Source organism: Tursiops truncatus, chromosome 2 (genome assembly GCF_011762595.2).
Source record: "Tursiops truncatus isolate mTurTru1 chromosome 2, mTurTru1.mat.Y, whole genome shotgun sequence".
NCBI classification, from domain to species: domain Eukaryota; kingdom Metazoa; phylum Chordata; class Mammalia; order Artiodactyla; family Delphinidae; genus Tursiops; species Tursiops truncatus.
In genome coordinates this window covers 167,246,736-167,535,093 of record NC_047035.1, presented here as the reverse complement: position 1 = coordinate 167,535,093, position 288,358 = coordinate 167,246,736, and the positions used below count along the sequence as shown (strand labels likewise).

Genomic DNA, 288,358 nt, shown 5'->3' with positions numbered 1-288,358 from the left:
AAAAAATTTTCCTTTTTATTTTTTAACTAAAAGTATGGTTTTCTTCTGAACTATTCTTTTCCATTTATGCTCTATGATGTTTTTAAATCCCAAAAGTTGTTTTTTTATTTTGTTGTTTGATTGCTTTAATTATTTTTTTGTCTGTTGTTTCTCTTTGAAATGAATTAGGCCTGGTGATTGCCAATAAACTGCATGGGTACATTCTCCTTGGCTGGGCTCCAATTACTATCTACCTGATTGCTATTTTAATCCTCATTTCAGACCTGAAACTAAAGGGTTGAATGATTATCACAGCTCCTAGCCAAATTCTTAGTGTTTGTCATTGATTTTATGCAGTTCTGAAGGATAGATGAAAATACATATGTTCCTGCTTAGTTATGTGAATGTATGTGGGAGAATTTAGTTATAAATGATTTGAAGCACACTGTAACTTGTACATTCTTAAAAAGCAGAGCAAGAAAAAAGTACAGCCCATAAAAATAGAGCTACCATATGATCCAGGGATCCTACCCCTGGACACATATCTGGAGAAAATTATAATTTTGAAAAGATACATACATCCCAAAGTTCATAGCAGCACTATTTACAATAGCCAAGACATGGAAGCAACCTAAATGTCCATCGAAAGATGAATGGATAAAGAAGATGTGGTGTATACATATATATACACACACACAATGGAATATTACTGAGGCATAAAAATGAATGAAATAATGCCATTTGCAGCAACATGGATGGACCTAGAGATTATCATACTAAGTGAAGGAAGTCAAAGACAAATATCATATGATATTGCTTATATGTGGAATCTAAAAAAAATGATATAAATGAACTTATATACAAAACAGAAATAGACCCACAGACATAGAAAACAAACTTATGGTTACCAAAGGGGAAAGGGGGGAGGGATAAATTAGGAGTTTGGGAATAACATATACACACTACTATGTATAATACAGATAACCAACAAGGTCCTACTGTATAGCACATGGAACTATACTTAATATTTTGTAATAACCTATAAGGGAAAAGAATCTGAAAAAGAATATATATACACATACATATACATATATATAAAACTGAATCACTTTGCTGTACACCTGAAACTAACACAACATTGTAAATCAACTATACTTCAATAAAAAAATGTTTTTCAAAAAAGAAAAAGTACAGCCCATGCCCAAACAGCACAGGTACCTCCTGTTATTTACCTTTTCCTTACAATCCTAGTGTTCAAATGCAGGACTACTTCTATCCCTGATGGCTTTGCATCGGTGGGATGTGGTTTTAACATAAATGGAGAAAATCGTATACTAATGGACTATTAAGAAATGTGGGGCAGGAAATAAATAGCCTTGGGTGGGTAGAGACATAGGAAGCACTTTCTATACATGGTTAGTGAAGGCCCACATCCCTGAGGAGATGTGTAGCCTGTCAGGGTGTACAAGACCCCTTCGCCCTTCTCTAACCAGCCCCAGTATTTTGTCATTGGCTCTATCTCCACCTTGCAATGAGAAATCCTCATAGTTTCTGACAGAACAATGACCCAGTGCCCTAGTTTATATACGGTTGTAATCTGCCTTTCTTTACATATTGTCATGAGTATTTTCATTGGAAACTTTGGGAAGTGGTAGTCAGGGGCCACTAACAGCTCATCATCTTAATTAATAAATTAGCTTCTTTGTAAGTAGTCTTTAAGAAAAACCCCTTGTATTATTGAACAAAATTTATTTAACAAAAGGACAGGTGTGCATGATATGATGATTTGAAAGCAATCACATTGTTAAAACAGTTGTAGTTTTGTAATTAAAATCTAGAACTCACACTCTAAATGGTTCAAAACCAAGATATATTCAGGAACCTTTTGTGCCGGGGAGGACTGTCACCACCACCACTATCAACATCATCACGGACTTTCTCATTGATGCACATTTTATCACAACAGTTGTAAACATGTTATATTTACATGCTATTTAATTATCTCAAAATGATATCAGGTGGGTGCTATTATTATCCCTTCTTGACAGATGCAGCAAATGAGTTAAAGAGTAACAAAGTAAATTGATAAGCGTCATACAAGTGGATAGATCCAGCAGGTGACCTGTGCTCTAAGCTAGCATGACCGAGCAGGGACTTAGAAATGGTTATTAAGGGATGAATATTACTAAGTAAGACATTCTCAAACCAGGGAGGGCAGGTTGAAACGCTTATTCGGGGAGTTTTCTAAAAAACGTTTGTGCTGGGCTACCAAGCCTGCTCTACTATGAGAATATTGCAGAGTCTGGTCATAGGGTAGGTGTGGGGATTTTTTTTTTAATGCTCCCAGGTGATTCTTCTTAACCCTTATTCTTTCCTAGTTAAAGCCATAGTCCTTTAAGAAAAGGACTTAACTGACCACTGGAGCAGTGCTTCTCATATTTAAACGAGCATCAACTCAGTGAATCAACTGAAAATTTTGATACAATGCAAAATCTAATTCATAAATTTGGGATGGGGCCAGAGACTCTGCATTCCTAAAAATTTCTAAGCAATATCGCTGCTGCCCGTCCAACGACCACTCTGAGTAGCAAGGATCTAGATTGCTTGAAACTTGGCTGCTAATCTGGACCAATTACTATTGTATCATCAATGTAATGGACCAGAATAACATTATGTGAGATATTAAGGTGATCATGTTCAACACTATACTCAGTTGCGTTATCTAGTTATTCTTATTCTTATCTAGTTGTTATCTTATTCTTATCTAGTTGTTCTTATATTATTTTAATAGGTACACTTTTTATCTGAACCTTTAAAAGAATCTTGTTACATTCCTTTTTCTCACTTAAAATTTTAACTGAACTTTGTTTTGCATGATGATTTGATTTGAGTTCTATTTTTTTGTGTATCTTAGTAGAGAGTGGTCTCAAAGGGTTGAATCTAAATGATGACTGGTATTGCATTCACTTATATGATGGAATTATTTCTTTAATTTGGGGACTAAAATTTTATTTATGTGAAATATAGATAATTTGGAAATGGCATGGTTTGAACTGCTATTAACTCCTTAAAAGCATGTATATTAATATTTATTGTCTGCATTACCTGGAAATTCAAACTGCATGGAAATAATTAGTCTATAGGTTTGAAGAACAACCTTAACTATCAATAGACTTTCAAATATGCAAAAAGATCCTGTGCAGAATATTGGTAAGCGACATTTCCATTGCTATCAATGACATCTATCAACATTTCCGTTTCTATCAACCTTTATAATGTAAAGGTTGATTTTGCAAAGAATCAACTGATTAAAAAATTGGGACCGTTTGCATTTCTTTCAAGTTTCTGAAGAGTTGGTGATTCCCGGTGTCCTGGAAGCACTGCCACATCACGCAGGGCTCTGCACTAGAAACAACGTGGCCCTGACCACTCTTCATGTTTGGATTTTGATTTTCCTCCAATGGCCCTCCTCCGTTGTTGCCCATATTTTTAAAACTGGCTCCTTAGACTTCCAGTCAGTTCTAGGAAATCCATGATATTCATCCCATAAATTAAGTTTCTGTTTAGAACAACTAGATTCTCTTTCTGTTTGCCAATCAGGCATCTTAGAACGGCTTCAGCTGGGTCATTTGGGCTTGTTTCTTGTAACCAAAGAACTTTCACTTTGGCAGCCCTTTGGACTTCTGTCAAATAAAAACACCACAATGAACGGAAAGCCAGACACTCCTCTCACATTTTTTCCAAATTTCCAAAAGATTATAGAGCAGTAGTTCTTTAACTTTTGTGGGGGGCGGGGCTCATAAAAATTATCTAAGGTTACTATAGACCCGCTTTCCAAAAACATTTACATCCAAACATAAACACAAAATTTTATGTACAATTTTAGGTAGTTTACAAAACTCCTGAGACAGAGCAATGGATTCGTGTGAAATGTTATAAAATGCTTTAAAGAAAAATTTAAAGAAATAGAGAATTATTTGTTTAGGATTTATCTTGTATTTCCCAGACTCTTGTCCAAGAACTGATAATGTATACAGACTCCTTCTTGTCTGTCACAAATAGCTGCTTCTGATATTGGTTTGCACTTACAGCTAAGGTCTTTCATACTGGCTTCTGAGTTTGTACTCCCTGCTCACAATTATAATTCCAGTTCTTTAAATTAGAACTTCTAATTTAGAGTTAGGTACATGACCAACAACTCATTAGATATTCCGTTTTTCTTCATTTCAAGGAATTCTGGATTTATGAAGTAAATTTACTCACCATGGAATTTACATAATATGGGATTCTAGCGGCAGAATGATCAGGAATCAGGTAGCGTGTGCCTGAGTGTAGGCAGGAGGATTAACAAATGGTATCCCCAAAACATCATATCTGATTCCATGATAAACCTCTGTCTAATGTGCAAGTTGACAGGCAATCACTCAATGTTAAAGGTTTAACTTTTTCTTTACACGCTGAATCTTACTCACTTTTTCTCATTTACTCAAATATTTTTCAGAAAGGGAAACTAATCCTCACAAAAGAAGCAAAGCTAATTGAAAAACACTCTCAGTTTTTAAAGTAACTCATCACAATGCTTCTTCATTGGCAGGTGTTTCTAAGAAACTGAGAGCAATTCTTACACAATATCTTGCTCAGTTTAAATCGAATGCTTATTGGAGGCCATTGGTTTACAGAATACCCTAACCAGTTTCACCGCAAGGCCCCCTTCCTCCTTCAAGGCTCTCCAGGACAGATTAACTGTGCCTGTTATGTGCCTCATCAACCCTCAATAATCTCTGCCCCTCAGCTTGGTTTAGTGCCACAGATGCATTTAGCCATAAAAACAGGGGCAAAGGAGCAAGGAGGAGAGGGCACAAAGGTAAAATGGAGGTGGACACACGAAGGAGGAAAGAAATGCAGAGAGACAAAAGGAATGAAGACATGTAAGAAACAGACAACGCCATTTTTCACACTTCTTACTCACGCTCCTCTTTTCCACTTGGCAAGGTCTGTTAATTAAATCGTGGTATATGCGCTGTAATAAGGCAGTTTGTGACAGACGTGAGAGGGAGCAGATGGCCCCCGCCCAACATAACATGGCAGGCAGGCTTCTGACACTGGATGTCAGGCCGTTATGAGCTCGGCTGACTTTCACTTGCTGTTTTTCTACCTTCTTTATTCTTCCCTTAACTGTTGAGCAAGTCCTGTGTTCTTAGCACTGGTGGTATGGTAATTAGAAAGCAGATATAAAACCCTGACCTTGTGGAACATGTTTCTGGTGATGAAGAAGTATTACCAACAAAGTTAAAATACAAACTCTGTCAGATGGTGAAAACTTTATGTAGAAAAAATATATAGCAGGAGGAGACTTCCCTGGTGGTCCAGTGGCTAAGGCTCCGCGCTCCCGATGCAGGGGGCCTGGGTTCCATCCCTGGTCAGGGAACTAGATCCCACGTGCCACAACTAAGAGCCCGGATATGCCGCAACTAAAGTTCCCGCATGCCGCAACCAAGATCCCACATGCTGCAACTAAGATCTGGTGCAGCCAAATCAATCAATCAATCAGTCAATCGATATTAAAAAAAATATAGCAGGGGAAGGAAGATTGAAAGTTTGGGGAGAGAAAGATTGCTACCTTATATGGAATAAACAGACTATGCCTCATCAATAAAGTAATATTTAAGCTTAGATCTAAGGGAGGTGGTGGAATAAGCCATCTGGACATCTAGGAACAGAACTATAAGCAGAGAGGCAGTGAGTGCAAAGGCCCTGAGGTAGAACCATATGAGTTGTTTTTGCAGAAAACTGGAGCCAGTATGTTTGAACAGCATGGGCTGGGGGAGAGTATTAGTGGATAAGCTAAGATGATCAGCAGGACTGGTTGCCACAAAACCCAATGCTTTAAGCCAATTTATATTTAGCCTCTAAGATGTGCTGCTTATCAGATGAAATTTGTTAGTATTTAAAGAGGAGAATAGTGAGGAGATTGCAAATAATGCAAATTAATGCAAATATACCAAACCACACAGATCGACTAAATTGCACTAAGTGAAACAAGAGTTCAGATGGCTCCTAGGTTCAGCTTTGTTGTTCATTAACTGTATAATTATTGACTAAATCCCTGATGTCTAAACCACACTTCTTGACAGGCTTGAGCTCTTGGTTCTGGGATTTTGGGTTGGGGCTGAGTTCAGGTTTACACAAAGCTGGAAAGAAAGCTTCTGAGAATGAGATCCTAAAAGGTCAATAAACAGCATCCCAGGGACAAAAAGAGCTAAACCAGGTAGTGGTGACAACGGAATTATCAATATGATAATGAAGGTTCAAATGTGAAATATCAGGACAGATTTTTGGTTAATGCAGACCAGAGTTACAAGGCTGAAGATTGGTTGAAGGTAGGACACAAAAGCAGAGATGGATTGCCTGTGTTTTCTCAGCCATTGAAGCAAAGCAGCAAGAGATTTCACACATTTCCTGAGATCTTAACAACGTGTTGGGAGGAGCTGTAAAGGAAACTAAGCCATTTTGGAGAACAATTTCACTGTACTTCAGTTCCTTAAATATGAATTAAAATAGAGTCCCTTCCAGATACAAATTTACCAAACTATACTAAATTCTTGGAGTAAATTAATAGATTTACAGTCTTAGAAATGAACCACTGCCCAGAGGAAATCATTTATTCCTTAGAAGAGTCACCATAATCACATACACAGATTAAAAACCAATTTGTGTGTGTGTATCAAGTGCTGTCTAGAATGAAGTCAGTTTAACAACAATATTTAAATACCAATTCTTGGAAATAGAAGAAAAAATAAAATAGTCCACTAATCTGGAGTTTGCAGTTTAAATGGTATATTATACTTTTTAAGAGAAAGAAATGGGCAAATGGTTTTATAGTCTAAAACCTTTATGTTTGTATCTTTAAACATATAAGATGTAGGACTCATAAAAGAGGTACACAGTGTATATGTGCAGTTTAAAGAATGGAATAAAATGTCACTGGGAATGTGCCAACCACCTTATGGCGATGATTTGAGAAAGCGTTTGGAGTCCCCGTGGGCTCCTTTCAGACTGTACCCCTACATGCCTCATCTCCACTAATGGTGAGAACCATACAGCATTTAGTCTGAACAAGAGAGAACAAACATGTAGAGCAATTCAAACTGAACTACCCATATATAATCTGAAACAGGTACAATTATTACCCCATTTTTAGATGAGGAAACTGAGGCACAGAGATGTAGGGCAACTGACCAAGGTCACACAGTGACTTAGTGGCAGATCTGGAACCAGAGCAGTTTAATTCCTGAGTCTGTGCTTGAAACCACTATATTTTCCTGTCTCTGTAATCATTCACCATTAATGCTACTTTCTCTTCTTCGCAGAAGTGTATCCCCAAACAAAATAATGATTAATTTGGCCTATTTTTAATATTATGCAAATGGAAACATGCTGGATGATTTTCTTTACTTGCGTTTATCGCTCAGTCATTGGTTTCCTCAGATGCATCAGAGCGGTTCCTTAAAACTCTAGTCCTTTCATCTTTACCACTAGATGTTATTCCATTGTGTGAATAGTCCACGTGTTCTTCGTTCATTCTATTGTTGATGTGCGTCTGGCCTGCTTACACACAGATTCTAATATAGGCAATGCTGATGTGCACACTCGTGCACTTGTGCGCACGTCTTGAACACGCATTGTTTTTCCTGGTTATTCTAGAACTGAAAGTTTAATTCTGGGGTACCTATCTTCACCTTTTCTAGATAATGCCAGATTGTCTTCCACAATGCTATGCCAATTCACACAGCCTTTGTCCGTGCGTGAGAGATGTCATTGCTCCGAACACTCATCAAAACTTTCTGTCAGCCTAATACATGTGAGTTTGTTTCTCTTTGTGGTTTCATTTTCCTGTCCTTGATTATAAATTGACTTGAGGAAATTTTCATATCTTTATTAGCCATTTCTTTGTCCTCTGCTATGAAATGACTATGTTTTCATTGGGTTTATATTTTTTTAATAGATTCAAAGAAATTCTTTGATTTCTTTGATCCAAGTACTAAACTGTAATTGGTTACATGTATCGTAATTATGTTCTTGTAGTTTGTTCTAATTTTAGTGTAACTGAATACTTTCACATTTACCTTACTTTTACATGTACTCTTCTGGCTCTTATTTAAGAAATCTTTTCTTTCCTCAGGAAAATAAATATATTCTATTTTCTTCTAAAAGATTTAATCTCTTAATATAGCTCACATTGAAGTCCTGGATCTACAGGGAATTACTTTCGTTTGTATGATGTAAGAAAGGAAACCAATTTTTTTCTATGAATAAGCAAATTCTTATATGATTTGTTAACTAATTCTACCCTTTGCACTGATCTTCAATGCCAGTTTATTTTTAACGTAATCAGTAAACAGATATAGAAAAATTACGGCATAAAAGAGAAGGGCCACGCTGTACAACTAGAGAAAATACCCTAAAATGATTCTAGAATGGGAGTTTATGGGAGCAGAGTTTTTGTCTTTTTCCTTTGAACTGCTGTGATAACAGAAAATTTTGAAAACCTATTGTAGCAAGCCATGATCTCACAGCTTTGACGCACAGGCTCAGCGTCCATGGCTCACGGGCCCAGGCGCTCTGCAGCATGTGGGATCTTCCCGGACCAGGGCACGAACCCATGTCCCCTGCATCGGCAGGCGGACTCTCAACCACTGCGCCACCAGGGAAGCTCGATCTCACAGTTTTAAATGTTATTTCTAAACCATGCCATATCTCTACAATTATTAATCTACCCATTTTATAATTGATTAAACTGAGTGTTAGAAGAAAATTTCTAAAAGAAATTAAAAAAAGATTCAAATTAAAAGCTCAGTGAAATTTGAGAATATTTTTTATGTAACTTGAGAAATTCTTCTCCAACATAAGAAAGTTATAAAAGAGAACTTAAGAAGCATGAAGGTTAGAACCAGGAGGTTCACAATACTTTCATTAGGGATTCCAGAAGGAACAAACCACATAGACGGAGAAAAGAAAATAGTGAATGACATGATAGAACAGATTTGTTTGAACTGAGAGTAGATATGAGTCTCTAGGTTAGGAGAATTAACTAAATGCTAGTTAATCCTAATTATCCTAATCTGAAAACATAACATGATAAAACCACAGTAACTGTGGGAGACAAGTGAACTCAGAATTAGAACATGTAAAAGAGACAAAAATACAAATGTATTTGTTGTAAGGAGAAACCTAAGAAGGCCCCCAAGGTTTCCGCCCCTCAGTGTATATATTCCCTCCCCTTGAGTGTGATGGGACCTGTGATTATGATGGATTAGCTGCCCTCAACTTGGTTACTTGGCTGTGTAAAGTTGGCCCTGGCCTAGCCCACAGCAGCGACAATCCTGCTGGTTTGAAAAAGTGAATCACCAGGAGTCCTACAGCCATGAGCACTGGATCCTGTCAACAGCTAGTGAGCCTAAGGAGAGCCCAAAGCCTCATACAAGGTTGCAGCCTCAGCCAACACCTTGATTTTTAGCTGAGACTTGATTTTCACCTTGATTTTCAGCCCAGATTCCTGACCAAGGACACTGTGAGATAATACATTTATGTTGATTTAAACCACTAAATTTGTGGTAATTCGTAATGGACCAGTGAAAAACTAACACAGATTTTGGTACCTGGAAATGAAGTGCTGCTGTAACAAAACCTAAAATGTGGCAGTAGCTTTAGAATAGGGTGGAAGAATTTTGACGCATGTGACAGAGAAAGCATAGATTGCCTTGAACAGATTGTTAGTAGAAAGTTGGACTTATGGACACTTTGGTGAGGGTTCAGAAGGAGGTGAGGAATATGTTATCAAAAACTAGAGGAATGAAGGATCCTTGTTATGCTCTTTAGTGGCAGAAAACATAATGAAATTGTCTTCTGCAGTTATGTGGAAAGAAGCAACTTGTTAAGTAGCTAAGGAGATTCCAAACAATTTTGTTGACAGCACTGTCTGATTTCTTTTTGCTGTATATGGTAAACTGAAAGGTGAGAGATAAATTTAGGGGGAAAATGTTAAACAAAGAGGAACCAGGACTTTCTGAAAGACCTTTCATATAACAAAAGACACTAAAAGTTAGAAATGGCAGCCAAAGTTATGGCATAGAGAAGAGACTGATGTGTGATGATCCAACCTTTTGCTAAAACCTCCGACAGGTCAAAACGTCAAAGTATTTAGTCACACAATCACACAAAGGGCCCTTTCAAGAGATTAAAATTGTTCTTCACAGAACCTCTCCATCAGACCAGAGTGTTTAATCTTCTGGAAGATTTAGTGTGTTGTTGCTCAATCATCTCAGCAGGCCACCAAGATAGACAATAGATTATCTTGAAAAAAATCTTTGGGCCTTGTTTTTGTTCAGTGATGTGAACTCCTGTGAAATACATGGAAGACCCACAAGGTTTCTGAGAAAACTGTTCCAGCAGAAACATGTCTGTTTGGACTAAATTGAATAGAGACAGCACAAAATGAAAAGAAGCTGTTAGATTCCCCCAAATTCTACTGGCATGAAGCGGGTGGATAAAACTACTCAGCCGCAAACACTGGTTGCCAACCATAAACAAGGAGGGACATCTCAGAGTGCAGAACCACAAAGTGAGAGAGTGGAATCTGAGTTAACTGAATACGAAGAGTTATTTTTAAATTAAAACTTACAAATTGATACCTGAACTCAAATACCAATGAGCAAAAGGCTACTACATATTTAATGCCAAAGTATAACAGGTCATATGCTAAACTATAATAGGTATTTTATGCATTATTCCTAACACCTACTATAATTCTGCAAAAAATAAGTATCATTACAGATATGAAATGAGAGGTTTAAAGAGGTTAAGTATCTTGTCTGAGGTTTCAAATAACTTATATGATTACATAACTAAAAAGAATCTCAGAATTATTTAATCCAACGTTTCCCAAAATGTGTTCCTTGTATATTAATATTTAGAAAATTATTCCTTAGTTAAATAAGGTGTTGAAAACTAGATTAAACAAATTAAACAGATATTTTTAAACTTCAGTGTGGAGTAAAAGGAATTAAGGCAGCTGGCCCATGATCTATTTCTCTCCCATTACTGTTAGAGTGGGAGACTCATTCTTTCATGTTAACCTGGCTGAAACCCAACCTCCTGGTAAATAGACTCGTAGTCTTTGCCAGGAGTAGAGTCCTTACCTGTGAAATGCTTTTAGGAAGTCTGTGGTTCAGAATTGCTTGTAGAAAACAAGCTTAGAATCTATGGGTTTAAAAAGCGTGCCCTCCAGAAATGTCATATAAAATATAAAACTATCTGGTATCCAAGATGGAGTCATTTTACTATCTACATCCTCTAAGTTTGTGAGGTAATAATATGTGTATCTGATTCTAAAAGCTCATCAATATTATGAGTCAGAGAGCATGCATGTGATGTGGGAAGGAAACACATGGGGCATCACTCTCTATGCCTCAGCCTTCTTCCTGTTTCACTTGTGCCATTTGACCACTTTTAAGCAATTATTTGTAAAGCTCAGGAAAGATCTCTGATTTGTGTGTCTGAAGTAACAATCTCATCCTCTGTGTTAACTCACACGATTTCTCAGAATCTTTAGAATGCTGCTATATATTACAAATAAATTTCCAAGGGAAGAAAAGAGCATTGTCTTTCCCAAAGTTACATTGCTGTGCAATGTTTTATCCACGTGCATTTTCTAGAAAACATTTGGTATATCACCAACATAGGCCTAATGTTACACTTCTACAAATGGGTGCTGCAGAATCCACAGGCTTTAGTCTGTTCTTAAGTGTTGTATTCACATTAATTTGTTGCTGAATAATATTTACTCTGTTATGTAGAAAAAGGATTATATTTTATATAATGTGCAAAACAGAGTAGAACATGCAACTGTTCTATTTTAAAAAATTCTTCATAAAAGGCTAACCGCTAGACTATGAAATTAAATCTAAATCACCATCTTCTCAGCTATAAAAAAGAATGAAATGATGCCATTTACAGCAACATGGATGCAACTAGAGATTATCATACTAAGTGAAGTAAGTCAGAAAGAGAAAGACAAATACCAAATGATATCACTTATATGTGGAATCTGAAGTACGACACAAATGAACCTATCTATGAAACAGAAACAGACTCACAGACATAGAGAACAGACTGGTGGTTGCCAAGGGGGAGAGGGTTGGGGGAGGGATGGAGTGGGAGGTTGGGGTCAGCAGATGTAAGCTATTATATAGAGAATGGATAAACAACAAGGTCCTACTGTATTCAATATCCTATGACTAACCATAGTGGAAAAGAATATATAAAAAAGAATGTATATATATGTATAACTGAATTATTTTGTTGTACAGCAGAAATTAATACCACATTGTAAATCAACTATACTTCGATTAAAATAAAAGAAAATTAAAAAAAAAACCAAATCACCATCTATTGCACTGGCAGATATCTGCCAAGCTTCATCTATGAGTAATGAATGAGCCCTTTTGCAGGTTGGTCTTAAAAATTTATACCTGGTAAATTCATAGGAAACTCCACGCTTCTCCAATAGGTAATGCATGTATGTATGTATGCGTATAATACATATGCTACAGCATGCTGTATAGGGCCTCACAAATGGCCCATGAGTATCTGATAGGCCGTGTGCATTTTATCTGTTTACTATATATGCATATATATTATATATACATACATAAATAAAATTAATTTATTGAAATTTCTATTAATTTAAAATTGCATTTATTTTCTGTTATCAAAATTTAGCAGCTTAAAACAACACAAATTTATTATCTCACAGTTTTCCTTGGTCGGGAATCTGAGCACAGGTTAGCAAGGTCCTTGCTTCAGGGTTGCACCCAGCTGAAACCAAAGTCTCGGCCGGGGCTGCAATCTTGTCTAAAGCTTAGGGTTACCTTCCAAGGTGATTTCACTAAGTTAGTGGAGGCTTCTGATGAAATATCCTCCAAAGGAACGGATTGAGAGGAAACCACACTAAGATCTTAAAATCCTTAGAGTCGGGCTTCCCTGGTGGCACAGTGGTTGAGAGTCCGCCTGCCAATGCAGGGGACAGGGGTTCGTGCCCCGGTCCGGGAGGATCCCACATGCCGTGGAGCGGCTGGGCCCGTGAGCCATGGCCGCTGAGCCTGCGCGTCCAGAGCCTGTGCTCTGTAACGGGAGAGGCCCGCGTACCGCAAAAAAAAAAAAAAATCCTTAGAGTCAAGGCCAGATTCATTCTTAAAGGGGATATTTAAAGGGTGGAAGGAGGCTCTTTCAAAAGACGCTGTGGGACAAATACCAAACATTGCATGCTTTGTTGTTGCCAATTATACCAGAAACACCATTTGCTGTATCAGCACCTTAATAAGGCACAGACAAGAACCTCTCCTGGTCTTGGTCCTAGAAATCTCATAATTAGGACGTCCTAGACAGGATTGGTTTATGCCTCCTGAACCATGTCTGTCCATTTAGCACTAATCTTGATGCTTTATCATTTAAAAGAAAATAACATTTAACTGTTGCATTATAATCATCTGTGATGGACTTGGCTACTGTCCACTTTTCACTTCCAACTTCTGCCATAGCTTGTCTCACAGTATGCAAGAAGCGTATGTAGTTAAACCTGAAGGGAGGGACTTCCCTGGCGGTCCAGTGGTTGAGACTTTGCCTTCCGATGCAGGGGGTGCAGGTTCAGTCCCTGGTCTGGGAGCTAGGATCCCACAGGCCTCGCGGCCATAAAACAGAAGCAATATTGTAACAAATTCAATAAAGACTAAAAAAAAAAAAAAAAAAAAAAAAATCTGAAGGGGGCCAACGGTAGCCTGTGTCTCTTTTCCAAATCTGATCTAACTGCTCAGTTTAACGGACAGCAAGCTGGTTGTCAACAGCTGTAAGCAGGTTGTGAGCTGACATAAAAGTCTGGGGTGGAGGAATCCTCCCATTCTTTGCTGCTGTCCCTGGTGCCTGCCCCATGTCAGCTCACCTCAGCCACTTGTGCATGGTCCTTTCTTTCTAAGGGGCCTGGGAGACACACAAGATCAGGTAGAAAAGTCAGAGGGAAACTTGGGAAACTAAAAGTGTAAGAAAAAATAACAAAGGCTAAGAAGATCTTGCTGTAGTGGCTTTGTGTGGACTAAATCTATAACTATTTTATTGTTTGTAACTTGTTCTCTTTCTGCAATAACCACTTCCAGTGGAAATTATCTGAAAAAATACATTTTAATTAAAAAAATCAAGTCAGAACTGGCTTTTCATTTCTCAAGAAAGCAGATGATAAGTATGTAAAATACCATACTAAGAAAATATATATTTTTCAGAAAAATGCTAGTGACATGGATACTAATAAATGGATAAAATACAAATATATATATAATTATTCTGTTTTCTATTTTTAATATTCAAAGCAAGTAACGGCTGTAAAATTTTTTGCTTTAATAAATATGTATAGCTCACTTTTAGAAATAATTTTACTTCTGAAAATAGGTTCTGAATAGTCAATATAGCAATGTATCAATGCCAATTGGTATTCATTAAATATTTCATAAAATATACAATTTAATTTAATCACTCTCAAATAACCAGCAGTGGACAGTAAATTAGATATTACCCTTCTCATAATTTGTTTTTTTGCTTTATATCTTTATATCTTTTTTGCTTATATCTTTATATCTTCCCCCATTTAATTATTTAATCGATGTTAAATAATTATTAATTATTTAATATTTTTTAATAGGTGCCTTTTTATGTCTGAAAGCTACCATTTATTAAAAGGTCAGGTTCTAAGAACAATTCTACCACTAAAGACTTGTATTATTTGTAGTTTAACAAAATCAGCTTTTGGAACCTCACTTTTTTCACCAATAAAAATATTAGTTTACACTTAAAAGTTTTTAATTACTTTTAATTCTAAGCAGGTAACCTACATTCACTAATTATTTCCTACTTTCTCGGTATGATTCTTTTTCATTGCTATAACAGAGTCTCCAGTATCCTTGTTTTCTGCAACTACTCGTTTTAAATTATGATTCAAATTTGCATTTTGATTCTCTCTATAAAGCTGCCATTGTCGAGGTGAGGGGTGGGTTTGGAGTGATGGTGGTGCATAGACAGGAAAGAAGTTTGAAAACTGCTTATGCCAGCGGAAAATTTCCTTCTTTGCCTCGAGCTTGAGGTTGTCTGAGGCATTATTTCCAAGTCTAGCACTAGTTTCCTGTCAGAGTCATTTAGAGCTCATAGCCATGTTTCTTTGAGAATTGTGATTCAAAATTTTTTTTACCTTAAGTTTCTTATGCATGTTAAAACCCAGATTCTAAGTATGTATAATGTAGTAGTGGCTAGTGTTGAAGAGCTCGGATGTGTTCCTTAAAAGATACTGAGGTTTCCATGTAGAAGCAATACCCAAATTATGACTATTCAAATTATAAATGCATCCGTTGTGTGATTGAGAGGCAGGTCTTTTTAGACTTACCAACTCCACTCTCTGGGAAAAATCCCCACAATATCTGAGATGCAAATGACCTAGAATGATGCCATACATGACTAGTTTTCCACAATTTCTCTTCCCAGCCCACCCCTCCACCCTTATCTCCCAGGGCTTTCCCACAGGAAGCATGACCTGGCGGGTCTGTTGTTGGTCCAGGCATCGTCTTTGGCAACTCCCTCTGCAAGTGCTTCCATGTAAGTGGTACCTGAACCTGATTTTGAAATCCACCACCCTGGAGATCAGAGTTGGGTTAAATACTGTCCATCTCTGTGGACACTGTTCTAAGGTTGATATTGGGAATTAGTACGATACAAAATATTCTTCATTTGAAAAAATTTAAAAACCTTTTCTTTTTAAAATAGCTAATTAAAACACAAAGGTTTATAGTGTAGCCTGTTCCTAAGCTAGTGATTGCCTGTAATATTCCCCTTCTGTTCCTCACTGGAGACTCATTTGTTAGCCATATTTTAGTTATTTTTAAAAGGGTGTATTTCTGCTGATTGGGTCGCTGACCCTTCAGCGAGTCATCAGAGGATGCTGGAGTAATCATTCACTGATGACCATTTCCCTTTAAGATAGTTCTGCCTTCGGGGCTGAGCAAGAATGCATAAATTAAAAGGTACAGAGCGAGCTTCCCTGGTGGCGCAGTGGTTGAGAGTCCGCCTGCCAATGCAGGGGACACAGGTTCGTGCCCCGGTCCGGGAAGATCCCACATGCCGCGGAGCGGCTAGGCCCGTGAGCCATGGCCGCTGAGCCTGCGCGTCCGGAGTCTGTGCTCCGCAACGGGAGAGACCACAACAGTGAGAGGCCCGCGTACCGCAAAAAAAAAAAAAAAAACAAAAACGGTACAGAGCAATAAAGTGAAAGGGGCAGGAGAGTAGGAGGAATATTGTTTTCTTTTTTTGTTTTATTCTGCTTGTTGATTCACTTTGTCTTAGACTGTGATGTTTAGGTATATAGCTACCAAGAAGGGCAATACAAAAAAAGAAAACAAGTATATTAACAAAGTGATACATAACTGGGTTTGTTCTGACCTTGTAGTACAGGAAGAGGAAGTAGATGCTGAAGATTTGTGTTCCAGTTGAGTATAAAATTTATTAGCACTGTGATATGGATAAAAGGATCATTTTCATGGGCCTAAGTGTTCTCCTCTGTCTTCAATGCTCTATTTGTTTACAAAAAATTTGAAATAAAATAGTGAAGTCTGAGGTAAAAGAACACAGTGTATTTATTTTTTTAAAGTGAAATGAACGCCTGGTAGCAGTTAGCGTCAGAGGGAGAAAATGAGGTCCATTCCCAACAAGGAGGTTTTGCCCTTGTATAACCAGAAGATTTTACCAGTCTGAGGATTTCAACACATTCAATTACAGCTAATGTAACTTGGGAACTCACTCTGTCCTTCTTAAACAAATGCCACATTTTACCACTTTGGCCTCCATGAATAGAAACTCATTTTCTGTGTTTATGGCTTTTTATATATTGTTAGTATTTTGTTCCTCTATTTCTGAGAAGTTAAAAATGACTACTGGCTCAGGAAATAGCCAAGGCTTTACTGTGCTCCTCCAGCCCTCTTCAGGTAGGTGAGGCGAGATTAGGATGGTAAGAGGCTTAGGAGGGTGGAGTGGAAACCATCGAATTTTCCTAGTGCTGTTTCAAGTTTATTTGCCAAAAGCTCATAGGAAAAAAGTTTCCTTTCTATGTCCCTTTGTAAATATGCTTAGTCTTCTTTGCTTTACTAATGCCCTGGCTGAGCTAAAATACCACAATAAACAAGGAACACATGTAAGGGCTCCATAAACTCCAGACAGTAACAACCACTGCGGCAGAGGTCGAAGAATGTGAACGGCAAAGCAGGCCAGGGCTGACTCTGCACAGGCCCCAGTGTGAGATGTGTGGTTTGTGGGCCCAGGTTTGTCTCTAATGTCCCGCTGAATATTGGGGTGTGTTGTGGCCGTATTTTTTTCTTTAGGGAACAACACCTAAGCTGCCACATTGCTGTGATGTTTTTTTTTTTTTTTAATTTTTATTTTAGGCTGCGTTGGGTCTTCATTGCTGTGCATGGGTTTTCTCTAGCTGTGGCGAGCGGGGCCTACTCTTTGTTGCAGTGTGCAGGCTTCTCATTTTGGTGGCTTCTCTTGTTGTGGAGCACGGGCTCTAGGCACGCGGGCTTCAGTAGTTGTAGCATGCGGGCTCAGTAGTTGTGGCTCGCGGGCTCTAGAGCGCAGGCTCAGTAGTTGTGGTGCACGGGCTTAGTTGCTCCACGGCATGTGGGATCTTCCCGGACCAGGGCTCAAACCCGTGTCCCCTGCAATGTCAGGTGGTTTCTTAACCCCTGCGCCACCAGGGATGTCCCTGCCGTGATGTATTTTTGAAAGAATTTGAAGATATAACCAGGAGAGTGATTGAAATGTTGTAGCTTAGAATTGAACAGCACAGGAGGTGACCAGAAAGGGAACTGATATACGGGGAGAAGTTTTAAAGGCCCAGAAGAAAGGCCAAGAATGCCCACGGAAAAGGGTCAGGTCATCATGAGAGCGCAAAGTGTTGATATTTTGTCAGGAAATGGAGTGTTCACTTCTACTATTTCTGAGGTGGATCTGTTCCAGTGTAGACGAAGTTCAGGGCGTGGTAAGGCAGCAGATGAGCAAAGGGACATGGAGGTGGGAGGCTTTGGTGATGAAGAGGTTCAGAACCTGGGAAATAGAAGGCTGGATGGAGATCCTGAAGTCAGTCAGAGGATGGAGATGATGGACATGGAGATGACGTGGACCATGACTCCAAGGGCTCCTCAGGGACTGGGGAGGAGGGACCAGAAGATCAGGTAAGAGAGATGCAGACATGACCCCACGCTGCATCTCTCCCTGCATCCATGCCACTGGTGACTGTAGCCCTTCCCACCTTCCCAGGCAGAAGAGAAATCTCTTCCCTTCCCCGTGAATTTGTGTCGGCCTCGTAACTTGCATCAGTGGATGTATGGAGTGTGGTGCAGTTGATGGTGTGGAGCCAAGGCCTCAAAACCCTTGACTGCTTCTTCCACTTGTTTCTCCTGGTTCTTCCCAGCTCCCCCCGCCAGCCCCGGCTAGTCTGCTGCACTAGTCCACATGGAGCAGAAATACCCTGTGCCATCTGAGGTCGGCCTGGTCTAGTCATCCCTCAGGCACCCTCGCAGCAGGAGATGAGTGCAGCTGAGACCAGAAGAAAACCCCACGTCAGCACAGTCCAAATCGCTGCCCTGCAGACATATGAGTTGTGTAAATGAGTTTTGCTTTAAGCCACTAAGTTTTAGGTCAGTTGTTACGCAGAGAAAGCTAACGTGTAAAAATGACTGTGACAAGGAGAAACAGAAAACAGCAGAGCTGAATGGCATGAGCCTCAAAGAAGTCTTTTCAATAGAGATTACGACAGTCGGTTTAAAAGGTTTGGAGACGCACTGTGCGATATTTGATGGCATTTTCCCCACCCCTTATGTGGGACACTAGTGGGAGTGTTATGAGAATAACACACTAATGTGTTACACAGATTCTGGGAACTCCAAATACACGTTCAGTCACACAATCACTCATTAAAGTTTAAAACCAGTTCTCGTATTTTATATATGATTAGAGTGAGATTTATGAGAAAGGAAATAATTTACATTTAGTGACACCCAGCCCTTCATCTGAACTGGCCTCTGTGTCAGATCCCCTCCAATTAATTGTTCTTCTGATGCTGGCCACTCATAATGTGCCCCCCTCTTCTATTAGTACTAACCTCATTAACATTAGAAATCATGTCTTATCCTTCATTACCTCTCATAGTACCTAGTTCAGTGATGTACATATATAAGCATACTCAGTAAAATATTCATGCTTTACCTCTAAAATAAGCATGTAAGTAGTATTCACCTTAGAAGTAGGTTACAAATTAGAAAGTAGTGAAAATATTAGAAACAAACAAGATATTTGCAGTAAAAATCTTAAAACAACTATCCTATTATCCTGGTTGGTAGAAATGTTTTAGCATCAATGATGAAAGACAGGACATTGAGGACCTAGAAATTATTTCTACTTGATATATTTCATTCTCTAGAGTCCGTCATTCTCTATACAAGTTCCGTATTAGGCCACTATATGGTACCTGAACTTTTCTCAGACTATCTGATTATTAATGCAATTGTTTAAAATTAGCATAATTATGACCATTTTTCCTTTCAAAAAATTTTTTTCTATAACCTGTCTCTTCAACCTTGGCTTAATTTATCTTGGTTCGGGGATCCTGGGTTTATGCTGATTGACCAGTTTGTTCTGTAGAGCAGATCCAGTGTGTAACCTGAGAGTGAACCTGAGTCCTAATTATCCGTTTTTGTAAAAAGTTAATGCATACTCTCTTGTATGCAATGCACATCTGGACTTCGCTGTGTGTTTTTCCAGGTACTGTATTAACTGAAGTCCATCTCTGCAATCTGTATCAGCAGGAACGAAAACACCCAGGCCGGCCTTGGGTAAGTAAGTAGTGTTTGCGCACTAATGAGGGCTTTTCCACCCAGACCTGCTTTCCTGAATGCCTTCTTCCTGCGATGGTCTTAGAGCACATCCCTGTTGTAAATTCATGACAAAGTCTGGTCTTCGATTTTAGGAGAGTAGCTTCTTAGGAAAGTAAAGTATGGTTCCCCTCTGCCAGTGGAATAAATAGGAGACAGGACAGAGAAAAACAATGTGACAAGGGGCTAATCTGCAAGATGTCAGGATCTTGTGTTTTGACTCTTGGAAGAAAATTAGCAGTCGTCTGGACTGAATATGTTCTGCATGCAAATGCAGCAAGGTTCTCCCTTTTATTTGTTTGGAGAATTTCAAGAAATGCCAGTCTTCACTGACATGAATTCATAAGACTTGGCAGTGCATGCCCTACTGTTCCTGCCAAAGAAGATTGTTTTTTCCCACTTTCCATTTTGGCCGCTGTTGTGTTGGATGGAGTGCGCCTCCCAGGAGCCGGGAGGGAGCTACAACCTGGAGGCTTTGTCTGAGCACTCAGAGCCCTTGGCCTTGGTCTGGCAGAGCCCTGCCTTCCTTCTGGGAGAGATTCAGCTAATGGAGAGCAGGAGATGAAAGGGAGAGAGCCGATCAAGGGGAAGACATTTGAGGGCTCTACTTAGCAACAACTTTGGGGGAAAATGAATAACCAAAATGCTCCAGGGTACACTGAGCATTAAAACTGGGTAGTTTGTCCGCAAAAAAATGGCACAATTTACATGGACAGCTCTTCTGGGTTTTCACCTGTCCAAGCATTTTACACTTCCCTTCCACCAATATTTTTGTCTCAGATCCTTAGAACTCTATTGAACAGACTGTCATTTATTCTCATACAATTAATTTATTCATTAATGACCAACTCAGAATCTAGGCCTTAGTGTTTATGAGTTGATTAATCAGATGCAGATATCTGTAAGCGAAAGGTTTTAAATAACATTTTCCAAGGCAACAGCTTCTGAAGTTGAGCACAAGCGTTTCACCTTGGGATGTGCCACAAAGGGAGCCCAGAAAGCTATAGCCATTTCACCACTTCTGCTCACGAGACGTGGTGCTTCTCACTCGGCCAGGCTTCTGCATTTTTTTTCTTGTTTTTTAAACGGAAGTATAGTTGATTTGCAATGTTGTATTAGTTTCAGGTGTACAGCACAGTGAATATATATTCTTTTCCCTTATAGGTTATTACAAAATATTGAGTATGGTTCCCTGTGCTATACAGTAGGACCTTGTTTATCTGTTTTATATATAGTAGTGTGTACATGTGAATCCCATTCTGCTAATTTATCCCTCCCTCTCCTTCCCTTTTGGTAACCATAAGTTTGTTTTCTATGTCTGTGGGTCTATTTCTGTTTCGTAAATAAGTTCATTTGTATTTTTTTCAGATTCCACATATAAGTGATATCATATGATATTTGTCTTTCTCTATCTGACTTACTTAACCTAGTGTAATAATTGTTAGGTCTGTCCATGTTGCTGCAAATGGCATTATTTCATTCTTTTTTATGGCTGAGTAATATTCCATTATATATTATCCATTTAGGTTTCTTCCATGTCTTGGCTATTGTAAATAGTGCTGCTATGAACTTTGGGGTATATATTTTTAAATTATAGTTTTCTCTGGATATATGCCCAGGAGTGGGATTGCATGATCATATGGTAACTCTGTTTTTAGTTTTTAAAGCAAGGCTTCTACTAACAGATGTTGATTGAGGAGCAAACTCATGTAAGTTGTAGGATCATATGAACCCTGATTTTAAAACTTCTTCAATGCTTGTTCAAATGTCAGATTTATAGATTCAGTTGTTATTATATTTGAAAAGTTTCAGAGATTATTTAAATCTTCCTCTTCATTTCTTAAATTTATGTTTATTATTTATTTATCATGACCAAAAAATGCATAACTAAAATTCCCCTTCCCAGCAATTTCCAAGTGTGCAGTACAAAACCTCCAGTTACACACACACACCAGGTCGCAGACCCTAGAGTTGCCCCCGCCCTTCATGACTGGAACTTGACAGGAAGGAACAACTCCTCACCGTCTCCTTCACCAGCTCCACTCCTCATTTTTCCAGAAAAGGATACCTAGGCTTATATGGGTTGGATCGCAAACTCAGGTTCCTGTATAGCCAATACGGACAGAGCTATTATTCAAATCAAAGCTTCTTGGCTCATCTAAAGTCACTATGGCGCCCTTACAATAGGTCAGTAAAAGAACAGAAACGGGTTTCTCTCCGTTCTGACAAGAATGTAAGTTTTTGAAGGAGTTGGGTGAGTATATTGTGTGTGTGTGTGTGTGTGTGTGTGTTTTGTGTGTGGAGGGAAATGTCAGTTTGATATATCTGAATATAATCATGTGGAGTCAAGTGGAAAAGGAAAGTGAGAAAAAGGAAGGCAGGACGCAAGGCAGTGTGGTTAGTACACACCAGAGCTGTAGGAAATGTAGGGTTTTTTTTTTCTCTTTCAAAGCACTGTGGCATCTTCACGGTGAAAAACATGATGAAAATTCAGGATCTCCTGATTGATAAATACTTATTGTATTTCCACTCAAGCAATGATGGAGTAGGGACTCACAAAGAAAAATATTCCCACCACCAAAGATCTAAGAATTCTGACTAAAATACCAAAAAGATAACTTTAAATATATGGCTGAGCACTTCAAAATGTTAGGAAAACATACAAGTCTCAAAACAAAGAGGGGGCTGCATATCAGTATGCTAATGAGGTACTGAAACCACTTCTGCTGTGAGAATTTTTCCTGTTACCAGGTGCTGCACACTTCACTGACCACACAGGGAACAAGAGACAAACACTTGGTCCACATAATGGGTAGGGGGGGAGCGGGGGGGTTTGTAACTGAGACTCTCATAGTATTGGAAGGCTCAGCAAACTAAACGCTCAATGGAAGGGCAAGGTAGAAAAATATTTTCTAAGCAAAGGAAGATTGGTTGATCTTCACCTTGATTCTGGTGTAAAACAAAAAACATTCTAGATATCTGCTCTGAAAATTCACAGTGACAGTTTTACTCTCACAAAGGTCTGAGATTCCAACCATTACCACCTATGTGCTCTGGTAAACCTCCAGCCTAGAAATATATTTAATGTAGGCCAGGTGCAAGGTAGGAACACAGGGAAATTATCTCCGTAGGTATCATTACCCCACCCAGACACTTCAAGATTCCACTTATCAAAGTCACACAAAAATAAGCTCCTGATTAAAAATTACAAGACACATGAAAGAAAGATACCACTAAGGAGAGACAGCCAAAAGACAAACAGAACCCCTCAAGGCTGCAGATGCTGCAATTAGTGAATAGAGGTATAAAATAGCTATATAGGATATGTTTAAAGAAATAAAGCAAGGATGTGGAAGCCCATACATGTATATGAGAAAAATAAAAAATGACCAGGTAAATTAGAAAAGAAGAAGATAGATGTTCTGGGAATGTGAGAACATAATTTAAATTAAATTTCAATAGCTAGATTGCAGACCAAAATTAGATTCTGCTGAAGAGAAAATTCATGGATTGAAGAATTTAGATGAAGATATTAAGAAAGAAGCATGTGCATACAGACAGTACAACAGGGAAGAATGGTCAAAGTTCTTGACAAACAGACTGTAAGTGTCTAACAGGATTCTGACTAGAGTTCTAGGAGAGAAGAAAGAATGTGGGGAGAGGAGTAGAATTTAAGGAGTAAAAAAGATGGAGAATTTTCCAGTAGCTTCAGAATTGGGAAATAAAACTTATAATCAATACAAAAAAAATGTCAGAAGAGATAAAAGAAAAATCAGAAAAACAAAACCAATAGAAATTAAAATAAAAAAGAAATAAATGTGAACTAAGCTTGCTAGTTAAAATTTTTTAAAAATTGGGTGGGTTAATAACAAAAATGAGTTATGTTTTTTATAAAAGACACAACTAAAATAAGAAGTATATTGTGATTGAAAGAAAATGACAGGTAATTACACAAAAATAATAGGCAAATATCACATACACGGAAGCTAAATAGATATTTTAATATTAGACAAAATAGGCTTTGAAGCAAAAACATTATTAGATATAAGTATGTCCAACACACATGATAAATTACACTAGGAAGATAACTTAAAATCTGTATGAACCTAATATAATTTCTTAAATTATACAAGGCAAACATTAGGGAACTAAAAACAATAAGGAAAAATTCAGCATCTTAAAGTGAGTTTGTAATACATCTTTAAGTTTGGTATATCTAATTGGTAATTCAAGCAAACCGCAAATGAGAAAGTTACAGAATACTTGAATGAATGAATATGTAAATAATAATAATCCTGTAATAATCCTGTTTAGAATATCATACTTGGGACTTCTCTTGTGGTCCAGTGGCTAAGACTCTGCGCACATGCCGTAACTAAAGATCCCACATGCTGCAACTAAAAACATCTCTCATGCCACAGTGAAGATCCTGCATGTGGCAACAAAGATCCAGCATGCTGCAACTAAGACCCAGTGTAGCCAAATGAATAAATAAATCAATATTTGAAAAAAAGAATATCATACTTGTTACATGATGATAGATACTCTTTTCATGCTTCATTTTTTTTATATTATTTTTTTTTGGCCACTCCCCACAGCATTCAGGATTTTAGTTCCCCAGCCAGGGATCCAACCTCTGCCCCCTGAAGTGGAAGCACAGAGTCCTAACCTCTGGACCGCCAGGGAATTCCCCATGCTTCTTTTTTTTGTGCAGTACACAGGCCTCTCACTGTTGTGGCCTCTCCCGTTGCGGAACACAGGCTCCGGACGCGCAGGCTCAGTGGCCATGGCTCACGGGCCCAGCCACTCTGCGGCACGTGGGATCTTCCCAGACCGGGGCACGAACCCGTGTCCCCTGCATCGGCAGGCGGACTCTCAACCACTGCGCCACCAGGGAAGCCCCCCATGCTTCATTTTTAAAATCAGTCTTGTGCTAGGTTATGAGTCTTAAAAACTCATTAACATACATAATTAATTTAGAAATCCATAATAAAGAGATAACTTTTAAAAACCTCATATGTCTGAAAATTTAAAAACATTTTAAACAAACTCATAATAAAGTAAATTACTATGGCAACTAAATGAAGTAATTAATATGTTAAAGCTTACAGTATTAGAAAGAAGCTTTCAGACAAAATCTTATCAGAAAGAAGAGGAAAGGTAGAAAATTAATGAGCTAGGAAACAAAAAATTAGAAAAATTACAACAAATATAGCACAAAGACACAGAAGACAAATTTAAAAATAAATAGATGTTAAGGAAATAGAGTACAAAACTTCAAAAGAAGCTAAATTTATTCTTTAAAAAGACTAATAAAATTGATAGAAATCTAGTAAGATCAAAATAAAACTGGAGAGTAGGCAATATAAATAACATTAGGAGATAAAAAAGAGGGACCTAACTGTAGATACAACAGATTAAAAACAAGAAACCATGTACAAACTTTATGGTAATAAATTTTAAAACTTAGAAGAAAATAAATGTCTCAGGTAAAATATAAATTACCAAAACTGACTCAATATGAAATAAATTAAAATGTCCCATAATACAGAAATTGAATTAATTGTTAAATAGTTTTTCCCCAGGAAAGAGCAAGCTTAACTGATTTTATGTGTTCATCAAATATGTGAGAAATGCATTGTTAAATCTTAGCCAAACCTTAAAATAGAGAAGAAAAAATAAAAGAGGAATCATAACTCCACTCATTTTATGAGGTTTGCACAACCACAAAACCCAAACCAGAGTTAATATGGGAAATAGCAATTAAATGCCAATCCTTTTATGAAAATAGCTTTAAAAACCTTAAATATTACTTTAATATTCTTCAGCAAGTTACAGAAGAATATTAGCAACTCATTCACTTATATAAAGTTCAAAACTGTGCAAAATTGAACTGTTTTAAAATATATGTATGGGCTTCCCTGGTGGCGCAGTGGTTGGGAGTCCGCCTGCTGATGCAAGGGACGCGGGTTCGTGCCCTGGTCCGGAAGGATCCCACATGCCGCGGAGCGGCTGGTCCCGTGAGCCGTGGCCGCTGGGCCTGCGCGTCCGGAGCCTGTGCTCCGCAGCGGGAGAGGCCACAACAGTGAGAGGCCCGCGTACCGCAAAAAAAAAAAAAAAAAAAAAAAAGTATATTTAGGGTGGTAAAATTATTTCTTTAAAAAGCAAGAAAATAGGCACAAAACTTGGGATAATGGTAATCTCAGGGGAGGGGGGTCACACAATTCAACATATTCTAATTCTCAAACCAGGTGGTAGATATGGGGTTGCTTGTGTTATTATTGGACTGAATGTATATAAACCCTTTTGCAATATATATTGTTTTCTTTATATATGAGTTATGTTATGTAAACCAAAAACTAGAACTCACAATAGTAGACAAAGCAGGTGGATTTGCTATGTTTACTGGTGATAAGTCTAAAAAATTGACACCAGCATCTCTGAACATTGTGTGATTAAAATAAGCTGATACCTGAATCTCCTTTGTGGACTGAAAGCATAATAATAATAAAATTGAATGAGCATCTACATTGTCTTATGGTGAGAACAGCGACCCTGAGATTCTCACTTTATCTGCTGTGAAAATGCAACATTAACAGATGATCAGGGAGAATGATAAAAATGAATATTCTTTAGAGGGTTTTACTTAAGAGATGAAGGAAAATGTTTAGTATAAGCCCATCATCCAGGTTCAAGTGTAGACCTTGGAGACCCAGATATTCTTCAAAATAAAACACTAATTTTGTCGTAGAGTTTGAGATTTGGTAGCAGTGCTGCCAAGAAGGAAAATGTGTATGTGTGCAGGGGGTCGGGGCTGAGAGAGAAGCTCATTGATATTCCTGCCAAACTTCCAATCTGTTAAAAAAATAAACCTGTACTACAGCAAAAACATTACCATATGTCATCTTAAACTAGAAATTATTCGCAACACTCCAGCATTTCTTATAATTGCATTTACTACTTACATTAATTAACTTATTATAAGTTTAAATAGATTTCATCTGGAATAGCTTTTATTTGGCATCTTTCATAAAACTGTATTTATGCTGAATATTATTCCTTCTTACTTAATGATGCTGCTCCTCATTTTTACCAACACAAGTAACTTCTTGAGATAAGCAAATATGCGGAAGGAAATTTCTCATTATCACCACATCTAATAGCTTTTGTGAACAGGGGAGTCAGGAATGATGAACTGTTTCGACAAAATGAATCATTTTGTTTAAATCATTTAGTCATAAGGTCCATGTATAACATATGCCTTCAGGAAGCTTTACTCACAATATTTTTGCTCTGTTGCCTGACTCCTGTAATTCACCATGACTTAACCCTTCTGTTTCAGGTCCTTCCTGACTCAGCCTTGCGGATGAACTAGTTAACTATTTGCATACTAATGCAGGTTCCAGAACACTGAGAAGTACTGGCTAGTTAAGAACTTTTCTCTATTGAGGGTGAGGACATCGCTTGGCTCTGCCCGTCTTCTTTCTTGTCTGTAGGGAAATAATGTATGCAAACGAGAACAATGACAGTCCATAATTGCTCTCTCCAGACATGGGCAAATTTAGCTATGGTTACGATATAGAGAATTCCTGCATAATTAAATTTTTTCCCCTAACAGAATAAAAATTGTCTCATTATCACTTCATATAAACCAATGGAAATATGCTTTCCTTCTGAAATTTTATAGGAAACCAATCTCCAGCCAAAATATAAAAGAGCAAAGTTACTTCACTTGCAACCTCAAGTTCTATCATTATAAAGAAGAATCATAGCTTTTTACTCTGTTGCTGTACATATGTACCAAATACTGAATAACATTTCCTTACAATAGTGCACCAGCTAGAATATTGGCCAGCACATCACAGCGAAATTTGAGGACATGAACAGTGGATTCAGAGAACTAGGGTTTCAAATCCATCTCCAACTCTTATTAAATGTATGGTATTCAGCAAGTGGCTTTACCTGAGACTCAGTTTCCTCATCTAGAAAATGGGATTAATCTACCTGTACTACAGAAATATGGTCTGTGTTAAATATGCTGTTATATATATAGTACATATTGCTTAACCTGTAAAAAGGGCTCAATCCAAGATAAATTATATGTGGACTTCTGCTTTTGGTGTTGATGGTCTAAAGCCCTAACAAAACCCCTTCCCTAAAGAAAACAACCATAAAATGCAGACATAATAAAAAAAAAATCTGAAGACAGTGAAGAATGATCAGAACTAGATAGACTCTGATGGAAGGGAGGAAGAGATGGGATTAAATAAGCTCCCAGCTGTGGCTTTTCGCCTGGAGCTAAGTGCACTTGAGTGGTAAGACACAATGGGAAATATGCATTCTTCTGAACGCATCAGAAGAAGCCTCAGAAAAAAATATAGCCTGGGAAACCATGATGGCTTAAGAGAGTGAGGAAATAATGGAAGAAAAAGATCTGTAGAAAGAATCCCATAATTTGGTCTACCCATATTTATGGTTGTCTCCTGAGTCACATATTTGCAGAAAAGACTAAAGTATTTCAACCAAACATAAAAGATTTGAATTGACACTAGAGCTGCTGCCCAAGAAATAGAGTTTGCTATTCAAATCCTGCAAAGTTAATTGTCTGTTGAAACAAAAACTAAAACATTTATCAAAAAACCCCAAAACAGGGGCTTCCCTGGTGGCGCAGGGGGTAAGACTCCGTGCTCCTGATACAGGGGGCCCAGGTTCCATCCCTGGTCAGGGAACTAGATCCCACATGCAAGCCGCAACTAAGAGTTCGCATGCCGCAACGAAGGAGCTGGCGAGCCACAACTAAGGAGCCCGCCTTCTGCAACTAAGACCCAGCACAACCAAATAAATAAATAAATATTAAAAAAAAACAAAAAAAAACCACCCCAAAACAAACAATTTAGGTTCTCTACAATTAAACATTAATAGTGTGTAGGACGCAATTAAAAATTACTTGGGGGAATTCCCTGGTGGTCCAGTGGTTAGGACTCGGTGCTTTCACTGCCATGGGCCTGGGTTCAATGCATGGTCAGGGAAATAAGATCCCACAAGCCATGTGGCGTGGCAAAAAAAAAAAAAAGGAAAGATAGAAAGAAAGAAAGAAAATTACTGACATGCAAAGAACCAAGAAAATAGAACATATTTTCAAGAGAAAAGAAAATCCACCTATTCCAACACTGCAGTGAGTAAGAAACTGGAATTAGCAGAAAAGCACTTAAAATAAGCCATTTTAACTACCCTAAATGAAGTAAGGTAACATATGCTTGAAGCGTATAAAAAGGTACAATACCCGAGCAGAGAAACAGAAACAATAAAAAAGAACAAAACAGAAATACTACAACTGAAAAGAAACAATATCTGAACTAAAAAATTCACTGGATGCAATTATAATCAGCAATCAGAGATTCAGAGGAAGGAGTAAGTGAACCTGAATACTGATCAGTAGATGTGAAGAACAGAAGAAAAGGTGACTGAAAAAATATGAACAGAGCCTCAGGAACTTTTTAGATAATACTACACAGCTCAATATACATGTAGTTAGAATTTCAGAAGCAGCACAGAGAGAAAATGGAACAGAAAATATTTAAAGGAACAATGTCTACTATTTACCCCAAATTTGATGAAAGACAAAAATTTATAGATATAAGAGTCTCAATGAAGACCAAGCAGAATAAACACAAAGAAATCCAGGTTGAGACACGTTGTTGTCACATTGCTGAAAGTCAAAATAAACAGAATATCTCAAAAACAGAAAGAGAAAAGGGAAATTTTATATACAGGAGAACAATGCTCTCACTAACAGCTACCTTCTTGTTAAAAATCAGTGAGAACAGATAAAAGTGGAACAATACTTTAAAATAAAAACTGAAAATTTAAGAGTCTACATACATTGAAAATATCCTTCAACAGAAAAAATCACAAGTAGACAATTTTAGATAAAAAAAACCTAAGAGAATTCATTGCCAACAGTTCTTCACTATAAGAAATCATTACTCAAATTGAAGGTAAATCACACCAGATAGAATCTTGGATCATCAGAAGAGAAGGAAGAACATTAGAAATGGTAAATATCTGGTTAAGTAGAAAACAATCAGTACATTTTAATTTTTTGTCCCTCCTAGCACTTTCGTAGAAGAGCTTAAAACAAACACAACAACATGGCCTTGTGAGGTTTATATAGTATATCGGTGTAATACATAAAGTAATTATAACATAAGGGATGGGGGGGTACAGATTTGAATATTGGGGCAAGCTTTCTATATTTTTAATGACTTGGTACAATATTTACTGTAAGTGGAGTGTGAAAACTTATAGATGTATATTATGATCCAACCACATTTTTAAAGATTGAAAAGCAGGGCTTCCCTGGTGGCGCAGTGGTTGGGAGTCCGCCTGCTGATGCAGGGGACGCGGGTTCGTGCCCCGGTCTGGGAAGATCCCACATGCCGCGGAGCGGCTGGGCCCGTGAGCCATGGCCGCTGAGCCTGTGCGTCCGGAGCCTGTGCTCTGCAACGGGAGAGGCCACAACAGTGAGATGCCCGCTTACCGCAAAATTAAAAAAAAAAAAAAAAAAAAAAAAAAGATTGAAAAGCAGTATAGCTGAAAATCAACAGTAAATTTAAATTAAATTCTAAAAGCTATTTAAATATTCCTTAAAACACATGATGGGGGGAAATAAAAATAGAAGAGACATAGAAGAAACAGATATTGAAATTATACACCTAAACCTAATGGTATGAATGACTACATTAAATGTTAATGGACTAAATTTTTCAATAAAATACCACAAATTTTAAAAGTATTTAAGTAAAACAAGACCCAAGTATATGTTGTCCATAAGACAGCAAACTTTAAATTACAAGACACAAATAGTTGACTGTAAATGCATGGGAAATATTTACCATGCCAATAGTAAGCTTATGTGTGTAGGAGTAGCTATATAGAAATCAGAAAAAAAATTACATTTTTAATATGAAAAGTATTAATAGAGATAAAACATTTCCTAATAAAAAGTGGTTAATTAAACAAGAAGACATAACAATCATTAAGTATCTATGCAATCATTAAAAGAGTTGCAAAATACAAATAGCAAAAATTGACAGAATTGAACACAGAAATAGAAAATTCCACAATCATAGATGGAGAGTGTGTTAGTTTCTTAGGGCTTCTAGAACAAATCACCACAAATTTTGTAGCTTAAAACAACCTAAATTTATTTTGTTACAGTTCTGGAGTTTAGACATCTGAAGTCATGGTTTCAGCTGAACCATGATTTCTCTGCAGGCTCTAGGGGAGAAATATTCACTTGCCTTTCCTGGCTTCTGGTGGTCCCTGGCATTCCTTGGCTTGTGGAAGCATAATTCCAGTCTTTGCCTCCATCTTCACATGGCCTCTGCCAGCTGTGTATGTGTTCTCCTTTTCTGTCTCTTACAAAGACGTCTATCATTGGTTTTAGGTCCCATTCTAATCTAGGATAATCTTATCTCAAAAGCCTTACCTTAATTATATCTACAAAGACCTTTATTTCAAATAAAGTTACATTCTAAGGTTCTGAGTTAACATCTCTTTTGGGGGCCACTATTCAATGCACTAAAGAGAATAAACCCCTCCTCTCAGAAATTTGTGGTCAAATTAGGGGAAAAAATAAGAAAGATATAGAGGATCTGAACCATCTAATCAACAACACTGACAATTTATGTTTATAAAACATGATACCTGCACAATATAAAACATGATACATGCAGATTACACATACCTTTTAAGGGCACATAAAATATTTATCAGACTAGATCATATGCAGGGTCATAAAAACTCCATTGATTTAAAAAGATTGAGGGACTTCCCTGGTGTCATTGGTTAAGACTCCACACTTCCACTGCAGGGGCCATGGGTTTGATCCCTGGTTGGGGAACTAAGATCCCACATGATGTGAGGCGCGGCCAAAAAATTTAAAAAATAAATAAATAAAATAAATAAAAAGATTGAAATCATTCAGGTATAACCTCTAACCAAAATGCAATTGCATTAAAAATTTACCAAAATAAGATAATGAGGAAACCCCAAATATTTGAAAATTCAACAACACACTTATAAATATTCCATGGGTCAAAGTAAAAAATCAAAAAGGAAGTTAGAGAATATTTTGAATTGAATGGAATTACAGCAAAAATTTTAGGACACAGTCAAAACAGTGCTTGGGGTAAAACCTATTATTTAAATGCAGTGCATATATTAGAAAAAATAATGATTTCAAGTCAATGATCTGGATTGATTTTATAAAATTAGACTAAAATAACAATTAAACCCAATTAAGTAGATAGAAGGAAATAATACATATAATATTTTATAATAGTAAAAATCAATGAAATTTAAAAAAGGAAAAAACAAAAGAGAAAAATCAGTGAAACCAAAGCTGGTCCTTTGAGAGAATCAATAAAATTGATAAGCTTCTAGCTTAACTGGTTAAGTAAAAAATAGAGAAGGCACATATTGTCAAGATCAGAAATGACATAGGAAACATCACTATAGATCCTGCAGATATACAAAAATGTGAAAATATTATTAAAAAAACTCTTGCCAATAATTTTGACTGCCTACATTAAATGGACAATTACTTGAAAAAGACTTTATAATAAAACTGACTCAAGAAGAAACAAAAAAATGAACTTGAATAGTCTTCTAGTGATTTAAAACATTTAATTTATAATCAAAAAGAAGACATACAGATGGCCAAAAGACACATGAAAAGATGCTCAACATCACTAATTATTAGAGAAATGCAAATCAAAACTACAGTGAGGTACCACTTCACACCAGTCAGAATGGCCATCATCAAAAAGTCTACAAATAATAAATGCTGGAAAGGGTGTGGAGAAAAAGAAATCCTCCTACACTGTTGGTGGGAATGAAAATTGGTGCAGTCATTATGGAAAACAGTATGGAGGGTCCTTAAAAAACTAAAATTAAAGTTACCATATGATCGAGCAATTCCACTCGTGGGCATATATTCAGAGAAAACCATAATTCGAAAAGATACATGCACACCTATGTTCACAGCAGCACTATTTACAATATCCAAGACATGGAAGCAACCTAAATGTCCATCGACAGATGAATGGATAAAGAAAATGTGGTATATTTATACAATGGAATATTACTCAGCCATAAAAAAAGAATGAAATAATGTCATTTGCAGCAACATGGTTGGATCTAGAGATTATCATATTAAGTGAAGTAAGCCAGACAGAAAAAGACAAATATCATATATCATTATATGTGGAATCTAAAAAAAAAAGATACAAATGAAGTTATATACAAAACAGAAATAGACCCACAGATATACGAAACAAACTTATGGGGACTTCCCTGGTGGTCCAGTGGTTAAGACTCCTTGTTTCCACTGCAGGGGCATGGGTTCAATCCCTGGTAGGGGAACTAAGATCCCGAGTGCCACCCTGTGTGGCCAAAAACAAAAAAGCAACTTATGGTTACCAAAGGGGAAAGGGTGGGGAGATAAATTAGGAGTTTGGGACATAACATATACACACTAGTATATATAAAATAGATAACCAACAAAGACCTACTGAATAGCATAGGGAACTATACTCAATATTTTTTAATACCTATAAGGGAAAAGAATCTGAAAAAAAAGATATATATCTATGTATAACTGAATAACTTTGATGTACACCTGAAACTAACACAACATTGTAAATCAACTATACTCCAATTAAAAAAAATAACTTTTCAATAAAAAATTGTTGAAGTCCAGAAATATTATAGGAATAAATACTATCATTCTTACACAAACTATTCAAAAAGAGAGAATAAGGGAATATGTCAGCTTACTTTATGAGGCTAATATTACCCAATCAAATCTTTCTTTTTAAATAATGAGAGCATTTAATTCTTTTCTTAAAAATTTATTTATTTTGGTTGCGCTGGGGTCTTAGTTGCGGCAGGCAGTCTCCTTAGTTGTGGCTCACAGGCTCCTTAGTTGCAGCTTGCCGGCTCCTTAGTTGCGGCATGCATGTAGGATCTAGTAGTTCTGGCTCTTGGGCTCTAGAGCGCAGACTCAGTAGTTGTGGCACACGGGCTTAGTTGCTCCGCGGCATTTGGGACCTTCCCGGACCAGGGATCAAACCCTTGTCCCCTGCATTGGAAGGCGGATTCCTAACCACTGCATCACCAGGGAGGTCCCACACAATCAAATCTTAACAGGATTTTGGAAGAAATTGACAAGATAATGTTAAAACTTACATGGAAAAAAAATGTGTATATATATATATATATATATATAAATAAAACAGCCAAAGCAGTTTTGAAATAGAAGGACATGATTGGAGGATTTATCTTATACGATTTCAAAACTTACTATAAAGCTTCAGTAATCAAGACAGTAAGAATAGACATAACGATAGGCATATAGATCAATAGAATAGTGTAAACAGTATAGACAATCCAGAAATAGACTCACCATTAAGTGAACAATTGATTTTTTAGAAAGTGCCAAGGTAATTCAATTTGGAAAAGATATATTTTTCAAGAAATGTTGCTAGAATTATTGTATATCTGTGTGGATAAAATGAACATTGACTCTTAACTCACACTATGCACAAAAAAATAAATCAAAATTGTTGGTTGACCTAAATGTAAGAGTCCAAGTTATTACATTTCTAGTGGAATATATAGCATAAAATCTATGTGGCATTGGTTAGCAAAAGAGTTCTTATAACGGACCTAACAAAAAGGAAATCAATGAAATGATAAGTTTATTAAAATAAAAATTTTGTTTCTATGAGACACATTTACAAAAATGAAAAATTAAGATATTAACTGGCAAAAATATTTGCAAAACACATACTGACAAAGAATTTATCACTCTTCTCATGAAGGGAGGCAGGAGCAACTGACAGGAATACGTGTCCTGCTGTGAGGAACTCTCCAGAGAAGGAAGACTGACCACAGGGATCTTAGGAGTGTCCTCTGGGAGGTGGAACAAGATGGTGACACAGGGCAATGGAGACTGCAGAGAGCCAAACACAATCAGAACTCTCAGCTGGGGCAGGAGCCACCTTCCTTCCTTGAGATGAGACGCCCTGAATCCCACCAGTGTGGGAGAATTGTTATATTAAAGTGTGGGTGTATTAGTAACAGTCTGGGTTAGTAGAGCTTTCAGAGTCTCCTGGACTCATCCTTTCCTAGGACCCTTTGGTTGCTTCTTTCAAGAGTGATTCTGCTGATGAGAAAAACACAAGGGGCAAGACTGGCTGCATAGTATGTGCACCCAATGCAAAATGGAAATGCTCTGCCTTTTGTTCAAAAATTATTAAGAATTTCAAGATGGCGACCCGCCCCCCGGTCCCCCGGCCCCCCGCATTGAACTGCATGTGAGTTCCTCCTAGGATTGAGTCCATGTGACTGTACAGGTCACGTGCTGCAACGCCAGTCCTGACTTGCAAATAGGCTCCCAGTCAGAAGCAAGAGGAAGATCGGAATTCTATGCTGGAATGTTTCTCAAATGTGAGTGCTTAGCAGAATCTTCTGGGGAGCGCTGAATTAATGAGGTTCCTAGGTGCCCAAACTGAAGGTCGTGAGGAGGTTCAGGAACACTTTTTTAATTTGCCAGGTGATTCTGCTGGGCAGACAGGTTAGGCAATCAGAGCTATATAGGTCTCATAATTTTTTTTTTTTTTTTTTTTTTTTTTTTTGCGTTACGCGGGCCTCTCTCTGTTGCGGCCTCTCCCGTTGCGGAGCACAGGCTCCGGACGCGCAGGCTCCGGACGCGCAGGCTCAGCGGCCACGGCTCACGGGCCCAGCCGCTCCGTGGCATGTGGGATCTTCCCAGACCGGGGCACGAACCCGTGTCCCCTGCATCGGCAGGCAGACTCTCAACCACTGCGCCACCAGGGAAGCCCCCTAGGTCTCATAATTTATATGAGATTTGAAGAGGTTTGAATACTCATCTCATGTTGTTCAAATTGAAAGATCTTTACAATCGTATGTGATGATTATCTCTTTAATACTAAGCATAGGTTATTACAATGAGTATATTGGATCATTATGCAAGTGTTGGAATAAGCTAGGGATGCTAAATATCATTTCAAATTCTGCACTTTACTTTTCAGTCCATTCTTACTATCCAATTGACTCCTACTGAAACACCCTTTTCCTTTTCCTTAATCTTCACTTCCTTCTGCTACTTGGACCTTGAAAAAAATCTAGTTTTAAAATATTTGCATGATAGTAGCCCTTAACGCTGTTTAAAACTCTTAGATGATCCACTAGGTCCATAAAAATATTAGTGAAAAATGTAAATCCTATCCAAATGCCTGCAATCCCAAATACTGGTATGTAAAATAATACTTAGGTCTATGCCTGGTAACTGATTCACTTCAAACTACCAAGATCATCAGAAAATATTACCTAAAATTTAGTTTTAGGTTAAGTATATTTTAATTCTTTTTTTAATGCCTTGTGAGCAATATAATTCTTCATTTTCATTGGACTGGACTAGCAGTAATTCTCAGTGTCAGAGGGTCCTGGGCACAGTCAATTAGGCAGACATAGACTGACATCTTAGAACTTGGCCTTGAGATGGAAAATGATACAATGTGAGATACACAGAGTAGTCAAGGAGTCTTTGGGACTATTGATTAAGCTGCTCACAGAACACACTGGACTCTAACCCAGCCCAATCTGTAGAGATCAGCTCTGTATTCTTCCTGACATTTTCTTATTTCCTTCATTTGGAAGCAGAGGACAGACAAGAGTAAAAAGGATATTTCTCCAGTGCTTGCTTTCCAACAGAAAATGCAGTTTAAATATATTTCTTCATGCACCAACTCTGTTTTGTTAAGGTATGTTTCAATTCCCCTCAGGGCTACTTGGTTTATTTTCCTCGAAAAGAATGAAGGGAGGAAGGCGTTGTATAGCAAGCAGGGGCCTCGCAATCCTTCTTTCTCTAGCGCAAGGGCCAAGTGTGCTTCCTGCCATCTGCCTCCTTCCATCTCCTGGTGCTTGTTAGGAACCTGGCAGCCCTGGGCAGAGGCAGAAACCTAGCAGGCCTTGTTGTTGATTTGTAAAAGCAGCCTGATTTGTTAGCTTTGCCAAGCAAGTCCCCTGGGGTAACGGCGGAAAGACTACTGAAACTCTTAGTTGAGGAAAGTACAGGGGCGAGAGCTTAAACTGAGAAGGCTACTAAAACAGTGGGACCTCCAAAACCAACCGGGTCCCCAGCCTCGAATCTTGATTCATTGTTGCCACCACCACACACATTCAGGGGTGAATACTGATCAGAGTCTGCAGTCTGGATCAGGGCTTCTTGCTTCCCTGTCTCCAAACCTCGACTTAGAAACAATGGGTGTGAATCCTCCACTTACTCCTTTTGCTCAGAAAACCCCGGATTCCTATTTGCAGTGTCTACTAAGATGCACGTTCTTAGAACCTTTCAAGTGGCAGAAGAGCTCGTTCTTTCCCTTCAACCTGGCCCACGGCTGCTGGTCTTTACCAGTTGGGAATTTGTGTCATCTGCCTCTCACTTCCCTCCCGGGAGTCTCAGGTCCTCTACATAGAGGAGCTAATACTGTTCCACTGACATCTTAAAATTGAGAAAGGAAAGGAAAGGATACGTCTCACCAAAACGTTCCTGAGAGAAACAGAGGAAAAGACATTTACTTCAAACTACAAATAGTGTCATAGTAGCAGCAATGATATTAACCATCTAAGCACATAACTATCTGAGATTCTAAGATTTGGATTTGTTGGTCGAGAACTTGTCCAGAATATTGAAGTAGAATTTGTTGAAGTGGTTTAACAGCAGCCTCACTGTCTATAGAACAAGGATCATAATTATATCCCCAGATTTTATTTTTATACCCAAACATTTGGAAAAGCACTGCCTTCCTGAAGTTCCCCAGATGAGACATTGACATTACTGTACAGCTCTCAAACCCCAAATGTCTCAGTAATGGTCTCTGTTCCAGACCAGTTGCCCTGAGTTTCTCATCTTTCGGGTGCTGAAAACCTGTCTGGCAGCAAGACCAGCAGCCTCGACATTTTCAGCTTGCGTGTCCAGGGAAGGCCCGTGACTTCCAGACTTCCTGCTGGTTAGACAGTGCCCGCCCCCCCACCCCCGCCGAGACACTCAATTGCCATGTGCTCTGGATCCACTTCTCTCCAGGTTCCCTGAGTTCTCAATCATTTTAGCTCAAAGACTTCCAGGATGAAACCCATCATTCCTCGCATCTTTCCGCTCCTCAGTCATTGCCAGAAAAACAAGACTCTCAGATGAATTGTCATCATGTAGATTCATGTTCCCAATTCCTTGTGTAAATCATGTGTTCTATCCAAACTCCCAGACCTTCCTCCCCAAATCTTCCACTTAGTTCTCTTGGTCTGTTAAAAGCAAATTCTCTTCCTCTAAGCATTCACTTCTGTTTATTATTCCAATGGAAACTTAGTTGTCCCCTGAGGCCACTCCTTCCCTTCAAGTCCTAGAAAATAAAAGCTTTTTCTTCTTTTCTTCCCTCATGCTTCAAGATGTGCTTGTGGAGTTGATAGGATCTCTGCTTCTATTTGTTGCTTCCAGATCTTCTGGCCTTTCAGAAACAGAAGCTCCTTTGAAGTGTGCGGTGCCAGTCTTCATCATTTCCTCTCCTCGTCAGTGTGTTCTACCATCTCTCAGCCCCTGTCTTCCCCTTTCCGGAAGCTTGGTGATCTCAGACATCCAGATATATGACTCATCTAAAACTCTGGCCCCTCAGGTCCTTAAACTCCGTATCCTTAGTGAACTTTTTCTCCAGCTCATCTCTCATGATGCCAAGGATCTCACAAGGATCCAGATCTGGTCATGACCAATGACTGCACTGCTTCTGAAACCTTGATTTCAAATGTGAAGACAGTCTTGGACTCTCACCTTTTATTTCAAAGCATTTATTGTACTATAACCATTCCAGCATTTTCTCTGAGACTTTAAATTTGTAGATTCTTTTCACTACCCATTATCACCTGTTCTTTCCTCACTCTCACATTTAAGAAAGTCTTCTTAGACCTCGTGTCTAGCTCCTGCAATCTCCCGATTTACAGCCCCAAATTTTGCAAACAACTAGCAAGACAGGAACACAACCCCATCCATTAGCAGAGAGGCTGCCTAAAATCACAATAAGTCTACAGACACCCCAAAACACACCACCAGACGTGGGCCTGCCCACCAGAAAGACAAGATCCAGCCTCATCCACCAGAACACAGGCACTAGTACCCTCCACCAGGAAGCCTACACAACCCACTGAACCAACCTTAGCCACTGGGGACAGACACAAAAAACAACAGGAACTACGAACCTTCAGCCTGCAAAAAAGGAGACCCCAAACACAGTAAGATAAGCAAAATGAAAAGACAGAAAAACACACAGCAGATGAAGGAGCAAGATAAAAACCCACCACACCTAACAAATGAAGAGGAAATAGGCAGTCTACCTGAAAAAGAATTCAGAATAATGATAGTAAGGTTGATCCGAAATCTTGGAGATAGAATGGACAATAGAATGGACAAAATGCAAGAATCAGTTAACAAGGACCTAGAAGAACTAAAGATGAAACAAGCAACGATGAACAACACAATAAATGAAATTAAAAGTACTCTAGATGGGATCAATAGCAGAATAACTGAGGCAGAAGAACGGATAAGTGACCTGCAAGATAAAATAGTGGAAATAACTACTGCAGAGCAGAATAAAGAAAAAAGAATGAAAAGAACTGAGGACAGTCTCAGAGGCCTCTGGGACAACATTAAACGCACCAACATTCGAATTATAGGGGTTCCAGAAGAAGAAGAGAAAAAGAAAGGGACTGAGAAAATATTTGAAGAGATTATAGTTGAAAACTTCCCTAATATGGGAAAGGAAATAGTTAATCAAGTCCAGGAAGCACAGAGAGTCCCATACAGGATAAATCCAAGGAGAAATACGCCAAGACACATATTAATCAAACTGTCAAAAATTAAATACAAAGAAAACATATTAAAAGCAGGAAGGGAAAAACAACAAATAACACACAAGGGAATCCCCATAAGGTTAACAGCTGATCTTTCAGCAGAAACTCTGCAAGCCAGAAGGGAGTGGCAGGACATATTGAAAGTGTTGAAGGAGAAAAACCTGCAACCAAGATTACTCTACCCAGCAAGGATCTCATTCAGATTTGATGGAGAAATTAAAACCTTTACAGACAAGCAAAAGCTGAGAGAGTTCAGCACCACCAAACCAGCTCTACAACAACTGCTAAAGGAACTTCTCTAGGCAAGAAACACAAAAGAAGGAAAAGACCTACAATAACGAACCCAAAACAATTAAGAAAATGGGAATAGGAACACACATATCGATAATTACCTTAAATGTAAATGGACTAAATGCTCCCACCAAAAGACACAGATTGGCTGAATGGATACAAAAACAAGACCCATATATTTGCTGTCTACAAGAGACCCACTTCAGACCTAGAGACACATACAGACTGAAAGTAAGGGGATGGAAAAAGGTATTTCATGCAAATGGAAACCAAAAGAAAGCTGGAGTAGCAATTCTTATATCAGACAAAATAGACTTTAAAACAAAGACTATTGCAAGAGACAAAGAAGGACACTACATAATGATCAAGGGATCGATCCAAGAGGAAGACATAACAATTGTAAATATTTATGCACCCAACATAGGTACACCTCAATACATAAGGCAAATACTGACAACCATAAAAGGGGAAATTGACAGTAACACATTCATAGTAGGGGACTTTAACACCCCACTTTCACCAATGGACAGATCATCCAAAATGAAAATAAATAAGGAAACACAAGCTTTAAATGATACATTAAACGAGATGGAGTTAATTGATATTTATAGGACATTCCATCCAAAAACAACAGAATACACATTTTTCTCAAGTGCTCATGGAACATTCTCCAGGATAGATCATATCTTGGGTCACAAATCAAGCCTTTGTAAATTTAAGAAAATTGAAATTGTATCAAGTATCTTTTCCGACCACAACGCTATGAGACTCAATATCAATTACAGGAGAAGATCTGTAAAAAATACAAACACATGGAGGCTAAACAATACACTACTTAATAACGAAGTGATCACTGAAGAAGTCAAAGAGGAAATCAAAAAATACCTAGAAACAAATGACAATGGAGACACGACGACTCAAAATCTATGGGATGCAGCAAAAGCAGTTCTAAGAGGGAAGTTTATAGCAATACAATCTTACCTTAAGAAACAGGAAACATCTCGAATAAACAACCTAACCTTGCACCTAAAGCAATTAGAGAAAGAAGAACAAAAAAACCCCAAAGTTAGCAGGAGGAAAGAAATCATAAAAATCAGATCAGAAATAAATGAAAAAGAAATGAAGGAAACGATAGCAAAGATCAATAAAACTAAAAGCTGGTTCTTTGAAAGGATAAACAAAATTGATAAACCATTAGCCAGACTCATCAAGAAAAAAAGGGAGAGGACTCAAATCAATAGAATTAGAAATGAAAAAGGAGAAGTAACAACTGACACTGCAGAAATACAAAAGATCATGAGAGATTACTACAAGCAACTCTATGCCAATAAAATGGACAACCTGGAAGAAATGGACAAATTCTTAGAAAGGCACAACCTGCCAAAACTGAATCAGGAAGAAATAGAAAATATGAACAGACCAATCACAAGCACTGAAATTGAAACTGTGATTAAAAATCTTCCAACAAGCAAAAGCCCAGGACCAGATGGCTTCACAGGCGAATTCTATCAAACATTTAGAGAAGAGCTATCACCTATCCTTCTCAGACTCTTCCAAAATATAGCAGAGGGAGGAACACTCCCCAACTCATTCTACGAGGCCACCATCACCCTGATACCAAAACCAGACAAGGATGTCACAAAGAAAGAAAACTACAGGCCAATATCACTGATGAACATAGATGCAAATATCCTCAACAAAATACTAGCAAACAGAATCCAACAGCACATTAAAAGGATCATACACCATGATCAAGTGGGGTTTATTCCAGGAATGCAAGGATTCTTCAATATACACAAATCAATCAACGTGATACACCATATTAACAAATTGAAGGAGAAAAACCATATGATCATCTCAATAGATGCAGAGAAAGCTTTTGACAAAATTCAACACCCATTTATGATAAAAACCCTGCAGAAAGTAGGCATAGAGGGAACTTTCCTCAACATAATAAAGGCCATATATGACAAACCCACACCCAACATCGTCCTCAATGGTGAAAAACTGAAAGCATTTCCACTAAGATCAGGAACAAGACAAGGTTCCCCACTCTCACCACTCTTATTCAACATAGTTTTGGAAGTTTTAGCCACAGCAGAGAAGAAAAGGAAATAAAAGGAATCCAAATCGGAAAAGAAGAAGTAAAGCTGTCACTGTTTGCAGATGACATGATACTATACATAGAGAATCCTAAAGATGCTACCAGAAAACTACTAGAGCTAATCAATGAATTTGGTAAAGTAGCAGGATACAAAATTAATGCACAGAAATCTCTGGCATTCCTATACACTAAGGATGAAATATCTGAAAGTGAAATCAAGAAAACACTCCCATTTACCATTGCAACAAAAAGAATAAAATACCTAGGAATAAACCTACCTAAGGAGACAAAAGACCTGTATGCAGAAAATGAAAAAAAAAAAAAAAAAAAAAAAAAAAAAAAAAGAATTGTGTGAAGTTTCTGTTTTCACCTAACCACCTTCTAATCACTACAGTTGGGCCTTTGTCCTCACAATTCTACTCAAACAAACTTTAACAAAATCATTAATATTTGACAAAGCCAATGGTCTATTCTTTGTCCTCATCTCAGTTGCTTTTGGTAGTATTAATTATAGACATTCCTTGGAAAGTGCCACTTTGATCTGCTGGAGTCCCAGACACCATACCCTCCTCGTTTTCTTTATAATTTATTGGTTGCTCCTCTCAACTCATATGCTGGAAAATTGTCCTCTACTATTATATACTGGCTTGCCCAGAATCCTGTCCTTACCATTCTTTTATATGTTATACTTCTTTCTAAGTAATCTAAGACTCTGCAATGTGAAGTGTAGCCTGGGCTTCTCTCATGCATCTCAAATTCATTTGTACACTTGCTTACTTGAAATTCTTTTTTGATGTCACAGAATCAACATAGTCCAAACAAAACTACTGATTTTCTATTAAAATTTCTTTTATTTCCAAACTCCCCATCTCAATAAACAATACTATTATTCATTCAGTATTTAAGTCCAAAAGCTAGAAATCATTCCTGATTTCTCTCTTTCCTCTACACTTATATTTAATCCTTTTATTATTGGGTTGGCCAAAAAGTACCTTCGGTTTTTAAGTAAAAATAAAAGACACATCTTTCATTTTCACCAAGAACTTTATTGAACAATGTATTCACCCTTTTGTTCCACTACCTTCTGCCATTTTTCAGGCAACTTCATAATTCCATCTTCCCAAAACTTTTTATCTTTTCGAGCAAAGAACTGTGCCAGGTGCCTTTTATAGTCTTCCAGGGAATTGAAATTTTTTCCATTAAGAGAATTTTGTAAAGACCTAAATAAATGGAAATCCAAAGGTGCAATGTCCGGTGAATACAGCGGTAAATCAGAACTTCCCAGCTAAGCTGTAAGAGTTTTTGCCTGGTCATCAAACATGCGGTCTTGCGTTATCCTGATGGAAGATTACGTGTTTTCTATTGACTAATTCTGGATGCTTCTCGTCGAGTGCTGCTTTCAGTTGGTCTAATTGGGAGCAGTACTTGTTGGAATTAATTGTTTGGTTTTCCAGAAGGAGCTCATAAGAGAGGACTCCCTTCCAATCCCACTGTATACACAATTTCACCTTCTTTGGATAAAGACCGGCCTTTGGTGTGGCTGGTGGTGGTTCATTTCACCTGCCCCACGATCTCTTCCGTTCCACATTATTATACAGTATCTACTTTTCATTGCCTGTCACAATTTGTTTTAAAAATTGAATGTTTTCAAAAAATAAATATAATAAAAATGGAACGTTTTCATTACATTTAAGTGGAGCATCACATGTGGAAATACGGTCAAGAAGGTTTTTTTCGCTTAACTTATGAGGAACACAAACATCAAAGCGATGAACATAACTAAGCTGGTGCAAGTGATTTTCCACGCTTGATTTGGATATGTTGAGTATGCCGGCTACCTCCCGCATGGTATAACGTTGATTTTTCTCAGTTAATGTCTCGATTTGATCGCTATCAACTTCAACTGGTCTACCTGACCGTGGTGCATCGTTCAGAGAGAAATCTCCAGCATGAAACTTCGCAAACCACTTTTGACACGTTCGATCAGTCACAGCACCTTCTCCATACACTGCACAAATCTTTTTTTTTTGCGTTTCAGTTGCGTTTTTACCTTTCTTGAAATAATAAAGCATAATATACCGAAAATGTTGCTTTCTTTCTTCCACCTTCAATATTAAAATGGCTACATAAAAATTCACCAATTTTGATACGTCTTTTTTTAAATGCACACTGATATGACGGCTGTTACATACAATCTAACAAAATTGTTTCCAATGAAGTTAAAGACAACTAAGTACTACTAGAGCCATCTTATGGAAAAAAACGAACAAACCTTTTGGCCAACCCAATATATCCTACTGGTTCTACTTTCAAAACATACGATAGGGCCTCCCGGGTGGCGCAGTGGTTGAGAGTCCGCCTGCCGATGCAGGGGACGCGGGTTCGTGCCCCGGTCCGGGAAGATCCCACGTGCCGCGGAGTGGCTGGGCCCGTGAGCCATGGCCGCTGAGCCTGCGCGTCCGGAGCCTGTGCTCCGCAACGGGAGAGGCCACAGCAGTGAGAGGCCCGCGTACCGCAAAAAAAAAAAAAAAAAAAAAACATACGATAAAATATGACCACTTCACCGTCCCTACTATTACAACTTCAGATCAAGCCACCGTCATCTCTAAGCCACAGCCTCTTAACCAGCCTCCTTGCCTTTGTTCACCTCCCCCTTCACCTGTAAAGTCATCCTCCACCCTACAGACTTCCCTTCCAGTCACTCCACATTCAATACCCTGTAACAGTTTTCCACAGAATGCAGGAAAATATTTAATTTGTACCATGGTACTAACCCCATCTCCTTCCATTTTTCCCAGAATTTATTGTTTTAGCAACAATTACCTTAAAAGCTGCCTCTTGAACATGTCAGTGCCATTCCCACTCTAGGGCCTCTGATGCTCACCTTTCCTTGTATAATTATTCTCTTAATGATCTTCATGTGGTTTCCTCCTTGCTCATAATTCCAGTCTCTATTCAAATGTTAAATTTTCAAAAGCAGGGCTTCCCTGGTGGTGCTGTGGTTGAGAGTCCGCCTGCCGATGCAGGGGACATGGGTTCGTGCCCCGGTCCGGGAGGATCCCACATGCCGCGGAGCGGCTGGGCCCGTGAGCCATGGCCGCTGAGCCCGTGCGTCCGGAGCCTGTGCTCCACAACTGGAGAGGCCACAACAGTGAGAGGCCCGCGTACCGCAAAAAAAAAAAAAAAAAAAAAATTTTTTTTCAAAAGTCTTCCCTGATCATTCCAGCTAAAAGGAGACATCTGCCTCCTGGTAATTCTGCATCCCAATACTGTTATCTTATTCACAGCCCTTATCATTACTTCCAATAATATTTGTTATTATTTGTGCGTTTATTAGTTGTCTACTGGCCCTTCTTACTATGATGTAGCCCCATAAGACTCTTTCCTGTTACTGCTTTTTTTCAGGAAGTGCAAATTATGCCTTCAGAAACTAATAACGGTAACAACAACAATAATTAAAATTTATATAGTGTTTATATGTGCTAGGCACTGTTTTAAGTGCTTCTCATATATTAAATCATTTAATTTTCACAACTGTATGACATATCTACGATTTTTTTTATAGATAAGAAAAATGCACAGACCACACAACCAGGAAGTTAGTAGAGGTAAGATTCAAACCCAGGTAGTCTGGCCTCAGAGTCCAAACTCTTAGCCACTACACTGTGTTCTTCTGATTTATTGGCTGTCTGACTACCTCACTCTTGAAGTAAGGTCTTGAAATTCATACCTGTCCATATTTAATCTGACCAATGTTCCAAACTGGCCAGAACACCTCAGTGATACAGTCATTGAACTCTGTAAAAGCAGTTCAATATTGTTGTAGATCAGTGTTCCTCAAAGTTCGGTCTTAAGAAAATTTTACACTTTTAAAAAAATTTTGGGGGGCCTCAAAGAGCTTTTGTCTATATGGGTTATATCCCTTAATAGTTACCATTTTAGAAATTAAAGCTGAAGATTTAAAAAAAACCTATATATTAATTAATTTTGAAATAATGATACCATTACATGTCACTATAAATAATATTGTAATGAAAATTAACTATACTGATAAAAGAAATATAGAGTGCGAAGAAAAGCACTATTTTACATTTTTGTAACTTGCTTTTATGTCTTCTTCCATAGAAGACAGCTGGATTCCCAAATCTGTGTGTGCATTCAATCTGTTGTGATATTACACATCATGTAGTCTCAAGAAAACTTCACTGTACACTTGGGGGAGAATAAGAGGGAAAAAAGGAAATGACTTCTTAGTGTTAATACAAGCAGTGTTTTGACAGGTAAGATCACATTTTGAGAACTACTTTCCTGAACTGAATTTACACATCGACCTTCTGTTCCCTAATCCCCCAGGTTGTTCTCACTAAGGTAAATAACTAATTTGAATACTTTAACCTACATTTATGTTGACCACATTAATTTTCATTATTTTTTCCAGCTCAATCGTTCCTGCTTGCTAATGTCATTTTAAAATGGCTGTTAGATGCTATTAAATTAAATGCTCTTATAAGGTATAAGCTTAATAAATGAAGTTGCCATAAAAATTAAATAATCAATCAACTGGAATTCAGTCATTCATCCATTCAACAAATGCTAACAAAGTTATTATCGGGTGCCTGGCTCTGTTTTAGGTCTTGGGCTTCATAAGTGAACAGATGCAGACAAAAGCCTGTGCCCTTGTGGGACACACATGCTAAGTAAGGGAGACAGACTGTAAAGAAGAGAAGATACGTAAGTGGCTCTGTTTGTTCATTTCTGTTTCCTCAGACCTTAATCACAAAGATGAGATCACCAGGCAACATTTAAACTAACTCCTGATTTCTGCTCTATTGAATGTACACAATGCCTTGCCTAACCTGTTGATTCCTTCCCTGGATTAGAAGGAATAAGAATAAAGAATTAAGTGGTTAAAGAATGGCTGCCCCTCTACCCCCAGCCTCCCCTTAACAAATTTGCAGGTGGACCACGCGGGCAAGAGAGCATCCAAAGGAAGATCAGGGGAAGTCAGCAGTCTGCACACAACGGAAAAATGACGAAGAATCTGAGCTTCTGCCTTAATGATTAACTGAGATTGTTTTCCCTTTAAAAATTGTCACGGCTGAGCAGAATCTTCGGAGTTGGTGTCCAGACATGAGTCCAACTTCTCCCCAGATTGCTGGCTTTTCTGAATAAAGCACTTTCCTTGCTACTGACACTTGCCCCGTGATTATTGGCTTTTGGGTGGTGAGCAGCTGAACCTGAGTTCAGTATCAGATATGGTATGTTCAAAAGTGGTAAAAAGAAAAAGACAGATGGGAGCCTAGTAAGGGAGATGTGGTGTGCATGGGAAGGTGAAATTTAAACCTGGGTGGTGAGAGTTAGTCTTATAGAGAAGGTGACAATGAGCAAAGGCTTGAAGAAGATGTAGCATTACCTGTGCAGATAAGTGGGGGAAGAAAGTTCTGTGAAGAGGGAGCATCCAGGCAGAGGCCCCCAGCAGCCCATGTACCTGGTGTCTGGGGAACAGCAGGAGGAGTGGCCCAGCACAGGGGAAAGTATTCTATGTGAAACCAGAGATGCCAGGCACCAGTCCTGTACGTCTTGCATGATGTTAGCTTTTATTCAGAGCAAAATGGCAAGTCAGTTCTAGTTTGGATTATGAATGTGTGCTGCATGAACCTGCACAAAAAGCATAATTATATGTCTTAATGTCTTGGATATAAAATTAAGAAATTGTACCAGAAAATTTCCAAGATTCTGACAGACTATAATTCTATGATACTAAGACATTTTAAATGTAAATAAAGAAATACAAAACAACTAATAGAAGCTAAAATTATTAGTCACAAAACTGAAATTTCCATGAAGATATAATTCAATGAGGATGTATTTTACAATGTGCAAATCGGAGAGACAAAATCAGCAATAGATAGCACAGGGATTCAAACAGTTAAAAAGAAAAATAAAGTCTAGTCTCTAATGAAGTAAACAGAAAGCAAATTGAGATGAAATTCAGAATGTTACTGATGAGACTATTAAGATCTATATATTATTTATTCATTCTTACCACAGGTAGAATATATCAATATCATATCATAAAATATTATAGTGTCTTAAAAGAAACTAAGTGTCCAGTTCTGTGTATAAGGAGCTTAGAAAGTCACCACTCCACCCTAATAAGTAAAAAGCTAAACAGACTGGAAAATTAACTCTTCCTGAATCCCCAGGGCAAACAGCTGCTCCCAAGATTGGAGAGAGGGACAGGCAAATACAGGGAGTCTCAGCTCACCAGAGCAGATTCCAGTGCTGGGGTAGGAAATCAGCACTGTAATTTACAAACTGCTGGAGGCTCAGTGCCGACAAGTCGGAGAGTTAAAAGGCATCAGGGGTACCCAGTCATAGTCAATACTGTGAGATTTACCTCCAGGAATATAACCAGATTCCCATAGTAAATATAGGAGAAAAATCCCCCAAGCATTCCTGCTGGGGGAGAGGGAAAGAGCCACTTTGAAATATGCCTGGATATTCTGTTCTTCTTAACAAGGGTTGCCCGCAGGGAAAACTAGTTAACCAGAGCCTAACCTGCTGGGGTTTTATCACAGTCTAACTAACCAGGGAAGGGAAACACCCAACTCCAGCCCACTCTAGCCATCCTGTCCTACCTAAGGGGGGAGAAAAAAACTGAGAAACTCTTGTGAAGTTCATGGTCTGGAGACACAGGCTCACTAAAAGACTGAGACCTAACACAGGACCATAGAGTGTCTCCTATCCCCCCACACCTCACCTCCACGTTACTACGGCCTATTTATAGCAGTTCCTTTTTGCCCAGTACATCATGTCCGAGTCTTAAGAAAAAAATTGTAAAACATACCGAAAGGCAAGTAACACAATTTGAAGACACAGAGAAAGCATCAGAACCAGATGTGGCAGGGATGTTAGAATTATTAGACTGGGAATTTAAAACAACTCTGATAAATATGCTAAGGACTCTAGTGGGTAGACAACACACAAAGAACAGGTGGGTAATGTAAGCAGAGAGACAGAAGTTCTAAGAAACAACCAAAAAGAAATGCTAATGATCAAAAACATTAAAACAGAAATAAAGAATGCCTTTGATGGGCTTACTAGTAAACTGGACATGGCTGAGGAAAGAATATCAGAGCTAGGAGATCTATCCATAGAATCCTTGAAAGCTGAAAAGCAAAGAGACAAACAAAACAGAAGGGAATATCCTAGGACTGTGAGAAAACTGCAGAAGGAGTTAACACATAAGTAATGTGAATACACAGGAGAAGATGTTACCAAACACAGGTTCGGATGCTCAATGCTCAAAAGCCAATAATTGAGGGGTAAGTGTTGGTAGAAATGAAAGGTGCTTTATTCAGAAAAGCCAGCAATCTGGGGAGAAGTTGGACTCATGTCTGGACACCAACTCCAAAGATTCTGCTCAGCCGTGACAATTTTTAAAGGGAAAAAGGAGAAACAATCTCAGTTAATCATTAAGGTAGGAGGTCAGATTCTTCATCATTTTTCCATTGTGTGCAGACTGCTGACTTCTCCTGATCTTCCTTTGGACGCTCTCTTGCCTGCATGGTCTGCCTGCAAATTTGCTAAGGGGAAGCTGGGGTAGAGAGTCAGTTATTCTTTAACTACTGGATTTCATTCATACTCCTTTTAATCCAGGAAAGGAGTCGACAGGTTAGGAAAGGCATTGTGTACATTCAGTAGAGCACAAGTCAGGAGTTAGGTTAAATGTTACCTAGTGATCTCATTTTTATAATTAAGGTTTACGGGGAACAGACATAGACAAACAGGAAAGGGGCAAAGGAGCTGCTTACAAGTCCCCACTTGTCAGACATCATTCCATTTTTATGGGATTAGGGGCTAGGTCCATCTTCTGTAACTTCTTTGTGCTGACATAGGGCACCATATTTTCTGAGTGGAAGATGTTGACATGGGTCTCCAGCATCTCTTTGCTGACAATTTTAGTTTCCTGCTTACATATATGGGCAGAGCAAGCTGTTCTAACGCCCACAAAGATATAATTATGTGCAATACTGTTAATCTCATTATTTCATCAGACACTGATTCTGTGACTCTAAGGTCCTAATCATTAACTACTTGAGCCTACGCTTTTGAGACTCTGGGAGGCCTGGGAGACTTCAGCTTTCTACAAACAAGAGGCAGGGGACATAGAGGGTCCTTTGTATTTAGGGAGGGCCCTGCAGGGTTCTGCTTGGTTCCAAAGAAGGGGAGAAAGGAATAGAAGAGATTTTTGAAACAATAATGACTGAGAATTTCCCCAAATTAATGTTAGTCATCAAATCACAGATCTAGGAAGCTCAGAGAACATTAAGCAGGATAAATGCCAAAAAACTCCTAAACAAACCCAAAACAAACCCAAAACTACACCTAGGCATGTCATATTCAAACTGTAGAAAATCAAAGATGAAAGAAGCCAGAGGAAAAAACTCTTTACCTGTAGAGGAACTAAGGTAAGAATTACATCCAACTTCTCCTCAGAAAGCATGCAAGTAAGAAGAGACTGGAGTGAAATATTTAAAGTGTTGAGAGAAAAACCCCGCCACCCTAGAATTTGTACCCTATGAAATTATCCTTTCAAAGTTAAAGAGAAATAAAGATTTTATCAGGCAAACAAAAATTGAGGAAATTTGCTGCCAGTAGATGTGCCTTGCAAGAAATGTTAAAAGAAGTTTTTTTTTAGAGAGAAAGAAAATAATATAGGTCAGAAACTTGGATCTGCATAAAGGAAGGAAGAACATTGAAGAAGAATTAGTGATGGTAAAATAAAAACTCATTTTTCTTATTCTTCATCGATCTAACAGGTAAAAGGTTGTTCAAAATAATTAGAGCAACAATGTATTTGGTTGTGTATGCTTATATAAATATCACATATATGTTTATATACAAGTGAAATGAATGATGGCAGTACTATAAGGGACAGGGGGAGAAATAGGGAGGAAGTAGAACTATTTTGTTATAAGGTACTCACACTGCTGGTAAAGTGGTATAGTGTTATTGTAAGTGGGCTTAGATTAGTAGTAAATGTATATTGTGAGCTCTATGGCAACCAGTAAAGCAAGTAAACAAAAGAAGTATTAAAGAAACTAAGATCTGAGGAATACTGGAGATTTTTTTTAAAAATGTATTTAAATGCATGTGCTCCTATGAAGCCTTAACTGGCCTCCAAAATAACGAATTGTTGGCAAACTGTCAGCTTTCCATCAGGGAATTCAAACGAGTCTCTTGAGTCCGAGACAAGGATCTATAAATTGGAGAAACTGTCAGTGGAATTACAGCTCATGATCAACACAGCAGCACACTCTGGCTTTTTGACACCTTAGCCTAAGACCTCAGGTCGAGTAAAGCTATATTATCACATTAGCTTCAGAAGAGGCTTGGAGAACTACTCTTTGAAAGAAGCAACTTAACACCAGTCACTTTTCTGTTGGACTTTTCTGGTTATCACTTAGGGCTTAAGGGATAAAGGATACTATTTAGTGTCCTTTCCTCACCCAGGGTGCAAGAATCAGTGCTACTTCAAAGGAAAGGGAAAGGGAAGGTTAGCCCAAGGTCCATGAACAGATATGCAGTGAGGGAGTGATGCTCCAGGGCCCAGATACTCAATCCAGAGTCCAGGAAGGGATGGCTTACAGCTCACTCAGCGCTGGCATCAAGGCAAAATGCACTGGGCTGTCATCCAAGTTCCCAGCACCAGCTCCCGGGCTCTCCTGTCTTCTACTAGCAAGCTTCTGTCTTCATATGCTTCATGAAGTTTCATTTGACTGGAGGATTTTAGCCCAGATCAGTGCTCCTATTTGAGGCAAACACCCTTTCTACCTGGTTAAATCTCCTGATAGAGTCTCATTGACTTCACATCACGAATAGCTAAGATGAGTTTAATTCAATGTATTTTTATACTGAGTGTCTCTTATGTGCCATGTCACTCATGGCGTTACAGGAGATTCTGAAAATAATAAAGAAGTCAGACAGGAGCTCATTTCTAGAGCTGTGCTGTCCAATGCAGTAGCCACTACCCACATGTGGCTATTGATACTTGAAATATGGTTGGTCCAAACTGAGACATGCTATAATTATAAAAGGCACACTGGGTTTTATCAAATTAGTATGAAAAAAGATTATAAAATATCAATATAAAATAATTTTATATTGATTATATTCTGAAATGATAAGATCTTGGATACGATAAAAACATTATTAAAATTAATATCGCCAACCATGGGGAGTCAGGTATTCGAATTATGATCCATGGTCTTTCAAATAACTTTATTAATATATTTGAAAAATCAGATAACAAGAAAGAAAATTTCAGCTGAGGAATTGAAACTGTAAAAAAAATCAAATGGAAATTCTAGAATAAAAAAATGTGATAACTGAAATTAAGAATGCTGAAGTATGTATTCATTCAGCTCCTCGATAAATACCCAAAGAAAAGCCCACATACATGCTCCAGGAGAAATGCAGAAGAATGATTCTAGCAGCACTATTCAAAATGGTCTAAAATGGATAAATAAATTGTGGTCTATTCACACAATGGCATAAGTATACAACACTGAAAATCAACAGCAGGATAGATGGATGTCACAAACACAGTGTTTTGTGAAAGAATGTATATATGAAAGAATATGTACTATATGATTCCGTTTATATGAAGTTCAAAAATAGGTAAAAATAATCTGTGGTGTTAGAAGTTAGGACAGAGTTACCTCTTAGGAGAAGAGAGAGGGTCATGATTAGGAGGGGACATAAGCGAGGCTTCCAAGATGTTCTATTTGTTGATTTGGGTGGTAGTTACATAAATGGATTCACTTAGTGGTGATTCCTCAAGCTGCACACCTAAGACTGTAAATGTTTCTATATGTATATAAAAAGTTTATAACATAACACATAATACAATATAATAAACTTCAATAAAATGTTCATTGAAGTAAAGCAAAAAAAAAATCTCCATTTCTTTTTACCTTTTAAATATGGCTACTAAAAAATTTAAGTGACAAATGTGACTCACATTATATTTCCATTGGATAGCACTGCTCTAAAGAAGAAAAGATTATCATAAAGCATTAAGTAGGATCACAAACTAGATTATGCAAAATGCTATAACTGAGATTTTTTTTAAATATAATGGAAGACATTAGTAAGAAGTCCAAGAAAGCATCATGGAAAAGACAGGATTTGCTCTGTGCTCTAAACTATGGGTAAATCTGAACTATAAATACTCTATACTCTTTGAAGACTTAAATAATTTGTTTCAATTAATCTTCCTTTCATACCGTAGCCTCTGTCCTGCACCAAAACTTCTTCCCTCCCATCCCTTATGATTTGGGAAGTTATATTGCTGATGAGACACAGTGCCATTATTTCAAGGGATCACGTGCCTTATGGTTGTGTTTTTTATCTTTTCAACAATATTGTCACTAAAGCCAATGTGGATACTGTTTCATCATCAGTTGGGACTTCATTACATAACTGAGTTATCCTGGACCCTCAGTATCAATGGAATGTAAGCATTCTTTTACTAAACTAAACAGAAACTCCTGAAGTTAAGAACCTAAAAACAGCGTTTCTCTTGCTGTTTATAATTGTGAAATTTGCACTTCCTTCCTTAGTAAAGACCACTGGGTTCTAAAATTAGCCATAATCTGCAACTGAGACCACTCACAACTAAGTCCCACTCTCCTGCATCAACTTTACTCTAGCAATTCTCGCCAATTCACCATCTGGGTCAGGTCATATTAGCATGAACACTGGAATCCATAATTGCTAGATCTCATTTTCATTTTCTAAAGCATATATTTTGTAAACAAGTTGCAGAAAATCACTACCTTGTAACTGTGAAGGAACTACAGAAAGCCAAGACCCATCTTTCTTTTATACTCCCCTCTGCTCCCTGCACTTCTGAAGCCAATTGAAGCCAGTCCCTAGCAGATTTGGTCTCATGAATGTCATATATAAAGTTACCCACAAATTGATGATACCCAAAACAATATCTAATCCTGGAAGGACAGGAAGGTCCTACCCTAATACAAGTACACTGACGCAGCAGCCTTCCTCAAGATGTGCTTCCTCACCCAGGACTATCACAAGATAGTCCACTTCTGCGTACAGGGCTTCTGCCAGTATGAACCTCCTGTTTAATCTCTAGATGGAGGTAGTAATCCATAGCCCCTTTTTATTTGATCTCATTAAGGAACTTCAGGTAATGTATAGTTAGCCTCTCATCATATCATCCACACCAAAAGAGAGAATATATTCACATTGATCTCCTGTTTTCTGCTTGTTTCTTCTCACTCTAGTTGCAAACTGCATCTGCTTCTTCCTTTGCTCTCTAATTTCTGGTTGACCAACATCACTAGCTCTGCTTCATGTAGACTTATCTCCACCTCCACCCTCCACCCCACCTGCTTTACCCCAGGATCTCAGAGCTCATCCCCACCATTATTGACCCCAGAGAGGCTGGGCTGTCTGTGACTCTCAAGATAAGTCAGCAGCCTGGAATGCAGCAATCTCCAAGTAGGTGGATGCATTATTTATGGCTATAAGATATTAATCAAGTAACAAAACACAGCAAGTCTCCCTAGTGCCAATGCCGTGGAGAAGACGGTTCTGGGAATGGGATCAGACTGTGTAGCGGTTTAGAAGCAGGTGGCAGAATAGAAAAGAGAGAAGGAGGCAATGATTTCTGACAGCTTTACTTTGTGTCAGATGCTGCCCATGCGAAAGTCTCCCTTTCATACATTTGGAAATGAAGTCTCAGAAAGATTAAATATGTGTCACACAGCAAGTAAGTGGGAATAGGCTTCAAACACTGGTTCTTCTAACTCCTCCACATGCCCTTTTCTTTCGCTTTATCACCTGTTTGTACACTGAAGCACATATTTGTATATTTTTGGAAAAACGTGTTCAGAATAAGTTTAGGGATAAATACAAAAGCAATGATAAAGAAAGAACCTAGGCCTCCCCTTGGACTTTGCATCCTCAGGCCTCGAGCTGAGATCAGGAGGTGATTTTCCTCGTTTCACAATAGACTTGGAATGGTAATGACATCATGGACGTCTTCCATCCCTATGCTCTGGTTTGAATTTGCTTCCATTTGAGGCCAATATTAGGTCAAATTTCCAATCTTCAGACTTTCCATTTTTAGCAATAAAGACCAAGTTTTACAGTATCTGTTTTGTTCAAGCTCTTCACTGAGATGATCCAATACCTAGTACCTCTGGACAACTAGAATTGCTTAATCCCAATGATTAAATAAAACAAAAATATCTCATATTTTTAGGCACAGCCTATTAATTTATTAGTTTGGGCTCCTTAAAGTTGTTCAAACAATTTATTTGGCCTTAGCACACATCTAAGTTGGAGAACAAGTAAAATCATCTCCAGGCTGAAAGTCCAAAAATATGAAGCTGGTGGGTTTGGGGCTATTTTCCAAAGCAACACAGTAGTGTGGACACTATTCTATTAGTAGTGTGGATAAATGTAACTAATAATAAGTTTTAAGTCTGTGTGACCTCCATGCAAACTACATTTTGGCAACCAAACAACTTCTAAAGTCATCCAGTTGTAATAGTGTGATGCAAGCTGTGCACGTACATTTCCGTTAGATGATTTCTAATGTTTCATGAGAATTCTTGCTTATTAATGAGGTTTGGAGTAGAAGGGAAGCTGAATTATAGAAATAGAAGCACAAGCATACAAAATTCAGAGAAATGCCTCCACTGTTTCTTTCTAATTTTAGTTTAATTTTCTTATTTCACAGATAAGAAAATTAAAGCCTACATTATCTAACATTCCATAAATACCCAGAGCTCAGAGAAAATAGTGAGTCTCTCTCTCTTTTTTTTTAAATAATACTTAGCTCATATTGTCATAGAGTAAGCATTTAGGAAATGTTCCTCAGAGTGAGTTGAATTCATGATGAAATCCATGTCATTGAATTTTCTTATAAACACCTAGGCAAATTCACACAGTGAATATTCCCTTTTCATAATCAGTCCTTCAATTATATTAACATTGATTTCTCACCATTATAATTCTATTAAAAACTCTTGTAAATGAAGATTTTAACAGTAAAAAATAAAATATTATATAACACAGTATTTAACTTCAGGAAAATTATTGTGCAGAACACTGAATAAAAAAAAAAAAAAGCAAGCAGTTACTACCCTCTCAGTCCAAGATGTAATATCATGAGATAGCCTTTAAATTACATTGTTATAAAAGTGTTGCTTTACAGATTCCGTAGGAATTAATAATGGTCCTGAAAATAAACTAGATGGTTTCTTTTCCTTGGCCTCCATTGTACGTCTTAAATGGCATTTCTGTACTCACAGTCATCTTTTTTAAGTGAATAAACTTGTCTAACATCCAGGAATTACTCTGGGGAAAGATACTCTATCCATGAGGTTGAATTTCTTTTTTCCCCAGAAGAAGGTAAATTGGATTATCCAAACCACTGTTATTCCCATTGCAGCCTTGCCTTTTTTCTTCGGTGTGCTCTTTGTGTCTGCACTGTTCTAATGAGCTCCACTATGGAGGATGACCCCGGACGCTGTCAAGACAATGCTTCCTTGAGAAGTCAAACAAACTGGCAGAAACGCCTAACGAAAAAATGATGAACTCAGATACCATCACACGCAAAGAATCTGAGGGAAATCATTTCAGTTCTATATATGGTTCAGGACAAGCAATTAAAGAAGACGTAAGTATATTCATACAAATACTAGCCACTTGCATTTTCACATAGTCCAGGAGTTGTCTTGGGCTAGTAAAACTGAGCTTATCTTCTGCATGGAGACATCTACCTTCTTAAAATCCATTCTGAACACAAGCTTGGGCACTACTGGGTTGCAATTTACTCCTCAAGAGTAGACACTTTCTAAGCTTATTAAAACATACAGAGCTCAGCACAGTGTCTTTGCACTTATTTCCTATTGAGTTGAAATTTGTAAGTATATTTTAAAGGCAAATATATTTTTTGCTATTTCACAGAATGACCTATTTCTAAGAATATTAAATATGTGCTTTCATAGAGGTAGTTTACTGTTAAACCTTACCTCAGTTTCATCATCCATAAAATGGGAAAATAGTAAAACCTTACTTGCAAGATTGGGAGGGTTAAATGGGGTAATACCCTTAACAGTGCCTGCCTGGTAAAATGTGAGCCCTGGAATGAATTTTAGTTGTTATTCTTGTTCCTCCTTTTTTGCCTTTTATTGCTATTACTGATTACTAAAGTCTTAAGAAAGTCCATTGTACTTACCATTGTTCCACATTCGAATGTTATAAAACAGCTTGAAAATACACAGACAAAACACTCCCATACATACATTTATGTGTATTCAATCGATTGATTAGTAACTGGTGAATCATTTCACCAGTAACTGGTGAAAGCATTTCCTAGAATGCTTCTTCTGGGCCAAGTTTACCAGAACTCACGTAGGAAAGACCCCACGAGTAGCACAGGTGGGAGTACAGCCATTCAACAGCTGCAACGGGGCAGCCGTAGCACAACTGCTGCGTCTCCGGTGCCTCCTCACTCAGAACCGTGCCAGGGCTGCTAAAAACACTGGGCTCCTGAAGAAAATGGAAACTCGCAAAGCCTGTTCCTCTGAAAAAGACTCGGACACTCACGCAATATCCTCTCACTCTCCTTCTCTCTCTTATGCGCGCACGCGCACACACACACACATTCGCCCACACAAAATCTCATTTGCCTGCCTTCAGAGAGATAAAAGCGAGAACTGAGGCACATCTGCAGACAAGGAGGACTAAGTGTACTTCACCTTTTCTTCCCAGTCCTTTCTCTTCTATCATCTTTTCCACCCACCTTGCTCATTGTTTTATCTTTGGAAGATAATAATCTTAATAATTCTGATTAAAAATAGTTTTTAGCGTGTTAAGTGTTCATCTTGGTGTGTTGCCCTCTTTACAGGAAAAGGGATGCAGGGTAGAGTAGGACCTGCTGATAGCAACATTTAAACCAAAAGTGAAGGACAGGTTCTTCGATTTGGGTAAATACGTTGGGGCAAGAGGAGTGTTTAGAAGATCCTTTATTTCAAACACTGTGTAAAACTGTCTGCTTCTCTTACATGTGTGAATGCCTTGAAACCCATTGAAAAGACTCTGAGGCCAGCCCAGATGCCTAAGGTATGCTACTAGGCATGTCTGGAGGATGCAAAACACTTCTGGCCCTGATATGATGAAATATTAATCCAGGGACTTTGATTCTGGCTAGACATCTAATAAGAAGTGAGAGTGTGCACTGCTTACCCAGGTATCCATGGCAGGTACATTTAACCCCCTTTATCCTGAGGAGTTTACTCTTGCCAATTACAGCTTCATGACACTGCACTTGAGCTTGGGGATCTGAGGTAGTAAGGCAGAAATGCAAGTCCATGCTCCATACCAGGACGTTTCTAATCTCAATATAGGCAATATTATTGCTCTTGATCTGTGAAACTTCCTTTGTTTTTTCTCTCACTGGGAACCTGACAAACAACTACTACCATTTACCCTTTGACAATCTTCCACCACCTCAGTAAGGTATGTGGTACGTCTATAGTGCTTTCCGAGGATCATGAATTTTGTTTTCAGTTACTCTTTGTTTCCCCTATGCAGTTCAACAATCAGGTACTTGCCAAAAGAAAACCTAGATAACTGACCCATCTACATAAAAGTGCTAGAAGACAGCCAATCCAAAGAAATTACATACATATGGAACTGTCTTTTTGGAGGGTTACTTTTAAAAATTTAACTACTTTTTCATTGAAGTATAGTTAATTTACAATGCTATGTTAGTTTAAGGTGTACAGCAAAGTGATTCAGTTATACATGTACATATATATCTATTCTTTTTCAGATTCTTTTCCATTATAGGTTATTACAAGATATTGAATATAGTTCCCTGTGCTATATAATAGGTCCTTGATGTTTATCTATTTCATATATAGTAGTGTGTACGTGATAATCCCAAACTCCGACTTTATCTCCCCCACCCCCCACTATCCCCTTTGGTAACCATAAGTTTGTCTTCTATGTCTGTGGATCTATTTCTATTTTGTAAGTATGTTCATTTGTATCAGTTTTTTAGATTCCACATATAAGTGGATATGATATTTGTCTTTCTCTGTCTGATTTATTTCACTTAGTATGATAATCTCTAAGTCCATCCATGTTGCTGCAAATGGCATTATTTCATTCTTTTTATGGTTGAGTAATATTCCACTGTACATATGTACCACATCTTCTTTATCCATTCATCTGTCAATGGACATTTAGGTTGCTTCCATGACTTGGCTATTGTAAATAGTGTTGCTATGAACACTGGGTACATGTATCTTTTCAAATTACTGTTTTCTTGGATATATGCCCAGGAGTGGGATTGCAGGATCATATGGTAACTCTATTTTTATTTTTTTAAAGAATCTCCATAGTGGCTGCACCAATTTACATTCCCACCAACAGCGTAAGAGGGTTCCTTTTTCTCAACATTCTCTCCAGTATTTATTTTTTGTAGAGTTTTAAATGATGGCCATTCTGTGAGGTGATATACCTCATTGTAGTTTTGATTTGTGTTTCTCTAATAATTAGTGATACTGAACATCTTTTCATGTGCTTGTTGGCCATGTGTATGTCTTCTTTGGAGAAATGTCTATTTAGGTCTTCTGCCCATTTTTGGACTTTTTTTTATATTAAGCTGTATGAGCTGTTTGTATATTTTGGAAATTAATCCCATGTCGGTAGCATTTTTTGCAAACATTTTCTCCCATTCTATTTCTCCCATTCGCCCATTGTTTACGGTTTCTTTTGCTGTGCAAAAGCTTTTAAGTCCCATTTGTTTATTTTTGTTTTTACTTCCATTACTCTAGGAGATGAATCAAAAAAAATATTGTTGTGATTTATGGGCTCAACATTTTAAATGTTCTATGAGGTGCATGAATCTGTGTTCCCATTTCTCTCTCCAGGTTTGGGAAGTTTTGAGCGATTTTTGTTTTAGATATACTTTCTTTCCCTTTTTCTTTCTCTTTTCCTTCTGGGATTCCCATAGTGTTTATATTTCTCAACCCCCCCCCCCCAACTTTTTTTTTGGTGGAGTCCCATAAGTCCTGTAAGCTTTCTTCATACTTTTTCATTCATTTTTCTTTTTGCTCTTCTGACTGGATATTTTCAACTTATCTACCTTAAGTTCACTGGTTCTTTATTCTTTATTCTATTTAGTCAAGTCTGTTATTGAATATCTCTGTTGAATTCTTTAGTACTATTATTGTATTCTTCATCTTTAGGATTTCCAGTTGGGCTCTTTGGACATTTCTTTTTTTAATCTCAGCTCTTTAAATCGATTATTTCATTGTATTCTTTTTTCCCCCCATCATTTTTATATTTTCTTTTTTGTTCTTCTTTAAACTTCTTGGTCTGGAGTGTCATCAGAAAAATGTCAAAAGAGGGATTTTCTACTGTCTTCCCCCCCCAAAGAAGCCAATATTGACAATCACCCTTGAATGAGAGTGACATTTTGGAAGTCCAGGATTTTTGTGACAATATTCCAGCACAGAGTTGGAGCAAAAAAACCCCAGAGACTGGATACATTGAAGAGGGTAAGAGGAATAGTTTCAAATTACCTGTGTGAACCATCCTTCAAGGCAGCACAGCTCAGTGCCAAGGACTTCTTGGCATGAAATTGCTCCCACAGGGGAAAATTAGGTTGTGTGAGTGAATGCCTGTCTCCCTCATCCATGTTGGATGCTGACAATGAACTACAATTCTTTCTCAATTCATTTAGAGTACTGAGTTGTATTGTAACACTGGAGGGTACAGAGGGGCTGAGAAGTCTGCAGTCAGGGCTCTTAAAGAACATGATAAATATGAAGAGTCTTTTCATGAACCCCATAAGAAAGTTCTCCTATGAGGCCCCAGAATACCTTGTCTGTGGATATCCTCAACTCGCCCAGGAGCACCATTAGCACTCCACACAGATCCCCACACCTTGGCCAGCTCCCTGTACGGGGCCCAAGGGAGGCAAGTGCAAGTGGTTGCAGGTGGCTAGTAAGCACGTGCAAAACACAAACCAAAGTCTGAGGGACTGGGAGAAAGCACACAAACGAGCATTAATCACTGCCTCAGAGAAAGCAAGTGGGAGGTTGTCTGCACCTGGGCTGGATTTTCGGGATTGAGAGAAGGCATTCAAAATTAATAATTCTCCCCCAACAGGGAACAAGAAATGTGGAACAAGTGCACCATAGTAAAGGTCTGAGAAAGCTTCAGAATTCCTTGCAGGACTGATAGAATGTATTTCTCTCACCAAAGCTGTCAGTAATGACTGGAGTAGGTGGCTCCTTCTTCAAATGTGAAGACAGCTATATAAGCCTTTAAGGAACATGACACCACCCAAGGAACATAAAAATTTTCCAGTAACCAACCCCAAAGAAGTCAAGATCTGTGATAAATAATTCCAAAGAGTTGAATTAAGGAAACTCAGTGAACTACAGGAAACAAAGAAAGATAACTAAATAAAATCAGGAGAAAAATACACAAATAAAATGAGAGTTTAATAGAGTGATGGAAATCACGAAAAAGAATCAAACAAAAACTCTGAGGCTAGAGAATATAATAAATGAAATAAAAATTGCAATAAAGTGCATCAACATCAGACTTGATCAAGCAGAAAAAAGAAAATGTTAAGTCAAAGGGAGGTCATTTGAAATTATCCAGTCGGGGAAAACAAAGAAAAATGAATGAAAAGAGTGAAAAAAAAAACCACATTAATTATAGGATCACTTAAGGAAATAATCTATGTGTTATCTACTGAATCCAGAAAAAGGAAAGAGAGAAAATGGGGCAGAGAGCTTATTTAAAGAAATAATGGCTGAGATTTCTGTGCATTAATTTTGTATCCTGCAACCCTACCAAATTCATTGATTAGTTCTAGTAGTTTTCTGTTGGCATCTTTAGGATTTTCTATGTATAGTATCATGTCATTTGTAAACAGTGACAGTTTTACTTCTTTTCCAATTTGTATTATTTCTTTTTCTTCTCTGATTGCAATGGCTAGGACTTCCAAAACTATGTTGAATAAGAGTGGAAAGATTGGACATCCTTGTCTTGTTCCTGATCTTAGAGGAAATGCTTTCAGTTTTCCACCATTGAGCACAATGTTTGCTGTGGGTTCGTCATATATGGCCTTTATTATGTTGAGGTAGGTTCCCTCTATGCCCATTTTCTGGAGAGTTTTTATCATAAATCGGTGTTGAATTTTGTCAAAAGCTTTTTCTGCATCTACTGAGGTGATCATATGGTTTTTATTCCTTAATTTGTTGATATGGTGTATCACATTGACTGATTTGAATAAGATCCTTGCTGGGTAGAGTAATCTTGGTTGTAGTTTTTTCTCTTTCATCACTTTAGGTATATCCTGCCACTACCTTCTGGACTGCAGACTTTCTGCTGAAAAATCAGCTGATAACCTTATGGGGATTCCTTTGTATGTTATTTTTTGTTTTTCCCTTGCTCCTTTTAATATCTTTTTCTTTGAATTTAATTTGTTAGTTTGATTAATATGTATCATGATGTGTTTCTCCTAGGGTTTATACTGTATGGGACTCTCTGTGCTTCCTGGACTTGGGTGACTATTTCCTTTCCCATGTTAGGGAAGTTTTCCACTATAATCTCTTCAAAATTTTCTCAGACCCTTTCTTTTTCTCTTCTTCTTCTGGGACCCCTATAATTTGAATGTTGGTGTGTTTAGTGTTGTCTCTGAGATTGCCTTCAATTCTTTTCATTCTTCTTTATTTATTCTGCTCCTCAGCAGATAGTTCCACCATTTTGTCTTCCAGCTCACTTATTTGTTCTTCTGCCTCAGTTATTCTGTTATTGATTCCTTCTAGTGTATTTTTCATTTCAGTTCTTGTGTTGTCCATATCTGTTTGTTTTTTAGTTCTTCTGGATTTTTGTTAAACATTTCTTGTATTTTCTCAATCTGTGATGTGGCACTTATATACAATGGAATATTACTCAGCCATAAAAAGAAACAAAACTGAGTTATTTTTAGTGAGGTGGATGGACCTAGAGTCTGTCATACAGAGTGAAGTAAGTCAGAAAGAGAAAAACAAATACCGTATGCTAACACATATATATGGAATCCAAAAAAAAAATGGTACTGATGAAGCTAGTGGCAGGGCAGGAATAAAGACATAGACATAGAGAATGAACTTGAGGATGCAGGGGGCAGAGGGGGAAGCTGGAACGAAGTGAGAGTAGCATCAACGTATATACACTACTGAATGTAAAATAGCTAGTGGGAAGCAGTAGCATATCACAGGGAGATCAGCTCGGTGCTTTGCGATGACCTAGAGATGTGGGATAGGGAGGGTGGGAGGGAAGCTCAAGAGGGAGAGGATATGGGTATATATGTATGCATATGGCTCATTCACTTTGTTGTGCAACAGAAACTAACGCAGTATTGTGAAGCAATTATACTCCAATAAAGATCTATTTTAAAAAAAAAGAAATGGCTGATTTGGAAAGATTTAAACATCCAAATTCATGAAGCTTATATGTCATATGCTATATGGGGACATATGACAATATGTCCCCAATATGACTCATTACAAAATGAATATCTCCCAGATATAAAGCTATAAGCAGATTCCTTAGCAGAAACTTTGTAGGCCAAGAGAAATTTGGATGTTATATTCAAAATGCTGAAAGAAAAAACTGCAAACCAAATACTTTACCCAGCAAAGTTGTCCAAAAGATAAAAGACTTTCCCAGACAAAGAAAATGTGAGAAAATTTATCACCACTAGAACTGACTTACAAGAACCACTGGAAGAAATTCCTCAAGAATAAATGAACAGATGCTAATTAGTAACATGAAAACATTCAAAAATATACAACACACTGGTAAAAGTAAGTATATAAGCAAATTTATAATACTATTTTACTGTAATATGGTGGTGTATTAATCACCTAACTCTAAAACAATGCAAATATGTATGTACCCAACAACAGGTCACCTAAATATACTAAGCAAATACTAACAGCTCTAAAGAAAGTATTAGACAATAATTCAATCATAGAAGTGGATTTTAAGACCCACATTCAACAGTGGATAGATCATCCAGACAAAAACAAAATCAATACGGAAATCTTTTGACTTGAGTTATACTTTAGATCAAAGGGACCTAAAGACATATACAGAACATTCTAAACCACAGCTGCAAAATAGAAGTCTTTTACAAGGCTACATGGAATATTTTCCAGGAATAGATCATATATTATGTCAAAGAATACGTCTTAACAAAATTAAGAGTTGTAGTCCAACTAAGTATTTTTTCTAACCATAATGGTATAAAACCTGAACTTAATAACAAGAGGAAAACTTGAAAATTCATGAATACAGGGAAGTTAAACAATATACTCCTGAACAACCAATGGTCAAAGATTAAATTTTAAAAATTTGAAATAAAAATGAATACATAACATACCAAAAATTATGGGATCAGCAAATGCAGTTCTAAGAGGAAAGTTTACAGTAATAGACACACACAGAAGAAAAAAGAAAGATTGCAAATAAATAACCTAACTTTGTGTCTCAAGGAAGTAGAAAAAGAAGAGCAACCAAGCCCAAAATTAGCGGAAGGATGAAAATAACAAAGATCATAGCAGAAATAAAATAAAGATCAGAAAAACAATAGAAAAGATCAACAAAAATAAGAGCTGTTGTTTATATAAAGAAAAACAAAATTGACAAACCTTTAGCTAGACTAATAAAAAAAAGAGAGAACACTCAAAATTTAAACATCAGAAATGAAAGAGAAAACATTGCAACTAATACAAATGCAAAGAATTACATGAGACTACTATGAACAACTATATACCAAAAAATTGGATAATCAAAAAAAAAAAAGATAATTTCCGAAAGACATACAACCCACAAACGCTTAACATGAATAAATGGAAAATATGAAGAAACAAATAATCGTAAGGTGTTTGTAGCAGTAATTAAAATCTCCTAACAAAGAAAACCAGAACCTGAAGGCTTCACTGTTGAATTATATCACACATTTAAAGACTTAATATCAATTCTTCTCAAACTCTTCTTAAAAACTGAAGAGGAAGATCACTTCCAAATTCATTTTATGAGGCTGGCATTATCCTCATTCAAAGCCAGATAAAGGCACTATAAGAAGAAAAAAATTGCAGTTCAAAATCTCTAATGTATTGTACTTAGATGGAAATATCCTCACAAGATATTGTTGAGCCGTATTCAACACCACATTAAAAAGAGCCTACACCGTGATCATGGATTTATCACTCAGATGAAGTATATTTCAATATATGCAAATCAATCAAGGTGATACACCACGTTAACAAAATGGAAGATAAAACTCATATGATCACCTCAGTTCATGCAGAGAAATCATTTGACAAAATTCAACATCCTTTCATGATAATAGCTCTCAACAACCTAGGTATAGAGGAAATGTACCTCAATATAATAAAGGGCATATATGACAAGTCCATAGCTAACATCATAATCAATGGCAAAAAACTTAAAGATTCTCCTCTAAGATCAGGAAAAAGATAATGATGCCCACTCTTGCTACTTCTATTCAACATGGTGGTAGAATTCCTAGCCAGAGCAATTAGATAAGAAAAATAAATAAAATATATTCAAGTTGGTAAGAAACAAGTAAAACTGTCTGTGTGCAGATGACATAATCTTACATATAAAAAAGCCTGAAGTCTCCACCCCCACAAAAAACTGTTATAATCAATAAATAAATTGATAGTGTTGCAGGATATAAAATCAATATGAAAAATTGGTTGTGTTTCTAAACACTAACAATGAACTAATAGAGAAATCAAGAAAATAATCTCATTTTCAGTACCACTAAAAACAATAAGATATTTAGGAATAAGTTCAACCCAGGAGGACCTTTACACTAAAACCTATAAGACATTGATGAAAGAAATTGAGGCTAACACAAATAAATGGAAAGATACCTATGTTCATGGACTGGAAGAATTAATATTGTTAAAATGTGTATACTACCCAAAGCCATCTATAGATTCAGTGAAATATCTATCAAAATTTCAGTGGCATTTTTCACAGTAAAAAAATTTGTATAGAACCACAAAAGACCCTGAATAGACAAAGCAATCTTGAGGAAAAGGAAAATGTTGGAGAGGCATCACACTCCCTAAAACTTATAAACGTCAACACCAAAAATCAAAACAAAAACAAAACTCCCAAACCAAACCAACCCACTCCCAAACAAACACACAAAAAAACTGATTAAAAAAGGGCAAAGAACCTAAATAAAAAATTTTCCAAAGAAGACATAGAAATAGCCATCGGGTGCATGAATATGTGCTCAACATCACTAGTCATCAGGGAAATGTAAGTCAAAACCACAATGAGCTATCACCTCACACCCCTTAGGATAGCTTTATTATCAAAACGACAAGAGATAACAAGTTGTTGGTGAGGATGTGAACCCTTACTCACTATTGGTGGGAATGCAAAATGATACAGCTCCTATGGAAAACAGAATGCAGGTTCTAAAACAAAACAAAACAAAACAAAAAAACCCAGAAAACAAAAAAAACAGCTTATCTACTGTATTATCCAGCAATCATGCTTCTGGGTTATATCTGAAGGAAATGATACCAGTATCTCAAAGAGATACCTGTATGCCCATGTGCAATACAATATTATTCACAATAGTCCAGATATGGAAACAACCTATGGGTCCACTGACAGATGAATAGATAAAGAAGATGTGAGATATACATATATAATTTAGCTACAAGAAGGAAGAATACACAGTCATTTGGATAAAATTAGAGGTACATATGATGAACTTAGAGGACACTATGCTAAGCTAAATAAGTCAGTCAGACAAAGACAAATATTCTATGATCTCATATGTGGAATCTAACTTTAAAAATATTTCACACTGGAACAGAGAGTAAAATGGCAGTTACCAGGAACTGACACCTAAAGGAGATTGGAAGATGCTGGTTAAAGGGTACAAGGCTTCAGTTATAAGATGAATAAGCTTTGGAGAGCTAATATACCTCATGATGACTATAATTAATAAAATTTTGTTGTGTACCTAAAATTTGCTAATAGAGTAGATCTTAAGTCTTCTCACCCCTCACACACAAAGGTATCGATGAGAGATGTGGATGTGTTAATCTTTTATGGGAATCATTGTGCAAAGTATATACATATATCAAATCATCTCAAGTACGCTTTAAAAATATACAATTTTATTTGTCAGCTATACCTCAATACAGCCGAAAAAAATCTGCTTGGTCTGTTTTATATTTCTTTTTATCACCCCTTTGTTATTTTTTCAGAAAAAATATTTTTAGGAAACATATATTTCATACATAACTATCTTAAATTCTACCTGATCATCTCATTATCAGAAGTCATGAGCAGAGTGACTAAGTTTGTTGTTTTATTCTCTGTTGACTCTCATCTATAATGTCTTGTTTCCTATGTGTTCTATACTTCTGCTTATACATATGATTATGATTATGACAATATATTAGTAGTAGTACTTACTGTAGTATTAGACTGGTAGCATAGACAATCATACTGGAGTAGAAGTGGTGCTCATAGTCATTTGTTTCAGTCATATTAGTGGTAATATTAATGGTAGTTGCTCTTAGATCAGAGAAAGCCTGGTTCCTGTTACTCCTCTTTGTACAGAGGGCATTTTTTTTCTTACTCAGGCTTCACTGAGAATATAGCTATTTCAGGAATCCCAGATCTTCTTTTGTGGTTTCAGCCAGTTTGGCTCTTAAGATTTGCCCTAATTGTGACTGCCCCCCAGATATTTAAATATATTCTTAGTGTAGTTTGTTTACCACCTAAGCATTTGGTAGCAGTGCATTTTGGTTTGGGTGTCTACCATATTGTCAAGTTTTTAATAAAGTCTAACATCTTTTATAAGGGAGAAGAATATTAGACTAAAAACATTACACGTATATATGTGATGAAATCATAATGATACTATTACCAATGAAGAAGAGCTGGAAAACTTTTAAGATCCACATAAAAAGAATATGCTGATTTTTTTATGTTATATAAATCACAAGTAAAGACCTATAAGACATGAAAAACAACAAACTGCTAGTGTGTTGGGAATGAGTACCTGTGACTCAGGATACAATTTTTAGGAATAAGATAATACAGTAATAGAAATGTACTGTATTTCAAATAATGAAGATATAACTGAAGATGATGGGCTAGGTAAAACTGTTTAATAGTGATAACTGTCTTTAAGTCAATGAGAAAAGAGATGTTAAAAATGCATGTGAGACATTGGAGAACATTTGTTTTGTGAAATATGAGTGGACAGAGGACTATTTTCAATTATTTTATATAATATGCAATGTGAATATTTACATGTAACTAAATTAAATAAATTTTGTAATTGAATAGTTGACTTTTATCTACATGCTTCATCATTTATATTTCCGAGTAGACAAAACTCTCTTTTGTTATATATTTGAAGACACATGTGACAACTTTGTATTAAATTATTTTAGTTAATATGAGTGAAAATGTAATATTCCAAATTAATGTATTTGTGTAATATGTGATTTTAAATATTCATGTGTAAATTAATTAATTAATAGATTGATTATAAGTACACTTTTTTCAATAACTTTTAAAATTTAGATTTTCAGGTTGGTCAAGACACTCCTTCATCTTTTCATTGGTGTCTCCTTATGTCTGTGTATGTATAATATTTATTTTAAAGTAATTTTCAGATTACTCAATTAATTGCATGTAATGAGAAAAGATTCTTCTCTTTGCTGATTTTCTTTAGTGTTAGCATCTATCGTGGCACTTTACAATTTTAGTTAAAGGGCTTTTGTGTGGAAGTCCTCACAATCTCTCTGAATTCACCTTTCCTGATAAGGATATTAGTTACTCCACCCGGCCACTTAGAGCTCAGAACCGGGCCAGGACAGGACCTTGGGGTTTCTGTCCAGCAGATACTTAGGGAAAGTCACAATACAATTATTGAGCGTGGAAGGTGAATGCCCAAGTCTTGGGTGCTGATCTCATTTCTTTCTCTCACAGCTTTATAAACCCTACAGTGCAGAGGAGAAATCACATACATTTTTCTATTTGTTTCAAGGTCTGGAAAGGTTGACTGAAACTCCTTTTTTTTTTTTTTGCGGTACGCGGGCCTGTCACCATTGTGGCCTCTCCCACTGCGGAGCACAGGCTACGGACGTGCAGGCCCAGCCGCTCCGCGGCATGTGGGATCCTCCCAGACCAGGGCATGAACCCACGTCCCCTGCATCGGCAGGCGGACGCCCAGCCACTGCGCCACCAGGAAAGCCCTGAAACTCCTTATCTTATGTAGTAGATTTTTCTTAGTTCTCCACCACAAACAGGGTACTTTTGGCCTTATTAGCCCATTTAAGAGTCAATTTTTTTATTGAGGTGTAATTGACATACCACATTATATTAGTTTCATGTGTACAACATAATAATTTGATATTTGTATATATTGTGAAATGATCACCACAGTAAGTCTAATTAATATCCGTCGGCTCACATAGTTACAGAATTTTTTTCTTGTGATGAAAACTTTTAAGATCTATTCTTGCAGCTTCCCTGGTGGCACAGTGGTTAAGAATCTGCCTGCCAATGAAGGGGATGTGGGTTCAAACCCTGGTCTGGGAAGATCCCACATGCCATGGAGCAACTAAGCCCGTGTGCCACAGCTACTGAGCCTGCACTCTAGAATCTGCAAGCCACATCTACTGAGCCTGTGTGCCACAACTACTGAAGCCCACATGCCTAGAGCCCGTGCTCTGCAACAAGAGAAGCCACTGCAATGAGAAGCCTGCACACCGCAAGGAAGAGTAGCCCCCGCTCGCCCCAAGTAGAGAAAACCTGCACGCAGCAATGAGGACCCAACACAGCCCAAAATAAATAAATAAATAAAAATCTATTCTTTTAGCAACTTTCAAATATGCAGTACAGTATTATTAACTACAGTCACCATGCTGTACATTATGTCCTCATGACATTTACTTTATAACTGGAAGTTTGTACCTTTTGACTCCATCTGTTTCACCCACTTCCAACCCCCTGCCTCTGGTGCCAACTAATCTGTTCTCTGTATCTATGACCTTGTTTTTTTATTTGTTGTTTTTCTTTTTAGATTCTACACATAATTGAGATTATAATGATATTTGTCTTATTTTACTTAGCATAACGCCCTCAAGATCCATCCATGTTGTTGCAAATGACAACATAGATTTCATCCTTTTTATGGCCAAATAATATTCCATTGTGTATATATATATGTGTGTGTGTATACATACATACATATATATATATATATATATATACAGCACATTTTCTTTATCCATTCATCTAGTGATGAACACTTAGATTGTTTCCATATCTTGGCTATTGTAAATAATGCTGTAATGAACATGGGGATGCATATGTCTTTGCAAGGAGCCTAGTTTTTAACATTCTCTACTTGTTTTTAATTAGCTGATAGTTAATGCCCCCTTCTCTCTGTGTAACACTTGATCCAAGGTGATATTAATCTTATCTTTACTTGTTCTATGTCATTTACTTTAAAAATATTCTGTGTATCAATCTGATGTGTTTGGAGCATAGAGAAGAATTTAAAAAATGAATTTTCACTCTCTCTTGACCTGTTGACTTTTCTCTTTTAACAGAAAAGGGAACTTAAAAATATATCACAATATTTTGTATGAAATTTTCTACTTAACTGAAAATTTTCTCTTAAAACCTTTCAGAAAACTTTGTTACTTTGTTTGCAACATTTGATAATGATGAAGATTTCTCCTTCATACTAAACACAAAACATAAAATTTATACATATTTATCATCTGGATATGAACTACTTTCTGTCTTATCTTACCCTGTGGAGAAGAGAGAAAAAAAATGCTTATGGTGAAATAATCCATTGCATAAAAACGTCTTGGGATTATATTTTGTAAGCAGTTCAATTCAACAGAAATTTAATGAATATGTCTCATGTACAAGGCATGATACCAGCTTCAGATTACAAACATGAGAGATCAAAAAAGGTGAGAAAGTGACACTTTTACTATTACCCACTTTGAAAATAGTGGTCTGATGTACTCCCAGACCAATTATAAAGGAAAAATTGTCTATTTAGCACGTATAATTGGCTGTAAGAGAAATGATCCAGGTTTTGGTGTCAGGCAAAATATTTTATTCTAATTATTCGACAGAGGCCCTTTAGAGTTATGGGAATCATAATCACCTCAAGGAGATGTTAAAGTATGAATTTGTTCCAACTAATTGCTGTTGCAAGTTGACATTTCATTGTTAGTATATAGAAATTCAACAGATTTCTGTATATTAATTTTGTGTCCTGCAATTTTACCAAATTCATTGAGTTCTAGTAGATTTTTCTGTGGCATCTATAGGATTTTCTTAATATCATGTCAACTGCAAACAGTAACAGTTTTATTTATTTCCAATTTCTTTTCACATTTAAACTAGATTGAATTTTTTTTTTTAACTGAAGTATAGTTGATTTACAATATATTAGTTTCAGGTATACAGCATAGTAATTCAATATTTTTATAGATCATACTCCATTTAAAGTTATTATAAAATATTGTCTATATTCTGTGTGCTGTACAATATATTTTTGTGGCTTATTCATTTTATACATAGTAGTTTATACCTATTGCTCTCCTACTCCTATCTTGCCCCCCCTTTGCCTCTTCTCACTGGTAACCACTAGTTTGTTCTCTATATCTGTGAGTCTTTTTCTGTTTTGTTATATTCATTCATTTGTTTTATTGTTTATGTTCCATATATAAGTGATAACATACAGTATTTGTCTTCCTCTGTCTTCCTCTGATTTATTTTGCCAAGCATAATACCATCCAGGTCCATCCATGTTGGTGCAAATGGCAAAATTTCACTTTTTTATGGCTGACTAATATTCCATATATATATACCACTTCTTCTATATCCATTCACCTGTTTACTGACACTTTAGCTGCTTTCATATCTTGGCTATTGTAAATAATGCTGCTATGAATACTGGGGTGCATGTATCTTTTTGAATTTTTTTTCAGATATATGTGTGTGTGTGTATACACACACACACACAAACATTTTTTTAAAAGAAGACATACATATGGTCAACAGGCACATGAAAGATGCTCAACATCACGAATCATCAGGGAAATGCAAATCAAAACCATAATGAGAGGGCTTCCCTGGTGGCATAGTGGTTGAGAGTCCGCCTGCCAATGCAGGGGACACGGGTGTGTGCCCCGGTCCAGGAAGATCCCACATGCCGCAGAGTGGCTGGGCCCGTGAGCCATCGCCACTGAGCCTGCGTGTCCGGAGCCTGTGCTCCGCAACGGGAGAGGCCACAGCAGTGAGAGGCCCGCGTACCGCAAAAAAAAAAAAAAAACCACAATGAGATACCACTTCACATATGTCAGAATGGCTATTAACAAAAAGACAACAAATAATAAGTGTTGGCGAAGATATGAAGAAAAAGGAGCCCTTGGGCACTGTTGGTGGGAATGTAAACTGGTATAGCTACTATGGAAAACAATACGGAAGTTCCTCAAAAAATTCAAAATAGAACTACCATATGATACAGAAATTCCACTCCTGGGTATTTATCTGAAGAAAATTAAAATCCTAATTAGAAAAGATATATACACTCCCATGTTCATTGCATCATTATTTACAATAGTCAAGATACGGAATGGATAAATAAAATGTGATATATATATGACATAATATGACATAAAAACGAATAAAATCTTGTCATTTATGACATCATGGATTGACCTAGAGTGTATTATTGTAAGTGAAATAAGTCAGACAGAGAAAGACAAATACTATATGATTTCACTTACATGTGGAATCTAGAAAAACAAAACAAATGAACAAAACATAACAGAAGAGAAACAGTTACAGACTCTCTGTATCTATGACAGTAATGGTTGACAGAGGGGAGGGAGTTGGAGATGAGGGAGATTAAGAGGTATAAACTTCCAGCTGCAAAATAAATGTTACAAGTATGAAATGTACAGTGTGAAGAATATAGTCAATAATTATGTAGTATCTTTGTATGGTAACAGATGGTAAGTAGACTTATCATGGTGATCATTTTGAATTGTATAGAAATATCAAATGTAACAGAAACTAACAGTGTTGTAGGTCAATTATATTTCAGAAACAAACCAACAAACTCATAGGAAAAAAGATCAAATTTGTGGTTACCAGAGACAGGAGCTGGGGGAGGGGGAATTGGTTGAAGGCAGTCAAAAAGTACGAACTTCCAGTTATAAGATAAATAGGTACTAGGCATGTAATGTACAACATGGTAAACATAATTAACACTGCTATATGTTATATATGAAATTTGTTAAGAGAGTAAATCCTGAGTTCTCATCACAAGGAAAAACAACTTCTTAAACTTCTTTAGTTTTGTATCTATATGAGATGATGGATGTTCACTAAACTTATTGTGGTATTGAAAAAAAATTAAAAATAAATAAGTAAATTTCTGACATGGCTGAATACATAAAATAGGCATTTAGGGGAACATTAACAAAAAATATAATTTTTTGAAAATCTAAAACAGTGTGAAATTATGTAGGTTAAATGTTAACCTCTTTGGTTATTGCTGTTGCCATGGGTGTTGGTCTTTTTTTTTTTTTGATATAGTTTAAAGCATGAACAAACTATTTATCTTTCCATTAGAATTTAATGTTAAAATTTTTACCCCTTGGAAAATAAACTTCACACCTGTGTGTAGCTAGCTTATTTGCTACTCAGATAAAATAATCTACTTATTTTTTTGTCTCCTTTTCTTGTTCATTTTTTGTACTTTTTGGTGCCAGTTAGTATTTCTAGCTCACGATGTGAACAAAAAATAAGATTTTAGATTTACAGTGTCTTGTGACTTTTTGACAGCTTTTGTGAGGTATTTGAACCTTTGGACAAAACTGAGATTTGGGATATTTAGTGAATGTAATTGATTCATGTAGTCTTCGCCTCCAGGTCATTTGGATTTGTACAAAGCTGCTTATAAATGCAGAATATCTGCTTGCCATTCTCAAAGGAGTATGGCCCTAATTAAACTGCAACATAGTGTTATTATTCATTTTGAACGAATTTTCCCTATGTGTTGAATTTTTCTTTAGTAATTTTGCAGTACTAAAAATCAAGAGAAAAGAAGAGAAATCTAATCTCTTATTACATTGAATTTCATCTGACAAAGAAGAAATGACGGTACTCCAAACAGAAAAGCAGCCATCTGTTGGAAAGAAATACGAGAAGCTGAATTGTCAAATTCTCTATTTTAAGCTTTCTTCAGCAAAATTGGTCATCAATCATGTTTTAAAATAGAATGTGGGCACAGGAAACATTCGGGGGAAAAATATTTTTCCACAGTATTGTTTTCTGTTTTATGCGTGGCACGGTGCCTTACAGGGGTTATGTTCATTCTAACCACAAAATTCAGCATTCTCAAAGTAGACTACTCTACTTTAAGTGATCGTATATTGGATATCAGATAGCAAGTTGCCAAGGACTATGTTCAATATCTGGATAGATGAAGAGGATAATGTTTCCTTTGTGAAAAGTGAATTCTATTTATTAGTTCATGCACTCATTCATCTACTTATTCAGTCTGAATGCAACAAATATTTTTAGCTTTTATTCTGTGCCAGGCTTTTTGTTAGGTATTGAGCATTTAAAAATGAATAAAATACTATACTTTCCTCAAAGAGATCAAATATTCCATTCCCAGTTACACTCCATCCAACAGGCTATGCCGAATGTCAAGTGAAAAAGTTACCACAGTTCCAATTATCCATAAAGAACAACTCATTGTTATTCCCACCACTTGTCTAGCTTAATCAGCCCTCAAGTCTTAAAGCTGTCAGGCAATATTAATTTCAGTGATATCTAAAAGGAGCACAGACCTAAAAATCCTGCTGGAATATAAAGAACCCCTCTGTTTTCCTAGTCCGCTATTGGAAAATGCTTTGTTATTGTTGGAAAATGAATTAACTTCATAGAAAACAAATGTCTATTGCCATCATGGAGCCATACTATACTTTCCATTAATCCCCACTTTGGGCCATTAATAAAATTAAGAGAAAAAGGATAGAGGTGAATTGAAGAGAGCTAGGTTTTCATTTTCTGGTCACTAAAAAAAAATGCTGTGTTTTTATGAGAGACTTTATAACTCATAAGGCTCGTTTGAAAGTATGACTTAGGTTGCAACCATGGCAGCCGATGCCAAGGTTTTATGTCGGGCGTGTAAAGGATCATGAATTTTGTAGTACTGTAGATTTTTATTTTCAGGCTATAATGCATAATTTTTCAACATTTAACTGCATTTATTTTAAAGTGTTTAGGTTCCCAGAAGAAATGCCTTATCACTACAAAGCGTAATCTACCTCCATTTTTTTCTTTTTGTTATTTTTCTTAAAATGTTTTTTGTTGGATTAAAATGATTAAATGGCCTATTTAGTTGTAGTTGCACTACAAAATTGTATAAAATATTCTTTTTTAAGAAGTTATATTTTTCCTTGTGGGAATGATGTCAATTTCTAATTGTTGCCTACAGAGAAAAGAGTAATGATACTTAAAAACTTCTGCTCCTAGACTGGTAAACAGCTTTGACCAAATGTGTAAATCTAACCCTTAGAATTAAATGAATAAAAAAAAATTAAATGAAGGATTATGGGACGCTGATGAACAAACAGTAACAGAGTAAGAGTAATGACAGAAACACCTGTAAATAACATCTACAAAAAAGCCAGGTGACAAGAATTTCTCCTGAACCTAAAAATACAAACTACCAACAGCTACGACACCATTCAGTATCATCATCTATGAGGTAAAAGCAGAATAAAGGAATCGGTGCCTCAAATGGCCCTGACAGTAGAACAATAAAATTGCCAGTAGGTACTTAATGGAAAGTACAACAGGTCAATCTGAAAACACAGACAAATGTGGAAGAAGGGGCTTCAACAGCATACAAATTTCAAGTTAGTGTGAGGGGACAGTGAAGGATATCTGATGATGCTGGAGAGTATGGATTTTAGAAAGTGTCAAACTCAATCTTTTTTCCCAGAGGGTAGAAACTGCTGGGAGTTGAACGCAGATTGAGTTGGGGAGGAATAATGGTTACTCTTCATTGCTGATGGAGGAGAGTAGATTGTATCCCACTTGCTTCACCTCTACACTTAGCACATGCTTCTAATATTATACTGTATTCCTATCACACTGAATTCCATACCCTTCTCTTTTACGCATATTTCTCTCAAACTAAAGCACCAAGACCCTCAGGATAGGGACCATATTTTATGATATTTCCAGTATAATATCAGTGTGTTCCACTTTCTAAGATATTACATGTAAAGTTTGAAATCACAAAAAATAACATTGAAATTGGACAAATCTGAATAATTTTTATATTGTTGCCTACTTATACTTTTCAGCCTGCTTGAAATATTTTTGAACATGTTGTAAAAGAACTGTGAATAAAACCATATTAAAGTGATAATGTAACACAATTATTATTGGTTAGCATTACAACTTCATGGATCTTCCCCACCCTCCCTGTGATATATATCCAACCCTGTGAAACACCATAATTTAACAATTGAGGTCTATATATCACTATGCTGAAGAAGATTCTTGACTTAAAAGAAAAACCACACACACAAAATTATAGCATCCTTTTATATAGTTTTTAAAGAGGAAGCGTTTCTAATAACATAATAATAATAGCAATTATTACTTCTAACATCACTTAGATTACTACCACTTATATACTTACCTCTGATTCATACATATGAGTATTTTGATCAATCAATCTCCTATTTTATAGGAGATTGAACATATTGGGCGCTTTGAGTTAATTACTATAAGAAGTGTGTATGCCTGAGTGTGTTTGTGTGGCCATAATATTGAATATTGTTCACACATGGATACCATCACCTCCTATAATCAACTCTTGCATTAAATGTATATAAAGCTGAAAATGACAAACTTACTTTAAGCCTGGCCTCCTGTACAACCTCTACATTATTTGTTCTTTTGAACTTAGGCAGAAGCCCCTGTATAAATGTGAACATTATTTGAACACCATGAAACCTTAAGTTCTTGTTGGTCATTAGCATATTAACTTGAATTCGCTATCTAATTAGCATAGTATAGGAAAGCATGAAATATGTCTGTAGGCCATGCATTTATTTGAGCAACTTAAGCCACAGACTCAAGCTCATGGGTTTGGAAGGTGTTCATTCTAAGAGTTGGGGAGTAAGGCTTCTCTGTTCAATACACCTGCATTAGGTTGGCACCTCAAGGCCCCAGGAGCCAACTCAACACAGCAGATTGCTGTTTGGAACACCTAGAGACGTTTGCGAGAACATTTCAGTGTGGGGCTTCTCTAGGCTTCTCTGTTCCCCTGTTTAAGTCCAAAAGAGAGGTGGTTCTATAGCCAAGAGAAAGGAAAGGACTTTCATAGGGGGAAGACAAGCACCGCATCTTTACCATCTCCTTACAGCCACGTCCAGTGGGATGGCGCACTCTGCAACTGTTTGGTGAGTGTGGTAATGGATGCCACCACCTACCTTCAGTCACTGCTCTGCAACTTCAACTTCAATAAGTAATTTCCAATGCTTTCCTTCAAATTCATCTTCTATAACAGGAGGAATTATCTTGAGGGTCTTTTTGTCTTTTTTTCCAAAAATGAAGAGGACACTTTACATACTTACTATACAAAGATGAGAAATAAAAGATAAGAAAACAGACTTTGAGTTGTAATATATTAAATAATCTCAGCTATTTACATGCTAGAGGCTACAAAACAGTGCCCGTTATCTAATACACATAATTTTATTCCATAAAAGGAATAAATCTAAGCTGAAGGAATATAGTGTTTTCCCTATTAAATATAATGCAATGATTTCCATTTTTAAGAGGAAAAATAAATGTGACCTATAAATATTTCATATTTTTACATAAGTTCCCCTCCTTTAAAGATGATTCCTAGTGGGACTGTGGGAAGCAAATGGGCTTTGGGGTTAGCGTGGCCTGAATTCCGATTGGCTGTGCCCCCTAGTGTACTATGTGAGTTCATCAGGAAGCTCCCCAATATCTGGATTCCTGAAAGTATGTGAAATTGCGTAGCACAGGGCAGGTTTCAAGACTTCTGTCTTTCTTTTTCTTGGTATTTAGCAGAACAAGTGATACTGGGTAACAGAAAGAGGGAAGACTCTAGAGGAGACCGTGAGGACAGGCACTGCTTAGGAAGAAAACTATAAGCAGGAAGGGGCTCAGGGCAGCTGCTCTTGGCTCCATGGGCTACAAAGAGGCTACAGAGAGGAAAAGAAAAGTCTTAACGATATATGCAAAATAAGTGTCTTTCTGTCTCTCCAGGGATGTGTGAGTAGACAGACAGATTGCCATCAATTTTGAGGGTTACTCGGGATGATCTGAGTAATATAGATTCTATGGAATGAGAAAAATCCCCTTTGTAGGGTGTACAAACTGTGTGTGTTTAAGAGCTGGCCCACCAGAGCAACAGCGAAGAGTCTTCTTAGAGGCTCTAGGACTTGGTGTGAGGTAGGGCTGTCTGCTCTCTGCTCTCTGCAGACAGGGGGTATCTGCTCTAAGGGGGTCCCAGCAGGGTTCATCTATTTAAGGACACTGGTATTTCCCACAGCCACTTTGTTGGTCAGAAGCTGGGTGGAATAGTGGTGAAGAGGACAGGATCTAGGGACAGCATGCTGAGGGGTGACCCCGACGTTGCCTCTTACTAGCTTAGCCATGTTATTTAGGTCTTCTGCTCAATTTCCTCATCTTTAAGATTGGCACTAATAACAATTCTTATCTCATAGGGACATTTGGAGGGAGTTCAATGCGACATCAGTGTATAAGTCACCTAAATTTGGTTATCCTTCTGCCATATGTGATCTGAGTCCTATAGCAATTAACACAGCAGAACTATATTTGCATAAGTAGCTTTATACTCTCTGCTTGTATGCTGAGCAGAGCTGATTCATTTCACACATAATTTGCAACTTGTTACAGAGCTTTTTCAATACTAATATCCAAACATGTTAGACAAAGAAAAGAGGATGGACACTTGTTTGTTTGATTTCCACTGATTCTGTAGTACTGTATTTTCAACTTCTTAGTGACATTGGCTGTATTAAAGGTCTGTGCCACACACCCTGCAGTGAATGAGAAACCGTTTTTACAGTTGCCATTACAACGAAACCCCTAATTGCCTTAAGAATAATTTTATTGTTCTTGCAATATAAAATTATACTGATAGATCATTTTAAAGTAACACATTTTTCTTAAAGAGATGAGATAAGGAAATAAAGTGGTAATAATGTGTTTAATTTATAAGTAAACTCTAGGAATACAACTTATTTCATTTTGTTACTATCACAGAGAGTAAAAATTTGTCATGTTTTTAACAGAGTATTAACAAATCCCATTATTAACACATCCCATTTATCTCTTGTTTATTCATTTGTCATGTAGATGAAATTCCTTGTCTTTTCCATGTTGGAGACTAAGTTGTGATGATCAAATAGAACAATATAAACAAACAATTAGAAGATTAATTTGCTACAAGCCTCCCCAAGATGTCAGACACGTATTATCTAGTCATGTATATTCAAGGCCTGGTTATCAATAAAATATAGGCAGAAGTTACGAAAATGGTAAGAAATAAGATATATTACTGTGTAATTTTAAGCCCAATTTTTTCTTCTTACTCTCTCACACATCATTCAATTCATTAAAGATTCATTGCTCGTTATATGAGAAGAAATAGAATATTTTAGATATAAAATGAATAAAGCAAATTCTCTACCCACAAGGAATTTGCAGCAGAAAAAGAATAACACTGTCATGTGATGCAATCCAATGAGTACCATGTAATGCAGTGACAATGCTATAAAGGATCTGAAACAGTGCTGTGGAGAACAGACGAAGAGCTCCTAACCACTGAGCCTGACTGCTGGAGACAAACAGAAAAGGTCCAGAGAGAAGAACCATCACTACTGACCCTGGAGGATTAAGCTGGGTGCATCCTGTGGTAAAAAGGAGGGCATTCCACAGAGACCATGCATAAAGGCAAAGAAGTAGAACTGTTTTAGGAGACAAACAGGATTGGAGTTGAAAGGAACACAGAATGTATGACAAGGATTAGTGAGAGAAAAGTTTGGAATAAAAAATTGGGGCCATACGGTTAAAAACTTTACATATCATGTAAGAAACTTGGACATGATCCTGGAAGCTTTAGGGAGCTACTGGATAATTTAAAAGGGAGTGTAGTGGTCAGAATTTTATTTAAAAAACAAAATCAAAGCAAATAATAAAACTGAGGGCACTCGGGATATAGCAGAATGTAGACACAAATGGATCAAGCATAAAAGTTGGAAACACGTTTGACCAAATTGCTGAATTGAGCCATGCTAAACAAACAGTCCATACATTTGCATGTATTAAAGAGAGCCTAATGTTCCTGAATTACTATTGTTCACTTAAGCTAGAATCACTACTGTTTTACGCACTCAAGAACAGGTACAAAGACAAAACAGACACATTGAAAGTTATCAGTTTTGTACAAGTAGATTCTTTTACTCTTCAGTCTCCTGTAGACTTCTTAAGATGATAAGAGCACTGTCAATACATGATATATAACATAATATAATATAAATTCTTAAATCCATATAGAGTGTAAGGAAAATTATACATTTATATATATATATAAATATATATTCTTTACTTACAGCTAACTTGCAAAATCATTTTGTAAGAGCTAATTCATGTTCAGAAATATTTCTCAAAGTTTTATAGTTTTTTTTTTTTTTCTTTTGCGGTACGCAGGCCTCTCACCGTTGTGGCCTCTCCCGCCGCGGAGCACAGGCTCCGGACGCACAGGCCCAGCGGCCATGGCTCACGGGCCCAGTCACTCCGCGGCATGTGGGATCTTCCCGGACCGGGGCACGAACCCGTGTCCCCTGCATCGGCAGGCAGACTCTCAACCACTGCGCCACCAGGGAAGCCCCCTATAGTTATTTTTAAAATTAAATGTACCTTGATACACCTACCTGCAAAAAAAAAAAAAATTAAAAATATAAAGCAATTTTTGAAAGAGTAAAAAAAAAAAAGCATATTTTACTCTGGGAAGATTTGAAGTTAATTCAAAGTCTTAAATCCATGAAGTTTAAGTTACTTCAAACTGGCCTCACGTGTCTTTGAACCCTTACTCATTGCAATCCAGGAAAATTGCTTTAGAACTAGACTAAAAGTAAAATTGTTTGGGACAGTTTATTCTTTCTTTTATGCAGTAAAATCATAACGTCTAGAATACTATGTGCTTCCAATGTTCAAATTATGTTTCTCAACCTTAGTATTAAAATTTATTAAAAAGTAAAGGTTAATGTAATGGTTTTGAAAGGCAGAATATAGGTAAAATGGAAATATAAGATAATTTAATGGAGAAACAAAAAGCTTTTAAATAAGACACACATCTCATTGCATTGAGAAAGCAAAAAGTATTAAGAATTTGGCACAAAACAGTTTATAAAATCATACGAGCAAGTATTTTGTACATTTCTAAGATTTTCCATTGAGTTATTTAGCAAATTAGTTTGATTTTTCAAAAGAAGCATGAATTTTATTTGTTTTTATTTTTTGTTTTTTTGCGGTACGCGGGCCTCTCACTGTTGTGGCCTCTCCCGTTGTGGAGCACAGGCTCTGGACGCGCAGGCTCAGCGGCCATGGCTCACGGGCCCAGCCGCTCCGTGGCATGTGGGATCTTCCCGGACCGGGGCACGAACCTGTGTCCCCTGCATCGGCAGGCGGACTCTCAACCACTGTGCCACCAGGGAAGCCCCATGAATTTTAAATTTTATATGTAGACATAGCAAGACCTACAAACTATTTTGACTTTCAAACCACCAGCTGTGTAATTGTGTTGTCAAGTAAACAGTTTTGACTCCCTTCAAATTATTCAACTTTCTAACACCATTTTATTCATACCTACACTCATTCAAAAGCTATGTATGAAGCATTTATTATCTGCCAGTTATTGCATGACTCACCAGATACATTGCTGAGCAGGACCAGTTTGCCCTCACAGATTTTCAGTTGTGTATGAGGGGAACCTGGCATTTAAAATGCGGGAAACAGGGCTTCCCTGGTGGCGCGGTGGTTAAGAATCCATCTGCCAATGCAGGGGACATGGGTTCGAACCCTGGTCTGGGAAGATTCTGCACGCCGTGGAGCAGCTAAGCCCGAGTGCCACAACTACTGAAGCCCTTGCACCTAGATCCCGCATGCCACAACTACTGAGCCCGCGTGCCACAACTACTAAGCCTGCACTCTAGAGCCCACAAGCCACAACTACTGAAGCCCTTGAGCCTAGAGCCTGTACTCTGCAACAAGAGAAGCCACCACAGTGAGAAGCCCATGCACCGCAACGAAGACCCAACGCAGCCAAAAATAAATAAGTAAAAACAAATTAAAAATAAAATAAAATAAAATGCAGGAAACAGCTGAAGATGGCGGAAGATTCAGCTTCCACAAAAGCTTGAGCCTCATTATATGCTTATTGTATTATAATACATTAGTATCTAAATGACATGCCCAAAGCCGCCATGACAGCTCCTGGAAATCCCCTCCCCTTCCCCACTTGTTAGCCTATGAATTGTACCCTGGGGACTCTCGCCTTCCAAGATGGCCCACACTCTGTCTATGGAGTGCGTATCTCCCTGAATAAATCTGCTTTCACTCTAAACAAATAAATAAAATAAAATAAAATGGAGAAAACAGTATGGCATGGATGAGTATGTTTGTTAGGGACCTCTTGATCGAGACCACCTGCCCTGGTCAGGCACGCTGGCATGAGTCATCTCACAACAGGAGGTCCCAATAAGGAACACAGCACTGACAAGCTGCCACCAAAACCAACTGGAGAAATTCAGGAGGGGCCAACCTCCCAGAAACCCTCACACTGGAAACCAACTTAACTGAGAGATATGTGTGCCAGAAAGGGCCCTGAGTTGGACCAAATATGGGCACGAGCAAGATGATTGGCCAGAGACAACCCAGAAACTAACCCCATCACCATAAAACCTGAGACTGAGAGCCACAAGGCAGAGCAGTCCTCCTGGGTTCCCCTACCCTGCTGTTCTCCCCTAGAGCACCCCTTTTCAATAAAGTCTTTTGCCTTACATCAGTACGTGTCTCTCCTCGGACAATTCATTTCCAAGTGTTAGACAAGAGCCCACTCCCGCTCCCCCTAGCCCCATAACACCTCGTGACACACATACTTACAGAATGGAGAGAAGTTGGATGTGATTAAGTACTACAGCTTGTGAATGAGACCAGTAGGATGTGAAACTGAAAAGGTAAAGTTAGAGTCATTCATTCATATTAATGGAGTGGCTCTCATGTCCCAGGCACTGTGCTAAGATTATAGTGTAAATCCATTAGGTTATTTTATTGGTCCATGAGGGATCTGTTGGTAACTTGGACTAGAATGGTGGTGGTGGATAGAGGTGTGGAAAGAAGAAGAGGAAACAAAATTTTGACCATGGTCTAGAATAAGAAATATTCTTTTCCATTTCAACCCAGTGTATGCATGCACGTGTAAGTCTATAATGAAAATACATATTTGTGACTTAAAATTGACCCTGAACTCTTTCAGCTTTAGTTTGCTATATTCCTTTTCATTAAAAGAAAAAAAAATGATGGTCCTGACCCTTTTAACTTATATCAAAACTTGGGACCTGCAGCTTGCGAATCCCTGGATAGATAATTAAATCCTTAATTTACTGGTTAAGGGAGTAGGGGGTGATGAGGGAAAAGTATCAAGCCTTGCTCCGGAGCATTTTGCTTCTCAAAACAGGATAGCAAGTAGCAACTTATATTAAATAGACTAGGCTTTGGAACGAGTTTCTGATTTAGGTTGTGGACAAGTTTATTTTGAGGATCTTTTGCAACATTCAAGGACATGTGTCAAGTGGGCAGTTTGATCATAGGGTCCAGCGCCCAGTGCAATGGCCTAGTGTGTAGATGCTGATTTCTGAGTCAACTGTATGTACATGGTCATTGTTCTGTAGATGTGGATACAATCACCTAGGAAGAGATCAGGGACCAGAGGAGAAGGCTGACCCCTAAGCTTTGAGGAGCTGCCGACCTTTAAATGGTTGCTTGCAACTGAATCAACCCAAGGGAGACAGTGAGGGAGCACCTAAGGAGACAGGGAAACACCAGGCAGAAGTTGTGTCAACAAAAGCAGCAGAAGAAAGTGCTTTAGGAAGGAAAAGTGTCATTGGTGACATTTCAGTACAATAATAAAAGTGGAAGGCAGATTGCCTTGTGCTAAGCAGTGAGTGTACGGTAAGAAAAAGGAGAAAGCACAAACAGGTCTCTTGAGAAATCTGGTGTGAGTGGAAAGGGCAATGAGGTCGGAGGCAGTTGGGTACAGACCCTACAGGGCCTCGTTAGTTTTGCTAAGAAAATTGGAATTTGCCCCATTATCATTGGGAGTTAACACATTTTTTGCACAGGAGTATGACACAATGGTTTTCATGAAATAGATAAATAACTGATAAGAATGTGAGGTAGATGGGCCATGTTTGGAAACACACTGGCAGTGGGAAAGCTATTTAAAAGTTGACTGCCACAATCCAGGTTAGAGAGGGCAGCAATTGAGTATCATTTAAACAAGATATATTATAACTGTAAACTGAAAGTCTGTTTTGTCATACTTTGTCCTCTCATCCTTATATCCAATCAGTTTATTCATTTCCATTAATATATGTTACTAAATTTAAAATAATCCCTATAGAAAAGACTTTCTCCCCCAAGGGCTTTTAAAATGAAGTGTAATGTTCTCAGTAAAATAATCGTGGAAAGAAGTAGAGCAGTTTTAAAAAGAACTAGTGGGAAACAAAAATAATTAACTTTCAAAATTCAAGGCAGGAAAACAACTGACATGTTCTCAATCTACTCAGGATTTAGGTTCAGTTCCCGTTAATAAGTCATTTACCAAAGGAACAAAATTATAATACATTTCAGTACATTAAAAAATAAATCTTATCTACTCTAAATAAGGACAATAAAATGCTTTCTTTTAATTGACACAGAAAGCAAGTAGCTCTTAGAATACCCTATGTTTTTCTCATTTTTAATAAATAGTGGAGCAACTAAAAATCATAGTCTAGATAAAACCACGCTTTCCTGTTCGATGAAAGTGTTAAAAGTTTGAAATGAGTAACCATAATAAGTAATTTTTAAAAATCCACTCCAAGTATCTGTTTTCTGTTTTTTTCCCTTTAGCTTTCCCCTAGACAATTTCCCATAACACGAGGACATGTCAAAAACACTTTTGAAAATTGACAGTGTTTTAGAATTAATGAACTACATTCCAGAAATATAAATTTGACTTAGCTAAAGGGCATAAAAATAAAATTTTCAAGACAAGCCCAAATGATCAGGAATGTAGTTAACAAATAAAGCAGAGAATAAATGGACAAGTTATGATTTAAAATATGAAGGTTATTGTATTTTTAATAATTTTACCTTCTTAATATATTGATATGATGGCATTTGAGTTCCACTGCAGTAGTGGACATCGATTTTTACTGATACTCCTTAGAATGGAAGAAGGAAAGGTAAATAGTATTATATTATTCAAGAGACAAAAATGCTTTAAGAATAGGGAAGGTGTGATGGAAAGAAAATAGATTTTGTGGCTTTCTTGTGTGTGTGCTTAATAAGATGATCAAAATATTGAAATCAATTTTGATTAAAAAAATCTACTACCTCCCTCAGGAGTCATTAAAGATGAAAAAAATCAACCGTATGGAAGCTGATGTTAGAATAGTTGGGAGAGTTCTCCTGTTGATTGACAGCTGTGAAGTCAGCAAGAGAAAAAAATTAAGTGGCTGAACAAATTTGTATTGTTAATATGGCTAAATGTTCAATTTCATATATTTGTTTGAATACTCTAAACACTTTTGATGGTAAGTGTTGGGAGCGTGGAAGGTGGAGAATAAAAGCAGTGGACTTGGTCATGTTGAAATTAAACATTTTAATCATATCCATAAACACTTCTTATTTTTGTTACACTTTTTAAAAATTAATTTATGCTGTGTAGTATAAAAGTAACCACCTCGCCCAGACTCTTAATTACAGAACAGATTCTTATAGGAAATGCAATTATTTTGAAATATTTCTGTTATCAGTATTTTGTGATTATCCTCAAGTTATAAAAATATCACTATTTATTGATGTTCATACATTCCTGTCCCAATAGATAAGAATTTTGTTTATTCAAATACCTCAATAATTCCTCCTTCTACTTCTGTATTTTGTTATATTACTGATTTTAGTTCCTTTAATGGATATCTTTGTAACTACATGGATAACTATGGATAATTTTGTACATTTAAAATTCATCAACACTCCATGGTGTCTTTTGAGATGCTGCTTTTTAAGATGAGAACATTAATTTTCTGAATGTAACCTCTCCTCCACTCAAGTTCTACTTCCAAATTCTGTCACATCCTATTTCTGTTCTATAACAAAAATCAAGTCCTTCATCCTGATTCTAAAAGTTGACAGCCAACAAAATGTTTACATGATGATGATCAGGTGAATATTTTTTACCAAGGATGAAGCAGTGTGCTATTGTTACCCTTCCTTCTCTTCAGTTCTGCTGTTATAAGCCTTATGCCACACACAAAAACTGGTATTTCTAATATCAAAGAAAATTATTTCCCTGTCATTCTTGCCTATCAATTGTTTATATTAAGTCGCATTCTATTTTGTTTCATACTTAGATCATGTTTTTCTTGGACATGTTTTTGTTTTTCCTGGAATTTGAGATTGCCTTCTATTTTTTCTTATTGAGAGATAAAATCAATACCACATTTATTTCTAACTTCTTCCAAGTTCCTACAAATATTAATCTTCTTTTGTACTATACTCTTCTCTTACATTGAAAACATTCTTCTTAGAAGCAACTGGCTTCTAGATCAAATTTGGAAAGATTAATTGTAGGTCTCCAGCATGGCTAAGAATTTTTTAAGTGGACTCTTAAGCAAGACCAGCATTTCCTGTATGCAACATCTTTTTCCTTCTTGTTTCCCAGCCTTGTTTTGCTAGTGTACAACTTCAAAACCTTCCTCATGGAGGATGCTTGTAAGATAAAACTTACAAATCTTAAAAAAAAAAATTTATTCATACTCATGCTTGATGCATGTTTTGGCTAAAAATATAATTTCAATTTCTTAAATATATCCCTCCCTCCATACTTTAAAAAATTCTGTTCTCTATCTTCTAGGATATATTGATTTTGCGAAAAAATTAGATGCAAGACTGATCTTGTTTCTTTTAAAAGATGTTTTTTCTCTGTGAAACTTTCTAGCATCTTGTTTTGATATACTCAGTACTTTAATAATTGATAATAGTTCTAGGTGTACGTCTTTCACAAATTCTTACTAAATGGCACTTAAAGTGTCCTTTAAATATGAAAACATAGAGTAATCTGTTTTATTTAAGATTGGGGGAAATTCTTCCAGTATTTCTTTGGTAATTTTTTAATTGGTTTTTTTCCCCTACTTTTTTTTCTTGAAAACTAGCTAGTCAGATATTAAATTTTCTGGATTAACACTTTATGCCCTTTAGCTTAAGCTCTTGGAGAGGTCCTCATTTTATCTTCCCAGTGTTCTACTGATTTTTTTGTTGTTGTTCTATTGATTTTAATTTAATTAATCTTCCTTAAAACAAATCCTGACTCTTTTTTCTTATAGTTTTTTGGGTTGTTTCTTACTGTTGACTTTTCTTCCTTCACATATTACTTACTGAAACTTTTCTGAGTAGAGGTGGGTTTTCTTGATTTTTTAAAATGTCCATTTCCATGAATATTTGCTTCTTTTGAGGTTAATTTTATCTAGGTCTTTATTTTCATGCTGGAGGCTTGCTTCAAATATCTAGTCATCTTTAATTGTTGTTTCATGTTTTATACTGAGAGATGAGGATGACAGAGAGGAAGCCTGAAGATGTTAAAAAAAACTTGCTTTAGTATGAGTGAGAGAGATGCTGGCCTTACCCTTGAGGTTCTCAAAGATGCCAGAATTATTGGTGCTTTATTCTAGAATGACAATATCCATCTAAGGTGTCTTAGTTTCCAAAACTGTTTGACAGTTTTTATAGAGAACAACTCTCCAATGTGCTGCCTGGAGGTAAACTCCTGGTCTGCACAAGTTGGGAAGAGGCAGGAATCGATAGGGAATCTATGATTTCCTCTATATTTTAAAGGAATTAATTTATCCTTTAATATTTCACCGTGTTTTCACTCCCACCCTCTGTTGTTCTCTGCATGTCTCATTAAACATGTTTCCTTGCCTATGTAGTCCCCACTTCTTGCATTATAGATTTCATATTTTATTTCGGTTTAATCATTTCCATCCTTTTATCTACTTTCCATCTTCACCATGAATCCCTTCTTTTTCTTATTATGGATTTATGACTTTTAATTCATTTACTGTGTCCTTTTAATGGTGTCTCAGAAGAGGTGAGAAAAATGTATATGTCGAGTCAGAGACCTTGAGCGAGAAGACCTCATCTCTGTAGGGACAATTTTTAAAAACATGATTTTGAGCTTATAATGTCTCTGTACTTTTGATTATACCGATAGCTTAAATTCACCTGTGAGCACAAATGCAATTTGTTCTCAAAAGACTCTATTCACTCAACTGCTTCTCATTGACTTGTACTTTTATTTTGCCTGCTTCAACTTTAGCTTTGAAGAACTTTGGAGAAGAGAAAGGCATTCCACACCAGGTGATGCTGGGAAAGGTGATATTCTCAGTTAATTCCTAAGGACATAATCTAGTCCCCCTATGGCCTCGGAGGTAAGTCTTTTCCCAGCTGCAGAGTTCTCTGGAGCTCCAAAGTGAAGCATGTTCCAGAAGCACTGTGTTTCCAGACAGCAGCAGTTATGCGCAGAGGTGATGGTCTAGGATAGGAATCCTAATTGCTTGTGGCAGCAGGACTGACAGTGGAGGAGACTTTATCAGTGGTGTTTTCACTGTGTTCACATAAGCCTACCTCAGTGGCTGTCAGCCCTGGAAGACATCACGCTTTTAGGCTGGCCCTTATCTAACTTTAATCATCCACCCCAGAAGGGGATGAGTGGAGGTTTTGTAGAAAGAGATAGTCAGATTGCCTTCCTCTCCCTGGCTGCTTCTTAAAGTAACATATGTTAAACACATTTATTAAGGTTGTAAATAAGTAAGCAAGTGCAAACACAGGCCTTCGCCCCCATCCTTCCCCCTCCACCCCTTTCTCATGAAGGGAGAGCTGCAGGCACAGAAGTGTGTGGCTGGATGGAGGCCCAGAAATCTGGAAAGTGTATTATGTGGGATCCCCGCGGAGAAGCACTTGGCTGCTGGCAGCCCTGGCTCTGGTTTCCACACACCATCAATCTGGTGCCTGGCGGTCACTGCTCCCTCCTCACCTCACCTCATGCAGAGAGCAGACAGCTCAACTATTTGTCTCATGCTGCAGCAGCCAAGCCATTTGAGGAAGGGAAGAAGAGGGAAAGGAAGAATGATGGGGGTGGGGAAAAATAACAACCTTCCAACAGGCCACCATTCCTTTCAACTGTCAGCTGGTTCCTGAACAGCTTCAACTCGGACCTTCGGATGTAGACGGTGGGAGGAGGAGAGGAAAGCAGAGGTGACTCACAGTGCAAGGGCCAGTATCTCGACCAACCTTCGGGGTCAGTTCACAGTGGACATAAATGAAACTTCAGGTGTTCTCGGGAAGGAGGGTGGATTTGGGAAACAGTGCTTGAGGCTACTTTGCAAGAATAGGAGAACAGGAGCTAAGTCTGTCACTAAACCTCTGGAGTTCTGATTTATTCCCTTTGTACAGAACAGGAAACTGAGTCAGGCAGAGGTCGGTTCAGCCATGAAACTCCCACACATATTACCAGGACCGGTAACATATACGTGAGGCATCCTGTTATTCGAATAACAGGTATGTGTTTTCTTAGACTTCTGAAACTGCCTTGACAGTCTGAAAAAAATAAGGAAAATGGTATTTTCCTTATTTTTGGTAGAAGGAGAATTGGTAGAATGGTAGAAGGAGAATTTTGGTAGAAGGAGAATTTGGTAGAATGGTAGAAGGAGAATTTTCTCGGGCCTTATGATGTCTATTATCTGAAATGTTCTTACTGCTGGTTTTTCTAGAAGAGTACTATGTATGCTTGTACCTTTTTGACTACTGCTCCAGCAGTGGCGGGAAGAAAGCCAGATGATGATTTAGGGTCTTGAGGACATCTAAACTCTCGCTCCCGCTAGCTTCAACTTCGACCTTAACCTCAGTCCTAATATTTTCTTGCAATAGGAAGGGACCCAGGCTTGCTTGATCAGTTTTTCCATGTCTGGTCTAAGGTCTGAGACCTGGATTCTACTTGACTAGTGAGTAATTTGTGAGCCATAATGAACGCAAATTATAACAGTAAGAAAATTTGCAATAGATGCCAGAGACTTGTAACAACCAAGGATAAACATTCCTATATTCGCTAATTTCCTTTACTCAGACTGGAAGGTTGTGTGAGAAAATAAAATGTTTTTCAGTGATTTAAAGGAAGCACAAAAGCATAGATTTATCCCTGAAAAAAACTGTCTCATGTAAATGTATGCTCAATATTTTTTTCTTTTTTTCCCCACTAAAACTCTTGGGTTTGTGCTTTCTGGCCACAGCCTAAGAGTGTTTGTTCTCAGTCATGACACCACTCAAGTTTTCTCACTCTTCTGTGAATGCAAACCCTGCCTTCTACTTTGGAGCCTCTCATTTTTATATTGACAGACTTGGGTGAAATTTTAATGTCAGCAGAAAACAGCTTTATTCAGCCAATGGTTATTTAGAATCTCATGAGATTAGGAGAATTGCAGTACCTGACTTAAACATATAAACGCTTCACTCCCTGGGCTCAGTGTCTTTGGTTTCCAAGAATATTACAGAAGGTTTATTATACGTTCAAGCTTGGCGATGCTTTATGCACAGGAGCTTTCAAACTGGCAGTGGATCTGGAGGTAATGAAACTGCAAGAACAACACATAGCAGGAAATGGTTCACTGGTTTTGAGGCTTCACTTATTCCAAAGAAAAGAGCAATGTTACTGTAACGAAGGTTAGCAGTATTTGTGCTAGAGCAATTGCAAAAATCTTATCTTCAACATGTGCATAAAATGAGAATGAAAATTCGTTTAACTTTTAAAGGGAAAAAAGTCATTTAACCACTGAGCCTGGTGTATTTCTTTCATAAAGGTATTTTAATACAATATATTTTTGTGCTTTATACGAAAACAATCACAGTCTAAATGCTCTGCCTTAATCAACTAAAGACAGCAAAACATTATTTCATTCTTTATTATCAAAGGATCAAGGAGATTAGCAGTTCAAAAACGATGAAGATACTGATGTTTATTTATTCCCAACAAAATTAGTATAGCTGTTTCCTAAACCCTAGTTTGCCACCTCCTTTCCCCTAACTTTTCAAAATCTGAGCCTCTGTTAATATTTTGCCTCATAACATTCATTTTCTTTATTCTTTCCTAGTTCAAGGAAGAGTATTTTTGAAGCCTAATTCAAAAGGATTGCACCCCCCTCATCACACCTGTTGGACTTTAAACAAATCACACCCAGAGAATGAGTAGAAATAATCTTTTTTGTCGTTAGGAGAAGGGGGGTAGAGATGGATGCAAACTGAAATAAAAAATAAATCCTAGCTCTATAATCTACAATCTCATTGGCATGATTCCAATGCCAAGATCCCTTTCTATAAAGTCTGCTCTTGGGAATATGTGATTATTATAAAGGTCCATGCCAAAACATTTTATTACAGATAATTGTCTATATTCTGATTCCAATCAATGAGCTCCTTGAGGCCAAACGTCATATTCCCTCTAGACTGTCTCCTTTGTTTCTAAGTGACTAACACCTAGGTCAGAGGCTGTGGCATTTTCACTACTCAGTGACTACTAACTGGTGTTTTTCTGACTGAGAACACTTGTGAGTTTCTTATTTACTTCTGCCACCCAGAACAAGAGTAGTCAGCCAATAAACACTTACTGATTTTATTTATATATTGGTGCTCTTGCAGATTACTGTTAAATTGGCAATACTAGAGTTAACTTCAAAGAGTACATTCTAGGTTTGGTTCAGACAAACATGGAAAAGTTCAGTTCTTGATGTGGAACCTGCTGACTTGATGAAGTTTTCCTAAGAAAAATACTTGAATAGGTTCCCCCACTAAACTTTTCTTCATTACTGTTTATTGAAATTTCTACCTCTAATCAGTTCCATTTCAGAGAATAAAAGGAAAACTTCTATTCCTATTCAAGAAGTTCACGGCAAATGGTTAGATTGATTTAAGAAGGTTAATGATTAGAAGTAATTGGGGAAGATTTTCGTTTATCCCTAAATGAAGCACCTTGGTCTTCTAAGAGTGGACCCTAGAATTAATCATTCTTTTCATTATTAGGTTAAATGGTTCATTTTATTTGACTGGATTTTCCAAGCACAGTTTTGTCTTCTGGCTAATTGTTGAGCTCAGCGCAGGGAAGGTAAATAACACCAAGCTTGCTCCATATGCAGGTGTTACTTTGGTCTATAGAAATACCTGGTTTAACTTGGCATGACTGGTTCTTTTATTTGGAAGATCTAGTAAAGAAAGCTGCACTGTTTCCTCAGTTGTGTTTGATTGCTTTCATTAAAAATAAAATAATCACCCTGATACCAAAACCAGAAAAAGATATCACAAAAAAAGAAAATTATAGACCAATATCACTGATAAAACATAGATGCAAAAATCCTGAAAAAAATACTAGCAAACAGAACCCAACAGCACATTAAAAGGATCATACACCACGATCAAGTGGGATTTATCCCAGGGATGCAAGGATTCTTCAATATATGCAAATCAATGTGATACACCATTTTAACAAATTAAGGAATAAAAACCATATGATGTGATCATCTCAGTAGATGCAGAAAATGCTTTTGACAAAATTCAACACCCATTTATGATAAAAACTCTCCAGAAAATGGGCATAGAGGGAACTTACCTCAACATAATAAAGGCCATATATGAGAAACCCACAGCAAGCATCATATTCAATGGTGAAAAACTGAAAGCATTTCCACTAAGATCAGGAACAAGACAAGGATGTCCACTCTCGCCACTCTTATTCAACATAGTTTTGGCAGTCTTAGCCAGAGAAATCAGAGAAGAAAAAGAAATAAAAGGAATCCAAATTGGAAAAGAAGAAGTAAACCTGTCATTGTTTGCCAAAGACATGACACTATACATAGAAAATCCTAAAGATGTCACCAGAAAACTACTAGAACTAATCAATGAATTTGGTTAAGGTTGCAGGATACAAAATTAATGCACAGAAATCTCTGGCATTCCTATACACCAACAATGAAAAATCAGAAAGAGAAATTAAGGAAACCCTCCCATTTACCACTGCAACAAAAAGAATAAAATATCTAGGAATAAAACCTGCCTAAGGAGGTGAAAGACTTGTACTCAGAAAACTATAAAACACTGATGAAAGAAACCAAAGATGACATAAACAGATGGAGAAATAGACCATGTTCTTGGATTGGAAGAATCAATATTGTGAAAATGACTATACTACCCAAAACAATCTACAGATTCAATGCAATCCCTATCAAACTACCAATGGCACTCTTCACAGAATTAGAACAAAAGATGTTACAATTCGTATGGAAACACAGAAGTCCCCGAATAGACAAAGCAATCTTGAGAAAGAAAAACGGAGTTGGAGGACTCAGGCTCCCTGACTTCAAACTATACCACAAAGCTATAGTAATCAAGACAGTATGGTACTGGCACAAAAACAGATATACAGATGAATGGAACAGGATAGAAAGCCCAGAGATAAACCCACGCACATATGGGCACCTAATTTACTAAAAAGGAGGCAAGAATATACAATGCAGAAAAGACAGCCTCTTCAATAAGTGGTGCTGGGAAAACTGGACAGCTAAATGTAAAAGAATGAAATTAGAAGACTACCTAACACCATACACAAAAATAAACTCCAAATTGATTAAAAACATAAATGTAAGACCAGACACTATACAACTCTCAGAGGAAAACATAGGAAAAACACTCTTTGACATAAACCACAGCAAGATCTTTTTTTAAAAATAAATAAATTTATTTCTTTATTGGCTGCATTGGGTCTTCATTGCTGCAAGCGGGCTTTCTCTAGTTGCAGCGAGTGGGGGCTACTCTTCGTAGCACGAGCTTCTCATTGTGGTGGCTTCTCTTGTTGCAGAGCATGGGCTCTAGGCACACGGGCTTCAGTAGTTGTGGCACGTGGGCTCTAGAGCGCAGGCTCAGTAGTTGTGCGCATGGGCTTACTTGCTCCACGGCACGTGGGATCTTCCCGGACTAGGGCTTAAACCTGTGTCCCCTGCATTGGCAGGCGGATTCTTAACCACTGCACCACAAGGGAAGTTCCAGCAAGATCTTTTTTGACCCACCTCCTACAGTAACAGAAATAAAAACAAAAATAAACAAATGGGACTTAATTAAACTTAGAAGCTTTTGCACAGCAAAGGAAACCATAAACAAGACAAAAAGACAACCCTCAGAATGGGAGAAAATATTTGCAAAAGAAACAACAGACAAAGGATTAATCTCCAAAATATAAACACCTCATGAAGCTCAAACAAACAATCCAGTTAAAAAATGGGCAGAAGACCTAAATATAGACATTTCACCAAGGAAGACATACAGATGGCCAAGAGGAACATGAAAAGATGCTCAACATCATTAATTATTAGAGAAATGCAAACCAAAACTATAATGAGGTATCACCTCACACCAGTCAGAATGGCCATTATCAAAAAATCTAGAAACAATAAATGTTAGAAAGGGTGTGGTGAAAAGGGAGCCCTCCTGCACTGTTGGTGGGAATGTAAATTGATACAACCACTAAGGAAAACAGTATAAAGTTTCCTTAAAAAGCTAAAAATAGAACCCAGCAATCCCACACCTGGGCAAATACCCTGAGAAAACCATAATTCAAAAAGAGACATGGTATGGTACTGGCACAAAAACATAAATATAGATCAATGGAACAGGATAGAAAGTCCAGAGGTAAACCCATGCACCTATGGTCACCTTATTTTTGATAAAGGAGGCAAGAATACACAATGGGGAAAAGACAGCCTCTTCAATAAGTGGTGCTGGGAAAACTGGACAGCTACATGTAAAAGAATGAAATTAGAACACTCCCTAATACCATACACAAAAATAAACTCAAAATGGATAAAAGACCTAGATGTAAGGCCAGACACTATAAAACTCTTTGAGGAAAACATAGGCAGAACACTCTATGACATAAATCACAGCAAGATCCTTTTTGACCCACTTCCTAGCGAAATGGAAATAAAAACAAAAATAAACAAATGGGGCCTAATGAAACTTAAAAGCTTTTGCACAGCAAAGGAAACCATAAACAAGACCAAAAGACAACCCTCAGAATGGGAGAAAATATTTGCAAATGAAGCAACCGACAAAGGATTAATCTCCAAAATTTACAAGCAGCTCATGCAGCTCAATATCAAATAAACAAACAACCCAATCCAAAAATGGGCAGAAGACCTAAATAGACATTTCTCCAAAGAAGATATACAGATTGCCAACAAACACATGAAAGAATGCTCAACATCATTAATCATGAGAGAAATGCAAATCAAAACTACAATGAGATATCATCTCACAACAGTCAGAATGGCCATCATCAAAAAATCTACAAACAATAAATGCTGGAGAGGGTGTGGAGAAAAGGGAACCCTTCTGCACTGTTGGTGGGAATGTAAATTGATACAGCCACTATGGCGAGGAGGTTCCCTGAGAAACTAAAAATAGAACTACCATATGACCCAGCAATCCCCATACTGGGCATACACCCTGAGAAAAGCATATGACCCAGCAATCCCAATACTGGGCATATTCCCTGAGAATACCATAATTCAAAAAGAGTCATGTACCACAATGCTCAATGCAGCTCTATTTACAATAGCCAGGACATGGAAGTAACCTAAGTGTCCATCAACACATGAATGGATAAAGAAGATGTGGCACATATATACAATGGAATATTACTCAGCCATAAAAAGAAACGAAATTGAGTTATCTGTAGTGAGGTGGATGGACCTAGACTCTGTCATACAGAGTGAAGTAAGTCAGAAAGAGAAAAACAAATACCGTCTGCTAACACATATATGTAGAATCTAAAAAAAAATGATCATGAAGAACCTAGGGGCAGGACGGGAATAATGACACAGACCTACTAGAGAATGGACTTGAGGACACGGGGAGAGGGAAGGCGATGCTGGGACGAAGTGAGAGACTGGCATGGGCATATATACACTACCAAATGTAAAATAGATAGCTAGTGGGAAGCAGCCGCATAGCACAGGGAGATCAGCTCGGTGCTTTGTGACCACCTAGAGGGGTGGGATAGAGAGGGTGGGAGGGAGGGAGACGCAAGAGGGAAGAGATATGGGAACATATGTATACGTATAACTGATTCACTTTGTTATAAAGCAGAAACTAGCACACCATTGTAAAGCAATTATACCCCAATAAAGATGTTAAAAAAATTTTTTTTGAGAGACTAAAAACAAACAAACAAACAAGAGAAGTTACTGATGATGGCACTACCAGAGCCTGGGGACATGGGAGCCTCCAAATCCACGCAGTTTCCTCTAGCTTGCTTCTTGCCAGGCCCCCATTCCCTCAGATTCAAGGCCTGGATTTTAGGCATGTGACCCTGGGCAAGTCAGATTCAGGCTGGCCATTCCTGGAGGAAGCTCCCAGATCCTGAAGACACTAGGGGTCTGCCTCAACAGGGCTCGGGGCAGGGAAAGCCTCCCAACCCATCCATGCATCTTGAGCCAGCCAGCTGCTCTGCCCTCATCCGTTTAAACCAGGGCCTGAATACTAGGCCAGCAAGCCCCAGAGAGGCTGGAAGCTGACCTAGACGTGTGTTTTCTGAAAGGCAGGAGACTCCAAGAGACCCTTGGGTGTAAGGGAAGCCTGTTTCCTCAACCCACTCACATCCCTTAAGCTAACTGCAAGTTCTTCCCCGAACGCATCACGCTCTAGGGTCTCCGTGTCTGGTCTAGTAATGGTCAATCCATGCTCATAGTGACCCTCTTTATCTAGAAGGTATCCTCTGCCCTCAATCTCTGCTGCTGCCACAAACAAAACCCCAAACCTCTATGTTTTGATTTGTTTATGGATAGAAAAATTAACATCCTCACTAAGTTAGATACCCATGTGGGTGAACTAAAAAACATCCCTAAGAAACTTACCAGCATGACTGATGGACTCCCAATGGCAGGTGCAGCAGGGCTGAAGAGGTCAAACCCAAACCTGGGTATGCAAACACTGTGATTATGTGAGCGTTTGGCTTCAGGGTATAAATCCTATTTATATCCTGCTTTTTTTCCAACTAAAATAGTGTGTGTGTGTGTGTGTGTGTGTGTGTGTGTGTGTGTGTGTGTCTGTGTTTTCTCATTATATCTTCTGACTGGTCATTGCTAGTCTGAAGGAATGCTACTGATTTTTTTTAAAGAAACTATTAAGAATGATGCTAGTCATTGATTTAAAATTGATATAATATTTATCAGGTTAAAGAAATATCTTTTTATTTCTTAGTGTACCCAAATATATAAAATCTAGAATGGGTGAAGCATCTTATTGAATTTCTTCTGTTTTTTTCTTAGTGATCCAGTAGAGTTCCAGATTTTAACTTCTTACATTGGAGGAATGTATATACTTGGTTATAGTAAATTCTGTTTTCATTAAGCTGTTATACATTTATTAAGCTGTTATATAGAAATGAAACTTTTTTTTCTGGGATACCTAGGGACAGAGTTCTGTGGAATACCAATTGGGGACAAATTGGTCTATGGGTTTCTTTTCTTGTTCTAACTTTGCCAGGTTTACTACCAAAGCTATGTTAACTTTATAGAATCTAGACATGAATAAAACTTTGTCAATATTTTGGTTTAACTATAAAATATTAAAATATTTTTCATGATTATAAAACTACCACATGTTCATTACAGAACATTGGGAAAATACCAAAAATCAGAGAACAAAAATATCTGTCACCTATATGTATTCCCCAAATTAGAGATAATTGTGGTTAACATTCTAATCAATTTTAATTTATCTATATCTATATAGGTATCTACCTTAGATTTATGTATGTTCAGATATTTATAAAACTGAAATTATTGTGTGTATTGTGTACAGTTCTATGTTGCATTCTTTTCGCAGTGATTTATATTTTGGACACTTTACCATGTCATTAAATATTCTTTAAACATAAAACAAAAAAGAGAGAGACATGTACCACAATGTTCATTGCAGCACTATTTACAATAGCCAGGACATGGAACCAACCTAAATGTCTATCGACAGATGAATGGATAAAGAAGATGTGGCACATATATACAATGGAGTATAACTCAGCCATAAAAAGAAACGAAATTGAGTTATTTGTAGTGAGGTGGATGGACCTAGAGTCTCTCATACAGAGTGAAGTAAGTCAGAAAGAGAAAAACAAATACTGTATGCTAACACATATATATGGAATCTTAAAATAAAAAATGGTGCTGATGAACCTAGTTGCAGGGCAGGAGTAAAGACGCAGACATAGAGAATGGACTTGAGGATATGGGGTGGGAGGAGGAAGCTGGGGCAAAGTGAGAGTAGCATTGACAGATATACACTACAGAATGTAAAATAGATAGCTAGTGGGAAGCAGCCACATAGCACAGGAGATCAAGTCGATGCTCTGCAATGGCCCAGATGGGTGGGATAAGGAGGGAGGGAGGGAGGCTCAAGAGGGAGGGGATATGGGGACATATGTATGCATATGGCTGATTCACTTTGTTGTACGACAGAAACTAACAGTACTGTTAAGCAATTATACTCCATTAAAGATCTATTAAAAAAATATTCAGCTGTTGAGCACTTGAACTTCACACTGAACATTTAGGGTAGTGATTCTAAGTGACATAGAGAGGGAGTCTTGTGATGTACTACAAGAATTTAAATTGCCTTTACTGACTTGTTTTGATGCCTTTGGAACACGGAATTTCAGTGGTGAAATTTGTACCTAATATGGTGACATTTTTACCTAATATGTTGATATTTGTACTAAATTTGTGTCTTGAGAGTGTGAAAGTAAGGACAAAAGGATTCTCATGGAAGGGGCTGTAATCGTACAGCATATCCAAATTCACCATTTGGCCAAGGAATCATTCTTAGAGTTGTATATGTATACCTGTATACTTGTAAAAGTCAGGCTAAGCAGTCATATGGGGATATTTAGCACCTTTTCAAACTTAATGAGTGAATGCAATAAGGAAACTATGCAGCAACTTTAAGGGAACACAGTTTATATCAAGTTTACATCCAAGCCTTCCATAACTAGACCTTGTGATCCGCAGGTGGTTAGACTCCAGATCCTTTAGAACTCCCCTTGGAAGATGAGATTTAACATTTTAGCCTTAGACTAGCCTCAATTTCCAAAAAGCTCAACTTCTGGAAGGTAAAATCAGAAATAAATATGTATGGTTGACTCATTCATTCTCCCACTCACTTGTTCATTTATTCGTTGTATAGAGATGAATAATATACTATTTTTCTTCAAGGTGATTAAATTCTAGTGAGGGGGCAAAATAATAGAAATATAACAATATGGAAGGATAATAAAATGACAAATAAAATGAAAAAACATAAGATGTTACTTAACGTGTTCTATGTTATCAAGGAGGCTTTTTTTTGATGGTCGCAATATTTGAGATCATTTTTGAAGAATGTGTGGAAAATTTCCAGGCTTTCATGTCTACAAGAACAGTTTTGACAGACAGAGAAGTATTTGGTGTACATTAATTGTCAAGATGATACATTCTAAGAAATACAAATAGCTTGATTTGCATGGAATGCACAATGTTTCGTTGCCTTTGAATATGACTCTAAAGATATGTCTGGAAAAGTAAACATAAGTCAGATGATGAAGGCTATATAGTCATATATGCCAAAATAAAGGGCAATATTTTGTCCTCCTTCTTAAGAAGGAGATTTAATTAAAAAGACTTAAGCTGCAGAAAGGGTATTGAATAGGTGAAGTACATGGGACTTTTTACGGGGTAAAACTATTCTGCATGATACTGTAATTGTGGGTATGTGACAGTATGCATTTGTCAAAACTCACTGACACAGATAGTGAACTTTAATGCACACAAATTAAAAAAAATATTTAGGAGTTCAATGGATCTTAGGAGGGACTGCAGAATGTAACAAAACAATCTAACAAAGCAATCTAACTGTACTACAAATGTATGAAACAACCTCACTGAAAAGAGTAGGGAAAAGTTACTGACAGAGTTATTTAACTTTGGAAATGAGTGAGTCTCAAAAATCAAGGTAAAAGGAGCTACACAGAAGCACTGCACTGTAGTTGATAATGTTGATAAAGCGAGTAGGAGGTTACAGATACACAAAGGGAGAAGGCTAGAATGATCCATAGGTAATAGATTAGGATTGGAGATATCAGAAGGAACTCGTGTTCAGTTTAATTTGGACGCAGATGGTTACATACAGAAACATATATATATTTATGTGTATATATACGACTTGGTATATATACATTTTTTTCTCTTCTCTACCAGTGGAGAAGGTTATAACACTTTAGTAGGAATGAGCACGCCTAGCACCCAGATCTTGGTGTCTAATACCATTCTCCAGAAGAACCAAGATTTCTTGGAGAAATGGATGATTCCAGGAGTGAGGCAGAAAATATATAAGGTGAGCCTGGAGCATTATGTAGTGCCAGAAAATAAGTAGTGTTAAAAAAAATAAGCAAAGACACTGATGGACATATAATAAAGGGACACAGGAAACAAATGAAAGTTTCTATTGGCCAAGATAGCTTAGAATTGACAATCAAGTGTCAAAATAAATGAATAAATAATTGAAAAATGATAACAGTATATACTGTGTGCTTTTATTTTTTTTACAGTTCCTCTACATATCAATTAGAAGATATATACCTTTTGGCATATGAATTACCGTATTTGGTCTAAGTACTGGGGACTCTCCAAACACAATGATAGTAGTTGGGATAAAAAATCTAGAGGAAGACAGGAGAGATAGGAAATGATGAACTTTGGGCTAATCAAATGAAATAATGTGTAGACAGAAGCACAAATTTTCCACTAAGAGATTACCATTGTCACCCAGTAGATTATCCTGAAATAACCAAACATATACTATATAATAAGAAAGATGTTCTTTCTTTTTTAAAAAAAATTCTTTCTTTCTTTATTTATTTTTGTCTGCATTGGGTCTTTGTTGCTGTGCATGGGCTTTCTCTAGTTGTGGTAAGCGGGGGCTATTTTTCGCTGCAGTGCGCAGGTTTCTCATTGCAGCGGCTTCTCTTGTTGCAGAGCACGGGCTCTAGGTGCGCGGGTTTCAGTAGCTGTGGCTCGCAGGCTCTAGAGCACAGGCTCAGTAGTTGTGGCACACGGGCTTAGTTGTTCAGCAGCATGTGGGATCTTCCCGGACCAGGGATCAAATCCATATCCCCTGTATTGGCAGGCAGATTCTTAATCACTGTGCCACCAGGGAAGTCTGAAAGATGTTATTTCTTAAACCAATTTTGGTGGAGAAAGCATAACTTGGAGGATTTATCTTGCTGAGGCTCTCAGGTTTTATTTTTCACTTAATCATTTTTAAGCATTTTTAGAGAATATTTGAAAGTTAGGAATCGACATTCTCTTCACTGTTACGGTGTTTTGTGAATTAGGGCTTTACTGCTGTTTATTGTAACTGTTATAACCATAGAATCCTTTATCTCATGTTCTATATCTTTCCACTCCTGTTATTTGTGTTCTCTTTCACTTTTCAGTCTATCCCAATGCAGCATCATTAGAGCATCTGGAACTATTGACTATCCTATGAGTTTGGGTTCTGAAACTAGAGCAGTCATCTATGAATCTTTGTTCAACCTCATACTAACCACGTAACCTTGGGAACGTTACTTAAACTCCATAGCCTCAGTTGCTTTGTCTGTAAAATGGACAGAATTACAGTGCCTACTACATGAAACTGTTTTAGCATTAAACAAGATGATGCACATAAAGTATTTCTTAACAGATATAAAGTAAGTGCTTAACAGATACTGGCTGTCAGTCTTAAACATCCTCAGCAATGGTCTTTGCTGGCCCATCTCCTCCTTTGTCTTCACTTCGCCTCTGCCCCATAAATAGCTCCTCTTCATTCTTAGGTTTCACTACTCATCATTTTACACATTCTTACTAGAAAAGTCTTTGCAGTCAACTTGCCTGCTGACTACTTACAAGTGTCTTATTGCAACCCTGGTATGGTTCTTCAGTATGAAGCCTTGTTTATTCAATTTTCACAGCATGTTTATTGGTTTTTCAAAGATAGAAACTATATCTTCATTTCTGCACTTCCCTGCAAAGCACTTCATGCCAAACTGGCTATTCAGAAGTGCTAAACTGATATTTATTGAATGAATAGGCCCATCAAACTCATTCCTTCCCTATTGTTTTCTCTCTAGCTTTTGTCTTTACTTTGGTTTATTGTTCTGGGTAAATTCTTAGGGGCAGACAGCTATTTCTGACTTAGTATTTTGTTTCCTACACAGTTCAGAACCAGCCCAGGGTCCTTGATTGAAATGTAAGGATCTCAATAGAAGGATAATCTTAAGAAATATAAAGTGTTAATCAACTGAATAGGAAGGAAATGTGCAAGTAAAAAAAATGGGAAAAAAAAGAAAAATAAATCAGAAGAAATAACTGATCCACCTTCTCCACCTGAATCTACAAATGATTAACATTACAATTCTTTCTCTTTATTTTAAAATGTTCACACAGAAAAATAGTAAGATGGTAAATCAACTTACTGACATATTGAGTCCCTGGCCAGAAAATTCATCCATCCATGGAGAATTTAGTAAGAATGAAACAGAATGATACCTCATACCTGAAAATTAAACCTTTCTTGCCCCTCATTTATTTCTGAATTCCTGCTTCAGCAGTTTTGGACTCCTAAGGCCAACATCCTACTGCACGTGTTTTCAGGTATTCCTGATACATCACCTGAGGGACATTGTGTCCTGACATCCTTGGCATTATCGTCTAAGGCAAAGAAATGAAAGTTAGGACTTCTTGCCAATAAGCTCGAAAATAAACTGAAAACGACGGCTTGGTCTTGGGTTTTAGGTTTTGGTGCCAAGTTTCAGAATCCAAACCAGTTTTGTAGCCAATTTCTAAACCTCTGAAAATTGGGGTCAATGGAAGGGCAAGAAACCAAAATGCTAATTCAGTTTCGGTCCACAGGGTCAAAGCTACACAGATAGATTAAAGGTAAAAACCCTCATCTGTATATTATTTTCCTACAGGAAAAATTAGTTTAATAATTAGTCATACAAAGTATGTCTCACTAACAATTTGATCTACTTAACAATGTAAGTTGTTTGAACTGACAAAACAATTTGATCTATTTAATCAAGTACTCCTTAAATCTTTAAAAATAATCTTCAAGAACAAAGCAGCCAGGACTTCCCTGGTGATACAGTGGTTAAGAATCTGCCTGCCAATGCAGGGGACACGGGTTCGAGCCCTGGTCCGGGAAGATCCCACATGCCACTGAGCAACTAAGCCCGTGTGCCACAACTACTGAGCCTGCGTTCTGGAGCCTGTGAGCCACAACTAGTGAGCCCACGTGCCACAACTACTAAAGCTTGTGCGACTACAGCCCATGCTCTGCAACAACAGGAGCCACTGCAATGAGAAGCCCGCGCACCGCAACGAAGAGTAGCCCCCACTCGCCGCAACTAGAGAAAGCCCACGCGCAGCAAAGACCCAACACAGCCATAAATAAACAAATAAATAAATAATTTAAAAAAGGAACAAAGCAGCCTTCTTTAGGAAGATACAAATATGCAATTTTTCTTTTAGTTGTAATTAAAAAAAAATTAAGTGTTATTATAAATAACGTTAAGCATATAGAAAAATTTAAACAATTTTACAGTGAACAATCAATATCTACTCCTTAGATTATACCAATAGCATTAAAATATATTTGCTTTATCATGACATTTTATATCCATCAATCAACCCATCTTTTTAATGCTTTTTTTTTTTTTTTTTTTTTTTTTTGGGGTACGCGGGCCTCTCACTGTTGTGGCCTCTTCCGTTGCGGAGCACAGGCTCCGGACACACAGGCTCAGCGGCCATGGCTCATGGGCCCAGCCGCTCCGCGGCATGTGGGATCTTCCCGGACCAGGGCACGAACCCGTGTCCCCTGCATCAGCAGGCGGACTCTCAACCACTGCGCCACCAGGGAAGCCCTTTAATGCATTTTTGATTCAAATAATTTATAGACATTATTACAAATTCCCCTAAATACCTTAACATACATATCATTAATAAGAATTCCATAATTATTTGTAGTTTATTTTTTTCTTCTGAGGTAAAACTTATATACAATTGTGGAGAAAGACTGTTTCCTGCCATTTCAGTAAACAAAGGGTGTCGTGGCCACCAAGCCATCGGCCACTGCAGCTGCACCCTCACCCTCTGCCCCCCAGCGGGTGTGCCCTCAGGAGAATTCAGGACAGAGGAAAACATGATACTGGCCCTATAGTTAGTTAAGGTACATAGCAAAGGAATAATTTCAATGAGCCCAGACTCTTGCATCTTCCCATGTATAGAAAAGCACTAAAAATTTAATCTGAGATATCTGTTTTTTGTGATTAGCAGTAATCTTTTACCAAGATGTAAATTCAACTACATGTATTTCCATAGCCAAAAAAATAATGTATATACTGGCTCTTCCCTCCACCTCTTTGAAATAGTTCCTCAGAGCTATCTGAGAGGCTTCCATGCCAGGCTATAGTCCTCAGTAATGCCCCAAATAAAACATAATTCTCAACTTTTAGGTTGTGCATTTTTTTTCAGTGGACACAATAAAAAATCTTAAATGTACCCTTGATGAGTTTTGACAAATGCATACACCTGAACACAAACCCCTATCATAACATGGGGTATTACTATTACTCCAGATAATTCTGTTATGTCTTGCCATTTTTAATTAATAGAATTTAAAATGAATGTTCCATATTGATGGATCAGAATTTCTGCCCCTACTAACTTATGGAACTTTGTAAAAAAAAAATTCAGAAATTATTTTCCTAGGGACTTCACTGGTGGCGCAGTGGTTAAGAATCTGCCTGCCAATGCAGGGGACGCGGGTTCGAGCCTTGGTCCGGGAAGATCCCACATGCCGCGGAGCAACTAAGCCCGTGCCCCACAACTACTGAGCCTGTGCACCACACCTACTGAAGCCCAAGCGCCTAGAGCCCATGCTTTGCCACAAGAGAAGCCACCATAATGAGAAGCCCGTGCACTGCAATGAAGAGTAGCCCCCGCTCACAGCAAGTAGAGAAAGCCTACACGCAGCAACGAAGACCCAATGCACCCTAAATAAATAAATAAATTTATTTTAAAAAAAAGAAAAGGCATTATTTTCCTAATCAGTAAATAACAGTAGCTGTGCTTGAGGAAGACAATATTGACAGGAAAGTGCAATTCACTCTCCTTGCTGCAAACAGAGAAAATGTAATTGAAAACAGTGGACAGTATCCTCTTTCCTGAAGGAAAATGCTTTATACCTGATAATCATCAAAGATGTGTATATATATATATATATATGTATATATATGGTACATATATACAATGGAATATTTCTCAGCCATAGAAAAGAATAAAATAATGCCATTTGCAGCAACATTGAAGGACCTAGAGATTATCATTCTAAGTGATGTAAGTCACACAGAGAGAGACAAATATCATACGATATCACTTATATGTGGAATCTAAAAAAATGATACAAATGAACTTATTTACAGAACAGAAACAGACTCACAGACATAGAAGACAAACTTATGGTTACCAAAGGGGAAAGGTGAGGGGGACGGATAAATTAGGAGTTTGGGATTAACATATACTCACTACTACAGTAAGTCCCCTACATACAAACGAGTTCCATTCTGAGAGCGCGTTTGTAAGTCCAATTTGTTCGTAAGTCCAACAAAGTTAGCCTAGATACCCAACTAACACAATCAGCTATATAGTACTGTACTGTAATAGGTTTATAACACTTTTCACACAAATAATACATAAAAAACAAACACAAAAAACAAAACATTTTTAATCTTACAGTACAGTACCTTGAAAAGTACAGTAGTACAGTACAACAGCTGGCATACAGGGGCTGGTAGCAGTACCAGTTTCATCACTGCTGCTTTTACACTTGCTTCCAGATAGCCTGGGCTTAAAATAAAGATACTGTACTGCTCTATTCTATACAGTATTGTACAGTAAGATACACAAAAGCACAACCACTTGTAGAGGATGCACGCATGTGACAATGTACGTCAGACACGTGAACTAACTTATATGACTGGACATGCAAACGCACGTTCGCATATTTGAAAGTTCACAACTTGAAGGTTTGTATGTAGGGAACTTACTGCATATATAAAATAGATAACCAACAAGGATCTACTATACAGCACAGGGAATTCTACTCAATATTCTGTAATAACCTATATGGGAAAATAATCTGAAAAAGAATGGCTATATGTATATGCATAACTGAATCACTTTGCTGTACACCTGCAACTAACACAACATTGTAAATCAACTATACTCCAATATAAAATAAAAGTGAAATTTTTAAAAAAGAAGACAAAATATTGGCGATTCACTTAAAAAGTATTTTGTTTTGACCTTTGCTGATGAATTCAAAATTGAAAATATTACATTTCCTGAATTGTCAAAAAAAATTTTATGGATAATTCTCTGTAAACAGCCAGTCAATGTTTTTGTTTTATTTTGTTTGTTTATTTATTTATTTTTGGCCATGTTGGGTCTTTGTTGCTGCATGCACGCTTTCTCTAGTTGCAGCGAGCGGGGGCTACTCTTCGTTGCGGTGCGCGAGCTTCTCATTGTGGTGGCTTCTCTTGTTGAGGAGCATGGGCTCTATGTGCATGGGCTTCAGTAGCTGTGGCGCACAGGCTCAGTAGCTGTGGCTCACAGGCTCTAGAGCACAGGCTCAGTAGTTGTGGTACATGGGCTTGGTTGCTCCACAGCATGTGGGATCTTCCCGGACCAGGGCTCGAACCCATGTCCCCTGCATTGGCAGGTGGATACTTAATCACTGCACCTCCAGGGAAGTCCTCAATGTTTTTATACTAGTAAAATTATTGAAATAATATTAATCCATACACATACGTCAAAATAATTAGCCTTCATTAGATTTAGTTCAAATGCCAAAAATGTTACTGTGAAGATAAAGCCAAACACTTTTTACTAAAACCTCAAGTTTTAAATCAATTGGAAAGTAAAGTGCCTTGTTACTATATGGGCATTAATTCATACAAATTTTACTCAGTTTATTCAGACTTATGAATGGATAATTAAGGTTCTCAGACTTGGGGACTAGCCATTTAGGCATAAATTCTAGATTTCTTGAAGCTTATCTATTAATTAATGAAGACAGCATACCAATACTCAAATTTGGAAGTTTGTTATTGAGGTATCCTTTAAGAAACTAGGTGGGGTTTTCCTATGTCTAAAGAATGAGTTGAAGAGCAAGATTTTAAAGTTATCTATATTTACACATATTTAGAAATGTCTACAGATATCTATTTCTCCCCAAATCTCTGAATCACTAGACCACAAATATTAAATCCCTGCTCTTGCAATTGCAGCAAATGTGTATCTAAATGCTATAAATCTCTTCAATTATCCTTGAATTTACTATCTTTTTAAAATTATTATGACTTGCACTGTAGGAAGAAACCAAAAACACATATATCTTGGTATTATTTTCCCTGGCAGTAGGAGATGCCCCACAATAAAAGAAAGCCATACATAGAGAGGAGTCTCGAGAGAAAAAGGAAATTTTCCCCCCTAAAAATGTTCTATAGCGACTTCCCTGGTGGTGCAGTGGTTAAGAATCTGCCTGCCAATGCAGGGGACACTGGTTCGAGCCCTGGTCTGGGAATATCCCCCATACCGCCAAGCAACTAAGCCCGCGAGCCATAACTACTGAGCCCATTTGGCACAACTATTGAAGCGCACATGCCTAGAGCCCATGCTCCGCAACAAGGGAAGCCACCACAATGAGAAGCCTGTGCACTGCAACAAAGAGTAGCCCCTGCTCACCACAACTAGAGAAAAGCCGGCATGCAGCAACGAAGACCCAACGCAGCCAAAAATAAATAAATAAATTTATTTTAAAAATGTTCTATAACTTAGACTCTCTTTATTAACCAGTACTTGGGAGTAGATTTTTTTGAAAAAAAATCAAAATATTGAAATTAAAGATTGAATAATTAATACGCTGACGTTATTCAAATGCACTTTTGTGAATAAACAGAAATTGCAAATATTCACTTAGTTCATCTCTTCCTCTGTAGTACACAGAGTTTCTTTAGGGCAAGCCTAAGTCCAGGGTTATCTTTTCTCAGATTTCAAGCTATTGATAATGTCTTCACTGAAAATTATAGGTCACCAAAATCAGCAATGAAAAGTTCCAGGGATGGTGAAACTGAACCTTGTCAATATATTCCATTTCACATTGGTTTTCAAAACTATGAAAGTTCTTTTTAGAGAACATACCAATTTTAAGAATAAATTCCAAGAATTAAGTAGCTAAAATAAAAAGCTCCGTATTGCTCTCTTGTATGCAAGTAACATTTACTAAATTCTTCTCCATCATTTTCTATATTTGCCTCCCGGCCACATCCTCCTCAGCCTATTCCTTCTCCAAACACAAAGGGAAAAAGAGGCTGGATAGAAGTATCAGAACTGAATTATAGTATTTAAGAGCTGTTCAATAACTTTTAGTGTTCAATATACATATTTTCACAATTTCTGGATCCACAGAGATAAGTTATTTTAAAATGTATCCTCTTGAATGTGAAGTTCAATGTAGATTTGGGATGTAGATTTCATCTACCTCTTTATCTAACATTTATGAACTTTAACTTAGCAGACATTGACTCAATCACTATGCCCTGTAAATAAATACAAGCTGCTTCTTCTTTTTTTTTGGTCTACATCAGGTCTTTGTTGTGGCACGCGGGATGTTTTGTTGTGGCGTGTGGGCTCTTTGCTGAGGCGCACGGGCTTCTCTCTAGTTGTGGCGCGTGCGTTTTCTCTCTCTAGTTGTAGTATGTGGGCTTCTCTCTGGTTGTGGTGTGTGGGTTTTCTCTCTCTAGTTGTGGTGCGCGGGCTGCAGAGTGTGTGGGCTCTGTAGTTGTGGCACGTGGACTTAGTTGCCCCGCGGCATGTGGGATCTTAGTTCCCCGACCAACGATTGAACCCACGTTACCTTCATTGGAAGGTGGATTCTTTACCATTGGACCACCAGGGAAGTCGCTGCATGCTTCTCTTTCAAGTACTATGTTCAAATTTATAGACTACTTAGCTATTTAGTGTAATTTTACTATTTTAAAGCAACTCATTTCAGAATACCTCTATCCACTTGCCCACATTCATATCAGATAATTTTGCCAACAAATGTCTCTATCAAGCACAAGGGCAGAAATTAATCATTGAAATCAAGCTCAAGTGGCATGCTGGCCAAAAAGGTATCTCATTATATGTGTATAGAATATGGGACCAAAGGAATGTTCAGTATTATGCTGCAATCATTGTTCTTTTCTATCTCTAAGAATAAGACTAGATAGCTGAACAGTCTCCTATACGGCAACTCAAAATTTGGATGCTTCCATCCACTCTGTGCATCTCAGTGTTTCCCTGTACCATTCTAACCAGGAAAAACTAGGTAATTTCACAGATTATCTATAAGATTTCCCAAGTATAGTGTACTTCAATGCATTTTCAATAACTGTGCTTTTAATTACTGTATTATATAAACAGAACACCTGAGGAAGTGCCCTAGTATCAGCCAAGTCCTTTAGAGAAAGTGGAAATCATTCTAAGTATTTCAACTGAGATAATTTAATTCAGGGAGCTGCTTACATAGGCATTTTTATTCAATCACAGAACTACCCACAAAGATTGAACATGACCTCAGAATCCTTGGATACGTAGTACTCAGGGCAGCTACCACCAGTTAATTAGAGCTGGCACTGGATAAGCAGAATTTAAATTTCACACATATCTTTCTCATTTGTAAAACTTATTTTTTTCTTGTACTTCGCTAAAAGGTGTTGCCCCGTAAGTACTACTTACTGATCACAGAATAAACCCAACCCCTTTCTTTATTAAAGGTATGAAAACTTTCTAAAAAGTCTATCATACCTAATACATTTGCATTGTTCTAAATAAAACAGCTCTGTTTCTTCGCTCTCACTGGAAAAAAATGATTGTGCAAGCCTGATTTGGTATATATATGCTAGCTTTGCTATTTGTTTCAACAGTTCATCATGGTGTTTGGAGACCTACTTCCATATACTCCTTTTAAGAACTCAGTCAATATAAAGACATTTGATTTGGTGTTGTCATTTTTCCTTAAACGCTAAGCATGAAAATCTTCATATTTCTGTAAGGGAAAGAAATAAGAAAAGAAGGAAAGAGGAAGAAAATAGGGGAAGAAAGAAAGAAAAGAGGAAGGTAGGAAGAAAGGAAGGAAGAAAAGGAAAGAAAGGAAGGAAGGAAGAAAGAAAGAAGGGAGGAGAGAGGGAGGGAGGGAGGGAGAAAACAACAGAATAAAAAGTGCTTCAAAGTCTCTTCTTTGGAAGAAGTTGTCTGTAATTAATAAAAATATAAATAAATAAGGATCAAAACATTATTCATTCAGTTAATACTTATTGAACACCTCTGAATGGAGAACCTTCATTCCAAATGATAGAGACGTACGGCTAACAACAAAAAAGCTCTCACTGGGAGCTTCCATTCTTGTTAGGGGAGCCACATAAAAAATATAAACACAAATAAAAACTAGCAGCGACCAATAAGTGCCAAGGAGAGAGTCATAATGGAACGAAGTGATATATAGAGTCTAGGGGGAAGCACTAGGTTGGAGAGTCAGAGAATGTCCTTTGTGAGGATATGGCATCACTAGTCACAATTAGTCTTGAAAAATAAGAGCCAGAAGTACAGAAATGAGGGAGGAACGTTTCAGGCACAGCAGAGTTTGTGCAAAGGCCTGTGGCCAGCAGAGACTGGCTCAGGCTGGGAGTGACCAATGGGGGACAGCACCGAAGACCCAGTAAGAATTCCAACTGATATAAATGTGATGGTAACATCTTAAGGTGAGAGGTGTAATATGACTTGGGTTTTAAACATCTCTCTCTGGATATTTTATGGCGAAAGAGTGGTGTAATTTACCCTATTATTAGATCTATAGAAAAATATTCTGATCTTCTCCACAAATGCTAAAATGGAATTTGATGCATATTTTAAACATTTCTCAATTCATTTTTCTGGCATCTCATTATATTGCCAGAGGGTCAAGGACAAGGACTTCTATCTTACAGAGGTGTCTCCAACACTTCCCACAGTGCCTAAAATGTAATATATGCCCATCAATATTTGTTGAATAAGTGAAAAAAATTTCATATGCACAATCCCCGATGCTGCATATATCTTTCTTCAAAAACATGTGTAAGTCAAATTTCTTCCCCAAATCCAATCTCAAATGCATCTTTGCCAGTGATTTCCCGGCTTCTCTTGGTTGGAACAATTGATTTATATTAGTGGACTTGGAATAAAATACATTGTTGTGAATTTTTCTGAAGAGTATTTAATTGAGAAGAAAGTTCTTTCAGTAATTATTTAAGCTGTGAGTTTTATTTTAAGTGCTTTTAGATCTCTGAAGTTTCCAGATCCAAGTATGGATAAACTATGCTATGTGTGTTGGGGGCCAGGGGGAGGAATGGGAAGGTTCTTTATATATTTATAAATATAAATATATTTATATAATGTATAAATATACAATATATAAATATATATTTATATAAGTATAAATTCTTTATATATTTATATACATCTCAGATGTATATGGATCATAATGTCTTACCACTGGCTTTATTCTTTTTCGAGTATAAAATAGTTCTTACAAAATGTTACATATTCCAGTCTAACTGCATACACCCTCTTTGCTGTCAGCCTGCTTGAACATGTCCACATTCTCCTCTAAGGTGAATTTAGGGAGATAAGGTGACTGAACTTACAAAGTCTGCCATTCGTCTCCTATGTCAGGCTGTGCTCTTCTGGGGAGAGCTTGTGGGGTAGTTCTGTTCTCTTTTACTCCACACGATGTCACTCTGTCCCTGTCAAGGACACAAGTATCTCCTGTTCCGTTTCTGAACTTCTTCCACTGGATTTTATGGAGGAGAAGCATTATGTTTATTTTGAATCACAATAATGGGAAAAATACCAACTTTCACCGTTCAATAGTATGGTAAAATTTCCTAATTGCCTCTCATTTCTTTCAAATTTCAAAACAGACAGAATTGAAACATAAGTAGGAAGTATATTATTTTGCTTCCCCTGGCTACTTCACCAAATTAATAGACTTAAAAAGTAATATTCCCTGGCTATTGTAAATAGAGCTGCAATGAACATTGTGGTACACGTCTCTTTTTGAATTATGGTTTTCTCAGGGTATATGCCCAGTAGTGGGATTGCTGGGTCATATGGTAGTTCTATTTTTAGTTTTTTAAGGAACCTCCATACTGTTCTCCATAGTGGCTGCACCAATTTACATTCCCACCGACAGTGCAAGAGGGTTCCCTTTTCTCTACACCCTCTCCAGCATTTATTGTTTGTAGATTTTTTGATGATGGCCATTCTGACTGGTGTGAGATGATACCTCATTGTAGTTTTGATTTGCATTTCTCTAATGATTAGTGATGTTGAGCATCCTTTCATGTGTTTGTTGGCAATCTGTATATATTCTTTGGAGAAATGTCTATTTAGGTCTTCTGCCCATCTTTGGATTGGGTTATTTGTTTTTTTGATATTGAGCTGCATGAGCTGCTTGTATGTTTTGGAGATTAATCCTTTGTCAGTTGCTTCATTTACGAATATTTTCTCCAAATGTAAAATAGATAGCTAGTGGGAAGCAGCTGCATAGCACAGGGAGATCAGCCCGGTGCTTTGTGAGCACATAGAGGGATGGGATAGGGAGGGTGGGAGGGAGACACAAGAGGGAGGAGATATGGGGTTATATGTATACATAGAGATGATTCACTTTGTTATAAAGCAGAAACTAACACAGCATTGTAAAGCAATTATACTCCAATAAAGATGTTAAAAAAAAAGTAATATTCCCCAAATCCATTTGCAACAACTTCATTACAGACATTCAGATATTTCATCTAATCTTTTCTTAGTGCATTTATTTAAATATGGCTTTATATTTAAATTTTTAGAATTTAACATATAGTTATATTTTAAAATATGCATATGTATTTTTATATAAAAACATATTACGGAATGATTTAGGAATTTGTTGAAAAATGCAAAAATAATTGCAAGACATAGTCTAATTGAATTAATGTTTTAAAAATAAGTAGGAGTTAGGGACAGAAGTGTGTTGTGTAGTAGAGCTTGCTGGAAGAATCTTTTGATAATGTTCCCCCTAGCTTTTTTTTTTTTAATTAATTAATTAATTAATTTTTGGCTGTGTTGGGTCTTTGTTTCTGTGCGAGGGCTTTCTCTAGTTGCGGCAAGTGGGGGCCACTCTTCATCGCAGTGCGCGGGCCTCTCACCGTCGCTGCCTCTCTTGTTGCAGAGCACAAGCTCCAGGTGTGCAGGCTCAGTAGTTGTGGTGCACGGGCCTAGTTGCTCTGCGGCATGTGGGATCTTCCCAGACCAGGGCTCGAACCCGTGTCACCTGCATTGGCACGCAGACTCTCAACCACTGCGCCACCAGGGAAGCCCCCCACTAGCTTTGTAGCTATAGAGGCACAAATCCCCTGATAAACTTTGACCATCACAGAGAGAAAATAATAAGCTATATGTTTGTCATTGCGATTGTAGTCACAGTGTACAACTATTCACAGCATCATAGAGCAGAGTGGCATTATATCATTTGGACGGACTCTGGAGCCAAATGGTCTCAAATTTCAATTCCATCTTTGCACACTTGTCATCTCACCTCTTGGTACCTCAATTTCTTCATCTGTACTATCGGGATAATAATGGTACCTATTTTTAAGTCATTGCCAGTATTAGGTACTGGCATTAGGTGAATATATTATACATATAAATATATTATACGTATAAAATATCTTGATGAGTAGAGACAAGCCAGAATCTAAGAAGAAAAATTTTATTGTGGAGATATATACACTTGTGCATGGTTTCAAAAAGCCAACCCCGCGAGTCAGCTAATGCTTGTCTAGATTTGATTAAGGATTTTAGAATAATAAGAAGAGGAGATTCAGAAGCAACAAAATATTTATCTTCAGATATTGTCTGGTCAACAGGCGAAAAGGGATTGGACTTGGTCTTGACAATGTGATTGGAAACTACAGGAGATAGCACAAAACAGTAGAATCTTGAGAACTACTGAGTTACCATTACTGGGGGTGTTCAGGTCTGAAAAATGCAACCACTTGGTGATAATGTTGAAGGAGACATTCAAATAGTATGCTTCTTGAAGTTATTTCAGTTTTTTTAAGTGTAGGATTCTATGCCTCAAAAGGAAGTACAGTGGAGCAGAAGAGATTGGCTCAGAGAGAGGAGTAGAATGGAAAGGTATTAAAATATACAAAGTCCAACCTCTGAATATTTTACAAACAACTATACACACCTCCTGATTACCTGGTAGAAAAACCCTTAACTTTTTATCTATATGTTAATATTTTTTCTCTCCAAAAGTTTGTAAGCAACTCAAAAACAGTTGTAAAGTCATTCCTTTCTACCATGGCAACAAGTCAAGTGATAACAACATGATAGAAATTAAATATATAATTGTTGAGTATAATTTATGAAATCAGATTAAGGTTCAGTTCCCAGTAGCACAATGCCACTCCAGAAGGTGATAGGCAAAAGCACTGGAAATCCCAGATGTGATAAAATTAGGAGTAGCACTTATAATCTCTTTTATGTGACTGTTTGAATTATGCAAGTGATTTATGAAAACATTTATAACTATTATAAATATTATGCTATATCATCTTCCAATTATTTTACTAGTATGCCTGTTTATTTGTATATACGTGTTTAAGAGTTTTTCTTGCATATAAATTAGGTACCACTATGGGTAATTTGCTGCATCTTTATCTTTTTATCACTCGTTTATTCAGTCATTTATTAGATAAACATTTAACGAGGGCTCTTTAGGTCTCATGCTGATTGTGAGGCACAATGGTGACTAGGATATAATCGAGTAAATAGGAAACTCTAGGACAGCAGGACCAGTGAGCTGATAATATGGACTGCACAGAGACCTGTGGCAGCACGTAGAAATCTTGCCTTTGGTGATTAGAAAAATCTTCTTGGAGGAGGTCATGACTAAGTTGATATTACAAATGGAGGAGTTGTGGAAGATAAAACAGGGAGGGGTAAAGACATTACAATGCCAAAGAAAAAAAATATGTGAGAAAAAAATGAATAAAAAAGGGGACATGACATGTTAAAGAGCTATGAAAAATGTGCAGAGCCAATGACAAGTGAGAAGCGGGTAGACCATGAAGTGCTTTCAGCTCCCTGCTGAGGGCTACTCTGAGGGGTATGTAAGGTCACTGAGGGCTTTTGGCAGGTAGGTGACACCATCAAAAGTTTTGCATTTTACAAAGATCAATTTGGCTGTAGCTTGGAGAATGGATTGGGGCCTGGCAAAACGGAAATTATGGATACATTTAGGAAGTGGATGTAGCTCTCAGTCAAAGATAATGTTGGTACCTAAACTAAGGTCTGAGAATAAGTGGAGAGACCTGTGGCAAGCTGGGAGACTAGGAGATCAGGGAGAAGAAGGGACGTGTGGTGCTCAGGGATCACGTGGGGAACAGTTGAGATGGTGCAGCTGCTCCGTGGGATGTAGCAGACCCAGCCTCCCCTATCCTAATTCACCAGACAGCCAATGTCATCATAATGTCCACTGCCACTGGTGCTGGTACCTGGGCTAGTCAGAATCCAGGCTAAGAATGTCTTTGGATCACGTTTTCTCCTTATATTTTATAAAGAAAGAAAAAAAAGGAAGGGGAAGGAAAGGGGGGAGAGACCGAGAGGAGGGGAAGAAGTGAAAAAGAAAAAAGAAAAGATAAAGAATAGAGAATATTAATACCAAGAAGACAATGAAATGTTTTCCTTCATACAAGCCTGGTTTTTAATCTTGGCTCGGCCATTTGAAGATATGCAAATTTTGACAAGTTGCTTAATGTCTCCATACTCAGTTATCATTTGTAAATGTAATTTCCTAGGGATTTTACTAATCAGTGTGATAATATATGTAAGGTACTTAAGAGTCCCCGAAACATGAGTAAGTTCTTTAGAAATATATTTGTCTTCCTCTCTCTTAACAGTGTATTGATTGTCTATTATCCAGACACAGCCAGGCATTAAATTATGTATAGTAATTAAGAATGCAGGCCAAGATGCAGAATAGTGTGTGTGTGTGTGTGTGTGTGTGTGTGTGTGTGTGTGTGTGAGGGTGTGCTTGAAAACATCAGAGAGTTACCAAGTTAGTGAACACCTGTGGACTGTGGGGACGAGATTCTGGAGTTCAGTTCAGAGATGTGAGCCCTACATTGTGTTGCTTTTCTTCCTGAGATATTGAATATTTTTTATTTTTGATGAGGCTGCTGAAATACTCAGAAGCTGGCAGTGCTTTCAAAAATCATATGGAGCTATGAAGACAAAAATTGGTGTTCACAGCTCAAGAAGAAGAAGGGAACATTTTAACACCCCAGGCTATCAGCTGGGACCCCTCAAAGGACTATATGCAACTAAATGAGGTGAATCAGAAATAGATCAGCTCTTACAAATTTGGAAGCCCTGCTGTGGATCAGTGCTCATTAACCTTAAGTTAATCTGTCCCTAACCATAACTGCTCACCAGAAGTGACAGTGAATCCTCTCTGGAAGAAAACAGCATTATTCAGATCTGCGTATTATAATGTTTTCATTGACAATGTCTAGAGTTCAATAAAATTACCAATCTTGTCAGGACACAACTTCATACAATTTAAAACCAAGAGAAGAAATAGATAATAAAAACAAACCTAAAACAGACCAACAGGAAATTCAGACGTTAGAATTTATTGCACACAGACTTGAAAATAACTATAATTAATATGTTTAGGAAATTAAATGGGGACTTCTCTGGTGGCGCAGTGGCTGAGAATCTGCCTGCCAGTGCAGGGGACATGGGTTCGATCCCTGCTCTGTGAAGATCCCACATGCCGCGAAGCAACTAAGCCAGTGTGCCACAACTACTGAGCCTGCACTCTAGAGCCCACGAGCCACAACTACTGAGCCCACATGCCTAGAGCCTGCGCTCCGCAACAAGAGAAGCCACAGCAATAAGAAGTCCTCATACCGCAATGAAGAGTAGCGCCCGCTCTACACAACTAGAGAAAGCCCGCACACAGCAACAAACACCCAACACAGCCAAAAATAAATAAAATAAAATAAATTTATTTTAAAAAAAATTAAATGCCAAGGTAGGAGGTATAGAAAACTAGAAAGTATAAAAAGAATCTCATGGACACTTTGGCGCTTTCAAATGCAATAACTGAGCTTAAAAACCCAGCATATGAATTTAACAGGAGATTGCACACAGCTGAAGAGGTAGGTAAACTCAAAGATCAGAAGAAATGTGTGGGCTGAGATTCAGAAAGCCTAAAAGGTAGAAAAATTTGGAAATAATGTAGAGATAAATGAGACAGTGAAAATATTTAGCGTATGTGTTTGTGGATCTAAAGAAAGAGAATGGGACAGAAAAAGTATTCGAAAAGTAATGGCAGAAAATTTTGCAAAATAAATTAAAAACAAGAATCCATAAGTTCAAGAAAGACTTCACAACCAAAACAGAATAAATACAAAGAAAATTATACCCAGACACATCATAGAAATGGTTAGATTAATTAATTTCTAAAAAGGCCTTAGAAGAGTTCCTGGAAAAAGAAACAGCCAACTATCGTAGTTATTATTATTATTTGTATATTGGCATTGTGGCTTATAATCAAGTTTCTCTTATGTAAGTTAACTGGATTACCTGGTGAGCTAGTTTAGGAAAAGTGTGTGACAATGTATCATTCTTCTAAGATACTGACATTGAATAATAGCCCCTTACAGTTATGTGTTGTTATGTGTTGCTCCAAGTTGTCCATGTGTGTTAAGGTATATCATATGTTTTTAAAGTTCTTTAAAGCAAATTGATTGAATACTTCTCAACAACAATAAAAGTGAGAAGATAATGGAATGGTAAAACTGAAAGTGCTTACCACCAACAGAACAATACAAAACTTCTAAGTGATGTATTTCAGGAAGAAAGAGAAAGAAAGAAAAGGAACGGAAAGAAAGAAAAAAAAGGAAGGAAGGAAGGAGGAAAGAAAGGTAGAAAAGAATGAAGGAAGGAAGGAAGGGAAGGAAGGAAGGAAAGAAGGAAAGAAATGAGAAAGAGGCAGATTTAAGGAAGAATAGAGAGTAAAGCAAATGGTAATGATCAGTAAACCTAAGTAAATACATTCACACAAAATAAGATTATAATGTATAAATTGTTACATTTTTTAAAAGATAAGATATAAAAACAAGCAAAGCAGAATCAAGAAATAACAAAAAAGAAAGAAGCAAAAACAAAATTAAAAAAATAAATAAAGCTAAGAAAAGCGAGACATATACAAAGCTCAAAGTAAGTAAAGATAAATCTATCAGTAGTCACCATAATTGTTAATGACAAAATTTGCCAGTTACAACACATAAATTATCAGATTTGCTTTTAAAAAATTCAGCAACATGCTATTTATAAAAGATATATCTAAAACATAACAAAGAAATGATGAATATTAAATGATGAAAAAAGACACACAAACAAATACAAATCAAAGAAAACTTGGGAAAATACCTTAATTTAGTGAAAAACAAATATTAAGACAAAGTAATCATAGGAGTAAATAGGAGGCAAACATTTGGGTTAAAAGCTCAGAACATCTGAGATACTCTGCCTGATTTCAAATCCTGCAGTAGCATTCATGAGCTTTGTGACTTTAAATAAGTTAAAGTTTGTAAATCCTTTTTTACTTATCTGAAAAATATGGTTAGTCATTCCATCCGTGTCAAGGGGTTGTCATGAAGATTAACTGAGTTCATGTATGCAAGTCGCTTAGAACCTTGCCTAGGCAAGGGCAAACCCATGTATGTGCTTCTTAAAAGGAATAAGACCATTAATAAAGTGAACTGATAACGTAAAAAGTTCACTTTTGATGACTTTTAAAATTTGGTCTTCATCAGTAATTAGAGCAAAATAGAAACTCCAACAGATTTTTGTTTCATTCTGTTTTATTTATCTCCTAAAAATGGCAGAATGGCTGAATAGCTAAGAACAACAAATTCCACAGAAAATGAAAACCTAGATAACTAAGAGTTGACTAGTAGAATATTGGTAAATGAGAAAAATATTCAAAATTAATATTGGACCAGTCATTTTAGAGACTCTTTATTTTATATTGAGATATTCAAAACCATCTGCCAGAAAGAGGGCAGATTTGGAGTTTGCGGTCTTCATCCCATGTCTTTGTTGAAAGTATATTCGAGTAACTGGATGTCCAGATAAGAGAAAAATCAAGAGTTCTTGCTATCCTAATTGCTTTAGAATAGACACATGGCTACTGAGACCAACGGTAATTGATATCTTCCTCTAAAACAGAATACGAATACCAGCACTTCGCTGGTAGAAAGAATTTGAGGAACATGGACGGTCCCTGCTAAAAGAGCCATTTGTTGCCTGAATGAAGGGAAATAATTAAATACTGTCTTTAAAGATGACAAGTTAAGTTCAGACATCTGCTGTTTGGTCAGCGTTTGCTGGAGCTTTTGAGATGGTCCAAGGGACCCATATTTCCCTGTTATAGGGAGTTAATATGCCCAGAATGACAGTGCCGTGTGATTCATTCCTGTTTTTCCTCCATCTTTTCTAAAGATGAAGACTTTCAGCTGTTCTTTATTAGTCTCAAAATACGGTTTAAATATGCCAGGAGGTCCATTTCTGCGAATAGTGACATTGTAAAATTAAAGACACATATCTGTGTCCCAAAGTAACACAAGACACTGTATCTTCATTCTCAGTGTCACTTTTGTGTGGCTCAACAGGGTTAATAAAAACATTGAAATCACTCGCGAATTACCAGCACTTGTGGAAGCTTCTGAGTTTAGTGACTGTTCTCTTTATTTGGACCAAGTGTGAGAAACAGGTCACGGACACCCATTCCAAACAAATACATGACAAACACCATGTGTTTTTGTTTTTAAGGAACTTACTGGACTGAGTGGAAGTTTGTTCATTTTTATGGTGAGAGCGTTTTCAGGCCCTCTGGGAAATGAAACTAAGGAAATCTCATGTAACACACAGTGGTTTTAGCACCAATGCTGTTAATACCCTGCAAGCCAGGGACATCCCCACCCTCGGGTAATGTCATCTTTTGAGATGTGGGTAAAACTGTGACCATCTCCTCAGAAGAAATGCACTTAGACAAATATTCACTCAGTGTGGCTCACTGTTCAAGAGTTTCCTCAGTCTCTCTATCCACCTGTGGGTCTCTAGGACACTGGTATCCTCTGTAGAAGAACTTGATGACTTGTTCTATTGGGAGAAAATGAACCTCTGCAAATAGGAGTGGGACATGTGACGACCTGCCACTGGTCATTCCTGGTGCTTCCTTATTGTTTTCTTCCTCCTTTTGTGAAAAATGATGTCATTATTTATTTATTTTTAAATTTGAAACCCAGTCCAGGAAATTTTTCTTTCCTCAAGAGAAAGAGCCCTGAGAGATACTACTAAGGTGTATAGATAGACAGGGTATATAGCTAGATAAGCACCACTGAGTCACTAGCCTGTCTTCTCCCTCTCGTTGTGGACAGTGTGCTTTCCTCAGGCATTGTAACACTATCTTTGTAGTTAACTGTCTTTTACCTGTGCATCAACAGCTGTAAATACTTAACAGCTGAATACTTAACATAGGCTTTTTTTTCTATATGGAATATTACAAAAAAGTAGGATTGTTTGAACTTCATGGATTTAAAAAATAATAGTGCAATGACTCTACCCCAAGATGTACAATAGCATGCAGGGGTGGGCTTGACAGTGATTAAACACAGGTTTTTCCCACTTCTCTCAGCAGTTAAAATCCCCAAGGTATGTTTGAATCCCATAGGAATGCAGGCTTGAAAACAGAAAGCAAAGCTGAGGGCGTGGTGGGAGCGCGAGGGGAGGCTGGTCTGTCTGCCACACTCTACAATGGGGGCCCCCTTGGCCCCTGCCCAGAGCTGGATGCTTTTGAGTCTCAGCCTTGAAATGATAGTATCAGCCTCCTAGACACTAAAAGCCACTCTTCACTAAAAGTATCCATTTCTATCCCTCTTTACAAGAAACATCAAGATTCCATCGAGCAGATCAAAACCTTCAGAAATAATAGGAGTCCTGGCTCCCCACCTGAATCTCTGCATCAAACACAACTTTTTCACAAGGTAACATCTGATCCCAGCTCATCTGCGTGAGGGAAATGACCTTTTGTCTGGCGCATTTCAACAACTATAGGTTGTCAACCCTAAGGGTCCCAAACACTAGAGAAAAAAGTAGAAGAAACTAGTAAAGAAGGAAGAATTTTAAGACTTTTGTCAAACGTCTGAAATACTATGATCCTGGTGTCATTTAAATTTCTGAAAAGATTTAGGGCAATTTCATACTTAAGCCCTAGGACTAATCTACTCAGAAACCGACGTCATTACAAGTCTCATTTCTTTACAGATTATCTGATAGCAGACAAATCAGAGCTGAATAAAAGTGTATTCTTCTGAAACTACTGTAGAGTCAAAAATTCTCTGAAGACCAATGTGGTACCTCTCAAATAACTCACTTGGATTAAACGTGAATTATGTCATCATCACAGTGGTGCAGATAAGTTTATGGATGGGCTCATATTTCAAGCAGAACTATGTTGTAAGGGAGACGAAGAATTACTAGCAAATTCATTTGGATTCATTTTCCTGGATCGGGAAATAAATAAATAAGTATGGTCTCTTAGAAAGTTACATGTGACAGATGAAATACAAATGTGCTTAGAGACGGATTTATGACACTGAATATGGAACACTGAGGTTCGTATCTGACTAGTGTACCTCTAACCAAATTGTTCATGACACTGTAACACATAAAGCTCACCAATGGAATAAAAAGTCCTACCTTCAATTTTTTTTTAATTAGAAATATCAATTTACATATGCTGTATCTAAAATGAATTATCCTGAGTTTTGTGAGGCATTTATCTGAAGACTTACATGAACATGAGAGACAATTCTTTCATGATTCTTTCATTCAAATAACATGAAATAGTTCGCAGGGACACCATTCCACCTTTTCTTGGTCTGTGTTGTTTTTTAAATGACTGTGGCCTACTTTACTGACATTTAAACACAGAAATCACATGCAACTCTAGACTGAATAAAGATAATTCCTTGTATTTTGTTACAAGAACTTTTGAATTCACTGCTTTCCCTCCCCTGAACCTTAAAGGATGTTAAAAATAGAGGAAAATATAACCTTACAAAAACTAGTAGCTCCTAAATGTCAGTAGAAAGTCTGATGTGATAATTTCCTAGTAAATGAAATTACTTCGTACTGTATCAAATGTGTTTCCAAATGGAAAGCCAAAACCTACATAAACTCTGTATTGCCAGGGAATTTTCTGCCGTGGTTCTCATTGTTGACACAGCGTCTAAACGAAGGCCTCAGATGCAGAGGGAAAGTGCATCTTTACATCCAGCCTTCTTGGCAACAGAAGAAAGTGCTATATTGTTCTTCACACAAACCATCCCCATTAGCGCTCAAGATGTTCTTTTCCTTCTAATCCTCATTTGTCCCCCTTAGCCATTTGTTTAGAATTAAATTAACTGCAATTTGGAAAATGTGGATGAAAGGTAGTGCATTGAGTAGATATCACATGTTTCCTGAATGGTGCCTGTTCGGCCTCTTTCACGGCCATTCATTGTGCTTGAAAGGGTGTAGTGTGTGAATTGTTGGACTGTCACTCCGCAGAGAAGTCTGGCAGCCAGTATTACCATGGAAACAGCAGGAAAAAGACAATTAACAAAATGGCTTTGATTGTTTTTCCTATTTCTTCTTCTACTCTTTAGATTTAGAGAGGATATTCCCCCTTTAAAACACACACACACACACACACTCACTCAGATGTACACACAGATACACATGCACACATAATAAAAAAAAGCAGTATTTGAAAATCTACTTAGACTTCATTTCCTCCATTGAGGGTATCTGTGAATTTTTTTTAAAATCACATTTCTAATATAAAATATTTATAAATGATTCTTTCAACTTATTTCTCCCTCCCCCCTTCAGTTTTTGTTCTTTTCAGACACGGAAAGAATTCTCTGGAAATTCTCTGGAAATAGGTAAACGACTGTTAATGAGCAGAGCCTGTGATTTTAACCCTGGCACATTCATTGGACTTTTAATTAGTCCCTCTTACCGTCACTCCTGTGACAGAAACACAATGTAGGCCCAAGAGCTTAAACCAAAAGGAGGCTCTCTTTAGATTTGTCAACCTTAGTTTAGGTTAGCACATCAGGAAAAGAGCGTTATGTATTATGGCCATTAAGGCTAGAATTTGTGACTGAAGGGTTAACAGGGCATGAAGAGTAAATGTTTGATGTCACCATTAATACTAAAAAAGCATTGCAATCTAAACTTTGTCAGACTTTGATTTCCTTTAACAAAGGCTATTTATAAATAAAGGAAATGATTGTACATTGTAAGCATCATAATTAAAGTAAAATATGAGTGGGAGACCTACTGAGCCCATGTGTCAAATATTCCATTGAAATGAAACACTGTGCTTTGCAGATAAGCACTCTAAGTGCAAAGAGATACTTCGGAATGCCAGAATGCAGATTTCTTTTGCATACTGTATTTAAAATCTGTTCTCTTTCCTAAGCCTTATGGAAAAATATAACTCTTGTGAGAGGCCTAAATCCAGCAGTGACCTTGAGCTTGCTCTGACTTCGGTATAGATTTAAAAAGTTTTCTACCAGAATGAAATGGAGTACCTACTATTTTACAGAACATTTATTGGCATCCCTAAAATTCTAGGCAAGCCTCCAAAAATCATTCTCAAAATTTCCCAAACCAAGAAAGGCTTAACCAGTGCTGAATTATGTGTTCTTTTACTTTTCTCCAATATTCCATGCTTCCTCTAGTTGACAATATTCACTTCTAATTATAAAAAGGATGATTTAAACACAAAATTCCAGGAAGGAGTTTCAGGCAAGGATGAAATCTGTTTTTTCCAAATTTTAGAATCTGGCTGAATTGTTAAAAAGCCCATTAATTTTTGCTAAAACCTTTAGGTTATACTTTAACATGGCTGAACAGAAAATTGTCTTTATGAAGTAATTCTAAAACAGATCCTTAGAAAATGGGAAGGTGTTCTAGACTTGGACATTCCCATAATTTTTGAGGATAGTCATTTACGCTGTGCAAATCAACAACAAAACTAAACTACGTATTGGCATATTAGCAAGTATTTGAGAAAAACAGTCAAGTGAAATTTTGAAAAATGTGTATGGTTTTGAATTGAAGTCAAGCAAAACTTGACATTTTTAACAACAGGAAACCACAGACAAAGTAGCGACTTTCAAATTCCCTAATCCTATGCAGTTCTGCTGTTAGCCACATTTAACTTACTGTAAACTGTATCACTGAGATGGACACAAATCCCTATGGAAGTATCTATGAGGCATATAAGATTATTTTTAATTCACAGTGTAGGATTTTAGAGTAAAGAAGTTGAAAACCTAATGTTCTAAAATGAAAAAATGAAACAGCTCACTTAGCCATTATTATGACATGTATTTCATTAACAAAATCTCATATAGCATCAATTGTGTGCCAGGTAGTATGGGATGACAAATTTGGGTAAAGGTCAATAAATAAGTTTGGGGTTCATGAAATTCACTGAGATATCAGCTTCATCAACGTATTTATAACAGTCCCAAAGAATGTACAATTAATGAGAACAGGGACTTCATTCTGCTCACTGCTCTACCCCCAATGCCTAGACCAGTGCCTGACGTGGACTACGTAGTTCAAGACACATTTGTTTAGTTAATTAATCTCCTTTTGTCACTTTGACAAATCAAGGAGTCCTGACCCATTTATCTGTCCACGCATCCTTTAATATGTATACTTTCTTATTTTTGATTTTCTTCTTCAATAAGTTTCATATAAGGCTTATAGATAGTGAGTTTATACATCTCTAGAACAAATCTAACATATGTTCAAATTTTTGCCCATTTCCCTATGTTTTCTGTAATCTTTTACATTCTTTATAGCCAATATGTTATAATAGTAAGTTATAACTAGCATAACCACTTATTTACAGAAAATATAACTAAAATTAAATATGTTAATGTCATTTCCTCTTATGTTTTCCTTTTTTCCATTTTAAAAGTAATCTTACATTTTCACCATATCATACTATATGGCATCAAATAAAAAGAAAAAGGAAATGAAGAAAAGATGAGAAGGAAGTAGAGGAACAGGCGGAGAGTGAAGGAAAGAATTTTATTAACTCAATAAAGAGCAAGAAAGAGTAATTAAATATATCTTTCTATACTTTGCACCATAACTGAACAATGTTCTCCCTGATTATATGATAATTATCTTATAAATCAGTCCCTAAGTACATAGCTAAGTGATTTTACCTGTTTCCCTGAAATGATGAGTAACTAAGCAATAAGTACTTTCAAACTCTGTATAAGCAAATGACATGGTTACAAAAAAAATAGAGAGGAACTGAGAATATTGAGATATCACAGAAATAAAAGGACTCAATGAATTTTTAATTTTCCAAAAATAAATGTAAAGGATTTAAGAACTTGTATATCAAAGGGGCCAACAAAGCTAGTAAGCCATAGATATCCTGATCTGACTTTGAAAAAGAGGTGTGTGTCCTAGCCCATCACCTGAGAATGTTGCAGCCAGGAGATTCTTGAACGTGGTCAACATGTTTTTCTGCTGATGCACCAGAAATTGATACTGGATTCTTACATTATCAATTTACAGTTTTTCCTCATATATATTGTTTCTTCCACTATATGTGTGGAAGAAACACACATACACACACACACACACACACACACACACACACACACAGAGTTTATTTTGACTATCTGGAAAAATACTGAGAAAACTTGAAAATAAAGTCATTCATAAGATCATCCCACATAGACAATCACTGTGAACAATTTGCTGTTTATCTTTTCATTAATTTTCTGTGATTACCTACCTGAAGTTTAGATAATCACAGAAAAGAAAATTGAACCTACATTCTGAACCCGTGTTTTCCACCAGCCATAGGAGATGGAAGGAGCTGTAGTCATGTCAGCAGCAGCGCTCATACCACCCATTCTGTGGGGAAGCTCTTCGATCACATGCTGCATTTTAGATTTAGGTGGCAGTTTACTGTGTTTTACACGAGTTTACTAGTGAAACAACAGCTACCTTTTACACACATGATTAAAAACAAATATTTTCTTTTTTGCTAAAAACCCAGAGAATTGCTGAGTTTTCTAAGTTCCTGAAATGATACATCAGTTATCTCACCATTCCCCAGTTCTACTTCCTTCTGTATGTTTGTGCACTGTTTTTTTTTTTTATTCAGATGCTTTAGATGAAAATAGAATCACCATTAAAAGTCTATCTGGTTTATAGAAAATGCCTGTTACTTTACCTAGAGGTGAACCATTCAAGATTCCCCTTCCATTTTCTTCAATCTTTTCCTATGCCTGCATTCACTCCTTTGAACTGTTTGCCTTGCATTACTCATTAAGGTAACTGCAGTTTTTACAAAATGCATTTATTTTTTCTTAGGCTGAACCCTTGGTCCTAATACTCTCATGTTCAAACATCTTGCTTCTTGTTTATCTTAACATCTCAGTGTTTAATTTCATTAAGAGTTTAGAGAAATTCTTGTTAGTTTCATCACAGACCCCCTCTGTCAGTAAGCTGTGTAATTCACAATGTGAATCTTTATGTTGTAAAGAAAAAGGAAAGAAAAATGTTTAAACATGCTTTTCAGAATCTTGATAAAACAGATTTTGTTTCTACCAGTAACAATATCCCAAGATGGTGAAAAGAGTTCCAAAGAAAGTCAGAGGATATAACAAATGTTTACACGAGCAGAAATTACTCCTTTAAAATAGTGTCCTAGAATTAAAAATTCCCAATTGTCTCAAGTATTTTTAGTACAAGAAGTACTGTAGATGCCCTCCCACACATTACATATTTCAATGGGTAGAGCTTTATATGTTTATAAAACATATAAAACCCACGTTAGCATGGTGTTATGTGCATAGTTATTAAGATTATTCTCACTTAGCACATTAACAATCAATTTTGCAACCATGCATTTGGCACATATTAGAGTACAATCTAATACTCCTTTCATATGTTAGGAATACAACTGGAATCAGTATTTTGTATTGCATTGTTTGCCTTTTTTGAGTACATTTGCCAACTTCACAGGGAATAACAGAGTCTTCTACTCATGAAATATGGGGTGCTGAATTTGTCTCACTCAACCCTATGCCTTTAGCTCCCAGGCTATCTCCATGCCCTGTTGCCAGTATGAGGAAACAACTTACTCTCTGTACTCTCAATTTTTGTAGTCAACGCTTTCTATTGTTTGCCTCAACTGATTGCACATCTGTTTTCTAACCTGTTCTTCTCTTCCTGGACTCTGGTCTTCTTTTCTCATCTCAGCTCAGTGGAAAGGCTCTGCTGGTCCAGCACGTTCTCAGGTCAGAGTGGGTCCTACTCTCGGCCATTCTCCACTCCTCACGAGGACCTCTTCAGCCACAAGACAGTACCTGATTTAGTGACTGATACATCTCTAGCTTACCCCTCTCTTCAGCACAATTCCATTTCAAAACTTAATTATTTTTCCCTGACACTGTACCATGGTTAAGTTTATTTTGGGCTATCCCTACAAGCTTGAATTTCAGGAGGCTAGTATTGGAATTTTATCCCTTCCCACAAAAAAAGTGTCCTATTATAATTTGGAGGAGCAGGGAGTATCTTTTGTGATTCCATGGAGGCTACCACTTCCAGAAAACTCTGGAATGCAGAAATAGAGTTAGGCTGAAGGAGGAGTAGTTGTATCAACTTATTTTAGGAGGTTTTTCAATCTGATCATCAGAGTGATTTTCTAAAAAAAAAAATCAAAGCTTTTAACATCAATCCTCTACTGAAACCTAACAGTGGTTTCCTAAGGCCAATAGGATAAAATCCAAACTCCTTCTCACGTACACAAGACCAAACATGATTTAACTCCTAACTAATTCTGCTTTATGTTGGTTTACTGCACAAGAAAATTAAAAAAAAGAGAAAACCTCAAAGAATTTATCATTTAGTTGCATATAATTAAATTGATGATTTTTCTTTTCTCAAAAATGTCTCTCATGTATTGGCTGAGAATCATCTTGCTGCCTAGGGTCTGCACTGTGTTTATCACATTTGTGTGGTGAACACAGGTCACGAGCAGTACAGGGAAATGTAAAGGTACGGGGGCTTTTAGGCATCTGAGTATTTTCTCAACTCCCAATTCTCAAATAAGATTGGCGTTTGGTGAAAAATAAGTGTGAGAACACATCACAGATCAAACAACTGCAGAAGTGCTTTTTCTCCAGACAACGAGCACACTCTGGGAGGCAACAGTGCTTGATGCACACATTCCAAGAAGGTGTCCCTTCTGGCTCAGGTACCTATCAGCGCATCCCACTTCATGCACCGTGGACTCCCACAGGTGGGGCCTCTTGTCATCTCTCCAAAGGGCTTGGGAGTCTCCCTCTTCAAATATCTTAAGAATAAGACATTATCTTTTCAGTAACTGATGTACACAGACCGTTCTTGCTTGAAATCCCACACAAGCCTTCCCCTGGCTGGAACCAACATGCCCCCCAGCTGCACAAGGTCAAGATCAGTCTGAAAGAAAAGGCCATGTGCTCCCCCTGCCCCCAGTCACCTCACTCTGGGTCATTTCAGCAGCCAAGGCTACACAAACAACCCTGCAATCTCAAGTTATAATTTTCCCTGATCTCTAAACTCTTCAGACAGTTTAGATAAAGCCATATATATTATAGGAAGATTCTTAAAGAAAGTGAACAATAGGAATATTTTTTAAAATAATTAACTTTTGTAAGGCAGCGCAATGTGACAGAAAGAATGATAGCTTCAAATCAGAGAGACGTGCTCCCAAAGCTGGGAATATTGGCTGTGTGATTTTGGGCAGATTACCATTTTTTTCAGTATGTTGGTTTCTCATGTGCAATTCTGAAGTGGGGTTAGTTATCTTCAAAGTTTGTCATAAAGCAGGCAACACGAATGGTGCTGTACGTGGACCATGAACGTCCTTAATAAATTGAGATTGTCATTATTATTATAAATTAAGTGCTTTAAATTTAGTTTTGTTCTCATCTTTGTCAAGAATTCAATGCATACTTCAGGTAAAGATCTAGACAGTCTTTGCTCAACTTGTGTGAGGTCATTGAAGTTTCCTATTTCCTCTAGATTTCATTGGTGGAAGTTGTCATCTCTATGTCAATGTTCCAAGAAGGCTGCTTGAGAAAGTGATATTTTAATAGTTACTTCAATAAAAGAAGAAACAGTACTTAATGAAATCATAGGATGTGCCATCTGATAGAGATTTACCGAAATTTGAGAGAAATTCAAAACTGGAATTTGTAAGATTATATACATATTTAAGAGAATTTTAAATACAAAAAAGCTATTGCTTTGCATTTTATATCTTTATGTAGAGAAAAAATGGGTTTTAATATAAACAAATTAATATTCTAAATTTAGGCAATTATAAGGGCTGGCATTTTGATGAGATATTAGATTTGGGTATGTAAATGCAATGTGTGTGTGTGTGTGTGTGTGTGTGTGTGTGTGTGTGCGTGTGTATAATTCTGACAACTCCTTCTTACTTAAAATTTTAAAAATCTGTATACATTAAAGTTCACTCTTTGTGCTATAAAGTTCTTTGGCTTTTGACAAATGCATAGTATCATGTTTCAAATTTACAGTATCATACAGAATAGTTTCACTAACCCAAATAATTCCTAGACTTTACCTATTAAAACTCCGCACTGAACCCCTGACAGTAGTTTAAACATACTTCATTTTATGGATGTACCATAGTTTATCTCTTCATCTATTGTAAAATATCCTGGTTGCTTCCTGTTTTGGCAATTATGAATAAAGCTGTTAAACAGAGTCACATGCAGGTTTTAGTGTGAACATAATTTTCAAATACAATTGCTATATTGTATGGTAAGGCTCCAGTTTTGTAAAAAATTGCCAATTTGTCTTCTAAAGTGGCAGTATCATTTTACAAACGGTGAGAGAAAAAAACCCTTGCTTTGCTCTTGATCTTTGGGGGAAAGTATGCAGTTTCTCACTATTAAGTATGATGTTAGTGCTAGTATTCTTTTAGATGTTCTTTATCAAGTCGAGGAAATTTTCCTCTTTCTAGTTCGCTGAGTTTAAAAATGATGAATAAATTTTGTCAAAAGCTTTTTCTGCATCAGTTGATATAATCACATGATTTTTTCTTCCTTAGCCTGTTGATTTGGTGGATTTCACAGATTCATTTTCTAATGTTGAACAAGCCCTACCTACCTGGAATAAATCCCACTTGGCTGTGATACACTTTCTTTTTTATACATTGTTGGATTGAATTTGCTACTATTTTGTGAGGGATTGTTAAATCCATCCCTCATGAGAAATCCTGATCTGTAGTTTTAATTTTTTGTAATGTCTCTACTGAGTTTTGGTATCAGAATAATGCTTACCTCATAAAATGAGTTAGGAAGTATTCCCTCTGTTTCTATGTTCTTGAAAAGAATGTGCAAAATTGGTATAATTTTTTTTCTTTAAATATTTGACAAGATTTACCTGGACTTGGAACTTTCTTTCTGGAAGGTTATTAATTATTGTATTGAATAAATATTAATTATTCCTTTTGTAGGTATAAGATTATTCAGATTACTTATTTTTTCCTGTGTGAGTGGAAAAGTTTGTTTCTTTCAAGGAATGGGTCCTTTTTATCTAGGTTATCAAATTTGTGGGCATAGAATTTTTCACAATGTTCCTTTATTATCCATTTTTTCCTCCTTAAACCTGTTTTTCTTTTTATTTTAAAAATTCTATACAATTTTTAAGGGTTACTTTCCATTTACAGTTACTACAAAATATTGGCTGTATTCCCCATATTATACAACACACCCTTGGGCCCAGCTTACACCCAGTAGTTTGTACCTCCCACCTCCCACTCTTTAGTGCCCCTCCCCTGCCTCCCCACTGGTAACCACTAGTTTGTTCTCTATATTTGTGAGTCTGCTTCTTTTTTGTTCACCGGTTTGTTGTATTTTTTAGATTCTACATATAAGTGATATAATACATCATCTGTCTTTCTCTGTCTGACTTATTTCACTTAGCATAATGCCCTTCAAATCCAAGTCTTTTTCATGTCCACAGAATCAGTGGTCATGACCCTTCTTTCATTTAAAATATTGGCAATCTGTGTCCTCTTTTTTGCCCTTGGCTTGACTAGATGTGTTTCATTTTAATTGATCTTTTCAAAGAACTAGCTTTAGGTTTGATTGATTTTATTGTTTTCCTATTCCCAAACCCACTGGTATTTCCTTACTTTTTTATTATATCTTTATTCTGCTGCTTACTTTTTATTTTCTCTTTTTTTTTCTAATATCAAGGTAGAAATTAGGTTATTCATTTTATATATTATTCCTTTTCTAATATACACATTTAATGCTATAAATTTCCCTCTAAGTACGGATTTTTCCATATCCCACAAAGTTTGGTAAGTTTTAATTTCATTTTCACTTAGTTCACAATATTTTTATTGACTCTTAAGACTTCTCCTTAGTCTAATGTGTTACTTGGAAGTGTTGTTTAATCTTCAAATATTTGAAGATTTTCTCTCTTCTTATTTTTTTAAAAAATTTTTAATTAATTTTTTTTTTGCGGTACACGGGCCTCTCACTGTTGTGGCCTCTCCCGTTGCGGAGCACAGGTTCTGGACGCACAGGCTCAGCGGCCATGGCTCACGGGCCCAGCCGCTCCACGGCATGTGGGATCTTCCCAGACCGGGGCACAAACCCGTGTCCCCTGCATCGGCAGGTGGACTCTCACCACTGCGCCACCAGGGATGCCCTCTTTATTCTTTTGAAGTAAATGAAAAGAGGATATCTGTTCTGTTTTTTTTTTTTTTTTTTTTTTGGGTACGCGGGCCTCTCACTGTTGTGGCCTCTCCCGTTGCGGAGCACAGGCTCAGTGGCCATGGCTCATGGGCCCAGCCGCTCCGCGGCATGTGGGATCTTCCCGGACCGGGGCATGAACTTGTGTCCCCTGCAGCGGCAGGCGGACTCTCAACCACTGCGCCAACAGGGAAGCCCTCTTCCTGTTATTTATTTCCAATTTATTTTGTTCTGAGAGTATGCTTTGTTTTATTTTTATTCTTTTATATTTTTTAAGGTGTTTATGGCCCACAATTTGGTGTATCTTGGTTCACGTTCCATACAAGGTAGAGAAGAATGTGTATTCTGCTGTTATTGATGGATTATTCTGTAAATATCAATTTAATTTACAGTGCTGTTCAGGTCAGCTGTGTCCTTATTGATTTTCTGACTTGACCTATCATTTACTTATAAGGGCATGTTCAAGTCTCAAACTATAATATTTGTCTATTTCTCCTAGCAGTTCTATCAGTTTTTGCTTCATATTTTGATGCTCGGTTGTTAGTTGCATACACACATAGTTTTGTTATTTCTTCCTGGAAAATTGACCCCCTTATTATTATGTAACGTCACTCTCTGTTTACTCTTTTGTCTGAAATCAATACAGCTACTTGAGCTTCCTTTCAATTTGTATTAGCATATTTACTTTTTCCCTTTTTTTTTAACTTTTAACCTATAAGTGTCTTTATACCTAAAGTGGTTTTCTTGTAGACAATATATAATTCAGTATTGTTTCTTTATCTATGCTGACAGTACTTGTCTTTTAATTGGTATATTTAGATCATGTACTTCCAATACAATATTAAATAAGAGTTTTAATAGGGGACATGCTTGCCTTGTTTCTGATCTTAGCAGGAGAGCATCTAGTTTTTTTCCTCCCCCCTCCAGGATCTTAGTTCCCTAGCCAGGGATTGAACCTGTGCCCCCGGCAGTGGAAGCATGGAGTCCTAACCACTGGACCACCAAGGAATTCCCGGAAGTATCTAGTTTCTTCCCATTAGGTGTTATTTTACTGGTGGGTTTTCTGTAGATATTCTTTACCGAATTAAGAAAGTTCCCCTTTATTCCTTGCATGAATGGGAGTTACATTTTATCAGACACTTTTACTGCTCCTCTTGATATGATCATGTGATTTTATTTTCAGTTTTTAAAGGAACCTCCATACTGTTCTCCACAGTGGCTGTATCAATGTACATTCCCACTAACACTGCAAGAGGTTTCCCTTTTCACCACACCCTCTCCAGCATTTACTGATAGTAGATTTTTTGATCATAGCCATTCTGACTGGTGTGAGATGACACCTCATTGTAGTTTTGATTTGCATTTCTCTAATAATTAGCAATTTTGAGCAACTTTCCATGTGCCTCTTGGCCATCTGTATGTCTTCTTTGGAGAAATATCTATTTAGGTCTTCTGCCCATTTTTTGATTGGGTTGTTTGTTTTTCTGATATTGAGCCGCATGAGCTGTTTGTAAATTTTGGAGATTAATCCCTGTCAGTCACTTCGATTGCAAATATTTTCCCCCATTCTGTGGGCTGTTTTTTCGTTTTGTCTATAGTTTCCATTGCTATGTAAAATCTTTTGAGTTTAATTAGGTCCCATTTATTTTTGTTTTTATTTTCGTTACTCTAGGAGACAGCTCAAAAAAGATCTTGCTGCGACTTACATCAAAGAGTGTTTTGCCTATGTTTTCCTCTAAAAGTTTCACAGTATCCAGTCTTACATTTAGGTCTTTAATACATTTTGAGTTCATTTTTGTGTGTGGTGTGAAAGAATGTTCCAACTTCATTTTTTAACATGAAGCTGTCCAGTTTTCCAAGCACCATATGCTGAAGAGACTGTCTTTCCTCGATTGTACAGTCTTGATTCCTTCATCATAGATTAATTGACCATAGCTGCATGGGTTTATTTCTGGGCTTTCTTTTCTTTTCTTTTTTTAACATCTTTATTGGAATATAATTGCTTTACAATGGTGTGTTAGTTTCTGCTGTATAACAAAGTGAATCAGCTATACATATACCTATATCCCCATTTCTCCTCCCTCTTGCGTCTCCCTCCCACCCACCTTATCTCACTCCTCTAGGTGGTCACAAAGCACTGAGCTGATCTCCCTGTGCTATGCAGCTGCTTCCCACTAGCTATCTATTTTGCATTTGGTAGTGTATATACATCCATGTCACTCTCACTTCGTCCCAGCTTACCCTTCCCACTCCCCACGCCCTCAAGTCCATTCTGTACATCTGAGTCTTTATTCCTGTCCTGACCCTAGGTTCTTCAGAACCATTTTTTTTTTTTACATTCCATATATATGTGTTAACATATGGTATTTGTTTTTCTCTTTCTGATTTACTTCACTCTGTATGACAGTCTCAAAGTCCATCCACCTCATTACAAATAACTCAATTTCGTTTCTTTTTATGGCTGAGTAATATTCCATTGTGTATATGTGCCACATCTTCTTTATCCATTCATCTGTCGTTGGACACTTAGGTTGCTTCCATGTCCTGGCTATTGTAAATAGTGCTGCAATGAACATTGTGGTACATGACTCTTTTTGAATTATGGTTTTCTGAGCATATATGCCTAGGAGTGGGATTGCTGGGTCATATGGTAGTTCTATTTTTAGCTTTTTAAAGAACCTCCATATTGTTCTCCATAGTGGCTGTATCAATTTACATTCCCATCATCAGTGCAAGAGGGTTTCCTTTTCTCCACACCCTCTCCAGCATTTATTGTTTATAGATTTTTTAATGATGGCCATATTGACTGGTGTGAGGTGATACCTCATTGTAGTTTTGATTTGCATTTCTCTAATGATTAGTGATGTTGAGCATCCTTTCATGTGTTTGTTGGCAATCACTATACCTTCTTTGGAGAAATATCTATTTAGGTCTTCCGCCCATTTTTGGATTGGGTTGTTCGTCATTTTGATATTGAGCTGCAGGAGTGTTTGTAAATTTTGGAGATGAATCCTTTGTCAGTTGCTTCATTTGCAAATATTTTCTCCCATTCTGAGGGTTGTCTTTTGGTCTTGTTTATGGTTTCCTTTGCTGTGCAAAAGCTGTTAAGTTTCATTAGGTCCCATTTGTTTATTTTTGTTTTTATTTCCATTTCTCTAGGAAGTGGGTCAAAAAGGATCTTGCTGTGATTTATGTCATAGAGTGTTCTGCCTATGTTTTCCTCTAAGAGTTTGATAGTGTCTGGCCTTACATTTAGGTCTTTAATCCATTTTGAGTTTATTTTTGTGTATGGTGTTAGGGAGTGTTCTAATTTCATTCTTTTACATGTAGCTATCCAGTTTTCCCAGCACCACTTATTAACCAGGCTGTCTTTTCGCCACTGTATATTCTTGCCTCCTTTATCAAAGATAAGGTGACCATATGTGCGTGGGTTTATCTCCGGGCTTTCTATCCTGTTCCACTAATCTATATTTCTGTTTTTGTGCCAGTACTATACTGTCTTTTTTTTTTTTTTTTTGCGGTACGCGGGCCACTCACTGCTGTGGCCTCTCCTTTCGCGGAGCACAGGCTCCAGACGCGCAGGCTCAGCGGCCATGGCTCACGGGCCCAGCCGCTCCACAGCATGTGGGATCCTCATGGACTGGGGCACAAACCCATGTCCCCTGCATCAGCAGGTGTACTCTCAACCACTGCACCACCAGGGAAGCCCCATACTGTGCTGATTACTGTAGCTTTGTAGTATAGTCTGAAGTCTGGCAACCTGATTCCTCCAGCTCTACTTTTCTTTCTCAAGATTGCTTTGACTATTCGGGGTCTTTTGTGTTTCCATACAAATTGTGAAATGTTTTGTTCTAGTTCTTTGAAAAATGCCATTGGTAGTTTGATAGAGATTGCACTGAATCTGTACATTGCTTTGGATAGTAATTTTCACAATGTTGATTCTTCCAATCCATATAGTTATTTTCACAATGTTGATTCTTCCAATCCAAGAACATGGTATGTCTCTCCATCTTTTTGTATCATCTTTAATTTCTTTCATCAGTGTCTTATAGTTTCCTGCATATACGTCGTTTGTCTCCTTAGGTAGGTTTATTCCTAGGTATTTTATTCTTTTTGTTGTAATGGTTAATGGGAGTGTTTCCTTAGTTTCTCTTTCAGATTTTTCATCATTAGTGTATAGGAATGCAAGAGATTTCTGTGCATTAATTTTGTATCCTGCTACTTTATCAAATTCATTCATTAGCTCTAGTAGTTTTCTGGTAGCATCTTTAGGATTCTCTATGTAGAGTATTATGCATGTCATCTGCAGAGTGAGAGTTTTACTTCTTCTTTTCCGATTTGGATTCCTTTTATTTCTTTTTCTTCTTTGATTGCTGTGGCTAAAACTTCCAAAACAATGTTGAATAATAGTGGTGAGAGTGGGCAACTTTGCCTTTTTCCTGATCTTAGTGGAAATGGTTTCAGTTTTTCACCATTGAGAATGATGCTGGTTGTGGGTTTGTCACATATGGCCTTTATTTGGTTGAGGTTAGTTCCCTCTGTTCCTATTTTCTGGAGGGCTTTTATCATAAATGGGTGTTGAATTTTGTTGAAAGCTTTTTCTGCATCTATTAAATGATCGTATGGTTTTTCTCCTTCAATTTGTTGATATGGTGTATCACACTGACTGATTTGCATATATTGAAGAATCCTTGCATTCCTGGGATAAACCCCACTCGATCATGGTGTATGATCCTTTTAATGTGCAGTTGGATTCTGTTGAGGATTTTTGCATCTATGTTCATTAGTGATATTGTCCTGTAGTTTACTTTTTTTGCGACATCTTTGTCTGGTTTTGGTATAAGGATGATGGTGGCCTCGTAGAATTAGTCTGGGAGTATTCCTCCCTCTGCTATATTTTTGAAGAGTTTGAGAAGGATAGGTCTTAGCTCTTCTCTAAATATTTGATAGAATTCGTCTGTGAAGTCATCTCATCCTGGGCTTCTGTTTGTTGGAAGATTTTTAATCAGTTTCAATTTCAGAGCTTGTGATTGTTCTGTTTATATTTTCTATTTCTTCCTGGTTCAGTCTCAGAAAGTTGTAGTTTTCTAAGAATTTGTCCATTTCTTCCAGGTTGTCCATGTTATTGGCATATAGTTGCTTGTCAGAATCTCTCATGATCCTTTGTATTTGTGCAGTGTCATTTGTTAGTTCTCTTTTTTCCTTTCTAATTCTATTGATTTGAATCTTCTCCCTTTTTTTCTTGATGAGTCTGGCTAATGGTTTATCAATTTTGTTTATCTTCTCAAAGAACCAGCTTTTAGTGTTATTGATCTTTGATATTGTTTCCTTCATTTCTTTTTATTTCTGACCTGATCTTTATGATTTCTTTCCTTCTGCTAACTTTGGGGTTTTTTTTGTTCTTCTTTCTCTAATTGCTTTAGGTGTAAGTTTATTTATTTGAGATGTTTCTTGTTTCTTGTGGCAGTATTGTATTGCTATAAACCTCCTTCTTAGAACTGCTTTCGTGGCATCCCATAGGTTTTGGGTCATCATGTTGTCATTGTCATTTGTTTCTAGGTTTTTCTTGATTTCCTCTTTGATTTCTTCAGTGATTTCTTGATTATTTAGTAGTGTATTATTTAGCCTCCATGTGTTTGTATTTTTTACAGATTTTTTCCTATAATCAATATCTAGTCTCATAGCAGTGTGGTCAGAAAGGACACCTGATACGATTTCAATATTCTTAATATTGAAATTTACCAAAGCTTGATTTGTGACCCAAGATATGATCTATCCTGATGATAACATGGAGAATGTATTTTCCATTCATCACTTTAAATATGTCCTGCCACTTCGTTCTGGCTTGCAGAGTTTCTGTTGAAAGTTCAGCTGTTAATATTATGGGGATTCCCTTGTATGTTATTTGTTGCTTTTCCCTTGCTACTTTTAATATTTTATCTTAGTATTTAATTTTTGATAGTTTAATGTGTCTTGGCGTGTTTCTCCTTGGATTTATCCTGTATGGGACTCTGTGCTTCCTGGACTTGATTGGCTACTTCCCTTCCCATATTAGGGAAGCTTTCAACTATAATCTCTTCAAATATTTTCTCAGTCCCTTTCTTTTTCTCTTCTTCTTCTGGGACCACTATAATTCAAATGTTGGTGCATTTAATGTTGTCCCAGTGGTCTCTGAGACTGCCTCAATTCTTTTCATTCTTTTTTCTTTATTCTGCTCTGCAGTAGTTATTTCCACTATTTTATCTTCCAGGTCACTTCTCCGTTCTTCTGCCTCAGTTATTCTTCTATTGATTCCTTCTAGAGAATTTTTAATTTCATTTATTTTGTTGTTCATCATTGTTTGTTTGCTCTTTAGTTCTTCTAGGTCCTTTTAAACATTTCTTATATTTTCTCCATTCTATTTCCAAGATTTTGGATTATCTTTACTATCATTATTCTGAATTCTTTTTTAGGTAGACTGCCTATTTCCCATCCATTTGTTTGGTCTGGTGGGTTTTACCTTGCTCCTTCATCTGCTGTGTATTTCTCTGTCTTCTCATTTTGCTTAACTTACTGTGTTTGGGGTCTCCTTTTTGCAGGCTGTAGGTTTGTAGTTCTCATTGTTTTTGGTGTCTTCCCCCAGTGGGTAACGTTGGTTCAGTGGGTTGTGTAGGCTTCCTGGTGGAGGAGACTGGTGCCTGTGTCCTGGTGGTTGAGGCTGGATCTTGTCTTTCTGGTGGGCAGGACTGTGTCCGGTGGTATGTTTTGGCGCATCTGTGAACTTATTATGATTTTAGGCAGCTTCTCTGCTAATGGGTGGGGTTGTGTTCCTGTCTTGCTAGTTGTTTGGCATGGGGTGTCCAGAACTGTAGCTTGCTTGTTGTTTAGTGGAGGTGGGTCTTAGCATTGAGATGGAGATCTCTGGGAGAGCTTTTGCTGTTTGATAGAACGTGGGGCTGGGAGGTGTCTGGGGAACCAATGTCCTGAACTCAGCTCTCCCACCTCAGAGGCTCAGACCTGACACCTGGCCGGAGCACCAAGACCCTGTCAGCCACTTGGCTGAGCACCTGCGTGCAGTGCCTGCTACAGCTTCGGGTGCGGTGCCGGCACAGTCTGATGGTCCCAGTGTAGTGTCGAAAGCTTCCTACCTGAAACCAATCCTGGTGTTGAACCCAGTGCTATGTCTGGTGCCACACTCCCCTCCCTCCTCATGCTTGCGGCTGCTCAAAAAACCTGGTGTGGGGCTTCCCTGGTGGCGCAGTGGTTGAGAGTCCGTCTGCCGATGCAGGGGACACGGGTTCGTGCCCCAGTCTGGGAAGATCCCACGTGCCACGGAGTGGCTGGGCCCGTGAGCCATGGCCACTGAGCCTGCGCATCGGAGCCTGTGCTCCACAATGGGAGAGGCCACAACAGTTAGAGGCCCGCGTACTGCAAAACAAAAAAACCCCTGGTGTGGTGGAGTTCAGGCTGCCATTCCTCTATTTCTGGGCTTTCTACCCTGTTCCATTGATCTCTATTTTTGTTTTTGTACAAGTACCATACCGTTTTGATGTCTGTAGCTTTGTAGTATAGTCTGAAGTCAGGGAGCCTGATTCTTGCAGCTCTGTTTTTCTTTCCTAAGATTGCTTTGGCTATTTGGGGTCTTTTGTGTCCCTGTACAAATTTTAAGATGTTTTGTTGTAGTTTTGTGAAAAATGCCATTGCCTTTAGTTTTTATTGTTTCTTTTCTCTTATTTTGGATTAATTTACTCCTTTTTCTACTTTGTTAGGGTGAAAACTTAGATCAATGATTTTAGATCTTTCTTCTTTTCCACAATATGGTTTTAGTGCTATAAATTTTCCCCTAAGCACTGCTTTCCCTGCATCCCATAACTTTTGATGAATTGTATTTTCATTTCCATTTAATTCAAAGTATTTTTTAAAAAGTACCTTGAGGTTTCTTCCTGACGCATATGTTACTTAGTGGTGTGCTATTTAGTATCCAAGTATTTTAGGATTTCCTATCTTTGTATTATTGATTTCTAGTTTAATTCCACTGTGGTCTAAGAACGTATACTGCATTTTGTTTTTTTAAGTATGTGAAGGTGTTTTTTATGTTGTAGAATATGGTTTATTTTGGTGAATATCCCATGTGACCTCAAGAAGGATGCTTACTCTGCTATTGTTGGGTAAAATAATGTATAAATGTCACTTAGACCTAATTCATTAATGGTGCTGTTGAGTTCAACTATAAACTTACTGGTTTTCTGTATGACGAAACTGTTTATTATTGTTGGAGGCACACTGAAGTCATTCTTCAACTATACCTGTGGATTTGCTCATTTCCCTTAGCAGTTTTTAGTTTTTGTATCACATATTTTGATATTCTGTTGTTAGATGCATACACATTAAGAAGTGTCATGTCTTCTTAGAGAATAGCCCCCTTTTATCATTACGTAATGCCTTTCTTATCTCTGATAATTTTCCTTGCTATGAAGTCTGCCTTGTTTGAAATTAGTATGGGTGTTCCAGCTTTTTTTTTTTTAATCACTGTCAGCCTGGTATATCTTGATTCATCCCTTTACTTTCAATCAACGTGTGTCTTTATTTTTAAAGTGGATTTACTGTATACAACAAATATTTGGGTCTCTTTTATTCATCCACTCTCATAGTCATTTCCTTTTAATTGGTGTATCTAAACAATTGATGTCTACATACTTCAATGACGTTACAGTTATTATTTTCTATTCATTGCCCTTCTGTTTTTCTGTCTTCCTTTTTTATTTAATTTTTCAACTTTATATTGCAGCATAGTTGATTTACAATGTTGTGTTAGTTTCAGGTGTACACCAAAGTGATTCATATACATATATCCATTCTTTTTCAGATTTTTTCCCTATATAAGTTATTACAGAATTTGAGCGTAATATATGGTTCCATTTTGTCTCCTTTGTTAGCATGTCAGTTATGCTCCTTATTTTGCCTTCTTTAGTTGCTGCCCTAAAGTTTGCAATATACATCCACAACTAACCCTTTCATACAAGACTATACCACTTCAGGGGCAGTGCTAGTATCTTATAACAAAGTATTCCTAATTCATCTCTCCTGTCCCTTATATCTTCACTGTCATTCAGTTCACTTATTCATGAACTGTAATCATTTAATACATTGTTGCTATTATTATATAGAACGCACTGTTTTGTGAAATCAATTAAAAGTAAGAAAAATAAAAGCTTTTCTTTTACCTTGACTTATTCTTCTCTCATATTTTTCCTTTCTAATGTAGTTACAAGTTTCTGACCTATATATTCCTCTGCTCTGAAGACCTTCTTTTACTATTTCTTGTAAGGTAGGTCTATTATGACAAATTTCCTCAATTTTTGGTTGACAACATCATTTCACTAGATATAGAATTCTAGGTTGATGAGTTTTTATCTTCCAACACAAATATTTAATTCCATTCCTCTCATCTTCCCACATCATTTCTGAAGATAAGTCAAATGTAATTGTTATCTGTGCCCCTCTATAGCTAAGGTATTTTTTCCTCTGGTTTCTTTTGATTTTCTCTTTGTATTTGATTTTCTGAAGTTTGAACATGATATGCCCAGGTATAGATTTTTGACATTTATCTTTCTTGCTTTCCCTGAGCTTCCTGAATCTGTGGTTTGACATCTGACATTAACGTTGAGAAATTCTCAGTCATCATTGCTTCAAATATTTATTCTATTTCTTTCTTTGCCTTCTGGTATTCCCAGTAAATTTATCTTACACCTATTGTAATTGTCCATAGTTCCTGGACATACTGTTCTACGTTGGGATTCCCCCCCCCCCCCAGTCTTTTTAGTCTTTGCTTTTCAATTTGGGAAGTTTCTACTGTTATATCTTCAAGTTCCTCAGCCATTTCCAGTCTAATGCCCATCAAAGGCATTCTTCATTTCTGTTACAGGGTTTTTGTCTTCTAGAATTTCTTTTTGATGTTAGAATTTCCATCTCTCTGGTTACATTATCCATCTGCTCTAGCACATTGGTTTCCATTAGAGCCATTAGCATATTAGTCATAGTTATTTTAAATTGCCAGTCTAATAATTCCAACACTGCTGCCACGTCTCAGTCCAGGTCTGATGATTGCTCTTGTCTCTTCAAAGTCTGATTTTTACCTTTGAAAATGTCTTTTAATAACTTGTTGAAAGGCAAAAAATATTTTACAAAGTATACTACAAGGTAATATAAGCAGAGTGATGGTCATCCTAATATCAAAAAGCAATACTAGAAAATAAAAACACTGTTCTAAGTAAAAAGAACTGACATTAGCTCCATTAGTGGTTTCTGGGCATTTCTGCTCTGAGTAAACTGTGCATCTTTGTATCTGCCTGTGTCTCCAGTTTTCAGTGTGGTGGTTTGTCCTGTGACCTCAATTGTCTGATGGATCTAAAAAGGTGTTGATTTTCTGTTTTTCAGCTTCTTTCTTGTTGTGATGACTTCTAAGTTTCTTACATGTAAAGCTGGAAAGCAGAAGACTATACTAGTATTTTTGACTTGTAGCACTTAACAAATGTTTTTCCTAATGTTTCCATCTCTCTGCTTATATTATCCATATGTTCTTGCATGTTGCTAATTTTTCCAGTAGAGCTCTTAACATATTTTAGTTATTTTAGATTCTCTGCCTGATAATTCCAAAATTTGTGTCATATCTGAGTATGCTTCTGATGCCTGCTTTATATTTTTAGACTGTGCTTTTCTTTGCCTTTTAGCATGGTTTGTATCTTTACTTTGAAATCCAGACATGATTTACTGGGTAATAGGAACTAAGATAAATAGGTATTTAGTGTGAAGTTTTATATTAATCTGGCTAGGAGTTGGGTGCCAGTTTTTACTGTTTGCTATAGCATTAGCTGCCAGAGATTTCAAATTCCTCTAATGTACTTGTTTTTGCCTCCCCTGTTGTCTTTGAGTTTCCCTAAGAACTCATCCTGAGATAGACCATGAAATGTGCAGCTCTCTCAGTTGTAATCCACTGTTTTTACACTGTAGCCCTATTGGCATGGTGGTAAAAACTCTATAATCTTATGATTACAACTCAAGTCTCTTAGTGGGCATGTGTCTCGCACTGTGACCTTCAAAAGTGTTTCTTTAATTCCCCCTCCAGCCCCTAGGTAAAATCAGAAGCCTAAAGGGGGCTACAGTCAGGGAAATGCCCTTCCCCCAAGTGTGATGGGGAAGTCTTCCCCTAGAGAATGTTCTGGAAATATCAAAATGTTTAATTTTCCCCTTTCTCTATTAGAGCCATGAGGGCATTTTACTTGGCTCTTCCCCAAGAGAATGAGGTAGTGTTTCTGGAGGAAAAAAACCTATGGAGGATGGAAACCCCTTCCCACAAGACTCTTCCTCAGGAGTCTTCTTTCAAGTTAGTCCACTCTCAACGTCCATCAATTTGTCAAAGTTACCATTTAAGTCTTCCTACCACTTTCTGGCTCCAGTGACTTCTTTACGAAAGCATGTCTTGGTTGTGACTCTTTGAATTCACCTGTCTTCTACAGATTTGGGGATGGTAGTTTTCACTATGACCTCAGTTCTGTGACGGGTACTAGAAAAGTTATTGATTTTCACGTTTTTCAGCGTTTTCCTGTGGTAAGGATGAGATTGATAGTATCCAAGTTCTTTACATGTTGTGGGTCTAATGGTGGCTTTATATCCGAAAGTCCAGTATTCTATATTGATGGATGTTTTGGGGATGGTCTTCTAAACAACTTTAAATATCAAATTGTGCATGGAATCAATTTAACCTTCACACAGAGTAGACTCTACTATTTGTTACTATAAAATGTTCTTTTTGGAGAGGGGGAAGATGGCGGAAGAGTAAGACGCGGAGATCACCTTCTTCCCCACAGATACATCAGAAACACATCTACACGTGGAACAACTCCTACAGAACACCTATTGAACCCTGGCAGAAAGACCTCAGACCTCTCAAAAGGCAAGAAACTCCCCACGTACATGGATAGGGCAAAAGAAAAAAGAATAAACAGAGACAAAAGAACACGGACGGGACCTGCACCAGTGGGAGGGAGCCATGAAGGAGGAAAGGTTTCCACACACTAGAAGCCCCTTTGCGGGAAGAGACTGCAGGTGGCAGAGAGGGGGAGCTTCGAAGCCGCGGAGGAGAGCATAGAAACAGGGGTGCACAGGGCAAAGCGGAGTGATTTCTGCACAGAGGGTCGGTGCCGACCGGCACTCACCAGCCCGAGAGGCTTGTCTGCTCACCTGCTGGGGCGGGCGGGTCTGGGAGCTGAGGCTCGGGCTTCGGTCGGAGCTCAGGGAGAGGACTGGGGTTGGCGGTGTGGGCACAGCCTGAAGGGGCTAGTGCACCACGGCTGGCCGGGAGGGAGTCCGGGGAAAAGTCTGGAGCTGCCGAAGAGCCAAGAGACTTTTTCTTCCCTCTTTGTTTCCTGGTGTGCGAGGAGAGGGGATTAAGAGTGCTGCTTAAAGGAGCTCCAGAGACAGGCGCGAGCCGCGGCTATCAGCGCAGACCCCAGAGACGGGCATAAGGTGCTAAGGCTGCTGCTGCCGCCACGAAAAAGCCTGTGTGCGAGCACAGGTCACTCTCCACACCCCCCTTCCGGGGAGCCTGTGCAGCCTACCACTGCCAGGGTCCCGGGATCCAGGGACAACTTCTCCGGGAGAACGCACGGCACGCCTCAGGCTGGTGCAACATCACACCGGCCTCTGCTGCCGCAGGCCCGCCCCGCACTCCGTACCCCTCCCTCCACCCGGCCTGAGTGAGCCGGAGCCCCCGAGTCAGCTGGTCCTTTAACCCCGTTCAGTCTGAGCGAAGAACAGACGCCCTCCGGCGACCTACACGCAGAGGCGGGGCCAAATCCAAAGCTGAACCCCGGGAGCTGTGCGAACAAAGACGAGAAAGGGAAATCTCTCCCAGCAGCCTCAGGAGCAGCGGATTAAATTGCCACAATCAACTTGATGTACCCTGCATCTGTGGAATACCTGAATAGACAACGAATTATCCCAAATTGAGGAGGTGAACGTTGAGAGCAAGATTTATTATTTTTTCTCCTTTTCCTCTTTTTGTGAGTGTGTATGTGTATGCTTCTGTGTGAGATTTTGTCTGTGTAGCTTAGCTTTCACCATTTGTCCTAGGGTTCTATCTGTCTTTTTTTTTTTTAACTTAAAAAATTTTTTTAATGGTTATATTTTTATTTTAACAACTTTATTTTATTTTACCTTACCTTATTTTATTTTCCTTTATCCTCTTTCTTTCTTTCTTTCTAAGTTTTCTCCCTTTTATTCTGAGCTATGTGGATGAAAGGCTCTTGGAGCTGCAGCCTGGAGTCAGTGCTGTGCCTCTGAGGTGGGAGATCCAACTTCAGGACACTGGTCCACAAGGGACTTCCTAGCTCCATGTAGTATCAAATGGCAAAAATCTCCCAGAGATCTCCATCTCAACACCAAGACCCAGCTTCACTCAACGACCAGCAAGCTACAGTGCTGGACACCCTATGCCAAACAACTAGCAAGACAGGAACACAACCCCACCCATTAGCAGAGAGGCTGCCTAAAATCACAATAAGTCCACAGACACCCCAAAACACACCACCAGACGTGGACCTGCCCACCAGAAAGACAAGATCCATCCTCATCCACCAGAACACAGGCACTAGTCCCCTCCACCAGGAAGCCTACACAACCCCCTGAACCAACTTTAGCCACTGGGGACAGACACCAAAAACAATGGGAACTACGAACTTGCAGCTGGCAAAAAGACCCCAAACACAGTAAGAGAAGCAAAATGAGAAGACAGAAAAACACACAGCAGATGAAGGAGCAAGAAAAAACCCCACCAGACCTAACAAATGAAGAGGAAGTAGGCAGTCTATCTGAAAAAGAATTCAGAATAATTATAGTAAAGATGATCCAAAATCTTGGAAATAGAATAGAGAAAATGCAAGAAACATTTAACAAGGACGTAAAAGAACTACAGATGAAACAAGCAACGATGAACAACACAATAAATGAAATAAAAATACTCTAGAAAGGATCAATAGCAGAATAACTGAGGCAGAAGAACGGATATGTGACCTGGAAGATAAAGTAGTGGAAATAACTACTGCAGAGCAGAATAAAGAAAAAAGAATGAAAAGAACTGAGGACAGTCCCAGAGACCTCTGGGACAACATTAAATGCACCAACATTCAAATTATAGGGGTTCCAGAAGAAGAAGAGAAAAAGGGACTGAGAAAATATTTGAAGAGATTATAGTTGAAAACTTCCCTAATATGGGAAAGGAAATAGTTAAGCAAGTACAGGAAGCACAGAGTCCCATACAGGATAAATCCAAGGAGAAACACGCCAAGACACATATTAATCAAACTGTCAAAAATTAAATAAAAAGAAAACATATTAAAAGCAGCAAGGGAAAAACAACAAATAACACACAAGGGAATCCCCATAAGGTTAACAGCTGATCTTTCAGCAGAAACTCGGCAACCCAGAAGGGACTGGCAGGACATATTTAAAGTGATGAAGGAGAAAAACCTACAACCAAGATTACTCTACCCGGCAAGGATCTCACTCATATTTGATGGAGAAATTAAAACCTTTAAAGAAAAGCAAATGCTGAGAGAGTTCAGCACCACCAAACCAGGTTTACAACAAATGCTAAAGGATCTTCTCTAGGCAAGAAACACAAGAGGAGGAAAAAACCTATAATAACAAACCCAAAACAATTAAGAAAATGGGAATAGGAACATACATATTGATAATTACCTTAAATGTAAATGGATTGAAGGCTCCCCCCAAAAGACACAGACTTGCTGAATGGATACAAAAACAAGACCCATATATATGCTGTCTACAAGAGATCCACTTCAGACCTAGAGACACATACAGACTGAAAGTAAGGGGATGGAAAAAGATATTCCATGCAAATGGAAACCAAAAGAAAGCTGGAGTAGCAATTCTCATATCAGAAAATATAGACTAAAATAAAGACTATTAGAAGAGACAAAGAAGGACACTACATAATGATCAAGGGATTGATCCAAGAAGAAGTTATAACAATTGGAAATATTTATGCACCCAACATAGGAGCACCTCAATACATAAGGCTAATGCTAACAGCCATAAAAGGGGAAATCGACAGTAACACATTCATAGTAGGGGACTTTAACACCCCACTTTCACCAATGGACAGATCATCCAAAATGAAAATAAATTAAGGAAACACAAGCTTTAAATGATACATTAAACAAGATGGACTTAATTGATATTTATAGGACACTCCATCCAAAAAAAACAGAATACACATTTTTCTCAAGTGCTCATGGAACATTCTCCAGGATAGATCATATCTTGGGGCACAAATCAAGCCTTGGTAAATTTAAGAAAATTGAAATTGTATCAAGTATCTTTTCCGACCACAACGCCATGAGACTAGATATCAATTACAGGAAAAGATCTGTAAAAAATACAAACACATGGAGGCTAAACAATACACTACTTAATAACGAAGTGATCACTGAAGAAATCAAAGAGGAAATTAAAAAAATACCTAGAAACAAATGACAATGGAGACACGACGACCCAAAACCTATGGGATGCAGCAAAAGCAGTTCTAAGAGGGAAGTTTATAGCAATACAAGCCCACCTTAAGAAACAGGAAACATCTAGAATAAACAACCTAATCTTGCACCTAAAGCAATTAGAGAAAGAAGAACAAAACAACCCCAAAGTTAGCAGAAGGAAAGAAATCATAAAAATCAGATCAGAAGTAAATAAAAAAGAAATGAAGGAAACGATAGCAAAGATCAATAAAACTAAAAGCTGGTTCTTTGAGAAGATAAACAAAATTGATAAACCATTACCCAGACTCATCAAGAAAAAAAGGGAGAAGACTCAAATCAATAGAATTAGAAATGAAAAAGGAGAAGTAACAACTGACGCTGCAGAAATACAAAAGATCATGAGAGATTACTACAAGCAACTCTATGCCAATAAAATGGACAACCTGGAAGAAATGGACAAATTCTTAGAAATGCACAACCTGCCAAGACTGAATTAGGAAGAAGTAGAAAATATGAACAGACCAATCACAAGCACTGAAATTGAAACTGTGATCAAAAATCTTCCAACAAACAAAAGCCCAGGACCAGATGGCTTCACAGGCGAATTCTATCAAACATTTAGAGAAGAGCTAACACCTATCCTTCTCAAACTCTTCCAAAATATAGCAAAGGGAGGAACACTCCCAAACTCATTCTACGAGGCCACCATCACCTTGATACCAAAACCAGACAAGGATGTCACAAAGAAAGAAAACCACAGGCCAATATCACTGATGAACACAGATGCAAAAATCCTGAAAAAAATACTAGCAAACAGAATCCAACAGCACATTAAAAGGATTATACACCATGATCAAGTGGGGTATATTCCAGGAATGCAAGGATTGTTCAATATATGCAAATCAATCAATGTGATAAACCATATTAACAAGTTGAAGGAGAAAATCCATATGATCATCTCAATAGATGCAGAGAAAGCTTTTGACAAAATTCAACACCCATTTATGATAGAAACCCTGCAGAAAGTAGGCATAGAGGGAAATTTCGTCAACATAATAAAGGCCATATATGACAAATCCACAGCCAACATCATCCTCAATGGTGAAAAACTGAAAGCATTTCCACTAAGATCAGGAACAAGACAACACTGCCCACTCTCACCACTCTTATTCAATATAGTTTTGAAAGTTTTAGCCACAGCAATCAGAGAAGAAAAGGAAATAAAAGGAATCCAAATCGGAAAAGAAGAAGTAAACCTGTCACTGTTTGCAGATGACATGATACTATACATAGAGAATCCTAAAGATGCTACCAGAAAGCGACTAGAGCTAATCAATGAATTTGGTAAAGTTGCAGGATACAAAATTAATGCACAGAAATCTCTGGCATTCCTATACACTAATGATGAAAAATCTGAAAGTGAAATCAAGAAAACACTCCCATTTACCATTGCAACAAAAAGAATAAAATACCTAGGAATAAACCTACCTAAGGAGACAAAAGACCTGTATGCAGAAAATCATAAGACACTGAGGAAAGAAATTAAAGATGATACAAATAGATGTAGAGATATACCATGTTATTGGATTGGAAGAATCAACATTGTGAAAATGACTCTACCACCCAAAGCAATCTACAGATTCAATGCATTCCCTATCAAACTACCACTGGCATTTTTCACAGAACTAGAACAAAAAATTTCACAATTTGTATGGAAACACAAAAGACCCCAAATAGCCAAAGCAATCTTGAGAACGAAAAACGGAGCAGGAGGAATCAGGCTCCCTGACTTCAGACTATACTACAAAGCTACAGTAATCAAGACAGTATGGTACTCACACAAAAAGAGATAGATCAATGGAACAGGATAGAAAGCCCAGAGATAAACCCACGTACATATGATCACCTTATCTTTGATAAAGGAGGCAGGAATGTACAGTGGAGAAAGGACAGCCTCTTCAGTAAGTGGTGCTGGGAAAACTGGACAGGTACATGTAAAAGTATGAGATTAGATCACTCCCTACCACCATACACAAAAATAAGCTCAAAATGGATTAAAGACCTAAATGTAAGGCCAGACACTATCAAACTCTTAGAGGAAAACATAGGCAGAACACTCTATGACATAAATCACAGCAAGATCCTTTTTGACCCACCTCCTAGAGAAATGGAAATGGAATGCATTCTTACCATGTAAAAGGTCTTGTTCTAAGAATTTCACAGGTATTAACAAATTCATTTTTCACAACAACTCAAGAAGGACTTAGTAATTTTCGTTTTTCTTTTTAAGAGCCCTCATACAGATAAAAATATATTTTAAAATGCATTCTTCCAAGCATCTGCTAAAAATGGATCAGAGTTGGCTCCTGGGTTTAAAACCCTTTGTCAGAGACGATTGTTAATGATGGTAGACCAAATTTGGCCTGTTATTACTTCATTAAACTGGTGGAAATCTTTGAAGATATTTATTACAATCCAAATTAAACAAGATAGTGCTACTTTCAGAGGTAATAACCTAGGAAAAAATGAACTTTAACTTTTAAAAAGTCTGGCTTTCTCACTTTGTTATACTGCGGAAAGAAACTTTTTATTTTCCACAGTCTTCCTGTTCTCTCTACTCATTTCCCAAGTTTTTTATCCAGCATGTCAGCCATGCCCACAATAAAGTCTCTTTGGTCACTGTGGGGATAGGATTGAGGAGCTCTGTAACTTATTCAGTAAACTCTTCTCTGAATTACAGGGAGGAAAGAATGTTTATACCTCTGTACCTAAGGGACAGATTAGGATTAGACCAACCTCTACCTGTGTTTGGGGAATTTGGTAGAAAAGAGATATTGAAAAGAATTAGGGTAATTTAGATTTTGGTTCTCTTAGAGTTATCTTAAAAACAGATACTTAAAAAAAAAAAAGTCACAGTATGTCATAATATTAAGTTCAGTAACCCAGATCTGTATAACCCCAATGCCCAAGTCCATTCACTACATCCCTGATTTTAAAAACAGAAATTCTTCTCATATATTGGGTTTTGTGGGGAAGAATACCTCCAAGGGTGAAAGGGAATTAACAGTTAATAAGAATAAAGAAAGTAGGATTTACTGTGGGGGCCTTCTTTATGAAAACTAAGGAAAATACAAGATACATCATTGAGCCAGAGACTTGGCCCGGAGCAGGAGAGAGGCCATGTGTGGAATTTTCCTTTATACAGTGAGTGAGATTAATATTTTAATTCACTCTTTTTGTATATACAAGTCATCTCCTATAGGCATCCAAGTACTGTAATATTGAATTGCATTATTTCCCCTTTATCAAATATAGGTCCACAACATTTTTGAGGTGAGATTCAGAAATTTAGATTTTAGAAAGATACTGGTGTGCCCGTGTTCTTCAGTGTGATCTGAGCACCTTGTAAGCAGCATATTACTATTTTTGCACCAAATTACATGAGGTCACTTCAGGCAGAGGCCAGGTCAGGATTTGTCCAAAGGAGTTCAAGGCAGGACAGCTTCAGATTTGGACTCTGGAATTATGCACCCTGCAAAAGGGGACACGTTCTCATAGCACAGTATAGATTAGAGGAATAGAAAAGGAGCATGGACTCTAGATGTCTAACTAGCAAACACCTTTCTCTGTCTAATTTGCCTACTTGAGAAGACTGGAATACAGTGAAATTCTATCTTCAATTTTGTAGGAAATTCTTGCATTATACTTACGACTACATTCAATAAAAGGAAGGGAGAAAAGAAGGAAGGGGAGAAGGAAGGAAGGGAGGGAGGTAAGGAGAATGAGAGAGAGAATAATTTTGAGGAGCTTGCAAATTACTGAATTAAGACTGATGTAAACAGAAAGCTGTTTAGATTCATGGAATAGACAAAGTTATACTTTGTGTCACAACAGACTCCCTATATTTAACTTTGCATAGACCAATAACTTTTAAACTCTGTTCCTTACAGCCTTAGGGTTTCTTTGAAAGTGTGGAGGGGGATGTGTGTGTGTGTGTGTGTGTGTGTATGTGTGTGCGCGCGTGCACACATGGTGTGGGGGGGGGATGATATCAGGGATTAGAATCTAGTGAGAAGGTTGGATTGCCTTTGGGCTTTTTCCTGATACTTTTATCAAGAGGGTCTAGCCTTCCCCTGTGGGCACTGATCTGAACAGTGTCAATAATATTTCTCCTTCTTTTCTGTTCTTCTCTAATGGAAAGCCACTGGCCTGATTCAAGTTTATCTAAGCCCTCTAACTACTTAAAACACCAAAAAACAGAAAAGCTTAATTACTGGTCAGCGTATATAATTACAAAAATTTAAGAAGCTCAGCTAATATCAGAATTTTTAAAAACCTTAAGAGCCCAAAAATCATCTTGATCTCATCTTCATTTCAAAAACTGAAAAACTGTCTCAGAGGAGAAGTGATTTGAATAATGACGATGAATGAGTGATTAAAAGACTTTTAAGATCTAGAATTTTCTTCAAACTTAAGCACTATATTATAGTAAAAACATCTCATGTTTCTTTTACAGTTTCTTTCATAAAAAGGAGAAGTATCCAAATCTTGGAAATAAAGCAAAAGTGGGGAGACCTGTCTTTTCGTGTTATGATCAGGAATTATTTCACAGAGCAATTCAAGGATTATTCAATTAACTAGGAGGATTAGATTAGAGCCCAGCAACATAGAAGTTATATATTAACTTGCAGATTTCTGTTTGGTAGAAAAGACAGTTGCAAAACTTTCGGTTTTGCTATCCTGTACAAAGAGTTTTTTATCCAACCTAGCAATTTTATTCTAAATTTCTAATTTTTTTACAGAAAGGTTAATAAATACCCATTTCTTCATATGCTCTTGGCACTAGGTTTACCATCTCAATACATAGTGAATGAGTTATTAAATACATGAATTTAACATGTGTTAATTTTATATTTACATAAGAAGTGTACCTCTTGTGCATTCTATTCCCAGGCCTGTTTACTCGGCCCTTGGAGGGAATCCCAACTGTGAAGTGGAAATGAAATGCTGCCTTCTCTGACTCTCTCTCTTCCTAACTGTGTATGTGGGTTTTTTGTTCGTTTCTGTTCCTTGACTAAGTTCAATTCTGCTTTTAGTTGGTACATAGCCCATAAGTTTTCCCCACTGGTGGCAGCAATGACTGGAAATCTGATTTTTTTGGTCTGACCATTTGGCAATACCTACTGAAGAGATGGGTGCTCATTCTAGATCTCATTAATCCTTTAGTTTGGTTGTCTATATAAAATAAGGAATTATTTATGCCCACTGGGAGACAACAGCCTTTTGAGGCCTGGAAGGATTTTTGTGTTCTGTGCTGTAAATTTTTCTGTATCTGAGACAGTAAAACTGAGATTATGAAACTGGAAACTATGCTTGTCTATCATTAGGAAAATCTTTTAGCTCTCATTGTGTTGCATGTGGAATATTTTCCTACTCCCAGAGAATATTAATAAATTAAATTATAATGTCTCCTATGCTGAAAGAACCTGATTAATTTATAGAGATTAAGGAGCAGCTACATACATATAATATTCTTTCGCAGCTACCAGAAAATTTAGAGATATAATTTTCCTAGTTAAAAAAAAAAGCCTTCTCAAAGAAACTGCTAACTCAATCCAAATTTATAGGATCAAGGTGATTCCCTGGACTAGTAAGAATGGCTTAATAATTTTGGTTTAAAAAGAAAAGCTAAATTTGTGTCCTCCGGTTTTATCAGGTTGGGCAATAATACAATTTTGTCCTTTTAAATATATAAGATTTGAGTTTAGTTCTTCATTAAGATAATAGTTAACTTGACCTTTCTTAACCTTGTATTCTGTTTAATGATTAGATAATTTAATATTACTCCACATGTTTAAGATGAGACACAGAAAGATATAAAACTTTGTTCAATTTAATTAAATTATTATTCTGCCAATTTTCATATCAGCAGTCATTATGTTTTGAAAAGTATTAGCTTAAATATAATTTCCAAAATGCTTAATTTAAAAATTTGAATGAATACTTGAATTAACATAAAATTTTTGAAGATATAACAGCAAAACCTTGCTATAATTGCAGAGTGACACAATTATATTATTTATGAAGTTATAAAAGGTATGTAGATAGCTTTAGGGGATTACTTCATCACTGGTATGCAGTAAGTATGACAGGCTTCTTAACTCTCTACCTCCCTGTTCTCTCTGTGAAGGACAGATATTTTGTTTAAAAGTTATAATAGGAGTAGTTGCAATTATACTAGAATATTTATGGCAAATAATATGTATTCAAGGGAATAGGATGTATTTTTGCTTTCAAAAGATAAAGTGGCTTTGTAAGGATTCAAAATATGAAACAGCATAGTGAAGGAAAAAACTTGAATGTTTATAGCAAGTTGTAGGAGGTCTGAGGAAATGGTATTTATTCTCCTTTGATTATAATAGCTGCAAATGACAAGTGTAAAAGACAAAATGATATGTGTTATAATGTGGCTAAAATGGCTTTATGAAAACATTTTGAATTCTTTGGTGCCAAATGTTATATTAAAGCAAGACTAAAATTTAGATTTTCTCTTTATTTGTTAAAATGACAAAATTAATCTGGTAATATTCATTCTGCTGTAAGAAGTAATAAAAGATCATTATTTACCATTTGGGAATCTTCCTATAGGAAATTTGATATTTTAACATGCTTGCAACAGCCCAAATTTCTCACTTTGAAGGGGATAAACTTCCTTACAATTCCAACATCTTCTGTTTAGTTTAATGCTGCCTTATAACTTTGAGCATTAGATAGCTCAGCTCCCATTCATTCTCAGCATTTACCTCCTGTCTTAATCAGGTGACTAAATATCCTCTGCTAACATTTTTTATTTTTGCCTACCCAAAATTATATACAGAATTCGGAAAAATAATTTTTTAGGATTTGTTTTAGGACAAAAAAAGTATCTTTTAGATTTCTAGAGGACTCCTGGAAAAGTCATAAAGATTTTCACCCTATAAAAAGTGATGCTAAAAGAAGCTAGACTTGTTTGGCATATTTTTTCACTAGCTTCACACATCTTTATGAGTTGCATGAAGACAGTTGTCAAATCTAAAAAGCTCAGCCTTCCTGGTTAATTTTACAGAGGTAAAGTACTATTGACATAAACGTTTCAGAGACTGTATATATTACCTAACAGATTGGAGACTGTCAAGGCCATGGTATGTTCATGCCCTCAGGTGAAACATTGATGAAATCTTTATAAAATAATGAAATACTGCACACTAACGCAGAACTTTACTCTCCTCTATTGTCATATTCTTGTTACTGTAGTAAACTAACCACAGCCATGTAGTCTCATCTCTAGGTGGTTTTTGCTTCCCTCTAACACTTGTTTGAACGTTCTGCTATAAAATAGTGACCATACTAGTTATTTCTAACCTTTGTTATTTCAAGGGCTTCTCTTTTTGGTTCAGAAGCAGATGACTTTATGAAAGCAGAGGACTGAAAAGTATTCACGAGGGAAGTTATGTGTGGATAGCAATTGTTTAGAATAGTGACGTGGTTTCAATGTTTTCTTTTCTGATGGATATATGACAGAGCCCTTTCCTTCTTTTCCTAATTTACCTCTGATCCTAAATTTAGTAGACTGTGTGTTATAAGAACTGAAGTGCATTATTTAAATGGTATCTGATTTTCAGTATTCTTTGAGAATTCAAAACAATATTTTTTACAGCATCTCCTTACTTTTAATGGCAACATATTATTTGCATAGTTTCATAAAGAATGTGTCCTTTTTTTCCTGTGATTTAACTGGACATCCAAGGCTACACATCTCCTTTATCAGATATGAAAACTCACCATTAACAGACAAGGATTGCACTTTAAATGCTGATCCAATGCCTACCAGGTTCTTCTAGGAAGGACCTGTTCTATGGTTCCAGCCTCAAAGGGATGAGGAAGTCACTTCTAGAAAGCCATGAATTCTTAGTATACTTGAGAACCTTGAGGAGGGAAGGCTTGACCCGCAAGTTTGACAACCTCTTTCTATACCCAAGTAAATTATCAAGGCCTACCATAGTAAGACCATTTTTTTTTTTGACCAAGAGTAATGTTTTGATATTTTGATGATCAAAATAAGGAACTGGCAGGAGGAACTTAGTTACAAATTAGTATTAACTAAAATGATTTTGTGATAGAAGACTTTTAAGGAAAATTAACCAAAACTCTGATATGAGACATGTATTTTCAGTGTTATATTGGGGTAATACTTAACAGAGCAACCAAAGGATTACTTAATTCTTTTTTGACTTTACTATGTACTATTTGATTCCATACTACATACTAAGAAATTATTGATATATGTTAGTGTGCAGATTTCTCACTCGTAGGAAAAGACAACGCCTGAGGTTCCACTCTTAGGAAAAGACAACGCCTGAGGTTATCACCCTGGGGGATATTGATCAGTTTTTTTCACAACTGATAGCAGTTGGCTGACATTCGGAAAAGTTGCCCTGAATACATTTCAACATACATATTATTGAGAGTTACTGCATTATATCAACTTTCCATTCCCTTTTTCCTAACGAAGTTTAGCATTTATATTCAGTCACCACAGACACAGTGCAATTGGGAAGGGTTTTTTTTTCTTGTGTGTGTGTGGTAAAATATACATAAAATTGATCATTTTTACCATTTTAAGTTAACAATTCAGTGGCATTAAGTACATTCACAATATTGTACAACGATCATCCTTATCCATTTTCAGAACTTTTCCGTCATCCCAAACAGGAACTCTGTTCCCATTAAACAATAATATACTATTCCCCACAGATCCTGAGAACATCTATTCTAATTTCTCTCTCTATGATTTTGCCTATTCTAAGTATATCATATTACTTTGTTCTTTTGTGTCTGGGTAATTTCACTGAGCATGTTTTCAAGTTTCATCCATGTTGTAGCACGTATCAGAATATCATTCCTTTATAAGGTGGAATTCTATTCTATTATATGGATAAACATTTTGTTTATATATATATCTAGGCATGAAATTGCTGAATCATACAGTAATTCTACATTAAACTATTTTAGGGACCACCAAACTGTTTTCTATACCAGGTATACCATTTCAAATTCCTGTAAGCAATGCATAAGTGTTCCAATTACACCACATCCTCCACCAACACTAGTTATTTTCTGGGTTATTGTTTTTTTTCCCTTGTTTTTTGTTTTTTTGGATAAGAGCTACTGTGAAGGGTGTGAAGTTGTATCTCTCTGTTTTGATTTGCATTTCTCTAAGGGCTAGTGACATTGAGCATCTTCTCATGCATTTATTGGCCATTTGTGTATTTCTTTGGAGAAATGTCTATTCAAGTCCTTTACCAATTTTTTAATTGAGTTGTTTTTTGTGCTGGGTTGTAAGGGTTCTTTACATATTCTAGATATAATCATATATATATATATATGATTTGCAAATATTTTTTCCCCTTCTGTGAGTTGTCTTTTCATTCTCTTGACAGTGTCCTTTGATGCACGAAAGATTTTAATCTTGATGAAGTGCAATTTATCTATTTTTTCCTTTGTTCCCTGTGTCTTTAGTGTCATATCCAAAAAATCATTGTCAAATTCAAGGTTAGGAAGATTTTTCTTCTATGTTTTCTTCTAAAGGTGTTATAGTTTTAGCTTTCAAATTTAAGCCTTTGACGTATTTTGAATTATTTTTTGTGTATGGTGTAAGGTAACAGTCTGACTTTATTCTTCACATGTGGATGCCTGTTTTCACAGCACCATTTTTTTGAAAGATAGTAACCAGTTTTGAGTCTAATCTAGCTACCTTATTCTAAAACTCTTGTTTTTGAAAAAAAAGTCTGCAGAATTTTTCTAACCAGTTTTCCCATCTCACTGGTTCCTTTATGAATGGGTAAAACTAATTTTGACACAGGTTCATGTATTTGTATGAGCGTTCTATTATTAAGATTTTGGAAAATTATACTTGAGCTGTGTAAATATTCACATTCTATTAACTGCAGAATGCCCTAATTTCTTCTCATGTTATAAAGAGGATTTATGGGATTTGAACTATCACACAGCGCTGTTACGATCAGATGACCACTGTCCATTGGTAGGTTGGGGCAGTAGACAGATTTTAAAAAACAAACAACAAAATAATCATTACTGACAGAGAATGTGTGTCCATTCCTTCTTCACTCTTCTCTCAAGGTACATAACTATGCCCACTTTTTTATTCTGAGTTTATCTCTACTATGAAAGATAACTTGATTGATCTCAAGGAGGTTTAAAAGCAAAAATAGTGCAATGTGAAATACCCAATTATGTCTCTGTAGGTGTTTTGCGGTGGTATTTACAGTAGGGTTTCATGAAATGATTTAAAGCTTTCAGACCATGAGAAGAGCTTAGAATCACTCTTTGTGAACAGTGGAAACAAATCAGAATTAACCAGAGAGATATTGAGATATTGTCTTGATTTCTAAAATATATTTCTGCGAGCAAAGCACTGGGCAAAGTAATCTCTGCTCTCAAGGAAAAGGCTTAGTGTGGACACCTATAAAATCCCCAGCTGTAATAAACCGCAGACATCCAACAAAAAGAACAGCATCATAAGTAGAGCGACATTCATTTCCTTGGGGCAGATCAGCAATTGAGGAAAAAAAAAACAAAAAGAAAACAAACAAACAAAAAAACCCACAAGTCTAGGCATGAGTAAATGTCTCCCTTAAAAATATGTTTTCCATTTAAATGAAGGCATACTTTTTAAGGAAGAGAGATATATAAAGAATAGAACTACTGATTGATATAAGGGGGACAGTAAACATAACACAAAAGCAAATAAAGAGACTAAAACGTCAAATTTGCAGGTGCTTATACGCAGCTATTTCATCTGGTAGTTAGAAAAGACAGATCCATGGTAAAAGGAGTAACTTCTGCCTCTTTGGAAAAGTGAACTCATGATATGCTGATTGCCAATAATTTTGAAGATGGTTTTAGTGCACTTTAAATGTTTGAGTATTGTAAGGCACTTGTTTGTATAAAAAGTTGTTAATCATCTTGCTAGGTATGGGTTTTTTAACTAAGAGTTAAAGGTCACACTTTTGAGTAATATATTTATTGATTAAAACCATATTATAAATTGATTTGCTCTCCTCTCCTTCAACCCAAACTCTAGCTCCAAATATAGTACATGGGACCGGGAGTAAATTAAGTGAAAATAGAAATGTTTATCAGTAACTAAAGAAAAAAGAATACTAACTTACACCTTTTTAAAAAGCAGAATATTATGTTTCTGCCTAAGATGCACACTGAACTGTTATTTAAATAGCCTTTAATTTTATTATTTTACTCCTTCTTTCCTAAGATTCCACATAGAATCACATGCAGAAATCCAAACTAAAAAGAACACCATTTACTTACATTACTGAGGTCTTTTAAAAATTTAGAGAGATTTAGGTATTTACTTCATCCAAAATAAATGCCTGGAGACCTATATGCTCCACAGGAAATAAGCTGAATTCATGTTTACATCAAATACTTGTCAAAACCCTAAACTTGAACCCATTTAACAACACAACTGGTGGTTAACATTTTCTTTTGCATGTCTTTTTGCCTTCTATAGCTATTTTCTTAGCCAGACATGCCTGTATTTTAAAAAGATCAAAGGCTTAACCGAAATAAAGAAAAACTGCATGATTTCACTCTGAGATTCAGTCAAGGCACGGTAAAGGCAGATAACCTACAGCCGGCTTTGATCTTATCAATGTTTATCTGAACTGAAAGGAATACTGGCACACTCAGGATCTTTCCTAGTGATTACAGAATGGTGCCATTTCAATTTAAAATCCACCTAAGGAATTGTTGCAAGAAAGTGCTGCATTTTTCAAGCATCATTTTGCTCCTTTGTTGTTTCAGTTGCACAGTATGTTATGTGTAAGGTCAATATGAGGAAAAACAAGAAGCAAAGTTTATAAATGTGTTCATTTTGTCCCAAAGCCAAGGAAAAAAATGGCAATCTTGGGATTAAAATTGTGCATTGTATTAATTTCCTCTGTTTTTAGTTATAGCATTATCAAGGATTTTTTTTTCTTCCTCTGGCTTTCAGGGGAATTGGGTTTTGTTTTTTTTACATTTGATGTACCATTTAAAGTGTTACTCAGAACTAGCATTAGAATTTCATGGTACTTTCCATTACTTTGTTTTGAAAAATGTTATGGTCAAAATTAAATTCAGTTGTCTTTTAGAAATTAGAATATATCAAGGCAAAGACGTTTCTAAAGGAAAATACTTGAAAAGGATAATTGATAGGTGAATTCACCAATAAGATTAATTCAATTGAAAGTTAATTTACAAATATGTGCACAGTACTCTGTGAAACAGCAGGGAATATCAACATTAAAAAGACAATATTGGGGAGGAGCTTCAAGATGGCGGAAGAACAAGATGTGGAGATCACCTTCCTCCCCACAAATACATAAGAAATACATCTACATGTAGAACAACCCCTACAGAACACTTACTGAACACTGGCAGAAGAACTCAGACCTCCAAAAAGGCAAGAAACTCCCCACGTACCTGGGTGGGGCAAAAGAAAAAAGAAAAAACAGAGACAAAAGAATAGGATGGGACCTGCACCAGTGGGAGGGAGCCATGAAGGAGGAAAGGTTTCCACACACTAGAAGCCCCTTTGCGGGCAGAGACTGCGGGTGGCGGGGGGGGGGAGCTTCGGAGCCGTGGAGGAGAGTGCAGCCACGGGGTGCGAAGGGCAAAGTGGAGAGATTCCCGCACAGAGGATCGGTGCCGACCGGCACTCACCAGCCCGAGAGGCTTGTCTGCTCACCTGCCGGGGCGGGCGGGGCTGGGAGCTGAGGCTCGGGCTTCGGAGCGCTGGGAGAGGACTGGGGTTGGCGGTGTGAGCACAGCCTGAAGGGGGTTAGTGCGCCACGGCTGGCCGGGAGGGAGTCCGGGAAAGAGTCTGGACCTGCCGAAGAGGCAAGAGACTTTTTCTTCCCTCTTTGTTTCCTGGTGCGCGAGGAGAGAGGATTAAGAGCGCTGCTTAAAGGAACTCCAGAGACGGGCGCGAGCCGCGGCTATCAGCGCAGACCCCAGAGATAGGCATGAGACACTAAGGCTGCCGCTGCCGCCACCAAGAAGCCTGTGTGCGAGCACAGGTCACTATCCACACCCCTCTTCCGGGGAGCCTGTGCAGCCCGCCACTGCCAGGGTCCCGGGATCCAGGGACAACTTCCCCGGGAGAATGCACGGCGCACCTCAGGCTGGTGCAACGTCACACTGGCCTCTGCTGCCGCAGGCTCGCCCCGCATCTGTACCCCTACCTCCACCCAGCCTGAGTGAGCCAGACCCCCTGAATCAGTTGCTTCTTTAACCCCGTCATGTCTGGATGGGGAACAGATGCCCTCAGGTGACCTACACTTAGAGGTGGGGCCAAATCCAAAGCTGAACCCCGGGAGCTGTGCAAACAAAGAAAAGAAAGGGAAATCTCTCCCAGCGGCCTCAGGAGCAGCGGATTAAACCTCCACAATCAACTTGATGTACCTGCATCCGTGGAATAGCTGAATAGACAACGAATCATCCCAACTTGAGGCAGTGGACTTTGGAGCAACGATATTTATATATATATTTCCCTTTTGCTCTTTTTGTGAGTGTGTATGTGTATGCTACTGTGTGTGATTTTGTCTATACAGCTTTGCTTTTACCATTGGCCCTAGGGTTCTGTCTGTCAGGTTTGTTTGTGTTTCAGTATAGATTTTAGTGATTGATATCATTGGTGGACTTATTTTTTGGTTTGGTAGCTCTCTTCTTTCTTTCTTCCTTTTTTTTTTTGATTACTTAAATTTTTAAACAATTTTTAATAATTATTTTTTATTTTAATAACTATTCTTTCTTTTCTTCTCTCCCTTCCTTCCTTCCTTCCTCCCTCCTTCCCTCCCTCCCTTCCTCCCTCCCTCCCTCCCTTCCTTCCTTCCTGCCTTCCTTCTTTCTCCCTTTCATTCTGAGACATGGAGATGACAGGGTCGTGGTGCTCTGGTTGGGCAACATGCACGTGCCTCTGACGTGGGAGAGCCGAGTTCAGGATATTGCTCCAAAAGACACCTCCCAGCATCACATAATATCAAACGGCAAAAATCTCCCAGAGATCTCCATCTCAACGCCAAGACCCAGCTCCACTCAACGACCAGCAAGCTACAGTGCTGGACACCCTATGCCAAACAACTAGCAAGACAGGAACACAACCCCACCCATTAGCAGAGAGGCTGCCTAAAATCATAATAAGTCCACAGACACCCCAAAACACACCACCAGACGTGGACCTGCCCACCAGAAAGACAAGATCCAGCCTCATCCACCTGAACACAGGCACTAGTCCCCTCCACCAGGAAGCCTACACAACCCACTGAACCAACCTTAGCTACTGGGGGCAGACACCAAAAACAACGGGAACTATGAACCTGTAGCCTGCGAAAAGGAGACCCCAAACACAGTAAGTTAAGCAAAATGAGAAAACACAGAAAGACATAGCAGATGAAGGAGAAGGTAAAAACCCACCATACCTAACAAATGAAGAGGAAATAGGCAGTCTACATGAAAAAGAATTCAGAACAACGATAGTAAAGATATCCAAAATCTTGGAAATAGAATGGAGAAAAAACAAGAAACGTTTAACAGAGAACTAGAAGAACTAAAGAGCAAACAAACGACGATGAACAACACAATAAATGAAATTAAAAATTCTCTAGAAGGAATCAGTAGCAGAATAACTGAGGCAGAAGAACAGATAACTGACCTGGCAGACAAAAAACTGGAAATAACTACCACAGAGCAGAACAAAGAAAAAAGAATGAAAAGAATTGAGAACAGTCTCAGAGATCTCTGGGACAACATTAAACACACCAACATTCGAACTATAGAGGTCTCAGAAGAAAAAGAGAAAAGAAAGGGACTGAGAAAATATTTGAAGCGATTAGAGTTGAAAACTTCCCTAATATGGGAAAGGAAATAGTTAACCAAGTCCAGGAAGCACAGAGAGTCCCATACGGGAAAAATTCAAGGAGAAACAGGCCAAGACACATATTAATCAAACTATCAAAAATTAAATACAAAGAAAAAATATTAAAAGCAGCAAGGGAAAAACAACAAATAACATACAAGGGAATCCCCATAAGGTTAACAGCTGATCTTTCAGCAGAAACTCTGCAAGCCAGAAGGGAGTGGCAGGACATTTTTAAAGTGATGAAAGGGAAGAACCTACAACCAAGATTACTCTACCCAGCAAGGATCTCATTCAGATTTAACAGAGAAATTAAAAGTTTTACAGACAAGCAAAAGCTAAGAGAATTCAGCACCACCAAACCAGCTTTACAACAAATGCTAAAGGAACTTCTCTAGGCAGGAAACACAAGACAAGGAAAAGACCTACAATAAAAAACCCAAACCTTAAGAAAATGGTAATAGGAACATACATATCAATAACTACCTTAAATGTAAATGGATTAAATGCTCCAACCAAAAGACATAGACTGGCTGAATGGATAGAAAAACAAGACCTGTATATACGCTGTCTACAAGAGGCCCACTTCAGACTTAGGGACACATACAGACTGAAAGTGAGGGGATCAAAAAGATATTCCATGAAAATGGAAATCAAAGGAAAGTTTGATTGCAATTCTCATATCAGACAAAATAGACTTTAAAATAAAGACTATTACAAGAGACAAAGAAGGACACTACATAATGATCAAGGGATCGATCCAAGAAGAAGATATAACAATTGTAAATATCTATGCACCCAACATGGGAGCACCGCAATACATAAGGCAAATACTAACAGCCATAAAAGGGGAAATCGACAGTAACACATTCATAGTAGGGGACTTTAACACCCCACTTTCACCAATGGACAGATCATCCAAAATGAAAGTAAATAAGGAAACACAAGCTTTAAATGATACATTAAAAAAGATGGACTTAATTGATATCTATAGGATATTCCCTCCAAAAACAACAGAATACACTTTCTTCTCAAGTGCTCATGGAACATTCTCCAGGATAGATCATATCTTGGGTCACAAATCAAGCTTCGGTAAATTTAAGAAAATTGAAATCTTATCAAGTATCTTTTCCAACCACAACGCCATGAGACTAGATATCAATTACAGGAAAAGATCTGTAAAAAATACAAACACATAGAGGCTAAACAATACACTACTTAATAACCAAGAGATCACTAAAGAAATCAAAGGAAATCAAAAAATACCTAGAAACAAGTGACAATTAAAACATAATGACCCACAACCTATGGGATGCCACAAAAGCAGTTCTAAGAGGGAAGTTTATAGCTATACAAGCCTACCTCAAGAAACAAAAAACATCTCAAATAAACAACCTAAACTTACACCTAAAGCAATTAGAGAAAGAAGAACAAAAAACCCCCAAAGTTAGCAGAAAGAAAGAGATCACAAAGATAAGATCAGAAATAAATGAAAAAGAAATGAAGGAAATGATAGCAAAGATCAATAAAACTAAAAGCTGGTTCTTTGAGAAGACAAACAAAATTGATAAACCATTAGCCAGACTGATCAAGAAAAAAAGAAGACTCAAATCAATAGAATTAGAAATGAAAAAGAAGCAACAACTGACACTGCAGAAATACAAAGGATCCTGAGAGATTACTACAAGCAACTATATACCAATAAAATGGACAACATGGAAGAAATGGACAAATTCTTAGAAAAGCACAACCTTCCGAGACTGAACTAGAAAGAAATAGAAAATATAAACAGACCAGTCACAAGCCCTGAAATTGAAATTGTGATTAAAAATCTTCCAACAAACGAAAGCCCAGGACCAGACAGCTTCACAGGTGAATTCTATCAAACATTTAGAGAAGTGCTAACACCCATCCTTCTCAACCTCTTCCAAAATATAGCAGAGGGAGGAGTACTCCCAAACTCAATCTATGAGGCCACCAGCACCCTGATACCAAAACCAGACAAAGATGTCACAAAGAAAGAATACTACAGGCCAATATCACTGATGAACATAGATGCAAAACTCCTCAACAAAATACTAGCAAACAGAATCCAACAGCATATTAAAAGGATCATACACCATGATCAAGTGGGGTTTATCCCAGGAATGCAAGGATTCTTCAAAATATGCAAATCAATCAATGTGATACACCATATTTACAAACTGAAGGATAAAAATCATATGATCATCTCAATAGATGCAGAAAAAGCACTCGACAAAATTCAAAACCCATTTATGATTAAAAACCCTCCAGAAAGTAGACATAGAGGGAACTTACCTCAACATAATAAAGCCCACATATGACAAACCCACAGCCAACATTGTCCTCAATGGTGAAAAACTGAAACCATTTCCACTAAGATCAGGAACAAGACAAGGTTGCCCACTCTCACCACTATTATTCAACATTGTTTTGGAAGTTTTAGCCCCAGCAATCAAATTAGAAAAAGAAATAAAAGGAATCCAAATTGGAAAAGAAGAAGTAAAACTCTCACTATTTGCAGATGACATGATAGTATATATATAGAATCCTCAAGATGCTACCAGGCAACTACTAGAGCTAATCAATGAATTTAGTAAAGTAGCAGGATATAAAATTAATGCACAGAAATCTCTGGCATTTCTATATACTAATGATGAAAAATCTGAAAGTGAAATTAAGGAAACACTCCCATTTACCATTGCAACAAAAAGAATAAAACACCTAGGATTAAAGCTACCTAAGGAGACAAAAGACCTGTATGCAGAAAACTATAAGACACTGATGAAAGAAATTAAAGATGTTACAAACAGATGGAGAGACATACCATGTTCTTGGATTGGAAGAATCAACACTGTGAAAATGACTAAACTACCCAATGCAATCTACAGATTCAGTGCAATCCCTATCAAACTACCAATGGCATTTTTCACAGAACTAGAACAAAAAATTTCACAATTTGTATGGAAACACAAAAGACTCTGAATAGCCAAAGCAACCTTGAGAAAGAAAAACGTAGCTGAAAGAATGAGGCTCCTGACTTCAGACTATACTACAAAGCTACAGTAATCAAGACAGTATGGTACTGGCACAAAAACAGAAATATAGATCAATGGAGCAGGATACAAAGTCCAGAGATAAACCCACGCACATATGGTCACCTTATTTTTGATAAAGGAGGCAAGAATACACAATGTAGAAATGACAGCCTGTTCAATACGTGGTGCTGGGAAAACTGGACAGCTACATGTAAAAGAATGAAATTAGAACACTCCCTAATACCATACACAAAAATAAACTCAAAATGGATTAAAGACCTAAATGTTAAGGCCAGACACTATCAAACTCTTAGAGGAAAACATAGGCAGAACACTCTATGACAAAAATCACAGCAAGATCTTTTTTGACCTACCCTCCTAGAGAAATGGAAATAAAAACAAAAATAAACAAATGGAACCTAATGAAACTTAAAAGCTTTTGCACAGCAGAGGAAACCATAAACAAGATGAAAAGACAACCCTCAGAATGGGAGAGAATATTTGCAAATGAAGCAACTGACAAAGGGTTCATCTCCAAAACTGACAAGCAGCTCATGCAGATCAACATCAAAAAAAAACAAACCACCTAATCCAAAAATGGGCAGAAGACCTAAATAGACATTTCGCCAAAGAAGATATACAGATTGTCAAGAAACACATGAAAGTATGCTCAACATCACTAATCATTAGAGAAATGCAAATCAAAACTACAATGAGGTATCACCTCACACCGGTCAGAATGGCCATCATCAAAAAATATACAAACAGTAAATGCTGGAGAGGGTGTGGAGAAAAGGGAACCCTCTTGCACTGTTGGTGGGAATGTAAATGGATACAGCCCCTATGGAGAACAGTATGGAGGTGCCTTAAAAAACTAAAAATAGAACTACCATATGACCCAGCAATCCCACTACTGGGCATATACCCTGAGAAAACCATAATTCAAAAAGAGTCATGTACCACAACTTTCATTGCAACTCTATTTACAATAGCCAGTACATGGAAGCAACCTAAGTGTCCATCGACAGATGAAAGGATAAAGAAGATTTGGCACATATATACAATGGAATATTACTGAGCCACAAAAGGAAATGAAATTGATTTATTTGTAGTGAGGTGGATGGACCTAGTCTGTCATACGAGTGAAGTCAGAAAGAGAAAAACAAATACCGTCTGCTAACACATATATATGGAATCTAAAAAACAAAACAAAACAAAACAAAATGGTCACAAAGAACCTAGAGGCAGGACGGGAATAAAGACGCAGACCTACTACAGAATGGACTGAGGACATGGGGAGGGGAAGGGTAAGCTGGGACAAAGTGAGAGAGTGGCACGGACATATATACACTACCAAATGTAAAATAGCTAGCTAGTGGGAAGCAGCCACATAGCACAGGGAGATCAGCTCAGTGCTTTGTGACCACCTACAGGGGTGGGATAGGGAGGGTGAGATGGAAGGAGACGCAAGAGTCAAGAGATATGGGGATATATGTATATGTACAGCTGATTCACTTTGTTGTAAAGAAGAAACTAACACACCATTGTAAAGCAATTATACTCCAATAAAGATGTTTAAAAAAAAGACAATACTCTTTCATAATAGATGAGAGAGAAGTCATTAACTAACCGCCCCCCCCAAAAAAAAAAAGAAAAAGAAAAAGCAGAGCAAGGTGAATACTAGATCACTCCACACAAGGTGAGTGCTAGATTACTACATATACAGCAAAGGCTGTGTGATCACGGGAGATGCTACTTAATTTCAAAAGTGTTTAAAGACATGTTCATGGAAGGCATAACACTGAATTTTCTGAGCTGAGTTTCAGGTCGGGATAGGCAATTCCATGTGGTCAGATGGTTTAAATAAATGCAAGTTAAAAAGTATGGCTATGCTCATGAAACAATGAATTCCATGTGACTGTGACACTGAGAACTGGTGTGAACATGGAAGAGAAGACTGCGGGTGAAGGAAAGGCATGTGCATGTGGACTGGTAATTGGTATCTACAATGTGCCAAGCATCATAATTTTCTTTCTAAGCCATGAAGAGATTGTAGAGATTTCTGAGTAGACAAGACACATAATCAGATATTTATGTTTCAGAAAAGTTAATTACAGCAAAATGTAGGAAATATTGGAAGAAATAAAGATTGTATGGTGAACTTAGAAATAAATTTTTTTTTATTGAAGTATGGTTGATTTACAATAATGCTTTAGTTTCAGGTGTGCAGCATAATGATTCAGTTTTGTTTTTCATTTTTTGCAGATTATATTCCATTATATGTTAGTACAAGATATTGGGTATAATTCCCTGTGCTATACAGTAAATCCTTATTGCTTATCTATTTTATGCATAGTAGTTTGTATCTGTTAATCCCATACTTCTAATTTGTCCCTCCCCCCTCATCCCTTTCCCCTTTGGTAATCATAAGTTTGTTTTCTATATCTGTGAGTCTGTTTCTGTTTTGTATATAAGTTCATTTGTATTATATTTTAGATTCCATATATAAGTGATGTCAAACAGTATTTCTTTTTCTCTGTATGACTTATTTCACTCAGCATAATATTCTCTAGGTCCATCCATGTTGCTGCAAATGGCAATATTTCATTCTTATTTATGGATGAGTAATGTTCCATTGTGTGTATATACACACACAATCTTCTTAAGACCATTGTCTGTTGGAGTGCACTTGGGTTGCTTCCATGTCTTCATTATTGTAAACAATGCTGCTATGAACACTGGGGTCCATGTATCTTTCGAAACTAGAGTTTTCATAGTTTCTGGATATATACCAAGGAGTGATATTGCTGGATCACATGGTAGCTCTAGTTTTAGTTTTTTAAGGAACCACCATACTGTTTTCCATAGTGGCTGAACCAATTTACATTCCCACCAGCAGTGTAGGAGGGTTCCCTTTTCTCCACACCTTCCCCTTAATTTATTATTTGTAGACTTTTTGATGATAGCCATTCTGACTGGTGGAGGTGATACCTCATTGCTGCTCTGAACCATTTAGTACAGGCAATTTTTATTTATTTACTTAGAGCATACGCACTAGTTTTTCTTGAATATGTTTAGTTATAATATCTGTCAAGCAGTTTTTGAATGAGCGTGTAGCAGTCTGCATTCCCACAACTAGTATATGAGAGTTTGGTTGCTCCATATTCTTGACAACACATAGTTTTGTCCATCTTTCTAATTTTAGCCATTCTAATGGATAGTCATGTCTCAGTGTGGTTTTAATTTTAATTTTCCTTTACATTACATTAATTTTCTTATAGTTTACATGTTATTATCCATCATTTAACTTTCAATCTATATATGTTCTTAAGTGGGTCTCTTATAAAAAGTATAAGAGACTTATACTCGACTTACACTCACAGGAGTTCTCACCTCGCAGCTGCACAACCTGGAGGAGTGGCTGCGCCTGGGCCTGGCCTAGTGCGAGCAGAGCAAGAAACTCCTCACCAAGCAGGCCAGTGAGATCAAGTTACTCAAGGAAGAGTGTAAATGCAGGAAAAAGTTGATTTCCACCCAGCAGCTGATGATTGAGGCCAAAGCCAGGTATTACCAGTGCCGTTTTCGTGACAAGGTCTTTATGAACCAAGCTTTTCTACAAAGTCATATTCAGTGCTGCCACCCTGAAGATTCCCATCTTGCAGAGTATAAGACAAGGGTACAGACTGACAAGCTCCAGAATAAGACCGCCACGTTGAAGGAGCTCACCAAGTGTCAGCTAGAGGCTGCACAGCATGGCCATGCAGTCAGATTCTCTAAGGAATATGAAATGTAGAAAACAAAAGAGGAAGAATTTCTGAAGTTATTCGATAGATGGAAAGAAGAAAAGGAGAAACTAGTGGATGAAATGGAAAAAGTCAAGGAAATGTTTATGATGGAGTTTAAAGAACTAACTTCGAAGAATTCAGCATTAGAATAGCAATTGTCAGAAGTCCAGAAGTCCAAAATGCAGATCAAGTCAGGCATAGGCACGTTAAAAGATGCAAATGAGTTTAAAGAAGAACGTCCTCAGCAACCCCAGGATTTCCAAAATGTGATGCAACTTCTTGATAGTCAGGAAAGCAAGTGGACAGCTTGAGTTCAGGCTCTTCATCAAGAACACAAGAAAGAGAAAAGCCGGCTCCTGTCACATATAGAGAAACTTCGAAGCCTAATGATAGATGATCTAAATGCAAGTAATGTATTCTACAAGAAAAGGATAGAAGAGCTAGGGCAGAGGCTCCAGGAGCAGAAAGAGCTGATCATCACTCAGAGACAAAAGATTAAAGAGTTTACCAGTAAACCATTAAACAGTGTCAGTGAAGCCAGAGGGAATCCTTTAACCTGGCAAACTTTTGAATCTAAGCCAACTACCCCAACTGTACCTATGAATACCCCAGCACCACAGACTTTGGATGCTAAGTCAAGTCTAACAATGGCACATGAACAGGCATTCTCATTGCACATACTGGAACGAATAGAAGAACTTTCAGAAGAAGAAAAAGGAAAGGAAAATGAACAGAAATTAAATAACAAGATACATTTAAGGAAAACTGAAGAATAACCCTTCCCTCGCTAAGGAAATAAGAACAGTCTTGGAGGAGAGTTTGGTGGAGTTACTGGAAACCTTGGGGATTAATGCAGATATATGTGGTTTTCCAAGTGACCACTTGAATAGAGTGCTAAGAACCATAGTATCAGCAAGACATGAGCGGGAATGACAAGTACCTAACATTCAGCAAATTCATGAATTCCTTGAATGTCAGGTCACCTGTAAAATTGAGGAGAGAACACTACTGTCCACAGACAGGTACAGTGCTTCTCAAGTGGACACCCTTTCACCTGGAGAAATACCCAAAGCAATACATCTTCCTCCCAAAAGCAGACAGTTGGTTAGACAAAGACCTGTTTTTACTGATAGGACATCTGTTACAAAAGTTAAGAAAAATATCACAGAAGATCATTTTCCCAGAAAGTCTTCAACTACTGTGACCCCTCCCTTCAGTTCAGAGGAAGAGCTGGACGATGAGGACCTCATCCAGGCCTATGCCTCGCCAGACTTACTTCCTGTGCTGTCATCTAAAAGCAACAAGAGTAGCTTTGGAAGGAGCACTGTCAAAAGTGACACTGACTGGACTGAGGGAGGTGAACTTAAGGACTCTGATATTTCTCCCAAGCCCACAGGAACCTCCATTAAAACATTAACTGGAAAAGTTGAAAAGACAGTTTCAAATCACAGAAATGTGAATAAGCCAGTTGGTGGGCTTAATGTTGCAGAGGCGTTCATCAAAAAAGAACAAAAAGATCTAAAGTGTGCAGATGTGGACGATGATGACTGGGACATATCATCCTTAGAGGAAGAGAAATCTTTGGGGAGAAGAATTGGAAGAGAACAGAAGGAACCTCCACCTGTGAAGAATGAGTCAAATTCTACTTAAGTGCCAAGTGCCTGGGGTGCAACTAACCTGAAAGGGCCAAAGGGAGAAGGACCTCAGGATGAATCCAGCACACTGAAAAGCAGCTTAGTAACCAAGACTGATTGGAGTGACTCTTCAGATGTGTGACTGTCACCCCACGCATCAGGAGGCCCTTCCAGACGCCAGCAGTATTGCAGTAGCGCAGTATTTCAGTACTGCCTACACGACTCTGATGCTCCTGCTTGGCAGTATCTCCTACAATAACAAGGAAGCTGACTCTCAAAGAACAAGAGTCCCTTTTGTGGCACCTAATGCAGTTATTAAAAAACAAACTGTCAACAGTATTTTGAAGGATATAAAGGTGTTTAAGACTGCTGCTGCTTAAAAATAATGTGTCACTGAAGTCATAAAAAGCTTTTCTTCAGAACGGTACTCTAGTGTTTAAGTGTATTTTTTTCAACTAATTTTTAAGTGAATTTTTTTTAAAACTTATAGCAGGTTTTGGTTTCAATTAAAACCTTTTCTTATATCTTTCTTATGTATGTTGTCATGTTGGAAGTGTTTCATTATAAAGTTCTGTTAGTATCCTTAAAATTGAATTAGTGGAATCAGTGAAATCTTAAGAGTAGATTGCTTATTTTTCATATAGAAGTAAGTTTAGAGTTATAAAAATATAACTAGGCCATGTTAGATAACTACATTTTCCATAAGTACTTTTACCATATGCAGCTTTGAGCCATTATAAGCATGTTGTTTTATTTTAGAACTTTAAAAACTTTCTGTGGCATCATCTTTACCTTGGATATGTTATGAATAAAATGTAGCCAGTTTAAACGTCAGTTGTTATCATACTATGAACAGAATAGATTGAGTCAATACTGAATTCATATATGTCTGTAGTTTTTTTCACTTTTTAAAAATGCCCAACCCATATTCTAAAATACCTCAAAACTAAGTTAGTTTTATTCTTAACAATGACATTGTCAACAGTCAGAAAGTTCATATAAACTGTTTTCTGCATTTTTCATACTTTGTGGTACTATATGTACTCTGTTTCCCAAAAAAAGTAACATTTTAACTAAATGGTTTGTTGGATTTTGGATCTTTCTTCATGTTGTCAACCTTTCAAGTAAAGCCCTCCATTACAAAAAGAAAAAGTATAAAAATTAGGTCTTTTTCAAGTTAATGAAAATCACTCTAGTTGGAGAATTTGGTCCATTTATATTTAAAATAATTACTGATTTGGCTGAAATTAAGTCTGCTATCTTGTTATCTGGCTATTCCATCTGTTCTTTATCTTTTTTTATCTGGCTATCCCATCTGTTCTTTGTTTATCTTTTTCTATCTTCTTTTAATCAACTTTTTATTATTCCCCTTTACCTTCTTTATTGGCTTTTTAACTATATATTTTTGTAGTATATTTCTGGTGGTTAGCAATTTGCAGCTTCATAAATAATGTAAGACTTTTAATATTATAATTTTATATACCCTTCAATCCTTTCCTATTAATATTGCCATATATTTTACTTCTACATATATTATAAATCCATCAACATATTGATATCACTAATTGCTTTAAAACGTTAGTAACCTTTCTTGTTTTTTAACATGTATTTCTATCCTTTGTGGAGAACTAGCAGGTAGGCAGGGAGAACTAACTCTGTTCTGCATATAGGGATTCTATGAATTCCAAGCCTATGAGTGATCCTTCTTGACAGAAACAAATTTCCTCCACCCATGAAAGGCCTGCTTCTCTGCCAGCACAGGCTCAGACTTGGCAACACTCCCAGCTGCCCTAGACTGCTGACCCTCTTGGAAGGGCTTGTTTTTCGCTAGAATTTATTTCCTTTAGATCTCTTTGCATCCAAAGCTCTTCAGTGTGTTGAAAAAATATGATGTTTTTAGTCTATCTTTTTATTTTTTACAGTAGGAACAATGTAATAGGATGTGGAAACATAAATGTTTTATATAAACTATTTATATCATGACTTTTATGCAAAATATTCAAGTAGTATTGAATTCTGTCAAAATATTACTATTAGTTATGAAGGATACATGGTAACTTCATAAAAAACTCCAAGTTTAGTGATATATTCAAGATACACAATGTATAGTCATTTATCAGAATGTTTACATGATTACCATAAGGAATAAATGTTGTATGTCCACAAATATCTCAAAATTCTTCTTAGGATAGAATATGGTAACATATGTAAAATACTTTGCAAATTATACAAGCTTTGTGCGTGCAAATTATTATAGTGAACTACAATAAAATGCTAATTACTTTTGGAAATGAGGATAGATATGACATAGGAGGTCTTTATGGGACTGAAGATTTTATATATAAATACACACATACACAGCTGACCCTTGAACAATGTGGGGTTTAGAGGTGCCAACCCTCTGCAAAGCTGAAAATCCATGTATAACTTTACAATCAGCCCTCATATTCGAGGTTCTACATTCACGGATTCAACCAATCAGGGTCATGTAGTACTATAACATGTATTTATTTTAAAAAATCCACATATAAATGGACCTGTACAGTTCAAACCCATATTGTTCTATATATAGAGGGAGACAGAGAGAGAGAAAGAGAAACAGAGACAGAGAGAGACTGAGGCAGAGGAAAGAATAGTTACTATGTCCCAGGCATTGATTTATGCTTGTTACACAAACTAATTCACCCTTAGCACAATCTAATCTCAGAGACAGGTACCATTATTTTCCCCATTTTACAAATAAGAAAAATGAACAGAGGTAACTTATGCAACTTGCCTAAGATCATATAACTAGAAACTGAGAAAAAGGATTTAATCTAACTGTAGAGCTGTCTCTATCAATCATTCTGCTATACTTTCTAAAGTTCTTTCTGGCTCTGAGAGCCTATGATTTTATAATGAAAAACAAAATAAGTTAACCTAAGATATAAAAAAAAATCCCTTATTGAGTATAAAAGGTGAGAAATGAAGGGAGAGAAAGAAACAATAGAAGGGATTCCCTATAACTTCTAATACTAAAGGCACATAAACACACACACAAGCGTGCACACACACACACACACACACACACACACACAAAATCCCAAGTCATGATCAAAATGAAATTTTCATTTCATCTGAATCCTTCCAATTACAGCTTGAATATCCCTGAAGGCCACACCTGAGAATAACACTTTAAAAAAAAAGGACAGTACCTACACAAATATGTACTTTGTACATATACAAGGTATATAGTTCTTTTTATTAAAATAGAGATAAAAAATTAAAAAGAAAAACACAGCAGGGTCCTCAGGAGGATCTTGAGCTGATATTTAGCATTCAAATTATACACAGAGCTATAAGACATCTGAAATGAGTAAAGAAACCAGAGAAATGAAACATTAAACCTTTTAAAAGACACAGTTTAAGAAATCAGGGCCAGTTTGTCTAGGGTACCATATTAAGGATAGAATCTGTTATTGCCATCAAGACAATTACACTGAGAACACTCTAGTTATTCTTCATCTTTCATGAAGGAATATGACATGAATTGTTTAGGTCAAATTTCAGGAAGATTTGTTTAACAGTAGAGTAAGTTACCAAAAAAATTTGTGAATTTATACACAGTTGTCCTGCCTGATCCATAAAGACAAAACATGGGTGAGCAGATAGGAGTTCAGTTTTGCAATGAGTTACCAGAGACCACAGATACAATAAAGATGGATAGATGTGGAAAAAGGACAAACGCATGCTCAGTTATTATTACCTTTGAATTGAAAGGCTAAAAACATCTTAATTCACAAGACTTTATGATTAACTTAAATTATTAAAAATGAGCATTTTTTTTCCCCTCGGGTTAGTGGCTCAGTGTTTGCCCTAAAAATTTTCAAACTCCCCATTTTATAGTGTAAAAGTTCTACTGATATGTGAAGTTACTACATTCACTCAGGCCTAACCAGGACCACAAAGGTAAAGGGAAGAACTAGCTGTAGCTCTGCATAATAAATGAAGAGGAATATCAAGTTAACACGAGAGGTTTGGAGCGGAAACATGGGAGACCTAGATACGGAGATGAAAATGGGAGAAAGGTGTAGATAAGAAATTCCAAGAATACATTGTTAGAATTGGGCTGGAGAAATTCCTTCCGATGGGAATAAATGAGGAAATTCAGGACAGTGGTGTCAAAATCTGTACGTACCTATGAATGTGTGTAAGAATATTTTGCTACCCTCGTTTGATATAATTCTCTCATCTCCTCCACGTAACAGCCTTGAATGAATGGTGCTTGGGGTGTGATGGGAGCAGAAATGAACTCCCTGCCAGAGTGAACTGAGGTGGAAAAAATTCAAGTTGCTCTGGGGCAGAGAGAGGAAGAGCATTCTTTCTCCTACTCCCCAGTGCCTTACAAATACATTGTTATTCTGAAAGCAAATGCATTAGGCATATAAAATTTTTGGTACGGGTTGGGTTTTGTAGGGAGCATTCCTGTTATCCACAGGAATTAAAACTCAGTATACTTGTCCCCTGCCCTGTAGGACAGTTAGGTGTGTAGGAGATACACATTTTTGCTTGAACAAAGGAAAAGCACAGGGATAAGAATACAAAGTTTATGGTTTTAATTGTCAGTTCTTGCTGTTAATACACACTAACTTTTTATAAACATATAATTTGTTAGGGCCACGGTCTCCTTGACTGTAGAATAAAATATTTTAAACTTAGAATTTAAAAGATGACTTTATATGCATGTCAATTTGACCTTCAAAATAAACTTTGGAGTTGTGCGAATCCCCCCAGAACAGGTTATCATTAACCCATTGTACAGATGTGAAATAACATCTGGGAAGCTAAGAGATTTGAGCATATTCCATAGCTAATATGAAATAGGGCTGGGAAGGCTAGGACTCTTCACTCCTGGTTCTCTGATTATAAGTCCACTTTTGTTTATGCATTGCCCAATTTCTCTGCACTCTTTAAAATTTACCTAGTGCTATCACACGGAGAATTGCTGCTAGCAAGTTCAGTTAATTAAACAGGTTTTGTAATTCCATTGAGAAGTTCTAACAGCAATTGAAGATTTTATATTTCCATTCAAGTCTCCGTTTATTCTATAAAAATAATTATACTGAAAACCTACCAGGTTTTCATGAACCACTCTGAATCTACTTTTTGTTCCTTATCATTGCCACTTACCAACCACGACTTGACTGCCTTAAAAATCTACATGGTACCTTATGTGCGTATTCCTTTGCACACACTATGCTTTCCATCACAAAAGGTCTTCTCCTGATTCATGTGAATTCTTACTCATTATCCAAAACTGACCTGAATATCAATCCCCGCAGAAGCCCTTTCTAATCTTAGTGATTCCTGGAAAAGTCAACCATTCCCTCATCTGAGCTGCTATTTTATCTGAAGCAAAATTCTATTCTTGACCTTAATATATGGTACCTTATTTGCCTACAGGTCTGGTTTTGTGAGCAGGGACCATATTGTATCCTCAAAACTTGGAGTAGTACATTAGTGAAGGGCTCCTACTGGAGTCTCAATAAATGTTGATTACATTGAATTGAATTGAAATACTCCAGATTTTAGCATAGAACTTAAAATTCTCATATTCCAGTAATATTCAAATTAGAACCTTTACTGAGTCAGCAACATATACTATCATGACACATACTGCAAAATGATGTTATGATTTAAACTTGAATTACAAATTAAACTCAAATTTTAAAAGTACTTGTTTCATCGAAATTCAGGGATCCCACAATAGCCCCAATATGTAGGCCATTTTAGATGAACGGTACAGAGAAGCTTCAGAACACTTTAACCTATTCAACTTGCCACAGATCCAGTGTTTCTCAACCCTTCTCAAAACAAAAGGTTGCGTGGTCTTAGTGCTGAAGATGATAAATGTATGCAGAAAACACGGGGCAAAGTAGGATGGTGCTCTAGCTCTGTCTTTCCACTGACCCATCTCTCAGCAATTTTCACCGCCAGACAGAAGGAAGCACCTCTGCCTGTTTCCTTTCGCTGTATAAACAATGCGTGGAAGGAGTCCCTTACCTTCTCTGCTGTGTCACTTTTTTTTCAGCTCAATTTGTCTAATTAGAATCATTGAGAAGAAATGTAAAGTTTTCATAAAATAGAGGCATAAGTCTCATAGGTGTGCGCAAAACAGAACAAAATCTATGTATATTCAAATTTTTTATATTAGGAAGATCTTATTGTAATAAAAATGATGCTTGTCAAGTCTTGATCTTAAGGAAATTTTTCATCTTGGGTCTAGGACAAGAGATTATGTGATGGTTCTGAGATTATCCTCGTGGCTCTGTCCAGGCCTCCCCAACATGGAGAGCACCGCCGGGGTGGGAGCCCCAGCCTCAGCCAATTCACGGAAACAGCTTTTCACTCAATGGTATATACAGGTAAGTAAACATAGACACACACGCACACATTATATTTTATCATTTCCAGAGGCTTTTTCTAGTCATAGTTACTGTGATGTTGTTCAAAGTTTACTGGGCAGGGAACACACATGGTTACCTTTTCAACCTTTCTAATTTTTATTGGATCCTAAGCTCCCACGTCTTGGCCTTCAGGCATTTTTCTTGTTAAAGCCCTCCTACCTTCCAGTCCAACAAAGACCAAAGACTTCGGATATGAATTTTTTAAAGTAACCACTGGAGAAGAGGCTTCAATTACATTGGCCCAACCAGCAATCTGTGGAAGTGCACGCGAATTGCTCAGAGACAATGTCCTGCCTTTTACCTTGCAGTCACGAGTTGGAGTCAAGCAGAGATTAACAGTGTCCAAGGGTTGTTATCATCTGGTGATCACTTGGGAGCTGAGATGAAATAAATTGCTAGTATCTTGCATCTACTTGCTGAGGTTGCCTGGTTCACGCTATTTGGGGGACCAGAGCCAAATCTTAGCTGCAGTGGGTACTCTAAATAGAAGTCTCTGTGCAAAGAGCAAATTCTAAATAAACCACATATTATACTTCTTCTTGAATTAATGGAAGATATCCTCTCAGACAAGGTTGGAAGTAAGCTGGGGAGCTGTGAGTGTGGGAAATGGGCAAAGTCTGCTATTCAAGACGAAAGGCCTCTAAGTATTTAAATTTAAATTCTATCCTGGGTCCTCTACAGGAGATAAATACCATCTGGTCTTGAATTCCTCTCCTGGATAGCACAGTCTGACTCAGTCAGAAGGTCCCACCTCCCTTATCTATTGTTTCGTCCACTTTGACAGTCATTAAACTTTAAGGAAAATGGAAAACTTTTCAAAAGAAAAATTTGGGAACCTAGGCATGGTTGGAATGTGCACAAGCATTTACATATGTGCAGAGAGAGAAGAGAGAAGCAATTCACATTAAATTTTCTGAATGTTTAATTAGGGCCAGATAATATTTTGTTATTATTGTTGTTATTGTTTTATTTTGATTAAAGAAGCTTTTGGGTATGAATCATTAAAGTATTTGCCTATATCTTCTACTTGACATTTCATGCATAGATACTATTAAAATAAATCTTGTCTACTTCATTTATTAATTTAATGTGTTATACATAAACTGACTCGTGGATAATAATTCAAAAAGGCCTAACTAGGCAGAACTTAGAAATAAAAGGGACTTCTAAGATTATTTTGTTTAAAGAAAATTCAAGGTTTCTAAAAGTTAAGGGTAGATTGAAATTTACAGGGCTGCCATCTTGTCCAATTGTTACAAAGAACTACAAAAGTTTCCGTCTCCAAGTTCATCCTTCATTTGCAACCTATGCATCATAAAAACCAATGGCTCTTAATTTTGGGTGGTTACAAGCGCTTTTGGGAATTTGGTGAAAGCTATGGATCTTCTGCCCAGAAAAAATACACTTAACACACAAACAAAAGAAATTTTCACCCAACTGAGGGAATGCCCCCATCTTCTAAAATCTATCCATGGACAACCATCCCCCAAAGGGTATTTGAACCACAGGTTAAGAATTCCTGAAAAAGATTATCAGCTCAGGCAACTTCCAGTAAGAGTGCATACTCCACATCTTTATCAATGCATATGAAGAAAAGAAAAAAAGGCAAGAAAGCAATGTGCTCTCTTAAAATGGGCAGAAATCAAGATTATTGGTTTAAGTAACCCAATTATTTGTCCTTGAAAATGGTGAATACATGTTTGTACCAAGTTTTCCACCTCTCCTCCATCTCAAAATTAGAGGGCCTTACAGTATGATCAATTTTAAGACCAAACAAGGCTATGATTTTGGTAAAAGAAAACTAACAAACAGACTGAGTTCCTGTAAGCCTTCTAAGGCTTCAAGAGGCCAACTCAGATGAAAACTAAAAATAGGATCAACTTAATCAGCAAGAGCTGTTGAAAAATGAATTTCAGTTAGAGGCTTGGATCAATTTAAAATTTAAAAAATTAACGTGATTCTTCTGTCCAAAATTACATTTCATTTTAGACATATATTATGTCTATACGTTAGATATATATGTTGGACATATATATATATATATATATATAATTGCCCAAAATATCTGCTTCCCATTAAAAAAAAATCTTACCACTTCCACAGCAGTAAGAATGGATGAAAATTTCCAACTAAGCATAACTCAAAAGTTATCAAATTCGTTTAGATTAGTGGCCAAGAAGAACTCGGGGGACAGCTTTACATGTGCAGCCTTAGAGTCCAAAACTCTAACTCAAAATTCATTTTAGACCATTTCGTTACTCAGTCGTCAAAACGTACCTCAACCCGGAGTATCTCGCTGCTCCACGAACCAGCAGCGGGCAAGGCCTCGAGTTGCAACGGGAAGCCACTACCAGCCAGCGGCCCGAGCCCTCGGCCCCGGGGGAGTGCACTTCCGGGACGCCGGGTGGGGGCACTTCCGGGACTCCGGACGGTGCCGGCTATGCCTCATGCACACTCGGTTCCGGATTGCTAGCCCAGGCCCGGCGCCGGAGGCAGGGGTTACGCCAGGTCGTGGGCTCTAAGAACAAGCCTGATTCAGTTCCCGCGTCTCTCACCACGAGAAGTTTGAGGGAGGAAATTTGGACTTTGGAGTCGGCCCAGCATGGGGCTGCGGTCCAGGCCTGCGGCGAGAAGAGCGCCCGGGTCGCCCTTGACCCAGGGGAGTCGTTGCCTCCCGGCGTTGTTACGATCCTCGTAAAGACCAGGTATGTGGTGGGAAAAGGAGGAGCACGCTAACCGCGGGCTCCCGGGCCTCCCCTGCATCCGCGAGGAGGCGCACTGCCCGGTGGAACACGCGGCGCCAGCTGCGGCCTGGACCCTGGCTCGGGGCACCGTGGGTTTGAGGCCCACTTCTGGGGCTGGTGCACGTGGGCGGCTTGGGTTGCGGGGTCATACTCTCAATGTCCCACGCAGCTGGTCTGTGAGCTGCCTCTCAGCCACCCCAGTGACTCCCGGCCGCGCTTTGTACTCTCTCCGCGCTCTGCATTCGCAGAATGACCTTGACCCAGGAATGCCAGCCCTGGGCTTTGGGAGTCTTCCGCTTAGGGTGAAAGGTGGGGATGGAGAATGGGAACCCGGTGCACTTGGCATATTTTTCGTTGAAACCCGGAACCCACTCCCTCCCTGGTGCCACAGCCGAACCTGGCCTCCCAGGCGGGGTGCGGGTAGGAGGTGGGGGGCTCGATCTGCCCTAATCGTAAATCATCTGTCTGTATGACTGACCTCGATCTATTTCCAAACAAAAGGGTTAAGCTTTGAAACAACCTAAGTAGTTGTTGATGAGAAAAATGTAAGCGTTAGGTAACTAGAATTGTTAAAAATGAATTTCTCGAATGTGGGGTGTGATTTTATGGTAAGATACTAGGGTCTGTAAATGTAATGACACCCATTAAGCAAGGGTGCTTAAACAGCATTAAGCAAGGGAAAAGGAGCCCAGTTTTGAATACATACACACTGTTGTCTGGTATCCATTAGTTGTTTAATGTCTGGCCTGAATGACTAGTCCTAGTTATAAATCTGCAGCTAAAATTCTGTTCATTTTGGCCAAGGAACTGTATGTGGCACATAACAAAAGTTTGATGTTAGCATTATTATAACTTTATTAATATAATCAATATAATATTATTCAACATGTCCTGAAAATACAAGATACTAGTTAATTCTCCATATAAACTGAAAATAACATATTTGTATGTTAATGTGGCATAACTTAAAAGGACTAAACATTGCTGTTTTTTATTCACACGTACTTAGCGTGCAATTATTGTTAACGTTTTTATTTTCTTGATCCGATGTTGGTGAAAACTGATATTATGTTAGTCAGTTGACTAGAGAATGTTATTGTGTAGCCAACATTTATCAATTTCAAGAAAATTTTCGATGAATAAACGTCTTTTATACAAATATTCATATACCTGAAGTAAGTGCTCTGAATTACATAGGATATATGAATATTATGTTCCTTTTGCTGTTGGTTTACCCAGGATAATTTTTCTTACCTTTACATTTGCAGGGTTGAAAATCATACTCTCATACTCTTTTCAACTAAGGATATTGCTGTATTATCTTGAATTTCCTTCAGGGCTTGATGATATTATCAGTGAAAACTTTAGGTAATTCTGATGACCAGAATTAAAATGGGAAGCCAAGATATTTATCTTGAAGAGAGGAGAACAGAGAACTTTGTAAACATGCTTCTCAGGAAGCAGTTATTAATAGCATTTTCCCCCTTCCAATTCTCCAGTTTTTAAGAGCAGCTGTTGAAAATGTTTGTCTCAGAAAATTACAGAAATAATTAAAGTTATTTAAGCATAAAATAACCAGTTTCATAATAGGCCCAAATTTTCATCAGAAATATTAAGTACCATTCGGCTAATTTAATAGATTTCTAAACTTTAGTTATATTTTCTGTGCTACAAATATTTTCCATAAGCCTAATTTATGCTAAGGAATAGTATGTCCTTTGATGAATGCTTACTCTGAGCACGTACACAATTGGTGATTAGTTTTGTATTTTGTACTCTATACCTGTTGCAAAAAAAATGCTTGTTTATCCTTCTACAAGCCAGACACGGTTCAATGAATGCCAAAAGCAAATGACTATAGAACTCTAAAATAGTAGGATTTTTAGGATTATGATATTTAGGTTTCATTTATTTTATCCATCGATTTTCATTAGGAAACTGGTAATGAGAATGACAGAATTCAGGAGTTAAAAAAAATCAAATTAACACCCTGCTGATTGCAATAAAGACTATGAAGTAATCCAATACCTGCAACCTAGCTAAAGAAGTTCACATCAATTGCAACGGCATTACATATAAAAGCAAAGGTCGGTTCTGCTCAATACATTTGGCCTATTAATTCACACTAGAAAACTGGTTGCCTAAGTAGTAGTGCTCTGGACTTGTAAAGACCTCCAAACCCAGTTAAAGTGACAGGAAAAAAGAGAAAAAGAGCAACCTAGCAATTTTCAGCAGGGAGCACAGTTATCAGAAAGCTGGGGCCGCCTTTACCCCAATCACAGGTTAAACCAATTTGATTTCTAACAATGAAAGCACCTTCTGCTTATTCTTGAGTTACAGCACATCCCTGTGTAAACAGCCATACAATAGAAAGCCAAGGCAGGTGATATGCAGCAGAACAAAGCATCAAGGCCAAGCAAAGGAAATTCTGCACTAAGATGAAATTTTATCATCTTATTTAATTAAAAGGTGGTAGGTAGAGTAGGTAAGAAAGCTATAAGCAGACACATTTGATAAACTAGGTAAGAAAAAAAATCATATCTAGGAGGCTGTATGTAGGTATTTATTTCAGATATCCTTGGAAAATTGTGGTTTGGCTCATTGTTTTTGGACTGTAAGAGAGATTTTATCCATTGTTTAAAACATCTCCTGTAATGTAGCTTGAGTAGGTAAAATATGAAAACATACTGCAACATTCTCTCTTTTCCCTCCCAAAGCACTATAATGTAGCTTTTGAACCTTTCATCATTTTTCTTTAGTTCTTGGAATGATGTCTGAGAAAGTGCTTGTCCGGTCAAAATAATCTGTAGATACTCCAAGCATATTACACATAATTCCCATTGTTTCTGTTGTCAAGCAAAGAGAAAAATTAATTAATTTACATGTTATAACCGTCATTAAATTCTTTGCAAAATTGATAGGCAAATGCACAGGGAATCAAAGCTTGGTTACATGAAACGGTGGACCAAAATCCAGCTCAAAAAATTGAACAGCTCTTGGACTCCACTTACTCAGTTGTAAAACGGGGGTAATAATCCCACCTATGATTATCTCACAAGGTTGATTCAGGGTTCATTTGAGGAAAATGTTCCTAAAAATGCTTTGAGAATTATAAAACCTCATCCTAATAAAGAGCAAACTTACACAGTTTGATTTGAAACAATACCAACATATTGGGGGAGAATTATGCTTACGGAGCCCCCTGAAATATGCAATACATATATCATTTGAGTCATCAAAGAGGAAATGATTTTATCTTGCCTGGGTCACAAAAGCTGGTCTCCGTTTGCCCTGGTTCTGGTCCATCCACGCAAGAGTTAATCATGATTTGAACACATTTTTTTCTGAAAGGTAGAAATCTCCAGTCAAAAGCCTACTCAGAACATAAGATATGGCTAAGAGTTGCACTTCGGAAACCATATGAAGGGTGTCTGTATGAAGAGTGAAGTGAAACAGGACTATTGAATCATTTTTTACAATACAGTTATGGTATCCAGAATTTGGAAGGGAATTGGAGGATAGTATTTGTAGTTCAAGTCTCTGTCCCATGTATAACTTCCCCCTTTAGAGTGGAAGAGTATACAGTTTGTGTAATTACATTTCATGGCAATATAATCAATATGAGTTTTACACAGGGAGGTAATCAGATAAATAATTGATCAACACTGGTATGGAAAGCAAACAAAACTGATAATTTATTGTTATCCATGATCATTTTGTGTGGAGTCCATGCTTCTTCCTTCCCTCTCTCCTTCCTCAGGTGTAAGGCTGGCATTGTAATCTGAAGACTTTTCCACCTTCTCCTATTCACTCCTCCAATAGATGTCTTGGATTCCTAATTCATCTTGGTATATGCTCCTCAGTGAACCTGAACTTTAATGCAAGTTGTGTAAACAGATAAGATGAAAAAGAACTAAAATTTTCATTTATGATGTATTATTGGAGAGCTCTGAATGGGGTTAGAAAGGAGGGAATTCTTTTTTAAAAAATTTATTGAAGTATAGTTGGTTTACAGTGTTGTGTTAATTTCTGCTGTACAGCAAAGTGATTCAGTTATATACATATATATATATATGTATATGCACACATTCTTTTTCATATTCTTTTCCATTGGTTTATCACAAGGTATTGAATATAGTTCCCTGGGCTAAACAGTAGGACCTTGTTGTTTATCCATTGTATATATACTTGTTAGCATCTGCTAATCCCAACCTCCCAATCCATCCCTTCCCCACCCCCAAGTCCCCTTTGGTGACCACAAGTCTGTGCTCTATGTTTGTGAATCTGTTTCGTAGATAACTTTGTGTCATATTTTAGATTCCATGTATAAGTGATATCATATGTTATTTGTCTTTCTCTTTCTGACTTACTTCACTTAGTATGGTAATCTCTAGGTCCATCTATGTTGCTGCAAATGGCATTATTTCATTCTTTTTTATGGCCGAGTAGTATTCCATTGTATATATGTACAATATCCTCTTTATCCATTCATCTTTCAATGGACATTTAGGTTGTTTCCATGTCTTGGCTATTGTGAATAGTGCTGCTGTGGACATAGGGGTGCATGTATCTTTTTGAATTGTAGTTTTGCCTGGATATATGCCCAGGAGTGGGATTGCTGGATCATATGGCAACTCTATTTAGGTTTTTGAGGAAGCTGCATACTGTTTTCCATAGTGGGTGCACCAGTTTACATTCCCACCAACAGTATAGGAGGGTTCTGGAAGGAGGGAATTCTAATGGAAATTACTTTGGAGAAAAATTGTGATGCGTTCCAACATATATCATCATCTCATTTTATCTTTTATGGAATTTTTTGTAAAATGCATATAACTCACTTTTGCTTGTAAATTGTGTATACATTTTGTAAAATTCATATAACTCAAATTTACATGTGAAGTAAATTTATGTTCTGGGAATACAACAGCAATTTGAGTAGTGTTCACAGCTAGTGTGGACTGAAATTTGAAGTTGCTTATAGAAGGCTAATCTCAGGTGGGTTATGTAGAGATGGGAAGAACAGAAATAGCAAAATGTTAAAAATCAATAACTGGACAATAGATAGGAAAGGAGATACAATAGTTGGAAGAGTCAATGATACATTGTTTTTGACAAGGGTCCCTGGTTAAACAATTAATAAAGAACATCCAAGAGAAACTGCACATTATGTAGAATAGTGGAGAAAGATGATGAATTCTGTTTGAAACATTATAACTAAGAATGAGTACAGTACCTCCCATTCAAGGTGAGTGTGCAAAAATATTACAGAATGTGAAAGGAAAGTTAACTGTGAGAGATAATAAAATACTTATATATACAGGCATTCTGGAGTTGAGTTCACCATAGGAAACATTACAAATATTATAGCAGTCTACATTTGATTTTAAAGTGAGTATGTTAAGAATTCTTAATGGGATTTTTAAAAAAGAATACAACCCATGAAAAAGAGCAGGAGATTTTGAAGTAGCATGCAAAAAAAGAATAAAGTACAGACAGGTATAAATAAGTAACAGCTCTAGAAATGAAAATTATATAAGAAAAAGAAGCATAAAAACAAGAAATACAATCAAAGAGAGAATTAGGAAGCTTGATGATAATAATAAGGAATTTATCCAGATAAAGAGATTGAAAGATCAAAAAGACCAGTGAAGATAGCATCTAACAGCTTTGATAGAAGTTCCAAAAGGAGGACAGAGAGAATGAAGGAGAAGCATATTTAAAGAGAAGGTTCACAAAAAAGAAGTAAAAGCAAAAGCCCCAGGGGGCTCCTCAGGAGAATGGAATGGAAGACCCATCTGTCTCCTTCTCCAAACCCAAGAAAAAGAAATCTTTTTCCAAGGAGGAGCTGGTTAGTAATGATCTTGAAGAGACAGCTGGCAGTGGAAGTCTTCCCAAGAGGAAGAAGTCTTTCCCTAAAGAGGAACCAGTTAGTGACCCTGAGAGTCAGGAAACAAGAACGTCACCCCCACCCCAAAAAAGAGGAAATTCTCTTCCAAGGAGGAGCCACTCAGCAGTGGGCCCGAAGAGGCTGCTGCCAGCAAGAGCAGCAGCTCCAACAAAAAGAAAAAGCTCTAAACATTATCCTGGGAAGAGTAGAATGGACATTTCCCTAGTGGGGCATCACTTGCAGAGATATTTCTCAGCCCAGCCCCTGTATCCCAATAAAAATAAAAAAAATTCATGAGAAAAAACAAAAAGAGAAATTTCATCCACTCAACAAATATTTACGAAGGGTCCACCTGGATAAGTTTTTCTTCTAATCGTAGAGAATATTTAAACAAGAAAAAATTGGCCATTCCCAGACTAATTTCATACTTTACATTATGCCTCAACATTTCCAAAACTTAAGAAATACTTGAGGCCTCTGAAAGTACAAAACAAGTGCTGGGCAGAAACAATAAAAATGAATCCGGGCTCAATGAGTGAATGACACTCATGTTTATTGTTCATAAAAAAAGTTCCTTAAAATTAATTTAATTTGTAGTAAGAGTGTTCACATCTTCCCCTTCATCGTTTTTTCGTGTATGTCTTCTTTCATTCCTCTTGATTATTCTAGCTTGAGATTATTTCTTTAAGAAAATTTTTTTTAAAGTATTACAATTTGTTTTGTATTTTTTATTTTCTAAATCACCATTTTTGCTTTTTCTTTATTAATTTCCTACTCTTAGGCATGTTTTCTGATCTTTTATTCACTTCTTGGAATGGATAACTCATTTATTCTGTTCTGTTAAAAAAATATTGAAAGTCTTGAAATTTCTGTGTTGTAAGGTTTGGCACCACTTCACCTGTGTGTGTGTGTGTGTGTGTGTGTGTGTGTGTGTGTGTTTCTCATTGTCATATTTCTTTTCTTTTTTTAATTAATTTTTATTGGAGTATGGCTGCTTTACAATGTTGTGTCAGCCTCCACTGCACAACAAAATGAATCAGCCAGACACATACCGATATCCCCTCCCTTTTGGACTTCCCTCCCATTTAGGTCACCACATTGCATTAGGTAGAGTTTCCTGTACTATTCAGTATGTTCCCATCAGTTGTCTATTTTATAGATAGTATCAATAATGTATGTGTCAATCCCAGTCTCCCAGTTCCTCCCACCCTACCCCTTTCTCCCTTAGTATCCATACATTTGTTCTCTACATCTGTGTCTCTATTTCTGCATTGCAAATAAGATCATCTATATCATTTTTCTAGATTCCGCATATATGCGTTATTATTACAATATTTGCTTTTCTCTTTCTGACTTACTTTACTCTGTATGACACTCTCTAGGTCCATCCATGTCTCTACAAATGACCCAATTTCATTCCTTTTTCTGGCTGAGTAATATTCCATTGTATATAGGTACCACATCTTCTTTATCCATTCCTCTGTTGATGGACACTTAGGTTGCTTCCATGTCCTGTCTGTTGTAAGTAGTGCTGCTATGAACATTGGGGTGCATGTGTTTTTTTGAATTATGGTTTTCTCTGGGTATATGCCCAGTAGTGGGATTGTTGGGTCATATGGTAGTTCTAGTTTTATTTTTTTAAAGAACCTCCATACTGTTTTCCATAGTGGCTGTACCAATTTACATTCCCATCAACAGTGCAGGAGGGTTCCCTTTTCTCCACACCCTCTCCAGCATTCATTGTTCATAGATTTTTTGATGATGTCCATTCTGACCGGTGTGAGGTGATACGTCATTGTAGTTTTGATTTGCATTTCTCTAATAATTAGTTCATTATCATATTTCTTAATCTTATAAAGTTTTGAAACATTTTTAAGCTTTTCCAAATGGTAAATTATTTATTTATAGGTTGTTTATTAAATCTAGTTTTATTTCCTTATAGTAATTTCTGCCACTTAAATAAATTGAAAAAATTGAAGTATTTTGTTGGCTTTTAAAAAAGAATTGTATTTGTAATTTAGAAGGTACAGAGTTAGATTTTTTATCAAAACAACAATTATTTATGCTTTCTATAATTTAATAATGTTTCTTTTCCCACAAAATCTGTTAAAAATCAGAAATATTTATGTTGGCCTTTTTTACAAATTTTTATTTTTATATTTAAATAGATATTTAATAAAACAACATTTTAAAATTATAAGTCATACATTTACTCAATTAAAACTTTTTTCTTTCTTTTAATATATCCACAATCACAGCTGTTTATTATTCTAATTTAATCCTTTCTGCGTGTGCTCAGGGTGTCTCATTTACAACATAACAAAATAGTTTAACAATCTGAGAGTTGTTTTTAATTGTAGAGTAGTATAACTTTTATTTTTTCATATTTTGTTCAAGATGCTTTATTTTTCTAGTTTTCTCAATTTATTACACTTCTCATTTCCATTTTTGTTGACTGATTTTAATGAAGATATTATTTAATTATTTGCCATTTCAAGTTAAATTTTATAAAATAGAAACAGTTTTTAAAATCAATGTCAAGAAAAGCATGAAATATACAAGATTACACTACACAAGATTACGAATTAAGTAAAATAAGTAAATTAAATTAAACTATATAAGTAAATTAAGTAAAATAAATACATAAATGAGTATATTATATATAAACCTCCTCCTCTAATAATTTATTCTGATAATTCCACATTCACAGATTAAAAAGGCATCACCTAATACCAAGCAGGATTATTGTTCTGTGTGTGTATGATACAATCCTCATCTTTGTAAAGCGTCAGTTATGTGTTTTTTTAGGAAACTATTTCAACATATTATCAGTAGAATTAGCTAAAGTTAGGAAATTACTTCTGAATATGAGAAGGTTATAACTGAACATTTGTGAGGGGATATAAATAATAGCAAAACTTTACTGTCTGCCAGGCAGTGTGCTAAACACTTTGCATGAATATGATCATTTCAAAAATATATACAGAAAAATAAGTGCAAAAGCAATAAGAAATACAAAAGAAGAAGTATTTCCTTTAAATAGATGTCTCAGGACTTCTCTGGCGGCGCAGTGGTTAAGAATCCACCTGCCAAAGCAGGGGACTCGGGTTCGAGCCCTGGCCCAGGAAGATCCCACACGCCGCGGAGCAGCTAAGCCCGTGTGCCACAATTGAGCCTGCGCTGTAGAGCCCGCGAGCCACAACTACTGAGCCCGTGCTCCTCAACAAAAGAAGACACCGCAATGAGAAGCCTGCGTGCTGCAATGCAGTGTAGCCCTTGCTCACCACAACTAGAGAAAGCCTGCGCACAGCAACAAAGACCCAACACAGCCAAAAAAAGAAGAAAACCTGCCATCAGGCACAATTTAAATAGGTGTCTCCAAATATTCTACAGTGTAGCTTTTTACCACTGGCAGACCTTCTTTAAATTCAGGCATTTATTAAATGTGCTATACATTTATATACATTGGCTTAGAGTTTTTATTCATAGTACTTTTATATTCGTGTAAATCTTATAAAATAAAATTTTAATCTAATTAGATGTTTAAAAATTATTCTTTCTGTATTTGAAATTATGAAATCTTAAAGCATTATAAAATGCCTCATGGAAGAAATACTATTTTTATTTTAAGGAATATTAAAGTAAAATAAAAATTTGTGACTCATAAAGACACTTTGCTTTTACACTTTCTGTTATTTTTCTTACAAATGGCACATGAATGTTTTAAAATTAATATATTGAAAAGATGATATAATTTTAATTCAAAGTTTCAAAAAGAAATGAAAGCCTAAATCCAATTTGAAAACCTAGAGTTCTCACTGGGTGTGAATGTATTTGTATGGGTGTAATGTTTGTCATCAACAGAGAAACACAACAGAGTCACTGTCAAATTGGGTAAGACAATTATTTAAAAAGCAACACAGTTATATTACTTGTGCGTATACACACACACATACATGCATACACACACAGTGGAATACCAATGGGGCACTAGTTCTTGAATGCACATTGCTTAAGGACCAGACCAGAGAGGACACCTGAATGCAAACTTAAAATCCCTGAGATGAATTGTCTCTGAAATTCTTACTGGATATGGAGAAGTTAAAATCTTGTTTAATCGAGCTTCTTTGTTTTTTTTAATTAGGAGACCCTTACAAGCAAAGCAAATGGGGATATCCTCTCCCTGAAACTTTTTGTCAATAGTCAAGTTTATAACGTAAGGGTGATTCAAGTGACAGATTCAGTGTCAAAGATGAGGGGCTTTGCAGGTCATTATTTTTTTCAACCACAAGCCACCCACACCTGCTAAAACAGAAGCTAAAGAGGCAGGTGGAGGAAAAAATGTTCTAGAGCAAGGTGTAGGTACCAGGTCTGTTAAAGGATTTACCATGCCACCTACATGCACAGAGATTTCAACAAAAGTGTCTCAATCCTTTAGGAAATTGGCTCTGACATCCAATTCATTAGCTGTTTATTTTCTTCTTTGTAAAAGACATAGCAAACAAAACCAGAATATCCTCTATGGTTTTTTGGTAGCTAAAAAAAAAGGGGGATTTGTAACTTTTAATAAAAGAGGTGGAAAGTAAGCTAAGACTAGTCTATTTGTTCATTTCTGAGATATGCAACTTTTATAAAGAAAGCCAGGAGAGGGACTGAACTGACTTGTTGTGCTGTGTTCAATAGAAGCAACGAGCCACATCCATGTCAAGAGGAGAAAAGCAAAAGAAGGTTTTAGCAAACAAGCAAGTCTATGATATTTAATTTCTCTAACTATGTAATTGAATTCTGAATGCTAGGTGATTGCTTTCATATTAATTTTTTTAGTAGAGAAATTAAATATAATCCAAGAGGAAGTCATGACTGACTAGCTCAAATTCCACATTCCTCTTGTCACTTGGCTCCAAGTCTGTCCTTCAGTGGGCACTTCCTAACTGCTTGGTGTTCACTGATGATGGCATCACCAGCATTCACGACTGCATGCCATGAGCTAGCAGAGTCTCATCTCCGAGTAAATAGCTTTACTTTCAATAGCCCCAACTTGGTCAAGTAACTGATTCTGTATTCCTCTCATTTCTCTAAGGATCTCCTAGCAGAAATCCAGTTCTTTGTAGCACTACAAAAGAAGACGACTGGCTTAAATTCCACAATTCTCAGTTCAAAGTGTGGATTGAAAAAGCAGAGGCATTCTATGACTGTTAAAATGTTTTTTTCTCTCATAGACAAGGGTTGGAAAGGATTCAGGGGTAACAGACAAGCGTAAGCAGTGCACAATATTGTGAAGACAAGTGCTCCACAGTGAGACCATGAATATAAGGAGTGAAAGCTAGATCAGAGATGAGGATTGATTTAGAAAGGGAGTTCTCCCAGTGTTGGGGGAGTGATGCTTAAACTTCCAGAATTAAGTTATAAGTTTAAATGAACTAATATTGAATTTCTCTCTCACTTTGGCAAGTGGTGTGTTTAAATCAGATATGACTAGAAATAGAAAAATAAAGAAATATACTATTCCTTATCCCCAGGGTCATGGATAAATTCGTAACAGTTACTTATAATGCAGGAATGTATCTTCTACTTGTTAATTATTGAAGACATACACCAAATAGCTCATGCTTCTTCTGAAATTTTGTTTTAGTTCCCCCCCCCCCAAAAAAAATATTCAGACAAGCAGAGGTTAGGGTTAGGGTTAGGGTTAGATGACAGGTAGCCAACCTGACTGTGAGTGAAATGTTTCAGGCTGCTTTCACATTTAATAAACATGTTCTTGACTTTGCCTGGCACACTCCATCTTACTTTTTGTTTTGTAAAGCACAAAAGTAAGGAATTTCTGAGTGCTACATAATCAACCAGGAAAAGACCTTCTTCCTCTAACTCAAACTGAGAATCATCTCTAAAGGAAAATTTGAGAGTTGAAGCAGGACCAGTTTTATTCCACATTCCTGACATCATTGTGCACAAATGAATTCAAATTAAATGAGTAATAGGGCATTTCTTGCAGTGTTATTTAGGGTACTAAAGTTGGAAATAATCTAAATGCCTCACAACAAGGTAACTTGTTAAGTACAGCAAGTATATAAGAATTAATATGATTTACACATTAAACTTATGTTTTTAGAAAAACGATTTATTGACACAGAAAGTGGCATGGAAATATAACTAAACCATCCTAAAACGCATTTTAAAAGAAAATATTCCAGAATATTATTGGTGCTAATTTTGGATGATGGAATTATCTCCAAGCTTTATTTTCTCTGCTTTTCTTAACTTTTTTGATACTTTTCTAAATACTTTTATAACAAGATTTATGTGTTAAAGGCCCGTGAGCCATGGCCGCTGAGCCTGCGTGTCCGGAGCCTGTGCTCCACAACGGGAGAGGCCACAACAGTTAGAGGCCCGCGTACCGCAAAATAAATATATATATATATATATATCTATATCTCAAGTGAAATCTAGAAATCAGAAAAAGTCTGATTGCTTAAAGGGGAGTAAGAGAATAACTTTGGGACTCTATTATGTTTAGTTTAGGATCAATAAACAAAAAGAAAACAGCAGCAACAAATATCCCACTCACTTCTGATAAAGGAAAATGAAATGTCAAAGAATTTCCAAACTTGGAAACTATAAATTTCAAGTCAGTTCGTTATTACTTTTCAAAGAAAATGGTAAAGTTTTAATTCCTATTTAAATGCTTATTACAGAAAAACAGCCTATCAATATTAAAAGACAAAAGTGGGCAGAGAAAGTATTGAATCATTAAGTGTTGTAGTCACGAAAAGGAGAAAAATGCCATTTCTTTACTTAATGCTGCTTTAATTTAGAATAAGATTTTAGTTTTCCTTAGCTGTAAGGTACAAGTTTGCCAAAATAAAATATTGATTTGCTACCTATAATTTCCTCTGTGATAAAACACAAAGATAGTTATTTATGTGAAGATTAAATGATTTTTCAAAAGTGTAAATTGTGAAGATAATAAAGCTTTGCATTAAATTAGTGGTACACACTGCTATATTTAAAATGGGTAATCAACAAGGACCTATTGTATAGCACAGGGGACTCTGCTTAATGTCATGTGGCAGCCTGGATGGGAGGGGAGTCTGGGAGAGAATGGATACATGTATATGTATGGCTGAGTCGCTTTGCTGTGCACCTGAAACTATCACAACATTGTTAATCGGCTATAATATAAAATAAAAAGTTAAAAAAAAATAAATCAGTGGTAAAGAGCTCAAAGCCCAGCTGGTGATTCACTACTGTAATGGCTTCCTGCTTTCTGCTCACCCCTTCTCTTCACTTGGAGTTGGCAGTTGAGTCCCTTTAAGGATTGAGGCTTACAGTGAAGCTTCTATGCATTTCTGGATCTTTGTCCTGCTGACACATAGGTCATTCTCCTTTAGGAAGGATGAGGAGGCTGGAAAGCAGTCGGCCCAAGGGAAAGGGAGTTTTCAAACCTGAGCTGTCCAAGTGTCGGTGTGGAATAGAGTGGGCCTGCGGACTCAGGGTCTGACAGAGGCAGCAGCTGAAGAAAAGCAAATCTGCAAGCCCTTCTGTCAGATCTGTCCCAGCAGGTGTCACTCACAGGCCTTTCCATCATTGTCTGGTGAATCCTGAGCTGACCCTCCACCTAGTGAATCTTTGTTTCTGTTGCATCTTTAGGCTTTGAGAAATGACCCTGTGATTTACAGAGACTTTTGTCTTAACTCTTTATCCTCCAGTCCCTCAAGCTTCAGACTTCAGTAAGTGTTGGGAGGGGAAAGTCAGCCAGATGGTGAGGACCTTGAGCCTCCTGTCTTTCTTAGAATCCCTACAACCACCAACGGCTCTGCTGGTTCCTCAGCAGCAGCATCTGCCTGGTCCAAGCCCAGACCTCAGTCAGAATTATAGGTGGACCCAAAGAAATAGCAGCCTCTGGCTACCTCAACAGGCCTGTCATCCAATTTTTTCTGTTCGGAATGGTCAGATTGTTGAATCTCTGATAAGTTTTTGCCCTCTTAGAAGCAGCTCTCTATTAACAGTTCTCAGCTTCTTGCCCCATACAGGAAATTGCAAATGTCCGAATATTTAAAAAAGTGCACATTGGGTGTCAGTTCATTTTTCTTCAGTTCTCTTTTTCCCTGCTCTCAAATCCCAGATGCCTCTGAAATAGACTTCCCTAGGGTCCACAGGACCCGGAACTCCACCGACAGGGCTAACTGTGTATCATGGGGCCACTGAAAAATGAAACAAGGAACACCTTGTTCAAAAACGGTTAAGCAGAGCCTAAGCCAAGTGCAGAGGCCTCCAAGGGAAGGTCCTGTGTGAGGGCGCAGGTCACACACCCTTGCCTCTGGCTTGGTCACTGGCTTCAGGAAACACTGAGAAGCAGACTAAATAAACTGACTTCACCTCTCCTTCTGCTCACTCTTTTTAAATTGTAACTCATTGTTACAATGGAAGAGGGGCAGGATATATCTCATATATTTGCAAAGAAACAATCATTTATTTTTTCTCTTTTATGGCAGTGTATACCTGTATTTCAGTTTAACTTTTTGCAAGCATGGAGCTCTTGATTAAAATGAGCAAGGATAAGTTTTTCATATCATGTTTGGAATGATTTATATCTTTTACTGCCATCTCCACCTGTTGACCAAGGAAGTATTAAAAGTGTTAGTACCCAAAGGAATGGGAATAAAATCTTCAGAATATCAGAATGTGCAGCTATGAAATTATGCACATATGAGGGAACTTCAGAGACATCTGTATTTCATCAGATCTCTGCCTTACTCTGGAAGGATCTTCTTGGTAATTTCTGTAATTTATGGTTACAGTTGTCCACATTTTGTAGGCTGCTAATGTCAGCATTTTGACTACAGATGCCTCATGCTTTCAACAACTCTGGCAGAGGTTTTCACTGCTCAAGCACTAAATTACACTAATATGTGAGATAATAAAATGTGCTAAATGGCACACAGCATGATATATTTGCATAATTCTTTGAAATGCTTCATGTCTCTTAAAAATCTTAATGGAAAACATCTTGTGTTTCCTTATTAGGGTTTTCTCCTTATTTGCGTTAAGCACAGGAACTGCAGCTTTCCTATAAAGATCTTCAGGACCCATTTTCAGGAAATGAGCCATTGAGGAAAACCCTGTAACAAAGACCTTGATGAGCTTCTAAAACTAAGAATAGAGAGGACCCAAGGCTTGTCTTCCTCATGTGATTCCGACACTACAGTTTAGTAGTCCCTGAATTTATGACGCTGAAATACATGAGTGAGGCTATTTTTTTTTTAATCTCTAATGCCTAAAAGGCCGTGTATGTTACCACAATGTAAAAATTAGTGGTTAACTATTTTAAGTTAAATAACTTAATAACCTTTAAATAACCCATGCCTCTCATGAAAACCTTAAACAGGGCTCGGAGAAAGCAATAACCACCTCATCTGTGGATCCGGGATAAAGGCTGTTTCTTTGTAGTGCTGGGGATTGTCAAGAACAGAGTAGAGAATTGCCTTTGATTAGGTTTCTCTCTAAAGGCAGTTTTCTCTCTATCACAGAAAATTATGACATCACCTTAGGATGAACATCTCCAGTTGACCAAAACCCAGTCATCTTAGCATATGAGAAAATAAGGTGTCTGTTATGCGCTGGTATAGAACTGAACGAAGGTCAGGAATTCTCTCATGTCATTTGTTAGCTTCAGTCCAGTATTTTAAAATTTCTTAGGTGGAAGGATGGGGTGATGAGTATGTATCTCCAGATACTTACACTGATACAGAAATATATTTATTTAATAAACTAAAGCAAAATTATTTTTTATGAAAACTATGGTATTCTCCCTCTACTGATCTTAGTTCATGATAAGAGATGTACTATATAGAAATGATCAAATACAAATCATTTCTCTCCTTTGGGTAATAATTTCAACAGCAGCAGATGTAATCAGAGTAGCAGCTATTCTGCCTCATGGGAAATATTTTTTCATGGTTGCCTCAAACCTGTCGCCAATTTTAGAAATGAAGAACAGAAAATTATTACTCAGACCCCCTCAACACCGTGAACTGCTCTGAGCGTTACTTGTTGATTTAGTTGAAATCAGGTGCTTAAAATACCATTCAGTATACTAAGTGCTTAAAAATGCTAAGGTAAAGATGAACTATCTTCAGGGTTCATCAAATAAACTATAGATGGAGAGGTGCTATTGGTGAACAGAGAGCGGTTTTAAAAATATTTAACTGTTTAAGTGCTGATGATACAATGTAAATTTTTTTTTATGAAGGATATTATACATTTAGTTCATGATAGGGTTTTTGTGTTTGGTATATTTTGTGTGCTGCAGTTTGGTAATAGCTTATTTAATTGCCAAAAGGTTGTGGTGAAAACAATACAGAAAAACATTTGAACTTCGTATAGTACCCAGTATTATTGATTTGTCAGTCAACTACCATTTTAAAAATTAATCAGTTCCTTTAAATAGTTACACATTACTAAAACATATCATAAATCTTTATGGATTTAAAAAGTCGAAATTTCCCTAACATTTACACATTTACTGGAAACAAACATAATCACTTAAAAATTTTTAATTAAAATCACAATTCCAACATATATTCTCTTAACAACTTTAGCATTTTAAAAGCAGACAAATTATAAAAAGTAATTATAAAACCAATTGGAATATTTATAACAGAGGCTACAATGTTATTGATAAGCATTATTTATAAATGCCACTTACCTAAATTTGCATCTTCCTTGCCATTGTTTTTATTCCTGTCTAACTTTATCTTCCTATGGTCTTAATAATCTTACTGGAATAAAATGAAAAATAAGTGTTGTCTTAGATAAGTCAATTCTCAAGATCTGGGTTATTAATCAGTTATTTCTTTTCAAGGCCCAGGTCCTGACAAGCGTGTCAAAGTTATTTAAATCCATGTCACTGAGCATCATGCTGAACTTCTAATTTATTGTTACACCTAAATTGTGCCAAATCAATAATACTTAACATCTATGCCTTTACATTAGCTTTGGTTTTATGCAACCCATGGTTCATCCCTAAATGATATGCTTTTATCATTACCCATTTTCTTGTAATTATATTGACATGCTCTATTGCCACTAGTAAAACTATATTTAAAAAAAATTTTAATTATTACTATTAGATCTAGCTGGAGAATTTTTCCCCTAGGAGATAAAGTTATCTCTGCATTTTAAGACATTTGGCTAATTGGTTTTCTTAGAACATTGTTAAATGCTCTTTCTACTTATTTGCTATGTGTGATGACTAGTGCTAACGCTTGAACTCTCTTTGTAACTAATTAATACGTGTGTCAATCATTGTTGATCAGTCATCCTTCAGTTAGGGTGAGGGTGAGCAAACTATCCCAGGCTTGACACCTGTTTTTATAAATAAAGTTTTATTGGAACATGGCCATACCCATTCATTTAGGTATTGTTTATGGCCACTTTTGCACACGTAAACAGAGTCTCACTCATCATGTGATTATATCAAAGGTTAAGTCGAAACCCATGCAGTGCCCCTTGACGGTACAGCCTGTGGGGAATTCAGTATGGAGAAAAGCAGGAGGAAGTGGTCTGTGTTTCAGGTACACAGCCCCTAGATAGGTAAGATGCATATTGAAGGAAGAATTTTAATGACCCTGGATTCTTGCCTTTCCCCATACATAGAAAATCATTAAAATCATTAACCTGAGAGATCTGTTTTTTGTGATTAACAGTATTCTTTTACCATGATGTGTGCTTGGCCACATGTATTTCCATAGCCGAAAAATTAATATATATACTGGCTCTTCCCCCTTCCTTTTTGGAACAGTACCTCAGAGCTGTCTGAGAGGCTGTCTCCTGGGCTGTAGTCCTCAGAGAGGTCCCCAAATAAAATTGAAACTCACAGCTCTTACGTTGTTGTTGTTGTTTTTCCTTCATTTGACACAGTATAGCAGTAAATCTGAGTAGTTTCAACAGAGACCTTATGGCCTACAAAAAGTAAAATTTCACCCTTTACTAAAAAATTTTGCCAAACCTTCCTTTAGGGGACAGTACTTATTTTTCTGGAACAATTTAAGTTACTCAAAAGTCCCTGTATGCCTTTTTCCTTGTTTACAGAGGTAGAAATATACTGTCTTATTAGGACAGGACTTGGCTAATTATTCAGACACAATTTCCATTCTCTTCTGGGGCACAAAGCTGAACTGTATTTCTCATCTTTTTTATAGTTAGTTGTGGTCAGGTGGTTGAATTCTAGTTTTTGGAATGTGAGTAAAGCTAGATTTGAACTGTGACATGAGAGAAAAAATTCTTTATTAAACTCTGAGTTCTAGGAATTTTTAAATAGTGAATAATGCATTTATAAACATATTTACAGAAGAAATAAAATTCACATTTAATGAATGCTCCAATTCATGTGTCTATTATATCTGCTCTTGTATTACAACTTTCTTTGTGAACAATTTATATGAACATTTTCTTTCTTTTGAGGATCATTATGAGCTCATGCTTTTCTAAACTTTCAACTTTTCTGATTAAATTTAGTGCTTATATTAACAAAATATATCTCATTATCAAATAAAACATAATAGAACTATTACTGTTTATTATTTTAGATTCAGACTTTTACAGATTCATTAGTAGGATAGTCTTTAAATTGACACTTCTTCATACTTCCCCTAAAATTTGCAAAGTAACTTTGATGTTTTACAACAAAATGTTTCAATTCATGGTGATTTGGGGGACTTCCCTGACACTCCAGTGGTTAAGACTGTGTGCTTCCGCTGCAGGGGGCACTGGTTTAATCCCTGGTTAGGGAACTAAGATCCCACATGCTACGACCAAAAAAAAATTTACTAGACTCAAGGAGTCTGGGGTCCTTTTACTGGAGTATAGCATAGAATCGATATTTACGTGTTGGTGTTGCACAGAGAAGTAGCACTGGTTAAAAGTTCTCTTCTGCTGCTGACAGAGGTGGGGAAATACTGCACTTTTGAATTTCCAATTTTTTCCCCAGTTTATCATATACACCCTCATAGCTTCTCTAGTACAGAGATGCATTGGTGTTCTACCATAGTGACACTTTGACTTACAGTAATCAGTGCTACCGAGCAAGTTAAGAGACAATTGAATGATTTGTTAAATTTGTTTTCTTTCTACTTTCTGGCTGGTAATGATCTCACAACTTTGTTTGCAAAGTAATATAGCAACAGTGTCTGGTGATTTGTTGTTTTGTGAATCATAGATAGGATTTTCCAGTATTGAAAATTGTATAGGGAATTCCCTGGCGGTCCAGTGGTTAGGACTCCATGCTTTCACTGCTGAGGACCCAGTTTCCATCCCTGGTCAGGGAACTAAGATCCCGCAAGCCACGTGGGGTGCCCCCCCACCCCCCAAAAAAAAGAAAGAAAGAAAAAAAAAAATAAAATTGTATAAATAGGTGCAAAGCAAAGTTTGGATGGTGTTCAACGTGAGCTCTGTACGCGAAGACGCGGTTTGTTACACGCGTGACCGTGTACGTTGACTGCCCTGAGAGCAGGGCTGGGGTCCACCCCCTGATGTGTAGAGATGCGTGGTACTCTATTTCAGTTCCTCTTGTGGACAGTCTTCCTTTCTGACGACACAACTTTTGAGGACAACATATACCATGCACATAGAATCATTATTTGTGACCTCTGGCTACCAGAGATCATAAAAACTAAAGCACAGAAAAACAAACCTTCCACCACCAGATTTTGTAATGAGGATAAGGGTGACATCTGGAAATGTGGTAGCCTATGACACTTTGGTCCAAACCAGGGGCAAAACAAAATTCCTCATTTAGAACAAACAGAACATTGAGGAGTTGATTTTTAACTGAAAGTATGGAAATATGAATGTGTCCATAATTTTGGAAAAGTTTGAAATGCTAGGGTAAATAAGAAGTATAAGTGTCTACTTTCAGTAATTACAGTTCTAAAACTCAAGAAAGAATAAAAATACAATTGTTCTTTATATGTCCTGAATGTATGCAGTAGATATTGGAGAAATGAAGAATAATAAACGGTGTACTGTGTTTAACGTTACACTGTGTAGTGTATGATATAGCTTGAAATGGTGGGAAGATTCCCAAATGACAGTTTGAAGTCTAGATTAAAACTGGATAATTACCTTTGTTTCCTAAATGCATCCATTTTTAACTCTTAGACTATGAGTCATGCCTCTGTTTGATTTTCCTTGATATACATTATGTACATAATTTCAGATGTGTTTATATTCTTATTTAGAGTTTCAAAAAATCTTCATTTGAATTAGGGTTGGGATACTATAAAATTTACCCCCTTTTATTTTCCTTTTTTTCTGAAAATCATTGCTTTGAAAATATACTGCCTAGAAGAATGTTTGAGAAACTTTTTAAAAATGCTGTGGACCTGAATGGAAATCTAATTTTATTAAATTTTCAAATATTTTTCTCCCTCTCATTCTTTTTTCCCCTCTTTAATTTTTCTTTTTCCCCTAAATTTCCCTTTGTGTTGTGTTTCCTTTCCATCTGCATGAATTACCTGTCAGTTAACAGAAACTTAACAGGTAGGGAAAACAAAAGGTTTAAAGAAGAAGGTAAAATAGAAAAAAATAGTTACATCCCAGAGTATATCTTATACTGAGATAAGCAGAAGTTCTTGAACATATCCTACTATAATAAAGTACTTGATACAGCTTCTGAGACCTAATTGTCATAAACAACTGAAATAATATTCTTAAAAAAAAATTTGCAGAGGTAAGAAAGGGAAAAATTGCTTCAGTCTCTTCTGCTCATCTTTGTGCGCACACACACACACACACACACACACACACACACACACACACACACAAACACACATTCCCCCTGCACCCCAACCAAAGACCACAATTTAGTAACAGCACTGTAGTGGAAAAACAATGTATATGGAAATGAGAGCCTGGCAGAGAATTGCAGTTCGGTTTTAGTCGTAGACGTGGACAACTGTGAGTCTAGTCTGTGGACTGAAACACCCATCTGCTTGGATTAACTTCATTCTGTGTGAAGAGCTTACTCCACAGGTGCAGTGATGTACCTCACGCAGTTCAGAGGCCACAGGTAACAGAGCTAGGAGGAGAAGTGTTGGTTTGACATTGCAATTCTCAACCAAAATAAAATTCCAAAAAGAGAATGGAAAATACTCCATTTCAAATACAAGCTGTAAGCATTTTCATCTTACATTTGACCAATTCACAGCAAAAGCTCTTTTTATTTTTTGCATAGATAGAAAAAATGTATCCTGAAAGCCAAAATCTTGATAGCAGTTTAAGGCTTCTAAAATACATTTTAAGATATTGCTTGAGGATGACAATATTTTATTTAAATATTGTTACCTTTAAGTCTTTCCTCATAACTTAATTCCATCAACATTCATTTTATATCAACCTTCATTTTTCCCTTATTTTAAAATCAGCTAAAGTCTATTTTTGCTTTAAAATATACATTTCAAATTTAATTCCATTTAAAATACCAATTCTAGTTCTCATTTTTTCCTTAGCCAGCAAATATCCCAACCTCATAGTTCTTTGCCAAGCCTTGGCCTCAAAATGTTGTATTTAAAAAGCAAATAAAGAACACAAACTTATTCAAACTCTCGGAATGCCTGAGCCTGCAACTCTGGGAAAGTCTTTATCTAAAACCAATGAACTTTTCAGGGCTGTTGAGAAATGACCAGAGGGGCCAATTAGCTGTTGCACAATTGGAATCTTCCTGATGCTTTGTCAATAATTTATAAAATGGAGAGGGCAGAGGGGTCACTGTCACTGAGGGAGTTAAAATTAAAATGTTTCTCTTACATACTATGCTCCAGAAAGCAAGAGGGTACTTTTCTTCCAGAGGAAATCCATTTTGATGTAAAACAGACAATAAATTGTGCTTTATTGAAAGCTAACAATCCTGCAGTAGCCATAATCTGTTTTTGCATATGTCTTCCTTACCTGTCTTAGATTTCAGATCCCTGGTAGATATTGCAAATATATTGCTTTATTATTTTTTTCTCTGTGGTATTTCTACACATGCTTGGAATCCTGCTAATTCCCATTGCTTCATTTCCTGTAAAAGAAGCACAATCAATCCTTCCTTTTTTTGCTTCAGTCATTAATATGAAGAAGCTCAGTAGACTGAAATATTTCCTATTTACCTCTGGGTATCTAGTTTCAAATTCTATATTAGTCACAAAGGAAGGACTGTGGACTCCCCATTTCAGTCAAAGAGTAGGGATATCCTGAAACTGATTACTATCACTAGCTGTACAACATTCAGCTCAGTTCTCAAGCTTTGTGATCCTATGCAGAGAATTATATGGCACGTTCATTATTTAGTATGTTCATTAAAAGACACGGTCAAGTTAAAGTGGCCATCTTTAAAGAATTTAAGCTGAGACTAAATGCATGACAACAAGACGCATTCGCTTTTTGAAAGTTTTTGGATTTAGGAATTTTTGGTAGGTAACAGTTTGGAGTCATGAGAAATCCTGAGTTAACTAAAAATAGACCTTATTGAACAGGTAGAGTGGAGGCATTTAAAATGTAGAGATGAAGCTAAAAATGTAGGATTCAAGTCAAACTGATCACTCCATTTATTTAATCTTAGTCAAGAATGCTTCACTGTTCACAGTGTGTACATATATCAAATCATCACGTTGTACGCTTTAACTGTGTTATTTTATTCATCAATTATACCTCAGTAAAGCTGGAAAGGATAAAAAATAAAAGACTTTACCACAGAAAAAGTCTTCAGAAAATTCAAAGAAACATAAAATCCTTTAGGTGAAAATAAATTAAAATAAATTTACTACATTAGTATCCAGAATTTTTAAAAAGGATTTTTCTCTAGCTTTTGAACAGAATTAACATTAATGATTTCTTTCTAGCCTCTGTTTTAAGTTTGATTAAACACCCCCTTACTCCTTCCCCCGCCCATGGGGAGGAGGGGAGATAAAGAAATGGAAGAGAAGGTAGCACATATTAAATAACAAAAGTTGATTCAGGGACAAGTTAAGGATACAGATCAATGCACTGTACCAGAGTTATCCCAGCACCCAGAAGTCATTGGGACTGTGGGGGAGTATGCTCCGGGGCTTCTATAATGCATGTTCTGGAAGGAAGTCGCTCCGTTCATTCCGTTATCCTGTATCCCTTCTATTGAACCTAGCTAACCTTAGTTCTACCCCTTTTCTTTTCTCACTTTTACCCAAATTCTTTAGGCAGTCACATCCTACCTTCTTGCTTTCAATTAGCACTTGACTCTGAAACCTTTATCTGTGACTCACACCCGTCATGGTTGACTCACTTTTTCGACATTTTCTGCATCGAATTGTGCCTCAGTATGTCCTCCCCAACCATGACCTCTGTGAAATACTTAACAGGGTCCTGCTTCAGTGATGCCTTGCTACATGACCTTGTAGGTAGGGGTGAATTCCAGCTCCCCATGTGGTTCCCACTGACACTATGGAGAGAGTGGCTTTGGTACCACTGGGCAGTGGTGACTGACTTGACTCTCCAATGGGTCTCCCCCTACACCAATCCATCAGGAGGGTAAGGATCATCTTGTTACTGCTGGGTGAGAGTAGAACTCTAGGCTCCCATGTGGTCTCCACCAGTACCACGGGGTGGGAGGCGGGAACGCTGGAACACCCCCGCACAGCCTAATGAGGGTGGAAGTCTGGGCTCTCCACTTGGCTTTTGCTGGTGGTGGTAGGTTTGGGGCCGGATGTTTGTTTGTTTTCCTGCTGTTTGTGTGGAATAAAGAGGTATTTTCCGAAAGTTTCCGGTCTTGCTGTGTTGTCCCTTTTGTGGTCCTCTGGTTAGGCGAGCAGGTTTTTGTTGGAGCTTTTGTTGTCTGTGACCCTTGGCGTCTCCTGGCTTCTTCGGGTCCAAGTCTTGGTTGCATGAGGCAAAAAGTAAAGCCAGGAACTTACCACTGTATCATTCCCCGTGTCCCAACCTTCCTAACTGACCAGCTTTCTTCTCCCCACTTTTCAGAGGCTTCTTACCTTGTTTTATATACAATTTCCAGAGATTTTAGAGGTATTTAGCAGGAAGAAATGGGGAAAATGGATGTGTTGTGTCTTCACAGAAACAGAAGTCCTGTATTTTTTGTTTGTTTGTTGATTGTTCTTTTGTTTTTCTGTCAAGTGAGACAGGAAGGCTAGAACAGGAGGAATTCCCTTCCCCCAAATGGAATAAAGCTCTAGCAAAGTCCTTTCCTGTAGAGGGTAAGCCTTTGTTATGGGGAAGCCTGGTGCATTTTACAAGGATTTCTCTTCCCCTTCTGCCAGAGGCGAGAGGGAACCGTCCTGGCTTCTCAGGAGGACCTCATGAGGAGCTAGTCGGCAACTGTGAGGCCCAGTGAGACCTGCAGCTCCAGGAGTTTTTCACTCTCCCACGAGTCCACACATGCTCCATCTGTTCTTTAAAATGGCCTTTTCAGTCCTATAAGTTTACAGCTTCAGTGGCTTCTGCTCCAGGTAAACAGATCTCAGCTTTGACTTTTGAGTTGCTCCCGTCTCTCCAGATTTCAAGGTGGTGCTTTCCCCTGTGGCTTCTTTTCTAGTGGAGTCCAAGAAAAGTGGTTGATACTCGGTTTGTTCAACTTATTCTCTTATTATGCAGATGAGAGGGACAACTTCCAGGCTCTTTACATGTTAGAGCTAAAACTGAAAGTCCCCTGGCTCTTCCTTACCTTTCTGTCTTTATCTCATGCCACCTCCCTTCATATTGTTTGAAAGTGTAGCAAGAGATATTTTGGGGTCTTAATTGAAGCACACCTCCCAAGAGTTGCTTGTCTACCATGACTTTACCCTCTAAAACTTTTCACATTTCTAACCTAGGGAAGGAATAACAAAAAAAAAAAAAAAAAAAAAAAGGGAGGAAAGAATAATTTAAATATCTCAACTCGAGTTATGATAGCTGTGGAACACAAAAGCAAAACCTTTGGAAGAATATGGTGTTCTCCTCACTCCCCAGTAATCCTTGTAACCATCTCCCCAACGTCCCCTGAGTCCTTACTTTGGGGTGATGGCAGACAGGAGTGAGAGGGCAAGAGAAACTTAAACGCTAGTAGCTCCCTGAGCTTGAGTTATGTCCACTTCCTCAAAGTTGAGTCACACTCTGTGTGTGTGTGTGTCTGTGTGTGTGTGTAGGGATATGGGCAGGGTATATGGAGAAACAACAGAAACACCAGGACCATCCTCATGGGCATGCACCAGCCCAGGGTCTTGCTCTAAAAGCTTTCCACACTTATTTTAATGATTTGCTGTTGCTGTCTTGAAATTTCCAATATTTTTTTAAACAAGGAACTCTAAATTTTTATTTGCCCTGGCCTCTACAAATTATGCAGCTGGTCTTAGGAAATATAAGAGCAAGGAGCTCGATTCCTGGGATGCAAGCCCATGACATACTGAGAGTGGCAGTGCAGAGACAGCTGCAGGGAATGTCCGGGAGGAAAGGCCTACGAGAGTGTCAGGTTCTCCGTATCTGACACTGAATGGGCGGCAGACAGATGTTGACGCACAGTATAGAGGAGTATAGAAGTTACTGAACAGAGTGGGGATGAGGGAGGGGAGGGAGACAGAGGGGGTGGGGAAAGCACACAAGACTAAGAGGTTCTATGAAGAAAAGAATGAAGAATGAAGCAGCTGAGACCTACCCTGCGGACATGATCAGAATAAGGAAATTTCAAAGATGTCATCTGGAGAGATAACGAGTATCGATGTCCCTGTATGCTCACCTCTCTCAAGCCCTGATACTGTTAGCTCTTGGAATTTAGACCCAGCAAACAGAATGATGGGGGGATATACCATTAGTTGGCAAAGATTACTCAAAATTGATTGAAATTTACTTTCCATTATCTGGTAGATTTGGGGTATAAAATCAAATCAAACTCAGTGTTATGGACTGTTTGTTCCCTCAAAACCCGTATGTTGAAGACCTAACCCCCAATGTGATGGTCTTTGGAGACGGGGCCTTTGGGGGGTGATTAGGGTTAGATGAGGTCATTAGGCAGGGCCCTGGGCTGACGAGACTAGTGCTTTTGTAAGAAGAGACACTGGAGAGCTTTCTCTCTCTCCCCGATGGGAGAATAGAGTGAGAAGGCCACTTTTTACAAGCTGGGAAGAGATCCCTCACCAGAGCTTTCCAGCCTCCAGAGTGTGCAAAGTAAATTTCTGTTGCTTAAGCCACTCAGTCTCTGATGTTCATTGTGGCAGCCCAAGCTGACTAAGGCACTTAGAGAAAAACAAAATCATACTTAATGCCCATTTTAATTGAAAGCCAGCTATTTGTGCCCATTATAAACTCAACTTTCAGCTCAGCAAATGGTTTGACATTTCCCAAAGGTGATGTTCTTTTCTTCACCTATGAGTCTCTGTACACAGTCTTATCACATTAGACTAAATTCTGAGTGTGCATGTGTGTATGCGCATGTGTATGTGTGGGTTTCTCTCTCATTTACCACCAGGGAGAAGGTCTTTGCTGGTGCAGCCTGAGCAACCCTTTCTGCCTCCATTTCCTGGTGGGATGCCTTTCTGAATCTCAGTTTCACAGAGTGAGACAGGTTTTGGCCCTGTAGGATATGTGAGGCATACTCAGAGTCGCTCACTCCCACAGAAATGGAATTCCAGGCCATGTCTTCCCGTTGCTAGACACACAGTGCAGTAAATCTTCACCTTCAATCTCCACTTACTGCGTTTTTCTTTTCCATTTCTAGTCTACAAAGATGCTTCCCTAATTTTGAGTGATGAATATATATATATAGATAATATGGCTTTGGTGCTTCTGGGTAGAGATAAAAACAGCAATGATGAATAAAATATAAAAATAGAAAACCAAAGGACATAGCCACACTTAAATATAAGGCAGATATCCGCACAGCAAAGAAATAGATCCAAAACACGAAAATCGGTAAAAGAGCTGAGGTTTCTGCCTTGCTGCGTCTGGGACCAGAATCAGGCAGTGGCCGGATAATTTAAAAATCTGTTCTCCCAAAGATTGCTGTTCCGTGTATGTTATTGCAATGCTTCAGTGAACTTGATGCATGTGTATAGGTGTATATGCGCAAGAGTTTCTCTAGGGAAGACAGCAGGGAAATTTCTGGGTCATTGTACAGGCACATTTTGAATTGTCAATATGTTGCCAAATTGGTTTCCAAATTGTAGCAATTTACACTCCGGCTAGCCCAATTATGAGAATTTCTCTCTTCATATCCTCCCAATATGCGTTGTTGTCCTCAGACACCCCCTCCACTGCAAGCACCATATCTAATGGAAGTTATATGGCATCTCATGGTTTTCATTTGTGTCCTCGATTACTGAGGATGAACCATGTTTTATTTTTCTAGAGGTATTTTGGGTTTCATTTTCTGTAAACCTGCCTGTTTATACCTGTTGCCCATTTTCTGATTGGTTTCTTTCATGTTTTTGTTTTTGGGGAGTTTCCCATAGTTCCTTCAACCTACACACATGCTGCGTTCCCTTCTGAGCAGGACACTAAACCTGCTTGTCAAGGTCACCTCCGTATTTCCAGCCCCACGTACACTTCTTGGCCTCACCCCACTCAGGGTCTCCACATCACTCACTGACTTGGCCACTCCTTTCTCTCTTGGCTTTTGTATCTGACTTTCTTGGGGTTTTTTTAGAGATTATTATGTTTTCATTTTTTATTTGCCAGTGACAAGAACATTGCCCAGCATGTATTGGATATTTAGTAATTATATTGAAGTGTACAGTTCTAGTGAATAATTTCTAGTAGGATGGAGATGTATCTTGCTGCTCTGGTCCTTGCTCTCTCATCAACTAGCAGGGACACCTGTGTAATCTTCTAGGCTTTCATCCAATTTCAACATTCCATTACTCCTCACAAGCAGCGTTCCTCCCTTTCCTCTGAATATATTCATTAGATGTTGCAATTGGTAGCCTTTTAAAAAGAACCTTGATCCTGACACTTGGAAACATTTATTTTAACAAGCTTGTTGCAGACACTAGCAATTATGTAGATTACAAAGTAGGTGTGTGATATGCTAAAACAACATCTAGAAGAGGTCATCATGCTCACTTTCCCTAGTGGCTAATATAGCAATCGAGGCCAGTTATCCACAGGCAAATACTTACTGTATTTCCTATTGAGCTGTTTCACATTCCTGAACTAGAAAATAAAATTGAAAAAAGAAGACATTCATCAAGTAGAAAACATTTTAAAGGGCTAAACTCTTTTTATTCTAAAATGTAAAACTATTAGAAAATATGAGAAAATGTTTCCCCAAATTTATTAATTAAATGACTATGATTCACCAATATCAGAGGTCTAAAAATGACTTTAGTAGTAAGGAAACTGAAAATTCCAGATTGATCTTCCATGAGTATGAATTGTTAAAAGGTACTTTTTTGTGCTAGAAAATGAAAGTGAGAAATCTGGTTTAAAATAAACTAAATATACATGTGTATAATGATGGAAAGAAAAATCAATACTGTTTCTTTAGACTATAACTTGATTTTGTGGTGACTTAAACTAATTCTATTTTAGCCGAGAAGTCAAATAGATGATATAGAAATAAATCTGAGCCCTTTCTTTCCAATCTTCCTCTTCATAGCTCCTGTCACAGCTCACTCAGAGGAGTGTTGACTGGACAGTTTTCTTCTCTGGTGTATTGGAAATTATTACATATATTAGGGATTAAGATAAATTCTTTGGATGTGCTCCATTGTTACATTTTGAAAAAAAAATTTTAAAAATAAAGCATTTAATGAAACGTTGATTTCCTTTGAGCTCTATGAAAAAAATAATTGTGTAAAGTGTGATGAAGGAACGAACGGCAGGAAAAGGGGCAGCTGTATGTAATGAGAATGGTCGGGAACTGTAACTTTCCTAGTTTATGTTTCATCCAAAAAGTGTACAGTTTTTTGAGAAGTGGTGTTGACAGTGGGGGAATGAAAACCACACTAAAACTATATTTTAGTTTTTAATCATAAATGAGATGGTGAAAGAGAATGGAGAGCCAGAGGAGCCCAGCTCTGTTAAGACAGGAAACACCTTGGCTTTCTTCTTGGCCTGCCTGTCTGTGCGGCTCCCTGGACACCTTTCATGACTGAAGGAGCTACATGCAGATCATTCCTTTCTACCTGCTCCCCTCCCACACCTCCTGCAACACAACCAAAGCCATGCAAACCCAAACTCCCGACCGCTTGTTGACACGTAGGGGTGCAGGAAGAGAAAAACTTTGGATTTTAGCTGCTGAAGAGACTGGCACCTTGGAAACCTTTGCTACTCTGAAGAAACAAAAGGTCTCAGTCCAGGCAAGTGGGAAGACTGAAGCTTCAGTGGATTCTAGAAGTACCTCTGGCCCATTCATCCTGTTCTATGTTTATTAGTGACCCAGATGTCACTCTTCGAAAAGCTGTAGGTTTTGCATCTGTATCAGGGACCTTCTGCACCAAAAATGAAGGATGATATACAGGAATGTAACTTAGGTTTCAACAAATGTAGTGGAACTTTAACATTCAAATGAGGTTTTTTGTCTTTAATTACCTAGAGAGCTTTTGCAATTTTAGTAATATTGCTACTGCTTACCGTATTTCTAGAAATTTTTGCAGTGTTCCTCAAGAGAATATTCTCACACTTAAAATTTTCTCATTCTTTAGGGAATGATTTTATCTTTAAAACAGCCAAATCTAAATTTTAAGTAGCACTTTATGAATGTTTTTAAGCAATGTGATTTTTTTCCCTATTTTAAAAATTATAGTCATGTGATAATTATGTGGCTTATAAAATGACAATAAAATAATTACCACTATGATTTGATCAAGATGCAGTATTGAAATTAGTTGATAGTATCAGAAGGTAGATACACAGAGGTGGCAACATTTACTTTAAGATATATATATTATATATATGTATTATATATATATATGAAATGCAGTAACTTCATTTTAATAATACAATTCAAAAGAAAAATCATTCATTATGTGATATTTCCTGAGGGTCCTGGGGATGATAAATAAAATGAAGACACAACATTATGTTTGCATTTCTTTTTATTATAAATCATTTTTAAAAGCTGATGCCAAAAAAAATCCATTTTGTTTGAACTCTTAGCACATTCCATTTATTCTGCATCTAAGGCTGAAAAACATCATTTTAAGAACTTTCGAAACACCTCCCAGTGAAAACTTAGAGACTAGGATTGCCATAGACTCGTCCTTTTATTCACGAAGTTCATGATGCTGACCCTCTTGTCAAGAAGGCGTGGTGTCTGAACTGTTTTTCCGGCATCGGTGATGGATTTATTCCAGCCCCTTCACACTCTCTGTCCCGTCTCTTTATAACCTAGAGCTCACATTTGCCTGACAGCTGCCTGGACTGTGAAGAATACGTGTGGTAGTTCTGGGAAATGCACAGCAAGTTGAATTGCATAGTATCATGCAGCAGTTTGGCACTACATTTCTGTGAGAATATCTGTGATGCTTATTTGAAAACAAAACCCATCACTCTTCAATAAGACCACATGCAGGAACTTCCTGTCCTGGGATGCTACTCTGGTGACCAAACAGGAGAGCCAGAGACGAGGACTCTATTACCCTTTAACTGCGGGGTACCCAGCTTAATCATGTAAATCATGGGTTCATAAATTCATGTACATCACATAATCATGAATTTTCTTATTACTTTATCTTTTGTAAAATGATAAGAAAATTCCTTGGGGGTGTCCATTCTTATAGTTAGCCGCTTAAAGGAGAAATTCAGTCAATATGAGAAATACATTGACAAAAGAGATTAATAAATACATTGAGAGATTAATTACATTAATTAAATACATTGAGAAATAAATACATTGAGAGATTAAAGAGATTAATAAATACATTGACAAAAGAGATTATTAATATCTAATAAGCATCTTAGCTTTATATTTACCCCATCGTGTATCATTGGGTATTTCCCCCAGTTCCTCCTTCAGATAATCTCTGATTACAATTTTGGGTTGAAGTTTTGAGTGCTTTTCCACAAAATTTAGAATTTAATGTTAAATGTCATTTTACCGTTTTAATAGAGCTTCACAATTCTGTGGTGGCACAAAACTTCACCATCTGAGGAATAATCTTATGACTGCTGCACCATGAAACGGCAATTGTACAGCTGGAACCACCCCCTTCAGAGAGAAGAAAAGCATATGTCAAATTGCCTTAACTATAGATCCTTCAGGCAAAATGCATCCTTCTTTTGGCACTGTCAAGAACTTGAATAAATCAGAGATAAGTGGGTTAAAATGTCAGTACCCTTTGGGACTGAGGAAAACCTACTACTTTCCCACAATTCAGTAAAATATTAACCATAGTACTCCCAGTTCTTTGTGTATTAATGTAGGGAAGAAAATAGTACCTTCACAGTGACTGGAAGAGATTGTCAGATTGCCAGAAGACTAGAACAATTGCCGTAAGAGATTAAGCAGGGTGATATGAATGATCTTGCTAAAAGGTTTTAAGTCTCTATTTATAGAAATAATCCTTTCCCATCTGTTTCATCAATCACTGTTTCTAAAACACCAACTGTTTGCATGGCAATTTAGATTACTACTGCTTTTGAAAATAGTTTGCTATTTTAAATCACCAAAATGTGATTTGGTGAATTTCAATAGAAAATCATTTTCTAAGATTTGTAAGTAAACCTGTTAAAACTGGGAAATTTGCTAAAGTCAGACAGCCCAGGGCTGGGTCGTTGATCACCAGTGACAGCAAATAGTGACCTCACACCAACAGAATGTAAACCTCCAAACTCATTGATAGCAGCCCTGACTTGGGGTTAGAATTCATGTTCTCTCTCTATAAACTGTTTGACTTAGACAATGAATGATGGTTAAGGTAATAGAGCAGCATAGCTCTGATGAAAATGCAGTTGGTCTCAGGTTATTTTAAGTCCAGCTTACTTTGAAGGTCAGTGTAAGTGTCTTGATATACTGTAAGAGAAAAGTTATTCGAATTGCCATGTCTTTCTTATTTCAGGAAGAAAAATTCATTTACCAATGCAATTTTTCCTTCTGAGTCATTTAGTGAAAATTTTTAGCTTCCAATGTTTTTCTTTTTAATTTCACAAGATTTATATTTTAACTACCGATAGTTTCCTTTACTATTATGTATTCTGACTAATAAATTTTTAAAATGTGAGTTTAGCTACTATTCATGCAAAAATCCTTAAGAAGGTTAATTTCTTTGAATGCTTTTACTTGATGTAGTCATTTTTTTATTGTTTTGGTTACAGCATAGGTATTGCCAAATTAGTGAGTCCTCCAAAATTTTCCAAGTAAGTTGCCATTTCAAAAGGATATATTTTATTCTTTTGAGGTAATATATAATTACCTCAAAAATAGTCTCCCTTTCATTTATTCATTTTTAATTCTTCTCACAACATGTGAGCTCTTGCATGCTATTACATGATATGTCACCATAAAGATGGGAAAAGAAAGACAAGATTCATAAAAATACTAAAGGAGTAAAAATAATTATATGTACATATTCATGAAATTATATCCCTCATTTGTTGAGCAATAACGTAGAACGCTTTTCACTAATGTTAGAACGTAACACATCTGCAAGGCTGCATGTTGTAGGTTCACGTCATAGAGTCCATGCTAGGCTTTCTGCTTCCTTACAAATGAGGAAACTGAGGCCAAGAGATTAGCTTTGGGAAGGCACAAGCATATTAAGGGGCATATCCATTCAAACAGAGGCCATGGGACAGTCAGAAAAGACTAAGTATAAGCTTACAGACTCGGTGATGTAGGAGATCAGAGGAGAAGGCAGACATGATTAACATGGCTGTCAAAGGCATTATTGATGCAGGAGGTGTGATTTGGACTGTGCACCAAAGATGGATGTGCTTGGAAGATGCGAGAAGGGAGAACAGGCTGTGTCACACTCTGTCTTTCAGACACAGACCTTTTGGAGGTTAGCATATTCCTGGAAGAATGGTATTACCCTCTCTCTGAAGGCCCTGGAATGCCTCCTAATTGGGAACATGCTTTTCATCACATCTCACATGCTGACTTGCAACCCTGATAGAATAGTCATGTTTTTTAATGAGAAGGAAAGCAAAACAACTTTTTAGAGCCTCCACATTCTCTAAACAAATTGAAAGACTCAGTTACCTAAGGGGTTTTCTTAAATGCTACTGAATGTGTATGAATAAACTCCAGATAACAAAATCTTCCAGAACAGGGTCATGTAGAACCGGCTGGAAGGCTTGATCTACCTAAGTGGTAACAACACGAGGCCATTACTGTGCTTTCTGGCTCCAGCCTCTCTCCTGAACTCTAGATACTATTGCCTACTTGATACCTCCACATGGGTAGCTACAGAGGCAGCTCAACTTGGTATGTTCAAAACCAAACTCTTGATTTTTCCCACAGACCCTGCTCCAAACGCCAGTATTCCTCATCTCCATCAGTGGCAACTCTGTTTTCATTCATTTGCTTCTTCCTAAACCCTGAAACTTCTTGACTCCCCTCTTTCTCTCATATATACATTCTTTCATTTTTTTCCCTCAAAACATATGCAGGTTATGACGGATTATCATCAGTCCTTCCAATATTATCTTTAATCAAACCATTACCTCTCACTTGTACTGTTGCAATAGCTTCCGTATGGACCTCCTTGCTTCCAGCTGCCACCCGCATTGTGTGTCCTTCGTGCAATAGCTCAGAGGGATCCTCTTAAAATAAGTGGAATTGTATCACTTCTCTGCGCCAAACCTGTCAGTGGCTTTCCATTTTACATAACGTAAAATCCAAAGGCTTGTCAGTGTCTCTTCACGACTTGAATTCCCTGCTCCGTCTCACTCAGTGTGACCCAGACTCCCTGGCTCCTTTGCTCTTCTGAGAAAACGCCTCCTTCAGCCTAGATGCACTTCCTCCGGAGACCTGCAGGGTCTGCTTCCTAGTCCCCTAGGTCTCTGCCTAAATACCACCTCATCCGAGAGTCCTTCCCTCACGGCCTGTGTTAAACAGCGCTTTCCCACAGATCATTCCCAGCAGGCCCACCAGGTATGGTGGTCCCAGCTGTGCCTGATAAATGGGCCCTGGGGCAGGAGGCAAGCCAGGGCCCAGGGCCGCGCCCACTCTGCTGACCAAGCCCTTTCCTCTCGCTCCATAAGAAGTCAACCCAGAAGAACACCTTAAAAGGTTTTTTTTTTTTTTTTTTTTGCCGAAAAGGGGAACCTTTTAAAAATTTCACAGAGGCCTAGCAGTAACCACCAATCTGAAGTTAGGTAGATGTGTAATTAGATACATACATACATAATTAGACACACATATACACATATATATGTAAATATACATATATATTGAGGTATATAAACATTTATATATGATTATACGTATTATTATATACATAGTCTCCTTCTCCAGCTTACCCACCCCCGACCAGAATGTAAGCTTAACAAGAACAGAAACTTTATTTTGTTCTCTTCAGAGTCACCCTGCTCCTGGAACAGTGCCAAACACACAGTGCAAAAACCAATAAGCAAATTTGTTGAATGAATTAACGGATAAGTCAATAAGTGAATTAGTTTATGTGTGTATGGGAAAGAATGTCATAAATGGGTCCGAGCATAGAAGTTCAAAAATTATTTAATATTTCTAGACGCTATTGTAAGATTTAAAACAGAATCGAAGACACAAGGAATGGAGATTCAATTTAGATGTTGAATTTCAATTTAGAAACAGTAGCACGTTAGGTATTTATTGAATGTGGTTGAAAAGAGGCTTTAGTTTTTGTAAAACTGCACATGTTCATTCAAAGTAATTGCTTATAAAATGTCCCAATAAGTTGTATAATAAAATCATTGATTTGACTTAAACGTACTTAACCAATAAATCCTGAAACAAAGGGATGTCTTTTTCATAGAGTTTTAATAAAGAGACATCATTCCTTTGTCCCAAAATGTTGTGGTCTGCAGTGAAGCAAATGACTAACTCATTTTCTTGAAAATCTGGGAGAAGTATTGTATCATGTAATCAGTCTAAAGAATGATCTTATTAAATAGCTGAACTGAAATCCAGAGAGCTCAAGTAATTTGGCAAATTGACATGAGGAGTAGGGAGTACACTCTGCTTGAAGTGGAATTTGTAACTCTCCACTGAGTTCACTGTTTTTGACCACAACATAGCATCTTCTCTTTGGTGGAACAAATGCTGCCACTCACTGTTTGTACAAAATGTTCAACGTTACCTCTGGAAGCTCAGCCACATCCTTTGTCGTGTCCTTCCCACCTGTGTCATTTGGGGAAGTAGATAAACACACTATACAACCATGGGGAGAGCCTATTCCGTGACCACTCTTCCCATCCTATCTGTTTACCAGGCTGAAGCTAACAGTCAGGAAAGTGCCAAGGAAAGCTATTTATCCTCTCTATGGTTTATTCCATGGATTTTAGCATTCATAAAAAAGAAATCTAAACTGACTCTCTGTTGCCTGTTTTGTACTTTTGTGCTCTGTAAGTGAAAACTACTGTTCTTGCCTGGGTCTGCACAGACGCTCAGAATTAGTAGTCTGTATTAATGGTGTCATCTTTCAGACTGAAACAGAGCAATATATATCTGGCAGGGTTTTTCAAGAACTGTCTAACCTCTCACCAGTGAGACACACACACACACACAGAGCGCTAAGCACTGAGTAAGCACTTGGTGAACAGGAAAGTTCAATTAACCCTCATTAGGCTTTATCATAGAAGAGCATGCTTGGCTGCAATACTCTTCCTAATCTGGTTTTAATTCCTCAGAAATCACGTACTGGCCAGTCATGAATGCTCTGAATCATGTAGTAGGAAGAAGAGCTTTTCGGATCTATAATTAAAAGGCTGTTTATACCACACATGCAATTATGTGCTCTCTATTATTAGCCCTTAAAGGTGCCTAGGCTGGGGCAGCTGCTAAATTAGTTCCATATGTGAATGGTTGTGCTACAGTATTACCTGCAGCTGCTGAGGATAGCAAAGTTTATCATTCTATTAACCCCACAATTAACCCTCATTACAGGGCCTGCTCGGTGCAGGGACACCCCCAGGATGTGTTGAGTTTGTTAATGGCCAATCCCATGACACAAGCAACCGTCCTTATCACTGCTGAGAAGGACGTGCCTACCGCATATGCTTTTGGTTTAGAGCAAGGGTGGTTGCCTGATTCAGTGGAGGAGAGGGTCTTCAGCCACAGATGATGAATGGTGGAGGTGCACACACGCAGTCCGTGTCACTTCCAACTTTGCTGCTTTGCATTGCAATGTACTGACTCTCACAGCTGCAGCCGCTTACCCACGCTGCTTATCACATGCCGGGTTAGACCCCATGCTAACCCAGCCCCCAAATCATGGCCCTCGGCAGGAAGCACAGGAGATGCCCTAGATGAATTAGGTTAGCAATATAACTGGTTTTATGCTGACTTTTTACCTACTTTTGCCAAAAGCCTTCAAATACTGTCTTCATTGTTCTATGTTGGCTCTCAAGATCATAAACTGGGTCGTTTTAGGAGAAATATTTTCCTTGTTTTTAGTATTTAGTGGTGGTGTTGGCATTATAATCCCTGAGCACAGTGCCTCTCTTATTCTATTCGACTTGTTGTTGCTCGTTCTTGGAGAAATAGACATATGTTGACCTGACCCATCCATGCGATTAGAACATGCTATTAGTACAAAGACATTTTCTTAATTTGATGAGCAAATTTGTAAGTAAGATTAAGTGCATCCCACAGTTTGGTGTTTAAAAACTATTTTATTTTTTGTTCTTAGGAAAAAAACGTTCTCTTCAACCTCATTTTCCTGCATTGTTGGATCTGCCTCTCCTGCGTGTAGAGGAAGGGAGGGGCACATTCCTCGCCGCACCTCATCCACAGCCATCACCCAGCAAGGCTGATGGAGGCTGACAGAGTGTGATACTGGATCTCTTGACTTGCTTAGAAGTGGGCCAGTGGAGCCTGAGAGCAGATATGCCCCAGTAGGAGGAATCAGACTTGGTGGCTGGTGAGTCAGATTTTGGTTTACCACTATTCCTTTCACTTCCACCAACTTCGCTGAGAGTGGTATTCATGAGTCAGTGCAAAGTGTTCCTTCTTTATTTATCTCAGACTTCCTGGCCTCAGTCAATGAAATACAGCCGTTTTCACACTGCTGCCTTTGTTGGCCAGTGGAGTCCAGTGTCCATGATCACTTCACAGTGGTGAGTTGAGCTATGCGATCAAAGCTGACATCTCCCAAGTCATTTCCAATTAGCAGGGCTCTGTCTTAGATTGCTGAGTCTATATATGCACAGTGGAGGTGTAATGAAAAGCATACTGCATTGAGAGACAGAAAAACTGGCTCTGCTACACCCAAAACTGTGGCCTTTATCCAGTCCACTTAACCCTTCTGGACTTCAGTTTTCTCATCTGTCAAGTGAAGAAACTGGATTGGATCCTTTCCTTAGAAGAAGTAGGTAGATGATAGATAGATAGATAGATAGATAGATAGATAGATAGATATGATAGATTACAATCTGCATGGCATATACAGTGATGAGCAAAATAGAAACAGACTGTTTTTATGGGATCTCAAGTCTAAACAAACAAATACATGCATGCTTAGAGATGATTACCTACTGTGTTACCTTCAGGGTTCTCTGAGAAAGGATAGCAGAGTGAGAGGAAAGCTCTCTCTAAGGAGGCGATGGTTAGACAGAAATATGAAGAGGACAAAAGGTACAACATGTAGGAGCATATGTATGAGTTTGAGGAACGAAAAGAGACCTTTGTGTTCAGAGGTAGTAAGTGACAGAGGAGAGCAAAGCAAAACAAAACCAGACTTGCCAGCAGCAAGGAGGTGAGGATGAATCCCTGCAAAGTTTATGAGGAGCCAGATCAAACTTTCTGAAATACACGTGCAGTGCAATTCAGTGGAAGAGCCGGAAGCAGGGAATTGTGATGACCCAAACATATTTTAAAATGCTGATACCAAGTCAGAGGAGGAATTCAGAGAAGGACTCCGTTAGAAGTCAGAGGGGTAGGAAAGGAAACAGAGTCGACCAGTAGAGAGAAGATGAGTTAGTGTAAATGCTTAGCCAGAAGAGCAATGCAAACTTACAGAGAGACGGACAAATCAGAGGGAAGCCATAGGAACTGTAGAGTGATATTCATTCTTTCAATAGTGAGAATAAAGGGAAGCCAGCAAAATTACAGTGTTGGGAAAATTGTGAAAATGCCAGGACCAGTTGCCCTGACGACGAGGGCCCGCACTTTGATGGTGGAGATGTAAAAAAAAAAAAAGGAAGAGAAGAAAAAGAACCAAAGCCCCTGAAGAAAATAGTAATTAAGGATAGAGCTACATACACTCTGTCCAGCTTTCCCCGAGGAAAGGTGGGTGCCTCAAATAAAAGATGATATCAGGAGGGGAGGAATTGATAATTTGAACAAAAAGGTTAAATTGAGTCTGCTGGCCTCAAAGCTTCTGGTGGTACTGCAGACCTGCTTTTCTCACCCTGGTTTATTCTTAACCAATTTTAATAAATCCAGGAGTTGCATTCCCCCCTCCCTCCCCCACATCCACCCTACCCCCACCCCTAGCAAATTGCCAAAAAGACTTCAGAAATCACTCTACTGCAATGTGCAGAGGTATCACCTGGAGACCTGAAAATGTCGATTCTAGTTCTACATGTCCGAAGTGAGCCTGAGAGTCTGAGATTCTGTGTTTCTAACAAGCCCCTAGGTGACATTGATGCTGGTCCACAGACAACACTTTCGAGTAGCAGAGCTGGGGAGAGTGAGAGGATTTAAGGAGAAAGTTAAATGGCTGCAAGAGTAGTTCAGGTTAGAGATGACAGTATCGTGTTTGACTAAGGCAGTTACCAGGAAGCTGAAGAAATATAAACAGAATGGAAAATATTCTGTAGGTCAAATTAGCAAGATTGGTGACAGATTAGATGGACAGGAGCAAAATGAGGAAAAGGCCCTTATTTCTAGCTTGAGCAAGTGAGTGTGTGTATAGTTACTGGAACAGGTCAGCTTCAGTGAAGTTTAAGGTCACTGCTGGCTCTAAAATCTGGAATTCTAGGTCACATGAGACTTTAGGACTTTGTTTGGACTCAGTATTTTCACAGATAGCGTTACCCAGCTCTGGAAACACCATGTTATGGTCCAGTGATAAGCAGCATGGTTTTGGAGTCAGGCATGTTTGGGGTTTTGTCATAGCAGTCCCAAGTCGATAACGCTCTGAGACTCACTTTCCTCCTCCACATAATTTGAATACGTAATATCTGCATGTTAAGGTTGCTGTGAGAACAAAATGAGAAAATACAGATGAGCTCAGCCTACTGGCCAGCACATAGTAAATGCTATCATCACCATCATTACATCATAATGGTAATTTTCTTGAAGAGCAAGAAAAATTTGGTTTACATTATGTGTTTTTTTAGAAATTTTAAAGTTGAATCAAAATATTTAAAACATGAAGAAATGACTATAAAATATATTTTTTAAAGTAGTTGAATAGCTGATTATCCTGGTTTTCTCTTTTAAATAACTTAATGCCTCCATTAAATGAACGAATTGAGGCTACTTATCTTTTTCCCTGTTACTTCACTACCACCTGTAAAGAGAACTGGATCAACGAAGATATTTTTCCAGGGCATGGATTTTTATCCCCTGTGTACTGTGGTGAGCCGTTCTCCCTCTCCCTAATCTCTCCTCCCTCCCTCCCTCCCTCCCTCCCTCTCCCCCTGCAAGTCTGTATGTCACTTCTGTGCAGTAAATGTTTTGTGTTCCCAGACTTGTCGCAACATCTCAGTCTCCCAAAGTTCCCAGTAAATGCTTCTCAAGGAGTGAATTGCTACACGGCTATTAAACGAGCCAGGATGTAGCCCCTGATCCTGCTCATCCAGGAAGAAGACCCTTTCCAGGTCTCTAGGTTCGGTTTTGTAGGTGATAAGGACACAACAGCTCCAGCAGACCTGGAGCTCAGTGGCGTAGTCCTAGAAGGTGCCTGTGGTCCAGCCGCTTGATTGAATTTAGTGAACCCTAGCATCCTAGAGATACCACACACCCAGATAAACAGCTCCTTCAATACCTGTAGCCCAGTGGAGCGAACTCAAGCCAACTTGCTAAACAGAGCTTTGCTTCTAAGGGATGTTATATGTGTTTCCATCGATGTGTTGGGTAAAGATTCTTATCGTTATGGGTGAAATCTACATTTGATTACACCTAAGATTACAGCAGTTTCGTCTTCAGGGGTGCTCTGTAGTCCTGTAAATCACTCCCTGACTCTAAAAAAACCTCAGATGGCAGCACTTACTCTCAGTATGATGTGCAAATTGGACTCTTAAAACTACTCACTGCAACCTACTGCTGGCAATCAAGGTGAACATTTTTTGACAGGTCACTAGATTTCTTTCCATTTAAGACTGTCTTGTTTATCCATTGCAGTATGAGGGTTTGAATGTCCCTGTAGTGCAAAACAATGCTTGAAACTCTCTGCCATCCAAATGGCTGTCCCTGCCCAGGTTGCTTCCTGTGGAAAAGTTCAGGGGTGGAAAGGGTAACACAAAGTGGGTGCCCATGTCCCTGGGGAACTGATGTTTACTGACTGAAAATGTTTCTTATCAATTTGCTTTCATGATGTTGCATTTTACAACCAAATTATAGTCTGACCAGTAGTTTTGGGTTGAGGCAGGATTTATCACCCCAGCTGCCACTGCTATAAATTTGCCAGTGAAGTAATTGAGTGCAAACAATATGTGTGTCTTCCAGAGAGTTTTTCTAACACATGAAGCATTTTATATTTTTAGAGTATTTATTTAACCAAAGGAAACACATGGAAAATGAGAGGAAATAGACATCAGTTTGTGTTTTTGCTCACTTCCCCACAAAACCTTTTGAATGACACTTTAAAAATATAATTTGAAAAATCTTGTAGGGAATTCCAGTTAAATATAGTAAAAAGTAGCTAGGACCCACCCTATTTTTATTTGTAAGTAGAATGCCATAAAATTAACTTCTGGTGATTTATTCTAGACAGAAATCTGTTTGAATTATACTCTTCTGTGTTTTCAGAAAGAGGAAAGAAGTTGGAACTTACTGTTTCAATTTAAGTTTTTAATGAAGGCTGGTTATCACAGAAACATGCATTTTAACAAAGATTGCAGCTCATTTGGTTTTGAAGGCCTGGTGTTTCATGATAGTAATACATTATATGTAACTACCCACGTTCATGGCATAAGGAAGGCCAGTTACTGAAGTCAGAATGTGGTGGTACATTTATTTTTTTTTTAAGGTGGAAAAAATGATCAGGTTTTCTTTTCTCATTTCTGACTGCTCAGAGCCCCCTCTGAGTGCGCTTACGCTTTCTATCGTTGGAATGTTCCCCGAGTCAGAGTCAGAAAGCCGGGCTCCACTGTGAGCGGGCTGGCCTTGGCAAGGTGCCCACGCCTGTAAAGGAGGGTTTACGCTGGATGAGCCCAAGGATTCCCTCCCATAGTGACAGTCTGTATCCTGGGACTCCCCCCTTTTAAAAAAATGCCACTCCTCCCAGAGGTGGCTGGGTGCCTTCTACACATTTTCAGAGATATGAGGAGAGTCAGTGAAACTTAAATATATCAATCTTAATTCCTTGAATGAATAACTTTGGAAAATTAACACATTGAAGTTTACCTGACTTTTCTAAGTGTGCCCCACCCTTCGAGAGATGGACTTAGACACAGACACTGCAGTTAGTGAACTTCCCCACCCACTGCAGTGAGGTGGCGAAGGAAAGCGCCGGGCTTCAGTCAGGAAGAAACCCAAGGTCACGAACCCAAACAAATTTCAGCCTACAGTGTATCACCCTCCCTTTCTTCATTCTTTCCCACTTATATATGGGTAAAAATTAAGACAATTCATGTAGTAAATATTAAAATGTCAGATAATAGGATATGGACCATTTTAGCAAGGATCATGGATGGAGCCTAAAGAACATGTCACCATGTATACAATGGTATAAGTTTTTACTATTAAAAGAAAAAATAAAAGGCCAACCAGCAGTTTCAGTTTCAAGAAACCCTTAAACTACCTCGGAGAAAGCAGTAAATGTTATTTAGGGAAAAAAAAATTCAACCGAGTGGTCTCACTTACATCTCAGTTCTAATTCATCATCACATCATGTTGGCTATACCCTCAAAACATCAAGACTATTACCATTTACACCACCCCCTCTACTTCCACTCCGGTCCAGCCCACCGCTACCTCCTGCCTGGATTGTGCAGGATGTGCCCCAGCATCTGCCCTGGCCCTCTGTCATCTGTTCCCAACACAGCAACAGAAGTGATGCTGTTAAAACCAGTTCATGTCATTCCTCTGTTCCAGTGGGATAAATAAAGTGTGGTACATCTAGACAATGGAATATTATTCAGAACTGAAAAGAAATGAGCTATCAACCCATAAAAAGACATGGAGGAAACTTAAATGTGTATTACTAAGTGAAAGAAGCCAGTCTGAAAAGGCTATGTACCATATGATTCCAACTGTATGACATTCTGTAAAAGGCAAAACTATGGAGACAGTAAAAAGATTAGTGGTGGCCAGGGGTTAGGGAAAAAGATGGGATGAACAGGTGGAGCACAGAGGATTTTTAGGGCAGTAAAATTATTCTGTAGGATACTGCAGTGGTGGATACATATTATTATAAATTTGTCCAAACCCATGGAATGTATAACACCAAGAGTGAACCCTAATGTAAACTATGGACTTTGGGTGATAGTGATGTGTCAGTGTAGGTTCATCAGTTGTAACAAAAATGTACCACTTTGCTGGAGGATGTTGATAATGGGGAAGGAATGCATGGGTGGAGCAAGGGTTATATGGGAGATCTCAGTAACTTCCTCTTAATTTTGCTGTGAACTTAAAACTGCTCTAAACCTAGTCTATTAAAAAAGTTCCGAAATAAGATAGTGGTGATGGTTGCCAAACACTGTAAATTTACTGAATGCCACCTAATTGTACACTTTAATATGGATAAAATGATAAATTTTATGTTACGTGTATTTTACCACAATTAGAAAAATCATTTGGGAGAAAAACAAACAAAAAACTTCCTAATGATGTTGAATAGGAAAAATCTACACTCCTCCTGTGCATTTCTCTCCCTTACTTATATTACTACCGCAGTCAAAACACTTCTGAGCCCAGATGTGTGTGGGGTTTTCCCCACCAAGCAATTCTCTGACACCAGCTGAGTGTCCGATAATTCAATTCAATTCTGACACTAATGGGTGCTAGTGCAGACTGCACAGGTTAAGGGCTCAGTCCCACAAGGTGTCCCTCCCATTTAAGATGCAAGTCGCAAGTAGCAGGTGCCCAGGCTATTCCAACTTCTGTCTGACTTGGCTACTGATCAGAGGTTCCCATGACCTCTCCCTACCTTGGATTTGATTATTTGCTAGGACAGTCACAGACTCAGAGAAATACTTGTGTCAAAAAAAGAATTGTAAACAAAGACGCACTTTTAACAACATTTTTCAGAAAAAGAGGGATGAAAATGAAAACTTTGGAATGCAAAAGAAAGTAAAAGAATATAACACAACAGAGAGTGACATAATAAAAGGGTGTTATTAGTATTGAATAACTATGTGTTAATAAATTTGATAGCCTAGATCAAGGGTTGGCAAAGTGCCAAATAGTAAATATTTTAGGCTTTGTGATTTATTTATTTTTCTTTTTTTATTTTTTACAACTCTTTAATAATGTTAAATCCATTCTTCACTCACAAACCAAACAAAATGGACAGCAGGCTGTAGTTTGATGACCTCTGGCCTAAATGGATGGGTAAATTCTTGGAACTATATGAAATGTAAAAGTGATAAAATAAAAAGGAGAACTTTAGTATGTCACTAAATATTAAAGAACCCAAATTTAAAGTATTAATTGCACACAAAACAATACATGTTTTATAACATATAAGCAAAGTGTACTTTGAGTACGTTCATTAATTCGTTCAACAAATATTCATTAAGACCTTATTACATGCCAGACACTGTTCAAAATTCCAAGGAGGAAAAGAGATCGAAATCCCTGGAAACTCCTTTTCTCTTTCTACTTTATTGTGCATAATTTATTCAGATATGCATAATTTTTTCACTTAGTTTTGAGTTACTAATTCTCTTTTTAACTGCATCTACTTTGCAGAGCAGTTTAAATCATCCACTGCATTTTACATTTCAATTATTACTTTTCCTTCAGTTCTAGAGGCATTTCCTTGAAACTCTTATCTGTTAGAATCCTTTGAGGACAGTGTCATTGTTCTTTAGTTTTTGAAATTATTTTCACTTATTTTTGTTTACTTTGGTCTAATGCCTGAAGATATTAACTCTTATACATAGTAGTTATTGGTATTTTTCACTTGTCTTAACTGGTTTAGATAATTCCATGATCATCGTCATTCACCTACTCATACTATGAGCTAGAATATATATATAAGAGCTAGAATAATTGTACAGTGATCCTAGGAGAGAAGGAATAAAAAAGTATAAGGTTAAAGCATCTCTTTAACTTGACAACTTGAAGTTTCTTTACTTCTGACAACCTGAAGTATGAGAAAACTATAGAAGAATGTTGTAGCTGTTTTAAAAGTCAGTCTAGAAATCAGATTTAGTCAATCTAGTTAAATAACAAAATAAATTTAATGAATTCAATGGAAAAAAATGCTGATGACTTGCACGAATTCAAAAACATATGTAATAAAGCTTCTTGACATTGGGTTTGGCAATGATTTCTTAGATATGACACCAAAGGCTCAGGCAGTAAAAGACAAAATAGACAAATTGCACTTCATGGAAATTTTTTTTAAATTGTGCATCAAAAGACACTATGAAGAGAGTAAAAAGGCAACCCATGGAATGGGGAACGTATTTGCAAATCATGTATCTGATAAGGGATTAATATCCAGAATGCATAGAGAACTCTTAACAAAATAAAAAACAACCTGATTCAAAAATAGGCAAAAGACAAATAGACATTCCTCCGAAGAAGATGTAAAAATGACCAATTAGCACATGGAAAGATGTTCAACATCACTAACCTTTAGGAAAATGCATATCAAAACTATAATGAGATACTACCTCACACCAATTAGGATGGCTACTATCAAAAAAAAAAAAAAGAAAAGAACAAGTGTTGATGAGGATGTGAAGAAATTGAATCCTTTGCAATGTTGGTGGGAATGTAAAATGGTACAGCCACTGTGAAAAACAGTATGGTGGGTCTTCAAAAAATTAAAAATAGAATTACCATATGATTCAGCAATTGTACTTCTGGACATATACTCAAATGATTGAAAGCAGCGTCTCAAAGAGATATTTGTACATGCAGCATCATTCAAAATAGCTAAAATATGGTAGCAACTCAGATGTCCATCTATGAATGAATGGATAAGCAAAATGTGATAAATACAACTACATAAACTGGAATGTTATTCTGCCTTAAAAAGGAAAGAAATTCTGACATATGCCACAATATTGGATGAATCTTGAGGTCTTATGCTAAGTGAAATTTGCTAGTCACAGAAAGACAATGTGTATGATTTCACTTATATGAGGTATTTAGAGTAGTTAAAATGATAGAGATAGAAAGTGGAATGGTGGTTGCCAGGAGCTAAGAGAAGGGGGAATAGGGAATTATTTTTTAATGGGTATAGAGTTCCAGTTTTGCAAAATGAAGAGTTCTGGAGACTGGTTGCACAACAGTACAAATATACTTAATATGACTGAAGTGTACACTTAAAAAATGCTTGAGATAGTAAATTTTATGTGTATTTTACCACAATAAAAAATATGTACTGAATCTTCTAATTTTAAATGGTAAAAATTAGAATTTTTAGTTTTATTATTTAAAAATAAGTACATGCAATCCTAATCTATGCAAAAGTAATTATTATTAATTGCTTTTAAGGACACAAACATCAAAGAACATATACAGTTGAATAAACATGTTTCTCTATGGAATTACCTTGGAAAGACATATTTTATCAAAGTGATGTTTATTTTTCACAAAATTTTCTAGAAATAATTCTTTGAAAGATTCAGAACTCCATCAAGAATTATTTGCAACAACCTTAATTAATACATACCTGCACGTTTTGAAGATAGATTTTAATTCTTGGAAAATGAAGTCATTCCTAAGTGAATATGTGAATAAGAAAGTTATCAAGTTGAAAAATCACTATTTGGGGTGCAAAAAGTTTAATTTAAAAGTGATTTTCTAATAAGGTTGTAAATTAGGATTGGGATTGGTAAAATTATTTTTTCAATTTCCTTTCCCTCACAATAATGGCATAGTTCTTAAGAAACGTTATTTGAATGTCAACTTAGGTGTATTTATCCTTTTTTAATGCCCGAATTTAAATTTTGATTGTTTATGAGTCATATTTTACACTAACGATGTTGTTTTATTTTATTATTTATATTTTTAAATCATATAATTAAAATTATAAATTTGACTTTTAGCTAATATTCCTTTGAATTGGCACGTCAGTAGAGTACAGAGAGAAAAACTGAATTTTTTCTAAATTTTTTTCTTCATTCTCCTATTTTCTGTGTCATCATCATTGTGAGTCCTTAAGGATTTCATTGCATACCAATGTCAGCTTTCTTTTATGCATACTTTTACAAGAATCTCTTTTATTTGTGTTTCAATATTTTATTATGCTTTCAGTATTCACATCTATCATTTATTAGAATATATTCATTCTTCTAAAAATATAAGATGAATTTTGCCAACCCATTATATTAAGAAAACCTCTTACTATGGTTTGTAGAAAGTTATCTTAATATCACACAAATTAAATACGTATGTATTTGATTACATAACTACATGCACTCTGCACTCAAAATAGTGTTAAATGCTAATATATTGAAAATACACAAGAAAACAAGTTAAAATATACATTCACCTAAATGAATCTGCTAAAGGAGAAGCAGGCTGGAATACTTGAGCTTGATTAAGGGACATGAAAGTGAAAATACTACATAGATTACAGTCTCAAGGAGGATTGAGAAGCTAAGGCTAGAAGAGGTTACCCCTCCCCCACCCCGCCATCACCAGAAGGACATGAAGCAGGATATGTCCTTACAGTACTACTGACTCTAGGCAAATCCTTACCCTGTAACACCTGATGCAACACAGTTGTCAAAAGAACGGGTGCTCAAATTGTGTTGCTTTCTTAATTTTCAAACACTATTTATTCAACTACCAATTCTATTATCAATTTATAATTAGTTATAATACTTGCGTGTATTTATATCCACAATGTTCATTCTTGTTAGAAGAGAAAGGGCAGTTTTAAGCAAATGTTATGCTTTATAATCTTTCTCTGTGATCCTTCTGTTCATAAGTAGTATATTCAATCTCACAGATAAATTATGACAGTCATTTTACAACAGAGCTGATCTCTTTTCTTCTTTTACTTCAGTTGCTGCTGTCATAACCTTTATATATTATTTTCAATGCTTAAGTTTCTGGGTATGTCTATGGTATTTCTCAAAGTTATCTCTAGGCTGGCTCTGTGAAGTAATAATTAATAATTCCTTTGTATCATTCAACAAATATTCTATCGAGCACACTTCCCACGCCAGGCTTTGCTGTTTATACGAGGGACTTGAAGGCAGCCGCAATTCTAGGAAAAGTTGCTGCACACGATCCTTATTGCAGGGCAGCTCAAAGACTACAGGTTTAGAGAATGCCCCTACTCTTGGGGAGCTTAGAATATCCTCTAGGGTCACTATTCCACTTCATTTGTTATCTGTGAAGGAAAAGTTCACCAAAATTTACCACTAAAATTCTACTAGCGATGAAAAATATCTTTAAACCAAATCAGTTGGCTTTGTTTTGATTGCTTGAGTATAATAATTGTTCCCCACGCTGTCTCTGCCTTTGCAGTCATAGAGCACATCTCTCCGTGCTAAGCCTTGACCTTAACACATGGGAAGTGTGAAATCTAGCTGATCAGCACAATTGTGGGTGGCTAATTATTAAGTCTAATAATGTGTATATGTTTTTGAAAGTCTTATTTGTGTGAAGTATGTTATCTCATAACAGAATATGATTGGGGCAATGAAGAGTGGATATAATTAAAAGGTATATGTATGTCAGACAAATCTTTGATTTGAGCTTAATCCTTGAAAGAGATCTTCCTGGCCTGACTGTGGCTGTTTTTATTTAGTGTTGCTTGATGTAGGTGGAGTGTTTTATTATATGTTCTGCCTTTGGAACGAAGGAAAACAAAGGAGGGAATTCCTAGAATCTCAGAAATCAAACCTGAAAACAACCAACTATTCATTTTCCATCCCTTGTTAGTACAGATATTAACTTTATTCAATGTTAATATTCAGTGTTTATTCAACTTCATAATAAAGTTAATATTAACTTTATTAACTTTATTCAATTTCCGTGTCTTATAGAACAGTTTAAAATAGCATAAATTAGAAAATAGCTCTGATTAGAAACATTTGCTTTTACCTCCTATTTCATACTTGTCTCTGTAAAGCTTTCCTTGATGTTAAATATTCCTTTCCCATTTCCTGTAATTTTACTTTTTTTTTTTAATCAATTTTTAAAAAATTTATTTATTTTTGGCTGCAGTGGATCTTCGTTGCTGCGCACGGCCTTTCTCTAGTTGTGGTGAGCAGGGGCTACTCTTCATTGCGGTGCGTGGGCTTCTCATTGCGGTGGCTTCTCTTGTTTCGGAGCACGGGCTCTAGGCGCACGGGCATCTGTGGTTGTGGTGCGTGGGCTTCTGTTGTTGTGGCACGCGGGCTTCAGTAGTTGTGGCTCGCAGGCTCTAGAGCGCAGGCTCAGTAGTTGTGGCTCACGGGCTTAGTCGCTCCAAAGCATGTGGGATCTTCCCGGACCAGGGCTCAAACCTGTGTCCCCTGCATTGGCAGGCAGATTCTTAACCACTGTGCCACCAGGGAAGTGCGTGTAACTTTACTTTTTAGAAAAGTATGCACGCTACATAATTTCCCTTTCTAATTTATAATGAAAAGGTTTTTTTTCATTTAATCCAGAGACGGCATCAGTTATTTTGAATTTTTTCTACGAAGTTCTACTAAGTAGTTTTCACTCAATATAGATCTAATTTTACATAATAAAAACACCAATATGCAAATCAATATATTAATTCACATATTAAACCTACAATGGAAGTCTTCTGTATTTTCTGCTAAGGACTGAGAATATGAAGAGTAATAAGAGTAATAAGACATAGACACTTTCCTTAAGAACTTTCAGTTTGGAGAGAGAGAGGCCATTAAAATACATACATGTAATAATGTGTTATAAATTCTGGCAACTCTCAAACTTCTATCCTGAACTTACATATTCAACTACATATCAAGTATTTCTACCTGCAGGTCCTTTAATTCCTCACCCCCAGCCAAGCAGTCACTGAAGCTAGAAACCTCAGTTTCCTCCTTCCTCTTCTCTTCTGTGCTTCTTCCAACCCAGCTAAACAGTCATTAAGTCCTACTGATTATATCTACTAAAAAGTTTTTAATCTGTCCCCTCTTCTCCATCCTCGCAACTTTCTAGGTGATCTCCCTATAACCCATCTTGACCCACTGCAATGCAGCCACCACACAGCTACCATTTTAAATAGAATACTGTTTCAGAAGTGTCAGTGGCTCTTGTAACCTATAGGATAAAGTCCTGAATCTTTATGAAAGGAAAAATTGTTCTCCACGATCTGTTCTAAGCGTTATCTCCAGCCTCATTGGTAGATACTCCTGACATAAGATTTCAGCAGTACCAAAATGCATGTAGTTTCCTGAACACCTCATGCATTCTTGCCTCCCTTTGTGTCTTAGAGGATGTGTGTGTCCTTTTCCACCGGATGGTTAGTTCTTATTCAAGTTGAGAGATTGGCTTCAGTCAGCACTTCTTCCGAGAAGTCTTCCTGACCAGTCATGCTGACCTCCTGCATTGTTGTATTAATGTCCTAGGGTTACTGTAACAGATTACCACAGCCTGGTGGTTTTAAAATAATCTGAATTTATTCTTTTGACAGTTCTGGAGACCAGTCACATTTTTCACCATTTAAGTTAATAATTAAAGATTGCAAGGATTAGGAAGTGAATGCACCTTTTTTTTTTTTTTGCGGTACGCGGGCCTCTCACTGTTGTGCCCTCTCCCATTGCGGAGCACAGGCTCCAGACGCGCAGGCTCAGCGGCCATGGCTGCTCCGTGGCATGTGGGATCTTCCCAGATCGGGGCACGAACCCGTGTCCCCTGCATCGGCAGGCGGACTCTCAACCACTGCGCCACCAGGGAAGCCAGTGGAAGTGAATGCTCCTTTGAAGGACCCTTTTCCCACCTATCACGATTGTTGCCTCGCCTACTGTACTGTGTCTCATTCTCTCTGTGTTACTGAAAGCAAGTTTGTGTACCGACGCACAGTGAGGCCAAACAAACTGAAACGTCGGAGTTTGGAGTAGAGAAAGGTTTATAGCAGGGCCATGCAGGGAGAATAGGTGGCTTGTGCCCCCAAACCCCGAACTTCCTGAAGAGTTTCAGCAAAGCACTTTTAAAGGCAAGGTGAGGGAGGGGTGTGGTTAGCTGTTGCAAACTTCTCCCTGTAGGAATCCTTTGCTCTTGCAGCTGTCCACTTAGGTGAGGTCATGATGTTCCTGTAAACCTCCCGCAAGACAAATGTTAATCTCTGTTCTGCAACTTTTTAACTCTGTATGAATGGGAAAGTGTTACACCCTTAAGGGTCAGAGCCTTAGGAGTAGACTATCTTGTACATTTCAGGCTATAGGCAACATTGAAGCAAAGGCAATAGAATACAAAGGTTAAAGTAAAAGAAACAGATCTAGTACCAAGTCAGATTTGTTCTTCCCTATTACATTCGTGTTCTCAGTGCCAAGCACATACTAGTTTGTGGAAAGAATAAATGTCAATATGTCTACTAGAAGTCTCCTTAGGATACCGTGAGTAAGGAAGGGAGCAGACTTCTTGGGCAATATGACATCTAAGCTGAGTCTTGAATTCCAGTTTGAGTCAGGAAGGTGGGGGGCATGATGGTGTGGGAGCCATGATAACTTGGGGTGGAGATAAAACAGACCAAAGAGAAGATAAAAGAGGTATTAAGCTGAGGACAGTCCTGACCAGTCTTTACTTTGGACGTAGTGCTCTGGCTGCAGTGGGTCTGTTGGAGGAGTGTGAGGTGGAGTGGCGGGCAGGACATGATGAGGGTGAAACCAAGTCGGTAGGATATTAAGGAGATGGGATTCAAAGAACATGGTCGCAGCGTGGTTTTCCCTGAGAAGGGGTATCTGAGAAGAGGAAGCTTTATGAGAACAATAAAAACAACTAACAGTGAGTGTTTACTCTATTCAGGTATTGTTCCAAGTTTTACATTTGAAGCTATCCATTTTAACCATGAGACAACTGCACGAAGTAGGTTTATCGTCTGTATTAGGTTGAATAATGGCCCCAAACTTACATAATAAACTCAGCTGTATAATCATCATAAAGAGTATGCTGGCCTCAGAACTCTGGCCCCCACAAGGTACCTTGCCTTAATCTCTTGAACCGATAAATGTGACCTTATTTAGAAAAAGATTCTTTGGAGAAGTGGTTAATTTAGGACTTTGAGATGGGGAGATCATCCGAATGCCGTGGCACGTGTCCTTGTCCTACAGAAGCAGAGGATATTGACACAGACAGAAAAAGGAGGCAGTGGGACCACAGAGGCAGAGATTGGAGTGATGGGGTCACTAGTCAAGGAATGCCAGCAGCCAGCAGAAGCTGCAAGAAGCAGTGGACAGATTCTCCTCTCGAGGCTCTGGAGGGAGTGAAGCCATGTTTTACATCTTGATTTTGTTCCAGTGATACTGACTTTAGTCTTCTGGCCTCCAGATCTGTGAGAAAATAAATTTCTGTTATTTAAAGGTACCAAGTTTGTAATAATTTGTTACATCAGCCACAACAAAGTAATACATGGTGTGTCTTCATAATAAAAAGAAAACACTGATATTAAGTGACCTTTGAAGGTCACATACCTAGTGAGCAGCAATGCCAAGACTTCAACACAGTCCGTCTTCTTCTAGAACCCATAGCATTAAGCTGTTAGTTTGGTGGTGTTAAGTCTGAGGTATTTATGAAGTATCAAGTTGGAGAGATGGTTGGATTATACAACTGTGGAGTTGGGAGAACAACTGACAGGATGTTGATGCCATCAGGGCTTAGATAACTATTAGAGTTATGGAAATTGATCAGATCACTCTGAAGGTCTTGATGAAAAAGATCAGAGAACAGAATGTGGATGTAAACACCTAGCTATTCAACAACAGAATCTGAAAAGAAAGGGTAAGAGAGAAGGAGGAGCTAAGAAGGGGAAGCTCCAAAAAAGATAATTAAGAAGAAGGAGAGGGCTTCCCTGGTGGCGCAGTGGTTGAGAGTTCGCCTGCCGATGCAGGGGACACGGGTTCGTGCCCCGGTCCGGGAAGATCCCACATGCTGCGGAGCGGCTGGGCCCGTGAGCCATGGCCACTGAGCCTGCGCGTCGGAGCCTGTGCTCCGCAATGGGAGAGGCCACAACAGTGAGAGGCCCGCGTACTGCAAAGTAAAAAAAAAAAACGGAGAACAAGAAGAAGAAAGATGAGGAGGAGGAAGAAAAGGAGGAGGAGGAGAACGGGCGAGAAAGAGGAGGAAAGGAAGGAAAGAAGGAAGGAAGGCAGATGTAGCTTTTACTCTGTAAAAAACTCTTTTGCTGTATATTGTAATTTGTGCAATTTTCTATATATGAGTTATAATTTAGTAAATATTTACTTTAAAAATGGTACAAGAAACTTAAGGAAGATAAGAACTGAAAAGAGTTCATTACTAGTGACCCTAACCAGACAGCTTAAAATCCTATATGTTCTGGGATAAAGACAAGTAAAGGGGAAGTGACAAGGACACGTGTAGATAATTCTTTCAGGGACATTTTTATTGACTATTCAGATGGAGCCTGTAAAAAGGAAGAACTTAAATTGTATGGGTGAAAGAGTGCTAGTGGATCAAAGTCCTTGAGAAGAACTGGATCAAATCAATAGCAAAGATTGAGGGGCTTGCCTTAAGAGAAGGGCCTCGGCCTCTCCTGAGATGCAGGCAGGGAGAGTCGGAGACGAATGTCGGGGTGTGGGCCAGGACACGAAGGGGGCTGATTCTGTCAGGCTGATTTGTCTCCTTATTGGCTAACTGCTGATCAAATATCTTCCTTTCCATTCCACTCTATTATTGGCACTACAGTTACCACGTGAAGAATTATCTCCATGATTTTCAGGCTCTTCCTCTGAACATTTTTAAGACTGGGCCTGGGACCAGCATGCAGTGTTCCGTGTGAGTTCAGTCTTCTTGCAATGTGCCATTAAACCAATTGGTATGAAGAATGATTTCAGTGAAAATCATTGCTATTCACTAGGAATCAGTGATCTCTTTTTTTTTTTTTCAGTCACAGCAAATTCTACTATGTCATTCATTGAACTTTCCTATATGTTTTTAATTTTATTGTCTACTTAGTGTCACGTGAAATAAAGCACTATGTATCAGATATGTACAACAGAGAGTAAGATCAAAGGGAGATGAGGTGAGGAGGAGATTTGGTGAGCCAGGATGGTCCTAGTGACTTTATGAAGGAGGTATTTTGAATGGAAGGAAGCTAAACATTTAGAAGAAGGGATGACTGTTCCCTATGGATCAATGAATAGATAAAAGTTGCTTAAACATAATGTAGATATTAGATGTCCCAGACATCCTAAGTGTTTTCTGTAAAGAGAATTCAAAACGAACAAATAAATAAAAACAACAGATCTCTGATTCGCAAAGCTATGGAGGCATAGGACACATTAAAGAAGAGTATGCTTTGAATTCCTGGGGGAAAAGTGCTTTGTAAACATCCAAGATTATATTTCATTTATATGTCTATTTTTCTCATTAAATGAATGCCTTCCCCTTTATGCAAGAGCTTATTATTTTTTTACAGGCCGAGTTTTGTTTTTTTTTTAATCACCCACCTTGTGTGCAGTTCAGGATTCCATTGTTCTCAAAATGTTCACAAATATCCTGTTAATATGTGTTCTGTTATTTCAAAAAGTATTACTGTCTGATTTGTAAGACAGTAATTTGCAAGTTCACTGTTTATTCCTGTTTTAAAGCTTAATAAAAGACTTTATTGTTGTTCTAGCTTCCTTTGCCTCTACTATGTCAATGTGTGTTTCGAAATAGAGGTAGGTGGCAAATCAGTTTGTTGCTTTGTGTCTACCTGCGCTGTTAGTATTTTAAAGCCTCCATGCTGTCAGTAGATCTTCTTGTGCTGATGTATCCTCTTTAATTTTCATCTTTAAATAATATTTTAAGTATGATTTTATGGAATTAGTCCCCATAATTACTTGGCTTTGAAACAGCGAGTTTTCTCATCATATTGTACTCAAACACTATTATTTGTTTAAAAATATTTAAATTATACTTTCTCATTTTTAGGATATACATGATTCTTGATTGGTAGGAGTCTAGGGGGGCTTTCAGTGGTGCAAACACATACACAGAAGTTAATTGTTTTACTTCTATGGGATATAGAAAGGAAAGGAGGAGGGTTATTTGATACATTTAATCTATGTATAGAAAAATCCACCACACCTCTTACTTTCTTTGTCTTTTCTTTTTCTTTCTCCTTCCTTTCTTCCCCTCCCTCCCTCCCTTCCTTTCTTTTTCTTCCTTTCTTTCATTTTATTTTTACAATGGGAATTTATCTTTACCATCCCGTTGCTGAAACTGATCTTAAAGAATCCAGCAACCATAACTCTACCAAAGGAAAAAAAAGTATGGGGTTACTGTATAACATCATCAAGATCTCAGGAAAACGAATGAAAAATATAAAAGAGAAAAGCAAATTTATAATGAACATGGACATAGTTACTGTCTTAATAACACATGAGCAGTAATTAAACCACAGAGCTGGTGCTTTCAATGCTTGCAGTGATTCAGTAGAGGGGAATAAACACATATTCAGAAGTAGAGCTGGGAGCTAGAAATGTTAATATTATGGCAGCCCAGGCTAAAAGGAGCGAAGTCCTGGAAGTTCAAAGTGGGGACACATCAAGGTCTCAAGAACAACGAGAGTATATTGATATACTTATGTGAATTACTGGAAGAAATAATCACAGTTCACACTGCATTTTTAGCCTTTTTAAGCAACATAAACGTGCGCGTGTGTGTATGTGTGTGTGTGCACTTTGTGTGTGTGTGTGTGTGTGTGTGTGTGTGTATTTAAATCCAGCATTTAAGGTTGAGTTGTTTAAAACACAGAGGGAGGTGGAGATAACCTTTTAAAACCCCTCAGTGTCCTTTCCGTTCCCAGCACAGGGTCCTGTTTGCTCTGTCTGTCATGATGAGGGAGTAGAGTGAGGACAAAGAAAGGTCAGAGGCTTGAGAACTGCAGAAAAAGAAGAAAAATGGCTTATCAAATACAAACAAATCCCCCAAATATATATCATCTTTTCTGTGTTAGCTGCTAGTTAGTGATTGCTCAGGAACAGATCCAAAACATACAGCGTATTTATTTTGAATTTTTCTTCAGTGATAAACAGAATATTACCTGTAGCTGAAAAATTCTTACTGTTTGTCAAAAGTAACGAACGATTTAAGGAAAGGGAGGAGTTGAAGAATATCATGGCTTTACCCTGGAAACAACATTTTAAAAGAATATATTATCTTCTCTGCATATTTGCTGATTTTCGTTTCTATCCTATCCTATGTCTTATTTATAAGTCCTGTCAAATGAGAGTCAATTTAGCTATCACGTTAAATTAAAAAAAACTTCAAGTTCTTCTAGAAAATAACATTATGTTTAAAATAAGCTAATGAAATTTTTCTAAAATTAATTATTGAAGAAGGTGGTAGGGAGGGGAGATAAAATGATCCGAGCCACGGGCGGACAGAAGGAAAACCCAGAGTTTTTCAAGCAAGAATCCAGGGAGTTAGACTTCCCTGGTGGTCCAGTGGCAAAGAATCTGCGCTTCCACAACAGGAGGCATGGGTTTGCTCACTGGTCAGGGAAGATCCCAAATGCTGCATGGTGCAGCCAAAAAAAAAAAAGAATCCAGGGAGTTAAAACCATGAGTCACTGAGAACAAGAATAATGGAAGGTGCCAGTTACTGAGACCAGAGACTCTGGTTGAACTGTACTTCTTCTCCTAAGAAGACAATAGTGATCATGACTCCAGCTTCAGTCGAGTCATGTAATAAAGAATCAGCAGATCAGGCCTTACTTCATCTCACCCTGCAGTTGTGAGAATGTCTAGCTGTTTTTAACCTGAGACATACTTATAGGAGTTAAATTTTTAAAAATGAAAATCAATACCATTGTATTTTCTAATTCAACATTTGCCTGACAGCTATTTAAAGAACAAGTAAAAATACTCTGAAAAGATTTTTTTAATTAACCAGTAAAATTTGTTTAGCTCAAAGGTGATATCCATGGTCGGGGATGAAGAAGGAAATCCGATTTTAAGCTTTACATTTTATCTGTCTCCTACCTATATGTATATCTCTATGTATACATTATATATTTTACTCATTACTAGCTTTATGATATTAGGTATTGTTTCTTTTGAAAGGATCAAAAAGATACTGTAGGTTCTGAATATTTTCTTGTGAATAACTAAATAACATAGTTAATTTTATTCCTAAATGTGATTTTACAATCCTTTCATAGTTTGAATTTTCTTTTTTAATGGCATATAGTGTGAAGAAAAAAGATAGAGTTGTGTTACCATTTTCATTTCTCCAGTATTGTTCTGGAAGAAAGGTGAACCTCTCTTCAACCAGTGTCTTAACATCTGTTGAAGGAGCTGGTGCTGCCTTATCTCAAAGTACGTGGATATGAAGGAAAGCACTTTGACTAGCAGAGGTAGAAGCCAACTAGATCTGAGATATTTTTAGCTTTTCATGAGAGTGGAGAGAGACTAGGAGCGAAGTAACAGAGATTGATGTCTTCAAGAGAGAAGGTGAGAGGGTCATTCTTGAGCAGCAGTACCCAAGGATAGAGAGCTGGGCCTAGCACGCACCACACCTGCTCGTCAGTAAGACAAAAGCAAGGACGGTGCCCCTACGGACGAAGGCTGTATCGCTCTTATTCTTTCCCTGGTACCACTTAAACTCAGAATTCAGATATGATTCTATACAAGGGATAAGAAGAGAACTAAAATGACTGACATTGAATTTTACAACATTCTGTGTAGGTTAAGTCCTAGAGGAAGTTATATTTAATTCATAGTTCTATAGAAATGAGACTTCTTTCAATGCACATTGCTCTGACCAAATTTTATAGACGCTGAACGTACAACAATGGATATAGCACTACGTAGACTACTTGGCTAAACATCCTTTTTCTGTATTTTGAGACATATAATTAATACTTAAATAAATAAATATAATTTCCCCCCCTGGGTTAAATAGTTCTTACATAGGACATATAAAACTTAACTGTAACAGGACAGATTTGATAAATTGGAATACATTAAATTGAGAAATTTTGTTCATCCCAGGCACTATTAGGATAATGAAAATTCAAGCAAGAGAATGTAAGAAGATGTTTTATATCTATAAATTGAATAGCTAAAGGAGTCAAGAAAAGATAAACTATCAAAATATGAGCCCCAAATTTGAAGACTTCACAAATGGGATAATCAAAGAGTCAGCATACGTATGAAAAGATGCTCAATTTTATTAGCTACCAGAAAAATGACAATTCAAATATGACATTTCTATATTCTTATCAGAATGGCAAACATTTTTTTTAGAAAACATATACTATGTTGGTTTGGAGGTAGAACAACTGAAATTCACATGCACTGTATGCAGGAGGACAAATTTGAAAAATAACTGGAAATATTTACTAAACAAGTCCTATGACTCAGCAGTTCCATTGCCCAAGAGAAATGTGGACATATTTTGGCCATAAATATGCTAAAATAATCACCAAAGAACTATCAGTGTCAACCCCAAACCAGAAACTACCCAAATGTTTGTGAACAGGACAATGGATAAACTATGCTACGGTCACACGGAATACTGTACAGTCATGAATAAACTAGAACTGTTCACAGCAACATGGATGCATTTCACAAAGAAAATGTTGAGTGGAAGAAGCCAGGTATGAAGGAATACTACTGCAAGATCCCACTTTTTAGAAAGTGAAAAATAAAACTAACCTGTGGTATTAGAAATTAGAAAAGAGCTTTGGAGTGAGGCAGGGACTGAAGCCGGGAAGGAGGGTGAGGGGGCTTAATGCTGTTTCTTGACCTGTGCTGCTTGCACAGGTGTGTCACTTTGTGAAAATTCTTTGAACTCTGCACTTGTAATCTTTGCACCTTATATTTGGTTTTGCTTTACTTAGAAATGTTTACTTAAAAATATTATCTTTTTAAAAAGTTGTTTATGCTTTCAGCTATCAGCCAAGTTCTAATCTGCAGATCCATCAAAGGAGATTCATTTTTAAAAAAAAAAAAACTTGATATTTGTAAATTTTTACTGAAAATATATTCTTTTATTTCCATTTTGCATACCCTGAGGTACTTTTTCCCATCAGTAAATTTTAGTATACTCTACTTCAGGAATATACCCTTAGTTAACAATGGAAAAAATTAACTACTACTTTCCAATAAACTGTGTAGCTGATCACCCCAAAAGTACTTCTCTCAAAGAATGAGACATGGGGAGTAGGAGAGAGACAGAGAGAGGGAGAGAGCCCAGCCCCTATCATGCATTCCCCTCTGTAGTATTCAAATCAAACTGATTTGATCTGCTCTGAGCTTTATTAAATCAAATGCAGCTGAGTAGACTCAAAGGTAAATGTGGGAGGAGATAAAGTATTATAATGTCCCCCATTTCAAGCACAGTAAATAATTTCAAATCTGCCACCTGTACAGAACACTTTTCTACATTTCAGTTTTTCAAATTGTGGAAGATGAACAGATTCTAGATAGAAAAGCTATCAGCAGGCAGCAAAACCACTGCTTCTTGGAGAGAAAGGAAAAACATTCTTTTACAGATCATTCCATTAAGTAGATTTTGACAGCTTCCTACTACTCGGAAAGACTTATTTCTTCCTTCTTTCTTTTCTTCTTCTTCTTCTTCTCCTTCTCCTTCTCCTCCCCCCTCCCCTCCCCTCCCCTCCCCCTCCTCCCCCCTTCCTCCTCTGCCTCCTCCTTCTTCTTCTTTTAACATAACAACCACAGAAACTGTTTAGAAATCAGGAGCTACTTTACTCTAAAAAACTTACACATCCATACTCTTCAGTAAACAGTTTGCAAGCCCTCTCAGTATGTGGCCAGAGCAAAGAAAAATAGATAAACATTTCTTAAAAGCTCTATCAAAGTATAAAAACTCCTTAAATCTTTCTCAGGCATCTGAATCCTGGAGGACTGTTTCTGCCTTCTTTTTTCTTAGCTGTGTGGAATCCGACTTAGGTGATCTTTGTCACATCCAAAAGTTTTTAGAGACTTTTGTCAATAGCCTAGGGACACCAAGTTTATAGATTGCAATTACCTTTATAATAATAAAGTAAAATACCATATCTGCTTTAATCTGTTTTCAAAAGAATCTTTTATTTTTACAAATTTGATTATAAAAATCTCAATATAAAGCAGAGTCAGCTGGGAATGGTTGGGAAATAATTCCTGTATAAAAATATGCTACAAATTATTGAGTATGTTTTGCACATGTATTTGCAGCACATTGATGTAACAGTAGGGGGAAGAATGCTTAAACCGTAAAATGTTAGATACATCTGAGCTTCACATTTTTATTTTACAATATACTTGCATCAGATCCTTGTTCTGTATAGGCACATAAAAATACTTCACAGAGGTGTTTGTATATAGACCGAAAGATAGCAAAGTGTCTCAGACCAAAATTCAGTTTTGTTAATCCCTAGGCCATCAGTTTGGCTGTCTCCACCTGAAGCAAAAATAAGAGGGAAATAAAACCTTATAATACAGTTAATTTGAGACTGTGAATTTTAGTATATCTTCCCTTCTTTGATGGCCAGCTGGTTTCCTTTAAAGATCTAAAGATTTTTGTCCTTTATATGTAGGTTTCTTCGTCTCTCAGTTAGTACTTTATTCTAGCATAGAGAAATGATTTAGGCCTGAGAAAGTTGCTATATACTTAGGTTCTGAGTACCTTGAAAGGAGAGTCTTACCCAAATAAAAACCACTGTTATTCTTGGCAATTTTAGCAGAACTTTCTGTGGTATCTCTTGAGGAGCTCAGATGTTAATGTAGTCAGTCAGAGATACTTAAAGATAATAGAAGAGTTCCTCTAGAAACACTGCAAGAGGAAATTGGTGGTATCATCAGGACTCTCTTCATTTCCTAAATCCAGGTGAAGGATGGCAGGTGCCAAAAATTTGATAAGACATTACTGCTGTTCCTTGCACCAACGTTTCAAACCATGAATTATTCTTGGCCTCAATGCTGTGACAGGAAGCCTGGACTGAGAGTAAAGGAAAACAATGAGTTCAACAAGAATTTTCTCAATGGATGCTGGGTGCCCAGCACTGTGATTAGGCATTGTAGCGCACACCAAAGCAGTGCAAAACACAGCCCTATTTATGCGGAGCTTAAAAATACCAGTAGGAAGGCAACATGTACACATGTGAAATGATTTGATAAGGCAAAGCAAAAACTAATTAAATGCTAAAAATCTATGACTCAGTGATAAATGTCAGTGGAATTTCAGGAAGGAGAAAGGTCAGCGTAGGTTTAGAGATTTTAGGGGTAACTTTTAGAAAAAGCGGTGTGGCACTAGAGCTGTATCTCTAAGACCTAAAAGAATTTAGAAGTTGAAAGGACTGTAATTCCTGGAAAAGTGACTACTAGCTTCTTCTTGCCTCTGACCCTTACACATAATATTCACTATACATAAAATATATGTTCTTGTGTCTCCTACTTTCCCACCCCACCCCATCCCTATCTAACTCTAAACTAGATTTTAGGTACAAAATATCATTTATTCGGGAAGACCATATCTGGTTTCCCAGTATAGATGTAGCATCACTATGTTATCATAGTGATTCATAGTCTCTGAATTTTATTACACAGTATACTGTTGCAATTTTTAAAAATGCTGATCTCTCTTACTTGGGTGTAAGCTCCATGAGGGCAGGGACTGTCTTGTTCATTGCAATATACCCAGTGTCTGGTCCTTATGATTCATGAATACGTAAAGAATTAAGAGATCATATGCGCCATTACTCTTATTTAAAGGAGCCAACGAAAACTAAATGACATAGGTTGCGCATAAAGGTGTAATGGAGCCAACACTACAATCATATCTGCAGTCTTCCACCCAGTGTTCTTTCTGCTCAAACGTGATGCCACACTGGTATTGCACAGGGAAAGGGATGCGGCAAAGGAGAAAGTCTTCCAGAGGAGTGAATGAGAAGTGTGAGAGATCAGTGCTTTTCTCTAGCACTCGACTTTTACAACAAGGGACTGGCGTGATGCATTAGGTGTATTTTCTAGCATGCATAGTAGTCAGCCCCCACCATCACCTTCAGACAGATTGCCCACCATCTAACTTTAATACTTAAATCTATTCCATTTTACCTGAGAGTACAATCTTGTTGCTCTTGCTACTGTTTTTAGCAGAAATCACGTTTATATAGACCTTTGGTACAATTATTCAAGTTCTCCAATATTTATTCTTATAGCTCATTCAGTGCTGTTCTTTTATTCCACTCGAGAATAAAAAAATGCACCTGGAGATAAATAGTTCTGAAGAAAAACCCTCTGTTTTTCCCAGCTTTCCTGAAACATAATTGATATATAACATCATGTAAGTTTAAGGTGTAAGGTGTACAGGGTGATGATCTGATGCACGTTATATTGCAAAATGTTTACCAGATTAGGTTAGATAAACATTCTTCACCTCACATATCAATAGGTATCATTTTGTTGCCATTATGGATGGTGAGAACATGAAAGCTCTATTCTCTTAGCAACTTTCAAGCATACAGTAAAGTATTGTTATATATCGTCACTGTGCTGTGCATTAGCTCCCCCAGAGGGCTTCCCTGGTGGCGCAGTGGTTGAGAGTCCGCCTGCCGATGCAGGGGGCACGGGTTCGTGCCCCGGTCCGGAAGGATCCCACATGCCGTGGAGCGGCTGGGCCCGTGGGCCGTGGCCGCTGAGCCTGCGCGTCCGGCGCCTGTGCTCCGCAGCGGGAGGGGCCGCAGTAGTGAGAGGCCCGCCTATCGCAAAAAAAAATAGCTCCCCCAGAATTTATGGGAAGTTTGTGCTCTTTGACCAACATATTCCTGTTTCTGCCCCCTTAGCCCCTGGCAACCAGCGTTCTACTCTCTGTATCTGTGAGTATTCAATGTATTTAGATTCCACATATAAATGACATCAAACAGTATTTGTCTTTCTCTGTCTGATGTATTTCATTGAGCATAATACCCTTAAGGTCCATCAGTGATGTCACAGATGGCAGTATTTCCTTCTTTTTTATAGCTGAGTTGTATTTTACTATAGATATCTATAGTAAAATATCTATATCGATATAGATATCTATATCTCTATATATGTGCATATATAGGTATAGATAGATATACAGATATAATTCACATCTTCCCATCCTCTCCTTCTGGGACTCCCGTGGTACCTTGAATGTTTCTCTCAATGGTGTCACATAAGTTCTCTAGGCTTCCTTCATTTCTTTTCATTATTTTTTCTTTTTGCTTTTCTTTATGGGGCAATTCACGGATTTCCATTTCTTTGGGGCCACTGAAAGTTTACTGTGTTCCTTTGGTAGTCCCATGTTTCCCTGATTCTTTGTGATCCTGTTAGCCTTGCATTGGTGTCTGTGCATCTGAAGAGGGACTCCTCTCTTCCAGACTTCTGTACTGACTTCTGAAGGGAAATACCTTCTTGTGCAGGTGGCAGCACGCTGGAGCCTGCTGTGAGCCGGGGTCGAGTGCCGTAGGGCACCAAGGGCAGTGGCATGTGGGGACTCCAGGTCCGGGGAGGCAAGCTGCGTTGTTGGGTCAGGCCACCAGCGTTCACAGCATCGAAAATTGTGTGGTCCTTCCGGTGAGTCAGTGGGACAAAGGGTGCTTGCGCCCTCAGTAGTGCCTCCAGGCCCAGTGGCTATGGACCAGGTCTGGTGGTGGTGGTTGGAGCAGTGATGTGCACATGCTCAGGTGTGGGGACTGGCTGTACCTGCCTGGCAAATGCTGGCAGGTACTAGGCATAGCGTTTGGGGCCAGTGCCAGCGAGGGCTGGCGGCAACCACAGGTGCACTGGCAGCTGGGGGACCCGGGCTGTCAGCATGCAATCTTATGTTTCAGGGCCTTCCCATGGTAGCCAACAGCAGTGGAGTCCAGCGACAGGAGTCAGGTTGAATGTGCCGCCATGGGGGTCACAGAGTCCTGGGTCATCCGCCAGTGTGGGTCCCCAGCTATGAGAGACAGGTGTGGGATGGAGCAGGGAGGGACTCAGGTGGCTGGCTTCCATGAACATGGGTACCGTGGGGCAAAACCCAGGGAAATCTGCAGAAGGTCCAGGACAGCCGTGCTGGCCTTTGGTTTCCTCAGTGCCAAGCGTCCTTGTCCTCTGCAGAGCAGGCCACTGGGGAACCAGGTTGCTCCTGCTGTGTAGCTGACATTGACGGCCCTTGTTCTTCTTCGTGTTCTTTGCCTTCCCTATACATCTCAGCTTTGCTGGTCTGTGAAGGGGGTGAAACTGAAATGGGTCCTTCTTGAGGTGCCCCCAAAGGCTGGGAAAGCTGGTCGCTCACCCCAGGCTCCCCTTCCTAGCAAGAGGATCTCTTTCAATCTGGGGAGTTCCTGCTTGGGTCTGAGCAGTGCCATCGTGAGGATGAGATGTGCAGACAAAAATGAAGCTGTTTTTCTTTTCTTTCGGTGTGGTTATTTTCAGGTTCTTTGGTTCCACCGTGCTGCTGAAGTTTCTTGAGCGGGCTCCTAAGCTCTTGCAGAACTGTTTTATTTGTGGATAGCTGCCGAACTGTTGCTGTTTCTCAGGGATTGGAGGCCGGGGGCTCCTAATCTGCCATTTTGGTGACATCACTTAGCTTTTTCTTTTAAAACAGAATTCACACGTATCAAAATTTAGGTCACTTGAAATTTGGACATAACTAGGAATTAATAAAAAGAAAATATGTGTTAAAATGTTGCAAGTTCGAAGTGAACAAAAATATTAGTTTTTCTTTTAGGTGTGTCTGAAAAAGTCTTTCAAAAACACTCCGTGTTTGTAGAAATACTTAAAACAATTCAAAAAGAAGTAACACAAGTGAAAATACCAGTTAAGCAGAGTGGGAAGAAGCAAGGGCAAATTTCAAGAGTTTAGAACAGTATATGAAAAACACAAAGTTTTCATCTAAATACAGAAACAATGTGAAAATGTGCCAACATGTTCAGGGACTCTTCATATCTTACACATGCTTTTCTTTCCTCTGTTCCTTCCATTCACATAAACCTTATTACATCGATGCTTTATGCCTTAGGGAGAATGCCATGTCACCATGAACAGAATTGCAGGAGGGAAGAGAAGTGGGATTTTGAGACCCCAACAAAGGGACTCACATAACAGGAGAAGGGAAGAAATAAGAGCCTGATACTAAACGACTTCCTTTTTCAAACTGATAAAAATGTTCACACTTTTCTAGTTCCTATTTTGACCTAGAAGTACTAAAAATAACTAAAGAAAAGCTACTCTGCTCATGAAGTTAATGTAACTGAAGGCAATCCAGCTCTTTTCTGGATTCTTAAAGAAATTCTTTCTAGGCGATATGATTTTCTCTTGGATGAACAAATCAGGCATGCGCAACTGTCATATACAACGTCTAAGTGGTGTGTATCGGTCTGGGGCACAGTGGATGGGCGTGGAAGTCAGGGCCGCCTGGAAATGAGGACTCTTGACAAGACACTCTCTTGGTGAATTTTCCCATGTGCAGGTGTAAAGCATGATGTTACTCAGACCAAAAGATGATAAAATCAGCATCAAGCATTAAGTTCATGCCCTCCTTTACAGAAAAAAGAGGAGGGATAGGATGGGATGAATTATATGCCACGAGAAGATTGTGATCATACATGGTGCCTAAAAAATGCATATGAAGCAAGGTTGTTATTATATCCAACCTGAAGTGTACAATGGCAATGCTAACTAGTTGCTACATGCCTCATGTGTGTGTTCATTCTGAAAGAATTCAAGGAAAACTTACTATACCCAAGGCGTTATAAAAATCCTCATAGGAAAAACAAATATGCACCAAACAACAGTGACTGATGGCAGATTTGTGATCTATTAAGTACTCCCTGGTCCACATTATTTCCTCTCCAGAACTAGGACATGTACTTTGAAAGCGGCCTTTCTGTTTAGTTTATTTACACTCTCTCCTGCCCAATTCCCATTCCAGTCAGCACACTTTTTAAGAAGCTAGGAACAGCTAAAAATGAAGTGTATGGCTTTTAGAAAGCAGAGAGAAGTAGCAGGCTGGGAATTAAAACATGCACCAAAAATGCAAAACTTTGTTTGTAGATGTATTACCATGATCCTTTTGGTTGCAAAAGACAGAAACTCAAGTAGACCTACTGTAGACAAGAGGGAGAATGGACTGGTCTGCTGAGTCCAAAGGAAGGGTTGAACCACTAAGAGCAGGGAAAATGCGATTGGCAGAACCTCGGGGGAGACTTGAACTATGACCTCAGCGGTGACAGTGTCATCTTCAGCTCTTCTGGATTGGTTTCTCTCAGTGTGTTTTTCATGCTCACTTCCTTTATGTTGTGGAAAACATGAACATTGATTATTCTCATTTTAATATTCTATGGCTTGAACCACAAACTAATTACCCAGGTTCAAAACCCAGAATAAGTTTGATCAGTTTCCTTCTAAACCAGTGACATGGGATGATCAAGGAAAAACATAGCAACCGTCACCGGAACATCTTGGGTGGAGCTGAGAGAGACACACTTCCTCAAGGAAAACAGTCCTGATCTGTTGGACCACTTGTTGCACATCATCGCTCATTGTGTTAGTAGATGTCCCTCGTAAAAAGATCCATATAATGAGTCCTTGTACTTTAAGACCAGAAAAGGGTTTCTTCCCCCAAAGCAGGTTTTTATTGGACAATGAAAATGACAGAGTCCATCATACTTCCTATTTTTGCTATTGCTGCCAGAAAGTTTAGAATTAAATTAAAACATACAGTTCAGTAACCAACTTACTTCAGGTTCATGGAAGTATTTTCCATTGTTTTCTATAACGTTTCTTTCTTTCTTTCAATTATTTTTCTTTTTTACTGTCCTTTTCCTTGCCTTTTAAAAAATAAGTCCTTCAATTTTTTTGGAAGCAGATGAAGACCAATAAATAAACATGTTATCCAAAACATTGGTCTCGTGGGCCCTACATTTGCTAATACAGTCCCTTCAAATGAATGCTGTGGGCCATTTAGTATAATGTTAAAAGGACATGGAAAATTCCCTGTTAATAAAAAAAAAGAAGTAAGCCCAGTTCATACATACAGGGAATAGATTTGTGGTTGCCAAAGGCAGGGTGGGTGTAGAGGTGGGTGAAATGGGTACAAATGGGGATCAAAAGGTACAAACTTCCAGTTACAAAGTAAGTAAGTCCTGGGGAATCTGATGTACAGCACGGTGACTATAGTTAATACTGTAGTGTATTTATATTTGAAAGTTGCTAAGACAGTAGATCTTAAAAGTTCTCAAGACAAGAAAAAAAAAACCGTAACTATGTGTGGTTAAGGATGTTAACTAGACTAATTGTGGTGATCACTTCCCAATATATATAAATATCAAATCATTACCTTGTATACCTGAAACTAGTATGATGTTATGTGTCAATTACACTTCGATAAAACAATTAATTAATTAAAGAACATTGTTGGTTGGGTAGATAAATTTGAATAATTCTAACTGTTTTGACCCGGAAGTTTCAAGCATTTTACTATTTTTAATTACTGACCCTTTTGCGCTTACTCTTCCACTACTAGGCCTTCCTGAAATCCCCTCACTTATTCCAAATGAATAATCACTATTTTTCAAGAAGCATAGATATCATCCCTCTAATTGTGGTATTGGGAGAAGTTTACATATACCAGCAATTCTCTTCCACCAGAAGAGAACAAACAGTTTGCCCTGTAGGAGGGCAAACTCTGTGCTTTGCCTGTTGAGGAAACAGTAGTGACAGCAGAGGACAGCCAAAGGAGGGAAAAACAATAAAAGCAGGAGCGGACAGTGCCCTGGTACATGCTGGTCCTTCACATCACGTGCTTACTTTTATTGGTTGACTTCCCCTTGTAAATGACTAGAAAGATTTATTGCTTCCTGCTTTCCTATAGTCATGATAAAAAACATTCCTTGCAAATCTCAGCTGGTGGAACTGTATATCGATGAATGGAATGAAGTTAGTAGATTTTAAACGGGAGGCAAATACCTTCCGATGCAAAATTTTCCCTTTTTAACGGTGTCAGTAATTTGTGGTTTCCTTTGTTGAGATGCACAAAGAGAATTGTGTAACAGAAAATATTAGACACCCTCTGGCTTGTGATGAGTGACTAGGTTTTCTCATAATTTACTAGACCTTAGGTTTTTGCCTCCACAAGAATGCCATTAGACCCAAAGAATGAAAGAAAGTTTCTCTGTAACATGGATAAAATATTATTTGGGTTTGTGACATAACTACCCATACAAATTTCCACTAATTCTTGATGATAAATTTTTCAGTGAAGCCTTTGAGGCAGCCACGTGAAAGTTAGCTCTGTGGTTTGGAGCTAACTTTTCTTGGGGGGAGGATCATTATTTTATGATATCACTGAGGGAGATTGCATAGAATGAGTAGAGAAGAGGATCCAGAATAGCACCCTAAGGATGAACAACATGAAACACCCACAAATAAAAAGCAAAGGAGACCAAGAACAGCGGCCAGCTAGTTGGGAGAAACATTTGAAGAGAGTAGTATCCCAAAACCAAAGAGTGTCAGGCACTTTATGTGAAGAAGAGAGATCAAGAACCACAAGAAATGAAATGTGTAAATGTGGCATCTTAGACTATCTAAAATACAAAGCACCATTTTCCCCACAAAAGTACGTTATAATCTAGTATAGTGTGTTACAATTATATTAGATAATAAATTTAAATTAACAGACAACATACTCTGAAACACATTAGTAAAAAGTAGTTTAGTTATTGTAGCCTAACCATCCCCAGTTGACTTCATCCAGTGAGTTGAGAAATTGCAAAAGATGAATTTTCTGTTTCAAGGAAATCTTGATACTAACAAAGGCTGAGAGGAAATTCAAAGTAAGACAATACTGAGACTTCAGTTAAGTAAAGGAAATGGGGAACCTAAATTGTACAGTACCTGCTACCCACTCTTTACCTGACTGAGGTCTTCCACCCCTACACACGCACACTCGCAGGCACATCCCGCATGGTCAGGATTGCTGACAGGATGCATTGGGGGCACAGGTAGGGGCGGAACTGAGGTGGCCAAACTAGTTAGCCAAGAAGTCGCTACATTGTCAAGGAAGTGCTAAGTAGGCTTTCCATATTCCCCTTCCTATGTCAACTGGGTCATTTAGCTATAAGTTACTAGACCATGAGAAGCCACATCCAGAGCTGACTCAAAAGGTGTATATATTGCCCAGTATCTTGGCTTAGAAAGAATGCCAGAAAGATAAGACAAGTGTTGCATTTCTTATTGTAAATAGGATAATTTCTGATACTAGGTAGGAATATTTTTGGAAGGGTATATATGGGAAAAAATGTGCATGTCAAAGCATCCTTCTTTGGGAGACTTACCTATCACCTTCCCAAGAGTCCTGATGGGCCATAGGACCAGGCATATAATCTACGCTGGACCATTCAGAGAATCCCCAAACTCTATTAACAGCTGGCTCAGAGAGGATTATGTGATCTAAGCAGAGATAAACCAATATTTTTTCCTAGGATTGTCTAATAGAATTGAGAAGGAAAAAAAGAGAGAGAAAAAAAAAAGAGCAAGAGAGAGTGAGAGGGGAGTAGGAGAGGTAGAGGGAGGGAGGGAGAGAGAGAGACAATAAGAGAGAATCTGTGTGCTGAACTTGGTAACTAGGAACATGGGTCCGGGACTGCCAATAGCTATCTACATGCATATGAAAATAAGCCATAGAGAAAAAGCAGAGTAGAGAGACTGAGAGAAAGAGACAGACCTGACAATATTATTTTAGTTCCTGGATTTCCCTGGGCCTGAAGATTCTCCCCTAGACCTCTCAGTGTGGTAAGCCAGTGAATGCTCAAACTAGTTTGATTTGACTTTCTGATACTTGTGTGTAGGAATTTTTAATGTGACCATGTAAATCAAATCAGACACAGATAACAAGCACTGGAAAAATACAACATAGTCCTACAGAAAATGTAGGAATTTCAACTCAATATCAGGAAATGTTGGGTAAATTATATCCGCCCTAATACATGAGCAGAAACCTGCAATTATGCCCCAGGCTCTTAGCTACATGTAATGAAAGGAAAGATACATTCATTTGAAATTAATCATTTACATTTCAAGCGGTTATACAGTGGAACCATCTGCTATTCATGGGTCCAGGAGTTATTCTTTGTAATGCTCAAATGTCATAAGGATATAAATAATATAAAATGACAAAACTCACTTGTTCAAACAAGGATTAAACTATAAATACATGTGTCCATGAGCTGTACACACATTTACGACAAACACTGGAAAATAGGAAAAAGCATATTCACTGTTTAAATACATCTTTTCTGTATTTGTCAGAAAAGCTTAATCCCAAATCAAGTGTGATCATTATAAATCTTTATTAAAACTTCTGAGAGCTTTCTAAGCCATGACCCAGATGAAGGCTCATCAGTCTCTTCAGTGACCCAACAAGCAGGGGAGGCATGAGGAATTTCTCCATGCCTTGAATAATTCAAAGGTAAAGGAAGGCCCTGCAGGCAGAATGGACCTCATATATGGAAGTGCTTACTTCTACTTCTATATTGTTTCACCACCTGCCAGTAGAAACACACACACACACACTCACACTCACACACGCACAATTTTCTTCTCTTGTTTCTCCCCTAGGATGTCCAGAAAAGACTGCAAAGCTCATTTCCACAAAATAAATAAAAGAGGTTTTGTTTCCTGACTCCTTATTCCACAAATCCCAATTTCTGTGCCCCAATTAAGGCTGTCATCCAAAGGCCTCGAACTCTTGAAAATCTGAATTATTCTATCTTCCTAGAACATAACTCTGACTCCAGGGTTTGTGTGTAATGTAGTCAATAAACACAAGGTATTACTGGTTCCTCAGGGGGGGAAATACCTGTAGGCAACTTCAGCAAAGGTAATTACTGTGTCTGTCTTTATGTAGCTCTTTGAGGAAAAAACACCTATTGGGCCTTTGTCACTGGAAGAGGTATGCTTTTTCTTTAAGATGTCGTACTTATCAGTGATCACTTTAAATTTCTTCTAACTGATCAAATTCTTATTATGCTTGAACTACCAGAGAGCTGAAAGCCAGATTTATAGCACCTTATATTAAGTCCTGTGTACCTGTTTGTACACTAACAGTTAACGGTTTGGATTGTGTTCACCTGAAATTCATATGTTGAAGTCCTAACCTTAGGACCTCAGCATGTCACTGTAGTTGGAGACAGGGCCTTTAAAGAGGTATTTAAGGTAAATAAGCACCTAAGGTAAATGGTTGGTTCTTAATCCAATACAACTGGCATATTGACAAGAAGAGGAGATTGGGACACATACACACACAGAGGGAAGACCATGTGAGGATACAGGGAGAAGATGCCATCTACAGGCCAAAGAGAGAGGCCTCAGAAGAAACCAACCCTGCTGCCAGCTTGGTCCTGGACTTCCAGCCTCCAGAACTGTGAGGAAATTAATTTCTGTTGTTGAAGCCTCCAGTCTGTGGTACTTCGTTACAGCAGCCCTAGCAAATGAATGAACCAGACTTTCACAACAGTTTCACAATTTCCCCACTCAATTTTTCTGTTTCCAGAGATGCTTCTTTTAATCTTCAGTATTGTAGAAACCCTCATAACGTTCTTCCTCAACTTTCTGAAGTGAACCGATTTTGTTCCCTGTACCTCAGTGTGTTGACGTTTGAGATGGTTCACCAGCAGCCTTAAGTTCCTGAGTCATCTTAAACTCACATCTTAGACTCACATTTTACTATGGGTATTTGGTGTGTCTTTAGCTAACACATTGTCTGGCATCCTAGAAGTACCAACACCACCTCACACTTGGGTTTCTGTTGAAACAGAAAACTAATCTTGATGCTTAGTTTGCCCAGCCTACAATGAAGGTCAAGCTTCCACAGCTATGAAACAAAGCAGTGAGCTCTTGGTGTTGCTAAGGAAGGTGAATCCTAAGAAATGATCCTTCCTGAATCTTTGGGACAAAATTTTTTAAAGAAAGAAATAAATGATCAGTTGTCAGTGATAACCTGAAAACGGTTGACCGAAATAGTTTTTGCACTTGCAGCTGGGAATCTACATCAGCCATGGAGGTTTGTCTGCTCTTCACTTCGAGATGGTTTATCCTCATTCCAAGTCACCAGTCATCCATTTTTAGTGTTATCTGGAGCAGCTGTACAGAGGTCAGGATGAAAACCAGAGAAACACATGCTTTTCCCATCTGCTTTTCACCTCAAATGGATCATTCATGTATCCCCTGGATACCTGACAAAATATATATATATTTTTCTCATATCTTTGTAATATGTTGAAACGAAGAGGTAGATAAAGAGTGAGAGGAGGAGGAAGGAAAAATGGAATAACTGAGCAAAGAAAGGAAAGAATTAAGAAAACATGATTTAAAATAAAAATGTCATTAGGCCTTCGATATAAGAAAATGCCTTCAACCATTCAACCTCAATTGATGTATTCCATCTCAAAGAAAATATGATTAAATATTTGCAATATTAATTATTCTGGGTAGGTTTATAATATGAAAAAAAGCAAATATTTTCTTTTTTTTGTTTTTGCGGTACGCGGGCCTCTCACTGTTGTGGCCTCTCCCTTTGCGGAGCACAGGCTCCGGATGCGCAGGCTCAGCGGCTCCGCGGCATGTGGGATCCTCCCGGACCGGGGCACGAACCCATGTCCCCTGCATTGGCAGGCGGACTCTCAACCACTGAGCCACCAGGGAAGCCCAACAAATATTTTCAGTAACTAATTCCTCCTGGGTCATGCCATATGTCTGTCCCTCTCTGAAATGAAACAGCTGGCAATTCCTCAGTTCCCCATAACTACAGGGCCAGCTCTGAGGATTCCAGAGAAAGTGACAGGGAGCATCTTCCTGTGCATGTGGGTAGGGTTTTTTGGGTTTGGGGGGGAAATTTGGGTTTATATATCTAAAATACTTAGTATCCTCAAAGCCATTAACTTGACACCTACCAGTAAAAGAAACTAAATAATATTAATCAGTGCCCAGCAGTTTGAGTTGAATCATGATTTCAATGATCCTGCTCTCCACATAGATGAAACACTGTGTCGTCAGATCACTCTCCCCATAGCCCTGATAACAGAACTGTAATACAGAGATGTTTCTGCACATTGGCCTGCCCTTAAAGGGTGGGAAAATTTATTTATGTCTACTCATTCTTTAAAAAACACACACACACATTCCTTCTAATATGTGTAAATCTTTGTAAGAGTTATAAGAACAAGGAAATGAGTAAGCCCTGGCCTTGCCCGTAAGGACATCACCCTGTGCAGGAGGAGTGAGATGGGAAAGAGACCAAAACTCTTTAGTATTTACTATAAACCAAACACTGTGCTGAGCCCTGGGGTCAAATATAACTCCCAAGTTCATGGAGACTGAATCCCGCAAGGAAAGAAAGTAATTAATTACATTTGCACATAGCTGTGACAAATGCATGAATAAGAAGTACACAGTGTTATGAGATTCTGTATCAGGGGTCATCAAACTATAGCTATGGACCCAATCCAGCCAACTGCCTATTTTTGCACAGCCCACAAGCTAAGAATGGATTTAAAATTTTTAAATGGTTTCATTTTAAATGGTTATTCTATAGGTACCCATATAATATCCTTGATTTTGCCTGTTGGGCCACAAAGTCTAAATTATTTTCTAGTTGGTTCTTTACAGGAAAAATTTGTAGACTCCTGTTCTGTACCAGAGAAGTTTGACCAAGTTGGGATGATAAATATAAACCAACTAAAATTTACAAATGTCTGTGAAATAAAACAGTTAAATATATATTTTGTATCCGTCATTTCATAGAAAAATATATACATATATACTCAGAATTAATCTGAAAATAGGTCACATAAAGTTATATTGTATATGCAACAGAGCAGAGGATCATGTAGTATATAGGGTCAGGTGACATGGGGTTTTGGATATTAGGCTTTTCTCTATGTATCTATTGCAGGGACAATTTTTATGGAAAAAGAATTTTCCATAGTTAGAAAATGTCTCTGGTGGTCTCAGCGGTAGGTTAGAAAGTGAACTGGGACAAAGTTCACTTTGAAAAAAGGATTGAAATCATAGAAGGAAAAAAAAAATATTTTTCTACTTTCTTTTTAGAGAATCAAAAAAAATTCACACTATTCTTGAAGGTTGGAATGGGAGATGAGATTTTTGGATAGTTCCCAACAAAATGTAATATGTAATGACAAAAAGAGTGGTGGAGTGCAAGAATGGGGGACTCTAGCTTGGCAAAAAATAAGATTTTCTGCTTTCTACATATTTCTCCTGAATCAAAATTATAAAATTTGAATAAATTTTCTCAGTGTGGTTAGAATCAGGGTATCAGGACTGTAAATCACTAAGTAAGGAAAAACAAAGAGAACTATTGTGATATCAGTGAGGACGTTCAGAGCAATCCTAAACTTTTCAAGCCAGGTCTGAACAAGTAAGGACTTTTACCTTTGAAACCCTGATCTGTTCAACGGTATTTAACTTCAGCTTCTTGAATCACTAGGTTTAAGGAGATCCTTCTCTATGTTTTCACTGCTCCAAAGAAAAAATCGGACACTACATTTATGGGTAGGAAATAACTTGTGAATCAGTATCACTGAGGTCACTGAGCTAGTTGATGCGACAGGCATAGCTATAAATACGTAATGTCTATCTAAAATGTGTAAAAAGAAAAGCAGCTCTTTTTCAGAATGATGAAAACAGAACAAGAATGACAATAACAACAATGCAAATGAAGAATTCCTTTGTTTCAAGAGGCTTTATTTCCCAGAAGAAATTAAGTAAAAAACCAATTTTAGAGTAGTTGATATCATGCATAACACTTGTTATTAAATATAGTTTTTCTTGTTTTATTCACAGTTACTCACTTTCATTGTAGACTTTGCCAACTTTTCAGTATGCACAAAGGTTCATATTGCAGCCTCTTCTTTCTCAGGCCCTGAGGAGGAAATTTAGCTAATCTCTGTAAAGGAAGGAAGGCAAAGACAACTTTAGCCTCAGAATCTTAGCAATATATGTAGTGAAAAGGGTGATAAATAAGTGGATTGAAAGAATGTTCAAAAGCATTGTAAAAAAATTAACATGTAATTAAACATGTAGTAATGATGGGGTGACCTTAAAAGCTATTGTACTAATAATAACTTCCAAAATAGTTGCAAATTGTGATGCCTCTAGAGATTAAAAAACAAGTAGTACATTTCCTTTTAGGAAAAAGTTCAGTGGAACACTGTTTTTGTTTTTGTTTTTTTTAAGAGACCATTGAGACTATTTTGTACTGCATTATAATGAATTATAACAAATACTGCATTATAATAAATCCCTCAGTAAATATTAGTATATTTTAACAAAATAAATAGAAGAATGAATGAAATATAGCCTAGTTCTGGCCAGTACATAGGAATTTATGGCCTAACTTTTCATTTTTATTCTAACTTTACCTTAACTTTTTTTCTATTCTGATTGTTTTGAAGTTGTGATTTACTCTCTTGACTGTTTTTTTTTTTTAACATCTTTATTGGGGTATAATTCCTTTACAATAGTGTGTTAGTTTCTGCTTTATAACAAAGTGAATCGGTTATACATATACATATGTTCCCATATCTCTTCCCTCTTGCGTCTCCCTCCCTCCCACCCTCCCTGTCCCACCCCTCCAGGCGGTCACAAAGCACCGAGATGATCTCCCTGTGCTATGCGGCTGCTTCCCACTAGCTATCTGTTTTACGTTTGGTAGTGTATATATGTCCATGCCTCTCTCTCGCTTTGTCACAACTCACCCTTCCCCCTCCCCATATCCTGAAGTCCGTTCTCCAGTAGGTCTGTGTCTTTATTCTTGTCTTACTCCTAGGTTCTTCATGACATTTTTTTCCTCTTAAATTCCATATATATATGTATTAGCATACAGTATTTGTCTTTCTCTTTCTGACTTACTTCACTCTGTATGACAGACTCTAGGTCTATCCACCTCATTACAAATAGCTCAATTTCGTTTCTTTTTATGGCTGAGTAATATTCCATTGTATATATGTGCCACATCTTCTTTATGCTTGACTATTTTTAAACTACTTGTCAGCCCTTTATAATCCTTGTTTGGAAAAAAGGGGTATAAATTATCAAATAAGCAGATAGCACTTAACATTTAGAATACTGTGAGGGAAAGAGGAAAGAAAAGTCCTATAATACTTAGAATGAATTTTTTTTCCTCATGTAATTTGTATGGCCATTGCTAGATTAGTAATGATTATACATATTCTAATAGTCAGAATGTCCAAGTTCAACTTAGGAACCCATAAGCCAAGCACCTATGAGTACTGTATCTATCTTTAGACTGATGTGTCTGTCGTTTTCTTCCTGTTTCAAATATCATGCTGCCCAATAAGATTGAGAAAATAACCCAGTGAATAGCATTCAAATGTTTGTAGAGTTTAAAATCATTGCAGATAGACTGTAGATGTCAACTGAAGTTAATATAAGTGAGCAGGTCTGGACTTCAAGATTGACTGCCTCACTGGGGCAGACTCTATCATAAAGTTTATACAGTTGGATATAATACAGGTAATAAGGACAGTCGTTTTTAAAAGCCTGTTAAATATTTCTAGTTCACTTGCTACAATATAGGATCTAAAAGTAAGAAGCACAGCATTTACTACTTACGAATCCTTGCACCATTCGCTGGACCTTTAGATTATCCTTCTCAATATCATCTCTACAGAAAAGGTAAAATATGGCACTTATTGCAAATAAATAAACACACACACATACATAATAAAAAAGTCCCATGAATCATAGGCCTAATCTCAGTAGGCTGATAAGATGAGAAAATATACATAAACCAACAGATTTTATTCATTGATATGATTGTAGGAAAACCTTCCAAGTTGTGTACTGGTTGATCAAACATAAGAATTTAAAGTGAGGTTGCTTTAGTTTTTGTTGTTTATTCATCTGACTGAACGTTTTGCTTGTCACGTGGGGTGGTTAATTTCATGTATCACCTTGACTATAGGTTAATTTCATGTATCACCTTGATTATAGGGTACCCAGATACTCGGCTAAACATTATTTCTGGGTCCGTCTGTGAGGATGTTTCCAGATGAGATTAGCATTTTAATTGGTAGACTGAGTAAAGCAAAGTTGCCTTCCCTAATGTGGTTGGACACCATCCAGTCCATTGAGGGCTTGAATAGAACAAAAAAGCAGAGGAAGAGAGAATTTGCTCTTTATGCCGGCCTGCGTGAACTGGAACATTGGTTTTCGGTTTTCTTCTGCCCTCAGCCTGGGAATGACACCCTTAGCTCCCCTGGTTCTCAGGTCTTCACACTCAGACTGAAGTACCACTGGCTCTCCTGGGTTTCCAGCTTACAGATGGTAAATCATGGGCCTTCTCAGCTTCCATAATCATGTGAGCCAGTCCATTGTAAGAGATATCTATTTATCTGTCTGTCTATCTACCTACCTATCTAGTTCTGTTTCTCTGGGAGTTAGGAAGTTGGAAAAGTAGAGGTTTTTGTTGACTGTGTGGATGGAAATTCTCTAAAAAATATGTGGGCCATTCTCTGATAGAAGTGGAACAGGAGTTGAATCCTGGGTAGCTGTTTCCCTATTACTTGAAGAACAAAGACTATTTCTAGTCATGGAGGGCTGCTATTTATAAATCTTGTTTTTATATTTTTTGATGTTTTCTAGTTTATTCTTTTAAAAAGATGATGCTAAGGGGACAAGCTGGAACACTCTAAGGCAGGAAAATTCCTTGGTGAGATTTTAAAAATTCCACAGAAATATTGATCTGCCATTGTTTTGCTTGGGACTCTAGAAAACTTTATTGTTTTCTGTTTTTGCTCTCAGTTCTGTAGGATATTTAATTTTTAAAACATGGTTCATTCAGAAGCTAGTAAGTAACAAGAGCGTTACAGTGTATTAGACAATAGCGTTTATAGATAGAATTTTTATATCTCTCCTTTAATATTGGATCACAGAATCGCCACACACTGAAGTTTCCAACTCTAAACAACAAATGATCAAAACACATGGATCACTCACGCAAGGGGGGTCTTAGGAAAAAGAAAAGGTGGCAGAAGTTGGGAGAGGCTCAAACACTGTGACATCAGAAGATCAGATTTTTCTGAACACTAATTTTACACCCAGCTTTGCAATGCTTTTTAAATATTGGTGTTTCTTGGCTGATGACCACTCGATAGGATCACACAGATGAAATAACACTTCTCATTTTCCAGGCATAATTAAATTCAACAAAAGCAATATTCAAAACAGAGATGAATACACAATGGATAATTATGTGCACTGAGTTCTGTCTCCCAGCATAGAGAACCTAATTAGACCTTGAGGGACAATGCATCTCTGCTAATCATGTGTGCCAGTCACAGCCCATGTGCCCTCAACTTCTAGCACTCTGCCGATTGTTGAATATTATTCAGCTGTTTGTTTTTCTCAGTGCAAATTTCCCATACTTCATTTTCTGTTTTGAACACTTTCTCATATTGAGATACTTGCAACATTTAATTTTTTTGTTAAATGCAAATGATTTTAATTATTCTTCTAGGATTACATGCACATATATGCAGAGAAACCGCGCTGAAATTTTAAAATTTGAATTGTTTGCTATTATAATGAAATAAAAGCTGTTTCAACATGACTTAGCAGTGGATTTTATTAGTGCATTATGCACGTAAACTCAATTTACTGGTGGTAGCTTAGCGTTTGTTCAAATGAAAGAATTTATTCTGTCCATAACTCAAAGTCATTGGTTCTAATTTTTGAGGTCATTTCAATTAATAAAATGAAAAGTGTTTGACAATGCCAAACTACAAGTATTACTTCTGTAGCCCTGTTTCATTCTTAACTTTTCCCCCCGTATTCATTAGAAATTATAAAATGCAATTGGCTTTAACTGTTTTAAATAGAAGTTTTTTTTCAGGCAATTTCTTTGGTTTGAGGGGATCTGAATGAGTCTGTAAAACTAGATTGTAAAATAAAATAAGTTTAAATAAAATTCCATTAGAGCAGTCAAAACCCAGAGGAGATCAGTCTAGAATAAAGAATTTAAAGGAATTCACTTTAAGAATGAAAACTGCTGTCTATACAGACGGATGGAACTTTGGAGGTAGAAAATCTCAAATATGTATTGGTTACAGGTATATGACTGCACAAATACTGGTATTAAAAAGTCATTTAAGCTCATTAATTTAGCACAGTGGTTTTCAACCACTGATATTCATCAGAATTATCTGTAAAGTTTTTCTTTTCTTCCTTATTTTTAAAAACACACATGCCTGGACCAGCTCGTGGAGATTTTGACTCAAGAGTTTTGGAAAAGAGCATGTAAATCTGGAGGATTACAGTCTCCACCGATAATTCGGATTTATTTGGAATTGAGATTGAAGAAACTTATTTATGGATTTAAAAAATAACTGATTAAATCAATTAACTACACACCTGAATCCTCCTCCCTAAGTCTTTAAGAAGAAAAATAGTCAATAGAAGCCGACCCATGTGTCGCTCATAAATTGGGATTATGACAGGAAATTTAAAATAACTGTGCAAGATATATTAAGGAATAAAGCAAAAAAGGTTGATATGTTTAACAGCTGAGCAATTTTAGCCAAGAAATAGATGACAGAGAAATGTAGAAAAATGTAACTTATCAAAACAGACACAAATGAAATATCTAAATAGAATATAAACTATGTCTATATTCAAAGATATATATTAGGTATGTTTTATTAAACCACTGACATTCCTGGAGACTTATTTCTGTGAGGAAGTTCCTGAGCCTCTGTTCTCTTGTTTTACTGAACTAAAAATTACTGATCTAGAAGTATGAAATAATAAACAAAGCTAAATGTCAGCATTTACGCCAAAGTCAAATATTAAGAGCTTCATTGTGCAGGAGTCATGATTTGATTGGGAGGCATATTTCTGGGATTGATGTTATTCATCTCTCTGAACATTTTTCATCTTTATCAAGTTCATGCTGGGAAATTACCATAAGTCATAAATGGGATAAATACAGAAGGTCACCATGGAATGGAAAAAAGTGCTTACAGAGGATCCAAGAAATATCTGAAACATATGAAGACCAGGCTATGAACTTACTGTTTTCTGGGAATTCCCTAGCAGTCCAGTGGTTAGGACTTGGCACTTTTATTGCCAGGGGCCTGGGTTTCATCCCTGGTAGGGGAACTAAGATCTGTGCAAGCCACACAGTGTGGCCAAAATAAATAAATAAATAAAATAAAAAATAAATTACTGTTTTCCTTAATCTAGACCTGAAAAACAGGAAAATTATATGAGAAACTTTTGTTTCTTGGAATTTGAAGGTGAATACTTGACTTAAGAATCTCTCTATTGACTTAAGAACCTCAATTCCCCATGAAAAATAAACTTAGGTTATTAGGTTATAATAAAACAAAGGCCCTTTTTGGTTCTAAATTCTATGATCATGGGAATTTAAATAGAGAGCAATGATCCTGACAACAGACATTGAAATAGTGTAGAGTAAGAATCACAACATTTTAAAACTCTTGCGATAGCCACCTGAAAAATCAATGGAGATGTTTGTAAGTTGAAATTACCATGGTATCAAAATGAGTCACAAAATGCAAACATTTTTCCTTGGTAAACAATCTGTTGACTTGATTTGCTTCTCTATGGAGGAAATGAAATAAGAAGGAAATAGGAAGTTATAGGCAGAAAGGGCTGAAGTGTTGATACTCAGAATGAATTCTGAATTTGTCTCTAAGTGTGTACATTCCTGGGAAATCTACCTAAACTAGGTAAGCCTCAGCTTACCCAAATATAATACAGGAATAATAATAGTCACTTCAAGATATTGTTGAGAAAAATCAGTGACAGTGTTCTTAGTGAAATACTTGTCATGATAGATGCTCATGAGTAAATATTATGGTATCCTGAAAATTAAATTCATTCAAAGTATGCTATTGTGGAAAACATTATATTAGTTTCTACAGGTAGGTAGCTAGTATTTTCTTAATATATTTACACACACATAATTCACTTTACTATGGAAAAAGGTTTAGAAGATTAAATCGTAGGATACAATTCAGTTAGTTAAATTCAGAGTAGAAGATAGTAAACAGGCCCAAGTAACCAGCTAAGGAGTGACTCACAGATTTCAGAGAACCCAAAATTTTTGTTTTTCACGTTTAATGTGAATTAGTTGCCAAGAGATTCAACTATGTTTTCCTTACCTACTATGTTATATCTGCTCGAGATACATATTTGAAATTATATTTATAGTAAAACAGTTTAAAGTCTTAAGTTCTAGTTGTTTTGAAAGTACAATTCAAGTACTAAACTTGAAACCTTGGCTTCCACAACCATTTTCTTACTCTCAAGCCCCTTTCAATCTACAAAAAAGAATTTTCTGTGTTATCATTTTTCCCTTCTCCCTCCTCCTCACAAATTCATCTGTGAATGTCTCATTTTCTGCTTTGCCATACTGTTGCCTAACATGTGTTTGCTTCCCTCTTTCTCCCATGGCAAGGATTCATTAAAAGAAATGATAACTAAATGAATGGCTTTCATTCATTTAATTTAAGATATGTGAGTGGGAGTGTTCTCAAATAGCTAAGCCATCTAGGTTAAAAAATGACTCATTAGGCTAAATGTGACAACTTTTGGCACAGAGTTTCCATTGATAAATAAAATAATCAGAGCTTATGGTCTGGGTCTAGAAAACACATGCCAACAAACAAAACCTACACCACTAGGAACCATTCCTACCACAACTATGCTCCCATGGTCACATTGGTTACATTCTAACAGACCTTACAAAGTGGATATTCAAGCTGTGTGGGAACAACATAGCAGATACAAAGCACAATTACCAAAGAGGGAGAGAAGAAAGGGTAGTTCTATTAGTGTCTAGTCAGCATTGTGATTTAGTTTTCCAGGGCTAAAGTTATATGGGAAAAATTTATAACTTTATAGAGCTTAACCCGTTGCTGCACTGATAGAATAAATTCTTGTTTTAGTGTGCCTCCTTAATAAAAAAAAAAAAGTCAAAAAATGTAGTAGTTGTAATTCCATCATTCATCTTGAAAAAGAAGAGAAATCACCACTACATCCCCGCTTACACACACACAACACATAACTAATGGTCAAATTTATAAAATATAGTGTTTTTGTTTGGACTGCCACAAAGATGATGGAACTTGAATCAGAAGTGTGGCATAGCTTCAAAACTATTTTGTTTGATATCCTTCCGGACCAGTAACCCATCCCAGTGTGATAATAGTGCTGGTGGAATGAGAATCAGTCATTCTCAATACCATACTTTCCAAAAAATATAGCTATTCATTAGAGAAGATCAAGTTAGAAGGAATATATATGCGATAAAAATAAGAGAGGCAAACCCCAAAACATACGTCTTGATAATATTTCCAAAGTCCCGGAAAGGGGAGGTGGGTTAGAGAGGCTGAGGGTAATACCAGGGACAGAGGTAATTCTGCTTTCCTTCTTATTTAGTATTCTGGGAAAAGATTGCCTGAAAGCTGTCCTCCTGCCCCACATATACCCCAGGGATCAATGACATTAAAGTAAAATCAGTGATAGAATGTATAAAATATATAGGCAGAGGGAGACTGTGATTTGGCTCTGCTAAGCCACTGCCTGGGCAGAGGGTCAGGTGTAAGTCACAGAAGAATCTCTATGAGTTCTGCCTCAGCAGCAGAGTCAAGATGGAAAGGACGGTAGAGCCTGGAGACCACTTGGCCCTGCGGACTTGAGAAGGAGGTCACAACCTTTACTGCTGGGCACCTGCAGGGCAATCTGTGGTAACAGCCCACCAACCCCACTTCCCCTGTCAACACCCAACATATACCCAGGAACAAGAATTACACCAGTTGACACTCAGATGAAGGCCATGATATCTTTACGTGGTGATATCATATTGAAGAGGAAGAAAGAGAGTAGGTGAAAATCTGAAAAATCAAATCTAAGAACTGATCTAAAAAACATGGTTAAGTTTTAAAATAAGATAACTTTTTTTTTTGGCCACACTGCACAGCTTGTGGGAGATCTTAGATCCCAACCAGGGATCAAACCCAGGCCCCCTGCAGTGGAAGCGTGGGTTCTTAACCTCTGGACCACCAGGAAAGTGCCCCAAATAAGATAACATTTATAATTTGAACTAAAAATTCGTGGTTTTATTTTCCCCTCTGCTAGCTTGAATAATGATGGTTCACCAAGAACTTCAGATCAGTTAAAAACAAGGAAAGAAAGAATGGAAGGAAGGAAGGAGAGAATGGAGGGAGGAAGGAAGGAAGGAAGGAAGGAGGAAGAAAACTGAAATGTATGCCAGAAGATGCAGGAATAATACTAATTACGATTTTAAGATAAATGCATTCTTAAGATGTTAGTACAACTTGCTTAGTATTCTGATTTCTTCCTCAATAAAATCTCAATGTCCACATGGCAAGCTTGTGGTCAATTGCTGGTCATATGAATTTGTTTTTTCAAAGAAATTTTACAGTGCAGCTCTACCACCCCCAAGAGCACATACACACTACTATTGAAAATGAATTCCATCGAATTTACTGCTTTTTTTTTTTTTTTTTTTTTGCGGTACGTGGGCCTCTCACTGTTGTGGCCTCTCCCTTTGCGGAGCACAGGCTCCGGACGCACAGGCTCAGCAGCCATGGCTCACGGGCCTAGCCGCTCCGCGGCATGTGGGATCCTCCCGGACCGGGACACGAACCCATGTCCCATGTATCGGCAGGCGGACACTCAACCACTGCGCCACCAGGGAAGCCCTACTGCTTTTTATTTTAACAGGATTTAATAAAATATAATGGTAACTGTTTTGATTTTTTAAATAGTACATCCATATTTAAATAAGATAAATATTAATTATCATGTCCATATTTAAGTAACAAATTGTTTCACATTCTACTTTGGAGGAAAAGTTAAAAGAAATTCTTCAGAAATAAGGGAAATGATATAGATCAGAAACTTAGATCTACATGAAGAAAGAAAGACCAATAGAAAAGGAGTTAATGAAGGTAAAAAAAAATCTGAATTGATGGAGCACAGGGACCTTTAAGGCGGTGAAATTATTCTGTATGATATTGTAATGGTCAATACATGTCCATTGTACATTTGTCAAAACCCAGAAGAATGTAAAACAACATATGTGAACCCTATTGGAAACTAAGGACCTTGATAATGAGGTGTCACTATTTCATCAGTTGTAACAAATGTACCACAGTGACCAGGGACGTTGATAGTGGAGGGGCTGTGTTTATGCAGGGCACGTAGCTGTAGGAACTCTCTCTGTACTTTCTGCTTAATTTTGCTGTGATCCTGAAACTTCTCTAAAAAAAATCTATTATAAAAAAAAAAGAAAATAACTGTTGCATTGTTTGATCATGGAGTGTAGATTCAGAAGATCTGAAGTTCTAGTCTTATTTCTGGAAGTTTGCATAGCATTGGATAAATCTCCAAACATTTATTACTTCATGTCTTCTCGAAAAAGTGAAATCATGTTTACTTCCTCCTATACCCATTGCAAAGAAAAGTAAGTTTAAAGGATAATTTGGCTTTAGCCCATGCTTTGCCACTGATTTATTGGGTGATGAAAGTCAATTTGCTCTTCCTTAGTTTCTCATTTGGATAATAGGAATAATAATGTCTCACTTCATCTCTTCACAGGGTTTTTTTTGGGAAACCCCCAAATTATACGGCATATATGAAAGACATGTATAAAGCATACTTTTTCTAATCAATGGCAATGTTTGTTATATCTTTCACCGAGACTCTCTCGTTCTCCCTATTGATATTCTCTCTCTCTCTTTTTGCTCTCTGTCTCTCTGCCTCCGTCTCTCTCACACACACACGCACATACACACACAAGCACAAGCACATCCCACACACAGTGCTTCCAGTACTAAGATCTTGTTAAAGAATAGAAGTAAGAAACTAAAGATATACTGTAAAGGGTCCCACTGATTCTCTATTGTTTGATCAGTAACATCTATCATTCATTTAAAGGCATGATAGATACTTCAACAAGGTAATCAAACTAGTGCTGAAGTGATGCGCTCCACAACTGTACCTCCACCTTCCTAATCCTGTTGTATATAGAAAAGATATAACAGGTTTCCCACACAGGTGGTATTGAGGTACAGTAGGAAATGAAACGAAGCCCCATCAAAGTATCCTGACACACAGTTGTGTATAACGAAACTTTGTCTTGATCAAAAACTGCACAAAAAGATTTTCTAATTACCAATTTATGAGGAAAAATTAATCAGGATGACTTCATTCTCAGGAGTAATCCTAGGTACTTCTTTTTTATTTTCTGGTATCTGCCGTATATGATAATTCCATTTAAATTTATAACATAAAATATGTGAGGACTCTCAGATGTTAAAAACTAAATGACCTCAGTTCAACTCAATGCCTCATCTTCTTTTTACTTCAAGAGTAACGAGAGAAAGTGGGGAAAAGAATGAGAGACAACTCTTATAATTTGGAGCTTAAATTTTATCTACCCCTGAGTTATTAGAAAACTACTTGCAATCTTCACTAAACTCAAAGGGTATGCAGTTAACAATCGATTAATTAAAAAATCAATAGTGTCAAGAAACTTCATGCTTCTGTCAATAGTGAATTGAGTGTGAATTTAATCTCGTTGGAAAAAATCTTGAATTATAGGTCTGTTTTCCATTGTATTTAGTCATTCCATGTACATGGACAGTGACATGGATATGACAGAAAGACCAACTAGTTATTTTTGTTTTGAAGGGAAATTGTAAGGAGTATGCTTTTAGGTAAATTATTTGTGAATTCTTTGGTAAAGTTGATAAACTACTTGGAAGCTGTCATAGTGGAAGCAGATTACAGCAAACGTTAATTTGAGTGTTTGACAATCAGTTCTGTCTCTAATGAGCCTAGAGAAACAGAGAAGCACAAACTTCAATCTGTGCCTCAATAAACAGTAACGGATCATGGCAGTATAATTATTACAATGTTCATGATCCTTTTTTTCTTTTTGGAGGGTTATTGTAAATGAAAGTAGGGATTTGATAATACACTGCACAACAGGACATCTTCTGTGCCCTATTTTTGACACTGACTCGTTTGATACCTTTGACTTATATATATTAAGAGAAAATGGAAAATTAAAAGTATCCAAGTGAGGTGAAAATGAGTTCAGAAAATGAATATTACATAGCAAGCACCCTATTGTTATCAGGTTAAGAAGTTCCCAAACTCCAGCCCAAATACCATAGCACTCAAAATTAGATTTTGCCTATTCAAAGTTAAGCAAATATAAAATTTTTGAGGTAAGGAATCTGTCAAAAGAAAGAACAAAGTTTCAAATGGTCACCAGAGGGCATAAAGCACTTTGGAATAACTGTTACAAAATACTTTAAATTTGCTCAGACGAGATAGCAAGACCCATAAATGCCATAGTGTGGGCAGGAGGTGTCAAGCTAAAAATATTAATGGCCTCCTATGTTACCACAAATATATGTACTTTGAAGTAGAACTTATAAGTAAAGACAATCACCTTCTTTACCCAGAGTAACTTTCCTAAAGGGAAATTGTATTCTTGAAAGGGCAGAGTAGACCAAACTTAATCCATAGATAGTGGCTAAACATTTACTTGACTTGAGTTTATGGTCATGGGTGACATTTCAAAGCTGCATCTAAGTTGGCCGTGTAGAATTCTCATTAAAAACAATTAAAATGTAACTGCATCATTGAGACATAAGAATAAATAGATAGTGGATTTTTAGACCCATCAGACTTAGTTGTCTTACGTCTACTGAACTGCATAGAAAAATAGCACTGATATAATTATATCATCACCTCACTTCAAAAATGTAATGGTTTACCTAGAACAATGATTCTCAAACTTTTTGGTCTCAGGAGACTTCTACACTACTGTAAACTATTGAGGAGCTCAAAGAAACTTTGGTTTATGTGAGTCTATCTCCATTTACTATACCAGATATTAAAACTTGACATTTTAAAGACAAGAATATAAATACACACCACTTTCCCATTAAAATAATGATGTCACTATATGTCGTGTAGACTATGGAAAACTTCATTGTGCTCTTGTGAGAGAATGAGAGAAAAAAAGTGAATATACTGTCTTAGCATTATTATAAAAAGAGTTTTGACCTCATGAATGCCCTGAAAAGGTCTCAAAGAGCCCCAGAGTGCCACAAACAACACTTTGAGAACTACTGGCCTGGAAGACACAAATTCTTGCTATAATGTACTTCACATCCTGTTCAGTACTTCATTTTTAGAACTCTTTCTACCCATAGTCTTTCTGTGTCTCTCTGTATTCTTTAACGATGTCCATTTATTCATCCTTAACACGGAATATTTACTGCATGCCTTTGTGCCTGGTATTGGTCTAGGTCAACAGGGAAGGTACGATCCTTGCCTCCAAGATCTGAGAGTGTAGGAGAATCTTGCCATACAACTGGCCAACCATGATTGATTCATGCTGTTTCCTCCATCTGCCTTTCTCTCCCTACTTCTCCAAATTAGAAACTCTTACTTATCCTTCAAGCCCAAGGTCAAACATTTCTTTCCAAATGAATTTTATCCTGATGTTGTAACCAACTTGATGCTTGTTTTTTACACTGCACAACACTTTACAAAAATGTTCCATTACTCTTTTTATTTGTTTTTCTTTATATAAAGAAAGTCATTGCATAATCCACAAGAAATTAAAGTATCCTTGAGACACTGAAGACAGTTTACTGTTTGGAAAATGAGAGCAGTTGCCCTGTTTATGTTGTGTAGGTTGGGGACCTCTTAGGGACAACCAGGATGGTGACATTAACTGGTGTGCATGGGTATTCTGTTTTCCAAAGTCTCTTTTGTTTAAGGGGTTGGAAGGGAGAACTTGTCTGGATCATCTAGGAGGAAAAGAGCCACAAGGAATGGATGCCCCCCCAGATCTAGACCCAACAGCCCTGGTGGGGTTGGTGCTGTAGTAGTAAGTAGGTAGTAGTTGGTGCTGTAGTAGTAAGACACACTACACTGGACATCTGCTAGTTCCTGGTCTCTCTTTGGCCTTTAGAGGGAAGAGGCTTGTTTCCCCCTTGAAGATCCAGGATGGCAGACTGTCCTCCCTTGATAACTGGGCTCAAAGGAAAATTTTGCACTGGACTGATACTAGCAGCAGAATAACATGATAATACAGGTTATACTCATTGGCTCTAGAACTAGACTGTGTGAATTTAAATCAACCTCTTACTAGCTATGGAAAGTTGGGCAAATTGTTTAAGCTATTTGTGTTTCACTCTGCTTGTTCATAACATTGGAATAATATTAATGCTTTCTTCATTGAAAAGAGTAAATCAGAATATATATATAGTGTCTGACCCAAAAGAAGCATTAAATAATTACTATTCTCACTGGAATATGAGGTTTATAAAATTAAAACACTTTTGTTTTCCTAGCTGTTATGTTTCCAGCATCTGAAACAGGGCTTCAAACATCACATCAATCAATAACATTTGTTAAATGAATGGATGAAAGAATCCACAGTCAAGTGGGTAGGGCCCATTGTCAAAGGCAATTATCATTTTACTGGAAAATAAATTGCAGCTGCAGATCCACCAGTCTGTGTCTCCCTGTCTGTGACTGTGAAGTGGAGCTGAACCCCAGTATTAGGACTGTGCCAATCTCTGGCTTTTGATGCTTTTAGAAGTTTGCGGGAATCCTATATAGAGGTAGTAGGTTTGCATCGATTTTGCGATGTGGACTCAAACCAGTATTAATTTAATTGGAATAAAGTATAAGATAGCTATATTTTATCTCTGTTTTGTGATATAGTTTTCACTGGTTATATCTCCATCACAACACTTATCACATTGTATTATACTTACTTGTGTCTGCATCACATAATAACAAGAAAAATCTTATAGACTTAGAGAAATCAAACCAAATTTTAAGGAAGAGATTTTACATAGGGTGTGCTATTAGGCAGTGGAATGAGTTACTGAGGACAAGGGAGAAGTCTTCTTTTATGTAAGTCTTCCAAAATAAGATACAGTTCAACCTAAATACTAAAAGCTGGTGTAGACTTTTTAAAACATTCCCTTTGCCTTTATCCTCTGTTCTCCCCACAATATTGCAGAAAGATAGGTCATATTAAATGGGAAATAAAAAGAGAGGTTTTCAGTCTCTCCCTGACAGTGATGTTCTTCATAAACGTCCATCTTGTAAAGTATAGTGGTCTTATTTTTTTTTCCATAGAAAAACACTGAAAGATAAACAAGATCCAAATCCATATTAGATTTGGAAAAGGAAAATTTGTGGGTAGAAAAAAAATCTACAAAACCATTGCATGCATCATGTTGTCAATATATCAACCAAAAGGAAACTCAGCCTTTTATAAACACTGTAATGGTCTTGACCACCTTCCTATGTAAACAAGTGAAATGTCAGCCCCTTAGGGAGAAGAGTCATAGAGTTGCTTACTCAGGAAAAAAATAATGATTTACAAGTGATTTTGTAATGAACTTCAGGTTTAAAAAAAGAGGGAGTTGGATTCAAGGATAGAGTAAATTAAACAGAATCATTTGATATGTGGAAGGATAGAGCATTGATTCAGAATGGTAAAATTTATGAATCATTTGTCCTTTCTTTAATTCACTTTATTTTTTCTTAATATATACATTCTCTTGGTTATATCATTTTTTTTGTAAATTAGGAATTTCAATGCCTTTGCTAGGAATTTACTATGTGCAGTTGTTTCTGGGTTCATTATCTCATTTAATTCTCACTACAGTCCTGTGAAACACACACTCTTACCCCCAGTATGTATAAAGTGGGTGAGTTTACCATTTAGAGGTTAAGTGCCTTATCAAGGTCATACAAGTTTAATTGAAAGAGATTGACTTTGAGACTACGTCTCATAACCCTTTTGTTTTATGTTAAAGATGATATATTTCTATAAATATATATAGAAATCAAGATCATATATTTCAAAAGTCTTGTGTTTTTATTTTATTCCTTTTATGAACTACATTAACATAATAATACTTTGGCAAATGTACTCAGAAAGTTTATACTATTTATCTTGTAGTATAATGATTATAGTATCTTATATTGAAATTCCATTAGGATATGATTAACCATATGTTCTATAAATGAAAGAATACATTTTGTTCCATTTGAAAACTACAGGAGTTACAAAAATACAAAATATTAATTACTACTGCTACTACTTTGAGAGAAACAAGTGTTATGGAAAAAGCTGTTGTGAGAGAAGGTAATAGAATCCTTACATTCTGTAAATGGACATTAAGAGATAGAATAAAAGAAACATATCAGCCTTGGAAAAGCAAAGCAGAATCGGAGGCAAGTTTATCTAAATACTAGTAAAGTAGCCATCGTATTTTCTAGACAGTCAGGTCTGAATCATATTCCTTGCCCACCTACATTTAGGATTCCCCAAGGTAAAAAGCTGGGAACTTTCTCCTGTTCGCCTTCCATCAGAGATTTCAATTCCCAGGTTGGTCCGCCATGTCTGAGCTTACCAGGGCAAAGCTCTACCTTGTGGTTTATCAGAGTATAAGGTAGATCTTATACTCACTCCTTTGCTCCCAGTGCAGAACCAGGCTGCCGTGATAATAATTTAGAAAAATGTAACAAAGGGCAGATTTGATTTAAGAAGATTTGTTCAGAACCTGACTCTGTTCATTGTGCACATGCCATGAGATGAAGATGGGCAGAAGCCTAGGGGCTGGGTAAAATTTGCTGATAAACGTTTCCTTCCTGCATACTCTGGGGATTTTTCTGTTGCCCTCATCTTTTCCCTGATCACTAGCAAACACATCTGTGAATGTGCTGTTCAGTCCATTTAATACCAATGCCACACATTAATTTTCAAGGAGAGTGCTGCATCTTTTTTTTTTTGAGAAATATAATCCAATATGCTCTTTTGAATAACACGTAATTTATAAAGTAGCTAATGTTTTAGACAGATGTTAAGTGAAGGCTGACTTTTTTCTCTTCAAAAAGTTACAGATATGGACAAATTAAACAGATCTAAGTTTTCAGAGGCTAATGAAACACAGATACTTTTTCAGCTTTCTAAGCACATACTACAGGAAATTTTTACATTGATTGGCAAATCAATTTAGTTCTTAAGAACAAAAGGGAAAATAAGAAAGCACTGATACAATTAGGTACTAGAATATGTTGCTTTATTTTTTATATTAAAGATTACATTGACAAAATATGCCCTTAGAGGAAATAAGAAATAAGTATGCTTCAAGGTTTGAGTATCTGGTTTCTGTTTCTATCATTTTTATTTTGCTCTGAGTTATTTTCCTTTGGTTTATTGGGCCTGAGAACAAATTATCTAGCTATGTAACCAAAATGAATTACCATGTGAAAGCAGAGTTACCTTGAAATCTCTGTGGCATTCAGCATCTCTGCAGGGCTCCAGCTACACCACCTGCTCAGCTGGAGCTGGTCTGTTTCCCAGGCCAGGAATTAGGTGGACAGAGTAAGACTGTGACAGCAAGTGAAGTGATTCACCATCGTAAGAGGATGTGGAAGATAAGTGACAATCAGTTTTGATTAATGAGAACCCTCAGATTTCCATTTTACAGTCTGTATTATAATTTGGGACACAGAGGGAGAAACCGTGATGCTTTCTGGTAAAAGTACACTGTTTTGGCTCTTGTGCACTGTAGCAGTAAAGTACACATGTCTGAGGTGGAAGAGGGTGAGAGGAACATACTGGGCTATGTCTGGGAACATCAGGAGTGCATATTGTTTTTGGCCTTTCCTAGGTTTTCATGAATACAGTGAGATAACATAATATATGGTTAATATAAAACCAAATTCCATGTTTAAAATGTGAGCTTATTCCCCTTGAAGGTGTTATGTTTCTAGATTTGATTTCTGTCTATAACCAGACATGAAGTGTATCCCTACTGCAAGAACACTTTTATAATAGTAGGAGAGAAGTAAAACAGGTAAAACTTCCTGAAAAATTAAATGTTTAAGTAGCGTTCCACCATGATTGCTTCTATCAGATATCAGCACCGCAAGAGCCACATCTCACTTTCTTATGTTTAAGAAGCAGGTACTGATAACCACAGGGGGAAAAAATCTACAGTGTTTAGATTCTGTAAGTGGATGATAAGCATTAAAGGCGAAGCAGCATCAGGCCTATTGTTTTCTATTGCTTTGTGGTGTTTTCTGTAGCCTACACTTACTGTATAATTTCTGACTTCTTGCATAACTAAGATCACTTCTCTTCATTAAGAGAATAGTAGCCCAAATCAGAGTCTTTTTCTGTGGTTTCCATGATAGAAAATGAAAAAAAAAGAAAAAAGAAAAGCAAGCTTGAATTAGTTGGGAAAATAATTTTCTCAATTTAAAATGCAATTAGAAATGAAAATTAGAATTAGATCATACCTTGAAGAGGATCTGTATTTTTCATACATCATGGAATGGTCAAGGTCAAATAGCCCACTTAAGATAATTGAAATGTTTGATAGAATGGCATTCAATGATTGTAAATGAAAATTATGAGGGATGTGTACAAATTTTTAAAAGTATATGATAGACTAATAAGTTAAAATAGTATATAGTACATGAAATGAGTGTACTATGACTGTAACATTAAAATGAGTGCATGTGTAAGTTAATATGCACAAATTAAAATAGAATTGTATAACATTTATATCATGCTTTCTCTAATTATTTAATATTAAAATATTTTGCTAATATTATATTTTAATCAAGGCAATGATAGTCACAAAATAGTAATAAATAAATTATATATAAGGCAATGATAAATAGTCACAAAATAGTCAAGGCAATGATAAATAGTCACAAAATAGTAATAAATAAATTATATATTTTCATTTTGTGGTATTTCAGGTGTTTGGATGAAACAGGTTATAGAAAATAGGAGTGACATGAGCAAGACGGTAGATTAGGAAGCCCTGAATCTTCTTTTGTCCAATGAACACACTGATTCAGCAACAACTCATGGACAGATTCCCTTTATGATAAATCTAAAAACTAATTGAAAGGCTTTAGTAGCTGAGGCAAACATGAAAACAGACTCACTGAAGCCAGTAGGGAGAAAAAAGACACTTTATTACCAGAATTCCTACTGCTGACACAGTACTGTACAATCAGGAAGAGAACCCTCACTTCCAGCTTCTCCCAGGATAGGTAAAGAGAAGCCAGTCTGTGAAGACCAGGAGAGGTGACTACTTTGTCTAATGCACAGAAGCCAACATAGAGGTCAAGGAAAGTGAAGAAATGGATAAATAAGTTCCAAACAGAAGAACAAGATAAATCTCCAGAAACTGGTATTAATAAATCAATTGATACTAATAAGAGAGAATTAAAATAACTGTCATAGAGATGCCTACCAAGGTCAAGAAAATAATGCATGAACAAACTGAGAACTTCAACAGAGATAGAAAAAATTTTTAAAGTACTAAAGAGATTTCAAGAAGTTGAAGAACACAATAACCAAAATGAAAAATTCACTAGAAGGATTTAAAATCAGACTAGGTCAAGTAAAAGAAAGGAGCAATTTATTCAAATATAAGGCATTGGAAATAGTTCAGTGAGGGGAGCAAAAAGAATAAAAAAGAGTAGAGAAAGCTTAATAAATTAATGCTCATTATAAAGAAAAATAATATGTGCATTATGGGAGTCCCAGCAAGAGAAGGTAGAGAGAAAGAACCAGAAAGTTTACTTAAATAATGGCTGAAAACTTCCCAAATCTGGAGAAGAAAATGTATGTCCAGATCTAGGATGCCCAAGGCATACCAAAAAAGATGAATCCAAACAAATCCACACACCAAGACATATTATAATCAAATTGCCAAAGGTCACAGACAAAGAGAGAATTTTGAAAACAGCCAAAGTAAAGCAACTTTACATGTAAAGCAACTTGTCACGTACAAGGGAACTCCCATGATAAATTCAGTGCATTTTCAGCAGAAACCTTGCAGGCCAGAGGGGAGTGGGATGATATATTCAAAGTTGGGAAAGAAAAGATTTACTAACAGAAAATACTATACCTAGCAAAACTATCCTTTAAAAATGAAGGTGAGATATAGACTCTTAGACAAAGAAAAGCTGAAAGAGTTTATTACTACTAGATTGCCTTACAAGAAATACTAAATGAAACAAAGGGATGCTAAAAAACCCAACATGATAGCATAAGAAAGTATAAACTTGTTAGTAGAGGTAAGTATATAGACAAACACAAAATACTATAATACTGTAACTGTGAGTAAATCACTTTTAATTCTAGTATAAAAGTTAAAAGACAAAAGTATTAAAAACAACTATAAAAATATGTTAATAAATAAATACACAATATATAGATGTAAGTTGTGACAATACATAAAATGTGGAGGAAGGAGAAGTAAAAGTGTTAGGGATTTGAATTAACACTTTTATAAATTCCGTGCTTCTCTTCAGGAAAGCCCTGTGAGCCAAAACACTAGGATAAGCAGCTGGGCCCATTCCCTCTGGGTTTTGGGCATTTGTCAAGTGTGAAGATGGGGCAAGTCCATTTCACTTTTTTCTCCGATACAAGTATCTGTGCATTTTCTTCTTGGCTTCACGTATTTTTAGGAATTTTCAAAATCTGAGTTTCAGGAATATAAAATCTAAAAGTTTTATCTAAAATGATGAAATTGTCATCTTCATCATTTATATGCTGAGCCATTTAGTCAAGAGTCATTCACTGCTTTTAGCCTAGGTTACATTTTTGGAAAACTTTGTCTCTTTTGGGGCTCAGGAAATACACCTTCTCTTGGAATTTCTAGACCTTACAGTGCTCTGATTTCCAGAATATTTTTTCAAATTCCCAGCATTCTGCTTCTTGATTAGATTTACTCTGTTATATGTAGACAACGCATAGTTGTCTTTAATCAAATTATTTAACTCTGCTTAGACTTTTTATACAGAAAGTTCCCAATTCCTTGCATCTGAGGTGTACAGTTTAGTCTCATGATATGTGCTTTTTTTTTTTTTTTTTTGTGGTGCACGGACCTCTCACTGTTGTGGCCTCTCCCGTCGCGGAGCACAGGCTCTGTACGCGCAGGCTCAGCGGCCATGGCTCACGAGCCCAGCCGCTCCGCGGCGTGTGGGATCTTCCCGGACCGGGGCACGAACCCATGTCCCCTGCATCAGCAGGCAGACTCTCAACCACTGTGCCACCAGGGAAGCCAGATATGTGCATTTTTTATTATTATGGTAATGGTGGTAAGAAACTCTGTTAAAAATAGATTAAATGTATAAAAATAACTTGTGTTCATTGTAAAACAAAATAAGATTCATTGATTTGTATGAAGTTAAGAACAGAAGTCTGTCATCCTCCTGCTCATCTGCCCTTCATTGACCTTCACTCCTGACCCCCAGCTTCTACAGGCTAGTGTTCAGCACTGCTCAGAGATTTAAATTTACGCCTTAAGACCATTTCTAGGCTTTATACTGTACAAGATAGAGTCATACACTAGATACTCTCCTCAGATTTGACTCATTCATTTTAATATTTATAAGGATAACTTGTACCAGCTTTTATAAGACACACACCCTGAAAGCTCAGTGCCTTAGCACCATATGTTTATTTCTCAGTCATGTCAGTTTGATGTGGTTTCACTGAGGTTCTTCTGTATTTCATTGAGGCCATCTGGAACACATGACCTCAGAGGCCACTGCACTAGTGAGTAAGAAATACCTAAGAGGCATACCGGCTCTTACCTATCCTGCTCATAGATGAAACACATCACCTTCACTGACAGTCCACTGGCTAGAAATAGGCTGAAACATGGAGTCCATCACCTGGTTATCTGGTAAGCCCTCATTGTCCTCCACCTTCACTTAACATCTTCAAGGTATCTCCCCATGTTAGTATACCTGAATATTCCAATAAAATTTTTAATCAAATAAGATTTTTTTATAATATATACTGCATTTAAGCATTCATTTTTTTGGCCTATAAGACATAAGATTTCACTCATTAGAGTCCATCTTTACTGATATAAAATGAAATAGGAACTTCTCTGGTGGTGCAGTGGTTAAGAATCCACCTGCCAGTGCAGGGGACATGGGTTCGAGCCCTGGTCCAGGAAGATCCCACATGCCACGGAGCAGCTAAGCCCGTGAGCTGCAACTACTGAGCCCGCATGCCACAACTACTGAAGCCTGCATGCCTAGAGCCCATGCTCCTCAACAAGAGAAGCCACAGCAATGAGAAGCCCGTGCACCACAATGAAGAGTAGTCTCCGCTCACCACAACTAGAGAATGCTCGTGCACAGCAGTGAAGACCAAGTGCAGCCAAAAATAAATAAAATAAATTTATATAAAAAAATGAAATAACTAAACAATTGCCCAGATTATTTAAGATGTCTAAACATTATAATAAGAGGAGATAATAGGGATTCAGGACAAACATTTGTCTCCTGAGATACTCAGTTTACCTTTCTCATCATTGTCTTTATGGAAATGAGTAGTCCTGAAGCTAAAGGGCCTCAGTAGTATTTTGGCTTTAGAAAGATAAGCTGAATAGTGGCTGACTGATTTCATACAGTTTTGAAGTAACCTGACTTTGTAATATTTGCGGTCAATAATGAGAACATTATAAGGGCAAAGGAGTTCTCTACACCTCTGATCTCATATAAGAGCTGTTTCACCTACACCCACACGATTCACAGCTTGACTGTTTTGCCTGTCTTTTCATTAAATAATAGTCTGATTGAAATTTTATGTCCTTATTTAAGTTTGACCATGAATTGTTAGTTGTTTTTCTCTGAAATGCTCCTGTTATAGTGTTATTGACGGAAGCATCTTGTCTTTCTATATTGTTAAAAAATAACAAAATGTCACTGAAATATTAAGTCAATATTGAGATAGTTAAATTACAAAGTATGGACTGTATCTATGGCAAAATATGACAATATTTTTTGAAATTTTCTTATTGTATATTGGTTTATCTCTGGTATTTTTGATAATTACTAGACAATTTCCATCATCAAGTTTACACAATTTGATTTAAAATTTATAGAAGTAATTGATGCCAAATTTTTTTTTTTTTTTTTTTTTTGCGGTACGCGGGCCTCTCACTGTTGCGGCCTCTCCCGTCGCGGAGCACAGGCTCCAGACGCGCAGGCTCAGCGGCCATGGCTCACGGGCCCAGCCGCTCCGCGGCATGTGGGGTCTTCCCGGACCGGGGCACGAACCCGTGTCCCCTGCATCGCCAGGCAGACTCTCAACCGCTGCGCAACCAGGGAAGCCCACCAAATCTTTTTTTAAATGACACCAAAGGACATAGGATATACTTCCTTCCAAGTGTTATCCTTTTGTTAATTAATTTCTGCCCATTAGCTGAAAAATGTACTTTTTCTGGGATTGACATGACTCCATAGAAACCCGGCTCAGCACTGGTTATGAAACATATTTGAGGTGGTGTTTTCATCAGTGGAGCCACAGTGCAGGTGAGCCAAATCTCAAAGAACGTGCAGGTAACCACAGGCTGTAACTTTGGCAGTTACTGTGATGGTGTTTTGAGAGATGGGATGACTCAGGAACTGTTTTTCTGTCCCTTCTAAAGGCGCTTTTTAAAGTTAACTGTCTGATTCTTCTTAGTCTGGCTGACATAAATCTTTCCATATATTGGACTATTATTTTAGGTTTAGGAACATGTCTATTACCACCATTGTCTGATCACAAGGAGAGTGCCATTTTCTTTCTTTTATATGACTACTAAATTCTATTGTCTATTCTAGGACAATACCTGGAATATATACTTAAGTAATGGATGAGTTAAATCACTTATGTATTATGACAGTAGGTAATCTCACTCCAAGGTCTTTACAATACTTGTGATTCTCATAACTATACTGATTTAAGGTAATGGCAAGTGACAAAATGTAGATGCTATTGCTTTGGGATAATGCATTGAAACTTACCAGCCATTAATAGTAATTTGAATGAGCTGATCTCTTTCTAGGATGCAGAGGGACCATGACTTAATACCAGTTTGAGTTTGTGGAAAGAAAAGATTCCAAAGCATATAGTGATAGAGAAAAAAAATGCAGCTTAACGGAATCTCATAATTGGAGAGCCTGGAAAATTAGAAGCTTATAGGAAATGAGTAAATTGGATACAATGGGGGCTGGAGATACCCTGAGGAAAAAAATGCTATTACATAAATTTACACAGTGTTCTCATAGTATGATGTTTCCACTAAATGTCCAAATGCAGCCAACTAACAAACTATATATATCCAGGTAGAAGCAGGCCGAATGATATTGGATAATCATTGTGGAATGAAGGAGTGAGTTGAAGCTAAAGGCGTCATCTGCTGTTGGGAAGAAGAAAGCTAGAGAAGATTTTCTTCCTTAGTTTAAATAATCAGTTAATCAGTGCATTTTATGACTGGCTTCTAAAGATTGGTAACAGAATGATTGTAGAATGCTTGCAACCATATCTTTTCACGAAAGATACAACCACTTTAGCAGAGACTGCTGGTCCAGACCAATCTAAACTTGGTCTCCATGTGGAGGGAGTGGGAGTCCAGCAGAGTCACTGGGTGCCTTGTTAAAACGTAGCTTTATGGGTTTCTGATGTAGTGAGTCTTAGGATGGGGCCCAAGAATTTGAACTTTAACAGGTTTCCAGGTGCTGCTGCTCTGGTGAACCACTGATGTAAATTCTATAAACTAGGTGAGAATTATTAGTATGCCAACTAAGGTAAATGATTTTATATTTAAATACATAAATTGAGAAACACTGGCTTGTTTTTCTTGCTGTGGTTGTTGACTTTTTCACCTTGAGAACTGAGTATCCACATTAAATATTTGTACGTTAAATAACAGCTATTCTCAATTTCGTTTTGTCGTGTGCATTTAAGGAAAAGCCGAATAATTTGAGTTGAAACAGACCTGCTTCAAATGCATATCTATTATAGGCTATGCGACTCTAATAGGATGAGTTGACTTTTAGAAGTTTCTGATGATGACAATGGAATAAAAAAGTCAGAATCAATCCATGGTTCTCTATTGTTCTTTGAGACACATTCTGGATCAGCGACCCCATAGAGGGCATTGCTTTTAAAATGAGGAAGCTACCATCGACAAGATGGGTCACAATAGCTCCACGGGAGGCAGTATCATCGGCCATGTCAATGATCCATACAATAAAATTCTGTGGCTTATTGTGTTGGTGAACTAAAGTGAGTGGATCAGTCATATACCTAAAGCCTTTGAAATCATATGTGTTCTTTTTTTACTTTTAAATCGAGGAGGAACAGAAATGAATCATCAAAACAGCACATTAAAACTGTAAATTAAACTGCTCTGAAAAGAAATTTAGTCATGATTTAAATTACTAATGTATTTGCAAAATAGCATATGGCCTGCTTTATTTATTTGAGAGGGGATAGGTCTGAGCAAAGTATGTTACGGACCTTCTTGGGCTTATGAGTTTAATGGCATGGAAAGCAACTGCCACATATTCTTACCTAATATCCCCTGGGGCCATTGTCAGAACACAGACACTGGGGAGCTAGGCCACTGGTCTAACCCTCCTGGTATTCTACAGCTATTCAGGGCATGTTTTATGAGTAGTACAGATATTGATGCTAACCTTCATTTATAATTATATGGGTTTAAATAATTTAAAAAGTATATTCTATACATAATCCCTTTTACACAGCAGTCTTGTGAGGTAGGCAGAGCCATCCCATGACCAAAGCAAATCTCACTTTCTAAATTAATGGAAGCTCTAATCTAATTGCTATAAAACTGACAACTCTTGTACTTTCCTTGCCTCAGCCCTGGAATCATCCATTTCTCTAAGGAGCCCTGGTTCTTTTTCATGGAGAATAATACTCAGAAAGCAAAATCTTGAGCAGGAAAATATATGTATACACCCACAATCAGCATTTATATTTTTGCATGTTTTTATATCTATAGTTACATATTGAAAACTATAGGTTCACACCGATACTGGTAACTCCAGTTCAACACTAAAGTGTCCATTTTAGTGTTTCCCTTTTCCATGTTTGTAACTCGCTTCTCCTACAGTGAGAAACGTGTCTCCCATATCTTTGGTATTTTTACTGTTTGCTCAGATGTCTGTTTGTAACCAACGGCTGCCAATGGCTGTACCCCGGTGGGTCACCACCTCAGGTCTCTGCCTCACGTGGACTCTGCCTTCCACTGGGCTCCTTCCCTGCCCTCTGCCCTCCTCTCCTGGCCTCCGGTCCAGCTGTCTCTGGGCTGCTTGGTCTCTCTCCCCTTGGGGTTCTGATCCCAGCACTCCCACACTTTCCCCAGCCATCTTCTCACTCAGAGTTTTGGGCTGCATTTTCACGGAAGGAAGAAAGCAAAAGGAAGGAAGACCTTGTTCTCAAATCAGGTTTTTTTGACTCCTTCTTGAAAGTATGTTACACTTTGCTACAGTGTCCCCGAAAAATATTGTTATGTGATAACCATTCCACTGAACAGTTCCGTCAAGGAGTTCTGCTCACATTTCTTGTCAGTAGGTTTAAAACCCAGCATGGATGGAGAAATTACGCTGATATCTGTGAATGAACAAAATAAGGATGCTATTCATTGCATTTCCCACAAGAAAGAGCAATTGTCTGGGAATTCACTGCAGTTAATAATCCACTTAGCCCCAGACTGGCAGGGGCCCCGGTCATTTGTAAATGTGTTTCTGTGGCATACACTACAATCCCACGGATGTCTATTTAAACTAAAATTACAAGGAAATCCTAATGTCTTGACTACTATTCCGTGTGTCCCTGAATAGCCGTCATACTACTTAATGAGCTTATTGATCAAATGAGAGTATTTATAGCACTAAAAGAAATATATAGTAATATATATTTATATATAATATTTATATAGTAATATAAATATATATTTATATATATAAATATATATATAATATTTTATATTATTATATTTATATATAATATTTATATATAATATATATTTATATATAATATTTATATAGTAATATAACTTGACACATATATTCAAGAATCAGAAATCTTGTCCATAATAATGTTTTGTAAATATTTATCTTGGGCCTAAATTTGTTTTTAAAAATTCATCTCTTTGTGGCTTGTAGTGTCCTCTTCATCACGTTCATCTCTTTCTCCAAGGATCATTTTTAAAATAGTTTTATAATAAGATAACTTTAGGGCTACGCTACACAGTATTGGCAAAAGGTTTTATTTTATTTTATTTTTCCTCAGATAAAATTAGTCTCAAAGTTTAGCTAGGTCAGATATTTGTATTGAGATTTTCGTTTGTATTTTGTTTCTTAATAGAAAAAAAAAATGACTACATCCCTTCCAGAATATTCCATGTAAAGTCCCAGGAGAGTCAGCGAGTAGTTCAGCTGAATGGTCTACACTCATGTCCTGCACTTCCTTGTCTCTCATGTGTCCTGTGTGATAAGCCTCACTCCACATGTTCCCTAAGGCTGCTCTCACTAACTTTGCAGACTAACATCCTGACCCCACTGGACTCGACTCCTTTTCACCTTGTGGGAACCCTCTTAGGTACAGGAACCTTCTCCTCTGTGTTGCTCTTGATTGCACTCTCCCGTGGTGGCTGACCTCCGGCCCCGCTGCCGTGTTTTCCTACGTGGCAATGAATGTTGTAGTTCCACAGGCTCTATTCTTGTCCCCAACCCTTCTCACTTGCCATGTTTCTCACGAGTACTCTTATCTACTTCCATGGCAGTTCATACTGTGTATCTGCTGTACTGTGGCTTCCACAAATATATCCAAAGCCTTATTGGGCATACTTAATATGATAGGAGACCTGAACCATGTCTAATTATCTTTTGTATCTTCAGCAGAAATGAGTGCACACATAGTAAACGTTTATTAACCACATCCTACATGAACGCTCAAAGTCCTCTTTTCCAAGAACCTAGTCACCCTCTAGTATTACTTACTTTACTAGGTCAGAAGGACAGGTGCAGAAGCATAATGGTTGTTATGACATAATGACTGACTTCCTGTTCCACTGCTGTCCACATCCAATCCGTAAACAGTTCCATCATGGCCCTCGGTCCTCATGGCCCCTCTTACAGCCCCTTATCCTCTCTAACCCTACCCATTGCAAGAATCTGTTATCTGTTCTCTCTCTCCCTCTAGTCCTGACTCATTCCTGCCATAGTTTGTGTTCTAAAAAGAAAATCTGGTCATCCTATTGCTTTATTTAAAATCTTTTAACAACTTCCCTGTACCAAAGGGACAAAGTCTAAACTTCTTATCCTTATAAAAACAAGACCACTTGTAACTTGACACCTCTACCTCTCTGGTCTCTTCTCTCTGTGCTCTCTCTTCCTTTCTGTGCCGCCCCACCCAGCCAGTTGCTCTTCTGCAGTTAGGATACACGGTCCCGTACCTCTGCTTATGCGTTTTCCTCTGCCAAGAATGCTCTTTCTCTCTTTTTTTAGAGAGAAATGCCTCTTCATCTTTCAAGCCTTATTTGGGATATTTCCTCCTGATGAACCCTTTCCTGTTCTCCGTCTGCTCCCTCAGTAAGGTGGAGTGAATGCCTCCTTCTTGGGTGCCTCCTATATAGGTTCTACAGTAGTCTATCACAGCACATAAATACTTCACTTATTTTTCATAGTTCTGTACTCCTGTAACAGACAATGCCTTCATTGAGGTTAAATATAATCTTTTTTTTTTTTAAGATTTTTTTGATGTGGACCATTTTTAAGGTCTTTATGGAATTTGTTACAATATTGCTTCTGTTTTATGTTTTGGTTTTTTGGCCTCGAGGCATGTGGGATCTTAGCTCCCCAACCAGGGATCAAACTCTCACCCCCAGCATTGGAAGGCAAAGTCCTAACCACTGGACCACCAGTGGAAGTCCCTATAATCTTTTGTTTGATGTTTTTAATTTAAGTTCTAACCCAGTATCATGCCCTGGGTGCAACATAGTGCTCAATGAATATATGTTGAAAGAAAGAAAAAAAATGAAGAAGCAGAAGATAAAAGGAAAGAAAGAGAGAAAGAAAAGAAAGAAAGAAGGAAGAAAGAGAGAGAGAAAGAAAAAGAAAGAAAGAAAGAAAGGAAAGAGAAAGAAAGAAAGGAGGGAGGAAGGAAGGAAGGGGGCCATCTGACTCTATAACTCACATTTAACATTATTTGTCATTTAAGTGATCCAATACAGAGAAGATGTGTGATATTTCATGTAGGCTAATTTGTGTATTTTAGTTCAGTATTAACTCCAAGACAAGCTACTTTCATGAATGAGATATAGATTTCTGAAGACCTGATACTTTTCCAACAGCACCTGAATTGTCCATCCATGGTGATGATGCCAGGGCATGGTATTCTGTGTATAGGATGTATAGATCTCAGCGTTTAAGGAAGTAGACCCTGTAGTCAAACCACCCAAATCTTAGTCATAGCTCCATTCTTTACCAGCTTAGTAAACGTAGTTCAGATGATAAATTTCCTCATTTGTTACATGAGGATAAAATGCATATCTACGCTCAAAGGTAATTTCAAAGTTAGTTAAATAAGCCATGCAAAGCACTTAGCTGTAATATCAATGGAAATTTGATAAATATCGGCAATTTTTAAAATAAAGGAATTGAATTAAAATGATCAAATAATCACTTTCCATATACTTTTTTTAAAGTAGAAAGCTACCTTTATTTAGGCAGTTGATTACTATGCAGTAAAAACTAGGAATTTGCTGTTTATTGAAGAATATAAAAATATTAATGTCTAAATCTTTTCTGTTCATAAAAAGATATTATGGCTTCTGTTTTATTGTTTAACTTTGATTCTAAAAGATTAAGTTAAAAACATATTTTAAAAACAAACATTTTAATAAAATTATAAGAAAAATAATACTTTGAATTTAAATTAGTTCAATGTCTACAAAGAAGTTAATCCTCTTCAAAGTAAGAGATCTTTACTAGGAAATAGTCCACAAGTTTATCAATAAAATTCAGCTTTGAAACTGATAATAATTCCCATTTATTTAGTAGAAAGGAAAGCTGTTATCTGTGATTTGAACTTGAGAAGACTAACTTCATTAGTAATGAAATTAGTGTTGCCTTCCCAACAAGAATTCCAGGATTTTCAGAATTTCTACTTTTTGATTATTCCTCCATACCTAATTACACTTTAGGAAAAGTTTTAAAAGTGATGACACGCTGAGGAGTAAACTCATGGGTACCTAGAAACCTTGATTCCTGTTGATCACATTGCTTTGCCATTAATGCAATGTAATATTATCCATGGTTTGTCTTCTCCCCTAATATTATGGCTAAAGAATAAAATTCTTTACCAATAGCAACCCTCAATTTTATTGACCACTAATTAGCTTGTAAATTCTGATTTGCACTGTAAAACATGATGCAACTGCCAGAAAAGTTTTTTCCCCTTAATATACAAATAGAAATGACCAATAGCCTTCCTTATCATATTGCACAAATGACACCAGCTTCAGAAGCACATCTTTATTGCTAATGGACCACGTACCCTGCAAGTGCTGAAGAAATGCTCAGCTTAGTGGGAAGATGCCCAGAACCCTCCCCTCCCCGCCTCTCCCTTTCCTGCCAGGGTCATTCAGCCACTGCCTGAGGTTCCTAAGGTTTTGCAGAGTGTCCCAGTTTGTCCTTGAAGAGCTATTATTTTGTGACACATTTCCCAATTTAGCTTAGGAAGAACAATAGTCTAGAGATGTGAATGAGGACATGTGGGGAAAATGGCCTCTTGTTACTTCTCACTGGACAGTACTTGGAAATTTGCATGTGTATTACTATGTTACAGACTCTGAGAAGTTCTGCACTAAAAAGTCAGGTTTAACTTCTTTAGTCATTATAACATGTATTATTATGCATTACTTTGCGAAGCAGTGGCTCCAGAACATTGGGGGACCTGCATTTTGACTTGAGCCCAATCAGGTGCCTCTAGAAACCTCTTGCTGAAGAGAAGGCATGCTTTCAATGCAGTAACATATATAACCCAAAGCAGTAATTCAAAGAGGAGGCCAATGGGCTATCTCTCTGAGAAATGGGCACTTTTAAGACAAGACATTTTAGAGTTAGTTTTTCTGCTTATATTAATCATTCTGAATGAATTAAAGAGAGCACAGAAAGTGTACCAACACGTTAAAAATAGTATTTTCATAACTCTAAAAGACATTGTCACAGATATGTTTTATCAATTTATTCAAAAAAAAGGAAGGAAAACAAAGGCTTTTATGGAATAAACAGGTGAGAACATGAACATGTATATGCATGCAAACAAGAAAAAACAATCAGATAAACACCAGTGCCACTACTTGCAAAGACAAAAAAAAAAAAAAGTTAAATATTTAGGTGGACTTGTCTTGAAAACTTATTTCATTTCAGTTCTCCATCTCAGATGACTTATCATAAACCGAAAGTAAAAGGGTAATATCGTCTTTCTAATTCTAATTCCATTTTAAAATGAAACCAATCAAAGTATTTGCCAACAATTGGTATAAATCTTTTTCCATTCAGTGTTTCCATTGGCCATTTATAAGGGCAAAACATATAGAAATAGGCCTAAGGAAGCAGGTATCAGATAAACACAGGAAGTAATTATTCAGCAGGAAATGTCGAGGGAAATGGATTGTTTTTGTTTTGTTTTGTCTGTCTTCCCTGGTGTTCCTTAAGGCTTGAGGCATCAGCAGTAATGAAGGAAATAGATTTGTAATTGCAGGACGGCTGCTGTTTACTTTACATAGTGTTAGCACTAAATGTCGCTTACCACATGTTTATCTTTAAAAACAGAGATAAATATTATTTTGAATTGAGTACCATTTGCAAAAAATGTGCTGTCAAAATCTATAGATTCTACTGGGGTTTTTTTTTTTTTTTGAAATTAACATAAGGAAGAAAAATTCCATCTGAAAAGAAGGTAAGAGTTTTAAGCCCTGGGTTGTATAGCTGGGGTTTTAATAACAGTCACAGAAGAAAAGAAAAGGTACCTAAATATAGTAATATTTTTCATATAAGATCTCTGTCACCTGAGCAAGATAAACTTAGGTGGTTAAATGGTTAAAATCGTTCATTAAGGAAATTGTTTGACAGTAGAAGAAAACTAAATTTGTCATGATATTTTAATATTACCTAATCTTTTTCTTTTTCTGTTCAATATTTGAGAAGAATTTCTGTGTTTATGATCTCAAAATAAACCCTGATGCTCATATAAACAATCCCCAGGACATTGTGTGATCCATGCTCACTCATCTTCAGAAGGGAGTAAGAATTTTAGAAAATAGGGCGTTTTTTCCCACAGAGGATCATTTTATCTGAGGAACTGACTAGATTTTCACATACCTAATCTGGTGCTCAGACACAGTAAGATATAAGTGGCCTCCTTAATGTGAGGTTGGATGGTAAACAGCCAGAGAGAGCTCTCTACCAGAGACAAGGGTGCACACCCCTGACCCCTGCCCTTCAGTCAGGTGCACTGCAGCAAAGGGCAGAGCCTGGCTTGGAGTCAGTAGCCTTAAATGTCTTGTTTTAAAAGGAGCTCAGCACCTTCCAGCTCTCATCAAGAAAGCCTGGGTTTTCTCGCCTGCAAAATGAGGACAATAGTACATATCTCAAAGAGTTGTAGTAAAAATTAAACGAAATAATGGATAAAGTACTTAGGATAATGGCTGACACATGGCTGGTATATCTTAACTCATACTGGCTGCAAAGTTAGGAAATTTGGCATGTTCTTGTCTAATAATAATTATGTTTCCCAAACCTTGAGAATTATAGTGTGAAACAATTGTCTCATAATTTATTTCCTATATCACGTTTACATATTTCCAAATTGTGCCAGCAGAATTTGTAAGCTGTCAGGCAATGACTAGCAATTCTCTCCTCAAATTTAGTCCCATATAAGAAATTGGACCAGACTGATCAACTCTTGTGTTAAAGAGAGTAAAATCGTATCTGGTCACATACATTCCACCCTTTCGATTAGGGTTTTGTGGCTCTAGAAATCTCCAGTTAGAATGAAGTTGTTCCCATGTAGTTAGCATTAATCAGTTATGAAACATTGGCTTATTACATGTTTTTCAGATTTCTTTTCATCATTACATATAATTCAAATTACAGTGAGGCTCAGAACAATGAAGTTTGATTAAGGCAGGAAAATTCCAAAAGAAACAGTATTAATAAGATAATGTAGGTCAAATGGAGGACACTGGGCAACCAAAGAGGCAAGACCCATAGGAGTGAAAGGTCCAAAAAGGAGGGAACTGGGGGCCAAAGAGAAGCGATCTTGTTCCATGAACCTAGAAAAGCTCTGAATTAAATATAATAGGACAGGACAGTTGAGTTTTGAGAGAGAGAGAGAGAGAGAGAGAGAGAGAGTGTGTGTGTGTGTGTGTGTGTGTGTGTGTGTGTAAGAGAGACAAGGAGAGAGAGAGAGAAGAAATGGGTGGAGGACAAGAGAAGAGTTTTTCTACTTACCTCACTTTGTAGGATGTGCTATCTTGCTATTAATATTAAACTGGGTAGAGATAACGGAAGATTGCATAGAATTATCCTTAAAAATTTCTTGTATTTGCTTTGTCTCACTTGT

At 37.4% G+C, this 288,358-nt stretch overlaps 1 long non-coding RNA gene and 1 pseudogene across 1 annotated transcript; one reads left to right on the top strand and one right to left on the bottom strand.

Moving 5' to 3' along the window:
* Positions 1–46,479: 46,479 nt before the first annotated feature.
* Positions 46,480–180,955, bottom strand: LOC141277897 (uncharacterized). The gene is made up of 3 exons (XR_012329770.1): positions 180,868–180,955; positions 78,078–78,220; positions 46,480–46,587 (listed from the first exon to the last, which is right to left on the bottom strand). It is a non-coding gene; the product is annotated as an uncharacterized lncRNA (long non-coding RNA).
* Positions 168,670–172,404, top strand: LOC101330980 (cilium assembly protein DZIP1 pseudogene; annotated as a pseudogene).
* Positions 180,956–288,358: the final 107,403 nt, after the last annotated feature.